The 265,908-nt window shown below is 43.7% G+C and overlaps 5 protein-coding genes across 18 annotated transcripts; 1 reads left to right on the forward strand and 4 right to left on the reverse strand.

Moving 5' to 3' along the window:
• Positions 1–7,330: 7,330 nt before the first annotated feature.
• PDE6A (phosphodiesterase 6A) lies at positions 7,331–99,659 on the forward strand. Of its 7 annotated transcripts, none has more exons than XM_033926885.1 (25): positions 7,357–7,454; positions 27,296–27,459; positions 34,608–34,766; positions 45,660–45,697; positions 72,141–72,293; positions 74,389–74,478; positions 76,090–76,230; positions 77,899–77,973; positions 78,504–78,568; positions 79,849–79,915; positions 81,706–81,753; positions 82,493–82,642; positions 85,365–85,508; positions 86,278–86,343; positions 86,736–86,882; positions 87,403–87,510; positions 87,861–87,970; positions 88,788–88,875; positions 90,246–90,346; positions 92,139–92,246; positions 93,189–93,252; positions 93,560–93,634; positions 95,157–95,240; positions 96,763–96,919; positions 98,956–99,659. In XM_033926885.1, the coding sequence occupies exons 3-25, from the start codon at positions 34,754–34,756 to the stop codon at positions 99,027–99,029; spliced, it is 2,166 nt and encodes a 721-aa protein (XP_033782776.1). In that variant the 5' UTR covers positions 7,357–7,454; positions 27,296–27,459; positions 34,608–34,753; the 3' UTR covers positions 99,030–99,659. The 7 variants fall into 7 exon arrangements, with proteins under 7 accessions (XP_033782777.1, XP_033782776.1, XP_033782779.1 ...); XM_033926888.1 differs by having other exon boundaries at positions 34,608–34,751; XM_033926886.1 differs by lacking the exon at positions 27,296–27,459 and having other exon boundaries at positions 7,331–7,454.
• Positions 17,147–24,388, reverse strand: LOC117351521 (sulfate transporter-like). Its single transcript, XM_033926890.1, has 3 exons — positions 24,256–24,388; positions 23,044–23,672; positions 17,147–18,748 (listed from the first exon to the last, which is right to left on the reverse strand). Exons 2-3 carry the CDS (start codon positions 23,665–23,667, stop codon positions 17,147–17,149), a joined length of 2,226 nt encoding a protein of 741 aa, XP_033782781.1. The 5' UTR covers positions 23,668–23,672; positions 24,256–24,388.
• On the reverse strand, positions 35,560–54,756 carry SLC26A2 (solute carrier family 26 member 2). Of its 4 annotated transcripts, none has more exons than XM_033926894.1 (3): positions 54,683–54,756; positions 42,276–42,962; positions 35,560–37,657 (listed from the first exon to the last, which is right to left on the reverse strand). In XM_033926894.1, exons 2-3 carry the CDS (start codon positions 42,936–42,938, stop codon positions 36,125–36,127), a joined length of 2,196 nt encoding a protein of 731 aa, XP_033782785.1. In that variant the 5' UTR covers positions 42,939–42,962; positions 54,683–54,756; the 3' UTR covers positions 35,560–36,124. The 4 variants fall into 4 exon arrangements, with proteins under 4 accessions (XP_033782785.1, XP_033782783.1, XP_033782782.1 ...); XM_033926892.1 differs by lacking the exon at positions 54,683–54,756 and adding an exon at positions 54,185–54,463; XM_033926891.1 differs by lacking the exon at positions 54,683–54,756 and adding an exon at positions 54,181–54,463.
• A 2,636-nt stretch (positions 99,660–102,295) lies between the features above and the next one.
• Positions 102,296–210,713, reverse strand: PPARGC1B (PPARG coactivator 1 beta). 3 transcript variants are annotated; one of them, XR_004537503.1, is made up of 13 exons: positions 210,404–210,713; positions 146,654–146,821; positions 140,349–140,528; positions 135,717–135,833; positions 122,175–123,237; positions 119,997–120,033; positions 118,044–118,108; positions 114,592–115,315; positions 111,905–111,992; positions 109,986–110,107; positions 108,264–108,418; positions 105,657–105,813; positions 102,296–105,257 (listed from the first exon to the last, which is right to left on the reverse strand). XR_004537503.1 is itself a non-coding variant. In XM_033927491.1 (12 exons), the coding sequence occupies exons 1-12, from the start codon at positions 210,608–210,610 to the stop codon at positions 105,707–105,709; spliced, it is 3,033 nt and encodes a 1,010-aa protein (XP_033783382.1). In that variant the 5' UTR covers positions 210,611–210,713; the 3' UTR covers positions 102,296–105,706. The 3 variants fall into 3 exon arrangements, 2 of the variants coding, with proteins under 2 accessions (XP_033783382.1, XP_033783383.1); XM_033927491.1 differs by having other exon boundaries at positions 102,296–105,813; XM_033927492.1 differs by having other exon boundaries at positions 102,296–105,810; positions 210,404–210,712.
• A 26,705-nt stretch (positions 210,714–237,418) lies between these two features.
• On the reverse strand, positions 237,419–261,391 carry ARHGEF37 (Rho guanine nucleotide exchange factor 37). Of its 3 annotated transcripts, none has more exons than XM_033927691.1 (13): positions 261,256–261,391; positions 252,583–252,931; positions 251,226–251,349; positions 249,027–249,171; positions 246,951–247,150; positions 246,678–246,808; positions 246,335–246,439; positions 245,961–246,071; positions 243,528–243,857; positions 240,530–240,658; positions 239,594–239,789; positions 238,367–238,539; positions 237,419–238,218 (listed from the first exon to the last, which is right to left on the reverse strand). In XM_033927691.1, exons 2-13 carry the CDS (start codon positions 252,922–252,924, stop codon positions 237,985–237,987), a joined length of 2,220 nt encoding a protein of 739 aa, XP_033783582.1. In that variant the 5' UTR covers positions 252,925–252,931; positions 261,256–261,391; the 3' UTR covers positions 237,419–237,984. The 3 variants fall into 3 exon arrangements, with proteins under 3 accessions (XP_033783582.1, XP_033783581.1, XP_033783583.1); XM_033927690.1 differs by lacking the exon at positions 261,256–261,391 and adding an exon at positions 256,802–256,902; XM_033927692.1 differs by lacking the exons at positions 237,419–238,218; positions 261,256–261,391 and adding an exon at positions 256,802–256,902 and having other exon boundaries at positions 238,403–238,539; positions 239,553–239,789.
• Positions 261,392–265,908: the final 4,517 nt, after the last annotated feature.

Genomic DNA, 265,908 nt, shown 5'->3' on the forward strand with positions numbered 1-265,908 from the left:
CAAGGCCCAGTACAGGAAGCAGAGGGTTCGAGTGGGTTGGGGGGACCTCAGGATGCGGCAGGGGGTGCCCGATGGCCGCGGGTGGGTGCCCGATGGTGGCGGGGGGGGGGGGGCCAATGGCGGCGGCGGGTGCCGGATCGCAGGGGGGAGGGTGCCGGTTCGCAGGGGGGGGGTGCTCGCAAATCGAAGCGCGCTTGGTTTCCGAGGTGCCGATTTTGCGAAGGTTTTGCTCGTCTTGCAAAACACTTGCAAACCGAGGTACCACTGTATTTGTTTTCTATGAAAAGCAGGAAATGTGGATCTGGTTTGCTGTATACAGTTTGTTTTTAAATATGGTATTGAATAGTCGGCAAATTCACACTAAACCTAGTGTCAACAGTGAAATATTTAGGAGTTTTTTTGTCCAGCTATGAATGTTAATGTGTGTTCAGTGTGTCGCACACCTATGTGCTGTCTGCCAGGTCAACACCGCCAACAGAAAAAGGTTGAGAGCCACTGCACTCCCCCGGTTGTCTTGTGAACAATATCGTAATACTTTTTAATAGACCCCCCCTCCCTCCCTCCGCCCTTTATACAAAACCGTGATAGTGGTTTTTAGCGCAGGCCAGCATGCTGAAAGCTCCTGTTGGGAGCACACGGAGAATTCAGCGCGCTTTTCTTACGCTAAAAACCACTATCACGGTTTTGTAAAAGGGGGGAGGGAGAGTAATGGACCTCCATGGAACACCGTAATAGCAGCGAACACTGCAGCTCTTCTGTGGGGATACAGGCAGGCAAATTGGCTCTGGGAAAGGGCTTGGATAACATTCACTTTTCACGGGCTCTTTGGCACCACAACCCCTCCCTGGCGGAGGGCACAGCTAGAAAAGATCAATGCAAAACTATCTTGTCACTGAGCTGTGCTACGAAATGGCAAACGAATCATTGGAATATTGATTGCAGGTTGTTGGGTTTTTTTCAGGTTCCAAGAGACGACAGGATGGTTTAAGGCTCTGCAGTAAATGTTGTGCAAGCAAGAATCTTAGTCACTGAGAGAAAAAACATATTTCCACACACATTCTGTCAAAGTTTAAAACATGTAGAGATGCTTATGCATATTTATTAGTTATATATTTATTTTAAAAATTTATAGAGTGCCTAAAACTAAGCGTTCTACAAAGAAACAGACAGAATCTGTTATTCTCTTTCCTAACTGTTTGTTGCATACATAGAGAGGTATATTCAAAAGAACCGTCTGAGTCCGATTTGGACAAAGTCAGCATAAGAACATAAGCAATGCCTCTGCTGAGTCAGACCCGAGGTCCATCGTGCCCAGCAGTCCGCTCACGCGGCAGCCCAACAGGTCCAGGACCTGTGCCGTAATCCTCTATCTATACCACTCTATCCCTTTTTCCAGCAGGAAATTGTCCAATCCTTTCTTGAACCCCAGTACCGTACTCTGCCCTATTACGTCCTCTGGAAGCGCATTCCAGGTGTCCACCACACGTTGGGTAAAGAAGAACTTCCTGGCATTCGTTTTGAATCTGTCTCCTTCTAACTTTTCCGAATGCCCTCTTGTTCTTTTATGTTTTAAAAGTTTGAAGAATCTGTCCCTCTCTTCTCTCTCTATGCCCTTCATGATCTTGTAGGTCTCTATCATGTCTCCTCTGAGTCTCTGCTCTTCCAGGGAGAAGAGCCCCAGTCTCTCCAATCTTTCAGTGTACGAAAGGTTTTCCATGATCATTCATGTCGCTCTCCTCTGGACCCTCTCAAGTATTGCCATATCCTTCTTAAGGTACGGTGACCAATACTGGACACAATACTCCAGGTGCAGGCGCACCATTGCCCGATACAACGGCAGGATGACTTCTTTTGTTCTGGTTGTAATACCCTTCTTAATAATACCGAACATTCTGTTTGCCTTCTTCGAGTACGTCCAAAAGAATCATTAAAAAAAAAAAACATCTATGTATACATCCAGGCGTTTGATCGTCCAGACTGCCACATTCATCCAAGTTTGAAACGTCCAGAGCAAGACCATTTGGACGTGGGAGAAGCCAGCATTGTGATGGCCACCCAGACATGGCACAGAAAGGGTGCCACATAAACATCTCACCACAACTCCTTTATAGGTCATGGTGAGCCCCCCAGAACCCACTATCCCCACCTGTCTGTAACCCCAATAGCCCTTATGGCTGCAAGGGGCACCTCTACGGCAGTACAGTAGGTTCTGGAGGGAGAGGGGTTGGTGGGTTCATTTCTTCCACCATTGATGTAGTGGTTTGAGTGGCTTATGGGCCTGGGTCCTCCTCTCTATGGTTCGTCAGCCCACCCCCAAGCAACTTAAAAGACCTCTGTGCAGATCTACTAGGCTTTCCTATGCTAGGTGCTGATGTTCCAGAGGCAGGTTTGTATATTTTTATTCTGAACTTTGTGGAGGTGCAACGGGGTCAGATAACACGGGGGGGGGGGGGGGGAGGGGGAGGAGGTCTTTACTTTGACCCTGCAGTCACTTTGGATACCTTTTGGGCACTTATACATGTCTTTACAATCGTCTAAGTCGCAACTTATAAGTTCCATCTAGGCAGTCTCGTCAAACCTTCGATTATCCCTGCAGGACAACTAAGTCTAAGTCAGTCCATATCCTGCCCACATCCCATCCTAACCACTCCTCCAACAATGCCCCTTTCAGCTCTGGGCACACAGCGAGATTCAGAGGCCTCAAAAGTCCCTGGATGCGTCTAAAAAGCCATTTCAATTATCAGCACTTAGACGACCTGTCTTTTAGATCGTCCAAGTGGCGACTTGAATGGGTTTTTAGACGTATTTCAGTTTTAATTACAAGTCCCATAGTGTTTGCAAAACGTGAGTTTATGTACTGCAGATATATTCCATATGTACAAGCACACGTGGCGTACACCTAAATATCCTTCTACATGAGTACCTCCGTTTTTATTTGAGTTTAGCTCCCACCTTTTCATAAGCAGCTCAAGGTATTTCCATAGAGGTTCATAGTCTAAGCTTGTGCCACCCGTACAAGAGGCAAGGGGGGAATTTGAACCCTTGCCCCCCCTGCTCTAGCCATTAGACTATGCCTGCACTCCATACAGCCTATAAATAAAGAAGGTGGCAAAGGAAGTATTGTGAAATAAATAACAATTGAACTTTACTCACAACAGTAAAACCAATTCAATATAATCAAAATATATATAAATAGAAACCAGTATTAAGGTTCACTAAACACACAGGACTGACTATTCAAATATATACCTTGCATTCATACTCTCTCATCCACTCGCTGTATAAACACATCAGATAAGTCATAACCCTACACCAGCTCAACACTTTGCACTGCATTATGGGAGCAAATGTTTGCAATGGATTCAGAATGTGGCAGCAAGATCTTGACTGGGAGTCCTTTACCTAAAGCTTCAAGTTTATTAGATATCGAAACAGTTTACAATAAAATTAGTAATATAAAAAATATAAACAGCTTTGATTTATTTTAAAAAAGGGGGAGGGGATAGATGGACTAAATGAGACTGACACGAAACCAAGAAGAAAAGGGGGAATGGGAAATATTACATCGAGATAACAAGATAAAAAGTAAGGGAAAAGGGAAATTACAATAGGGTGGGAATCACTTCAAGGAAAAGGTTTGTCCACCTCGGTTGGAACGTAGAATGTCAAGTGCTAAAAGTGTCTTTGAACAGGAATGTTTTGAGTTTAGATTTGAATTTCTCCAGAGAAGATTCTAGTCTAAGGTCGAGGTTGCATAGCGTTCCAAAGAGAAGGGGCCATGACTGAAAAGATTGACTTACGGATGGTGTGGTCTAGAAATCTGCTATTATGTTATATTATGTGTCATAGACGATTTCACGGATGGAGGGAATACTAATATATTTTAATTGTTAGATCTCAGCGTCCTTGAAGAGGTTTAAGGGTAAGAAGTCTATCTATAAAGGCTGGTGTGTTTACGAGTCTAGTTTTGAATGTAAGAAGAAATATTTTGAAAGTTATACGAAGGGGGATTGGTAACAAATGCGCATCACGGAGTAGGGGAGTAACATGTTCAAATTTTTTTCCTTTGTAAATGAGTGTTATTGCCATGTTCTGGAGGATTTGGAGCCAACCTATTTCCTTCTGTGTTATATCTTGATATAGAGAGTTACAGTAATCGATGTGAGAAATAACCAGAGCATGGATGAGGATGTTAAGAGGGGGGAGGGATCAAGAAGATAAGATATTGAACGAATAAGCTTAGGAGGAGGAAATATTTTTTCACTCAGAGAATAGTTAAGCTCTGGAATGTAATGCCAGAGGATGTGGTAAGAGCAGTTTAATGTGGCTGGTTTTTAAAACGGTTTGGACAAGATCCTGGAGGAAAGTCCATAAACTGCTGTTGAGACAGACATGGGAGAAGCCATTGCTTGCTCTGGATCGGTGGCATGGAGTGCTGCTACTATTTGGGTTTTTGCCAAATACTTGTGATTTGGATTGGCCTCTGTGAAGACGGGATATTGGGCTAGATGGACCATCAGTCTGATCCAATAAGGCTAGACTTATTTTCTTGGGTTCTTATAGCATCTGATTGCCAAGGAGATAGAAACAGAAACAAATTCTTTACACAGTTTTTAATTCTTGATTGCAGGGAAATAACAGCTGCTCGGTCATATAGTAAATGCCACTAAGGGAGAGTCACACAAAGACAAAGAGGCAAATTCTATGAAGGATGTCTCAAGTTAGACGTCCATAATGTAGGGATCCAGCAACTTAGGCATCCGAATAGACTGAATAATAAGCACAATTAACGACTTTAACAAGCAATAATTAGAAGTTAGATGTCCAAAGGCTGTGTGCGACTCACAGAATAGGTATCTACAGTTTCATAGACGCACACTGGAAAAAGCCGTACCTAACGGGATAGGCATGGCTATGGTCTTAATATGGACATCCATTTACAGCATTCTAAGATGTCTATATTTTCGCCTAAAATGTAGGCGTTGCAAAGCCAGGATTTACTTTTGGAGCTGCAGAGTGAATGCACTTGTAAGTCAAAAAGAGGAGTTTGAACTGTATATGAAGATGGACAGGGAGCCAATGAAGTGACTTGAGGAGAGGAGTAATGTACGCATAGCTTCATTGGCGGAATATAAGTCGTGCAGCAGAATTTTTAAACATATTGAAGGGGGGGGGGGAAAGATGGCTGAGCGGAAGACCTGTGTGAGAGAGTTATTCTGTTCATAAATAACACTCTCAGTTGTGAGTCAATGGCGGAGGCATCCCAGCCCTGGGGGAAGAACACTGCAGCCACTGGTCTGTGCTTGCAGTCCTTATGAATTATCAGGGAGCTGAAACTATCATGGCCACCACCCCTCTCGCGTTGCTCTTATCAGACAGTACCCAGCTGCTTTTATTCATTGATTGCATTAATTAGTGGCTTTATGGCCAGTTTTCTGTCCAAGTGAAATGCAGGAAGTGTTCTGCTTCCTCTCAGCCATGTTGCCTTTGTGAAATGCATTTCTGAGGTTGATTATCTCAGCAGTCTCTCTTAAAAGCTCTACATGACACTCCTCCCCTGTCCCCATTCTCTTTAGAAAAGTGCATTTCCTGGCTAAGGGCTGCATTGTGCCCACCTCTCTCCTGTCCCCAGCTCTTATACATCATGCCTGCCGTTGCTGACTCTGATTTTGTGACAGGAAACCCATCTGGCTGGCCACAACATCATAGAGGGAGGGAATGTACCTGGTTCCCAGCAGGAGCTGGCAGTATTGGAAGTAAAGACCATCATTTCATAACACCATTTTTCCTTGCAAGACTAATAATCAGAAGGCAAATGCACAAGTGAATTCCTCAGTGTGCCAGAGTAACCTGACATGAAAAAGGACCCTGGTCCATTTACTATGTGACAGTCAGATGCCTCATTCCAGCCAGTGGTTGCTGACCCTTAAAAATATGTCTTTAGGAACTGCCAGACTGCAGAATATTTCCCAAATCTAGAGAATGACACAGGGACAAATTTTTCCCCGCAGGAACTCAGTTTCCCTGTCCTGTCCCCGCGAGTTTTGTCGCTGTCCCATTCCTGTAAGTTCTACCTTAACTGCACAAGCCTCGAACACTCAAGATTTTAAAGTATTTGAGGCTTGTGCAGATGAGGACGGAGCTTAGGCATTGGTGGAATGAGGCATTATGACATCACAATCTGAGCTCTAGAATGTTGCTTAGGATTTGAAAGGGTTTGAGGCTTGTGCAGATGAGGACGGAGCTTAGGCATTGGTGGAATGAGGCATTATGACATCACAATCTGAGCTCTAGAATGTTGCCTCTTAGGATTTTAAAGTGTTTGAGGGACGGAGCTTAGGCATTGGTGGAATGAGGCATTATGACATCACAATCTGAGCTCTAGAATGTTGCTTAGGATTTGAAAGGGTTTGAGGCTTGTGCAGATGAGGATGGAGCTTAGGCATTGGTGGAATGAGGCTTTATGACATCACAATATGAGCTCTAGAATGTTGCTACTTATGATGTTAAAGTGTTTGAGGCTTGTGCGGATGAGGATGGAGCTTGCAGGAATGGGGCACGGACAGCAAAAGAACTTGCAGGGACAGAGAAATGAGTTCCCAAGGGGACGGGGAAAAATTTGTCCCCGTGTCATTCTGTGCCCAGATCTTACAACCTATTAAATAAGATGTGAATGAATCTAGGATTCACCTACTATATATGTTGTATAATGTCCAAGCATTGAATGTTGCTTCAAGCTCTCCTGAATGCTTGAATGGCACTTTTGGATCCAAACGGATCTGTCAGATTTCCTACAAGGCTCTGCTTTAGAAACCTTCACATTGGGATTCTAATTAGAGACCCTTCGCTACTGGCATTACCAGTCGTTCTGAGACTTACCTCTGTTAAGGGCTCCTTTTACCAAGGCCCGCTAACCGATTTTGTGCACGCCAAATTGCTTAGCACGCCTTAGGAAAAGGACCCCTAAAGTCTGGGTTGAGAATGCATCACTTATTCATTCATTTCAGATTTATTTGGCACTTTTTTTTGAAGCCAAACGTAGGCAACAGACAATTACAGCAGTAAAAATAGTCAAACAAGAGGCCACATGTGCTACTAGCAAAGTCAACACAATCCACAATCAAACAGGGAAGATAGAGCAACAGGTGTTAGATAGAAAGAATTACAAGAGTCAAAGGCTCCCCAACCGAAAGGGCTCAGCTGAGAGGGTGGATTAATGCCTAGTCCATATGCGAATGAGCTGGGGGGCTGCATACGAATGCAAGTTCTGCATATCCAGGCCTCCTGATATACCCTGAAAATTTGGTGTACACAAAATGCTAAACACACACAAGAGGCGATCTCTTTCATTTGAAAATTACATCCGCCGGAAGTTGCGTCAGAGGAGAAGCTTCTACCCACACACGCATGCGACTGCACGTACGCTCCAGCGGCTTTCAACAAGTGCTGGGAAGGTAAGGGGGAGGGAGGGAGATAGATTCGGGTGGGTAGGTAGGAAGGAGGGAGTGGGCCGTGCGCGTTCCCTCCCTTAACTGCAGGGACAAAGCCACCGCTCCACGGGGCGGTGGATGGCCTTGTCCCCGTACCTGCGGTGAGCACCTTTCCCCCCTCCACCGTTTTGGCGGGTAACATCCACCGTGTCATTCTCTAGTTGCAAAATGCTGTCATTGAGAAACTGGCCCTCACCTCTGCCAAGGGATTTTGTATAGCATGGCATTTGCAGACGCATTTCGCTGGACTTCAGAATTTGCAAATTGGAGAGCTCAGCTCGTGAAACTGAGTCGCCAGAAAAGAAAGTCTGCAAATTTCTGGCAAAATTCCCAAATCTCTTCAGCACAGCTCCGAGATCCCCTGGGGTGGAGGGAGATGGCTGGGAACGACTAATGACAGAGTCATTTTCATTATGTCACAGCTGTAGAGAGGGAAAGAAATCGTTTTTCTCTCTAATAAGAGGACATTTTCTGCAGAGTTGCCTCCATTCATTGTAAATATAATTTGCCTCTTTTCTGTTGATTCTTTTCGATGAATATTAGTTTACTGCCGCGGTGGAGAGAAGGGGCTCAGTGCAGTTTGGAGCAACAGAAGTATTCTGGTACTTGCTTTATTCACCAGTGATCTAAATTAGAGAATGACACGGAGCCAAATTTATCCCTGTCTCTGTGGAAACTCATTTTCCCATCCCGGGAAGTTCTTTTCCTGTCCCTGCCCCATTCCTGCAAGCTCCGTCCTCATCTGTATAAGCCTCAAACACTTTAAAGTCCTAAGTAGCAAAATTCTAGAGCTGAGATTGTGATGTCATAATGCCTCATTCCACCAATGCCTCAGCTCCGTCCTCATCCGCACAAGCCTCAAACGCTTTCAAATCCTAAGTAGCAACATTCTAGAGCTCCAATTGTGATGTCATAATGCCTCATTCCACCAATGCCTAAGCTCCGTCCTCATCTGCACAAGCCTCAAACGCTTTCAAATCCTAAGTAGCAACATTCTAGAGCTCCGATTGTGATGTCATAATGCCTCATTCCACCAATGCCTAAGCTCCGTCCTCATCTGCACAAGCCTCAAACGCTTTAAAATCCTAAGTGTTCGAGGCTTATGCGGTTAAGGCAGAGCTTACAGAAATGGAGTAGGGACAGCGACAAAACTCGCAGGGACGGGAAAATTGACCTCCTGCGGTGATGGGGACAAATGTGTCTCTGGATCATTCTCAAATCTAAATAATGTATTAAGTGAACATTAGTTTGAGAAGTCTATTTGCAGATCTCTGATTCCTTCACTCAGTCGCTGTACTTTCTTCTTCACTGAGCAATTTTAACCCCAAAATTTTAAGAGCTGCTCAGAATAAGTGTTGATTTTGCCTGGATGGGATGCGCAGTCCCAGAGGGGGTGTGATATTGTCCTTATTCAGAAAGACCTTGTTCTGCCTAGGGGTCAAGGCAAACTGTTTGATTTCCTAATTCACAGACTCAGGAATAGCCCAAGATCCAAAGAGGGAAAAAGCTTAGGCTCCTTTTACTAAGGCATGCTAATTGATTTAGCGCATGCCCATTATATTCTATGGTTGCCTTAGCATTTAGTTTGCGCTAAGGAGCCCTAATGCATCACACACAGTTGCACTGAGGTCATTTTCACATTTTACTACTTCCCATTTTATTTTATTTAAAGAATGTATAATCCGCTTGAATCCTAAGCAGCTTACAAGTAAAACATGCACAATTCTAAACAAAAACCCACAGTACACTTTGCATTGCATGGAGAAAAGCCATTGAAGAAACCCTCTTGATTTTCTTCTACGAGACTGTATTAGACCATCCCAAGTCTATAGAAGTCGTTCAAATCAGTTAAAAGCTAAGACAAAAAAGTATGATTTAAGTCACTTCCTAAACATTGGTACATTATTACAAAATCGTGTCACTAGTTTTATAAAGAAAATCATTGTCATTTCTATAGTGTTACGAGACTTACCATATATACTCGAATATAAACCCATCCAAGTTTCAATTTATTTGATATACCACAAATACAACCACAGTTAGTCTAAGCAGTTTACAGTAATAATATGTTTGTTTATTAAAATTTGATATTCCGAAAAATCTAGCAATAGTTCTTGGCAGTTTATGTTAAAAAATATATAGAAAACCTTTAACCCCAGAAAAGGGTGAAAAACGGTTGACTTGAATATAAATACGTTTATTAAAATTTGATGCAAACGCTTAGAACATCATTTCAAAGCGAATTACAAATGCAATAAAAATTGGGGTGACCAAAAAACATTTAGGGCTCCTTTTACTAAGGTGCGCTACGTGCGCGCTTCAATGCCACACGTGCTAAACACCAACGCCTCCATAGAGCTTGCGTTAGTATTTTTCTTTTAGTGCGTGCTAAAAACGCTAGCACACCTTAGTAAAAGGAGCCCTTAGTTGTACATACATTGACAAAATTATAGACAGACTTACAGACGACAGGAAGAGAGAGGGTGGAAGTACAAAATTTGAGAAAAGGCAAGATAATAGGAAGGGGATGGAATGCTTAAAAACAGGAAGTCTGCGGAGATGGAAAAAACTGAATTTCCGAAAGCCTCTTTAAAAAGAAAAGTTTTCAAAGAACTTTTCAACGTGTCTAGTCCCGCTTCTCCTCTGATATAGCCGGGCAGTGAATTTCCTAGCTGTGGGTACTTGTGTCAGCCATTTTGAGTAGTGAGACTGCGTGGGGTAGGAGCGTAGGAGGATCGCTCTTGCCCTGGTTCACCACTGGACCAGCAGGGCTTAAGGTAAGTCCTGGCGACGGGTCCATGTCTGTTTTATCATTCCCTCTTGGAGAAATTCCCTAACCCTTGTTTGTCCTGTTTGTCTGTTTTAACATAAGAACATAAGCAATGCCTCCGCTGGGTCAGACCTGAGGTCCATCGTGCCCAGCAGTCCACTCACGCGGCGGTCCAACAGGTCCAGGACTGTGCAGTAATCCTCTATCTATACCCCTCTATCCCCTTTTCCAGCAGGAAATTGTCCAATCCTTTCTTGAACCCCAGTACCGTACTCTGCCCTATTACGCTCTCTGGAAGCACATTCCAGGTGTCCACCACACGTTGGGTAAAGAAGAACTTCCTACCATTCGTTTTGAATCTGTCCCCTTTCAACTTTTCTGAATGCCCTCTTGTTCTTTTATTTTTCAAAAGTTTGAAGAATCTGTCCTTCTCTACTCTCTCTATGCCTTTCATGATCTTATAAGTCTCTGTCATATCCCCTCTAAGTCTCCTCTTCTCCAGGGAAAAGAGTCCCAGTTTTTCCAATCTCTCAGCGTATGAAAGGTTTTCCATCCCTTTTATCAGACGTGTCGCTCTCCTCTGAACCCTCTCGAGTAACGCCATATCCTTCTTAAGGTACGGCGACCAATATTGGACACAGTACTCCAGATGCGGACGCACCATCGCCCAATACAACGGCAGGATAACTTCTTTCGTTCTGGTTGTAATACCCTTCTTGATTATACCTAGCATTCTATTCGCTCTCTTAGCGAGCAGGGATTGTATCTTACATGTACAGCACGACATACGTTTAATAGCCCTATAGAAATGATAAGTAGTAGAAGTAAGACTCAAATCTAAACCAAGACCCCCCAAAAATCTAGGTTTATATTCAAGTACATACAGTACACAGCACTATACATCAAAACATAGAAAAGAAAGACCCTGCTCAAAAGACCTCACAATCCCTAAGTCTTTCTGATTCCAAGTGCAGTTTTTCCTTACGTTAGTCATCCTTATCTAGCTATAGATCTTTTTTTAGAAGCTGTATTCATATTTTGGCCATATGAAAGTCAGTATATGGACTTCAAAAACTATACTATGGAAGAATTAGCCAAGTTTACTTTCCGAGTGCCTCTAATCCCATTCTCTGTGCAATATTCTTATCCTAGTGTGTACCGTGTGATTCTGTGACATCCTTAGGTGTATAGTCTGGTCGATTCTCAGAATAATATCGTGGAACGTATGACATGATTCTCAGTCTGACATCCTGATGTGTATGATCTGAGTTTCGGCATAATATTCTGTTGTAAGTGATCTTATTCTCGGTTTGACATTCTGGTGTACCTGCTCTGATTTATGAGCAGCTTCGGTACAAACGGGGTATTTTCACAAACAGTAATTGCAAAACCTCTGTGACATTTTATAGCTGTCGTATATATTTGGTTATCAGAATCTTCAAATTATAAAACTAACTGTGTCCTTCGATGCCACTATTCTGTCAAAAGGTTTTGCTGAAGGGAGACCTTGGAGCAACAGCCTGACAGTGCTTTAAACACAAGTTCCTTTGTGGAACTGAGGGTTGTATTAATCACCACACTGTGTGACTCTCCTTCACGGGGCAATGCAGAGCAAAGGCTCTTTCTCATCACAGGGACCTGCGGTGCTTTCAAAGGGACCACCAGGGAGAGGGAGCAAGAAACCCTCCAGTTGATTTTAATGAAGCATCATGTTATGCATGTATTAATTAGGTGCATATGTTGAAAAGGCACCACTGACAGGCAAAATGCCAGGCACCCTTTCCTGCTCAGTGTTCTTCATATATTGAGAACCTGTAAAATGTTATCAAACCTAATCATTAGATACCTGAATAAAGCTCTAAAGCAGTGGTCTCATTTTGGATTTATGGGTACCTGGAGGGTCTCAGAATAAAATAATTAATGTCTTATTAAAGAAGCAACCAAAACAAAACTGCAGACTGTGTACAAGATGCAGGCAAATTTTAATATGACAAGAACACAATATATAAAACCCTTTTACCAATAAAGGGACCCGACACGGTCCGTGTTTCGGACAAACCTTCGTCAGGGGTCCATGGTAAAATAGGGGGGCAGGATGCCTGTGTGTATCAACGCTTTACTGCTGTTGGCTTTTTTGGTGAACTTGATACACACAGGCATCCCGCCCCCCTATTTTACCATGGACCCCTGACGAAGGTTTGTCCGAAACACGGACCGTGTCGGGTCCCTTTATTGGTAAAAGGGTTTCATATATTGTGTTCTTGTCATATTAAAATTTGCCTGCATCTTGTACACAGTCTGCAGTTTTGTTTTGGTTGCTTCTGGCTGATTTTTTCTGCAGATCTTTTTTGGATCCCCTTTTTTTGTTGTTGTGTTATTTAAGAAATGACAATTTTGCAAGAGGTAAAACTCTTTATTGTTTGTAAATCTTTCCTTTTGGCTAAGTCTTAATAATAATATTGTCATTTATAGCTAAAGAGATCAAGAAACTGTTTTAATTTTTTTGATTATGATAAGCATACCGAGGGCCTCAAAGTAGTACCTGGCGGGCCACAAGTTTGAGACCACCGCTCTAAAATGATTCTCTCGTAGGTAGGAAGTTGTTTGCTCAATGTAACATAGAAACACTGATACTGGCAGCAAATAAAGATTTGAGTTCCCACTCATAACACTGTTTGCTTTTTTTCATTCTTCTCTGCTCAGTGTGTAGCAGCAGCCAAAAAAGCAAACAGAATGTGAGGAATTAATAGGAAAGGAACAGAGTATTAAAGAGAGAAAATCATTGGGCCTCTGTACCACTCCATGGCGTGACCGCGTCTTGAATACTGTGTGCAAAGATGTGGCAAATCACTACAGTTAATCAGTTTACAATCATAGAATTATAAAATCAGTAAGATAAATCAGAAAAGTACGGAGATGGGCGGTGAAAATGATAAAGGGGATGAAAGACTCTCATATGAAGAAAGACTTAAGAGGTTAAGGCTTGTCAGCTTGGAGAATAGATGGCTGAGAGGAGATTTGATGGATATCTATAAATTCTGAGTCGAGTGGAGCTCGTAAGCTTGAATCAATTATTTTACTCTAACAAAGACTAGTTACATAAAAAACAAATAGGAGAGAAGATTTTTTTTTAACTCAATGCAATAAGCCCTGGAACTCATTGCTGGAGGATTGTATAAAGCAATTAAGGTAGCTGAGTTTAATAAAGGTTGGATAAGTTCCTGGAGGAAAAATCTATAAACCGTGACTAAGGGAAAGGAAAAAACACTGCATAAACCTTCAGGTAGACAGGAAAAAAAAGATATTTAGAGGGTATAATCACAACATACATCTAAGTCCGATTTGAACGTAGGGCACAAATGTCCATTCTCGAAAAATATGTCTAAAATATACTTTAAAAAAAAAATTGTCCAAGCGTTTGATCGTCCAGACGGCCACTACGTCTATCTTTATATCACATTCTCATCCAAATATTCATCCAAGTCCCAAAAGCCCTGAACAAGACCTTTGGACATGGGAGGAGCCAGTATTGTGATGGACTGGCCACCCAGACATGGCAACAGAGCAGTGGGGCACCTTCCAGGGCACTGCTGTGAACTTCACAAAAAGGGTGCCACCTAAACATCTGACCACAACGCCCATACAAGTAATATTGAGCCCCCCAAAGCACACTATACCCACCAGTCTATAACCCCAAGAGCCCTTATGGCTGTAGGTGGCACCTATATGGTAGTAGATTAGGGTTTGGGGGGAGGTTGGTGAGCTCACATTTTCCACCATGAATGTAGTAGTTACAGTGGCTTATGGGCCTGGGTCCTCCTCTCTATGGTTAGTCAGCCTACCCCCAAGCAACTTAAAAGACCTCTGTGCAGATCTACTAGGCTTTCCTATAGCAGGTGCTGATGTTCCGGAGACAGGTATGTACCTTTTTATTCTGCTTTTTATGGCGGTGTGAGGGGGTCAGTGATCACTGGGGGAGTGTGGGGAGGGTCTGTACTTTCTGTCTGCAGTGGTTAGTCACTTTGGATACCTTCTGGGCACTTAGACCTGGTTTTAGATCACCTAAGTCAGGGGGGTGGGCAGACTTGATGGGCTATGGCCCTTTTCTGCCGTCATTTTCTATGTATAAGGTCCGTCCAGGCAGCCTCGTAAAGCTTTCAGTTATCCCTGCAGTACGACTAAGTCTAGGTCAGCCCGTGTCCCGCCCAAATCCTGCCCTCACCACTCCTCCAAAAATGCTCCTTTCAGCTCTGGGCGAATGGCGGCATCCAGAGGCCTAAAATGTCCCTAAATACATCTAAAATGCCATTTCAATTATCAGCACTTGAACGACCTGTCTTTTAGGTCGTCCAAGTACTGACTTGGGCGTGTTTTTAGACGCATTTCCATTTGGCGTAGATAGGATAGAATCTTTGAATTTCTGGGATCTTTCACTGGCCACTGCTGGAAACAGGATACAGGGCTTCGATGAACCTTTGGTCTGAGCCAGCAGGGCAGTTTTTAGGAACCCAATGTCATTTCTGCAATAGTACAGAATCTCCCTTCTTGCACATTTCCTTGTGTTCAATGATTCTTTGTGCTTATCCCAGGCTACCTGTAATTCTGTTAACATTTGCCTCCCCCACCTCATCATGAAACTATCCCATATATCCCATATACCACCATGTGCAGAACAAAAAATTAACTACACAACTTTGATTTTTCAGTATTGGGTTGTGTACTGAGAAAACATTATTTCAGTTTCTAGCTTTTGGTTGCTTTAGTGAAAGGTTTGGGAAAGACAAAGTAAAGTTTTAAGGAAAAAATTGCTAAAAATAAAGAAATTTGTCCAATCTGTCAATCTGATGAGAGACTACGGGAACTCATGGCAGCCATTTTGGATGAGTGATCTGCATGGGGCAGGCGCGAAGGAAGATCGCTTCTGCCCCCGAAAGACCGCTAGACCACCAGGTAAGGTCCGGGAGGGAGGCGGGGATGGGTCAGAGTCAGCCCAGAAGTTATTTGTGAATTTTCAATATTCGTGGGCTGGCTCTGCCCCTAACCCCCGCGAATATTGAGGGAGGAGTGTATCTGCATTGCTTTCAAGATCCTATTTGGCTCCGTTAGATTGGAATGTCCATAGATCTCATCTTGCAAGAAGTTCTCAAAAACTAAAACTTTTATTTCCTCCCCTTAGTGGGTAATAATAGATCTACCAGGAGATTCAGTTACTTCTTCGTTTTCAAATTGACTGAGCTGTGGAATAACTTACCACTTGTACTAAAAAGTTTGGGATCCTTCTTTCACTTCCGGAAAGCTCTGAAGACTTTCCTATTTGCTAAACATTTTGAAAACTTGCCCCTTTTCTTAATTTAGATTTTCTGTTCTCTGTTCTCTTAAAGTATTATGTTGTCACTTACTGTAAATCGAGCCCGAGCTCCATTTGGTTGATGACCCGGTCTATAAAACTAAAGTTTAGTTTAATTAAGTATAGAAAATTGAATAAATAAATAATCATTTTCCCTATCTGTCCCAGCGGGCTCACAGTCTATTTTATATATCTGGGGCAGTAGAGGATTAAGTGGCTTGCCTAAGGTCACAAGGAGGAGCACAGGTTTTGAGCCCACAAGCTCAGGGTGAAGGATCAAAGCGATAAGGGGGAGCAACAATGTATGAAAAGCCTGTTTTAGGAAGCTTCATTTTTCCCTGTATACAGAAAAATTCCATCACACAGAGAAATGCACTTCCTTGTACGTCCAGCGCATTCCACAGGGCTCATCCATGCAGTTTTTGATACCTGTGCTCCCTCTACTGGTCAGAATGAGATTTTGCAAACAAAAAAAATTAAGACAGAGACGTCAAAATGAGAAAATATTAACTGAAAGAGTATAAAAAGTAATCGATGCAAGTCGGCCAAAATCAGAACCTGACCTTATCTCCCATAGAGAGAATTAAGTACAAAAATGCTGAACATGTTGATTTGGTTTTATCTGGCACACAATGAACCCTTCTTCTCTCCAGCTGGCTCTGATGTTTGGCTTGTAGCTATCAAGAATGTGCTACTGCAAATGTTTCTGTGGCGTCTCTATAAATTGCTCACTGCTATCACTTTAAGGGGGTCCTTTAGGAAAGGTTACGATTAAAACGAGTCAACTGCTGCAGGGTTCCATTTTATGTAAATAATGTGTAATAATGGCATTAGTACATGCTAAAAAAATAACAATAAACACATTTAAAAAATAAATACATTTTAAAACCCCAATAAATAGATTTTAAAAAGCCAGGCAGTGAAATAACAACATGAGAGATCAGCGGTTAACTCCTATAGTATGTTGAAAGAAGATTCAAAATAAGGAGTTTTTAAAAAGCAGGCTCTTGTTAAGGGGTCACCAAAACATATTGGACAACAGGGGTAAGATCTAAGCAACTGGAACATTAACCAACCTGATCCATGGGCTGGCTTGATATTGACCACTTAATCAGCCACCGAACAATAGGACTGCATTGTAAGCTGTCCTAGTTATGTGGTTATCTTAGCCACTTAAGTCCTGAAAATCCACCCGTAACTAGCGGAGTTCCAACTCCGTCTCTGAAATGCTCCCTTCAGAGCCAGTTTTGGCTTGAATGCCAAGCAGACATTTTCAGTGGCTCTACCTGGTTAGCCCTGGACACGAGATTTAAATGGCCACTTCAACCAATTTGAATATCAGGCCCCATCTCCTCATCAGCACAGATTTCCAAAATAAGCCACATTTGATTAGGTCCCATAAATAAACAGAATTGTCAAATCTATTTAGCTTGACCTAATCTATGATTTTAGAATACTGAATTAGCCTCCAAGCTACCTAGTGCCTGGATGAGTCTCTCCCTCTGGGGCTATGATCAATTGACATGGTGCTCCCAGGTCCTACAGACGGGTTCGTGTTCCTGAGTCGTCTGCAATGGCTTGATCGGGATGAAAGGAAAAGGCCACGTTGATCATTTCGATCTTCTTCTGTTGCTGCAGGTACTTTCCCTCTGCAAACTTCACGGCATCATGGACGCTGTGAAACACCAGATGCTCCAGATCGCCCTTGTCCCAGTAGCCTCCTTCTTGGAGCAAGCGCCGAACTGAAGGGCTGCAGTTGGCCAGGAAGACGTGGATCCCAATCTCTTCATAGTCATGACGCGTCTCTTTCAGCACGCCTAGCCCCACCGTGTCTACAAACTGCATCGCCCCACAGTCTATGATCAGGGAATGCATATCAAGCTGTGGCACGGAAAGATTTTGTGGTCTACTTGATATTTTGAGCAAGTTGAACCTGGGGAAGAACCGACTTTCTGGGGAGGCTGCTGCTGCTGCCTCTTGCAACTTTTTCACCTTCTGTTGCATGATGGCCACCCGAGCTGGATTCACCCCTGATTTCTTGTACAACATACTTTTGAAATACCTTTTGTTGGCATAATACAGGGAGGAGTCAAAACGGAAGATTTTGACGTTGGGTATGTTTCTGAGCTCTTTGTAGGCAAACTGGTCCTCGTAAATTTCCGTGTCACTGACTTTGGCCAGGAGAGTGGCTCTAGGCCTCTGGGTGCGAAAGATGACACAGAGCATGGAGAAACAGACAGCCACCAGCAGCCCAATCTCTGTTGTGATCAGAGAGGAGGCCAGCATGCTCACCCACCAGATCACTGTGTCAATTTTGCTGACGCGCCACATATTTCGGGTGTCTGCAAACTTCCGTAAAGCCCCCCTAAGGTTGGTGATAGTGATAACTGCAAGGATGCAGTTCTGCAATGAGTAGAAGAGAGGCGCAATGGCAAGCAGGACGAGCAGTAAGACTGTAGACGTCACCAGACCAGTGAGCTGTGTATGAGCACCAGTGGATTCTTTGAGTAGGGTTTTGGCTAAAGCCGCACATGATGCAAAGGAATAAAAAAAAGACGGGATGAGGTTACACATACCTAAAGCAATCATCTCCTGGTTGGCCCTGACAGAGTACCTATGCTTTTTGGCAAAGATTTCGGCAAGGGAGACGGTCATTGCAAAGCCAATTATCGCTATTGGTATAGCGTCAGAGGCTAAGCTTGGAAAGAGGCTCCAATTTGGTACCTTGGGGATCTGGAAGCCAGTGGGAATTGTGCCACAAACAGAAGACTTATACTTCTTCTCAAAGTCAAAATAATGCGAAACCAGTGTGGCCACTATAATGACCACCAGCTCCACTGGGAATGGAATCTTCATCTTCCTCTTAAACTTGTCGTTGATTTCTTTCACAGGAATGATGACGGCCAAAGCCGCAACGCTGCATATGAGATCGCAGATGTTGGTTTTCTTAATGTACATGAAGACGTCAACCCAGGTAAGAATTAAAGACCCCGCGCCTTCACGGCGAGGAATATTCAGTCCAAAAAGATACTTCACCTGGGACGTGAGGATTGTTAGGGAAGAGCCTGTCACAAAGCCACTCAAGAGGGGTTCCGACAGGTACACTGCAATGAAGCCCAGCTGGAAAACACCCAGAAGAATCTGAAAGCAAAGAAAGAACCATTTGGCATCACATTATCTAGAAATCAAGAAAACTATGCAAACTAATATGTTTCACCCAAATCAGATCACATGATTTAGTCATTCTTGTTGTACTGGAGATATCTTGTAAGTGCAGCTTGGTAGGTCACAGATTTATTAAGTGCCTTTTTTATGAAGAGATTCGCCCAAAGTGGTCTACAACACACTGAATAATCAGGAATTCCTTTGTATTTTCCCTATCTATCCTGGCAGGCTCGCAGTCTGACCCTGGTACCTGGGGCAATGGAGGGTTGAACGTATAACCACTAGGCCACGCCTCCCCTTCAATGAGAGACACTGCAAAAATAGGGACAGAACAGAAAGAGAATAAGAAAGGAGAGAAAAATGGGTTAGAGGAAAGGGAAATACAGGAGGGAGAAGCACCCACTTGCCCACTTTGTCTGTTGTGACTAGATTGTAAGCTCTTTTGAGCAGGGACTATCTCTTCTATGTTTTGATGTACAGTGCTGCCTAGGTCTAGTAGCGCTGTAGAAATGATTGGAATGTTGCTACTCTTTGGGGATTCCAAAGAACAATAACATTCCGGAATCCCGACTCGATACATTAGGCTCCGTCTCTGGCAGTCTTCAATTTCAAGCTCCAGACCACCCTCTGTAATTCCCCCACCTTCTTTTCCGGTTTGTCTGTGTTTTGATGTACAGCGCTGCGTATGTCTAGTAACGCTAAAGAAAAGATTAGTAGTAATAGAGAAGGTAGCGATGTCGCCTAAGGACAAATCTCCATGCTTTGATCTTTTTTTACAGTTATGGTATTTTGTATCCTCGATGTAGTTACAGGGAAATACTTTTAAAACCAATAGGAGGAAATATTTTGTCACTCAGAGAATAGTTAAGCTCTGGAACGCATTGCCAGAGAATGTGGTAAGAGCGGATAGCGTAGCTGGTTTTAAGAAAGGTTTGGTCAAGTTCCTGGAGGAAATGTCCATAGTTTGTTATTGAGTAAGACGTGAAGGAAGCCACTGCTTGCCCTGGATCAGTAGCATGGAATGTTGCTACTTTGGGAATTCCAGAATCTTGCTACTCTTTGGGATTCCGGAATCTTGCTATTCCTTGAGATTCTGTATGGAATGTTGCTACTCCTTGGGTTTTGGCCAGGTACTAGTGACCTGGATTGGTCATCGTGAGAACGGGCTACTGGGCTTGATGGACCATAGAACCTTTTCTACACAAGCTTTGCAGTAAGTTCCAGTTTCACGTACTGAGCCCCACCCAAAGTAAAAGAAACGAGCATTCCAGGTGAAAGCAATTAGATTGTTCAGAAACAAACTGAGCCTTGAGTTAATTTTACGATCACCGTTCAATCCATTCCCAGTGTCCTGGTCAACCAACAAATAGGCATCGAGTCTTTCTTTTCTTATCAATTAATTAATTTAGATTGATATTCTGTCTTCCCCAAAGAGCTCTGAACGGGTTATAGTTTTTAAAATATAAGGTTTATATACAGTGTGTTGCAATATATCTTCATATAGGATTACTTACTGAGGTTGGTGAAGGGTTGAGGGAGTGACTGGGCAAAAAGGTCGGTTTTTACAGCTTTTCTAAAATTAAGAAGTCCTTTAAGGGCTCTGATAGGAGGAGGTAGGTTGTTCCCGAGGTTTGAAAACAGAAAACAGCAGCACCCAACAAAGGTGAAACTGCCTCCAGAACTGGGACAAAAATGTACTTTATTTCACCTAGAAAAATGGCCCAACACCAACAGTGTTTCCGCTCTTGCCTGCCTCAGTGGTCTTTTCTCTCTTTCAAAAATGATTTGTCCAAATGCAGTAAAACATTTTCTAAAATTAAAAGCGATGTGGTCTCTCCTCACTCCGGCATTCAGGCTGTCAGTGTCGGGTTGTTTTCTGTTGTCCATTTGGACTCCCTTTCTGTGTCTGCTGCTCCAGAGATTTGATTAGACTCATGGTCTCACTTCTGCTACGATCATCACAGTCCAAGTATGGCCATGAGAGCGTGCTTCCTACGATCTGCTGATAAATACAAGTCAAGCGTACCCTTCTCCTCCACTTCCAATTTCAGACTTCGTTCCTTTCAGCTCACTGCCCCTTATGCCTGGAATAAACTATCGGAGTCTGTCCGCCACACAAAGTAGGCTGAAAACCCACCTTTCTGAGACAGCCTCCAACTTATAACCCTACTTCCCGCTGCACACCATCCTAGCCCTCTAACTGTATCCCCCACCCTGGCATCCTGTTTCTCTGTCTTGTTTAGATTGTAAGCTCCCTCAAGCAGGGACTGTCTCCTTTGTGACTCTGTACAGTGTTGCATACGTCTGGTTGTGCTCCAGAAATAATTAGTAGTAGTAGTAGATTTAAAGAGCTTTAGACAAGATCAGAATAGAGGAAAATGGAAGTAATGTGAATATAGAGGCCATAGATTAGAACATAGGAAGAGTCCAAGATCCATCACACCCATGATCCTGACTCTTCCAGAGCCCAGTTCAGACTGCAAGTACCTGGCAGATCCCAAAAAGTAAATCCAAGTGACAGCTTTCCCAAATCTATGACTCATGGGTTTTTATGGACTTTTCCTCCAGGAACTAGTCCAAACCTTTTCAAAAACCCACCACATTACTTGCCTCAAACCCTATCTTAAAGCAACAGATTCCCCAGTTTCATTATGAGCTGCATGAAAAAGACTTTATACGATGTATTAGTAATCTGCTGCCCGCTGGTTTCATGGAGAATCCTTTTGTTTTAATGATGTTCAAAAGGTTAAACAACTATTCTCTGATGAACTGTTACATCCCACCCAAGTTTTATAAACGTCTATCATGTTCCTTGGTAGTCACCTCTCGCCTGGATCTTTTTTGTTGCCTTCTCTCAAGTTCCTTGCTATATTTATTAATTAACTTCGGATTACAGAACGTGCCTAAGAATTAAGGCTTATAAAGCTGTTTACTAATTACAAAGCCGCGCTAGCGTTTGTAGCCCAGTCACGGTGGTAAAGGCTCGGACACTGATAGGAATTCTATGAGCATCAGAGCTGTTACCGCGGCGGCCGACGCTTTGTAAAGGAGGGGACATATTGGGTACAAATGGTCACCTCTTATGTTTCAAAGACTGCCTAACTTATAAACATAGAATAAACTCCCTGCACTGATTTCCACCATTCAAATTTTGCTTAGAAATGAACTCATGATTTCTATTTTGATGGAGTTTATTCATCTGTGTGCTTGAATTGTGCCTTGATATAACTGTGATGTATTTTTGTGATATATTACCTTGTTAAATGTCTCTGTTTATGGAAGGGGACGAGAAAACACATCATAAATAGCACGAGACTATGCCGATGATGTTCCATGTTGGGAGAGTAGAAATGGATCGTCGGTTAGAGAAGTGGTTCCCAACCCGGACCACCTGCCAGCCGGGTTCTCGGGATAGCTCTAATGAATATGCATGGGAGAGATTTGCATATGATGGAGGTGACAAGCATGCAAATCTGCTCCATGCATACTCATTAGGCCTATCCTGAAAACCTGACTGGCTGGTGGTCCACCAGGACAGGGTCGGGAACCACTGAGTTAGAGAGGAGATGCTCGTTTCCAAAGCTGTGCTGAGCACTAAGCAGGGCTGTCCAACCTCGGCTCTCGCCAACTCGGGTTTTCAGGAGATCTATTTGCATACAATGGAAGCAGTGCATGCAAATAGATTTCATGCAAATTCATTGGGGAAATCCTGCACTAATGCATGCTTACCGCGGAGCGTGCTCAGGCGTCCCGCAGCAGTTTTGGCATCTGCGTGCACTTCTCACATACTAATTTTTTGTTGTGCTTGTGCAGGGGGCACGTCTGGAGTCGGAGAGTAGGCGTTCCCAGCGCTAACTGATAAGTGCTTGGTTCGTGTGTGAGCCTTTACCGCATACAAAATAGGTGTCAGAAAACACTCACGTACTAATGGCCCCATGCTAATGAGAAGATTAGCACGTGGCCATCAATGGTATACATTACGGCCATCTTAGAACCATGCTAAAAGTGGCATCGGCGCATGGGAAGCCCGCATTCTAATCATTGCGCTGGCCACCTTTTAGTGAAGCTTAGTGAAAGGGCCCCTAAGTCTCTTTCTGGAAGGGCTTTCAGACTTGATGACCACTCCATGAGACGGAGCCATGGCAAAATAGGGGTTGAAGAAAAGAATTGGGCTAACTCGGAAGGTTGGGTAGAACTTGAACGCAGGGGAAGATGAGAGAGCAGAGCTGTGACAAGAAAGGAAGAGCCGATGGTTAGTGAATGCACATTACCTGGTATAGCCCAACAAGGAACGTTAAGGACGTGGCCACCATGATGGCATAACAGTTTTTATCACAAACGATGGTGCCATTGGTTGCCAATGTTGAATTTTCTAGCGAGACAGCAGTTGCACCATCATTGTGAATATAACCCGCAATTTTCAGCTGCTTGTTCACACTCTCCCCAATCATCAGGCAGAGCACGCCAAAAGAGCCCACGCAATTATGGTGCGAAGTGGCCAAGAAGAAGTAGATGATGCAGCAGAAGAAGTTGGTGTAGATGCCATAGATTGGAGCCTGGTTAGCTAAGAGCGCATAGGCAATGGACTGCGGGATGGTGACGATCCCGACAATAACTCCAGACACCAGGTCTCCTGGAAGCTGCTCTTTGATTCGATAGTGTGGAAGCCATTTCAGCACTGGAAAGAGCTTGAACAGAAAGTTTGTCAGCGTTTTGGGAGTACATTTGCACACTTCCTTACTCTTCCGCAGGATCAACTCCTTGGTGCTGAGCTCTGGTTGTACGTGCTGCTCCAGCTGGACATGCATGTAATTGCATCTCTGTCTTGGGGTCACCTCAAAGCTGGAATGCACAGGGGCTCTCTGCTCAGTATGGCCATTCGTGTTAGGTTCCATTATGTCTGAGGGAAGAAAGCACTGGATTTAGTGTCTAAAAATAACGCATTTGACAGAATTAATTAACACTATAAGGAACAGCTCTTACTAGGAGTTAAAAGTGACCACAAAACGTGGGCTTTTAGCCTGGAACATATTTTTCCTAACATCTTTCTATACTCCACCAGTCTCTGGTTCCTTCCAAGTATATTTTCTGGGTTGCTAATCTCATCACAGTACTGATAAGGGGTTAATTTGGAAATGAAGCCACTAAACTACCAAGACATCAATGCATGTGTGAGGAAGACACAGAAATAAAGGTTAAACACTGTATATATTATATATGGTAGATGCTAACAGTCCTGTCCTTGGTTCTGAATGAAAATTCTGCTGGAGCAATTCCCAAAAGATAATCACGAACTGTTTCTCGTTAGTTCCATAAAAAAAGCATTCAGAGATAGGTAGATAGTAATTCATACTTCATTTCCATGGCATCACTGGTATGATAAGCACACAACTTTATTTCAGGAATTATTCTACACCAAGGTCATGTCTACTCCATTTTCTCATTAAATAATATCAACAAAATGAAGTTTCTCATCAACTAACCTGCCCAGAGACCCTCACTACAGTTGAGAAGCAAAGTCCAGTCTAGACTGCAGGGATCTCCCTCAAGATTTCTGTAAAGAAGCAATTAGGCTAACCAGACCGGGAACAAAATAAAGAATCACCTAGTCTTCTCTAAGTTTCATCAATGGCTTTGAATGTACATGGATTAAAACAATATTATAGGATAGATGTCTACAGTATGTTATTCAATTAATAATAGTTTCATGTTCCAGGGCCTGGGCTCGGTCACCATCTCCTCCTTTACATACAGTAGATACATCCAGTCTGCCCATCCCTACCTTCTACTATTCTTCTTCTCATAGAAACATAGAAACATGATGGCAGATAAAGGCCAAATGGCCCATCTACAGTAACCATTAGCTCTTCCTCTCTCTAAGAGATCCCACGTGCCTGTCAGATGGTAGATAAAGTCCAAATGGCCCATCTAGTCTTCCCTAGAGATCCTCTGTATTTGTCCCAAGCTTTCTTAAATTTTAGATACAATCTTTGTCTCCACCACATCCACTGGGAGGCTATTCGGTACATCTATCACCCTTTCCATAACAAAATGTTTCCTTAGATTCCTTCTGTTCCTTTTCACATTCATCCTGGCCCCTCATTTCCGAGCTTCCTTTCATTGAAAGAGACTTGCCTCCACATTCAGTGAAGAGAGACAAATGGTGGGATCAGAGAAGGGGGCAGATGGGTAACATCTCTTCCTTCTCTCCACAACTTGAGAGTCTCAGGCACTCAGCTACAAGACACTTCTTATACCTCTCCGTACTCTTTGGCCTTTCACAGTAGCCAATCAGACACTGTTTTGGAATGAAACGGATTCCTTTGTTTTGGCCATATTTTCCAGAAACCTGTTTTACAGTTTGAGAGCAATTTAGAAAAATAAATAGCAATTAGCTCCCTGAAAGTAGATTATCAGTATTTTCAAGTGTTGGATAAACAAGAAGACTCACATATCCTCATCTGCTTACCATACTCATTCTGGACAATGAGGATCTTCAAGCGGTTGGTTCTTGCTGTCTTCTCATGCCCTGTGGTACTTATTTTTGATAATAATAATCATCTTTATTCTAGTATACCACCCAACCATAAGTTCCAGGTGGTTAACCTCAAAGAAGGACTGTACAATCATTGAAACATACATATGAGCAGAGTTACAAATTTATCAAACAGATAATATGATTGTGGCTTGTGGAATCAAAATACTTAACCAGGAATTCATTTTTCCTAACTGAAATGCAAAAGTCTTGTCCAAGAATCTCTTGTAATGACAGGCAACCAATATTGTTGTGAAAAGGACACGTTTAGGAAACTACTTAAGACGCAATTATTTGTAGTCTTTAAGCCCGTTACATTAATGGGTGCTAGAATAGATGTGTATGTCTGTCTGTCTTTCTTTCTGTCTCTCTCACTCCCTGGCCGCTGCATGTCTTTCTGTCTGTCTCTCTCTCTGGCACCCTGTCTGTCTGTCTGTCTTTCTGTCTGTCTCTCTCTCTGGCACCCTGTCTGTCTGTCTGTCTTTCTTTTTTTCTCACTCCTTGGCCACTGTCTGTCTTTCTCTCTGGCCCCCTGTCTGTTTGTCATTCTTTCTGTCTCTCTGTCTCCTTAGTCACTGTCTGTCTTTCTTTCTTTCTTTCTGTCTCTCTCTCCTTGACCGCTTTCGTCTGTCTGTCTTTCGTTCTGTCTCTCTCTCTCTCTCTCTCCTTGGCTGTTGCCTTTCTGTCTGTCTTTTTTTCTTTGTCTCTCTCTCTCTCTCTTTGGCCACTGTCTGTCTATCTTTCTGTCTGTCTCTCTGGCCCCCTGTCTTTCTTTCTTTCTCGCTCCTTGGCCGCTGGCTGTCTGTCTGTCTTTCTCTCTGGCCCCCTGTCTGTTTGTCATTCTTTCTGTCTGTGTCTCTCCATGGCCCCTTGTCTGTCTGTCTGTCTCTCTCCCTAGCCCCCCGAGCAAACCAAGATTGCTGCCTGCCCCCCCAGCACACCCCTCCCCCAAAGCAACCCCTTTTCCCTCTCCCCCTCCATTTCCCTGTGCAGCAGTAGCAGCCGGACACCTCGTAGCACCTCAAAGGACACCCTCCTACCATTGCTCTTACCGCTGCACGCGCCGAAAATGGAACACGGCATGGTAGCACAAATCACAGTGGCAGGGATCACACCGTTTCAACTGCGCATTAGCAGGTAAGCAGGTAAGGGTTTTTATTATAGAGGATACCTTTTTCTGGTTAATAACTGCCCTCTGGCAAAGCTGATGAACCTTTTTAAACATGGTTTTAGTTTGTAAATATGATTTGTTTTTAGGATTATTTGTATGTTTATGCTATGATGATTTTGTTTTAAATGATGTAAGTAATTCTGTAAACCGTTTAGTTTTAAACAGTATAGAAATTTTTAAAATAAATCAATGAATCTAAAGTTCAGTTAACTCATTACAACACAAGAATGCTGTGCAGGGTTTGCAAAATAAAAAAACAAAAATGCAGCCTTATGACTTTGTAGTACGAGAAATGCTTTTCCTTTTCTTGTGTGTCTGTTTTATTAAATAGTCACAAAAATAAAAACAAAGTACCTCAACAACAAAACAGCCAGAGGGAAATAGAAAGTCTGGGCCTGATTCTAGTAACAGCGCTTACGTTGGCGCCAGCCGCATGTCCACCACAAGTAGACGCCATTAAGAGAATCGCGCCTTACGTCAAACATAGCTGCCGGTAATGTCCAGTGTAAACCCCGCCCTGTTAGGCTCCTCTGTAGATGCAATTAAGGTCCTTTTTTTAAATGACTTTTTAATTGGTCTTAAACGACACGATCAATTAACACCAATTAAAACAGCTGTTAGGTGACGGTAACTTACGGCACCATTGCTAGCCCCTGGCCCTCTGTGCACTCAGCAGGAGAGCCTCAAATCGTCACGATGGCTGCTTCGATCGATAATGTATCTGGAGGGTGCAAAGCCCAGCAATGTTGAACCAATACTCGCCCTTAATGAAGGCCGCTCATTTGTCATTTTGAAGCCTGTGTTTCATTTTCTGCAGGTAGCAAGATCACAGCAATTTGGTGGCACTTTTTTAACTGGGGCAGAGGTGACGATCCTCGAACCCTTTGTTTTCACCTTGTCCTTGTACATTCCTGGGGCTGAAGGTCTGCACTTTGGAACTCTTGACTTAATGCAACGGTCAACAGAGTCCTGCCCGGGCAGGTAATAACAAGATGAAACCGAACCCTTGGTCACTTTCTTTAGACAGTACATTGATTAATTCTCTTTTCTTGTTTTGTTATTTTTTTAAGTTCACATATTTTTTTATTGAGTTTATGATCGCATAACACAATTACATAAGAACATAAGAATTTCCATCTCCGGATCAGACCCTGGGTCCATGAGTCTGGTGATCCGCACACGCGGAGGCCCCGCCTGGTGTACCCTGGCCTAGTTTTAGTCCCCATATCACTGTATGCTTCTCAAGGGAGATGTGCATCTAATTTACCCTTACCCGTATCATTCTATGCCACTCTTAAGGAGATGTACATCTAGTTTACCCTTAAATCCTAGAAGGGTGGATTCTGCAATTACTTCCTCTGGGAGAGCATTCCAGGTATCCACCACTCACTGCGTGAAACAGAACTTCCTGATATTCGTCCTGGACCTGTCCCCCCACTCTTTGGGGTTCCGAAATGCTGCTACTATCTGGGATTTGGAATCTTGCTACACTTTGAGATTCTGCACGGAATCTTGATACTCTTTGGAGGTTCCGGAATGCTGCTATTATTTGGGGTTTTGGAATCTTGCTACACTTTGAGATTCTGCACGGAATCTTGATACATAAGAACATAAGAATTGCCATCTCCGGATCAGACCCTGGGTCCATCGAGTCTGCTGATCCGCACACGCAGAGGCCCCGCCAGGTCTACCCTGGCATAGTTTTATTCCCCATATCACTGTATGCTTCTCAAGGGAGATGTGCATCTAATTTACCCTTACCCGTATCATTCTATGCCACTCTTAAGGAGATGTACATCTAGTTTACCCTTAAATCCTAGAAGGGTGGATTCTGCAATTACTTCCTCTGGGAGAGCATTCCAGGTATCCACCACTCACTGCGTGAAACAGAACTTCCTGATATTCGTCCTGGACCTGTCCCCCCACTCTTTGGGGTTCCGAAATGCTGCTACTATCTGGGATTTGGAATCTTGCTACACTTTGAGATTCTGCACGGAATCTTGATACTCTTTGGAGGTTCCGGAATGCTGCTATTATTTGGGGTTTTGGAATCTTGCTACACTTTGAGATTCTGCACGGAATCTTGATACATAAGAACATAAGAATTGCCATCTCCGGATCAGACCCTGGGTCCATCGAGTCTGCTGATCCGCACACGCAGAGGCCCCGCCAGGTCTACCCTGGCATAGTTTTATTCCCCATATCACTGTATGCTTCTCAAGGGAGATGTGCATCTAATTTACCCTTACCCGTATCACTCTATGCCAAAACTATTGTAATTTACAACAAACACTGGAAAACAATTTAACAAGATGAGGGCAAATAAAAACTGTACTCATTCTAAACGAAGGCTATAGCAGAGCGTCCCAGTGCGGCTCACAAGCCAAATGCCCCGACACTCGTAGAGCGCTTACCCTGCCGGACCATGCCAAAATACACGGTTAGTTTTTATTTTCTGAACAGAGTCAAGGCTTTCCTGGAAGGGAGGGAGGGGCCTGGTCAGCAATAAAGACTCTTTTGCCTTTTTCTATGCTCATAGTCACAAATTGTTTGAGTGTTTCTACCTGTTTTCTATTTTCTTGACTTGTTTTCTTGAATAAACAATTTATAAATAAATTAAAAAAGACATTTTGCTGGATACACTAAAATCGCGGTTAAAGTTCTGTGGGCCGCAGTGGTGCTGGTAAATTGTCCGATTTGAAAACGGCAATCGGTGTTGAAACCATTTTGCACGCAAATGAGTTTCGCAGAGCTCCGCCATAATCCCATCCAATCAGTCATTGGAGGAAGTGACTGACACTTGAACAGAGCCAGCAGAGGAAGCCCTGAACCGCTGAGTGGCAGGGGACGCCTAGAAGCAACCTCCTGCTGGACAGGAAGAGCAGGGGATTTTTTTGTTTCTTTGTTAACGGACATAGATGCTGTGCTTGTTTCACATGCATAACATCTCTGTCCATTAAAAAATAAATAAACTTATGCCAGGATCCCCCAACGATGGCCCTCTTCCACAAACCCATGAACTTAAAAAAAAAGTTGACAGGAGGGATGCCCACTCCCTCCTGCCTTGGCCACCCAGAATTCCCCACACATAAGAACAAAAGAATAGTTTTACTGGGTCAGACCAATGGTCTATCAAGCCCAGTAGCCCGTTCTCACGGTGGCCAATCCAGGTCACTAGTACTTGGCCAAAACCCAAGGAGTAGCAACAGTCCATGCTACCGATCGAGGGCAAGCAGTGGCTTCCCCCATGTCTTTCTCAATAACAAGACTATGGACGTTTCCTCCAGGAACTTGTCCAAACCTTTCTTAAAACCAGCTACGCTATCCGCTCTTACCACAACCGCTGGCAACATGTTCCAGAGCTTAACTATTCTCTGAGTGAAAAAAATATTTCCTCCTATTGGTTTTAAAAGTATTTCTCTGTGAGGATTGGCAGGAGGGATTCCCACTCCCTCCTGCCTCAGCCACCTGGCCCCCCTCCTCCCCCCACCACACACACACACACCCCTGACCCCACCCCCATGAAGATCATCAGAAGGGATGCCCACTCCCTTTTGCCTTGGCCATCTGGACACCCCCCATGAAAATCAGCAGGATGATACCCACTCCCTCCTGCCAACAGGCCTGTCTCTTCAAAATGGCAGGCCTTTCCCTTCCCAGTGCATCCTGGGATGCACTGGGAGGGGCATAAGATTATGATTGGTCTAGGCATCTAAGGCCCCCTCTTATAAGAGCTGCTACTGCCTCCTAAATATTCAAGGTAATTTTTTTTTTTTTAAATGGCCACAGATTAATGGCATTGAGTAGCCCAATGGTTAGTGCGATGGCCCAAGAACCTGGTGAACTGAGTTTGATTCCCACTGCAGCTTCTTGTGACTCTGGACGAGTCACTTCACTCTCCATTGCCCCCCACCCCTCTAGTCCTTTAGCACCCTTCCTCACAGGCCTCTAGATCCTCCCACTCCCACCCATCCTGATGTCACATCAGCAGCTTTACAGAACACTAGAAAAGTCAAAGCTACGAGTAGTTTAATGTTGCTGCATTTTTGAATGCAAGAAAATCACTGGGTGGTCACTCTAAAAAAAAATGTGTAAATTTGCTGTGTTTAAAGATATCTTGCCACATAAATGTAAATACAGTATTAACAAAAAAATAAGGCTGCAAAATTTCCCACTGGAATTCCAAACAGCTGCTGAGTAAAGAGCAAAATATTCTAGGGGGTTACTCTTTGCTGTCTCACCCTATACACAGAAAGGGGCTGTACTAGCTCAGTAACAGGTTCTGCTCAATCAAATATGTGGAAGTGGATGCTTCTCGTCTGCTACCCCTCCCACTAGCACTGAACAATGGTAGAGTCCAAGGTAATCAACCTCGTCCCTGTGGGTAGGAGCAGTGTTTAACCAACAAACCGTGACTCAGCAGTTGTATTGTTCCCAGCTCTGACCATGACAAAGCACTTGACCAAGACCAACCCAATGATGGGTCATGTTGCAGGTCTATGTCTTCTTGGGATTTTTCTTCACACGTTACATAAATTTCGCTTATTAGTTGTATAACTAAGAAGCCCAAGTCAGAAGATGAAGTGATCCATTCCTGAGTCCAGTCCTTTCTGATCTTTCTTAAGAGGAGGAAGGGAAAACGTTTGAGAGAAGAGAATCAGAGGTGCAGCGTTTGTCTAGTAGCTGAACGTAGAACTAGAGCTCAAAGCGATACGAGAATGTGGGCAGTCGCAACCTTATGAAGGATGTTAATGTATGTCAAAATGCAAAACAACGTTTGGACTTTTTGGTCAGGAAAAGGTTTATTGAAGAAAGGCACAGGCAGAACATGTAGACAGGATACGTAGGAAGGGAGCAGAGCAAGATAACAACCTAATGGTTACAATAAGCAGAGCCTCTGTAAAAAGTCTAAATTACAAGTAGTGTAACATTACATTCATCTATTTTAAGGCACATGTCCAAAGCACCTTAAGTGACCTCAGTAAGATGTTTTTGACAGAACGTCGAAGCCCGAATTTGGACGTTTCCCGCTAAACGTCTAAATTTGGGAGTGGAGAAACGTCCATTTTCAAACAGGACGTCCAAATAATTTTTTTTAATGAAAATCGTCTACTTGGACATCTAGAAGTGGGATGGGTCAGCTTTGTAATGGACTGGCCACATAAACATGCCAGTAGAACAGTGGGACACCTTAAAGGTATACATCTCACCATCACCCCTTTATAATTTATGCTGAACCCTCTAAAGCTCCCCCAAAACCTACTATATCCACCTATCACCCTAATAGCCTTGGTTGCTTCAGGGGATAATACTAAGATATTCTACTGTTCCTGGACTCCATTTGGTGTGGACTTGTGCACGAAGAAAAGGCTAGTATTAGCCCCTGAAGCAGCCAAGGCTATTGGCGAAACAAGGTTTCTTGTCGGGTAGGTGTCTGGGACACAAGTGCGAATGAGACCAGTTGCTGGAAGATGAATGCCAGAGTTAGGGTTACCAGATGTCTGGACATGTCCGGGGCAGAATCTAAATCCAGTAGGCTCAGCTTTTCTTAGATACAAAGGCTGCACACGCTAGGAATTACACCATCAGTGGCCGAAAATGAGCTGTGTAGCTCTTCTAACTCAGAGGCATTGTAATCAAATGGATGACAGCAAGAAAACGCCACCTGACCCATCTCCTCAGCCCAGATTTTCTTCTCTACATTACTCCAGACAGTTGTAGACCTGTCACCACTCGGTGGTATCACTTCTTGTCCAAGTCAGCTTTTGTCACCTTCTACTTTGCTTCTCTGTCATCCTGGCTAGCTGAACACACGAGGCCCCCAATTTAAAGTCAGCAACCAGGTCCTCGAATTCACGCTCTTTCTTACCATCCAACTTTGGAACAATTTAACAGCTTCCAAAACTGCCCCAACATCTGGAATTGCAAGGCAGATAAAATTTCACAATTCTTCATTGAAAGCCTCAAGATGTTGTCATTTCTGGGAGCCTTTTCTCTGCCAATGCACTGCAAAAGAAGTCTGTAAGGTGGACATGTGCTGCTTTGAATAAAAATCCATTATGATGAGGTCAGAAGAGTTAGAGCAACAGGTCCTAAAACTAGGGTTACCAGACCTCTGGGGAAACCCGGACATGTCCTCTTTTTAGAGGATTGTGTGGGTGCCTGATTGGACTTTCCAAAACCCGGTAGTTTGTCCAGGTTTTGGAAAGCCCCGACCTCCCAGCTGCGTCTGGAGGGTCTCTGAGCACGCGCAGATGATGTCACAAGCATCCACGCCTACTCAGAGACCCTCCAGACGCGGTCTGGAGGTCAGAAAACAAAGACAAGGCTTTGTGAGGGCGGGGCTAGAGGTGGGACTTAGCGTGGCTAGGGGCAAAACAGGGCGGGACCATGTGTCCAGGTTTCCCTGGACAAAAATTTGGCAACCCAACTGAAAACCTAACTGAGAAATAGCTCTCTCCATGTCAAGTGCATTAGACTAGAAAGAAATAGCAAATAATTGTATTTGTATTGCATAGGTTATATCACTGAGGTCTTGTACCATATGCTGAATAAATCCTGAGAAAATATGTGCGATGCACACTCTGATGATGTCTTTACAAACCTCTGCTCCACTTGTGCTTCTTCAACCAGGAGAGATGGAGACTTCGGTTTTCAAGATACAGGGGGGAAAGTTGTCAATGTGGGCTGCCGTTAAGACCTGATATTTTTGTGTTCACCCCACTTATTAGTCACCTGATGTCATTGCATGAAATGGGACCTGTGCAAAACAGTATCAGCTAGTGGTATAATAAGACGCCTTAATTTAAGTCTATGTTGAAACTCTTTTAAAAAAAAATTTGGCATTCTTAGATCACGTTACACCACTTTTGATCGAATCTCATTGGCTCCCTGTCAGTCATCGCATTACCTTTAAAATCTTACTTTTAGTCTTTAAAACTCTAAGTTCAAATTAATCTCAATTCATTAATAAACTACTTATTCCGCATAGGATATCTCGTTCCCTTAGGTCCATTAGCCAAAAACTTTTAGCAGTTCCCTCACTGAAAATTATTGGGACCCGTCGTCATGACATTTTCTCTGTAATGGCTCCACAATTATGGAATGCCCTACCCCAGTATCTTAGAGATGAAAATGACTTAAACCGTTTTAAAGGCAATCTGAAGAGCTTTCTTTTAAAAGAAGCTTTTGACTTATAAACATATTTAACGTTCATTTTTCTTAAAAAACAAACAAACAAACAACTCTTCATCCCCCCCCCTTCCCTATCGTTCTTACCTTTTATGCCTTCTTCTATACCTAATAATAATAATTGTAGTTCAGCCCTTTTTCTCCTTATGTATCTCTTCCCTATCGTTCTTACCTTTTATGCCTTCTTCTATACCTAATAATAATAATTGTAGTTCAGCCCTTTTTCTCCTTATGTATCTGTAAATTTGTATGTCAGTCTGTTTAACCCATGTTATTTACTGATTAAATTGACATAAATTTATATTTCATTTGTTTTAATTTGTACATCGCTTAGTAAAATTTAATAAGCGATTCATTAAGTTAAAAATAAGCTTGAAACTTGTCGGTGGACATGAAAAGGCTGCATTCAGAAGACCACAACTAAAAGAGGTTTGGTTTTGGTTTTCTTCTCTTCGTTATTTAGATTAGGTCTAACGGTGTCCTTTTCTTGGCTTAACTCAGTGTCTCGCAAACTTTGTCGAGCCGCAGCACGCTAAACGCAGTGGCAGCGGCTCGAGGCATCCGGAAGTGCGTGGATATCGATGCAGTGACATCACACTGACGTCCACACATACGCGAAGGCCCTCCAGACAGGCCCTGAGTTGCTGGCAGGGAATACGCGCAGAGAGAAGGAGAGGCACTGGCGCTCGCCGCAAGAGGCACGTCCTGAAGGCAATCAGCCGGCACCTCTCCTCCACCCCAGCTTCTCACGGCACACCTGAAATCTCAGGAGGCACACAGTTTGCGATACACTGTTTTAGCTGATTTTATTGTGTTTTGTAAGCCGCAAATTGCGGGATATCAGATTTTAATAAATCATAAACATCTTAACAGTAATTCATGTTGATAACTTTTCCCCTAAAGACTTTTACCATTTCGAACCTTCTTTTTACTTGTAGGTAAAATATGAGATGATCTGGAGGTATCTAAGATCCACGAGTAGACTCCAATTATCCTGACCAGCAGGGCAGAACTCAAGGAGCCAATAATAAACAATCATTAAAAAGACCATGAGTCATGTAACACTCTGTAAACAATTAAAAGTATGAATATCAACGGTATATATGTGTGTGTATAAAACCAGACTATTTATGTACCTATGTTTGTTTCTGAGCTCTGAGAATCAGATTCTATAGATCATCATGCTTAGCCGATCTAGCTGCCTAACATTTTAATCTTAATTGGCTCAATCAATGCTATTAAATGAAAGTGCCATTAAAAACCATTTAAAAATTAATTAGCAGGTAGACATTATAGACATCTACACTAAGGCGCCTACCAGCAAGTAGGCGTGGTTAGAGGTAGATTGAAAACCCTGGCCATACATTGCAAGGATTCAACACCTATCAGCGCCACTAGCGGCGATTCTATAATCAGCACCTAGTGGATGGTTGACAATCGTGCTCAACATCGCTAGAAAGTATGTGCCATTTATGGATTCTCTAAACAGCGCTGTGGTCGCCGCCGATCATGTGTCAATCATGTGATGGCACCATTTAGAGAATCACGCCTTTGGAAAAGACAGGCGCAGGAAATGTAGGCCAGGGTTTTCAAGGTGTACATTTCCGGTGCCTATCTGTGATGTGAATCGTGACTAGTGGAACCTAACACCATTTCCAGCGGTGTTAGGCGCCGGTAGGTACCCCTGGAGGCGCGATTCCAGCACTATTTGCTTAAGCGCTTTGAATTTTCACTTAAGTTGCATTTCCCTCTTAACTTATTTATTTATTCAATATTCTGTCGTGTTCTCCCAGGGGAACTCAGAATGGTTTCCATGAATTTATTCAGGTACTCAAGCATTTTTCCCTGTCTGTCCCGGTAGGCTCACAATCGATCTAATGTACCTGGGGCAATGGGGTGGGGGTGGTTAAGTGACTTGCCCAGGGTCACAAGGAGCAGCATGGGATTTGAACTCGCGACCTCAGGGTGCTGAGACTGTAGCTTTAACCACTGCACCATACTCTCCCCCCTTCGACATAGGCACTGAAGTTAAGGCAGCATTTATAGAATTTCCCCTTGAGTGTATATGTGTGTATCTATATCTACTGTGTCTACTGTATATATATATATACCCACAAAATCTGTATAAAGAGATGTACACGTATAGAGTGGTGTAGAGGTTAGAGCACCCTGAGGTTGTGGGGTTCAAATCCACGCTGCTCCTTGTGACTCTGGGCAAGTCACTTAATCCCCCCATCGCCTCAGGTACATTAGATATTGAGTCCACCGGGAGAAATGCTTGAAGTACCTGTATGTAAACCACTTTGAACGTGGTTGTAAAAATGCAAAAAGCAGTGTCCAAGTCTCCCCCTAAAAATTAAATGTTCATACGCTATAAAAATATAATTAATGCTTTTTTTCTTGACCCAAGTTCAATTATTATGTGATCTTTCTGAGGTTGTTTTTTCTGCTGGGCTCACGAAGGGCTAAGAGCAGCCGCAGGGCCTCTGTTGTACAAACACTCGTTCCGTGCAAAGCAGATGGCCTGATGCAGGCTATAGAAAAGCAGATTCTCCTCCTCAGTCTTGAAGTACTCCCCTCTGTGTAGGGAAGCTCGGACCGAGGGGTTGCACTGAGCCAGCAGGACCTGAACCCCGATATCTTTGAACTCTTTCAGCACGTCTTTCATTGTGTTGATCCCCACTGTGTCCAAGAACGGAATGGCAGCACAATCGATCACCAGGGTGTGAAAAGGCAACAACTCGGGGAAAAGTTGCACCGACGCTTCAGCCTCGTCCTCCTTGTTGCTGAAGCTCACAACCCCTTCCCTTTTCTGCTCTTTTAATTTCCTTTTCGCAGCCTTCTTTTTAGCCGCTAGCACTGAGATGGGGTTAAGCCCGGTCTGCTTGTACAAGGCCGACTTAAAGTACTGTTTGTTCACATAGTATAAAGGGGCCTCAAAGCGGAAAACCTGAATGCCTGGATCAGTCTTCAGGTTCTTGTAAGCCGAGATCGACTCGTAGACTTCGGTGTCATCCACCTGGCCGAGCAGCACAGCGGCTGGCCTCTGAGTGCGTAAAATAACGCACAGCATCGAGAAGCAAATTCCGATCAGCAAGCCGAGCTCGGTGTTTACTAATGCTGATGAGGCCATGGTCACTAGCCAGACTGCCGTGTCCACTCTGCTCAGTTTCCACATTTTGGGTAGATCCGCAAACTTTCTGAGGGCCCCTCGAAGGTTCACAATTGTTATGACTCCCAAGACACATTTCTGAAGGGAATAGAACAGCGGTGCCACAACTAGCAAAACCAACAGAAGAACCAAGGCAGTCACAACCCCTGAGACCTGGGTTCTACAGCCCGTGGACTCTTTGACAAGGGTCTTGGCCAGAGCTGCACTAGTTGTAAAGCAGTGGAAGAAGGCAGGAATAATGTTGCAGAAACCAATCGCGTACATCTCTTGGTTGGCTCTGACGGTGTAACCGTGCTTCTTGGCAAACATCTCGGACAGTGACACGGTAATGGCAAAGCCAATTAAGGCTATGGAAAAGGCACTCACGGCGACATTAGGAATCAGACCCCAGTCTGGTGTTTTGGGCATCAAGAATCCAGTAGGGATATTCCCAGCTACACTAGAGCCATACTTTTCATGGAGATGCCCAAAATGAGACGTTATGGTGGCTACAATGACCACAAAGAGTTCGATGGGGATTGGAGCTTTAAGTTTGGATTTGAAGCACTCGTTTATCTCTTTGGTTGGAACAAGAATGAGAAGGCACAGTACGCTGGTGACAAGATCACAAATATTGGTCATGTGGATGTTTTGGAAAATATGTATCCAGGTACGGATGAGAGAACCAATCCCACTGCTGCGTGGAATATTTATACCTAGGAGATATTTGACTTGGGAGGTAAGGATCGTGAAGGATGCACCGGTGGCAAATCCACTGAGCAAGGAATCCGAGAGGTAGACTGAAACGAATCCCACCTGAAGGGCTCCCATGGCAACCTAAAAGGATTGTATACAAAAGAAATTGAAATCAGTGCAGGTTCAAAGCTCTCAATATTATAATTATTATTATTAAAAACAACTTGCAATACTGTCTGTACCAAAAACAAGGATGTAGGCGGTTTAGCAGCATCAGCTAGGAGTTGCTATTAGAAGAACAGAACTGCTCGCCCTAATACGTTCATATCTGACACAGAAAACAGTTACTGTATATACTCGAATATAAACTGACCCAAATATAAACCAAGGTAACCTTTTTCCCCCCAGAAAAGGAGGGAAAAAGTTGACTCAAATATAAACCAGGGGAGGTAATATTCAAGTGCAGTGCTTTGACTTGCCCTGTCCTGCCAGGCTCTGTACCCTGTCCTCCCTCCCTCCCAATGACTTGAGACCTCCCTCCCACCTCCCCTGCATACCTTTAGTATCCCTGGTGGTCCAGCGGTGAATCGCAGGAGGAGCGACCTTCCTTTGCTCCTGCCTGTGCAAAGCCACTAGCTGATTTGCTGCCATGAGCTGTCGCGGTAGCCAATAAGCTAGCAGCTCTGCATGGGCAGGAGCGAAGGAAGGTCACTCCCACCACAATTCACTGCCGGACCACCAGGGATACTAAAGGTATACGAGGGAGGCAGGAGGGAGTTTAAAAATTTTTTAGAATCGGCTGAGAAAGGAGACGGGAGGGATCCCTGCTATCCCGGCCCACAACATAATCACGCATCTGCACATGTGTGGACGCAACGCGGTGATGTCATGTGCACACACGCATGGGCTGGGGGCAGAATTGGGTGGTCCTGGGGGCATGGCCATGGATCTGGATTTTCCCAAAGAAAAATCTGGTAACCCTACCTAAGATAAGCAGCATAAAATGTGTGTTACTCTTTTGGATCTTGCCAGGTACCTGGGAGCTGAGTTGGTCAGTACTGGAAACAGAATACAGGGCTTGATGGACCTTCGCTCTGCCCCTTCTTATGTTCTTGTTCATTTGACTGTTAATACGCAGGTGTAACTTCATTCTTTGCTCACTGATTGTTGAGAGAGTCAATACACACCCTTAGCTACTTGATTTATGGTTTCTATATAGAGCAGTAAACCGATTTAAGCAAGGCTGCAAAATTGCACGATTTGTGCCTTATCTCCTGTCAGTAGGAGCACACCCTCTACTTGAAAGCAGACAGCCAAAATGTTGAACCTTCCCATGCACTGAGTAAAGAACGAGAGAGTCAATGTGGAAAAAATCCCAGAAGTGATTTAGCAACAGCAATTTCTAGAGCAGGGTTAGGAGAAAGGCAGACAGATATCGGGCAGTGGGAGCCCAAGATTCAGTGCTGGGTTCAAAGCCACACTGCTCCTTGTGACCTTGCGGAAGTCGCTTAATCTCCCAGGGACATTAGATAGAGTGTAAGCTGCCAGGACAGATAGGGAGAAATACTTGAGTGGTATATAAATAAGTAACTAAATTCATTGTAATTCTGCACCGTATAGAATCTACGCTTAGCGCCGACTAAGTGGCATTTGGTGCGCCATATATATGCCAGGGCTTTCTTGGCCTAAACGCCGGCACCTAAGTCAGCAACACGCCCACCATCTTCCCCCTAACCACACCCATTTTTAACTATGCTCTGTGCTAGGTGACTAATGTTCAATTACTCCTAATTAATGCTAATCAGGAGGTGTTAATTGACAATTAGCATTCTCGACTTAGCCTATTGATAAATTTAATTAAGCGCCTACATCCGCTAAGTGCGTTGAGGTAGACGCTTACCTTTAAACACTCCCCAGGCAGTGACGGGTATGTGAGAAAAAGGCAGCCAAAGGAATCTAAGGCATTATGGGAAGGAAGACACTTCAGCCGACATCTTCTTTGTGCTGCCGTATGCCACGCGATAGAAATCTTCACCTCTTAAGAGCACAAGAGCAGATCCTGCACCGGATGACCTTGCTCCTCCTTATTCTAGGGGACACTCGATAAAATATAGGAGGAAATATTTTTTCACTCCCACAATAGTTAAGCTCTGGAAAGCAGATAGTGTAGCTGGTTTTAAGAAAGGTTTGGACATATTCCTGGAAGAAAAGTCCATAGTCTGTTATTAACACATGGGGGAAGCCTCTTCTTGCCGTGGATCGGTAGCATGGAATGTTGTTACTCTGGGGGTTCTAGAATCTTGCTATTCCTTGGGATTCTGTATGGAATGTTGCTACTCTTTGGGCTTTGGCCAGGTGCTAGGGACCTGGATTGAGAACGGGCTACTGGTCTGACCCAGTATGTTGTCTTTCTACATTTCCATTGACTAGCAGATGGTGGAGACTTCAAATAAATTGATTTGTGCATTCAGAACCTCCGTGCAACCCACTGACCTTTCAGCTGGAAGAAGATATTTGTTGGACATTCTCCAGGGAAATTACCAGAACTTGAAAAACTGCTCACAGCAGCAGAGATATCACTTGAAGAAACATCATCATAACCAGCGATCCTTCTGCATAGGTCACTAAGCTACTTTTTTATTGTCAGATTAAAGTGCTTAAAAATTTGCTTCAGCCGGCCTCGCGATTTGTGGCTGTGAGCAGCAGGAGGCGCTGTAGGTAGTGTGCGCTGGGCTTTTGCTAAGAATAGCATTGGAAAAATCCCCGTAGAGGAAGTGGCTATAGTTATTTATTTAGTTAAACGCTAGAGTATGCTTCTCAAAGTTTTGGGCCTTCATGGATTTCAGAAGGTGGGATAAGTATCACTGAGCGTGCATGCTTACGTTTTAGGTGTTGATCTGGGAAGAACTGACTTGTAGGCATGTCTCTTCCTTTCTTTCCCTGGTAGTAACCCCCGTGCCGCTCTGAATTAATCCCACCCTCGTCATCTCTCATTACTGCAGTACAAGTTTATTCTCACTTCTGCCTGGGTGTTTGCACCCTCCCTCTCTAGTCACGCAGGCCTCTCTGGTTTCCTTTTGCTATCATCCGCCTTCCTCTTTATCTGTTCGATTCTTGGCAGTTTTCTTATAATCTCATCTGTTCTGTTTCCACATTTAACCTTCACTAATCGTAATTACTTTTCAAAGATAACACTATGGGTTACCTACGGGGTAAGGCTGTACAGTGGAGGAGTGGCCCAGTGGTTAGAGCGGCTGTTAGTTCAATTCCTTGTAACTCTGGCCAAGTCACCTAACACTTCATTGGCCCAGGTACACAAATTAAGTACCTGTCTAAAAAAAAAATAGGTAAACTGCCTTCATTGTAACCACACAGAAAAAGTGGTACAGCAAGTCCCATCCCCTTTACATTAAATTGCCACATATGTGAGTAAAAACAAAAATTCCACCCATTGGCATATCCAACCCTTTAGTTTTTATACTGGGTCATCCTCTTAAAAAGAAGCTCGACTCGGTTTACATAGTACAATCCTAAATCTTCTAGTAGAACTATTTATATAGTGTTTTTTGAAAAAGTATTGTTTTTAGAGATTTTCTAAAAGTATAAAGAGAAGAAATCGATCTGATCTCTACAGGAAACTCATTCCAGATTGAAGTGAAGGTGTAGATTAAGGAACGAGACCTATAACCTGTACCTTAAATGAAGGAAAAGCAAGTTTATACAATTGAGAAGTTCTTGATCTCATAGTTCGTAAAGAGTTAATGGAAATGGAGACCAAAGGCAAAAAAACAATTCCACATAGAATTTTAAATATTCCACTTGCACATTTAACCTGGATTCTGAAATGAACTGGAAGGCAGTGAAGTGCCTTCAAAAGAGGAGACACGGGATCGTATTTCCTCTTTCTGAAAATCAGTTTGGCTGCTGTAACCTCCTTACATAGTGGATATTTTTCAGATAGGCAGAGTCTGGGCATGTGTAGGATTCACGTTCATTCTCATGACGCATAGAACACTATAATTTGCGTTTCTATGGCTGGCTTTTTAAGCATGCTCGTTGATGCCAACTCTATGGGTGGCAGAAGTGCCCACGTCTAAATTGTAGGCGTATAATTTACTGGTATGCTCACATTCTATAAAAGAAAGCAGACGCCAACATTTAAAGAAGTTCTTTCCAGGTGCCCCCTGGGTTTCTATGTATGGGTGCACAATTATCAAACTGACTCCTCGGTATATAACCCATGAACAAAGCACTTAAGAACATAAGAAGTTGCCCCCGCTGAGTCAGACCAGAGGTCCATCTTGCTCAGCGGTCCACTCCCGCGGCGGCCCATCAGGCCTAGTGCCTGAACAGTGGTCCCTGATTAATTTTGTAACTTACCTCTAATCCCATCCCTATAATCTACCTCTACTCTTATCTGTACCCCTCAATCCCTTTGTCTTCCAAGTACCTATCCAAAGCTTCCTTGAACCCCTGTAGCGTGCTCCTGTTTATCACATCCTCCGGTAGCGCGTTCCATGTATCCACCACCCTCTGTGTGAAAAAGAACTTCCTGGCGTTTGTTCTAAACTTCTCCCCTTTCAATTTCTCTGAGTGCCCCCTTGTACTTATTGATCCCCTTAATTTGAAAAATCTGTCCCTGTCTATTTTTTCTATGCCCTTCCTGATCTTGAAGGTTTCTATCATGTCTCCTCTAAGTCTCCGCTTTTCCAGGGAGAAAAGCCCTAGCTTTTTCAGTCTGTCAGGGCTATGTTCCTACCTGATAAACTCCCGCCATGAAGGTCACAGTGGTTCCAACGGCGATGGCATAACAGCTCCTCCCACACACCAACTCTGCCGACTGGTTGACAGTAGCAGACGTCAGTGTGCTGTTATGTTCGTAGGCGCTTACGTTGAAGAGGTCATTTCGACTTTCGTGAAGTGTATTATAGCCAGCTGCCTCGAGTTGCTCTTCCACCACCTCGCCCACCATCAGGCACAGCACCCCAAAAATGCCCACCGAGATATGACGGGATGTGCCCATTAGGAAGTAAATAAGACAGGCAAAAAATGATGTGTACAAGCCATAGATGGGTTCCTGCCCAGCCAAGAGAGAATATGCAATTGACTGAGGAACCAGAAGAATGGCCACAATGAGACCCGACATGACGTCACCCAGAACGTATTCCTTCAGTTTGTACTTTGGGAGCCATTGCAAAACTGGAAAGAAACCGAAAAGCCAGTCTTTAAATCTGGCTGGGGTGCAGCTGAAATGCGTTCGTAATCTCTTTAGCAAGAGCTGCATCACACTGATGTGTGCCTGCTCCTGTTTTTCTAGAAAGATCCTGCCGTCACGGTGTCTTGCACACCCTTCACCATTCTGCGTGTGCGATCTTCTGCTGTCATTGAGAAAATTGATCTCTTCAGAGGTTTCCACTGTCATTCTGGTCACAGCTTCTGGGGATCACTGTGAAAACAGAAATGCATTTGTGTCATATTCCTTGCATCTTACTTGGCAACTCTTGTGTTTCAGTGGGGGGACGGTGGCAGGTTAGTAAACAGGAAAGAGGATTCTGCTTGCCCTAAAGTTGCCACCCCGGTCCTGGAATTGTCCCTTCCTCTGTGCCTTTTCGTTTGTATTTTGGATTCTATCCTGTCTAATCACAATTAACATGGAGAAACCCACAATTTGTCTCTAGAATACACTGAAAAAAGTAGGCATTCTGTTTGTCCTGACTAGCACATGACAATCACTCACTGTGCACACTGACTTAACGTCTACCTGTTGAATAATGTCTAGACTTTGGCAGCACTGGTTTTAACTGGAATAAGTGCATTCATCTGCGATCTATACGCCATCGTGGAACCGCAATCCTCCATAATAAGCCCCCTGTTCATTCACTGCAGACCAGCTTCTAATTTAACAGAGGTACACACTGCTGAATGTGCAGTACTGATACGTCAGCGTTCAGTGACAATCAACTCTTTCACAGGCGAGGAAAGAACTGCCATGAAGGAATTATTGCCAAGAATCTCTCTGAAATTAAACTCGCCAGAAAACATCTGTTCAGAAAGATTAGCAGATAGAGGGGTGGATATGACGGACATATTCAAATGCCTCAGGAAGGCATGCAGAGGAATTTCGACCGTGAAATGTCATAAGATATGATGCTAAAAGATTCAGGCAATAAGGAAATATTTTGGACTAGCTCAGATCTCCTGCTTGCCAGGAAGACGGGGGCAGTGTTCCCTGCTCTTGGGAAGAGAGATAGGCATCACGGCAGGACTCGGGTCTAGATGTACAAAACACGGTCATTAAGACCGTGTAAATCGCCGTTGGACGACTCTGGAGCAGCGATTGATGCACCAACAAACCTCCATGCAAATTATGTGCACAGAGTTTCGTGGTAATCCCTCTCCATTCAGTCGCTTTGAGAGCAATTGACACATGTGCAGAGCTGGTTTGGGGAAGCCCTAACAGCTGAGTGGCAGAGGAAGCCCCTCAGCTGTTGGGGCTTTTTTCTTTTGTATTAAATGACACAGATGTTGTGCATGTGTTACACATGCACAATATCTGCCTCATTTAAATAAAAAAAAATGCCATGCTGCCCCCCCTCCGCCCTCCGATGACAGCCCTCCCCAAAGACACCCACATAAACCAGCACTAGAAGACACACACACGGCAAAAATTGGCAGGAGGTATGCCTCCCCTCCCCGCACAAGAGAAAATTGGCAGGAGGGATGCCCACTCCTTCTTGCCAATAGAGGCCCCCCAGTGCAAATGAAAAATGGCAGGAGGGATACTCACTACCTTCTGCCACCGGATGCTCCCCTGAACCAATCCCCCCCCCCCCCGAACCCGGCCCGGTATCTTTGTGACAAGTTGAGAGCAGGAGAGATGTACGGTCCCTCCTGCTTCGAGGCCTGCCAGTCCAAAATGGCGGGCCTTCCTCTCTCTGGTGCATCATGTGATGCACAGGGAGAGGCCTATGGCCCTTATTGGCTCAGACACCTAAGGCTCCTCCCAAGTGGAGGGGTCTTAGGCAGCTGAGCCAATCAGGCCTTAGGCTCCTCCCTCTATGCTTTCACAGTAAGAACAGAAATTAATGTCTGAAAGTCAGCTTGGGAAATGGAAACTAAAGCTTGCTTGACTTGATAAAAAAAAATTTGTTGTCTGTTAACTTATCAGGCAACTGTAATTTGCCAGAGATTAAACCCAGCAACCATCTGACATGCAGACTTTTACTTGCTGTGTGGAAGGGACATTTCTCTGTGTCGTGCTTTTTGTAAGGAGATGTCACCCAACGTTCCCTGAACCTTTGGGATCTACGAGGACAAGAATCCCAAATTCTCTCTGGGTGCTGCATGAACCAATCTCGGCACAGTCTATAATCCAGGACACTCTTTGAAACGTGGCAGCTGCCAAAGACTCAAGAGCACTGTTGGGAAGCATCTGACATCATTTCTAAAACAAGGACTCGCCACTAAATTCTTGAATTGCGCAGAGTAAATCCTGCCACACCCCGGAGGTCCACCAGAGGATCAACTTACTACTTGCAAGGGAATATTGCACAGCTTCCTAGGGAAAGTGGAAGAGCTACATCAGAAGGAGAGGCCCAAAAGTTTCCAACAGGCTGTGCCTCCTTTTGCTTTGGGCAGGTTTGGGGGGACCCAGAGCAATCAGCAACCTTAGCTGTTAGGTCATGTGTATGTATGTGGATACCCTGATAACACTCACATTTGACATGAGAGAGATGCAGAGTTTGAATTCATGCGTATTCGCAAATCACAGACTCAAGCAGCTCCTTGAAAGTAGGACTCTTTTAATTCTGGGTCAATTTTATTTCTGCCTCTATTTTTAATATAGATGTATTTGTATATGTCATTTTTGTAACTAGCCGAGGGCAGTGCCTTTGGATTGATGGACTCTACTTCCATTACTCCTTTTACTAGGCCTCGTTAGGGCTTTAGCGTGTGCTAGACCTTAATGCCAGCATTGAGCTGGCGTTAGTTGTAGAAGTGTAGCGTGCGGTAGTTTCCTGCGTGCGCTAAAAACGCTAGCGCACCTTAGTAAAAGGAGCCCAAAGCTTTGCTCCTCGGTCTTGTTCCTGTTGCTTCCTTCCAATAATTTAATTTTCACTCTGGAATACTATTTACATTTCAGGATTCACGTTGGCCCGGGACTACATTTTTGAAAATACGGTAAGTGTGAAACGAATGTTTCTGAATATTATTAAATTGTATTTAAGTCAGAAGTTATCTCACCTCGAACAGAGGACATTGAGAGGGGACATGATCGAAACATTCAAGGTACTTAAGGGGATAGATTTGGTAGATAAAGACAGGTTGTTCACCCTCTCCAAGGTAGGGAGAACGAGAGGACACTCTCTAAAGTTAAAAGGGGATCGATTCTGTACGAACGTAAGGAAGTTCTTCTTCACCCAGAGAGTGGTGGAAAACTGGAACGCTCTTCCGGAGTCCGTTATAGGGGAAAACACCCTCCAGGGATTCAAGACAAAGTAGATAAAGACAGGTTGTTCACCCTCTCCAAGGTAGGGAGAATGAGAGGGCACTCTCTAAAGTTAAAAAGGGATAGATTTCGTACGAACATAAGGAAGTTCTTCTTCACCCAGAGAGTGGTAGAAAACTGGAACGCTCTTCCGGAGTCTGTCGTAGGGGAAAACACCCTCCAAGGATTTAAGACAAAGTTAGACAAGTTCCTGCCGAACTGGAACGTACGCAGGTAAGGCTAGACTCGGGGTGCTGGTCTTTGACCTAAGGGCCGCCGCGTGACCCAGCAGTGGCAATTCTTATGTTCTCATGTTTCATGTACTCGATGACGATAGCTGTGAACCTGTGTGAAGAGAATCGCTACTGAGGGAACGTTAGAGTATTTTGACATTTTTGCCAAAAAATGTGGTACTGAAGCTTTTGAAGTGCTGGGTTGTATTTCTGGATGAAAAATATCCCATCCCTAATAACTACAACGCACACAACATCCTGAATTTCTGAGACCTTGTTTGATCCGATAGCATGAGCAAGACGAGTGTTTGTTTGTCCTTTTGCTCACATTGCAGACTCTTGCCTGGCGGTATAATACTACACCACGACACATCAGTACCAGCTTTACTGTAAATACCAGCATGCGAATCGTCTTATGCGTGATAGGAAAGTGAGGGGTTTATTTTCAAAGCACCATTGTGTGTCTAAGTGATTTGAAAATGAGCGTCTCTCAAACCTTGTGTCCCAATGAGATTCCAGAATTTACCTTTATTTTTAAAAATCCCTTTCATAAGTATACACTAAAATAGATGGCATGTACATCGTGTAGGCAAGAGTCTATCAATGTTATGAGCGTCTGTGTGCAAAAGGATACAACCGCCCAGAAGAGCATCATTCTTTGACGTGATTGGTCCTTGAAAACTAAGGGCAACTAATTTTAATTTTATTTTTTATGCAGTAGTCATCTTAATTTGAGCAACAAAGCAATCAAGGCTTTGTTACCATTTGGATCTTCTTATGTTTGTGAACTTGGATTTTCTGCTCTGACAGAAATTAAATTGAGAAAAAGAGAACTGCAGATGGTGGATGATGAAATGCCTTTGCTTGTCAACTATCGAGCCGCGTTTTGAGTTCATTTGCCTTCAAGAACAAGCACATCCATACATTGATTAGCAATTCTAGTCTATCTACTTTAATTTCACCATTGCTTTTAGATTTTGGTAATCTAGTATATGCGGGAATAACGGCAGGGCAATTAAAACGTTTACAAACGGTACAAAATGGTGCAATTCAGTTGTTTGTTCATCTACATATTAGAGATCATGTGACTCCCGTGTATTTGAAATTCCATTGGTTACCAACAGAATTTAGGATTAAATTTAAAATCTTGATGTTGGCACATAGGGGCATTATTTGAACTACAACATTGCTACAACGTTGATAGCTTTTACGAAACTGTGATAGCATTTTCTAGCGCAGAGAGGAACTCTTTGAGCGTCAGGAGCAGCATGGGCCATTCAACACGGCTCTCTGCGCTAGAAATTGCTGTCGCATTTTCGTAAAAGGAAGCCTTAGTATTATTTTATGCACCAAGGCGTTTAAATAATTCTCAAATGTAATTTTCTTGTTGGTTTTGCAATTTTATAATTGTTCTGTTTAGTGTGCCAGAGCTAAATAAGTCTACAAAATCCCGAGTGGAGTAGAACGGGTACAAGTGGGTCGATTTTTCACTCCATCAAAAATTACAAAGACTGGGGGACACTAGATGAAGTTACAGGGAAATACTTTTAAAACCAGTAGGAGGAACTTTTTTTCAGTCAGAGAATGGTTAAGCTCTGGAACACAGATAGCTTAGCTGGTTTTTAAGAAAGGGTTGGCAAGTTCCTGGAGGAAAAGTCCATAGTCTGTTATGGGGAAGCCACTACTTGCCCTGGATCGGTAGCATGGGATGTTGCTACTTCTTGGGTTTTGGCCAGGTACTAGGGACCTGGATTGGCCACCTTGAGAATGGGCTACTGGGTTTGATGGACCTTTGGTCTGACCCAGTAAGGCTAGTCTTATGTTTAAGTTTCAGAAAATGCCCTACATCAACACATCCAAAATGACCTTCGCTCATAAGACTTCATAAGAAGTGTTACTATATCAACATGACCCACGCCAATTCAGTGACTTACTACAAGAAATGGTAAACAATTCTAGGATGTTGCCATACAAAGACGAAAACAGTAAATGTTTAGCCATCTCCACCCCATCTATTTATCCCAATCATCTTAAGCTATCAATATATCTCAACCTCACTTGCTGCCTCAGCTGCCCTGTTAAGCTCTTTCTTTGTATTGCACACAATTAGCATCATATCTACTGGGTGAGGCCAAAAAAAACCCAAAACAAGGGCTCCGTAGAGTTTTTTGCTGTTTTCCAGCAACCGCTTGGGATTTCAGCTTTCTTGGTTGCTATCATCTATGGGCGTTAGGGCCTTAACACGCGGAATAGCATTGAGCTGGTGTTATTCTAGAAGCGTACCGCACGGTTTAGCACGTGGTAATTTCGTGCGTGCGCTAAAAACGCTAGCGCACCTTAGTAAAAGGAGCCCTATGTTTATGTGCTGAGTGAAATAAGATTACCTTTAAAGCCGGCAAAGTCTCAGACTTTTTGGCATGAGCAGCCAGCAATTTTTAGGCATTCAAGCATGCTTTCATGGTAAAACTGCCATTATTTGGAAACAAAACACCAGCAAGCTTACTGTTAATGACGTCACAGTGATGTAGACTTTTGTAAACAAATTTGCTAGACCTAAATCCCTTGGATTACCACGTTTGGGGAGGAATGTGGGAGGCCCATCGCAAGCGCTACCCAAAGCCTCAAGGAAGCGCTGCAGGTGCCTGTCACAGGGACCGATCGACAAGGCGGTTAAGAACTTCCCCAAACGACTGGAGGCCTGTGTTAAAGGACCCGATTTGTAACCCATTCTGAGCTCCTGTGGCAGGATGGGCTGAAACATCAAAGATTCTATAAATGGCACCAACCATCAGATCCCTAGAAGGCCACCTGAACTTCAGGAAGGCTATAAAACTCACCTCTTCCTCTAACCTTCGATGAAATAGTTGCAGTCAAAATACCACTCTCTATGCAACAACATCAACCATCGCCGATACTAGAAACATAGAACATGACGGCAGAAAAGGGCCATGGCCCATCTAGTCTGCCCATACTAATGGCCCACCCCCTAACTACTTCCATGAAGAGATCCCACATGCCAGTCCCATCTTTTCTTAAAATCTGGCACGCTGCTTGCCTCAATTACCTGTTGTGGAAGATTATTCCAGCGATCAACCACCCTTTCAGTGAAGAAATATTTTCTGGTGTCGCCATGAAATTTCCACCCTTGATTTTCAATGGATGCCCTCTTGTTGCCGTGGGTCCTTTAAGGAAAAAGAGATCCTCTTCCACCTCGATACAGCCTGTGATATATTTGAACGTCTCGATCATGTCTCCCCTCTCTCTGCGTTCCTCGAGTGAGTACAGCTGCAACTTACCCAGTCGTTCCTCATACGGGAGATCCTTGAGATCTGAGACCATCCTGATGGCCATTCGCTGAACCAACTCAACTCTCCGCACATCTTTTTGATAATGCGGCCTCCAGAATTGTACACAGTATTCCAGTATGCCATCCATTCCATGTCATAGCTAACGCCTCTGTCCATGCGCTCTTACGTATTACCTTGCCATGCCACGTACTGTCATGGCTGACACTTCCACACTTTGCCAGGCACACCCAGCATATATTCTCATTAACAGGTCTGTATTGTCCGACCAGGCCATGCACTGTTACGTGCCATGTAGTATCAAGCATCACAATCCACTGTCATGCTCCATTTTATGCTGCCTCACCACGCTTCATACTGCCAGACACTATAACGTGCTGTTAAACTCTCCCCCCTCCCCCCCTTACAAAACTGCAAAAGCGGTTTTTAGCGCAGGCTGGTGCGCTGAATGCTCTGTGATGCTCCATACGCTGAGTTCCTATGAGTAGAGGGCCATTCAGTTGAGGAAGGGCTGGTGAGGGCTTCAGTGGCTGGGATGGTTTAGACGGGCTGGAGTGAGCTTTGATGGAGACTCCAGAAGATGGAACCTAAGCACAATACCGGGTTTCTGGCCCAGAAATATCTATAAAAAAGGACCGTTTAAATTAAATTACTAATTTATAGAGCATGTACGGTTGGGCAGACTGGATGGACCATTTGGGTCTTTCTCTGCCGTCATTTACCATGTTACTATGTTACTATAGCTGACCAGCTCTGCCCAGGCACTTGCCTATAGCTAACAGAATGACTCTGAACTCTCCCAGCCACACTCGCCTTCTGTTCTTCACTGCTTCCCTGCTTAAGATCACTGGAGGACTATCCCGATGGCACCAAGGACAAGCCGAATTGCTTCCTTCATCCGCTGTTTAACCGCGTGGCATGATCGCCTTGCCAGCAAGCATAGCACGACTCATTAGGAAGATCAACACTTGCTTCTTTATTTAAATGCCCTCTGCCTGCTAAAAGTGGCAAAGCAAATAGAGCTGGGGGGCCACAGAGGGAGATTCACAGCAGTCCTTATGGTGCACAGATTGCTGGACACGCAATTTCTACCAGGAAAATACCTACAGCATGGGGCAGCCGAGAGATAAAGAGCAATGCAGACTGATATTTAAAAGTTTCTCTGGTTTTATTAAAATGGTAGGTGGCCTTTTCCGGTCCACTTTTGCCACATCTGTCTTGGGGGAGGGGGGAGTCTTCTGCACTGCCTCCAGCAGCCCCCTGTGGTTTGAATCAGGGCATGTAACACTAATTAACAGCCAATTATAGCCAATTACTGGTTAATAACAATTAATTAGCAGCTAATTTATTAATTAAGTTATCTGTCACTAGTCTGCAACTAAACATATGCATACATACTCTTGAGCTTAAGTTATCATTTTCGGGGCACAGACCCTAACGGTCTGCCAGGCATTTTAAACTGGACCTCTCGGATCTTAACCACACACCCTTAAAAATCTGCTTCCCTCGGTTTTGACAGCTACAGCTTTGTAATTTCAGTTTATTTCTGACGGACCTGTACGCAAGGATTCCACGGACCTTGTGGACGTCTACCACATGATCCTAAAAAGAAAGTGGTCCTAGCATGGGGTCTGCAGGGATTCTTGTTTTAGCTCCCACAGATCCCGCTCACCCCATAAATCCTCATCTTACCCCCTCCAGCGGGATCCGTGAGGTCCGCAGGTGTTAAAACGAGGATCTGTAGAGTGAGCGAGATCCATGAGGTCCACCTGAGTTTAAAAAGGAGGATCCCTGGGGACCCCACGCCGCGGTCACTTTCTTTTTAAGGTCATGCGCTTTTAGTTCCGTAGGGTCTGTATTTTAACTTCTACACTTACTGATTTCTTTCTCTTTGTAGTCAGGAGGGGGTAAAGTGCGGACCCCACAGAGATCTTCGTTTTAACTCCCAGAGACCTCACAGATTCCGTTCACCCACGAGGTGAGCAGATTTTTAAGGGCATGAGGTTAAGATCCGCAAGGTCCGTGCAGTCCGCGTTTTACCCAGTCCCTAATGAAGCTGCCCTCGAAGCCTTCTCTAGGCCAACCAGATCCATCCATAATCAGGACAAAGACTGCAGAAGTCTGCCCGACACTACTCTTACTTCCCAAACCCTGGATTTGCTGCCTAAGTTGCTCTGATTTCATTCTCTTTCCAATGAGGAGAGTGTGGCGCAGTGGTCAAAGCTACAGCCTCAACACCCTGAGGTTGTGGGTTCAAGCCCACGCTGCTCCTTGTGACCCTGGGCAAGTCACTTAACCCCCCCGTTGCCCCAGATAGATTGTGAGCCCCACCAGGACAGAAGGAGAAAATGCTTGAGTACCTGAATGAATTAATGCAAACCATCCCTTGGGAGAAAAGTAAAGAAATACTGATAGGAATCCTCTGGGCCTCTCCCACACATGGAGGTCATTCCAAGCACACATCACCCCTCCAGGAAAAAGTACGTCCTAGGATTACTTCTAAATAGTCCCTCTGTACCCTTAACCTGTGTTCTCTAATTTTACTTCTTACCCTTCTCCGGAAAGGGTTTGATTGCATATTAATACTTTTCAAATATTTAAATGTCTGCACGATATCGCCCCCTCCCTCACATATTCAGGTCTTCAACTCTCATCTCAAATGTCTTTTGGGGGAAACTTCACATCATTTCTGCTGCTTTTCTCGGAACCGTTTCGAGTCTCCTTAGCAAGATATGGCCACCAAAACGGAGCATACTCCAAGTGAGGCCTCATCAGCGACTTGTACAGAAGGATCAATGCTTCCGTTCATCTGCTGATTGCTCACCTCGGGGGTGAACGGACCCCACAGAACTAAAAGCGGCCGTGGTATGGGTTTGTTTTTTTAAAACTCCTGAGGACCACATGGATTCCACTGGAAGGGGGGGGGGGGAATGAGGATCCGTGAGGTCTGCGGTAGTTAAATGAGGATCCCTGCGGACCCCGTGCCATGGCTGCTTTCTTTTTAAGGCTGTGCAGTAGAGATCTGCGTGGGGTCCGCGGGATCCCCGTTTTACCCAGTCCCGCTCCTGTGAGTCTGAGGCGCGACTCCTAAGGCTGAACTTTGGGAAAAGATACTCAACCCGACTTTTGAGCACCCCTTTGTTTTCAGACTACCATTAAGTTAGTAGGCAGCTACTTTTCGATCTGCTTGAACCGTGGTATTCCTGGGAGGGGGAACCCCCTAGTCTAGTGCCACGGAAAGTTCAGAGGCAAAACTGCCCTTTGGTAACCCCCTAGGGTTATCTGCACAGATATCCGTGGAGTCTCCATTAAGACTATCAACATAGATTTTGTGAGGTGAGAAACCGCAAGAACTGCAGCGGTGAAAACCGAGGTGAGTATTTTTTTTAAGGGCATGTGGTTAAGATCCACGAGGTTCGCGTTTTTACCCAGTCCCCTCTCTATGCAACTAACATCCTTCTGGCTATGGCCACCGCAGCCTTGAGACCCTCAGACACAGTCACTCCAAGATCTCTCTCCTGAACTTTGCTTTTCGGTCTCTTTCATCCCCTTTGGATTTCTGCACTTGGGTTGCGTATGCAACTTTGTGACAAACTGTGTACAGGCAGTCCCCGAGTTACAGACACTTGACTTAAGTATAACTCGTACTTAAGAACGCAATTGCGACTTCATTTGATTTCACTGAGCAGTATTTCCAGTCACATAAACTCCTACATTTCTCCTGCAGCATAAGAACGTAGGAATAGCCTTACTGGGTCAGACCAATGGTCCATCAAGCCCAGTAGCTCAATCTCATGGTGGCCAGTCCAGGTCACTAGTACCTGGCCAAAACCCAAGGAGTAGCAACATTCCATGCTACCAATCCAGGTCAAGCACTGGCATCCCCCATGTCTTTCTCAATAACAGACTATGGACTTTTCCTCCAGGAACTTGTCCAAACCTTTCTTAAAACCAGCAGATTCATGGTCAGATTAAGAACAGCGTGTGGTAGTGCATACTATACCTTAGAGCAGTGTATCGCAAACCGTGTGTCTCCTGATATTTCAGGTGTGCCACGGTACACTGGGGAAGAGGAGAGGCGCTTACGCTGGATGACTGTCTACAGGACGTGCCTCTTCTCTCTGCCGGCCCTTCTCTCCAGCGCAGGTCCTTCTCTCGGCTCAAGGCCCGTTTGAAGGGCCTTTGCGCATGCGCTGACATTGGCACGCTGATTCCAGCGCACTTCCAGGTGGCTCAAGCTGGGGACACTAGGTTTAGTGTGCCCCGGCTCAAAAATGTTTGCAAGACACTGCCTTAGAGGGAACCTTGGTAGGGACAATTGGTCCTTTTATCAGCTGGGAGCAGAATCTTAAAATCTACAAGTTCTGAGTTACGTACAAATTCGACTTAAGAACAGCTTTTAACACTTAACTTAAAAACTTAACTTAAAACATAGCTTAAAAACGTAACTGCCTGTATCTAAGTTTTTAGGGTACGAAGCAAGTGGTAGCTTGCAAGGGAATCTAGCAGCGGGGCTCTTCTGCTCAAACACAAAAGCAGCATGGCAGAGCTAGCAGGGAAAGACTGGAGTGCCATCCACATCTGGCAGGTCCTGGGATTTCCCAGCTTGGCCTCCCCCTTAAGCTTCAGCACACTCACCCACCCTGGGCAGCTTTCTCTGGGATTCCGCGTGGCGTTCCGATGAGTCCAGCTACGGCTCCGGGACACAATGAGTGCGACAGTTCTCTGCAGCCCTCAGCTGCTCACCTGAAGCTGCCCTGCCTCTCTGGGTCTCATGGGATCAGGTTTCAGGGTCGAAGCTCTGCTCAGTCTCTGTCCCGGATGCATGAGAGCAGGGCGTCTGCAGTGGGCGTCTGGTGTCCTGCTGCCTGTCTCATACTTAATGCGTGTGACTTGGCACTTTTGCAAACGCAGCAGTTACTTTCTCCGTGCTTCCTGGTGCCCGGGTGACATTCTGCAAATTCAGAGAGGGAGGAGGTGAACACTGAACCATCCCTGGCCAGAAGTGATGTGGCAAACTCCTCGATAACTCTCCTATTTCTTCTTAGCTATTTCTGGGCAAGAATCCAAAGCTCTGCCCAGTCCTGTGCTTATCGTCTCTTACCTGCTACTAATGTATTATCAGCACAAAAATAAATACCTGAATAATTTCATGTACACCGTTCTGAACACCCCTGGGAGAACGTTTGGACAAGTTCCTGGAGGAAAAGTCTATAGTCTCTTATTGAGAAAGACATGGGGGAAGCCACTGCTTGCCCTGGATCGGTAGCATGGAATGAGGCATTACGACATCACAATCTCAGCTCTGGAATGTTGCTCTCATTGGGGTTCCGGAATCTTGCCATTCTTTGAGATGTTGGAATGTTGCTACTCCTTGGGTTTTGGCCAGGTACTAGTGACCTGGATTGGCCACCGTGAGAACGGGCTACTGGGCTTGATGGACCTTTGGTCTGACCCAGGAAGGCTGTTCTTAGGCTCTTATGTATAGAAACTTGAATAAATAAACAACCTAAGTGAACAGAAAAACAACTCGATAATAAGTTCAACATTAACCTTCCCCCCCCCCTTTTTTTTTTTAACAGAACCGTAGTGTGGTTTTTAGCGCTGTCCGCAGCAGGAACAGCTCCAACGCTCTTAGGGATTCTATGAGCGTTGGAGCCGTTACCACTGTGGCTGGCGCTAAAACCTGCACTCCACTGTATTTCAATATGTAATCAAACAGATGTACTGAGGTCATTTGCTATTCCCTCTCAACTAAGATTGCTGCAGTAAAATCTCTGGATCCCCTAGACTCGCTCCCAGGCCGCCCAGTTCCACCCATCCCTCCCAATCCCGCCCTAGCCCCGCCTCAGCCACACCCCCGCTGACTGCTCTCATCCAGCAGGAGGAAATCTGTGCTTACGCAGATTTCCCTCTGGCTGCCGCGATTTAGACAAAGTGCCAGGTTTTGAAAAGCTGGCCGGACATGTCCAGCGAAATCCAGACATCTGGTAACCCTACTCTCAACGCTCAGACAACAGCACACAAACAAAGCCATCTCAGAGCTGGTGTTGGGAGGGTTGAAAATAGGATTCCTTATGATTTTCTATTTAAAAATCGGCTGGTTTTGGAAGCACAAAGAAGTCCGTTCAAACCTCTAAGCCAGTGTCTCTCAAACCTTTTTTTTTTTTTTCACCTTGGCACAATAAATGGAGCAGATGTTTTTTGTGGCACATTATAATTGAAATTATAAAATTGCAAAACCAACACAAATTTAAATGTGAGAGTTATTTATTTAAAGTTCTTTAAGCTATGGGTGGGTAATTGTAACAACAGTGAAATTAGAGTAGATAGAATAGAATTGCAAATCAATGCGATGGATGAGCTTGTTTTTGAGTGCAAATTAACTAAAAATGTGGCTTGATAGTCGACAAGCAAACCCGCATTTCACCATCCACCGTCTACCGTCATTCTCTTTTTTTAAAATTTAATTTCTGTCAGAGCTGAAAATCCAAGTTCACAAAGGCAGGAAGATCCAAAAAGTAACAAAGCCTTGATTGCTTTGCTGCTCAAGTTAGGATAACTACTGCATTCAAAATAAAAATAAAAATACTTGACATTAGTTTTCAAGGACCAATCATGTCAAAGAATGATGCATGCCTGGGCGGTGATATCCTTACGCACACAGACACTCATAACATTGGCAAACTCTGCTTACATGATGTGCATGTCATCTATTCTAGTATACTTATGAACGGAATTTCTAAAAACTAAAAATTCTGCCATCTCTCATGGCACACCTGGAATCTCTTTGAGAGACGCTGCTCTACGCACTGGTACTGAGAAGTAAATGTGTGAGTCCGGACAAATCAGAAAGTCAAAGCACTCATTAGCGTCTGTTTTCTGTGCTTAAATGTAAACCTTTCAAACGAAAAAAACAAAACATTTAGATGCTTATATATAAAGAGTCAGAAAAACGGCGCAGGTGTGTGCTTCAATTCCATGTTTGGCTGGGAATGCGCATTCCTTCCCCTTATTTTCAGTCTCACAACATTAGCGTTGAGCATTGGGGGGGCCTACAGCGCTATGAGATGGTCACTGCTGTCTTTAGCCCTGGAGTTTTGAGCATCAGGGCCCAGAACAGGTTTGTGCTTGAATGAGAGTCTCTGGAGGGAACTCATGCCAGAGAAAATAAAATAGTACATAGAAACAGATAAGGGCCACGGCCCATCAAGTCTGCCCACTGCAATAACCCTCCCCTCCCTTTCCTTTCCCTGTAAAGAGATCCCATGTGACGATCCCATTTTTGTCTTAAAATCAGGCACGCTGCTGGCCTCAGTTACCTGTAGCAGTAGATTATTCCAGCAATCAACCACCCTTTCGGTGAATAAATATTTCCTGCTGTCACCATGTAGTTTTCCGCCCCTGATTTTCCACGGATGCCCTCATGTTGTCGTGGGACCCTTGAAAAAGAAGATATCCTCTTCCACCTCAATACAGCCCGTGAGATATTTGAACTTCTTGGAAGGACATCGTAGATCTTAATGTTATGATATTGTAATTTAGAGGAACTGGAAAGTTAACATGTCTGACTATGATTTTGTCTTGAATTTTTCCCTTTTAATAATCTTTGAAAAGTAAACCCAATATGTCCATGTGAAGCAATGTGCTTGTTAATTATTAGATTATAAAGCGCTGTTTGCCAGATGGCAGTGAAATCCTTGAATAGAAAGTCTGTGTGGCAGAAAGAATAGAATCTGTAACTGTTTGAACAGCAGTATATAACAATCTTTAAAATAAAAAATAAATAAACCAGACTGAAAGCAAAACTGCCAGCAGAGGGCAGCACAGGCTCATTTTCTGGAATGGGAGCTGCGGAGGTGGATTTAGGAACAGCAGCTAGACAGGTAGAGTGAGCCTGGGAAGTCCTGGGGCCTCGGCGGGATCAGAGCATGGACAAGAGGTTTGTACAGTTTGAGACAAGTAACTGCATAATTTCACACAGAAACGTTTGCACCCAACCTCACTTGGCTACACCTGTACAGCTGGCTAACAACAGAGGAGATCTGAACTGTGTTAGTAGTACTGCCAAGACTCTTCCTGCCAACTCCTTAGTGTTAAACAAGCAACACCTAGGCTAAGGAATCCACACCAGTACCTTTGTGTCCTCCCCCCAGCAAAAAAAAAGCAATTTTCTGAATAGGCCAGTTTCAGGGTTGTGCATCTGATGTGATCACATCGCTGCTGCTTCAGAAGGCCTCTCTTCAGATCTTGGATCCCCAGGAGAACAAAATCCGTTTATCTATTAGGTAGATTATACAGCCATCCAGTGCAACAGATTTTATTGGGGGGTGGAGCAAGGGGAGAAGGAGAGACTGCAAGAACAGCTTCTAGCAAAACTGAACAAATAGGTTGTGACAGCCACAGCCACCCAAATGTATCACACCAAACAGACCCTTCAATGCATACCGTCACCCAGTTTTGACACCCTCCAATTTCCCCTGTCAACATCTTCCTTCCCAGTACAATCCTACAAAAAGACATAGAGGGTCTTTTTTTTTTTTTTTTTTTTAGTGGATCCAAATCTGACTTTGGACGTTTCCCGCAAAAGCCGAGGTGGAGAAACATCCATTTTCAAAGCCGCTAGGTGGTCAAATTATTTTTCCAAAATCAATTACTTAGACGTCTTGGCCATCAGGACGTACAAACCTTAGGAAGCCCGACTTTTGGGGTAATTTTCAACCACAAAAACATCCACAGTAACACACCCTGATTTAAGGCGCTCTAAATGCTAATGTGTCCATGGATTATAAAAACCCGAATGCCCAACCATACACGCTCTATAAATGAATCCTTTAATTGAAACGGTCCTTTTTCTTAGATATTTCTAGCTACTGGAGTCTCCATCAAAGCTTACTCCTGCCTATGGATGAGCCATACAGACTGTCCAAGGAGAACCTACGTTACAGGTAAGTAACTACACTTTATCTGCTGTCATTTACTATGTTAATTTCATGCCTGCTCTAAAGGGCTGCAGTTCCTGCCTCCATTCCCCGGTCGTTTGCTATTCCCCACCCAGCTGCCTTCTCTTCTTTGGGACCAGCATTTTCCAGCTTTCAACAACTTTTGAACGAGGCCGGCAATGCTTGAACTGGCTCTGTTACCTCATGGTTTGTCCTACCAAGAATCCTCCCTCCAACCCTCCCCATTACAATGACCCCTGTTACAATCATCCCTTTCACAACATGGTCCAGCCCTACTGAAAGGCTTCCAAAGACCAGGTCATGCCACGCTTATATCGTGTTTGCTCTACTTGCAGGACTGAAAGTGTCTCTTTGTTCTGTCTTTTGCAAGTGCAGGAGGCTGAAAAACAGATCCCTAAATATTAAATCTCCCCAAATTATTTGTTTGCACAATCTTTTTTCTTATTTTCCTCACCCTTATTGAACCTGAGTTCCCAGTAGCCAGACTCCCTCGATCACACCTGTTGAAGCACTTACAGAATTCACCATCACACCTCATCTGCTATTACCTGGGCTCTCTAAAACAGCATCTGATATGGGAAAGCCTGGTGGGTGGGCTAATTTGCCTGTCTCTGTTTCACATCCATTCTTGGTTTGGCCCCCATGTACTTGGTTCCCTGTTTTAACTTAGATTGTTCATCCAGACCCACACGCAGAGTCCATCTGTTTAACCATCAATTCTAAAGGCCTGAACAGAACACTGGCTTTCCAAGCAGGTCAACTGAACGATTGGCTGGGTAATATTTTCACGCACTCCTCATCCTACCTAAGTTTCAGAAAATTAGTAAAAACAAACTTGTTTAACCAATTTTTAACCTAAGATCTCTTAAGCCTCATCTCTTCAACAATAACCGAATTGTTTCCCAAAATCCCTTATGCCTTACCTCTGTATCCTGCTCACCGAAGGTCTGATCCGGAGATGGCGCTTCTTATGTTCTTATGTACCTGTATTTTGATGACCTTCATTGTTCCTATATTCGCTGATTGTCCAGCTCTTCTTTGTTGTAAACCGCCTCAAACTACTACGGCTTTAGCGGTATATAAGAATAAAATTATTAATATTAATGAACCATAGAGAGGAGGAGCCAGGCCTCTAAGCCACTCTAATCACTACATTTATGGTAAAGCGTGTGAGCCCACCCAAACCCCACTATACTGCCATATAGGTGCCATCTGCAGCCATAAGTGCTTTTGAGGTGGTACACAGGAGGGTTTTTTTGGGGGGAGGGGCTCAGCCTAAATTATAAGAGGGTTATGGTGAGATATACAGCTGGCACTCTTTATATGAATTCATAGCAGTGTCCCATTGCTATGTCGGGATGTCTATGTGGCCAGTCCATTACTATGCTGGTTCCAGCCACATCCAAATGGTCAGGATTAGGACATTTTCAACGTGGATGTTTTTCTGATGAAAAATGGGGTATAAAGTTAGATTTACCGATGGCCAAGACATCTAAATAGATGATTTTTTTTGCCATTCAAAAATGGCCATTTTTGTTCCTCCAACTTTGGGTGTCCAGCTGGACATGTCCAAGTTGGACTTAGACATTTTTTTTCGAAAACACCCCTCCAAGCCTCTTACATCTGCTATAAGACCTCCACAAATATAAGACCTCCACTTCCTAACTGCAGAGGTTTCACAGAAAATCTGGTGCATTTAAGACCGTTCCCCAGCTGCTTCTTGGGCATTTCATTCGCCTTGTGTGGTCATTTGCTGTTACGGTCACCACGGGGAACAAATGATTCATTTAATCCTCTCCACTGTCAGCCGTATTAGAATAATGAGATTTGATAGCTGGAACCTGTGGATAGAAATAGGCCAGTCCCAGCATTCTGAGACCAGGCGCTTGGACGCCCCCCCTCCCCCCCCCCCCCATCAAAAGAAATAAAATAAATCCCCTGGAAAGATCACAGCACTTCAGTGCAGCCTTAGGAAGAAGGGCAGAACCTCAAAGAGCTTTGATTTCTCCATTTGCTCCTTAAAATTAAGAAACAAGAATGAAAGTAAGCGTTACTAGCCATATGGTGATCTCTGTCTGACCCAAAGTAGCTCAGGCTATTCCTGGTTTGGACTGCTCTGCACTGGGATGTCACTTTCCCCCAACGGATGATAGATAGCTTTGTGCTGTAAACATATGGGGAAGGGGGTGACAGAAGGAACAGATTTTTATAGTTTGCCTAATTTAAGGCCTTTGCCACTTTCACACCTCTGGACCTCGGAGCGATTTTCAAAGAGAAATCTAAGCAGGCTACAAAAAACTACTCATAAAATAACAAAATGAACAAACAACACATAATACAATCAACCTAACAATACAAAATACATAAAAAAAAACTAAACTCAATACTAGCCTCAGATTCAAGTTTCAAGTTTATTTAAAATTTCTTATACCACCCAATCAAACCTTCTAGGCACTGTACAAAAACGCCAAAACAATGCGCCAATTAACATACAATTTAAACAAAAACAAACCAGGGCATGTGGCTTTTTTTTTTTTTAAGACATTGACGATTCATCAATACTATAAACTATGTGTGTCACTTGGTGCAATTGGGCATGCCAACTTATTCCTGTCATTGATGATGTAAGACGGCACACCTAAACATGGGCGCGTCAATGCCAGCTTACACCAGCATTCTATACTGGAATCTTGGCTCCAAGAAATGAAGAAACAGACCAGGAAAGATGGGCGTCACTCAGAGGGGTTTGAGGTGAGGAGTGGCCCAGTGGTAGAGCTGCTGTCTCAGCTCCCTGAGGTTATAGGATCAAATCCCAGCACTGCTCCTTGTGACCCTGGGCAAGTCACTTAATCCTCTAGGGGTACAAATTAAGTGCCTATAAGTATGTAAACCGCTTTGAATGCGTAACCACAAAAAGGCGATATACAAGTCCCGTTCCCAACCACAAAACCAACCCAGAGTGGAACACTGTGATGAAAACAAAAAATATCCCCAGCTTCATAACAGCAGAAAACAGAGGCTCATCATTTCCTCCAGATGCAACAGAGTAGACACCCAGGATAGCATGAAGAAAGGGGCGTGGACATAGCTGTGTTGCACGCCAGAATTGGCACACTCATTTATAACTGATCACGGTGACGGTTCAAGTTTGCTAGTATTCTATAATGGCATCCTGGTGTGCAGGTGACGTCTAATTGAAGGTGCCACGTTATACAGCGCTTGAGTGATAAATGCTCCATCTTCCTGTCACAAGCTTATGTAGTGCAATTAGCACTATGCTAATGAGATAGGTATTCTATATGGATTATTATCCTGGTTCTCTATGCAAACAAAGGGTGTCTTTTACTAAAGATTAACACAAGTTATCTGCAGCAAGGCCTATAGGAATAAAGCAGGTCCTGTGGCAGTAACATGGGCTAAAAGGACCCCCCCTAACTTAATTGGCTTAATTGGGTTTAAGTGGCATGATAATTGGTCACACCATTAAAACCCAATTAAACCTTCATTACAAAAAAGTAGGTGCTGCTACGTGGCCTCCAGGACTGGCGCCTAGGTCCCTGCGGCTACGTGTGCATAATGACACTGAAGCCCGGTAGTTGGAGTGATTAGGGGCAGCATCGGACTTATGCACCACTGGCCGCGATTCAGGAAGGACCCTGGGCGCCGGAAACATAGTCAGTTCTGGAAGCAGCGCCTGTCGGTGAATGATCCACGGCAGGCGCCCACTTACAGAATCAGGGCTTTTCTATATCTTTTGGTGATCATGGTGCAGAAGACCCTCTTGGATGCTGAGTTTGCTACAGTGGATTCTCTGCTGGAGATTCCTGTCAGTGACAGCACAGGAGACTCCACGGGTGGACATGTAATTAATGGTCTCCTTTGGATTAATAGTTTTGGATGACCCTGTAGCTTCTATCAGTGGCACTCAGCAAGCACATGTGTGATTGGTCAGCAGATTATCAGAGTCAGGTGACCATTTAAAACGATCAGCATAATCCCTTTTTCACCTTCACTGTTAGGGGACTAATACCAACCCAGCTCAGAATTGGAGGAGGAAGATGGAAGGAGGCAGGAGCCCCCTGTGCAGCTGAAGGAGTGTCGATGCATTCTTTTCCTGCTGTAATTTTTTGTTTTTAATTTTGCTTTTCTGGAGTTCTAGGTGTGACACTGATTCAGTGGCATTTAGCAGGATCTCTGCAAATCGGCAGACAGTGTGTTCACAATGAGTGGAATAACAGAAGAAGCAGTGCAGAAGTTCTTGGACTCCAATCCTGCCTTTGCAAAGCATTACTATGACCTTAAATTCAGACCCGAGGTCACTCCTCAGCTGCTCGGCTCAAAGAATGCTACAGCGGACGTTGACCCTCACCATAGCACCATCGGCGTGGAGGACAGCGAAATCATTTTTGAAGTCATTAGAGAGTTCCAGGACAATCTGCAGATGGAGAGATGCATTTTCAAAGTTCTGAAACGAATAAGTTTCCTCATCCAGGCAGACCGCATGAGTCTTTTCATGTACCGCACGAGGAATGCCATGCCCGAGCTGGCCACCCGACTCTTTAATGTCCATAAAGACGCTACCCTGGAGGACTGCCTGGTCGTGCCGGACTCCGAGATTGTCTTCCCCGTGGATATGGGCATTCTTGGTCATGTAGCTCAAGTCAAGAAAATTGTTAATGTCACCAGTGTGGAGCAGGTACATCTTCCGTTATTCTTTCAAGGTTACTACGTATAAATCTATTGATTTATTGAGATTTATTAAGTGTCTTTATGAAGAAATTCACCCAGCCAGCAATGTATGTAGATCTATCTCATGAATATTTATGGTGGAAATCCTGAACACCGAATTGACTGGGTTGTGAACCTCTGTCACTGATGTTGGGTTGAGTTGTGGTGATCCAGTCATGCAAATGCAGGCAGGAGAAATGAAAGGTCAGTTTTTACACAACACATTAGTCAACAGGAAAGACTCCAGCTTGGTTAAATCATGCTAGTCAGCCCAACTACTAATATTCACCCACTCCTATATCTGCTCTGACCACCATGACACTATCCAGTGAGTGTGGGTTGGCCTAAGGCTTGAGTCACATGCTGAAGTCTGGCACTCAACCTAACCATGCCCACTTCCGGGCTTCAACATCACTATGCGTCAGCCACCAGGGACCTAGGTGCCAGGCCCAGAGGCCATGTAGCGATGCCTACTTTTTAAAATGAGGGCTTAATTGGGTTTTAATGGTGCGACCAATTATTGCCGCCCCCTAACTTTTGGTGGTTTTTGTTGAATCTGGCCCTTAGTGCCCATCCGACACATGTATGAATAGAACATTCAAGGATTCTCTAATCCTAGCGCAAAAATGGAGATTAATATTAGATGCTAAGGAGATGAATTCCAAGACAACACAGGTATTAATGTCAGCTTTCATCTTTTGAGAAAGCTTCTGTCTAGAGCTTCCCAAACCTGAAGAACCCCAAAGCCAGTTGGGTTTTCAGGATATGCATTTGTGTATTAGGACGTGATTTGCATACATGTACTTGCCCACATAGGGGCAGAGTGTGGTGCAGTGGTTAAAGCTACAGCCTCAGCACCCTGAGCTTGTGGGTTCAAATCCCATGTTGCTCCTTGTAACCTTGGGCAAGTCACTTAATCCCCCATTGTCCCAGGTACATTAGACAGACTGTGAGCCCCCTGGGATTGACAGGGAAAAATATTTGAGTACCTGAATAAGTTCATGTAAATTTTTCTGAGCTCCCCTGGGAGAAGAGGATAGAAAATAGATTTGCATACACTTAATAATTTATTCTATCTCATACATAAGAACATAAGAACATAAGAACATAAGAACTGCCATCTCCGGATCAGACCTTCGGTCCATCAAGTCCGGCGATCCGCACACGCGGAGGCCCTGCCAGGTGTACACCTGGCGTAATTTATAGTCCACCATATCCTTATATGCCTCTCTTAAGGAGATATGCATCTAGTTTGCTCTTGAAGCCTAGGACGGTCGATTCCGCAATAATCTCCTCTGGGAGGGCATTCCAGGTGTCAACCACTCTCTGAGTGAAGCAGAACTTCCTGACATTAGTCCTGAACCTGTCCCCCCATAGCTTCATTACATGTCCTCTAGTCCGTGTCAAATTGGACAATGTAAATAATCTTCTCTGCTCTATTTTGTCGATTCCTTTCAGTATTTTGAAGGTCTCGATCATATCCCCACGCAGTCTCCTTTTCTCAAGGGAGAACAATCCTAGTGTTATAAGTCTATCCTCGTATTCCAGTTTCTCCATACCCTTCACCAGTTTTGTTGCTCGTCTCTGCACCCTCTCCAGCAGTTTTATATCCTTCTTTAGGTAAGGAGACCAATGTTGGACGCAGTATTCCAAGTGTGGTCTGACCATTGCCCTATAAAGCGGCATTATAACTTTCTCCGATCTACTCGAGATTCCTTTCTTTATCATGCCCAACATTCTATTTGCCTTCTTTGCCGCTGCCGCGCATTGTGCCGACGGCTTCAGGGTCCTATCTATCAGTACACCCAGGTCCTTTTCTTGTTCACTCTTCCCCAGAGTTGCACCTGACATTGTATACTCGTATTCCTTATTCTTATTGCCTAAATGCATTACCTTGCATTTCTCCACATTGAACTTCATCTGCCATTTCTCCGCCCATGTTTCTAACCGACACAAGTCACTCTGGAGTTTCTCTCTATCCTCCTGCGATCTGATCGCCCGGCATAGTTTTGTATCGTCTGCAAACTTGATGATCTCACTGGATGTTCCTTCCTCCAGGTCATTGATATAAATATTAAAAAGGATCGGCCCAAGTACCGAGCCCTGGGGTACACCACTAGTCACTTTCTCCCAGTCGGAGAACTTCCCATTTATGCCCACTCTCTGCTTTCGGTTTTCCAGCCATTTGCCTATCCATCTTTGTATATCCCCCTCTATGCCATGGCTTTGTAGTTTCCTGAGAAGTCTTTCGTGTGGAACTTTGTCGAACGCTTTCTGGAAGTCCAAGTATATTATGTCCACCGGCTTCCCACTATCAATTTGCTCGTTCACGGTCTCAAAAAATTGGAGTAAATTCGTCAAACATGATTTCCCTTTCCTGAATCCATGTTGACTGGGTTTCATCAAGTCGTGTGCGTCCAAGTGTCGGACTATGCTATCCTTGATCAGTGCTTCAACCATCTTGCCGGGGACAGACGTAAGACTCACAGGTCTATAGTTGCCCGGTTCCCCTCTCGATCCTTTTTTGAAAATTGGGGTGACGTTCGCTATCCTCCAGTCGTCCGGTATCTGTCCAGTTCTGATTGTCAGGTTTGCAAGTTTTTGCAATAACTCTCCGATTTCAACCTTCAATTCCTTTAAGACTCTCGGGTGAATTCCATCCGGTCCAGGGGATTTGTCACTTTTAAGTTTGTCGATCTGATAGTATATCTGGTCTAAGTCCACTTCAACTGTGGTGAGGCTGTCTTCTATTTCTCCTGCAAACACTTTCTCCGCTTCAGGTATTGTTGAGGTGTCCTCCTTCGTAAAGACGGACGCAAAGAAGGAATTTAGTTTGTCTGCGATTTGTTTATCTTCCTTGATGTACCCTTTTCTTCCCTGGTCGTCCAGGGGTCCCACTGCCTCTTTTGCAGGTTTTTTCCCTTTCACGTATCTAAAGAAGGGCTTGAAGTTTTTGGCCTCCTGGGCTATTTTTTCCTCATATTCCTGTTTTGCATCCCTCACCGCCTTGTGACATTTCTTCTGATCATCTTTATGTTTGTTCCAGGCTTCGGTTGTCTTTATGCATTTCCATTTTTTGAAAGAGTCCTTCTTTTCTTTTATGGCTTCCTTCACCTTTATGGTAAGCCATGCCGGTTCTCTTTTGCTCTTTGTTCTCCGATCTTTGGAAATCCTCGGAATGTAGAGATCTTGTGCTTCTGTGATAGTATTTTTCAGTAGGGACCATGCCTGATCTACCGTTTCGAGTTTGTCCACCATCTTCTCGAGTCGTTTTTCTACCATGGCTCTCATGCGATCGTATTTACCCTTTTTAAAGTTCAAGGTGGTGGTTAAGGTTTTGGCATGTTTCCCTTTCCCGATGTCAAGTTTAAAGTTGATTACATTGTGATCACTCGTTCCCAGTGGAACCATGACTTCCACTTCTGTTATCGGTCCCGTGAGGCCATTTAGGACCAAGTCCAAGGTGGCGTTGCCTCTTGTCGGCTCTTTTACCATTTGTTCCAGGAAGCAATCCCCTAGCACCTCCAGGAACTTGGCCTCCTTGCCGCAGTTGGAGGTTGCTAGTTTCCAGTCTATCCCTGGGAAATTGAAGTCTCCCAATATAATTATATTGCCTGTCTTGCATTTTTGTTTGATTTCCTCCATCATTTCTGAGTCAGTTTCCTCCGCCTGTCCTGGGGGATGATAGTAAAGGCCAATTTTCGTATCTGCGCCATATTGACCAGGAATTTTGATCCAGAGTGACTCAAGCTTCTCTTTCATTTCTGTTGTAACTATTTCAACAGAATCTATTCCCTCCTTAACATATAGAGCAATACCTCCACCTTTCTGCCCTACTCGATCTCTTCTATACAGTTTGTATCCCTGTAGTACTATGTCCCATTTGTTTTCTTCATTCCACCATGTTTCTGTTATGCCAATGATATCCAATATGTCATGTCTTGCTATTGTCTCTAGTTCCCCCATTTTGTTACCTAGACTTCTAGCATTCGTATACATACATCTAAGTTCCCTTCGTGTTACCTTTTTGGACCTTCTACTCTTGGCCGTCCCTGTAGTTTCAATTACGATATCCTTTACTGCTCCTGTGTTATCACCTTTGTTTGCTGTGTGGTCGTCCCCTCCTGTGTCTGAGTTGTCCCTTCCTGCTTTTTCTCCCTTGTTGGCTGTGAGGTCGTCTTCTCTTGTGTAGGAGTAGTTTTCCTTGGCTTCTTCGTTGGGGCATCCTGCTATCCGTGCCATCGACCGGTGGTCGACTGTCGGCTTTCCCCTATCTTTCAGTTTAAAGCCTTCTCGATTGCCTTCTTCATGTTGCCTGCCAAAACTCTTGCTCCTTCCTTGTTGAGGTGTAGTCCGTCCCTTCTGTAGTACTTGCTTTTTCCCCAGAACGCCGTCCAGTTGCGCACGAAGTCGAAGCCTTCTTCTTCGCACCATCGTCTCATCCAGGCGTTGATTACTTGCAATTCCCCTTGTCTCTTTTCATCCGCTCTTGGTACTGGGAGGATCTCAGAGAAGGCCACCTTCACCTCCCTGATCTTCAGTTGTCTTCCGAGTGAGCGGAGCTGGCCCTTCAGCTCTTCCCTGTCATACTTCCGCCCGCTCACATCATTTGTTCCCACGTGGATAAGCACAGCGGTGTCCTCTCCCCCTGCGCCATCTATGATCCTGGAGATCCTGTTGGTCACATCCTTCACTCTTGCTCCAGGCAGACAGGTGACGACTCTGTCCTCTCTTCCTCCTGCGGTGTGGCTGTCCACATGTCGTATAATGGAGTCGCCTACGATGATCCCCATCTTCTTTATTCGGGAGTTCCTTGGGGGGCGTAGGTCCACGTCCTTGGAGTAGGGCCAGTCTTCTTCCTCCAATGATGCTCTTGAAATTGTTTCCTGTTCTTTGGATGGGGCGATGTCTTCCTGTGCTCTCACTATTCCTCCTGATGTGCGGTTGTCTCCTACCTCGTCTTCGGTTTCTTCTATGTTTGCATGGGTGTCTTCTCTCCTCACATCGGTTTCCTGAGTACAGTTTTCCAGCCCTGGGATCTCTACGTGGTGCTGATGAGCTTCCTCTATGAACATTTCTAGTTCCTTGACCTCTTCGTTTGGGCTGTACTCCACTAGAATCTTCTCCTGTGCTCGGATTCTGTCTTCGAGTTCCATCACTGTTCCTTCCAATAGTCTTACCTGACATTTCAAGCTATCCATCTCCATGCATCGATTGCAAATGTATGCCTGGATCCCCGAAGGGAGGTAGTCATACATATTGCAGCCGATACAGAAGACCGGAAAGCTCACCTTCTGACTTCCTTGGGCTTCCATTTCTTGCTTCCCTTGTGTCCCTTGCCTGCTGCTTCCTTATGTTGCTTGCCTTGCTGTCTCTTTTGTGTGTGCTGTCTCCGCTCTACCTCACCTTGATTGTATGTGTGGGTTTGTTCCCTTGGCGTCTGTCTCTTCCTTACCTTTTGTGTTTGTCGCTTCCTTACCGTTCAGTCCTCCTCGGTGTTCTTGATAGTAGATACTCGTCCCTTGCAAGGCCCTTCGCAAAGGCGCTCTCGCTAAGGCGAGCGCCTTTACCGCTCGCCTTCGCCGCGCGCCGAACGGCTGGGCGCCGTTGGCTCCGCCCCTTTTAAGGGGGAGTTTGGGCTCTGACCTCGCCGACGCGGTGGGGGTGGGCGGAGCTAACTCTCGCCGCTACCCCTAGCTCTGTCTCCTTCCTGCTCTTGCCTTCTGCCTCCTGCCTCGCTCTGCAAGTCTCCCCTCCTCCTTCTGCCTGCTCCACCGGTTTCAGCTGCTGCTGCTGGTGCTCTCCTACAAATCTAACTGGCTATAAACTAATGACATAAGGGTCCGATCAGGTCTGGGAAGCTCTTGCCCTCATCTACCACCAGCTCTTCATGATGGAAAATTTTGAGCTCTCAGCTTCTGACTCTCAGAAAATTAAAGTCACGCCTGCAGAGACACAGGTTGGAGGGGACTGTTGTTCTGGGCTTATGGGGTGATGGAGCAAGACAGAGGTATTAGAAAACAAAAAAAAAAAATCAAGCTTCATTTTCAGGGAATTCGTTTCAATTTCCTGGCTAATATTTTACCTTTTCTGGTTCATTGCAGAACTTAATGTATGTACGGTAAAATGTGATTAGCACATACAAATTTTTTGCATGCATAAATGAGCATTATATGCATTATTAATCCAGAAGGTTTTTACATATAAAGTTGATTTAGGGCACATTTGCAATGTTCTGAACCAAAATTAACCCCTCCTTTTACAAAACCGTAGCGCGGTCTGTAACGCCGGCCACGGCAGTAACAGCTCTGCCGCGGCCAGCGCTAAAAACCACACTATGGTTTTGTAAAAGGGGGGGAGGGGGGAGTAGATGCATATTAGCATCTCAGAAAAGGCTAAAACTCTGTATTGTAACAGCATTACAGAAGCTCATGCAAATCCCTCGGAATTGACTCCCAACGGTATAAAAGCTTTCAATAAACAATAAAAGCCCAAAAATTAAGACGTCAAACAAAACATGAAAAATTGCCTGAAAACCAGAACCAATTGTTTTAAACAAACTCTAACCTAACTTTTCTTAGCATGTCCTAGATTTTTCCATTCTGGGCCAAGGCGGTATTTGAGTCCCACTCACTGAATAGCCCTTAATCAGAATCACAGAATAAAGCAGGACAGGTCCAAAGCTATCCAAACACAGGAATTAAGGAAGTGATATGTATAAACTTCTGCTGGAGATGAAGAAACGCAAACAATCTTTTTGGATGTCTGAGATACACAGGAACAAAAAATGTTTAAACATTTAAATGCATCCACTTCTTGAAAGAGGAGCCTGGCCAAGCAACGTGGAACACAAAACATTTTATTAAAATGTTTTTAGCCAGTTGTTTTTTATGATTATTCATATTTTATTTTGGGCTCCGATACTCATAGGAATTCTATGAGGGTCGGACCCGCGTCAGAGCATTTAGTGCTCCGGGCCACAGTAGAAACCCCTAACACGACTTAGCAAAACCCAGTATTTATTAGAGGTCACCACTTTGATCATTTCGCAGGAAGGCAGATCAAATATTTAAATTGATGAATAGAATAAATGCTGGATATGATATTGGCTGCATCATATCAAGTGCTCCTTGAATGCAGATAGTTGTGTTTTGCAGCAGAGAGTTGCCAGGGGGGAGGTGGGTGATGGCAGGGAACAGATCTCATTCCTGAAAGCCTTTGGCTTTATGAATGTACCATTCCATCCCTTCCCAGGACAAGGAACCGAGGAGGTGAGGGACAGAGAAAGAAATGTGACCAAGAAGGTTGTCCAACAGGAACCGAGGAGGTGAGGGACAGAGAAAGAAATGCAACCAAGGAGGTTGTCCAACAGGAACCATGGAGGTGAGGACAGAGAAAGAAATGCGACCAAGGAGATTGTCCATCAGGAACCGAGGAGGTGAGGGACAGAGAAAGAAATGCGACAAAGGAGGTTGTCCAACAGGAACCAAGGAGGTGAGGGACAGAGAAAGAAATGCGACCAAGGAGGTTGTCCAACAGGAACCAAGGAGGTGAGGAATAGAGAAAGAAATGCGACCAAAGAGGTTGTCCAACGGGAACCGAGGAGGTGAGGACAGAGAAAGAAATGCGACCAAGGAGGTTGTCCAACAGGAACCAAGGAGGTTGTCCAACAGGAACCGAGGAGGTGATGGACATAAAGAAATGCGACCAAGGAGGTTGTCCAACAGGAACCGAGGAGGTGAGGGACAGAGAAAGAAATGCGACAAAGAAGCTTGTCCAACATGGAAAGAGTTGACAGAGATGCTGCTTCTCCATAGGACTTTCCACATCTGTGTTCAGTGCTGTGTTAGATCCAAACATGTCTTGACTTCTAGAATGGCCTCCAGTGATAAAAGCTGGGGCATGTGAGAACCAAACCGTTTCTTGGCTTCCTAATTACCTGGGTACTTAATGCTAATCCTCTCATCTGTATTTAATGAGAAAAGCCTTGGATTAAGCCTAGAGGTCATGTACACCAGCCTGAAGCGGCAGCATTAACTGCATCGTAAACAACTTTACCTATGAATATTTAAAGTAAGCACGTTGGATGTTTATGGACACTATTGAACAGTTTTAACATTTCCATTAGTTCTCTGGATGGGAGAAGAAAAAGCAGCTCTTTAGAGACTTGTTTTGATGGGTAATACCCACAGAAACTGCCGTTTGCTTCCTTAGAGAAGTTTTCCATCCATTTTCTGGTGTCTGGATTATTAGACCCTGAAATTGTGCCAACTAAAGCAGAGCTCCTTCTTCAGTGACGGTTAGGACATTACAAGATACAAATGCTCCATTTGTGAAAATTTCAGGAATGATTTGTCAAAAAGGTGACCAAATCCTTTGGCATGACCCTCAGCAGAGGTCAACCCACACTCTGCAATCACATATCCTGACTGAAGTTGCAAGGTTCTGTCGGCCTCTTTTACTAAGCTGCGACAGCGTTTTTAGCGTGCGCAGAATTGCCGAGCGCGCTAAACCCACGCTATGCGGCTAGAACTAACGCCATCCCAATGCTGGCATTAGCTGTCTAGCGCATGCAGCAATTCTTCGCGCGCTAAGCACACGCTAAAAACGCTATCACAGCTTAGTAAAAGAAGCCCTAAGTGTAGGACGAAGGGAATGTGGGAAACTTGTAGCGCTATAGAAGTGATAAGTAGTGCCAGGCCCCACAGAGCTACCTTGGCACCGGGACTGAATTTCACGCTTGATCTGGGAGCCTGGTTTATGAAACGCACAGGCTCCCACATTCCCTTTATAAAATATGCTTAAAATAAGCATCTTTTTGGACCTCAGACAAGTGTCCTGTCATAATATCAGGCCCATCTGGGATCATGACAGCCTAAATGCGGCGTTTCTTCTTTTCTCTTGTAGGAAGGTCATTTCTGCACATTTGTAGATAATCTCACCGAATACCAGACAAGGAACATCCTGGCTTCGCCTGTCCTGAATGGGAAGGATGTAGTGGCTGTTATCATGGCTGTCAATAAAGTGGAGGGTCCGCATTTCACCAAAAACGATGAAGCGGTAAGTAATAGTAACATATGAAGCCCCAGGCGTTCACCTCACAAGCACATGGCACTGTGCACGATTGCAGGCTGGTATCATGGTAGTTTTAACTTACGTCTCAATAGCTACCGTTCCTTCGACAAAATTTAGAGCGCATAAGTGCAGTTGGGGCCTAACATTAGGGGGGAACCTTGTGAAATACTATCAGCTGTCCATGTTGCTTGATGTACCAACGTCCACCAGCAAAGCAACCTGTTAAAGTGGGCGCACCGCTATTTCCACAAGCCAACGTGGCACTGAGTCATCTCATTACTGCACCTTCATCTCGGCCCAATCACGAGCAAAATATGTGTATCTCCCTCAGCCAGACTATGGACCTAGGCTTTGTGGATCTGTTTCAGTAAAGTGGAAGCCGCAGGGCATGGCCGTCATGGAAAAGGGTGAAGGCTTGGGTAAAAAAAGTGCAAAATCCCTGCGGGCCACTTGGTTGTACAGTATCAATTTCTTTTCAGTTGGCCTTTTCTATATAATGCTGGGACTTGAAGTCAGTCTGTATCACATCATATATTAAGTTATTTTATGATTCTATTTATAGATTATTGATGCATTGTAAATAAGTTAGACTTTGTATATTGTAATTTTTTTTCCTTTCTCTTTTTTCTTTCCTATTTTAGGGGTCCTTTTACTAAGATTAACGTACACTAAATCATTTAGTTCGTCGTAGTAAGAGGACCCTTTAATGCTCTTTTTAATAATTTCTGAATTGCTTTGTTAACAACTTTGATCCTGTTTGGAAAATTAAGCGGTATATAAAAATTTATAATAAACATAAGCATCTGATATCCCGGGATTTGATTGTCCAAAAATTCTAGAAGACAAAGAATTCTACAGAAAACCTTCGGCCTCTTTTACAAAGCTGCGCTAGCGGCCCCGAAGCCCATAGAGATTTAAAGGGCTTTGGGCCTGTTGCCACGCGGCTTTGTAAAAGAGGCGACTGGTGTGGCATCGTTAATTTAGAGACAAAATCCTACAGTGCTTGTGGCAGAATGATTGATTGATTGATTTCAATTTATATTCCGTCCTCCCCAAAGAACTCGGAATGGGTCACACAGTAACATATATAATAATTAAGAAACAAGGTACAGAAGACTAAGGTGCGCTAATGGTTTTAGCGTGCGCTACAATACCACATGCGCTAAACGTTAACGCCTCCATAGAGCTTGCGTTAGTAGTTTTTCTTTAGTGGTTAGCACGCACTAAAAACGCTACGCACCTTAGTAAAAGGAGCCCTAAGACATCTACCGTGAAATGCATCTAGTGCAGGGGTCTCAAAGTCCCTCCTGGAGGGCTGCAATCCAGTCGGGTTTTCAGGATTTCCCCAATGAATATGCATTGAAAGCAGTGCATGCAAATAGATGTCATGCAGATTCATTGTGGAAATCCTGAAAACCCGACTGGAATATGGCTCTGGAGGACTGGAGTTCCCTACCCCTGCTATAAGGAAATATGGAAGAACTCTAGTATGCAAATGGGTGTACATGAGCACCTTATAGAATTCTATAGGTTACACACATAGGCATGCTCAGTTACTCTAGGTTAGGGGTAGGGAACTCCGGTCCGTGAGAGCCGTATTCCAGTCGGGTTTTCAGGATTTCCCCCATGAATATGCATTGAAAGCAGTGCATGCACATAGATCTCATGCATATTCATGGGGGAAATCCTGAAAACCCGACTGGCTTGCGGCCCTCAAGGAGGGACTTTGAGATCCCTGATCTAGTGCGATTGTTCTGGAATGCACAGGGAGAGTCCATAGAACATGTATAAGGACTGCAGTGGTTTGGGTGTTGCAGTCTGTGTGCTAGCTTAGTGGTCCCCAATCCTGTCCTGGAACACCCCCAGACCAGTCGGGTTTTCAGACTAGCCCTAATGAATATGCATGGAGCAGTTTTGCATGCCTCTCGCATCCATTATATGCAAATCTCTCTCATTAGGGCTAGCCTGAAAACCCAACTGGTCTGAGGGTCCTTATCCTGATTAATCGCTCTAAGATATATTGTCATGTCACTAATTCCTTGTCTAGCACTAATCGAGGACCACATTCCTTTTTCTGCAGATTTTTCTTAAGTACCTCAATTTTGCCAATCTCATACTCAAGGTTTATCACCTAAGCTACCTGCATAACTGTGAAACCCGCAGAGGTCAGGTAAGGTGTCCATTTCATCAGCATTCAAAGGCGAGAACTCGGACACGAGAAGGCTTATTATAACGTTCTCGGCACAAACAATTCAAAGCAACTTCACAGTAAAAGCTTTTCAAAATAGGAGGAAGAGCTTCAGAAAGGCAACGTATACATCAGAACCTGAAGTGTGAGGGGGTTCTGAGGCTTTCTTCCTATTTTTGATATAGAAAAATTGTAACATGATGGCCCATCCAGGTTTCCAGATTTTATTAAAATTTAATACCACCTTAGCAAAAATCAAAGAGGTTTTACAATGTATTATTAAAATTAAAAAGAGACATCCATCCAGTCTGCCAAACCACAGCAACCACCATCTCCTCCTCTCCCTAATGGCTAAGTCTTCTTTACACCTGCATTGTGATGTCATAGAACTTTATGATTATAGAAACATTGTAACATGATGGCAGATAAAGGCCAAATGGCCCATCCAGTTTGCCCATCCGCAGTAACCATGATCTCTTCCTCTCTCTCTCTAAGAGAATCCCTCGTGCCTATCCCAGGCTTTCTTGAAATCAAGACACGGTCTCTGTCTCAACCACCTCTTCCAGGAGACCGTTCCATGCATCTTCCACCCTTTCTGTAAAAAAAGTATTTCCTTACATTACTCCGGAGCCTATCACCTCTTCACTTCATCCTATGCCCTCTCATTCCAGAGCTTCCTTTCAAATGAAAGAGACAAGACTCATACACATTTATGCCACGTAGGTATCTAAACGTCTCTATCATATCTCCCCTCTCCCGCCTTTCCTCCAGTCTACAGACTGAGATCTGCTTTAACTGTGAAGTTGCTTTGGACTATTTGACCTGGGTTCTGTAACTTGCGCCATTGTCAGTGGCTGCCTTAAAAGCAGCTACCGATCATATGTCAATCATGCAGCAGTGCTAGGTACAGAACTGCGCCTCTGGCAAATGTAGGCGCTGGAAAAGTAGGGTTTTCCTACTCTATATTTCTGGCGCATACCTATGATGTGAATTACACCTCCTTTGGCACTTTACGCAACCTAACGCCACTTAGTTGTTAGCCACGCCCACAGAGGTGTGATTCCAGCGCCGATTAGATATTCAATATAAAATAAGGTACAGCTAGCAGAAAAATGCTTGATATTGTGAGGTGACAGAAGCACTTTTTTTGTAGTTTAATCTGGCGCCAGGGAAAAGCACCAATACCCTAATGCACAAAAGCAGACCATTGGAACAGGTGAGGCTCTGACCCAGGGTGTTGGAGATTAAGCTAAAATATCCAGCCACTCACCTCACTTGGTCTACAGGTTAAGCCTTTTGCTCCCCCATCAGATCAGTCTCTCCCCTTCTCTCTTTCCCTTCCCTGCAGGTCTCTCGCGCTCCCCTGCCGTCCTGTAAGGTTTCCGTCAGTCACCAGCAGCAGCATGACAGGCTGCCTTTGGCCAGCCCCTGGGTCGACCCTCTGATGCAATTTCCTGTAGCAGAGATGCGGCAGATAAGGGCAGACTCAGGGGCAATAATCCGACTTTCCAACATATTTTGATGTTTGTAGTATGGGAAGCATAAAGACTCCAACCTCTGTGGATTTGGGCTTTTTTTTTCTCTCTCTCTCAGGTGCTACTGTGGTCTGCAAATAAGGTCTTTGAAGAGCTCACAGACATTGAGAGACAGTTTCACAAAGCACTTTATACAGTCCGCGCCTTCCTCAACTGTGACAGGTATTCCGTTGGACTCCTGGATATGACCAAAACAAAGGTTAGCTCAAAATTTGACCTTGAATTAGGAAAGTGAACTGTTGCATGAGTGCGTTTTAACTTGCATTGGCATATATCATTTACCTCAGATCCCACTTTATGCAATAAGGATTATTTAATAACATACAGTAGTAGCACTTTGATAAATCTAGCCCTAAAAGTCCTTTTTATAATACTTTTTACACACACAGGAAATAGAAGAAAAGCCCAAAATATATCATATCAGCCAGTTCTGTATCAACATTTGAGCAATAGAGTAAAGAGAAATGGAGCTTCCTAATTGGTTAAACATTACCATGGCTTTTTTTCACTTTTCCTCTTACTGGTACCTATGAGTATTCATCCAGAATATCCATTACCATCATTAGATAAAGTGAGATTGACTGCAACATGGAAAAGAGTATTCAAGCTTGTGGAATAAGCTGCCAATTAACTCACAATGCATGGAAAGTTACTTGGGTTTAATGTAGCTTTTCAATGAATCAGAAACTTCTACTGTAATTATGGCAAATCCAGTGCAAATCGTAACCTGTTAACTGTATATTATGTATGTTTAACCTGTAATAACCCATTTGGAGCTCTTTGGGGACAACAAATTAAAGAAATAAATACATAAAAGTTTTGCATTCTGATGTGAACTGCAGATATATCTAATGGAAAGTCATGCAAGTTAGAATGTTATGGGTAGCAGTTATTTATTGAGATTTTTATATTGTTAATGAATGGATTTGCTAATGAGAGTTCCGGTTAATTGACAATTATATTTGGGGTGGGGTTCACTTAATGCAATAATAATTGTTATTGAGCAATGAGAATGTTATTAACCCCCTCCTGTACAAAGCTGCGCTAGCATTTTTAACTCCAGCCGCGAAGGTAACCGCTGGGACGCTGGCACTAAAAACACTAGCATGGTTTTGTGAATAAGGGAGGACATTTGTAACCTTTTATCACATGTATGATGATAGCTTTTTTGAATTCTAAACCAATATAACACTTGAGTCTTTAGCGGTATTTCAGGTATTAAAACCAAATTAAATCAAATCCGAATGATGCATTCCATCAAAGAATTTTCATCCGCCATCTTGGAAAGGCAGCTGTGAGAGAGGAAAATAATAACAGAAGATCTTCCTTGTTTAATTTCTTCATATTGGGCTTCTTTTATTAAGGCGTGATAACCGATTTAGCACACGCTAAATGCTAAGGCACTCATAGAATAGAATCTTTATCGCACGCTAAATCGGTTAGCAATTTATTCTTGAGAACTAGGTGTAACACACCCAGTGAATATCTGTTTGGAAGCCACCTAGACGGTTCTCCAATAGGCAGAAAATAAAATTGCCATGCAACCTGAAATGAAAGCTGGGATTCGTAGCTTTCTACTCTCGCACAGTACATGAGTTTGGGACAAGCCAACTCAGAGATATTATCCTGTGAAAGGCCAGTGGGACCTTTCTCCGCTGTCTATGAAGGTTCTCTGAGATTTCTGGGTCTTGGACATTTTGTCATCTCATCCTTCTGGCTGTTCAGAATATGATCGTATTTATTCTCATTCCTTCTATGCACCATGGAAAAACGACTTCCAGACTGTGCTCCATTTCTTTGGTAAAGTGTTTTTCTGATCAAAGCAAGCTGATTTGATATAAAAATGCATACAATTCTATTTCCTCAGGAATTTTTTGATCAGTGGCCAGTTCTGATGGGTGAGGTGCCCCCTTATTCGGGGCCACGGACTCCCGATGGAAGGGTAAGACTTTTTTAATTTTTAATTTGAGTATTTATATGCCAAATACCCATATTTATGTTTGTGTCTGATCATTCCATGCTTGTGAAAGAGATTAACAATATGCATGTCAAATACAAGACTTTTCTATTTCCCTAGAGGTCAAATCCTTCCCCTTTGGGGAAAATGCACAATGGTAGGAAGCCAACGGGTTTGACAATTTGCTACAAACAGTTTTCCCAGCATTAGCAATTATTGAGGGAAACATCAATTTGTTGCAAATCAGCTGTGTCCTAACCTATTCCCATTCCTTACAGTCTTTCAAGGAAATTCTAAACGATGCGCTTCTGGTGTAAATTGGGGGGAATCAAACACAGAGCAGGATGAAAACCTGAAAGAATTCAACATTGTGGATTTTGATTGCATGTAAAAATCAAAATGTTTCCATGACTCCCATTAACTAGCTAGAAATGTGCCATCTGCTGGTGGAATGGAGAACTGTTTGCTTCTCTGTAAGCTAATGACCAGAACTTTTCCTTCTTTTGTGTGTCCAGGAAATCATTTTCTACAAAGTGATTGACTACATTTTACACGGGAAGGAGGAAATTAAAGTTATTCCGTAAGTTTTACTCAAATATTTCACTGTTTGGGTGAACGGAGATATTAATAAGTGTAAAAATGACAAAATGTGGGTAGTGAACCCAGAATCATATATTAATTAGTGAACATAATATTCCAAATATGCACCAGCACTCACTCTATTCAAACATGATTAAGAAAAATTAAATTTGTAGAATGGTTAACAAAGGGAGACTAATCAGTCCTGATATTATATTGATAAACTTGATTCCAAACTTGCACTGGGCACTTTACTATTTATTAATTGTTTTATATATGAAAGACACTTTGAAATTTAAAAGGTTCATGGGGAGGCTGAAGGTGATGTTTGTGGGTATAATTCTGTAGGGCTCTTCTTGCGCTCATGTGCTGAGGATAGACCCAGGTGAAGTCCTTTGGAGCTTTTTCTCTCAGGAAGTTCCCAGGACTGATTATTCTCCCTTTGTTAACCATTCTACAAATGTAATTTTTCTTAATCATGTTTGAATAGAACTGAAGCAGGTCTGTGTGAATGTACTATACTTGAAACTGACCCCTTCATATTTATAGAGGACTCTAGGCTTTGTGATATTTTTGGATTCATAATATTCTAAAACCATTCAGAAAGGGCAAATCTAGATATGAGAATGTGGTGCAGTGGTTAAAACTACAGCCTCAGCACCCTGAGGTTGTGGGTTCAAAGCCACACCGCTCCTTGTGACCCTGGGCAAGTCATTTAATTCCCCCCCCCCCCACACACACACACACAATTGCCCCAGGTACATTAAATAGATAGTCAGCCTGCTGGGACAGACAGGGGAAAATGCTTGAGTCCCAGAATGTAAACCGCTTTAAGTGTGGTTGTAAAAGTACAAAAAGGCAGTATGCAAATCCCTTTCCCTGTTGTCATCATGTCTCATTCCACCAATAAGAATCAACCTCATCAATGATGTCACAATAGCTTGATTGTCCTATACATTTCAATTTCTAAAGTGGTGCAGTGGTTAAAGCTACAGCCTCAGCACCCTGAGGTTGTGGGTTCAAACCCAAACTGCTCCCTGTGACCCTGGGCAAGTCACTTAATCCCCCTCCCCCCCCCCCCCCCATTGCCCCAGGTACGTTAGATAGATTGTGAGCCTGAGGAGACAGACATGCTCGAGTACCTGAATAAATTCATGTCAACCATTCTGAGCTCCTCTGGGACATTAGTATAGAAAATTGAGTAAATAAAACCATGAACTTTGTGTAATGGAACTTGACATATTTCATTACTAACATCTTGCTTGTGTGATGTCCTTACAGGAATCCTCCTGCTGACCACTGGGCTTTAGCCAGCAAGCTACCAACATATGTTGCTGAAAATGGACTTGTGAGTAGGAAAAATAAAGAATCACTCTTCATGCTAATAGATAGTTATAGATACAGACATTCTGGTAGATAATGACATCACTGGTTACACCTGAGTTGGCCACTAGATGGAGCTCCAAAGAGCCTAGGAGAATTCCTAAAGGAAGTGAACTCATGGAATGCCTGAAATGGTAAGAGTGGAAGGGTAGTGATAAAGTACCAGCGATACAAAACACCTGAAAGTAATTCAGCACCTGGACCCAATTAGCACTTTGCCGGTGAAGAGAAGAAAAGTCCATTCTGTTTGCAAAGGAATAATGAGGCAGAAAAACAAACCAGAGAGGTTTAGTTATCAGCCACTGAAATGAATTTACAGATTTTAATTAAGGAACACTGTTAGAAACTCAGGGGCCCATAATAAAAAAAAACAGAGACGTCCAAAGAGCATCTAAATCAGCACTTTGACATCCTAATTGCCATCTTTCTGTATGTCTAGCAAGGTGTTCCACCTCTATACGTTCAAAGCACGAGATGGACGTGGTGGAGGCATGTTACGAGTGGGCTTTGGGATGGTCTCAAGGGTGAGTTAGACATGGACGTCTTGCAGCAATAATCAAACATTTTGCAAGGCATCCTGGACGGAACTTAGACCCTTCTAAAACAGGTCTAGTTCCAAACGTATAAGTGCTTTAAAGGTGCCCAAACTGAGCAGAATACTACTGCATGCATCAAGGTAAGACCCTCACACTCCCCTAGTGCTCATTGACCCCTTTCCACTACACAAAAATGAGAACAAAAAGGGGCATACCTGTCTCAAAAACAGCAGCATCTGGTATGGGGAAGCTTAGCAGAGCTACATACAAGTGTTTTAAGTAGCCTGGTGGGTGGGCTAGTGAGCCATAGAGAGGAGGAGCCAGCCCCATAAGCTGGTGGAAAATGTGAACCCTACTCTACACCCATATAGGTGCCACCTGCAGCCATAAGGGCTATTTTGGTTGTAGACAGGTGGGTATAGTGGGTTTTGGGAGTTCTGGTGAGATGTTGATCTGGCACCCTTTATGTAAAGTTCAAAGCAGCGCCCTGTAAGGTGCCCCAGGTCTGTGTGGCCAGTCCATTACAAGACTGGCCCTTCCACATCCAAATGGTCTTGTTCTGGGCGCTTGGATGAAATTTTGGTCGAAAATATGGTATAAATATAGACGTCCTGGCGGTCTGGGTGTCCCAATGGCCTGGGCGTATTTGCACTTAAGGATTTATACAAAAAAATTGGTTTCACTGGTCATTCTCCTGACTCTTGTTGAAAGACTTTTGTTCAGCCCTACATTTTTCACTGGAACATAGAAATGTTTTATCTTTCTCTGTTTCACATTGGAAGGTTAAAGTATCTATAATTCCTATTTCCAATTTATGTGCTGTTAGGCCTCTATTTAACCAGATAATTATGTAGATATAGATATGTCTTATCACCCTTACCAAATTAATAAAAGTTCCACTAATTTATTAAATCAACTAGCAAGCTAACCGTTTTGTCCGTCCCCCCCCCCCCCCCAAGCCAGCACGTTGAATGCTCTGCGCTGTTGCCCACACTCATAGAGTTCCTATGAGCATCGAGAGCAGCCAGAGCATTCGGCACGCCGGCCTGCGCTAAAAACCACTTCTGTGGTTTTGTAAAAAGGGGGAGGAGGGGTGTTAAAATAAGAATACGTTGTGACGGATACATTTATTGCTTCCTGAGAGACGGAAGAAAACCTCTGGATAATAGTTTCTAAATAAGCCTCAGATTAAAAATATTGGTCTGTATTTCTTTTCCAGATCTGCAATATTATGAACACAGCGGCCGATGACTATTTTGAGTTTCAGGTAAGGGGCTCCAATGTACTGGGGTTTCTGTGGCAGGAAGCTGCTTGTTTTCAAATTATATCTTGAGATAGATTCAGGATTTCGGTGTCAGACTAAAATACAAAAAGACATAACACATAGGAAGATTTTCTCAGTTCAGGGACTAGAATTATGGAATAATGCCCCCCCCCCCCTCCACCCAGTATGTCAGGCTTCAAACTTCACTACAATGATTTAAGCCGGATCTAAAAACTTTTTTTAAAAAGATTTCTGGACGCATTTTCCTAATCCTTCTCGGCAGCTCAGATGGTCTCACATCTGTTCTAAAAATCCTATGTTATGAAACCTAAGATCCAAAATATGAAGACCCGAAATGGGGTATATAAGAAATATTGAACTGTCTCAAATGTATAAATAGTGAACAAGAAGCAAACTGTTTTCAATGGAAGTTCTAGAAATCACAATATTAAGCATAGTCAGAAGGACCATTAGAAAACATTTCACCTCTGGATGCATGGAATGGTGAAAGCAAAAATAATCACAAAATTTAAGAAGCTCTTGAATTAGCAGAAAATGCTCAGTTGTGAAGAAGTGAGGGGAAAACCGAGAGCAAGTAAGGCCTATGGGTGGACTGGATGGACCTTTTTCCTCCATGATTTTCTGTTCCATGCTTGGATTACCCCATTTTTACCACATCTGGTTAGAAACTGTCAGCGGTACGTAGACTGCAGTTATACTAAGACTAAATCGTTTTGTATAGAAAGAACCGATGGATGAAACGGGCTGGATGATCAAAAACGTCCTTTCCATGCCAATAGTCAACAAGAAAGAGGAGATTGTTGGAGTTGCTACGTTCTATAACAGGAAGGATGGAAAACCCTTTGATGAGATGGATGAGGTTCTTATGGAGGTAAGTCGGTCTGAAATGAAGTTACGTTTCATGAAAAGCTTTGGCTGCCTATAACATCTCATCCTTCCATATATCAAAGAGAGTCTGTCCAATGGACAAAGGCGCAGGGAAGCCAGAATTGCAGTCTCATTGTGATCTTGGCCAAATCACTTCATCCTTCTTTGTTTCAGGCATCGTCTTAGAGTTTAATTGAATATATACATATCTCTAATTCTACGAGGGGGTGCTGAAAGGGTTCAGTCCAACCAACCAACTTCCTAAATTCCGAGTGTTATTTTGCCACTGTAGCTGAGAAGAGTGTTCTCTTATTTCATTAAGTGCCAATTTGCAGAAATTAAATTCTATGTTTTGACATTGCTTCAGATCATTGTTTGAACCATATCCACATCATTCTCTTGTTGGTTGGGCTGAGAACTTTTCAGGTCCCCCCTCAGAGTGTAAAGAGTTTCAGTCTCTGGTAACCAGAGCTGCGATTGTGATGTCATAATGCCTCATTCTACCAATAAGAGACAACCTGGTGGCCTTGATCACCTGCACTGGAAGCTTGTTCCAGTGGTCTACTACTCTTTCTGTGAAGAAATACTTCCTGGTGTCACCATTAAATTTCACTCCTCTGAGTTCGGTCACAAGGGGACATCCGCTCAAACTCAGAGGAGGGAAATTTAATGGTGACACCAGGAAGTATTTCTTCACAGAAAGGGTGGTGGATCATTGGAACAAGCTTCCAGTGCAGGTGATCAAGGCCACCAGCGTGCTTGACATTAAGAATAAATGGGACATCCACGTGGGATCCTTACGAGGGTCGAGATAAGGAACTAGGACATTAGCACTCAGACTTAATGGGGGGGTCAGTAGAGTGGGCAGACTTGATGGGCTGTGGCCCTTTTCTGCCATCATCTTTCTATGTTTCTAACCTCCTCGGTGATGTCATAACAGCTTGATGGTCCTATTCTTGGCTCACTTTTATTACATCCAAGGGGGTTGCTGAAAAGTTCTCAGCTCAATCAACGAACTTCTAAATTCTGAGCGTTATTTTGCCACTGGAGCTGAAAAGAGGGTTCTGTGTTTCTGATCATTGATTGAACCATCCTCGCATCGTTCTCCCCTCGAAGTACACATGAAGTGCTCTCTCCCGCACTTTCTTAATTTAGATAGATAGATGTATACAATTCAAGCAAAATGAGGAGTGAAGTTTAATAACTATTAATAACAGAACACACTTCTCTATAAACATATTCCAGAACACCAAAAAATAAAAAACAAACAAACATAGATTTAATCTGTTAGTTGGATGATAGATGAAAAAGCCTCTGTGCTAAATGCTTGTAACGCTTTGAATCACAGGCCTAATAACCTTCTTTATCAGAAGGGCTAGATTCATTAAGCCCACCGATCGTGTCCCGATCAGTTTGTGACCACTTTGTGACCCAATTCACTAACCTTCCTCCCGATCTGATCCGCCCATGCAAATGAGGGGAAACGGCATGCAAAGTAGGAAGGGCCTCAATTCACTAACGAGAAACAGGAACACTGATTGGGTTGGCCGATCCAAACTTCAGCTCATGTCCTTGCCGACTGCCCTGCTCTCTGCCACCTGGCCACCCTGCCTCTCTCTGAGCCCATGATTTTAACCCACCGTTTTAACCTGTGGGTTAAAAGTGGGGCTGCACTACGGTGTTCCAGTCTGGACTGGGAATAGACTGCCTCACTTCCTTTCCCTTCCCCTGTACTTCTAGAAAGTGATCATGGTTAGTGCGGATGGGCAGACTGGATGGGCCATCTGGCCTTTATCTGCCGTCGTGTTTCTATGTTCCTATAACCATAAAGTACACCTGCATTGTGATGTCATAGAAAAGAGCCTTAGCCAATAGGAAGAGGAGATGCAAATGTTAAGAGCCTTAGCCAATAGGAGAGGAGGAGATAGTGGAAGCTGCGGATGGGCCATTTGGCCTTTATGGTAATAGAAACATGATGGCAGATAAAGGCCAAATGGCCCATCCACAGCATCCACTATCTCCTCCTCTCCCTATTGGCTAAGGCTCTTAACATTTGCATTTCCTCTTCCTATAGGCTAAGGTTCTTTACACCTGCATTGTGATGTCATAGAGCTTTATGGTAATAGAAACATGATGGCAGATAAAGCTCTATGACATCACAATGCAGGTGTAAAGAGCCTTAGCCTATAGGAAGAGGAGATGCAAATGTTAAGAGCCTTAGCCAATAGGGAGAGGAGGAGATAGTGGATGCTGCGTATGGGCCATTTGGCCTTTATCCACCATCATGTTTCTATGCTTCTCACGACCCCATCAGCTCTCCCTCTGATGTCACTTCCTATGTGTGGCACCCAGAAGTGACGTAAGCGGGAGAGACAACGCACTCATGAGGAGCACATTGAAGTTGTTGCTCACAGTGGTGAACAAGTAGAGGTATGGGAGAAGGGAAGAGATGGGAGGGCAGAGAGGAGGAGGGATTCTGGAGTCCCCACCAACATGGCGCCTGGGGAAATCGCCCCTCCCCCCTTACTAAGCCACTGCTTGTGGGAAAGTCCCATCGTAGAATGCTTGAAGCCCAGATTTCAGAACCCTTAGGGAAGTCATTAACCCTCCATTGTGCAGGACACTTTTCATGAGTCTCAGCCTGATTCTCCATCCAGAGCAGTTCTTTGCCTTGAAAAGCTGCATTACAGAGTCGATTATCGGCCTGGTGTCCTTTCGCTCCTCAGTCTCTCACACAGTTCCTTGGCTGGTCCGTCTTGAACACAGACACCTACGACAAAATGAACAAGCTAGAGAACAGGAAGGACATCTTCTTGGACATGGTGAATTATCACGTCAAATGCTCCAGCGACGAACTCCAGACAATATTGGTACAGTGTTTTCCTTCATGTTTTTCTCTTTGCTTGTTTTTGGTGGTTCCCATCATATGCTGTTAATGGTAGAAAGTGTCATTTTAACCTGATGAAATTAGTGTTTTAGTGCTGTTTCAGTAGCCATTCCAAACCGTTTCGTAGCCAAATGATCAAGACTCTGGTCCATTCATAGAGGCCTATTAACTGCAAGCCATGAAAAAAGGGACCAATTCAAGACTGCGTCAAAGCAAAAGATATAGAAATGCTCAGGACCAGCTCAGAATGCCATTCATGATTGGCTGCTCTGCCATTCTCCAACTCTACTTCACCTCAGCTGAAACCATAACCTATCCTACAAAAGACGATTCGTAAGAGTTAGCTATAATAACATTCATTGGTGCTGTCCAGAATGCTATGAACCATAATTTGGATACTATTTCACTTATGTTCTCCTAATGGTAAACACTTTTCCACAGTAGATATAAAAGTCAGATAGAAAGCCATTATTAGGGCTCCGGGATATAAGTACGTAATTTGGTTTTCACCTGGGGAGAAGAACAGATGCATGAAACCCAGCAAATGATGTGCTAAGTGTCCAACCTCAAGACCAGGGACAGCTTTGTGGTGTTGCTGGTGTCAAACATGTCTTGAATTCTCTATAATCATCAAGTGGGAGAGATGGGGTGCCTGCCCTTTGCCGACATAATAGCTGAGAGGGTGAGAGTACTCGGCAAAAGCAGTGAACTCTGTGACCTCAGTTATCATCACCATTACTTTGCCTTTTCAGAAATCAAAAGCACTGTTGGGAAGGGAACCAGAGGACTGTGATGAAGACGAGCTCTACGAAATACTGGTGAGTGGACGGCCTTATCAAATCCCACCCTATAGAGTCTCCCTCCAAAAGTCCCCTCTGAACAAAAGATCCTGGCTAGACGTCTTCCTTCTAAGAGGTAGATGGGATCTAATCCAAATATAACATTTTTTCCAGCAATCAGCTGTCTCACCCAGAGTTACAATTGATGTGTGGTATGTGCTTTCCATGTTGACAATTCTGCTGAACCCTATCAGCCTGAGCTGGACTTTAGTTGGTGACCTTGATGTGAAAGATTTTGTAATACTGAATGTCACAATAAGAAATTACTTCCATGCTTGCAATTCTGTCATTTTTCTGACCCCCAAAGGGTTCCCCTTTCCCTCCCCTGTCACATTTACATTGGTCATGCTGTGTTCTCATTTGGGTTACAGCAAAAAGAGCTCCCGGATCCCGAGGCGGCTGAGATTTACGAATTTCACTTCAGCGACTTGCCTGTTACAGAGCTGCATTTGGTGAAGTGTGCGATCCAGATGTTCTATGAACTGGAGGTGGTGGATAAATTCCATATACCACAGGTGGTAAGAGCACAACCCTATTACACTACTGATGTTGGGGATAGTTTGGGACAGTGTAAAGAGGGATCATTACATATCAATTGGAGTGGTGCGCAGTGTCTCAGGTTGACAACAGCCTCTTTGGTGATGTCCAAATTGGAAGAGAAAATGAGCTAGCTGACAGGAAAGGCACGCAGAAGTTGAAGTCTCATTGGGCGTTTGTGACTTGGATGAAATTTTGGTTGAAAATGTGGTATGAACAATAGAGGATTTTCCCCAAAAATTATTTCTAGACTTATGGTGATTTGCCTTTCGAAAATAGGCATTTTCTTACTGCCGACTTTTGACGTCTAGCGCCATACGTCCAAATCGGACTTAGATGTATGTTTTGAAAATGCACCTCCATGTGTTTATGGTGTTTTATAAATTATGCACGCCATCTTGATTGGGTTTTCCCAAGAAGTAGGTATCAATACCGTACACTGTGCTGTGGGTTCCATCTCCTTTCAGCTGTGCATGAGCCATTCTTTCTGTGTTCCAACAGGTGCTGGTCCGTTTCCTGCTCTCCATCAGTAAAGGGTATCGAAAAATCACTTACCACAACTGGCGTCACGGTTTCAACGTGGGCCAGACGATGTTCACCCTGCTCATGGTACAGACTAGGAATAAAATGTGTTAGATAGCTATATTCCTTTGGATGACACATGGGGGAGAGGGGGTGTTTCATACTACATTTGAAATGTGGGTCTGCCAGTTCTCGGACACTGAGGATACAATTGCTGTAGGTCAAGGCAGAATGTTAGTGCTTTCACTTCTTAAATATTTGAGTAGCCAGCATTGCTCATTAGTAAGTCATCAAGTGAAAAATGCAAACTCTTTCCCTCTCAACAGTCTGAGGACTTCTCAGATATGTCCAGCTGCTGGTGAACAGGACATAATGTCTACTTAGAAATCCTTAGTAGTAAATGTCAGTTCAGAGGATGCTGCCTCTCGTTCTTCTAGACGGGAAACTTGAAGCGCTACTACACAGACCTAGAGGCTTTAGCGATGGTGACAGCGGCTTTCTGCCATGATATCGACCACAGGGGCACCAATAACCTGTATCAAATGAAGTAAGTCATCTAGTGATAAGTAGTAGATCAGGGGTAGGGAACTCCGGTCCTCAAGAGCCTCAGGATTTCCCCCATGAATCTGCATGAGATCTATTTGCATGCACTGCTTTCAATGCAGATTCATGGGGGAAATCCTGAAAACCCGACTGGAATACGGCTCTCACGGACCGGAGTTCCCTACCCCTAACCTAGAGTAACTGAGCATACCTATGTGTGTAACCTATAGAATTCTATAAGGTGCCCATGTACACCCATTTGCATACTAGAGTTCTTCCATATTTCCTTAGAGCAGGGGTAGGGAACTCCGGTCCTCCAGAGCCGTGTTCCAGTCGGGTTTTCAGGATTTCTCCCATGAATCTGCATGAGATCTATTTGCATGCACTGCTTTCAATGCAGATTCATTGGGGAAATCCTGAAAACCCGACTGGAATACGGCTTTCACGGACCGGAGTTCCCTACCCCTAACCTAGAGTAACTGAGCATACCTATGTGTGTAACCTATAGAATTCTATAAGGTGCCCATGTACACCCATTTGCATACTAGAGTTCTTCCATATTCCCTTAGAGCAGGGGTAGGGAACTCCGGTCCTCCAGAGCCGTGTTCCAGTCGGGTTTTCAGGATTTCCCCCATGAATCTGCATGAGATCTATTTGCATGCACTGCTTTCAATGCAGATTCATGGGGGAAATCCTGAAAACCCGACTGGAATACGGCTCTGGAGGACCGGAGTTCCCTACCCCTGTAGTAGATAATTGATGACAAGTCACGCTGTCATTCATTTTGCTAATTCTTATTTCTTTATCCACTTTCTTTATAGATCATCCAACCCTTTGGCAAAGCTCCATGGATCCTCCATTTTGGAACGGCATCACTTAGAGTTTAGCAAAACCTTGCTCAGTGATGAGGTAGCTTAACTAGTTTTCCATGTTCAGGTCTTGTCACATTGCCACCTAACCACTGAGATGTAGTTACCCAGATAAAGAACACACAATGTGGTGCTAATACACTCCAGGTGCAGCATTGTCACTCTCTGGGTTTTGATGCGTTCTTCCAACAACGTAGTAAACAGTTTCCCTTATTACCATCGGAGCAATCCAGGGAAATCTAGAAGTTAGGCCACTTTGCGATTTCATGTTGCCTCTGCGTCTGACCTTTGACTTTAATGCGGAGCGAGAGTACAGTCCTGCTGTGAGTGAACTATCATTTGCCACATCACACTGAGGAAGGGGCATATGGTATTGTGAACGTTTATGCAAAATTAACATCTCTCTTAGCTGCAGAGAATGTCGCAGGAGGGATGGGAAATGTCAGCAAGATATCCCATGCTCTTGCACGTCATGAAAATACTTGAAACGTTGTGCTTTCATTTGCTGCTAAAAGTGTGCCCTCTTTTGAAAGAGGGGACACTTGGGATGCACATGGTATCAGGGGAAAAAATAGTGTGCAGTGCTTCAGAAAGAATGGATCCTTTTTTCCCCCCCAAATAGTGCACATTCAACGCCTTTGCTCTTGACACAAGAAAACGGTCAATGAAAATGGTCAAAACAAACATTCCCAGAAATGACTCAGGAAACATGTAATTAAACTCTGGAATTCATTGCTAGAGAATGTGGCAAAATCAGTTAGCTTAGCGGGGTTTAAAAAAGGTTTGGATAATTTCCTAAAAGAGAAGTCCATAGGCCATTATTGAGATGTATAGGATAAGCAGCATAAAATCTGTTTTACTACCTGGGATCTAACTAGGTAGTTGGGACCTGGGTTGATCACTGTTGGAAACAGGATACTGGTCTTGATGGACCTTCGCTCTGTCCCAGTATGGCAATTATGAAAATTTTCTGGCTGCCCATTCTTACATCATGAGTAGAAATAAAAGAAGACAAATCTTCCAGAAATATAGACGCTCACTAGCCGATCGTGAAGTTTGAATTATTTGGCTCCTCCTTCTTTGGAAAGACCATAGTCCCATCCCACGTTTGTGATTTAGATACTATTGTTACACGAGTCTTTATTTCTGTGCATTCAGATGAACTAACAAATTATTACTAATAGTCTGGGATAATGAAGGGAAAACGTGGTTCGTTTTTGTTCCCCACAACCTTTATAATGGCATTGGTGCCTTAGCTAGAGAAAGCAGAACCCAGGACGTTGGGCCAGACCCTCCTTCCTCTGCATTTCTTTTCCAATAAGCTTTCAGCTCTAATCCTTCATCAAACCCACACAAAGGCTCTCACTGTGCATCAGTTGTTCTTATCGGACTCCTTTCTCCTCTCCCCAGAGCATCAACATCTTCCAGAATCTGAACAGAAGACAGTTCGACCATGTCATTCACATGATGGAAATAGCCATCATTGCCACGGACCTAGCCTTGTACTTCAAGTAAGTCGTTTTTCACCTTTTATTTTATATCTGAATCTCTGGTTCTTGCTAATTTTTTTGTTCCCTTCAGAACAGCTGAGTTTTAAGACATAGAATAAGTAGGACTGGAAATTTGCATCACAGCCAGTACAGAGAGCCAACCGCACCCATACAATACCTAATTCACAAAGCAAAAAAATTCGACCATGTTACCCCTTTACTTATTAAATCACATTGGCTCCCCATATCTCACCGAATCACTTTCAAAATTTTATTTTTGGTATATAAAACATTGAGCTTTAATGAACCCCAATTTATATCAAAAATGATTGTCCCATATAACTCTTCTCGCTCTCTAAGATCTTCCTCATCACAATTGCTTTCAGTCCCCTCGCTGAGAATCATAGGCACAAGACGTAATGATATGTTCTCCGTGAAGGCCCCCACACTGTGGAACTCTCTTCCAAATTTTATTAAAAGCAAAAAAGACCTCGTCTCTTTTAAGAAAATTTTAAAAACATATTTATTTCAAGATGCATTTGATTCATGAAACGTAACATCTTAGGTTCTTTCATTCTTTTTTTCTTTTCTTCTCTTTTGTTTTTTTTATCTTATCTTGCCCCATTATTACCCAATGTGCTTTCCTTTTGATGTAAAATTCTAACAAATAACGAAATTGTAACTTTCCCCCTCCTTCCCACTCTTTCCCGTTTGTCCAATTTGTCTGTCTATTGTCTAACTTTCGTAAATTAAATGTATTACCACATTCTGATGGTTTTTTAAATTGTACATCGCTTAGATATTGTTATAAGCGATTCATCAAATGAAAATTAAACTTGAAACTTGAAACTTCTAAAAATGACGTGGAAAGGACAGTAACGATGGTTGTTTCATTGTCTGTTAAACGACTTATAAGCAAAACATTTTCAATTGTTCCTTTCTTTCTTTTAGCAGACATCAAAACAAACAAAAAAGTGAAAGGAAAATAAACCACACTGAAGTGATACATTGTTGCACAGAAGCAGTCTGGAAAGTTTGTGTAAACTCTATGTTTAAATCATTTATCAGGGTGGCAGCTCCTGGGACCAGAGGCCCTTAATTGCCACGGAAAATCCTTACAGGCTGCCACGTTCGTTATCAGATATTGGGGCAGGCTTGGAGGTAGAGCCAGAAATATCTGGACACTGGTGAAATTCAACACGCGAAGGAGTGGAAAAGGGGCGATTCACATCAGCCTCCGGAACAAATATATTTATTAAAAAGGTTTTTTAAAACGTTAGAACATATAACCTAATAAAGAGTCCTTCATCCTTTTTATACTGGACCCCAACATGGAACACAAGGACTCTATTAGGCTTGAAGTATTCCATGTATATGTTCTAACGTTTTAAAAACTTTTTAAATAAACTTATATTTGTTCCGGAGGCTGATGTGAATCGCCCCTTCCCCATTCCTTCTTGTGTTGGGTTCTATTATCCGTGGGGCTGCTTTTTCCTTTGTATTGTGGAATATATGGTGTATGGTGAAATTCAGCGTTGACATCTAGAATGGATAATAAATCCGGAGAGTTATCCATATTTCAGTGCTCATTTGGCTGCTAGTTAAAAAAAACTGCAGTGGCTGGCAATCCCTAGCATGTCCAGCTCAGCGCCAACATCCGGACAGCAGGCGGTGCTGAATGTCCAGCCGTCTGTTTAAACGCCGCAGCCGGCACTGACTGTTCGTAGGATTTGCCAGATAATTCCATCTCTGATAAGGGTCGTTGCCTTCCTGTTAACACACTACTTCTCACCCACCTTTCCTATCACTACAGAAAGCGGACAATGTTTCAGAAGATCGTAGATCAGTCCAAAACATTTGAAAGCGAAGACGCCTGGACCGAGTACATGATACTGGATCAGACGCGGAAAGAAATTGTCATGTGAGTTTTTCTTGACCTCAGTGATGTGTCTCTTTTCCACTCTTTTAGTGCATAAATTACATTCTGGCACACTGGGCTTGATTACAAGACGCCTATTTGAGGTCTAGAAAGGCAGCGATTTTAAGCTTATGTCCTAAAGAGAGCTTAAATGTCATCCAGAATCAGCAGCAGCAGCTTACGAACGATAGCTTGCAAATCTGTACTTGCTTCGAAAATAGCTAAATGTGTGTGTACTCTGCACCTTCCTGTGTATTTTATATAATATGAGCTCACATCACAACTCAGCCTCCATCTCACCTGGGAATGCTTCACACGGATGACATGTTCTGTGCACACACTTTTTGCACACTTCTGTTGCAGTTTTACAAAACAGACTTTACATGTGGGGAAAGCTTCATCAAACTGTGGCTACAATTTGCTGCCAATTTATGTTCAGGTCACATGGTTTAGATTTAAATCTGTTCATTTATAATTACTATCATGTTAACAATAACAACGGACTTTGCTATTATCCAAACCACTCTGTAGAGATTACTAGTTGTGAAAGAATACATGAAATCATCAGTTTCTTGTCCCAGTCTTTAGAATTTGAATTAATATGATTTTGTAGCTCTGTTGCATTTCTAAATATCTACTGGACAAAAAGAAGCGCTTTTCCCATAGAAGAATTGAATTCAGATTTTGATCATTGCATTTCTTAACCTGGGCCCTTTGCAAAATGTTCATGCATTCGGAAGAGTGATGACATTGCTCTGTGCAATTCGCACATTCTGCTGCCCTGTTAACTGTGGTAGGATTGTTCCAAGGACTCGCTCTCCTTGACCAAAATTCAGGGAATCCATGAGTGATTTCAGCTGATCTGCTGAGAGAAGGACAGTTGTGTCGGGTGAGGAGCTCGGATGTTGCAACTTTTTAATGGGTTGGGTTCTCATTCTCCCCTAGGGCAATGATGATGACAGCCTGTGATTTATCTGCTATTGCCAAACCCTGGGAAGTGCAGAGCAAGGTACAGGCACATGTTTTCGGTGATTCTTTGCTTACATGTTTATCTAGGCCAGAGAAATTCAGCATTTATCACTAGGGAGTCTCTGTGTCAAAATGGGAAAGCAAGGGACCAGGCTGGGCTCCTGGATTGGGAGGGGAGGGGCCCAGCTCTAGCATCTAGGATTAACTGCATGGAGTGGCATTGGGTGGACAAGATGGGCCATTTCGGCCATTATGTTACTGAGCCGACTGGTCACAACTACATTTTCTGCACTGAGGCTCCCATTTAACCCTTTCCATTCCATTTTTTTTTTTTTTTCTGCTTCCAGGTGGCTTTATTAGTTGCTGCTGAATTCTGGGAACAAGGCGACCTTGAGCGAAGCGTGCTGGAGCAGAATCCCATTGTGAGCAAAGGCTGAGAAATTGTTTTGTAGAGATAACGGTAGTGCAAACACTATCACCAGATGTGCTGTGTAAACTAGTGAAAAGTATATTTATCATCTCCTTAGATACAGCATACTTGCATATTAAAATCACCAAGAGATTAAAAATTATAACGGCTTCTAGCACCCAAATAGACCCTGCCCAGAATACCGGTAAACCTTATCCTGTCATCTTCACATAAATTAAAGAGAGTTTCACAGGGCAGGATTGCTAGAAAGACTGAACTCATCCAGAAGGGTAAAAAGATCTTTGTGGAAAAGAAGTGATAAGAATGAATTTAAAAATTAAACATGGCATTACATCTCCCTGATACAGTGGAAGCAGCGATTCTACTGTTCTAGAAGAGCTGACAAACTGGGACAGACCGAAGGTCCGTCAAGCCTAGTATCCTGTCTCTGGCAAGATCCCATGCCTCTCACTGATATCTGGGCACAATTCATATAAACTAATCTAAGCTAATCTCAGTTTTTATTTTTAGGATTTTGCTTTGACACTAATACTTTTAAAACCAATAGGAGGAAATATATTTTCACCCAAAGAATAGTTAAGCTCTGGCCCACATTGCCTAAGTGCTCAAGCATTTGTCCCTCTCTGTCCTGGTGGGATCACACTCTATCTGATGGACCTGTTGCTATTTGGGGGATTCCGGAATCTTGCTATTCTGTATGGAATGCTGCTACTATTTGGGTTTTTGCCAGGTACTTGTGACTTGGATTGGCCTCCATAAAGACGGGATACTGGACTTGATGGACCATTGGTTGGACCCAGTACGGCTATTCTTATGTTCTTAATTTATTTTGCTTCTTTTGAAAGTGTACACTGCTATGTTATATTTATTATTTATCTATTTGAATTATTTTATGCACATTTCTAACTCACTTAAAGTTCCTTTAGAGAAGTAGATGACTTACAAATCCCAGTAAATAAACCTACCTTTTGATCCATCAAAAGACCAGCCAGTGGGGTTTATACCATCCCAAAATGCATAATCAAATTCTTATACGTACATGAAAACACACAGGAATGACTAACCTGAGCCGCCATGAAACATTACGATGTAGTAAAAGCCCAACTTTTAATGTGCCTTAATAAGTACTCCCTTACAGTTATACAAAGAGAAGCTGAATTTTGCTCTCCTTTGTAGTTTTGAGCCCTGACCACAGAATGACCCTAAGCTCACCCTATTTTGGATGGATTTTTGTCCAATAGAGACTCACGTGATCAAAAGCTCAATGTTCCAAGGTCAATCACACCTCGTATCTGTCTCTGACCACCAACAGCTCCCAAAAAGGCTTAGCTAAGGATTAATATGTCAAGTTCCAGTCAATAAAACTCTTCTGGTGCTCTTATCAGACCCAAAGACAAGTTCATTTTTCTTGACAGAGCTGTGGTGTTCCCATTCCCGAGGCTCTAGGCAGACTTGTGGCCATCTGTGTGTCCTGAAGCTAATGATGTCCTACTTGTACCATTCTTTCCCTACAGCCCATGATGGACAGAAATAAAGCCGATGAGCTCCCCAAACTTCAGTGTGGGTTCATAGACTTCGTCTGCACGTTTGTATATAAGGTAATCTCTCCCCTTCCAACAGCAAACACTTCTGAAAGTATGTCATGTCAGCAAACACTTTCCACTGTGTTTTCAGTAGCAAATATTGAAACTGGCAAAAGAAACTTCTGATTGGAAACCAGGGAATTGTGCTCCACTTGAGAAATGGAATCTGGCTACGCAATTTCAAAATGTTTTCCTTCTAGCTATTTACAGTAATTTAGAAAAACATTCTAGCTCTTCCTATGTTAACCCAAGAAAATGTTGGTCTAGAGCCTTAATTCCACTGCTAAAGTGTTACATGAGTGTGAGATCACCCCCAGTGCATTAGGGGTTTATAAAGACAAAGGAAGTAAAATCATATTACCTACATTTCCAGCTTGTTCCAGAGGGATACAGCGATGTTCTTAACATCTTCCACATATTAGCAGAGGGGGCACTTCTGTTACTGGGTGCCATGATTTCGGTGCCCAGATGCCATGTGCAGAACACTAATTCTGTAACGGAATCTGAGCATCAAGATTCTATTATAGAATACCAGAAGAAATCAGTATCAACAGGTCAACATTTAAGATGCACCTAATTGGGGGTGGAAGGGGAATTCTATAAATGGCTTCTAATTCCACGGCCAAATCACAGAAACACACTCCAGTGGGTACAAGGTCTCTTCCTTTAAATATTTTATCTTATCTTCCACCCAGCAAAGAAACTGACCCCCCCCCCCCTCCTTTAACTAATGCATAGCGCGGGTTTGAGTGCCAGGAGTGGCGGTAACTGTTCCGACGCTCATAGGAATTCTATGAGCGTCGGAGCAGTTACCGCCACTAGCAGCGCTCAAACCAACGCTACGCATTGGTAAAGGAAGGGGGTGAATGACATATCTTAAATAGATGCACAAAATCCAAACTCCAACGGGACCTGTTTTGTCCTTTATCCTGGCTTTTTCAAGGGTTCAGTGGTGGCGCTGCATCTATTTTGGGCTGCGTCGCTCCCGATCGAGGCTGGGTGCTCAAAGTGAGAGATGATCTATTTCTGAGAAGAATCTAGAACTATAGAATTTTTAAAGTAAGGAGGGGGAGGTTTTGAGGATCAAAGATTAAAATTTGGAACCTGTGAGTCTTGGCTTAGAGGTTTATTTACCAACGTTCAAGCTGGTTTCCGAGATCCTCAATCACCCTGTAGCAGCAATCCATGCCCAGGGTTCAAATGGTGTAAATCCTTGCTCCTGGCAGTCAGCGCTGTACTATGAACAGTTCCTAGTTTGGTGTGATATTTATAGGATCCCACTTAGCACACGTTTGGGCACAGAGCGGTAGCAAGTTACATGCGAGCAGTGCAGCCCCAAGGTGGTGGCTCCACAAGTGTGTCCTGGCCACTGCATTCCCTGCTTGGGTGGAATAGGAGCTCTTAAGCATCATGTTGCATGCGGTGCGTTTCTGGCTCAAGACGGTTCTGCCTAGGTCATTTACACATGAATGTGCATGAAATGGCCTCCCTTGTGGCGATGGTGGTATCTGATGGCTGGTGTCTCCCCTCCTTGCAGGAGTTCTCAAGATTCCATGAGGAGATCACCCCCATGTTCGACAGAATCCTCAACAACCGGAAGGAGTGGAAGGCTCTGGCCGATGAGCACGAAGCCAAGGTAAAAGTGCAGGAAGAAGAGACGCAAAGGAAAGCCGAGCTCCTGGCACCCAAGCAAGGTCAGTGACAACACCAACAAAAGCTTCTAGAAAAGTCAAGCAACGCATCTAAACCCTTTCCTGGAGGCACACCTGGCCAGTCAGGTTTTTAGGCTCTCCAAAATAAATGCTGTGCTGAAAAGTTCTCAGACCAATCAACCGACTTCCTAAATTCTGAGCATTATTTTGCCACCGTAGCTGAAAAGAGTCTTATCTTATTTCGTCAAGTGACAATTTGCAGAAACAAAATTCTGTGTTTTGACATTGTTTCAGATCATTGAAAGAACCATGTCCACGTCATTCTCTTCTTGGTTGGGCTGAGAACTCCTCGGAACTATGCATTTATTGAAGACTCATTATATGTAAATCTCTCTCATGCATACTCACTGTGTCTCCAGAAGGTGGTTGAGAAGCACCAAAATAGTGCTCCAGAGCAATTTTAAATGAAACTGCTCCAATTAAAGGGAAATGGAGAGAACACGGAAACCTACAGCCTAGAGCACTCACAAAATTATGAGGTGTTTGACTCTAAACCAACATACATCTAATGAGTAACTTCATGGTAAAGCTTAGAGATCTTATTTTTTCATGCGCCTTGGCTGTCATGTGTCTCACTGTTACGTCTCCGCTCAGTAATCTCTTAATCACACTTAATGGACAGAAGCGTCCTCCAGTATTTGGTGGATGTTTGCACAGTGAAGCTCAGGCAGGTCTGTCTGGCACTATAAAAGCCCACATCTTCGAGACTTCTTTCAGCTGCTCCCACCTTGAGTTATCCAGCTCCAACCTTATATGTCATGTCTGTTTGTCCAAGTTAGATTGTAAGCTCTTCCTAGCACTTATATAGCGCTCTATATTTTGACATTTAATAGATGGTCCCCATCTATTAAATGTCAAAATATACAGCGCTATATAAGTGATAAATAGTAGTAGTGGCAGAAATGGTGTTCACACACTTTTGCCGATATGTTTTGTTATTCCTAAAGAAGTAGAGTTTGAAAGAACAGACGGAAGAGAGCTCCTCTAATCTCCCTAGATTGGGTCTTCTGCGTGGTACGTTCCCAGTACCACAGCCTTTGAGGAAGGGCAGTGCAATTGCTATGGATAGGAGTGAAGGAGTTATTAGCTGTCTCTTCTATGAGGAGTGCCACTTAAGGCCTGTTTGTGAAGCCTTTTCCCCCATACACACAGAAAGGGAGAAAATTCTTTGTAAATCCGTGTGAGGCATAAATGATGCTTTCGACATTACCAGTGCCTTAATCTCAAAGCATTCTTATCCTGACTTAAACCCCTCATGAAAACAGCTTCAGAAGAACCTTAATTTGAAGGACTTTTAGCAAGCAAATACGGGATTAGTCTAGTGCACTGTCACATGAAAGGACTTCTGTTCAATTCCTTGGCCTGGCTTCTCCCCAAGTCAGATAAGGCTGGGGCTACTGCAGTGGTGCCACCTAGTGGCCAGAGTCCGGACTCATGACTGCAGGGTTCCAGAAGATGTCTAGGTGCTTGGCTCCTAGTTGAAGGACCGATGCCAAAGTGTTGGGAGGGATGTAAACAAAAAAAAAATCCTCCTTGCGTTTGAAGGCTCCTGGTGCCAAATCCTATGTTAGGTTTGATTGACCTGATAATAAAGCAGTCAAAGGAAACAGCTAAGTCAAAACATGAAAATGAACAAGAAGCATCCAAAGAATGTTTCTTACTATTCAAATGTCTTGCAGCTGATGTGCTTTGCTCCTTAGGTCCTGGGACATAAAGGTCAACAAACAAGTTCTACTGGACTAACTCGATATATCTGTGACAAGCTGTCAAGGTTTTAACTCTCAAAAGCATGTCACAAATATGTTGTTCATCCAGTCTCTCCTACAACTTATTGGTGACATTTATTGCCCTCTAAAAATGTGAAGACTTCCAAATTGGACAAAAGGAGCCATTAAACTTTTAGAAAATTAAATCAAATTTAGCCACTCCTAATCCCAGAGAGCCAATTGCAGAAAATACAGAGGAGAACTTCTGAACCCAACAGGTGTGACGTGACTTTCTGTATCTCATTGCAATAGGTTTCAGCAAGAATGGATTGAACAGTTCCACTGGTGAAGAAGTTTCTGAGTCCAAGAGTTGTTCTATCTTGTAAAAAAACCCCATCAAGATTACAGTACATCCTTGACACATCATTGGCTTCTCTGGACCGGAAGAAAACCACTTGACAAAACGCTAATCAACTCAAAAAAACATTTCATAAGTGTTGTCCCCGGCTCCGTGGGTTTTGGGTTATTGTCTTCGGGTTACTCTCTAAAGTTCTGGGGGAGGAAAGTGGAAGTCTTGTGGGTATTTGAGCTTTGTAAAATTGTGTTTTACGGCGGCTCGGCTGGTTCTTGCTGCCAATGGGAAGAAACCTGAACAACCTGACTGGTGATTCATAAGTTGTGTCATTGACTTAAGGCGCTTAAACATGGCACTCTTTGTAAATTTGACCGCATATGGGGGGCAGTTTACATCTTGTGACCTGTGCTGATTGCTGCGTTCTGTATTAGTTTGTTTTGGTTGGTCCTTTTTGCCCTTGAGGTTTGGCATCTATATGGGGAAAGTACTTTTGCCTACTGCTAATTTTGGTAGGGGGGGGTTAATATATTATTTCTATGCTGAGTGTGTCTGCAGAGTGTATAGTTGACTGTTTTGTATTCTGCTCTGTAGGATATTGTCCTATTCATGTTTCTCTTTCTTTGCTTTGTTATTTCTTAATAAAAATAAAAAGCTTTTCAAGTTAAAAAACAAAGCAAAAAACATTTCATAGAAATACGATGGCAGATAAAGGCCAAATGGCCCATCTAGTCAGCCGATCCGCAGTAACCATTATCTCTTTCTCTCTCTGAGAGATCCCATGTGCCTATCCCAAGGCCTTTTGAATTCAGATACAGACTGTCTCTACCACCTCTTCCGGGAGACTATTCCATGCATCTACCACCCTTTCTATAAAAAGATTACTCCAGAGCCTCTCATTCCAGAGCTTCCTTTCAAATGAAAGAGACTTGACTCATGCACATTTTCCTAAGTGTCAAAGAGGATCTTGCGAAACCTCCAGTGCAGTGCTACCGAACCTGTGCCAACACCGTGGATCTTCATTGTATGCACACGATATGTCTTTACAAGATGATCCTGTATTAATCCTTCTGAACAGGTCATCACAGTGTAGTGCATCTGTTTGCATTTTATCAGTATGAAGATGTGCTGTAATATCCCGCATGTCAAGCCAAACTATTAAGAACGATCAGACATGAAAAACTTCTCAGCCACTAGCACTGAAAAAAAAGCAAATGAATGAATCAGTAGACCTGAAGGGAACTGGGAAAATTTTCAACATTCAGTGTGGAGAATTCAGATTGGATATGACAAACACACCCTTCCCCATCCCTCCGTTCAAAATAATCTGAGCTGGCAGGAGGAGCTTATAGTTCCTGGAGAAGGAACAAAGATATACCCGGTAGTACATTAGAAGGGAGCTGCCGCTGCTGGGTCAGACCAGTGGTCCATCATGCCCAGCAGTCCACTCACGCGGTGGCCCTTAGGTCAAAGACCAGTGCCCTAACTGAGACTAGCCTTACTTGCATATGTTCTGGTTCATCAGGAACTTGTCTAACTTTCTCTTGAATCCCTGGAGGGTGTTTTCCCCTATAACAGCCTCTGGAAGAGCGTTCCAGTTTTCCACTACTCTCTGAGTGAAGAAGAACTTCCTTACGTTTGTACGGAATCGATCCCCTTTTAACTTTAGAGAGTGCCCTCTCGTTCTCTCTACCTTGGAGAGGGTGAACAACCTGTCTTTATCTTGAATTTATCTTCATTATCTTGAATGTTTCGATCATGTCCCCTCTGTCTCCTCTCTTCACTCCCTCAGCCCTTCTGCTATTTCAATTTCTGTCAATACCCACCCCACCCCCACCCTCACCCCTTTTTTATGAAGATCCTAACGGAACCTTCTCATTGAGGAACCTCTACCCTCAATGCTCTTTCAGTCCCATTCTCATTTCCTTTTTTGCCGGGATAGGCACTTGGAATCTCTCGGAGAAAGAAATAATGGTTACTGCGGATAGGCCGTTCCCCCGTGTCCCTCCCATAGACATCCCCCCCCCCTCTTTGGGTTGGCACAATGTTATGAAGTAGTGCAGAAATCAAAATTAGTAGCAAATTAACATTAATAATTGTCATTAATGCCTTGTTACCTCATTAATTTGCTTCATGTCTGCCCTGGACACCAAACTTCGAGCCCCCTAAAGAGAATCTAGGGGCATTTGTACAGGATCATTATATACTGTCTTTGGTTTGTTTAATGCACCTAATGCTTGTGCTCTGCATGTCATAAACACGTCTTACAAGCGCTTCTGTACTGATCGAGGCAGCTTTCATATCGGAGATTTCTAACCTTGTCCTGGGGACCTCAGAATCATGGGGGTTTTCAGGATATACACAATGCTAGATGTGTCTCCAATGTATGTAAATTGTTTATTGAAAGCTTTTATACTGCTACTAATGACTGGGGAGTCAATTCAGAGCGGTTTGCAAGAGCTTCAGTAATGGTGTTAGTGTTACTATTTTCTGAGATTGTACAGAGTCATTGGGGGTATCCTGAAACCTGCCTGGTAGTGAGGCGAAGCTTTTCAGGTTTATAGGAAAGTAACAACACAGCTCCCGGAGACTCAGATGCTTGGTTCTTGAAATTCTCTTCAGAGGGAGAGAGCTCCTGGCCAAGCTCCACTGTCTTCCGATAATCGCCAGGGTCCACTATAAATGCGCCTGTTTAACTTTCAAAATCCTATATGGTATCCTCCCTCCCTTTATCCCTCTTTCTTGGGATTCCTCAAACCCTAATACCACCAGATCCTCCCACAAATTAAAACTATCCTTCCCCTCACTAAAAGGCATTTCCCACACAGGAAAGCTAGGGACCTCCCTCCACTTCAAAATCACTGAGCTCTGGAACAACCTTACTTCCCCTCTTCGGAACTTGAGCTCTCTCCAAGTTTTCTGCAAACATCTGAAAACCTGGCTTTTCTCAAAAAATGTAAGTCTCCCTCCAACTTAGGAATCAAGGAAACTCTTATATCTTGGCATCCCAAGTCCTCTAAATTTTCTTTACACTTCTACCTCTAACCCTCTGTTGTAGTTCCTTCCTATTTCTCCTACTGTAAACCGCGTCGAGCTCTACGAACGTGGAGATGATGCGGTATACAAACCTAAGGATTAGATTAGATTAGATTAGCTTGGTTACAATATTTGCAAGTAACACGATCCAGAAGTAGTGCTTTTCCCACAGTCAACATACAGACCAGACAAATTCTCTCTTACAGAAACTTTCAGGAAACCTCACAGTGGCAAATGAAGACACCATTCCGATGCTGATGAATATGTTACAATTTTATTGTAAGCTGAGCACTTTACTATTTACAAGACATGAGTGTAGAGACTCGACAGTCTTTTGTGATGTAAACAAGAATCTTCTGAGCCAGAGAGGAAAGTCTGGAAATCAAAAGGAGTCAGCCCAGAAATATTTACACAATTCAAAATAGAACTTTGTACTCACAAGAGAAGAGTCATCAGGATCATCTTTCATCGAGCGATTTTGGTTAAATTATCTATGAAACTATAGGATCTGACATGTAAAAATAGAAGACAATATTCTTTTGTTTATAAGGTGGACAGGTGAAAGGGAGGAGCGAGAAAGTTCACAGAAATTGATTCCATTGAAGGTTAAAATATACAGGACATAAATAAAGACAATAATGGAGCAAAAGGGTGAAATATAAAAAAAAAACACAACCCAAAAACCTCTACCAATCTGAAAACAAACAAAAAAATAATAATCCTGAAATGGTCATCAGTTATTTAGTCAATTATTAGCAGTATCCCTTAGAAAAGTAAAATTTTAACTTATTATAAATAGCGAAGCAGTTATTTCCTGACCCCTAACCTTCCGCTCCCCTCCAAAAAAAGCAGGTGAGCTCTAAACCCATTGAGGAAATGCCTCGGCAGACACGGATGGCTTCCTTTCACTTATGTTGGGTTCTGATCTCTGCTCAATGCCTCCAGCTCCAAATCTCCCAGTCGTTCCCCCCACCCATGTTATCATCTTTCTGTTGCTGAGAGGCAACTCTGAAAATGCTTAAGGCTTTTCTCAGGTCAAGGGCGGTGGGTCCAACCTTAGGAAAAAGAAGGGGTTTCGGGAAGCTTCCAGTTTGGATTGGCCACTGTGAGAACAGGCTACTGGGCTTGATGGACCTTTGGTCTGACCCAGTAAGGCTATTCTTATGGATTAAATCCTTCAAGTGGCTTGAAACCATAGCATTGGATGAACTGACACTGGAAATTGCATTAAATTTATTGGGTCAATTAAATTTTAAAACCTCCCAGATGACAGAGGAATGATCTGAGTGACCTAGTGAGGAGAGTGGTCTGGTTCCCTCTTGGTGAGTGGCACGGGCTGGTAGTTTGCAGACTGCACCCCCTAACAGCAAGTTCTGGTACCTAGCAGTGGATGAGGGACCAGACACACTGTCCTTTCTTAGCCACCCGGATAAGAGAAATCAACAGACTGCTAGTGCTGAAAGTGATGTGGCCGTCACTTTGAAGTTAGCCACAAAGCCAGCAAGCAATCATTAGTTTTTAGACCCTCTGGCAACCCGCTGTTCAAGCGTTTTGCCACTCACCCTTTCCCGCCTGGCATGATGCCTGAATAAAAACAGTAGACCATGTCCACAGCTTCCCAGCAGCCTCTCTCCATCTGTGGCACAGGCCAGGGAAGCGCTCGGCCCTGAGGTCTGCCATGCATAGTCTCCCCCCACCCCAACACACACCCCTCCAAGAACAGGCTGAGCAGAGACCCACCAGTATTGCTAGAAAAAAGTAAAATGGCTTTATCTAATGTTACATAAAATCACACCGAGTGAGTGCCAGAAGCACAGCAGTAAAGACCGACTGTCCTTCTCTAATCTTAATGCTTCCTTAAGTCACTAGGAACAAGCATTGCTCGCAGCCATCAGCTACTTTTGGTTAAACATTCAGGGGTGTAACATGCACCCCATTTTATACATGGCCTTAGGGAGCACACGACAGCTCCAACCATATGTGCGTATTTGGGTGTCCTGTGCACGGATGTGCAGGGTTGCATAATGCAAAACACCTTTTGCCCACAACAACATTCAGAAGGCCTCAGGCAACATAAATGTCTTTTATTGCATCTCATCCTATCCCGTAAGCTCAGCTTTTCTCCCAGAGCACTCATTGGACACAGAGAATTCTGCACCGTCTCTTCGTCAGCCAGAGGAAAGCGGAACTAATGTTGTAGAGAGCAGAGGGAGGAAACCGTTCTGCCCCGGCTGCAGTGCAAGTCATTCGAAAGACATCTTCTGTTATTGGAGGAGTTTTACCTTCTTTAATCAAAGCAGACTGTTCACAGGAAGGGGGAAAAAAGGATTTGCCGCTGTAGGGACTCAGTGATCAGTTTTCTGAACTATTAGCACAGCACAGAACAGTACTATATCCACCCTATAGGTGTCATGGTAAGCAACTCTACAGCAAGCGCATAGCAATCACATGTAAACATCATTGTGTGAGGAAAGAGGAAGAGGTACAATGAGGCGTTTGTCAAAGACAGATCCGAAATCCCAGCTTCTGATGCCCATGCAGAGAAATCCAAAAATCCAAACCATTTCAAGGCTGTTGGATTCTTGCTAGACAGGTTTCCTCTGTAATGAGCTGGTGGATCTTGTGGGTACAAGACTTAAAGTTCTCCCAACGTCAGCAGGACAAATGGCTTTTAAGACAGATTCTGAAATGATAAAACAACCTGAAAGTCGGAGAATTTGAACAACCGGCTCGCGTATCACGTCAAGCTGAATTCTAGGGAAGACGATGGCTTATGTTGAGAGACCGAATAATTCATTTCTGCTCCAATGCACGTCAAGAGCTCAAAGTTAGTCATTCCCTTGAGGCAGTGGCAAACTCTTCACACCAAATTCAAGGCCTTTTCTTAGCCTTTCGGAAGGGAGCGTGTCCGTCTCGTCGTGTTCAACGTAGGCAAAATATTCAAAATGTAAAAGCACAAGAAAAGCAGCAGCACAAAATCCTGATTCACCCAAAGAGGCGGAGCCCCAGCCCTCACGTCATCTGACTCCTCCCTGCGTGCCTTTCTTCTGGTTTCTGTTTTTGGAGAAGTGGAGCAAAGAGAGACCTCTCGGTTCCCTGCCAGCCGCCGACTGGCAGATATTTTGATCTGGAGGGAGCGTGTACAGGCACCTCCCAGAACGAGAACCTGGTCTCTTGCTGTGTGCTGGGATTGATTCGGTCTCTCTCTCATAAACACCTCATTACACTGCATAGATGAAATTAAGGAAGGGTACGTTACAGTACATGTGAACTATAAATACATCTTTAGGCTATATTTTTCTTCTATTAAAAATGAGTTTATAATTTCAATTCTATTCACAACCAACATTTTGTTATCACACACTACAGACACAAATGTGAATGGTGAACACACCTGCAGCTTCACTACTGGTGGGGGAGGGGAGGGGTAATGGAATGCCTGAAAATACACCCTAAAACCCACCAGTGGGAAGCAAGGATACTAATGTGTGGCAGTAGGGCGTCAACACACCATGGAAACTCACAAACGGAAGCAGCTTTGTTCAATGTAAACATCAATTTTAAAGGATAAAAGTCTTTCGTTTTTTTTGTGTGTGTATATATTTCTTTCAAAACGTAAACATACTGGAAGTGCCTTGACTGAGGTATTGAGGTATTCCTCGAAGGTTAAGGCTGTTATCGATGTAGGGTCCTCTGGGCCTCCCTCAGCAAGCTGTCAAAATCCATACACTCATACTTGGTCTTCAGGGAAGGTGTGGAGGGCTCTTCTGGACTGGAATCTGCTTTGAAGATGAGGGAAGAGGACGTGAGTTTATACAAGGACAGAAAACCAGTCGGGGAGGAATTACGTTGGACTCGTCTGCAAGTAGGGTGGAACGATATTATTTATTAGAGATAATAAGAAGTAGCAAATAGGGCAAGAAGATTACAAAAATATAATGAGGGTTACACAAAATAGGTCACATGATTAATTAGGCTAGATTACAGAGGTGTCAAAGTCCCTTCTTCGAGGGCCGCAATCCAGTCGGGTTTTCAGAATTTCCCCAATGAATATGCATATGCATGAGATCTATCTGTATGCACTGCTTTCATTGTATGCTAATAGCTCTCATGCATATTCATTGGGGAAATCCTGAAAACCTGACCGGATTGCGGCCCTCCAGGGGGGACTTTGACACCCCTGCTATAGACCGTGTGTCTGAGAATAACCAATTCTTAATAAGCCAAATGCCTTATAGAAAGGCTGCAGATCATACAGAATACTTCTGTTAAAATGATATTCCATGCAAAAAAATTTGACCATGTTTCACCCCTATTAATCAAAGCACACTGACTGACTTATAAAATCCTCCTCCTAACGTTTAAAACTAGACTTCTTCTTCCTTACACCCCTCTCAAAGCCCTTCTCAGCAGTCCCTGTGATCAAACTACCTAAGAGAAGAAACAAAGTGAAGCTTTTCCATTGCAATTGTCCTCATAAGGACGATTCGATATTCCCTTGCCTTGTTCCTTTTTTTAAATTTTCTAATTCTATCCCTGTTTCCTTTTGAAACTGATTGGGGATTCCCTTGCCGTGATCAGCTCAGCCGGCCGCGTCTCGTTTTGAAGGTCTGAAAAGTAGACCAGCATTTTGAAGGATTACATTTCAGGCGTCTGTCATGGCCCCAAGGAGACGCCTAGGGCCGCTTCCAGGCGAAACCACACCCACGCCTAGCCTTGGGGGTGCTTAGGTGTTCCTATGCATTTCCCTAGCCCCACGACAAACGCTTACAGTGTTGGTGTCCTGCCTCAAGCAGCTTTTTTTTAAAAAAAAATCATGCTTCCTGATTGGCTACCAGATGGCAGTAAGACCCCCATTTGTCCTGGGCCCCCAGCCACCTTTCAAAAATGATTAAAATAGATGGAGGCTAGGATAGAGTGGGGGCTCTATTTTTGTAGGTCCTCAGGCACTGCCCTAGTGTCTCAATGGTCAGTCCACCCCTGGGAGTCGGGGAAAACTCCAGAAATAAATACTGGGGTCAGATCATTACATGGGGCTAATTAGACCTCAGGACTGCAGTTCTGACTCTCTTCATTTTTGGACCCAGCATGTGAGTCTAAAAACTCCTCACCGTCTTCTCCTGGCACTTCCAGAAATGTAATATACAGGAACAGGAAGTGGGGCAGAATTGACCTGTTAGGTCCTATTCCGGGTGGAGTTCTACCTCACTGTGTCCGCTGGTTGCTAGCAAGAGGACACCGACACCCTCCCTCCCATATGCACCCCCCAGGATTACGTTTTGCAAGTCAACATTTAATTTTTTTTCTTGCATACCGATTTTACTCGTATTTTATTCTCAGTTTAGACTACTCCCATTTTTAGCTCCCTTAGGTCTAAAAGAGACCTGACCCTACTGCCTTCCCCTTCCTCTTTTCTGTCTAGGGCAAATTTGGTAAAATTAGCCTAATCTATATGTAACAATGCAACTCTTTATATCAGGGATTGCCTCAAACTAGCTAAAAAAAAGATTACAGGCTGTCCAAAACCCTGCAGCACGCTCAAAAGTTAGAGGAAAAAGAACTGATCGTGTAACGACACTTTTGACTGATCCGCATTAGTTACAATTCACAACCCTTTCTGATACATTGGTTAGACAAACTCATCAACCTAATTTAAGTCCATCACAACGATGTGTGCCAAATCTTCCTTCACCTGAGCTGATCAGGTCGACTTCTCCAAGGAGACATTTAGCTACACAGGACCAACCCAGGGAAATTAGCGGCTTACCTAGCTATTTTGGTTTTCGTAAGCAAGCTGTTTACTGATTTGTAGTTAAGATGGAGAATTTGTTGTTGCTGTTGTTATATATTGCATTTTTATAATGATTGTTTGATTGTACATTGCTTTGAAACTATGGTGGAAGATGGTCTATTAAATTAACGCATCCTATCCTAAAGACACTGGAAGCAGGCAGAACAGGGGGAGGATTGGATAGCTACCGCCACTGAAAAATATCCAGTTTTTGGCCCCTAGTACAAAAGCCTATAGAATCCTGAAAAAAGGCAAACAGTTGGCACATCTAACCCCCTGAGTCACATCTGATAGGACTTCCTCACCCCCCACCCCCAAGCATCTGCTCATCTCTAAACGCTGTCCTGTTTATGGAACGATTCGCATTTTAAAGGTTGTTGAACACCAGAAGACCTCAGCCTCGCCATCTTATTTCCCAGGAATTCCCCAGTGCCGTCTTACCCAGGTCAGTGTAACGAGTCCAGAAGAAGTGTCTGTGACCTCCGTAGCTGAGTTGGAAGGAAGGCTCATTCCTCTTCCTCAGTGACGTCCCTTTCCTCAGTGACAGAGCAGCATCTTCAGAGCAGCGGTAGGTGATCAACGCATACTTATCCTCTCTTAAAAACAAGAAATAAAATGGTGATCAAACTGTCTCCTCTTTCACCACCTAGCGTTTTCACGCTTACAAGCCACACAAATTATTCAGCCCAACTTCATAATGATTGCAAAGAAAAGAATCACTTCGGACAACATTGTGAAGCAGAAGGACACACTGACTGGGGATAAGGGCAGTTTTTGATTTTCTATTTCCTGGTAACATTTTCATATTTTATTTGTTTATAGAAGTCCCAAATTAAATGCTTCTGATGTAGACATTATTAGCGTGAAAAGAGTCAATAAAAACATCCACAATTTGAGATACTGAAGATAATCATTTGTATATAAGACCTCTTCACTATCTCAAATTGTGGATGCTTTTATTGACTCTTTTCACGCTAATAAAGTCTACATCAGAAGCATCGGCTTCCACAGTTCTACGGATCAACGTCCTTGTTGATTTCATTTGTTTATAGAAATCCCAGTTAAATCTAGAATTATTCTCCTTAGAAGAGATATGGAAAGAATTCTGGAAGAGGCCGAGTGATCTTTGTTACCAACATGGAAGTAGAAATCTTGAGAAGTAAACAATTATTCCCCAACATGGCAAGTATCAGCCGCTAGTGACTAGTGTAACCCAAAAAACAAATGGGAAAAAAAATCTAACCCTTTATTTGGCCTTGTTGCTCAGAAGCAACATGCGTCTTCTATGGCTCTTCTGGAAGATCTGCATCTCCAAATGCCTTTGATTTGGCACTGTCACTTTTGTTCAACATCGAGTTATGTAAAGCAACCGTTTCACCGTTTAATCAACTATCAAAGCAAATCCCACAGGCACATAACTATTTAAAGTTATCGCCACTCATTTAAAATGTTTTAAATCCATATAAGTTGTGTTCATAATTGAAAATGGATTGAACCATTGTCATTCTGTTGATATTGCCCGTACCTTGAAAAAAAATCTGTACTTATCTCATCAAATAAACCTCGGCACAGGCCGTATTTCACTGATGGCTGCCTCAGGAAGTCAAGGGAGAAAATCTCATAAATGAATTCCCCTAGATCAACAAAGTTCCACCTGCTGATCTAGGAAAGTTCAACTATGAGAACAACCTATATGGATTTAAAACATTTTAAATGAGTGGTGATAACTTGCACTAAGTCACTGACTGGCGAATGCTACTGGGATTGTAAACGATTTGGTTTAAAAACAGAATAGTTGCACAATGGTGATTTTTGAAAGTCCTGTGTAGGTGGGCTACCAGGCAGTGCCCATATGGGGCCTGGCTTCACGCAGCGAGTGGTGGACGCCTGGAATGCTCTCCCACAGGAGGTTATTAAGGAATCCACTGTGCTAGGATTCAAAGGCAAATTAGATGCACATCTCCTTACGAGAGGCATAGAGGGTTATGGGTGACTAAAACTACCTGACAGGGCCTCCGCGTGTGCGGATCGCCGGACTCGATGGACCATGGGTCTGATCCGGAGATGGCAGTTCTTATGGAATCCATGTTACACCTGGCTTCTTGGCCAGGCTCTATGGCAGCAAAGCCCTTCCATGAAGGTCAGGACTGAGGGCCAACTCACCTATTGCTTTGACTCAGGACTCTGCACTCTACTATCTCCCCAAACACTTCAAACCGTTTCTTCAGCTCGCTGGAACTGATGCTTCTGGAGAGGTTGCGAATGCAAACCATACGGCCTTCGTCCTGTGCAGAAAGAGGTAAAAAATCTTTTAGTTCTCATTGAGTTGTATACACTTGCCTTCATCAGCTGCAGGGCCCGAGGTCTCCATCAAAGATCCAGTCATCACTGCCCACCTGGCATTACACATGGTCTGCTGCATGTCATTTCTGTGCGGGGGGAGGGGGTGGGGGGGACACAGGGCTCAGAGATGAACAGGGAGGGAAGTTTAGTCATGGCTGTAGTTTGTGTTAACGGTATCCAGTGTGGAGATGGATTCTGTGCCAGGGCTGGCTCTGGTTCATGCACCTTGGCACTAAAACACGCTCGTGTCTCATGCAGCACCAATTCTACATTTGCTTCCTGGAAAGGGCTTCCCAGGAAGAGGAGGCAGATATTAGATGTATTTTCTTAAGGTCTGCTGCCTCCAGTAAAAATCTGAAATGCTTAAAAGGTTTTCACTGAAGAAGTGATTGGAATAAACAGAGTGATGACAAAGAAATTCTTCTTAGAAACATGAATGTTCTACATTGGAGCCGTGATGAGAAAGCTACTGCGGTGGGTGGGGTGTACTTTTTTGTAACTTTGGGGTTGTTTTGTTATTGAGGATGCTCTTTTGATAAGCCATGTAATGAAATGGAAGTAAAATAAACATACAAATGAAATGTGCAACAGAGGAGCAGAGTTAGAGAAAAGGTAAAAGTAATCGAAAGCGGCTGGGAAGGAGCCCAGTATGAAATGAACACTGGGATATAAGAGTGTCAGCCTTTGGCTTCCTCTCTACCGCCCTCTACTGACCTCAGATTGTAGTGGATGAAGAATAGCTTGAGATGAACGAACGCCAACAGAAGCTTGGATAAGGAAGAGAGATGGGGCAAGTTGGAAGGGCAGGTAGGGGGGTCTAGTGAGGGGTTTTTGAGGAGCATGTTTGAAGGGATCGGGGGACAGTTGCAGAGGAAAGTGAAAGATTGAGGAAAAGGGATGACGATAGGAGAGAGATGGGTAGGAATCGGATCAGAGGAACGGGGAGTGTGTTTGGAAGGTGGCAGGAGTTGAAGGATGGTTGAGAGAACGGAGTGGGGGAAGGGGAGCGGCAGTATCATGGATTACATTCCCTTTGTGGAAATGACAAACACCACCAACCCAGCCAGCTGATTAACCCTTCCCCTTAACTGTATCCATGACATCCTGTTTGTCTGTCTTGACTGTTTAGATAGTAAGCTCTTTGGAACAAGGACTGCTTTGGTTTTTTTTTTTTTTCTTCTTTGTGACTCTGTGTAGCGCTGTGTGTGTCTGGTAGTGCTATAGACATAATTCATAGTAGTAGTAGCATTCATTCATTCAGAGGGAAAAGTAAATGATTTACCACCACTACAGATCATTTATATAGTGCTACTCAGTGTACGCAGTGCTGTTCACATTATACGTTTTTTGTCCTCTCTCCTTCTCTGGATTACTGAGAGAATAGTGTAGGCTTTTTGTAGGGCTGTCGGGGAGTGGCGAGAGTGGTACAGCTCTTCTCTCCTTTCTGCTCTTTATCTTTTACTGACCACTACTGGTAAAGCTTTGGTCTGATTTAGGAGAGCATTTTTGGCTCACCCCTTCCTAGCTGGTGGCCTTTCACCTCCCTGGCTGGGAATCCTAATTCACTACATAGAGCAGGAAGTAGTCGGAAAGAAAGGGCACTCATAAAAGACCGGAAAGAATGCCAAAACCCATGAGAGAAAGTTCTCAAACGGTATGGAACCTCTCCCAGAAGCTGAGTGCCCCTTCCTTTCTGCTACGGAAACTACAGGATGTGGACAACCTCCCGGGCTACTCACAATGGCCTTTTCTCTCCTCTTCTGCGTATGGCTCTGGCTCCTTTCTCCACCGTGGAACTGGTCCTGGCACTTCTCTCTATTCTCACATCTGATTAAAAACAAGGAAAGACGTGAGGAGGTCTCGATACAATTTTACACCCCCCACCTTCCCAAAAGATTACAGGCTCCTAATATCTGTGGCTTATAGCGTCAGCTTTTCTGAAATGGATATATAAAAATAAAAACCTTGAAGATGGCCCGAACAAGAGCAGAATATTAAACATACCACTGTTGGCAGCACTAAATGAGAGAGATTTCGAGGTGCAAGGGAGGAGTGGCCTAGTGGTCAGGCTGCAACCAGAGGCTGTGAGTTCAAATCCCACGCTGCTCCTCGTGACCCTGGGCAAGTCACTTAATCCCCCCACCGGGACAGACAGGGAAAAATGCTTGAGTACCTGAATGTAAACCACTTAGGCTGGAAGTGGTATATAAATGCTCAAATACATAAATATCTCCCACTGTACCAAACGCCCCCTTTTCCTCTACTGACTTCAATGCCTGTGTGAGGTGTTGGACTCGTAGCAAAGGTAACTAACGCTTTCCCGTTTCTATTATACAACAGTAAGAAGACCTTCAGCTCTGCTCTGAGTGTCCCACTGGTTGCTCATTCTCCAGGCTTGATCTCAAATTAAAGTGGTATTTATAATGCTGACATTTACCCACAGAATCAGGAATGAGACCATCGAGAAACTGCACAGAAGCCACCAAGCAGTTTTCAGGTCGCGAGGACTCTCAGTCTGAATTCTGGCCACTGAGTGAAAGATTCTGCAGTGCCGCTGAATTGCCAGCAAAGCGACAATGAATTATTCCATAAAGATGCACTTAACCCTTTATTTGGCCTTGTTGCTCAGAAGCAACATGTGACTTGGCACTGTCGCTCTCACAGAAACATACAAACATAGAAAATTGATGGCAGAAAAGAGCCAAGGCCCATCAAGTCTGCCCACTCTATTGACCCTCCCTCCTAGCTACCCTTTGAAATATCGTGCTCTGATGACCCATCCCCTTAACTCTACCCTCCTAGAGATCAGACCTGGGCATCCCATCTGTTTTTAAAATCTGCCACGCTGCTGGCCTCGATCACCTGCACTGGAAGCTCAACATCGAGTTATGTAAAGCAGCCGTTTCACCATTTGCCAATTAAAGGTTTAAGCAGCATAGGAAGGGGGGTAAGGACTTGATAGACTGCCTTTCTGTGGTTGCAGTCAGAGCATTTTATATATTATATATGATACAGACATTTAAATACTTGAAACGTACTAACATAGAACCAAATCTTTTCCAGAGAAGAGAAAATGGTAAAACTGGAGGGCATAATTTGAGGTTGCAGGGAGGAAGACTCAGGATTAATGTTAGGACGCCCTCCCGAGGGAGGTGGTGGAGAGAAAACGGTAATGGGATTCATAAATGGGTGGGATAAACGCAGAGGATCTCTAATTAGAAAACAAATGGTATAAATTAAAGAACTAAGACCGGTAATGGACAGACATAGAAACATAGAAATAGATGGCAGATAAGGGCCACGGCCCATCTAGTCTGCCCACCCCAATGACCCTCCCCTACTTGTATGGTTTGTGTTCCATATGTGGTGACTCGGGTAGGATGGGCTGGGGAGGGCATCAATGGGAACTCCACTAACTTGGAACATGAGGACGTAACTGGCCAGACTTTACGGTAGATGTCCTGCAAACAACGGGATGGTTGGAGAGGCTGGAGTGAGCTTGGACAGTAACTTCATCATTTGGAACCTAGGACAACACCAGGTGGACTTTACAGTCTAAGACCCAGAAATATCAAAGAAGAGACCAGTTAAATTAATCATGTATTTTTAATGGGTAGACTGGATGGACCGGTCATATACTATGTTACTATACACAGGTACTTATTTTATACCTGGGACTTGGCCAGAGTCACAAGAAGCTGCAGTGGGAATCGAACCCAGTTCCTCAGCCCACTGCACTTGCCATTAGGCTCCTCCTCCACAGTGCATAAATGCTAGGGGGTGTTTACCTGGACAGAGAATGGGCGGGGCCTGGACAGAGCTGCCATTTACAGAACACAGAAGCACATGAGGTGAACAGTAGACAAAATTATTAGAGTGAGCTCAAGTTTTGTATATCCAGTGGGTGTGATTAAATATTTGAGCTTACAGAATACTGCATTTAAGCACCTGTAGCTGGTGTAACTGTGGGGTTACGCTAGTATTCTCTAACAAAATCTGCACACCCAAATGCCTTATAAAATAGGCTCAGACACCCTTGGCATTTGGGGACAAAATACCCTCAACAATTGTCAAAAAAAAATTTTAATTGTGTGATAGGCACCTATCTGATTCTCCAAAAACTTTGGCCTTTAAAACCCCGGCCTACATTTCAGGCACCTAAGTTTTCACATAGATGTTGCTAGCTGTGATTCTGTAAACGACGCCTAAGTATGACTGACATTTTTTTCTAGGCGCCATTTATAGAATCAGCCTCTTGGAATATATCTTTAGCAGTGTGAGCAGGAATAGGATAGTTGGTCTTTTCCTGTTGTCACCTACTGTGGTTATAAGCTATCAACTATCTGAAGATCAAACGAGATTCCCAGATAGTTTTCTCATGTTGATATTTGTAACTGTCGCCACGGGAAAGTAATAGACTGCGTACCTGAATGCCCTCCTGTTGGCCGGAGATCTCGATCTGCAGAACGAAGACTCGGAGGTGGACCGGTTCTGAAGGCAGTGGTGCCCGCTGGCCCTTGCAGGTGGGCTTCTGTGTGAGTAGAGTTTGGGCTTACAGGGTACCACACAGCACTCATCCTCTCCAGGGGAACCACTGTCACTGACGCTGTCCTCAAAGACTGCGGCATAATCGGGGCTCTTGCAAAAAGATGCGATCTCGTCTTCCAGGGAGGTGTCCAGAGAACCAAAGTGCTTGGTTAAGCTGGCTCGGATTTCATGATCATTCAGCTGCTTGCCACCCTCCGTCAGCAGCACCTCGTGGTCTTTGTCCTTGTTCCTGCCCAGTCCCTGCTGTTCTTTGCTCATTACCCGTTTTGGGGGCTCCCAGGACTTCAGTACCTTTCTCTGTAAAGAGGCTTCAGGCTTTGTAGATAAGCAGTAGTCGTGGTCCCCAAAAGAACGAGAAAAAGGTCTTTTCAGGGCTTGCTGCTCTAAGCGTGCAACTTGTGTGACCCCCTGGCTCAGGTGGGCCAACAGTTCAGTCCGCTCTGGGTGCTTCTTGAGAGGCTCCCTGGAGGCCCCCAAAACCTCATCTTCTTTGGCTGAGGGACTCACAACAGCCTTATTCTTTTCTTGCTTGTCATTCATGTCTGGCTTGTACAGTTCCTCATCTGCCGGTTTGTAGGGTGGGGTGGTAGGTGGGGTGAGACCTACATCAAAAGAAAGACAACCAAAGATTAAAACCAGTGAACAACAAAATATAAAGGTATGGAAAGCATTTTGTGTTCAGAACTTGAGAGAAAAGAGGAAAAACTGGGACGGCAGCAGCGGCTAAGAATCCCCCTGAACAACTGTGCATTAAAAGAATGCACTGAAAGGGTCTTAGCCAAACATTCAATAGTTTTATCTACCTCTGTAGGAAAGAAAAGTTTTTAAAAATTGTTCTTTTATTTTTCAATGTAGTCCCCTGATAGCGCCAGTCACTTCATCCGCGTTGCCTGCAATGACTTTAACCCCTTTGAAAATATTTCTTTTGTATGACCTTCAAGCCAGGACATCACAGCTTCCTTGACGACTTCATCAATTGAAAACTGCTGTCCATGACAGCAGCTCGACTTGTCCTGGCATCTGCCTGGAAACAGTTAGTTTACCAGATTGGCAAGTATTACTGGTGAAAGTTCAATATATACAGCAGATGTCTAAATTAACCACTCTTCGGAGAAATCAATTACAGAATTATAATACCATCTGGAGTGCTTATGAAATTTGGAATAACTCCCAATTGATCTTTTGATATATGACCCTATACCTACATCTTATAAATCTCCTGCACACTTCTTTTCACCTGGGGGGAGGAGAGGAGTAGGGTTGGGAGGGATGAGATTTATTCGGTATCATAGATTATTTCAAATTTATAGCATGTTATGAAATAAGATATAATATGAGTTAATGTATTATGTTGCACACAATTGTATAATTTAGATTTTTTTTTTTTTTTTTTTAATTATTGAAAAGTAATGCAATTAAAAACAAAGAAAACTGCTGTCCATGGAGAGATTTCTTCAAAACTCATGAAAATGAAACAATCCGAGGTGGGTCAGGTCAGTATTGTAGGGTGATAGACCCAAGTCTCATCTCCAGTCACCAAATGATGAAAAAAATTAACTTGGAAGATGACAAAGGGCAGTGGTTAATGCAGATCATTCTGAGGAAAGGGAGGTTACCAGTGGTGTGCCTCAAGGGTCTGTTCTTGGGCCTGTCCTTTTTAACATTTTTATAAATGATATTGCTGAATGGCTGTTAGGTAAGATTTGCCTCGTTGCGGATGATACGAAAATCTGCAATAGAGTAGACACCCCGCATGGTGTGAATAATATGAAGAAAGACCTGGTGAAGCTTGAAGAATGGACTGAAATCTGGCAGCTAAAATTTAATGCTAAGAAATGCAAGGTCCAAAAATCCAAAGTAACGGTACAGTTTAGGGGTGAAGAACTTATGTGCATGACAGAAGAGCGGGACTTGGGTGTGATTGTATGTGATGATCTTAAGGTGGCCAAACAGGTTGAAAAGATGACGGCGAAAGCTAGAAGGATGCTAGGGAGAGGTATGGCCAGTAGGAAATAGGAAGTATTGATGCCCCTGTATAAGACTTTGGTGAGACTTCATTTAAAATATTGTGTACAATTCTGGAGGCCTCACCTTCAAAAAGCTATAAAAAGGATGGAGTCAGTCCAGAGGAAGGCTACTAAAATGGTATGAGGTCTTCATCATAAGGCGTATGGTGACAGACTTAAAAATCTCATTCTTTATACTTTGGAGGTAGAGACGTTTAAATACCTACGTAATATAAATGCGCCTGAGTCAAGTCTTTATAATTTGACTCTGCAATGAGAGGGCATAGGATGAAGTGGTAGGCTCAGGAGTAATCTAAGGAAATACTTTTTCCAGAAAGGATGGTAGATGCTTGGAACAGTCTCCTGGAAGATGTGGTGGAGACAGAGACTGTGTCTGAATTCAAGAGGGCCTGGGATAGGTACATGGGATCTCTTAGGGAGAGGAGGAGAAAATGGTTACTGTGGATGGGCAGACTGGATGGGCCATTTGGCCTTTATCTGCCATCATATTTCTATGTTTCAGAGCAACTCCAAGTTCTCTTGACAGCACTGGAGCCTCGTGGCCTTCTGACATGGCATCAGCATTCTTGGAACCCATCTTGCACTAACCTTAGACATGCCCAACTTTTCATGAATTATTTTTCAAACTGTAACTGTCAAGATACCCATTTCTTCAGTTATACTGGAAACCTTAATATGTCTGACAAAATTAAATCCTCAACTTTCTTGCACATTTTTGTGGGAGTTGTTTCCACAGGCCATCTCTACCTCACTTAAACTGCTTGCTCCAAAATTTTACTTTGTAGGATGAATATAAGAATAATCTCACTGGATCAGCCCAGTATCCCGTCTTCACGGAGGCCAATCCAAGTCTCAAGTACCTGCCAAAAACCCAGAAGCATTCCATGCTACCATCCCATGGACTTTTCCTCCAGGAATTTGTCCAAACCTTTTTTAAAACCAACCACATTAACTGATAGGGCAGACTCACCATAAATTGCAGTCATGCATTCATGGATCTCCTTTGGTTTCTTCCCTTCTTTTGGGAGAATGTTTATCACTGAACGATGCTCCAAATCTAGCAGTTTCTGACTTGATTCGCAGGAGGACTCTCCTGACATCCTGTCTCTTAGAATGTTAGACTCACACTGAGTCGTAACTGTGCACGAGTAGCCTTGAGACATGTCACACAACATGCACAGACGTGTTTCAACATGCTTGCTACTTTCTTTCATACTCAGGTGGATAAATTATTGAGCGCCCCACAGTTGGAATTGCAGATGGGGGAGGGGGAGAGAGCCAGCCAAACACAGACGAGCCTTACCTGCCGTCCCACAAAGCTCCACAGTCAGGGTCTGCTCAAAACTCTTCTTTCCAAATGAAGGGTCACTGTAGGATAACAAGCAAAAAACAGAGCGAGTTAAGAGCTAAGAGCACACTGCAGACCGCTCTCCTCCAGTGTCAGTCAATGGATCGTGACCTCTCCAGGAGCGTAGGGTAACGCTTCTCACAGCCCCTGCCTGCTTCAGCAGTCGGCAGAAGCAGCAGTAAAAGGAGAGGGATGCCACCAGGTTAGGTTACCAGATATCAGGATTTCTCCGGACAGGTCTGGACAGCTTTTCAAAACCCAGCACTTTGTCCAGGTTTTGAAAAGCTTCCGACGTCGGGACCACATCAATGAACGCGCGAATGCAACACACAACGTCATCGTGTCGCATGCACGGATGCCATTCCAGCGCATGAACAGGTTAAGAGGGGTGGGGCTGGGATGCTGGCGCGACTGGGTGGGCATCGGGGCGTGGCCATGGGTCCTTTCTGAAAATCTGTTAACCCTAGTTGCCCAGAGACAGAAACTGGTGGGTGCTGGGAAGTGTTTGCTCTCTGACTGGTCTCATCAGGGTTGGTAACATGGAACAGTCTGTTGCTTGTTTACTGGCTAAGCCACAGCCACAAGTTTATACGGGATCAGGAATCGGCAAGACCTGCTCAGGAGAAGTAGTCCACCTGCTTCAAACAGGAGAAGTAGCCCACCTGCTTCAATCTGTGAATGCGCTGCTGGAGGGCAGAAGAAACCAAAAGAGGTTTGAATATTACCCTAAAGGAGAGGAGGTGAGGAGGTGGGCAGGGGGCAGCTGTCCACTGGGAGCTGACCGAGACCACCTACTCGTTTCGCCAAAGCCACCGACTGCCAGCTGGAGCCAGACTGTAGATATATACTGGCAGCACAGAGGTGAAAGGTCCTTCTCCCTGTGGTAATCCCTCGGCCACTGAGGTCCTTCTTTTGTCCAAATATGGAGGGGAATTGAATTATGCTTCATCTCAGAATCACAGATGAAGCGTAATTCAATTTCCCTGCATATCTGGGCAAAGCAAGGGTCCGGGTGGCCGAAAGATTACCACAGGGAGAAGGACCTTTCACCTCTGGCTTTTATTGTATATTATAATTATGTAATACGCATTGAAATATTGGATATTGCGTAAAATCAAAATTTATTAAACTTGAAACTTGTATATTTTACTGGTTCCAGCGGTTGCAGGCACAGATATCCACATTAAAAGAGCACGTCTGACCGATCCTGCTCAGCTCCCCTAAGACTCAGCAGAGCAAGGGGTTAACGCCTCCAAATGTATTCAAAAAAAGCAAAGAGAAGAGGAAACTGCCCTCTTATTACACAAAATAAACAAGAGGGCAGCCGTTGTGAACTCCCAGCTCTACAATATCACTAAATTTCCCAGTTTCAATTGTACACCTTGCTAAGAGCCATAAACATATCAAACCATTTTTAAGGATAATGAACCAGTATTTCTTGGATGGTTCTCCTGCCATTTCTTTTGTGAAAAACACACAGCTAAACAAGTGTAACTCATCCCCCCAAAGAGCACAGAGCTGATAGAGAAATGGCATAAAGCAGCACTTGGATCTTTTAATCGCCAAAACGTTTGCCAATTTTCGAAACCAACCTCTTAAATGTCGTTAGCCTTTTTGCTCACAGTGCATCCAAAGTTCAAGGATGTGTGTTGTAGGCGTGTTATTTGAAACTAAGATCACACACTTCTGAGGACGTCCCGGACACCATTTAGGCTAAGTTTTTAAGCAAGGCAACAGAGTGAGTCTCCGTATCGCAGGTGGGACCTGTGCTGATGGGCCGAGAAACAGGGCTCACTCTAACGCCAATGTCACATCCCGGTAGGGAATCCCACATAATGCAACAACAGCACCACCCAGAAGCAAAAACTAAGCGACCTAATGGAGACCACAGGCTACTGCCAGACTTACCTCTGTGATAAGGACAGCGAGAGACACTGCGGTTTATCTGAAAGAGAAAGCAAAGAAAATTACGTGAGACATACCTGACTTCTTAAAAGAAGCAAGAACTTGATTTCATTTATTAAAATACGGCAGTGCATTAGGGTTGGTGTTCAGACATGCCTACTGACAGGCTGTGCCACCTTCAGCTTTGGGCAGGTATGGGGCCCCTCCCCCCCCCCCAAACGCCAACCCTGCGATGCGCTGCCTTTCTTTTTCCAATCAAAGAAATACTGGGAGCCCAGGCTATAAGTCCAGTAAAAGCAGCAGCACTAACCAACCTGTGGATGAAACCGTGTGGGCCTAGTGCAACTCAAACAGCACCCTGCAAATGCACAGGGTCATTGCAAACACCAGGCATCCAGGCATAAACTGAACTAAGATGGTCAGTTTAGGACTAAAGCCAGGAACATGTGTTTTTTTTAGTCAATGAACATTAAAGCTGTGGAAATGTACATCAGAGTATGAGGTCAATGACAGATCCATTACTATGGAGACCACCACCTCCTGTATCAAGGGAGGATCATCTGAGTATTTGCAGGAGATCCACTTTGGTCATGGTTTGAGACAAGATGCTGGGTCGTTGGTTTAACCCAGCAAGACGCTATTTATGTTGATCTGATAGAGAAGAAGAATAAAATTAACTCTTCGTAGTGCCATCCTGGCACTGTCTAATGTCCAAAGCAGCCACTGGATGGCCAGTAGGCTCCGACCTCCTAACACAAACTCCCAGGGGAACTCAGAAGAGTTTTACATGAATTTATTCAGGTCCTCAAGCATTTTCCCCTGTCTGTCCTTGCGTGCTCACAATCTATCTAATGTACCTGGGGCAATGGGGGGATTAAGTGACTTGCCCAGGGTGAGGATTTGAACCCACAACCTCAGGGTGCCGAGGCTGTAGCTTTAACCACTGCGCCACTCTAGAAATCGAAGTGTAGTAAAGGTGAGCCAAGTCTAGGACATTGAAGCCATTGTGACATCACTGATGAGGTTGGCTCTTATTGGTGGAATGAGGCATTGTGACATCACAGTATCTGCGCTGGTTATCTGAGACAGACACTTTTCACACTATTTAATCAATTTTTTATATTGATGTTCCAAGGGAGCTCAGAAAGGTTTAGATGAATTTATTCAGGTACTTAAACATTTTCCCCTGTCTGTCCTGGTGGGCTCAAAATCTATCTAATGTACCTGGAGAAATGGGGGGATTAAGTGACTTGCCCAGGGTGAGGATTTGAACCCACAACCTCAGGGTGCTGAGGCTGTAGCTTTAACCACTGTGCTACACTCGCCCGTCCCTCTCTTTCAGGCCAAATTCCAGGTAACCTCTTATTTATAGTGGGTATAATTTTCAGGGGCAGTCCTATCACTGAGCAGCCAGTGTTAAGCAGCACCAGCACACCTTACATTCGTAGGCCGACAATAGACCTGGCATAACCGAGGGCAGGGATGGGTATAACAGTATTCTGTGTTCCAAAAATTGAGCCCCATCCATGTGAGTGTCTCCTCATTATTACTCACTGTGTCGGACAAGAGCACTTAGGTGCCCTGTTGATACTTTCACCCTTATGCACATTACTTACTGCGTTCTAGACCTTTATGTACACAAAAGGTATATAAATGCGGGATCACCTTTTTCTTGCATAATGTTAGCTCCAACAAACACATGAGTCCTGGAAAACTACCCTATGCTCTCCTAAGCAGCTCTGCTGGTAAGTTGTCAGAGTCATAGATGAGTCGCAATGTATGAAAGAGCTCATCAAATGATCTACAAGGACAGTCAAGGTCACCGAGGCCCACTCAACAATAAGAGAGAAGCATAAGTGACGCAGTTATAGGTGAGGGTCTAAAACTAACCCCTGCTTTGGTCCCCATCTCTGCAGTTACTCCTGCCCCTCTGAACAGACACCAAGGGTGGCAGAATCCTAAAGAGAGATTTACCGCCCCAGTGAGTGAGCCTGAAGGCCAGTGAATGAGGTTTTTCCAGTGGAATTGACCTCCCTCTCCTCCCACCTTAACCTCACTCAATCAATACAATCCCTGAGCAAAATGCAAAGTCAGGGGCCTATCAGCAGAAAAGGCAGATTTCTGTGGAAGCAGTCGATTAAGACCATAAGCAAATTTTTTAAATCATGTGAAACGCTTTACCTGGATGATGGAGCTGATTGCAAAGCCAGTCTTCTCTGTTCAAGGGATGTTGGGATTTGGTTTTGTGGGGCTGGAGCACACCATCCATGCCACCCGCTTCCACTCTTGCCACCTGCTCTTTGTCAAAGACCTCGGCTGCCTCCAGGCTCAACGTGGACTTAGCTGCGGTGAGTTCCTCCTCATCCTCAGACTCAAAGTCTTCTGTGGGTTTCTCAGCTCTAAACGAGAGCCACTTGCTCAGCTGTGGGTTCAATCTCTTGGAGCGCCGGACAGCACAGAGCCCTCTCTCTGGTTTCTGCGACACCCTCAGAAATTTGCTCTCAGAAGCCGCTGTCGCAAGGTCCTGCTTCACACTGTGACTTTGTACTTGAACTCCAGGAGAAGCGCGGAGGCATTGCTTTGGGGCGACTATCTGCAGCTGGGTCTTGCCTCTGAGTTTAGACAGTACAGGGGCGTTGGCCACCTGAGTCGATGCCCGAGGAGCCTTGCTCTGGGCACAAGACACTGAGGAATAGGCTGGCCGCATCAGTCTATATGGTTTGCTCACATCACAAGGGACATCCTGAACCAGAAGCTCCTTTAGGATGGAAAACTCCAAAGATGTGCTCTGGTTCATACAACTTGCTGAAGTACCACTTGGAGCGGAGGATTTCCCATCCGGTTTAGCTCTCTTGAGAAAACTGGTGCAGTGCTGAGGCTTCATGTCTGAGTCTTGAATAAGCAGTTTTCTCTGAGGAAGGCAATAGGTGTGCATGTAACGAATGAGGTCCACTACCACTTTCATTTCCTTGTCACAGGTGAACTGTGGGCTGGTGGGCAGACGGTGGCTAGAGAGGGGTGAAGAAGAATTAGTCTCCACCGAACTCTGGGCCCCTTCCTCAAAGTCACTGTCCTCTGCGTTGGCACTTTCACACTGCGGGGTGCTGTCCGGGCTGTCTCCCGCTGGGGCACTGGCTTTAGGCCGATGGCTCTGCTTAGCCGAGATCAAATGTTTGTGTAACTCACTGCAGCTCCTGTTCTGGCCAAGGGAGAAACCAGACTTTCTCTCCTTGTGGTTTTCCACCTTGAAGTAAGACAAAGCAAACCAGTCAAGCACAAGAGTCAAAAGATGAGTCAGTCACCCAAAGAACTGGAGGTCCACAGTAGACTCTTTTTATTTTATTTTTCTTTCCAGCTTATGATTTATCTTTAATCTTATCTATTGTTTTGCCTTTTGTCTTTGTTTTGTTCTATTTCTATCATTTAAATTTCTCCAGAATTCTACTGTTCAACGGCTCCCTCTTCTGCTTCTATTCCTTTCTCTCCTCTCTTCTACCTTCCAAAGTATTTAGATCAGTGCTGTCTTGTTAAAATGTTTATTTTATTTTTATTTTTCCTCTAACTCTACTTTTCACTTCTCTATTACCCTCCAGGTACTTTAGTTAGATTGTGAGCCTTCGGGACAGTAAGGGAATTTTTCAAGTACCTTTCTTATTTCTAATCTTAATGTATATTTTCTGTAAACCGCTTAGAACCTAACGGATGTAGCGGTATATAAGAAATAAATTACATTACATGGACCATTTGGCCTTCATCTGCCATCATGTTTCTAGGTTTCTATAACCATAAAGCTCTATGACATCACAATGCAGGCAAAGAGCCTTAGCCAATGGGAAGAAGATATGCAAATGTTAAGAGCCTTAGCCAATAGGGAGAGGAGGAGATAGTGGATGCTGCAGAATTCTACTGTTCAACGGCTCCCCCTTCTGCTTCTATTCCTTTCTCTCCTCTCTTCTACCTTCCAAAGTATTTAGATCAATGCTGTCTTGTTAAAATGTTTATTTTGTTTTTATTTTTCCTCTAACTCTACTTTTCACTTCTCTATTACCCTCCAGGTAGTTTAGTTAGATTGTGAGCCTTCGGGACAGTAAGGGAATTTTTCAAGTACCTTTCTTATTTCTAATCTTAATGTATATTTTCTGTAAACCGCTTAGAACCTAACGGATGTAGCGGTATATAAGAAATAAATTACATTACATGGACCATTTGGCCTTCATCTGCCATCATGTTTCTAGGTTTCTATAACCATAAAGCTCTATGACATCACAATGCAGGCAAAGAGCCTTAGCCAATGGGAAGAAGATATGCAAATGTTAAGAGCCTTAGCCAATAGGGAGAGGAGGAGATAGTGGATGCTGCAGAATTCTACTGTTCAACGGCTCCCCCTTCTGCTTCTATTCCTTTCTCTCCTCTCTTCTACCTTCCAAAGTATTTAGATCAATGCTGTCTTGTTAAAATGTTTATTTTGTTTTTATTTTTCCTCTAACTCTACTTTTCACTTCTCTATTACCCTCCAGGTAGTTTAGTTAGATTGTGAGCCTTCGGGACAGTAAGGGAATTTTTCAAGTACCTTTCTTATTTCTAATCTTAATGTATATTTTCTGTAAACCGCTTAGAACCTAACGGATGTAGCGGTATATAAGAAATAAATTACATTACATGGACCATTTGGCCTTCATCTGCCATCATGTTTCTAGGTTTCTATAACCATAAAGCTCTATGACATCACAATGCAGGCAAAGAGCCTTAGCCAATGGGAAGAAGATATGCAAATGTTAAGAGCCTTAGCCAATAGGGAGAGGAGGAGATAGTGGATGCTGCAGAATTCTACTGTTCAACGGCTCCCCCTTCTGCTTCTATTCCTTTCTCTCCTCTCTTCTACCTTCCAAAGTATTTAGATCAATGCTGTCTTGTTAAAATGTTTATTTTATTTTTATTTTTCCTCTAACTCTACTTTTCACTTCTCTATTACCCTCCAGGTACTTTAGTTAGATTGTGAGCCTTCGGGACAGGAAGGGAATTTTTCAAGTACCTTTCTTATTTCTAATCTTAATGTATATTTTCTGTAAACCGCTTAGAACCTAACGGATGTAGCGGTATATAAGAAATAAATTACATTACATGGACCATTTGGCCTTCATCTGCCATCATGTTTCTAGGTTTCTATAACCATAAAGCTCTATGACATCACAATGCAGGCAAAGAGCCTTAGCCAATGGGAAGAAGATATGCAAATGTTAAGAGCCTTAGCCAATAGGGAGAGGAGGAGATAGTGGATGCTGCAGAATTCTACTGTTCAACGGCTCCCCCTTCTGCTTCTATTCCTTTCTCTCCTCTCTTCTACCTTCCAAAGTATTTAGATCAATGCTGTCTTGTTAAAATGTTTATTTTATTTTTATTTTTCCTCTAACTCTACTTTTCACTTCTCTATTACCCTCCAGGTACTTTAGTTAGATTGTGAGCCTTCGGGACAGTAAGGGAATTTTTCAAGTCCCTTTCTTATTTCTAATCTTAATGTATATTTTCTGTAAACCGCTTAGAACCTAACGGATGTAGCGGTATATAAGAAATAAATTACATTACATTACATTATATGGACCATTTGGCCTTCATCTGCCATCATGTTTCTAGGTTTCTATAACCATAAAGCTCTATGACATCACAATGCAGGCAAAGAGCCTTAGCCAATGGGAAGAAGATATGCAAATGTTAAGAGCCTTAGCCAATAGGGAGAGGAGGAGATAGTGGATGCTGCAGAATTCTACTGTTCAACGGCTCCCCCTTCTGCTTCTATTCCTTTATCTCCTCTCTTCTACCTTCCAAAGTATTTAGATCAATGCTGTCTTGTTAAAATGTTTATTTTATTTTTATTTTTCCTCTAACTCTACTTTTCACTTCTCTATTACCCTCCAGGTACTTTAGTTAGATTGTGAGCCTTCGGGACAGTAAGGGAATTTTTCAAGTACCTTTCTTATTTCTAATCTTAATGTATATTTTCTGTAAACCGCTTAGAACCTAACGGATGTAGCGGTATATAAGAAGTAAATTACATTACATGGACCATTTGGCCTTCATCTGCCATCATGTTTCTAGGTTTCTATAACCATAAAGCTCTATGACATCACAATGCAGGCAAAGAGCCTTAGCCAATGGGAAGAAGATATGCAAATGTTAAGAGCCTTAGCCAATAGGGAGAGGAGGAGATAGTGGATGCTGCAGAATTCTACTGTTCAACGGCTCCCCCTTCTGCTTCTATTCCTTTCTCTCCTCTCTTCTACCTTCCAAAGTATTTAGATCAATGCTGTCTTGTTAAAATGTTTATTTTGTTTTTATTTTTCCTCTAACTCTACTTTTCACTTCTCTATTACCCTCCAGGTAGTTTAGTTAGATTGTGAGCCTTCGGGACAGTAAGGGAATTTTTCAAGTACCTTTCTTATTTCTAATCTTAATGTATATTTTCTGTAAACCGCTTAGAACCTAACGGATGTAGCGGTATATAAGAAATAAATTACATTACATGGACCATTTGGCCTTCATCTGCCATCATGTTTCTAGGTTTCTATAACCATAAAGCTCTATGACATCACAATGCAGGCAAAGAGCCTTAGCCAATGGGAAGAAGATATGCAAATGTTAAGAGCCTTAGCCAATAGGGAGAGGAGGAGATAGTGGATGCTGCAGAATTCTACTGTTCAACGGCTCCCCCTTCTGCTTCTATTCCTTTCTCTCCTCTCTTCTACCTTCCAAAGTATTTAGATCAATGCTGTCTTGTTAAAATGTTTATTTTATTTTTATTTTTCCTCTAACTCTACTTTTCACTTCTCTATTACCCTCCAGGTACTTTAGTTAGATTGTGAGCCTTCGGGACAGTAAGGGAATTTTTCAAGTCCCTTTCTTATTTCTAATCTTAATGTATATTTTCTGTAAACCGCTTAGAACCTAACGGATGTAGCGGTATATAAGAAATAAATTACATTACATGGACCATTTGGCCTTCATCTGCCATCATGTTTCTAGGTTTCTATAACCATAAAGCTCTATGACATCACAATGCAGGCAAAGAGCCTTAGCCAATGGGAAGAAGATATGCAAATGTTAAGAGCCTTAGCCAATAGGGAGAGGAGGAGATAGTGGATGCTGCAGAATTCTACTGTTCAACGGCTCCCCCTTCTGCTTCTATTCCTTTCTCTCCTCTCTTCTACCTTCCAAAGTATTTAGATCAATGCTGTCTTGTTAAAATGTTTGTTTTATTTTTATTTTTCCTCTAACTCTACTTTTCACTTCTCTATTACCCTCCAGGTAGTTTAGTTAGATTGTGAGCCTTCGGGACAGTAAGGGAATTTTTCAAGTACCTTTCTTATTTCTAATCTTAATGTATATTTTCTGTAAACCGCTTAGAACCTAACGGATGTAGCGGTATATAAGAAATAAATTACATTACATGGACCATTTGGCCTTCATCTGCCATCATGTTTCTAGGTTTCTATAACCATAAAGCTCTATGACATCACAATGCAGGCAAAGAGCCTTAGCCAATGGGAAGAAGATATGCAAATGTTAAGAGCCTTAGCCAATAGGGAGAGGAGGAGATAGTGGATGCTGCAGAATTCTACTGTTCAACGGCTCCCCCTTCTGCTTCTATTCCTTTCTCTCCTCTCTTCTACCTTCCAAAGTATTTAGATCAATGCTGTCTTGTTAAAATGTTTATTTTGTTTTTATTTTTCCTCTAACTCTACTTTTCACTTCTCTATTACCCTCCAGGTAGTTTAGTTAGATTGTGAGCCTTCGGGACAGTAAGGGAATTTTTCAAGTACCTTTCTTATTTCTAATCTTAATGTATATTTTCTGTAAACCGCTTAGAACCTAACGGATGTAGCGGTATATAAGAAATAAATTACATTACATGGACCATTTGGCCTTCATCTGCCATCATGTTTCTAGGTTTCTATAACCATAAAGCTCTATGACATCACAATGCAGGCAAAGAGCCTTAGCCAATGGGAAGAAGATATGCAAATGTTAAGAGCCTTAGCCAATAGGGAGAGGAGGAGATAGTGGATGCTGCAGAATTCTACTGTTCAACGGCTCCCCCTTCTGCTTCTATTCCTTTCTCTCCTCTCTTCTACCTTCCAAAGTATTTAGATCAATGCTGTCTTGTTAAAATGTTTATTTTATTTTTATTTTTCCTCTAACTCTACTTTTCACTTCTCTATTACCCTCCAGGTACTTTAGTTAGATTGTGAGCCTTCGGGACAGGAAGGGAATTTTTCAAGTACCTTTCTTATTTCTAATCTTAATGTATATTTTCTGTAAACCGCTTAGAACCTAACGGATGTAGCGGTATATAAGAAATAAATTACATTACATGGACCATTTGGCCTTCATCTGCCATCATGTTTCTAGGTTTCTATAACCATAAAGCTCTATGACATCACAATGCAGGCAAAGAGCCTTAGCCAATGGGAAGAAGATATGCAAATGTTAAGAGCCTTAGCCAATAGGGAGAGGAGGAGATAGTGGATGCTGCAGAATTCTACTGTTCAACGGCTCCCCCTTCTGCTTCTATTCCTTTCTCTCCTCTCTTCTACCTTCCAAAGTATTTAGATCAATGCTGTCTTGTTAAAATGTTTATTTTATTTTTATTTTTCCTCTAACTCTACTTTTCACTTCTCTATTACCCTCCAGGTACTTTAGTTAGATTGTGAGCCTTCGGGACAGTAAGGGAATTTTTCAAGTCCCTTTCTTATTTCTAATCTTAATGTATATTTTCTGTAAACCGCTTAGAACCTAACGGATGTAGCGGTATATAAGAAATAAATTACATTACATGGACCATTTGGCCTTCATCTGCCATCATGTTTCTAGGTTTCTATAACCATAAAGCTCTATGACATCACAATGCAGGCAAAGAGCCTTAGCCAATGGGAAGAAGATATGCAAATGTTAAGAGCCTTAGCCAATAGGGAGAGGAGGAGATAGTGGATGCTGCAGAATTCTACTGTTCAACGGCTCCCCCTTCTGCTTCTATTCCTTTCTCTCCTCTCTTCTACCTTCCAAAGTATTTAGATCAATGCTGTCTTGTTAAAATGTTTGTTTTATTTTTATTTTTCCTCTAACTCTACTTTTCACTTCTCTATTACCCTCCAGGTACTTTAGTTAGATTGTGAGCCTTCGGGACAGTAAGGGAATTTTTCAAGTACCTTTCTTATTTCTAATCTTAATGTATATTTTCTGTAAACCGCTTAGAACCTAACGGATGTAGCGGTATATAAGAAATAAATTACATTACATGGACCATTTGGCCTTCATCTGCCATCATGTTTCTAGGTTTCTATAACCATAAAGCTCTATGACATCACAATGCAGGCAAAGAGCCTTAGCCAATGGGAAGAAGATATGCAAATGTTAAGAGCCTTAGCCAATAGGGAGAGGAGGAGATAGTGGATGCTGCAGAATTCTACTGTTCAACGGCTCCCCCTTCTGCTTCTATTCCTTTCTCTCCTCTCTTCTACCTTCCAAAGTATTTAGATCAATGCTGTCTTGTTAAAATGTTTATTTTATTTTTATTTTTCCTCTAACTCTACTTTTCACTTCTCTATTACCCTCCAGGTACTTTAGTTAGATTGTGAGCCTTCGGGACAGTAAGGGAATTTTTCAAGTCCCTTTCTTATTTCTAATCTTAATGTATATTTTCTGTAAACCGCTTAGAACCTAACGGATGTAGCGGTATATAAGAAATAAATTACATTACATTACATTATATGGACCATTTGGCCTTCATCTGCCATCATGTTTCTAGGTTTCTATAACCATAAAGCTCTATGACATCACAATGCAGGCAAAGAGCCTTAGCCAATGGGAAGAAGATATGCAAATGTTAAGAGCCTTAGCCAATAGGGAGAGGAGGAGATAGTGGATGCTGCAGAATTCTACTGTTCAACGGCTCCCCCTTCTGCTTCTATTCCTTTATCTCCTCTCTTCTACCTTCCAAAGTATTTAGATCAATGCTGTCTTGTTAAAATGTTTATTTTATTTTTATTTTTCCTCTAACTCTACTTTTCACTTCTCTATTACCCTCCAGGTACTTTAGTTAGATTGTGAGCCTTCGGGACAGTAAGGGAATTTTTCAAGTACCTTTCTTATTTCTAATCTTAATGTATATTTTCTGTAAACCGCTTAGAACCTAACGGATGTAGCGGTATATAAGAAATAAATTACATTACATGGACCATTTGGCCTTCATCTGCCATCATGTTTCTAGGTTTCTATAACCATAAAGCTCTATGACATCACAATGCAGGCAAAGAGCCTTAGCCAATGGGAAGAAGATATGCAAATGTTAAGAGCCTTAGCCAATAGGGAGAGGAGGAGATAGTGGATGCTGCAGAATTCTACTGTTCAACGGCTCCCCCTTCTGCTTCTATTCCTTTCTCTCCTCTCTTCTACCTTCCAAAGTATTTAGATCAATGCTGTCTTGTTAAAATGTTTATTTTGTTTTTATTTTTCCTCTAACTCTACTTTTCACTTCTCTATTACCCTCCAGGTAGTTTAGTTAGATTGTGAGCCTTCGGGACAGTAAGGGAATTTTTCAAGTACCTTTCTTATTTCTAATCTTAATGTATATTTTCTGTAAACCGCTTAGAACCTAACGGATGTAGCGGTATATAAGAAATAAATTACATTACATGGACCATTTGGCCTTCATCTGCCATCATGTTTCTAGGTTTCTATAACCATAAAGCTCTATGACATCACAATGCAGGCAAAGAGCCTTAGCCAATGGGAAGAAGATATGCAAATGTTAAGAGCCTTAGCCAATAGGGAGAGGAGGAGATAGTGGATGCTGCAGAATTCTACTGTTCAACGGCTCCCCCTTCTGCTTCTATTCCTTTCTCTCCTCTCTTCTACCTTCCAAAGTATTTAGATCAATGCTGTCTTGTTAAAATGTTTATTTTATTTTTATTTTTCCTCTAACTCTACTTTTCACTTCTCTATTACCCTCCAGGTACTTTAGTTAGATTGTGAGCCTTCGGGACAGTAAGGGAATTTTTCAAGTCCCTTTCTTATTTCTAATCTTAATGTATATTTTCTGTAAACCGCTTAGAACCTAACGGATGTAGCGGTATATAAGAAATAAATTACATTACATGGACCATTTGGCCTTCATCTGCCATCATGTTTCTAGGTTTCTATAACCATAAAGCTCTATGACATCACAATGCAGGCAAAGAGCCTTAGCCAATGGGAAGAAGATATGCAAATGTTAAGAGCCTTAGCCAATAGGGAGAGGAGGAGATAGTGGATGCTGCAGAATTCTACTGTTCAACGGCTCCCCCTTCTGCTTCTATTCCTTTCTCTCCTCTCTTCTACCTTCCAAAGTATTTAGATCAATGCTGTCTTGTTAAAATGTTTGTTTTATTTTTATTTTTCCTCTAACTCTACTTTTCACTTCTCTATTACCCTCCAGGTAGTTTAGTTAGATTGTGAGCCTTCGGGACAGTAAGGGAATTTTTCAAGTACCTTTCTTATTTCTAATCTTAATGTATATTTTCTGTAAACCGCTTAGAACCTAACGGATGTAGCGGTATATAAGAAATAAATTACATTACATGGACCATTTGGCCTTCATCTGCCATCATGTTTCTAGGTTTCTATAACCATAAAGCTCTATGACATCACAATGCAGGCAAAGAGCCTTAGCCAATGGGAAGAAGATATGCAAATGTTAAGAGCCTTAGCCAATAGGGAGAGGAGGAGATAGTGGATGCTGCAGAATTCTACTGTTCAACGGCTCCCCCTTCTGCTTCTATTCCTTTCTCTCCTCTCTTCTACCTTCCAAAGTATTTAGATCAATGCTGTCTTGTTAAAATGTTTATTTTGTTTTTATTTTTCCTCTAACTCTACTTTTCACTTCTCTATTACCCTCCAGGTAGTTTAGTTAGATTGTGAGCCTTCGGGACAGTAAGGGAATTTTTCAAGTACCTTTCTTATTTCTAATCTTAATGTATATTTTCTGTAAACCGCTTAGAACCTAACGGATGTAGCGGTATATAAGAAATAAATTACATTACATGGACCATTTGGCCTTCATCTGCCATCATGTTTCTAGGTTTCTATAACCATAAAGCTCTATGACATCACAATGCAGGCAAAGAGCCTTAGCCAATGGGAAGAAGATATGCAAATGTTAAGAGCCTTAGCCAATAGGGAGAGGAGGAGATAGTGGATGCTGCAGAATTCTACTGTTCAACGGCTCCCCCTTCTGCTTCTATTCCTTTCTCTCCTCTCTTCTACCTTCCAAAGTATTTAGATCAATGCTGTCTTGTTAAAATGTTTATTTTATTTTTATTTTTCCTCTAACTCTACTTTTCACTTCTCTATTACCCTCCAGGTACTTTAGTTAGATTGTGAGCCTTCGGGACAGGAAGGGAATTTTTCAAGTACCTTTCTTATTTCTAATCTTAATGTATATTTTCTGTAAACCGCTTAGAACCTAACGGATGTAGCGGTATATAAGAAATAAATTACATTACATGGACCATTTGGCCTTCATCTGCCATCATGTTTCTAGGTTTCTATAACCATAAAGCTCTATGACATCACAATGCAGGCAAAGAGCCTTAGCCAATGGGAAGAAGATATGCAAATGTTAAGAGCCTTAGCCAATAGGGAGAGGAGGAGATAGTGGATGCTGCAGAATTCTACTGTTCAACGGCTCCCCCTTCTGCTTCTATTCCTTTCTCTCCTCTCTTCTACCTTCCAAAGTATTTAGATCAATGCTGTCTTGTTAAAATGTTTATTTTATTTTTATTTTTCCTCTAACTCTACTTTTCACTTCTCTATTACCCTCCAGGTACTTTAGTTAGATTGTGAGCCTTCGGGACAGTAAGGGAATTTTTCAAGTCCCTTTCTTATTTCTAATCTTAATGTATATTTTCTGTAAACCGCTTAGAACCTAACGGATGTAGCGGTATATAAGAAATAAATTACATTACATGGACCATTTGGCCTTCATCTGCCATCATGTTTCTAGGTTTCTATAACCATAAAGCTCTATGACATCACAATGCAGGCAAAGAGCCTTAGCCAATGGGAAGAAGATATGCAAATGTTAAGAGCCTTAGCCAATAGGGAGAGGAGGAGATAGTGGATGCTGCAGAATTCTACTGTTCAACGGCTCCCCCTTCTGCTTCTATTCCTTTCTCTCCTCTCTTCTACCTTCCAAAGTATTTAGATCAATGCTGTCTTGTTAAAATGTTTATTTTATTTTTATTTTTCCTCTAACTCTACTTTTCACTTCTCTATTACCCTCCAGGTAGTTTAGTTAGATTGTGAGCCTTCGGGACAGGAAGGGAATTTTTCAAGTACCTTTCTTATTTCTAATCTTAATGTATATTTTCTGTCAACCGCTTAGAACCTAACGGATGTAGCGGTATATAAGAAATAAATTACATTACATTACATTACTCTCTGTTAACCGAACTCCAGCAACCAGAAAAAAAAATAAAATAAAATAAAATGAAAATAAAATCAATTTCTGGTGGAAATTTAAGTGTAAACTTAGCACGCCACACCTGAGTACGCCAACGCTTTGCCTACCACATGTCCGGTAGTTTGTCAGGAACAGTTTATGGTATGGCATCGTATGAGGTATAGTATCAGTTAGGCCTATTTGTAATAGTTACTCTCAAGCAACCAGAAACAACATTTATCCGGCATCTACCAACCCCCATGGGTGCCAGTTAACCAGTGGCGTGGTAAGGGGGGAGGGGGGCGGTTTGCCCCGGGCACCCCTCCTCCTCTTTCCCACTCCGCCCCCTCACCATGCAAGTGGAGCATCAATTTCAACGTGCTCCTCACAACCACTTCGGCGCTCCGGATGCCGTGAATAGGAAGTGACGCTAGAGGGAGAGCCGCCGGGGTCATCTCCAAAATCGACTACTGTAATGCACTATTTCAAGGTCTTGGCCAAAAGGAAACCAGACACTTACAACTAATTCAAAACGCCTCTATCAAATTCATTATGCTTTGCCACTCTTCAAAAAATCTCGTTGGCTTCCGGGTGTCGCATCGAATACGCTTGTTAACCCTTAAGTCGCAGCCTTCATCCCTTATCGCACTTCTAGCATACATAGATCCAATGATCAGCAGCCACTGACTATCCAAACCATTAACCCACACAGACAAGACATTTTTTCAGTCCAGCTCCTCAACTGTGGAACGCCTTACCCGCCTACTTAAGGGAAGAGCGTCATATAGACAGATTTAAGGGCACGTTAAAATGCTTTCTTTTGAAAGATGCTTTTGACCGATAGCACAATTTGGGCTCCTTTTACTAAGCTGCGTTAGGGCTTTAGTGCGCGGAATAGAGCGCCCTAGACCTTAATGCCAGCATTGAGCTGGCGTTATTTCTAAAAGCGTAGCGCGTGGTAATTTCCTGCATGAGCTAAAAACGCTAGCACACCTTAGTAAAAGGAGCCCTTTATCTCAGATTTCTGATTTCTTTTAATTCCATTCTAGATTTTTTTGATTTCTTTTATTTTCTATCAAGTATTCTATTTCTATCCCATCCTTCCTTATGGTTCTGTTTGTCCCGTAGGTCATGTCTACAGTATTTGCATTGTTCCCCTGTACGTTGTTGAAAATTATTTTTAGTACTGTACATCACCTTGAATTTAGGATGAGGCGGTCAATCAAATTTTAAATAAACTTGAAACTTGTTCCTCGCAGTGGTACGGGGGAAGGGAAGGGGGTGCAGGCATGGCAGGGAGGAGCAGGGGAGGGGCACCTCTCATCCTCGCTACGCCACTGTGGTTAACTGAGAGTCTACTGTATTACAAGCAGAGAGTGGACACAAGATGAAACGTAACCCTCGGGGCAGCCTGATGGGCTGAAACCCAACTTTCCACGTTAAGAGCATGAATGATCACACCTCAAACAACTAAAAAAGAGACTTTATAAGCAAAACCAAGGCCTGACTGGAGTCTCACAGATCCCAGACACATCGTGAGGAATCGCAGGACTATTGCGAGCTAAGCTGAGAAGCAGAAACATTTGGGGAAATTTCTCTTTGTCTTTCACTTCAACTTCCATTGTTAGACTTTAATGTCTTTCTTGGTATGTATTTAATGTACCAAATAAGACTTTTATAAATTCATTCACAGACTGTATGAAGGGTTGGGTCAACCCAGAATACACCCGTAAGGATCTCCACCCAAGGGGATGCAAAAGAATTGCCATACTGGGACAGACCAAAGGTCCATCAAGCCCTGTTTCCAAAAGTCCCAAATACCTAAGCTAGATCCCAAGTAGTCAAACAGATTTTATGCTGCCTATCCTAGGAATAAACAGTGGATTTCCCCAAGCCACCTCAATAATAGACTAAGGACTTCTCTTTTAGGAAATTATCCAAGCCTTTTTTTAAACCCCGCTAAGCTAACTGATTTCACCACATTATCTGGCAACAAATTCCAGAGTTTAATTACACATTGTGTGAAGAAATATTTTCTACTACTCAGTAGCTTCATTGCATGTGCCCTAGTCCTAGTATTTTTGGAAAGAAGTGAACAAGCGATTTATATCTACCCCAGTCATTATTTTATAGACCTCTATCATATCACTTCTGAGCACTTTAAAGAGGCTCCAGATCTTGAAATATATTACATCCAGCTTTCCCATCATCCTCACTTCTCTTTTCCCTGTGACTGCTGTGAGCAGAAGTACCTTAATGCAAGCATGTTGGGATCGGGATTTGGGGCCACCCTGGTGCCAGGTGCTCACATCCTTGTGCGCCTCAAAGCTCTGAGCCACATTGGCTGGAGAAAGAAGCAACTTCTTTAACTGTGAAAACAAAGAGGAAAGTGAACAGTCAGGCTTCACGTAGTCTAGAGGAGAAAAACTTGTCTTTACTGAGTTGTTAGATAAGAAGGTGCTGTCCTCAAGTGACTCAAGCATACGTCAGCTCTCCTTTGTGGCCGATATTCAAAAGGGATTTTGGCAGCTTCCTGAGGCTGAACTTTCACTAGGTTTAGCTGCTCAGAAACCAGACTTAGGGGGTGCAGTTTGCTCAGGGAAACAATTTAACACACACACCCCCTTTAGGAAGCTGCGTTAGGCTTTTTTTTTAAATCACCGGCCGCAACGGTATTAGCTCCAGTGCTCATAGGAATTGTATAAGCGTCAGAGCTAATTCTGCCATGGACGGCGATAAAAAAAAAGCCTAACGCGGCTTCGTAAAAGGAAAGGTCAGCTGGCTAAGTCATCCAGCCATCTCTGAGCACTGGCAATTGGTTTAAACCACCTGGTGGAATTCAGCCAGTTAGATTTCAGTCTACTTTTATCCACAACCACGCCAGCAGGACTGTGGATAAAATTTATCCAAAATATATTCAGCTAAGCCTTTTCAGTACCTGCTAAGAAATAGACCCTAAACCTAGGATTCTCCGCTTAAATCACACCATCATCTTCTGTTCTATTCTGTGCATCCGAGACGAAGCTCTTACATCTACATTCACTGGAGGATTTAAGTAATAAACACTATGCCTCCCCACTCCCCCCCCCCATTTATAAAGTCATGCTAAGCTTTTTCATTGCCGGCCACAGCGGTATTACCTCCGACATTCATAGGAATCCTACGAGCGTTGGAACTAATGCCGCCGGAGCTGGCTTGTAAAAGGAACCCAATATTTATCTTGCCACACATTTCTCGCCCTCTATGGAGCTCTCATGTCATTTTGACTTTGGTTTTCAACCTCGTAAGTCCTAAAACTCCCCTTCTTACATGTCTGCTGCTGTTCTGTCTCTGGGTTTGTCGACCGCTGGCTGGAGGACTTCCTCCTGACCCTACTCTCAGAGGTGGATAGGTTTGTATAGTTCTCTTTTGAGATATTTCCTCCCCCCTCCCCCCACCACTAAAAAATACTGCATGTAAGAAAAAAATAGAAACCCAACAGATAAAGTTGGGTGTTCTATGGCATTCTTCTACCCAGCTGCATTCTGTGGACATCACTAGTAGTGTAATAAGGGATGGTGCCCCCCCCCCCCCCCGGGTGCCTCTCACAGGTTCCGTACTCGCATTTTAGGTATTTGTGGGTTTCCCCAGTGAATAGTAAGAATGCATGGTGTTAGAAGACGCCACCCAGGAAATGAATCTTAGAATCACTGTGGACAGAATGTTAGACTCTTCAGCTGAGACACCGTGGTCTTATTCGGAAAGAATGAAGAATAAAACAAAAGGATATTTTTATGCCTTTGCACTGATCCCCAGTGAGTGGTCATTCAGTCTAGTGAAAGGAAACAAAATGGCTTCCTTCTGAAGACAGGTTAGGGGTTTTTAGCTTGGTGGAAAGACGACTTAAAGCAGAGGTCTATGAAATTACGAGAGGGGTGGATCGAGCACACGGGAATGGATCCTTCCCTTTCAAACACTACAAGGACAAGGGAACACTCAATGAAACTCATTGGAAATAAATCATATTTAAGTCAACCTGCAATTAAGATGTGGATTTTGCTGCTGGAAGATGTGGCCAAGGCACTAAGTATTGCTGGATTTAGACAAGTTCCTGGAGGAAAAGTCCATAAACCAGTATTACACAGGTAGACCGGAATGTTACCACTTAGCTCTGGGTTGGGGGTTAGGAATTGGGTATTGAAATTGGGGTTGTAGTTAGGGTAAGGAATGGACCCCCCTGTCTGAACCAGAAAGTTGTCCAGTGTCAAGCACTGAATGGTACAAAGCTCTCTGTGCCTGGTGTTTGATTAAAATAACATTTTAAAATGTCCATTTCATCCTGACACCTGGCAAATTCTGTTTCACATTTTATGCACCCTCTAATTCCTTCTTATTTTGGAATTTCTTGGCTATCTCCAGCAACACCTCTTTTGTGGTTCATTTGACCTTGTCTGATTCTCTGTCCCTTCCCTACGGATTCCACTTTCTCTTATGCTCAGATTTTGTGGATAACAATCTGGAATTAAATTATGCAGAACCACCTACCCTTTGACGATTTCAGAAACAAAGAAAGCCTATCTCTAGAACATATAAAAACCATAACCAAAACTAAGACATTTTTCATCTGTTTTAGTAAATCAGCAAATATATTGATTCAGATTTGGATTTTTTTTCTCAGCTGTAATCATTATTTGAAGTCATACAAATACTCATGACAGATTTATGACCAAAGACTGGAGACCTCTTGCATTGTCTCTTGAGAGATCCGAGTGTATACATACCAAAATGCATTGAAAAGACCTGGACCAGTTCACCCCAGGAGGGGTCAGTCTAGAGCCTTGGCTCTCACTCCCGGTCCTCAGGATATCTCTAATGAATATGCATAGACAGATTTGCATACAGTGGAGGTAATAGGCGTGGAAATCTTCTTATGCATATTCATAAGAACATAAGAATAGTGTTATTTGGTCAGACCAAAGATCCATCAAGCCCAGTAGCCCGTTCTCACGGTGGCCAATCCAGGTCACTAGTACCTGACCAAAACCCAAGGAGTATCAATATTCCATACAGAATCCCAAGGAAGAGCAAGATTCTGGAATTCCAAAGAGTAACATCATTCCACGCTACCGATCCAGGGCAAGCAGTGGCCTTTCAGGACAGGGAATTAAGTCCAAGGGTTTAGAGGATTTCCCCATATGGTTGTAACTGCGGGCAGATCAATCGAGAAAGCCAGAATTATAAATAAAATACATTCAAGGACTCAACAAGATGAGGGAGCTGAGGACTATTTATCCCTACTGCACCTCCATCTCAGCTCTTGTGTTCCCTTCCCAGTGAGGACTTCAAACTCTGAGATCTGGTTAGACGGGAAGTCTAGAGACAACCAGGCACCAGTTTTGAAATTATGGAAAAAGAATTCCTATCATTTAAAGCTACACCCCTGTACGAAGCACTTCAATCTAACTTTCTGAACTGTCATGCTCGTCCATAAGCATTATTCTGATTGCTTCACAGTAAACCAAATTCTGTGGTTTCATCGGAGAGGACCCCAGAAGGAGGTCTTTTGTGACCGAAACACGGATCATGTCGGGTCCACAACACAACATCTTTACTGTATATCATTGGATTGGTTTCTTGCTGTGCACCCCTTAACGTGAAGAGTCTTTTAATAAACTAGTGCAGGGGTGGGCAATTCCAGTCCTTGAGAGCCGGAGCCAGGTCAGGTTTTCAGGATATCCACAATAAATATGCTTGAGATAGATTTGCATCTCAAGGAGGCAGTGCATGCAAATCCATCTCATACATATTCATGGTGGAGATCCTGAAAACCTGATCTGGCTCCGGTTCTTGAGAACTGGAATTGCCCAACCCTGAACTGGTGTATCAAGATCATGGGTTCCACGGTTTTCGTCTTTTGAATTGGTTTCTCCCGCTTTTCTGTGGAATTTCTTTGGTCAATCTTGCTGCTCGTTTCTGGAAATAATTTTGAAAACTTTTAACAAAAACTGGAAAATATTTGTCGGTTTAATCCTGAGATAAGATGGGCTGCCCTGCTACAGAAATGACACCGTCTTCCGTGTGCTATTTTTTGGGGGGTGGGGGTAGGGGGTTATTTTCATTAAGATCTTGAGAAATGCCTTGCATTACTCCAGGGCTGGAACCCGGAGCAATGGAGAGGGTGGAAGGTCATTGGTTATACTGCCACATACTCAGGATACAAGAAAATGTTTAATTACACAGGCTGAATGAAGGCTGGGAGGGTAGGGATTTGTTTTAATGGATTATATTGAATTATGCGTCAAGGGATCATGTAGTCTAATGATATTTATTGTAAATCACTTTGAGGTTCCGTAAGTTAAAAGCAAATAACCAAATATAAATCAAAGTAAAATGAGCTGAAGACCAGCACTGTACTTTCAGGAGTCAGGATTGTCATCTGTTCCTGCTGATTGATTAGGCATTCGGAAAAAGATGCAAATGTACACTGAAGTGCAGCAGAGACCCTGGGCTTAGCAGAGGGGGCAGAAAGGGATGCCAGATTCGGATGATAAGGTTGATCCAGTCCTAGGTTTACCCAAATGGCAATGCAGAAATTTGTGGTCTTACAACCGAGAAATGAGAACTACAAGTCCCTGCATGTAATGGGGCAAAACGAGGCCTGGATCTACCCTGGAGCCAGCTGGTAACTCTAGCAGAGCAAGACACGTAAGCCAGAAACACTCAGAAATTCTTACATTACAAACTAATTGCAAATGATATAAACATCATGGACGTGGGTGTTTGTCAAAATGGTTTTAAAGCCTTAAATGAAAAAAGTCAGACCTTTGTTGCCTATCATACCCAATGCGGCCGGCTATTCAGCTCCTCAGCCATTTCCACTTTAAACAGTAGGAACTGGTTCTTACTAGAGACAGCTCATCGTCAGCCTCTGGGGCTGGAGGGGGTTTTGGTGACGAGACGGGTGGGGTAGAGAGGTCCCCGTCCCCCGTGATTTGGAAAGCAGAGAGGCTGACATCATCATCTTGTATATCGTCCAGTGTCTGCGTGAGAGCGGCCAACAAAGCCTCGTTTTCACTGTCTGTTATCTGCAAGGTTAAAAGGAAATCACAGCCGGGTCAATGGTCAAGAAAACAAATGCTTTCATTCTGATTATTATGCATCACAAGAATCAGATCTCACCCAAGTCACTCTATTCCTATCAGACTCTCAGCCACATAAGTTCACCAGCCCTCCCCCTCTCCCCCCCCCCCCTAAGAAAGCAGGAGAGCAAACGTTGGTAACAGGAGAATAGCTTTGCCTGGTAGACACCAGATCGCAAAGCCTATCTAATGATTTTAAGAAAAGAAGCCACTTCCTTTGGGGTCTCCTTTCAAGGCAAGAATTGTAAGATAACTTTGGCAAATTGTAACCAGTAAACTGTATATTATATATATTCTTATTAATCCCCTAGTATGTGTCAAGTTAGGATAAAAACTTGTATCATAAAACTTGTACTGAATTTATGGCAAATCCTGTGTGTTAAACCTGTAACTCGTCCTGAGCTCTTTGGAGGATGGATCATTGGTGTAGATCATACGGGGATCATGGCGACAGGCTCCAGCATCTTTATAAAGGAACGAGTCTAAGGCAGCGAGGATTTTATTTGGCTTCTCCGCACCACGTGTGCAGCATCCACTCAGTTCTCCAGCTGACTCCGGTGCAGTAGCAGCATATCCTCACTAGGGGTCACCGGTGAACTGCAGGCTCCCTTGCTCTGGCTAAGCTTGGGGATGGGAACTGAACAGAGACAGGCTCGGGGAAGGGGGCAAAATCTTACTAGAAGCCTAATAAGAGGGCTTTCCGTACGTGAGGAGTCATTTTATAGATGGGTGCCTGTGCAAAAGTCCAAAAAGGCACCAATACAGGGCTCAACAGGCTTTCGGCCCTCTTCCTAACAGCACACCAACGCTCCTGTGTACGTTTATGCCTCGTCAGAAGAAGATGTGATGTGTGCAGGGCATCTTTACACATATTTTGTTAAATAAGCAACTTGGTGTCAACCAGGGCTTAATCTCTGGGGAAGCGGCCCGGAACGCAGTTCTACGACTGACTCCAGAGAAACAAGGCCTTTCTGCTCCAGACAGCCTGCAGGGAAGAGGGTTTGGGGGTTCACTCTGCTGCCTAATCCAGTCCTTCGTGTGTGGTTGCTCCTGCCCCAACACCAAAGCCCCATTTTTGCTTTTTCTGCTAATTAAACCCTGGTGCCAGCTCTGCAGAAACTTACATCCCTGGGTACAGCTATGTGTTAGAGAATGACACGGTGACAAAATTCATCACCGTTCCCGTCCCCGCAGATAACAGCGAGAAATAATCCCATGTCATTTTTTAGTGTCTATTTCAACCTCAGTCCTTCTACACCAGCATTCTTCAAAGCAAAGCTTGTGGGTCAGTGGTTGTGGCCATTCATATTCTGATTCTTATGTGAGCCAAGGATAATGAAGCCATTGTGACATCACTGATGTGATTGGCTCTTAGGCACTGGTGGAATGAGGCATTATGACATCACAATATCTGCTCTGGATACCAGAGACTGTCATTCTGTAGTGTCTGTTTCAACCTTGGTCCTTCTACACCAGCATTCTTCAAAGCAAAGCTTGTGGGTCAGTGGTGGTAGCCATTCATACTCTGATTCTTATGGGAGCCAAGGATAATGAAGCCATTGTGACATCACTGATGTGATTGGCTCTTAGGCACTGGTGGAATGAGGCATTATGACATCACAATATCTGCTCTGGATACCAGAGACTGTCATTCTGTAGTGTCTGTTCAACCTCAGTCCTTCTACACCAGCATTCTTCAAAGCAAAGCTTGCGGGTCAGTGGTTGTGGCCATTCATACTCAGATTCTTATGGGAGCCAAGGATAATGAAGCCATTGTGACATCACTGATGTGATTGGCTCTTAGGCACTGGTGGAATGAGGCATTATGACATCACAATATCTGCTCTGGATACCAGAGACTGTCATTCTGTAGTGTCTGTTTCAACCTCGGTCCTTCAACCTCGGTCAGTGGTTGTGGCCATTCATACTCTGATTCTTCCCTCTCTCCTTAAAGAATGACATGAAGATGGTTTCCCGCAGTTATCCGCGGGGACGGGGACGGTGATGTAAACATGCACCATCTTATCAGCCCGGTGCTTAAGAACATAAGACTAGCCTTACTGGGTCAGACCAATGGTCCATCTAGCCCAGTCGCCCGTCTTCGCAGAGGCCAATCTGAGTCACAAGCACCTGGCAAAAACTACATGTATTTGGCTGTGCGGCTTTATAAGGAATCCTTCTACGGAAAACGTTTCACCAAATTACCTTCAATAAGGGACATTTTCAAAACTCTGCGTTTTGATGCAAAAACTGTGGGTGCGTCTCCCCGTGAGTTTGTACCAGTTCTTATATAGGGAATGCTTGTAGTTTCCATTTGAAATGTGCTCAAGGGAAAGGAACCAACAGGGATCGGTGCACATATTCAAGCTGCCTTCTCTGAGCTAGCCCCTACCCTGGAAATGACGCCGTGAAATTTGAAAGAACTGCTCTGTTACGTTGGTAGCTTTATCAGAAATGCCAGTTGTGTTTATCATTTCTTGCTTCATTACTAGCATTCCTGTTTTGTTGTTTAATGAAACTGTATTCTCTACTTTTACTGTGCTCAATGATTTGCTTGTACCCTGGATCGAGCGTCTTACGTCCTCAAGAGAACTAGATTTGCATTTGCAAAGTGCTTTCTCTCTAATCACGGGCTGATTTCAAGGACTGAGACGAGGACCCCCCCTCCCCCCAGCAACAGACTCTAGTGGTACGTGAAATAATTTACTTGGTGAAGCACAGACCCTGGTATTCCAGAGATCAATTCTTTTCACTGACAGCCTGAAGGTCGGCCTCACGCATTCAAGGTAAGTGCTGCCTTTTCTCCAACTCCATCAATAAGCACTCCACTGAGGATGTATGTTGGAGCTGGCTTCTCCCGAGTTCTGTTGAGTCACGCACAATCTGCTGTGCTTGTACGAGACTTTTGCTACAAAGGCAGGAGAAGTGCTTTGGATCACAGTGTCCAAACTCAATCCATGAGAAGAAGGTCTCACAGGCCTTGTAAAGTCTCAGTTTTGGTGGAGATCAAGATGCCACGCAATTTCACACACTCTTAGGACAGAGTATTCCTCACATTATCGCATCCCTCTGAGTATTTCACTATAGTTTCTGTTGACATTATCATTTCTACAATGTACCACTTTCTTCATAACCAGCACCCTAATCTTTCATTCATTTTCACTCCTCAGGCTTTGTTTCACCATATTTTTATATTTTCATCTCTATTTTTATTTTTTTATCCTAATTTTGATGATAATTTATTTTTAAGGCCCCCTGAAGAAGGCTGAGTATTCGCCAAAACACGGACTATGAAGGGTCCGGGTCTCACTTTTATGAGCATGTACTGTCAGTGACGCTTTATACCTAAATAAATCCTGAGGTTGCTTCTATTTGATTTTTAATCTGACTTATTTGAATAAATAATATTTCCTGGACATCCAGAGACTTGTGTTCCACAAGGTGCCTTTGTCCCTTCCATCTTCAAGTCCCAACGCTGCTAGAACAGAACACAGCCTCCTAGCCCTTCGGGGGGTGGGTGCTGACCCGTAGCATGAACAGAGGTTCCTAGGGGTCTTGAGCACTGAAGAGCATCTCACCAATTCCCACATCAAGCAGAACCTGCTTCCTTATGAAAACACAAGAGAAACTGCTGAAGTGCAAATTCCTCTATTTTCCCATTAGCTTTACCCTACTGCCAGATTTCAAATCAGATGAACTCTGCGGCGAGGTTAATTTTGGGTATCTCACGTAGAGAATACATCACTCCGGTGTTAAAACACCTGCACTGGCTTTAAGATGTTATCAGTTATACATCAGAGTTTGTATGGATTTGTGCCAGTGAATTTTCATACTTTGTGGGAGGGCGTTGAGGTCAGAAGGTACTACGAGACTGAGCTCTATGAAGGAGAATACTGTTCGGTATGATAAATCTACAGCAACAATGATGTCCATGAGTGAAACTATGGAAGTACCTCTCTGGCATCCTGAGGACCTGTTCTGACCAGTTAAAGTTCAGGAAAATGTTAAAGATCAAACTATATGTTGAGGCCTTCTCCTGAATTCTTGATGTAGATTGAGTTGAACTATGATTACTGCGATATAATTCAGTGAAGATGATAACATTATTTCCTCTGGTTTTTGAGGTTATCTCAGGGGGGTTATGTCAGTATGTGATGTACTGTAACTGAAATGTTATCTATGCTGTCTTGAACTATTGTGAATGTTTCTATTGTTAACCGCTAAAAATTTTAGAAATAAATAAATAAATGATGAATTAATGGAGCACTGATCCACTCGGCATATTCGAGAAGATTCTCAAAACTTACCATGCCCTTAATGACGGTCACTAAACCTGTTCCAGCCGGTTTGGCGTGCATGTATTTTAGCGGCCAATTATCAAAACGGTTCACTGCGGTCTTTTCTGACCCTGCCACGCAAATGTAGTACAACAAAGTCATTAATATTAAAATGGGAGTAAAATGGGCTCTTCAATATTCGAAGGAGTCATTCTCTATCATCACCGGTACTGTGAAAATCGCATCTCAGGCTTGAGTTTCTGGCTGTGGCTTATGATAAAATTTAACATTAAAAAAAAATATAGTACACGATTCACATGAATTATAGGAGGCTTTTTTTGTTGTTGTTGTTGTTGTTGGGGGGGTGGGTGGACAAAAGCATGCTTCTTGAGCGCGTGTCTAGTCTAGTTTTCAGTTTATATACCGGATCATCTCCTAACAGAATTCGACTCGGTTCACAAATAATTAAAGACCAAGGTAAGCCATTTAGATACTGTGAAAACAGCAGAGTTTTTAGGACTCTGCGAAATTGCTGTAGCTGACCTATCAGTCTAACAGAGTCAGGGAGTCCCTTCCAAGTTTCTAGCAATTTGAAAGCAAAGGATTGGCTAAGCTTCCCGACAGATTTGATTCCCCTAAAGGAGGGGAACAATAGTTTATATTTCTGTGTAATCCTCGAGTAGCAAGATCTAGAAGTATTCCAATATAAGGGGACTAAAGGATCAAAAATTCCATAAAACAAACTGGGAGCCAGTGAAGCTTTCTCAACGGAGGAGAAACATGATCGTACTTTCTTTTCCCAAAAACGAGTTCAGCGTGTATTATAGGCTTGTCGCATGCATTTCTTGCTATGGCTCATGCTAAAATTTGACATTAAAAAAATCACAACATTCAAAAATCTGTGAATTATAGGCGTTTGTGAGCCGCGCTTGTTTTGTTCTACAATAGCGGACGGTAGCTCTTCTTTTTCTTCCATGTTGTCCAGATGAGAAGATATGTGATGGAGACCCAAAGATGATGATGACGGCGATGCTTTTCCTGGCACATGCGGGCATTTAAAGCCTCTTTTTGTGGCGTATTCTGCGCATGAGCCGATCGCTATCACCAGCGACTCATCACACATAAATTTAGCAAACATAAACTCTGCGAACCTCATTTGCATGAGCGTTTTTGGTTTTTTTTTTTTTAAAGAATGACTCATCTTTTTGAAATCGTTACAATAACGGCCACGGCAGCAGCCCGTCGGATTTTACCGAGAACATCAGAGAATCTTCCCCTTAGGAAGTAGGCCTGAAGCAGAAAGATCTGCGCTATAAGAGGAAAAAGTTTTGTGCCTGTGGATCCCTGAACATCTTCTTCAGAACTCAGGAAATAATAGTCCATAGTCAGACAATTTGATGGGGGGGGGGATCACTAAGACTTAAGAGTGCAGAAGAGCATTTGACATACTCAAGGAGATGCTTAGAGAACTGATCCAGTGTTTACAGTGTCTAATTCTTTATAATAAAGTATATGCAATGGTATTCCCAGAGCAGAGAATGGGCAGAGCGGGGGGAGGGGGGATACCCGCACTCTTAGAAAATACCCACATAAGCACAGGTTCTTACCATTAAAGTTACTCCTGCCTTGGAGCAGATGTAAGAACATGACGGCAGATAAAGGCCAAATGGCCCATCTAGTCTGCCCATCCACAGTAACCATTATCTCTGTAGCTTTGGGTGGGCTATTTTAAGAGGGCACATAGGCACCTGCAATAAAATTACCCTCCCTAATGTCAGTGCTAATTTACAGTACCTGGAAAAGCTCTGGGTCATCTGCACTGTAGTGGCTGGACTCGTTCTCAGAGTGGTCACTACACCACTGCAACTCATTGAAGCAACTGGTGGAATCAAAGTCACCGGCGTCCAGCGGAGACAGGTCAATCTCTGGGAAATCCAAGCACAAAGCTTCCTCTCCAGACGCCTGCAAAACAGAGGAAAAGAGGTTGCTCGTTTGCATCTCGCTTTCTTACTGCACAGACTTCTCCCGCGCCTTTGGGATCTCAGGCAAGTCACTCGACCACGCTTTGCCCTAGGAGCAACGCTTAGGGGATCAATTCAGTAACAGATGCTCAACAGGCCAGCACACAATTGGCACCAAAAAACAAGGCATCAAACGGAATTCTATAAAGACGCTTAGGCAGGTTAAGTGCAGAGAAGACCCGACCTTCAAGCTTGAAAAGTCACTTTAATGGCAACACTAAAAATGGACCTCACATGGACAGTGTTTCGGCTGAAGAGCCTGCATCAGGGGTCCTAAAACACAAACATCTAATAAATGATGGAAATACAATCATAAAATAAACATCTACCATCTCTTGGTCCTTTTTAGCACCATTTTATTTTGGTAGATGTTTATTTTATGATTGTATTTCCATTATTTATTATATGTTTGTGTTTTAGGACCCCTGATGCAGGCTCTTCAGGTCCGTTTTTAGTGTTGCCATTAAAGTGACTTGAAAGTCGGGTCTTCTCTGCTCCTTTTTGTGGTTCTTCATGACCACCATTGACCGATCGTGTGAATGTCCCCCTTTCACATATGCGCTAAAGAGAAAGCACAAATACTTTACAGAATTGCGGCTAGTATTTAAGTGGGGTAAGTGCCAGTTGGGGGCAACCCTTTCCCACATATATGCTAGTCTTCTGTAACTTCAAGCGCAAATTTATAGAATTGTCTTGCACAACATAAGGCTCTGCTGACCAGGAAATATCTTATGAACTTAGATATAATTCACTTTGAGCTTGAGTTTGGAAATGCAAATAATCATCAACAAAACTGTAAGTTTTCTGTCAAGCTGTACATTAGCTTGAGCGAATCTCTTCATAAGGGTAGTTAATAAATACCATAAATAAAACCAAACTCTAAAAGCCATTTTGCTAGAGTCCCTTTTTGTGTATACGGAAAGTTCTTCTCCACAGAAACCCACCCTATAGGCATTAGCAAGAGAGGGAAGATGAACAAAGAAGACCAGATAAAGGACCACATAAGAATAGCCTTCTTGGGTCAGACCCAGTGGCCCATTCTCACAGTGGCCAATCCAGGTCCCTAGTACCTGGCCAAAACCCAACATTCCATACAGAATCCCAAAGAACAGCAAGATTCCGGAATCCTAAAGAGTAACAAGATTCTAGAATCCCATATAGTAACAACATTCCATACAGAATCCCAAGGCATAGCAAGATTCCAGAATCCAAATGAACAGCAACATTCCAGAATCTCGAGAGAGTAGCAAAATTCCACGCTACCGATCCAGGGCAAGCAGTGGCTTCCCGCATGTCTCTCTCAATAGCAGACTATGGACTTTTCCTCCAGGAACTTGTCCAACCCCTTCTTAAAACCAGTTGTTGCATGTCTTTCTGGATGCACCAGTCCTTTGCAGGCCACACATTACAGGCATGCAGCTTGTATCTCTCTGACTGACTGCAATTAGAAAGAACAAGAGGAACTGCAACAGGCCCCCGGCTCACACAGTGTGAATGACGGCAGTGCAGATCTGCTATTCATAGACTCTTTGCGGCTATTTTTAGTCAGAGTTTCCTCCACATGAAAAGGACAAAACGCAGGGCCCTGACTTCTTCTAAGCTCTGCTTTCCCATGCGTTACTGAGTGCCTAGAGAGATGACTCCTGGATTTTCTGCTGTTTTTAGAGGCAGGTTTCTTTGTTCACACAGCCCCAGCATTAAAAGAAGCTGAAAATTGCAGAGACACTCAGGCTTTTTCCGCGACGTCAAGTGGTAAAAAAAATGCTCACATCAGTTTGGTGTCCAAATGGAAAGCCACTGAGGAAGGGTTCTGCTCAACGCACAATCCCAAAAATAAGCATCAACCAAGATATTGCAAAGCACTATTTGGACAGTGCCTCTGAATATCTTTACTGACCGCCTTCGCACTGTCCAGATCATGCCAGGGCGCAGTGTGGGCAGTCCCAGAACTTATCTGCCTCGTGGCAATATTCAGTTGACTATCTGGATACTCTACCCCAGTAACATAGGACAGAAAAAAAAAAAAAAAAAAAAAAGTCCTATGATAATAAACTGAATATATGGGAAAGTTCCCATGCTGACCACATCATCTGGATATTCAGCACCAGGATACTTTCAAGATAGTGGTGCTGAAATATAGAAACACTGTAATATGATATGCGGATAAAGGTCAAATGGCCCATCCAGTCTGCCCATCCGCAGTAACCATTACCTCTTTCTCTATCTGAGAGATGCCAAGCACCTATCCCAGGGCCTCTTGAATTCAGACACAGTCTCTGTCTCCACCACCTCTTCCGGGAGACCGTTCCACGAATCTACCATCCTTTCTGTAAAAACGTATTTCCTCAGATTACTCCAGAGCCTCTCACCTCTTAACTTCATTCTATGCCTTCTCATTCCAGAGCTTCCTTTCAAATGAAAGAGACTCGACTCAGGCGCATTTACGCCACATAAGTATTTAAACGTCTCTATCACGTCTCCCCTTTCTTGCCTTTCTTCCAAAGTTTAGCTTTATTGATATCTGTAAGTCTGTCCCCATACATTTTATGATGAAAACCATGCACCATTTCAGTAGCCTTCCTCTGGACCGACTCCATCCTGTTTATATCTGGCAGTGTTCAAGGGGCAGCTAAAAGTCCACCTCTTCGAGAGTGCTTTCCACCCCTAACTCCTCTCACCTTGGGTTGTGCATCCCCAACCCTCTATGTCATGTCTGTCTAAGTTAGATTGTAAGCTCTTCCGAGCAGGGACCGTCTTGACTCCTAACTCCTCTCCACTTGAGTTCTGTATCCCTAATCCTCTATGTCATGTCTGTCTGTCCAAGTGAGATTTTAAGCTCTTCCGAGCAGGGACCATCTATAAATGTCAGCCCACCTCTTTGAGAGTGCTTTCAACTCCTAACTCCTCTCACCTTGGGTTCTGCATCCCCAACCCTATATGTCACGTCTGTCTGTCCAAGCTAGATTGTAAGCTCTTCTGAGCAGGGACTGTCTTGACTCCTAAACTCCTCTCACCTTGATTTCTCCATCCCCAACTCTATATGTCGTGTTTGTCTGTCCAAGTTAGATTGTAAGCTCTTCCGAGCAGGGACCGTCTATAAATGTCCAAAATGTACAGCGCTATAGAAGTGATTAGTAGTACTGCTTTGATGATGTCGTATTAGTGACAGTTTCCTGTCCTCCCTTTTTACTGTACCAATTACGAGGCAACGTCAAAGCACTGGCCAATGTTCAGCACAGTAGAGCATTTATATCGGAGACAGTGCTCGCAATGCCAGCAAGAAACATAGCTCACCAAGTTGCACCCTGTCTGTTTGAGAAGCAGCGCTTGTGACGGAGGGTTCGAGAGGAGGCCTTTTCCCCATTACTGGTGGCTGTGAACTGGCCGGCTCTGCTGCTCCTGTTTCTCAGTTCTGAAACCGTGAATTTGGAATTTCCCATCACAAAGTGCAACACGCAGTGGTTTAATCATGCCGACCCAGGGCTTTAAAGCTGCTTCTTACAACTTCTACCTTCTCACTGCTCAAAACAACACAAAGCTGCCCTGTGGGCACCTGAAGAGATGGCGCAATCCGCAGAATGCCCATCCCAGCCTCAAGATGCCAGGCAGTTACGGGCATTAAAGAAAAGTTGTAAGAGGCGGAGTGGAGTGGGGCCTGCTCTGTTGTGTGACTTCCTCTTTGCTTGTGAAGCACCTGAACTTTATTCTAATTCTATATTAAGAGTCTGCATGGCGTGTCGCTGGAACGCCACCACCGAATACCCATGGAGATGAAGGCACGCGGTCTATTCTGAGCCACCTTCTCACAGCAGCTGGGATCCACTTCCAAGAGGATGCTGTGACCTTCAAAGGGGACTTTTATCACACTATTCCTTACTATGTCTGAGGACGAAGCAAAACACGCCAGGACACATGCGGGCAGAGTGCGAACAGCTGAGAGAGGGTTCTTCTGCAAGATCACAGAAACAGCAAATCCCTCTGACTAGCTTCAGTTCTACCCACAGATCGGAGAGCTTTAAGTCCGGGTTAAGCTAATTTAACGGCCCTTTAAACACCAGACTTCTGATATGGATTTAGCTCACAATTTTTACTCAGGGCGAGTTAAATTCAGGCACAGCAAATGGTTTCCTGTCTCCAGAGACCTCCCAATCTGAGGGGCCAATACCTCTTAGCACAGAGGTTGCACTCGATTTTCCTGCACTAATCCGACTGCCTGATGCAGGAAGAAAGATTAACCCGGGAAAGGGTAGTACACTGGGTAATGCAAAGTGAATGCAAATCGCTGAATTAAGAATTGCTCCCAGTGTAAAAACCATAAACAAAACAGTACTAAAATCTAATGCAATTTTTTTTTTTTTTTTTTGGAGGGGGGGGGGGGTATTTTAGTGCTGAATCTTTATGCCAATGAAAAATCAAGAAGCTCAAACTTGAACTGCAAATGCTTGCCCAGAGAGAGGATGGCAACACATTCCTACCAAATAAAAAGCAGCCACTTTCTGAGCTGTCTCAGTTCCGTCTCTTAGAGGGTCCTGAACCCCTCTCTGCCGCCTTCAGATTAGCAAATGAGCATTCCTCCATCCCTGCCGTGTGCTCGGGCTGCAGTGACCTTTTGTACAAATTGTGACTAAGAAAAAACAGGCTGGAGGAAGCTAATTATTAGTTTAAAAGGCTAGAAATGATGAGTGTGGGGTGCGAGCGGACAATTTCATCAAAGTCCTCCGCGACCACATGCAGTCATTCTCCCAGGGTCCCCCCCCCCCCCCCCAGTCCTGACACTGAGCCCCCCCCCCCCCCCGCCTGGCATTGCAGCACATACAAACACAACGCGGACAGGCTGACAATTTGCCAAAGACACTGGGAGCAGAAGGACCTGTGGCAGGACTTCAGTTGCTTCCCAGGGATTTCATGAGATCAGGGGTTCAAGCAGTTCAAGCGCAGTGCGTTCCATTGCAAAGGCCCTCCATGGGAGGTGAATTTCACCTGTGCCCCCTTCACCCCATCCCAGGAAAGCAAGAAAATTAACCGTGACCTGTTTATTTTCCTGTACTCATTGTAGCTCTCCCACCCCCCTCCCTTCTCCTTTTCATTTTCAGTACATTTATTTCTGTGTATAAATTTGCCTTTACCCTTATTTTATGGTGGAAAAACACTTAGTATTTGATAGGCGTTCAATCAGATTTATAATAAACTTGGAGGCTGCCTGAAAGCAACGCAGAACTGGCAACAAGTGTACTATACAGGGCCAGTGGTCAAGCATGAGGTGATCAGATGATGCTTTGGGCTTATTCCCCTTATCAGTTAACTTCCAGGATCCTAAACTTCCCACCACCACCCCACCTAGAACTAATGTTACCATATGGCTCCCGGAAAAGGAGGACGGATTGAGGCATCCGGTTTTACTTCCATTGAAAGCAAAGCAGTTTCCAAAAGTAATTTATTCAGGTACAAAGTTAGGCTGAGAGTTCTTTGAGTTTGTGTGGCTGTTAATATCTTTTGGGGGTTTGTTTGTTCTTTGCCACACTCCAAAAGTTCTCACCCTAGGTAACTGCTAGTCTGCCTAATAGCTAAACCAGCTCTGCTCAGGGTTAAGTGGTCACTTAAACCAGTGTTTATTAATGCAAGGCTTGGGGGCCACCAGAGACCTCTGGGGTGGCCCCCATTGTTTTTGGGTTGTTGGGTTGTTTTGTTGGGTTTTTTTTTTAAACTCTGCTTCTCTACCCTGGCTTAGGACAGAAAGGGGGAAGTGGATGGGAGAAGAGCCATGTGCTTGAAGGTCAAGGCATTTATCAGTAGACAAAAGAGAATGCATTTGGAAATACTCACAACCCCTAATGAAGTCTGAAGGAGGGCTGGTGGGGATGAATGTCTTTGATACCCACTGGTCAGCAGTGTCGAGGCCCCCATGGAAAGATATTTCTCAGCTCAAAAATGAATGAAGACCACTGACTTAAGCCATCACAGTGTAGGTTCCAGTTGCTCAGACTGGTTCAACGGTATGCCATTGGGCCAAGTCAATGCATGTTTTTTGCACTTTGCTGTAGTGATGCTCCATTGGCAAGAATTAGTAACACATGAAATTGTGTAGTTTCACCCTACAAACCCTAATAAAGGACATTTACCTCAGATCTACACTAGAGAATTGTGACTCCTACGCCATCCTGGCTTCAGACAAAAACACTTTTCAATGGCTAAAGTTTCTATTATTTTGATTGTCTTACACTGCAGTGTGTGCAGTTAATGATTTGATGTCTACATTATGTTTCCTGCACTTGTACGGCTTAGATATATGAACGTAGCGCAAATGCGCATGCACCAAGTCTTCTTCATTTGAAAGGAATCTCTGGAATGAGAGGGCATAGGATGAAGTTAAGAGTAATCTAAGAAATACTTTTTTACAGAAAGGGTGGTCGATGTTTGGGACAGTCTCCCAGAAGAGGTGGTGGAGACAGAGACTGTGTCTGAATTCAAGAAAGCCTGGGATAGGCACATGGAATCTCTTAGAGAGAAGAAGAGATGGGAAGACTAGAAGGGCCATTTGGCCTTTATCTGCCATCATGTTACAATGTTTCTATAACCATAAAGTTCTATGGCATCACAATGCAGCTGTAAAGAGCCTTAACCAATAGGGAGATGAGATGCAAATGTTAAGAGTCTTAGCCAATAGGGAGAGGAGGAGATAGTGGATGGGCTATTGGCCTTTATCTACCATTATGTTTCTGTTTCAATAACCATAAAGTTCTATGATCTCACAATGCAGCCTATAGGAAGAGGAGATGAAAATGTTAAGTGTTAGCCAATAGGGAGAGGAGGAGATAGTGGATGCTGTGGATGAGCCATTTGGCCTTTATCTGCCATCATGTTTCTATAGCACTCAGGTATTCAAAGTCACTCTTCTTATCATAGAAGTACTTTGGGAATACCCCTAAAATTCTTTTTTACCTCTGTGATTGGTAGGTGTTGGGGGACCAATTCTTGAATGTTCAAAAAGGTAGAAACATAGAAACATAGTGGCAGAAAAGGGCTATAGCCCACCAAGTCTGCCCATTCCAAAGTATTCGCTCCCGAATTTACTCCCTTAAAGATCCCACGTGAGCATCCCATTTACTCTTAAAATCCTTCACGCTGCCGGCTTCAACAACCTGCAGTGGGAGTTTGTTCCACTGATCCACCACTCTTTCGGTGAAGAAGTACTTTCTGGAGTCTCCTTGAAACTTCCCTCCTCTGATCTTCAGCGGATGCCCTCTGGTGGTCGAGGGACCCATAAGACAGAAGATATCATCTTCCGACTCAATGCGACCCGTGATGTACTTAAACGTTTCAATCATGTCTCCCCTCTCTCTTCGTTCCTCAAGCGAGTACAGCCGCAACTTCTTTAGTCTTTCTTCATACGTTAGATCCTTTAGCCCAGAGACCATCCTGGTGGCCATTCGCTGAACCGACTCGATCCTCAGCATGTCCTTACGGTAGTGTGGTCTCCAGAATTGAACACAGTACTCCAAGTGAGGCCTCACCATGGATCTGTACAATGGCATAATGACTTCAGGTCTCCTGCTGACAAAACCTCTGCGGATACAACCCATCATTTGTCTTGCCCTGGAGGAAGCCTTCTCCACTTGATTGGCAGCCTTCATGTCTTCACTAATAATCACTCCTAGATCTTGTTCTGCCGTGGTCCTAACCAAGGTCTCTCCATTTAGTGCATAAGTTCTGCGCGGGTTTCTCTTACCCAGGTGCATTACCTTGCATTTTTTAGCATTGAAGCCTAGCTGCCAAGTCGTTGACCATCTTTCCAGCAGCAGTAAGTCCTGTGTCATATTGTCAGGTAATAAGCTGTTGCCTACAATGTTGCAAATTTTGGCATCATCGGCGAACAGTGATACCTTTCCCCTAAGCCCTTGCGTCATATCTCTTATGAATAAGTTGAATAAAATCGGGCCCAAGACTGAGCCCTGCGGCACTCCACTGAGCACGTCCGACGCTTCTGATGGGGTACCGTTCACCACCACCCTCTGTACTCTACCGCTCAGCCAGTCCCCAACCCATTTAGTTAGAGTGTCTCCCAAGCCCACCGATTTCAGCTTGTTCAATAACCTTCGGTATGGGACGCTATCAAATGCTTTACTGAAGTCCAAATACACCACGTCCAGTGCCTCCCCGGCATCCAGTTGTGGTAAGTGGTAGTGGAAGCCCTCTAGGACCCATCCCCTTATTTCCGTTCTGCAAACCCAATTTACTGATCACGACCGCAGACTACAAAACCTTCAGAAAAGAAATAAAAACCCTCCTATTCAAGAAATCCTTAAAGCAAGGGTTAGAACGGCGGAAGAATGTGAAGACCTACAAAGGGACCTAAACAAACTGGAAGAGTGGGCAAATAAATGGCAAATGAACTTCAATATAGAGAAATGCAAAGTCATGCATATAGGGAAGAAGAACCCGATGTTCAGTTACAAAATGGGGGGGGGATCAGTGCTAGGGGAAAGTAACCTTGAAAAAGACTTGGGTGTGCTGGTAGATACAACAATGAAATCAACGGCACAATGTGCAGCAGCCTCAAAGAAAGCAAACAGAATGTTGGGTATTATTAAGAGGGGAATTACGACCAGGACGAAGGAAGTCATCATGCCGCTGTATCGCGCGATGGTGTGCCCACATCTGGAGTACTGTGTCCAATTTTGGTCACTGAACCTCAAGAAGGACATGGCAATGCTGGAGAGGGTTCAGAGGAGAGCGACGAAAATGGTAAAAGGGATGGAGAACCTTTCTTACGCAGACAGGTTGGAAAGGCTGGGGCTCTTCTCCCTGGAAAAGCGGAGACTCAGAGGAGACATGATAGAGACTTTCAAGATCATGAAAGGTATAGAGAAGGTAGAAAGGGACAGATTCTTCAGCCTATTGGGAACCAAAAGTACAAGGGGGCACTCGGAGAAATTGAAAGGGGACAGGTTTAGAACCAATGCCAGGAAATTATTTTTCACTCAAAGGGTGGTGGACACCTGGAATGCGCTTCCAGAGGTTGTAATAGGACAAAGTACCCTACTGGGCTTCAAGGAAGGATTGGATAATTTCCTGAAGAACACGGGGGTTGAGGGATACAGATAGAGGTAGAGATAAGGCTAAGGGGATTAAAAGGACTTAGACGCCAGTCACCTTACAGGTCATGGACCTGATGGGCCGCCGCAGGAGCGGACTGCTGGGCGCGATGGACCTCTGGTCTGACCCAGCGGAGGCAACTTCTTATGTTCTTAAGAATCATCTCAATCTCCAATAGCAACCCGCTCCACTCTGTAATACCAGGGGAAATGTCCCGATAACTCCTTATGTAATCCGCCTTGAACCGCAAGGTAATGGCGGAATAGAAATCACTAATGTAATGTAATTTGGAAAGTTTAGATTTAATTAAAGGTTATTCATGTGTATTTTAAATTGTTAAAATAATTTGCTTTGGGGTGTTTTTTGATGAAGCAAAAGATCAAATAGTGTAAGCAAAGTAATGAATGCCAAGGGACTCCTACTAAACACTATATGGTGTGCGTCCCGTGTTATATCTATGGGCCACCTGGCACTCAGTGCAGGGTAAATTTGACTAAAGCTGGAGGAAGGTCTTAATCTAGAAACTCTGGACCCTATTCCAAGAGGTACCAGAGGCTGGAGCTGACATCTGAGATTTTGAACCACTTGTTCTGCACCATATTTCCCTTTTCCCCTGTCCTTACGCCCAAATTAAGGAGGTTTGCATGCATTTATTCAGATACTCAAGCACTTTTCCTGTCTGTCCTGGTGGGCTCACTATCTATCTTATGTACCTGGGGCAATGGGGGGGGGGGATTTAAGTGACTTCCTAGGGTAACAGTGAGCAGTATGGGATTTGAACCCACAACCTCAGGGTGCTGAGGCTGTAGCTTTAACCACTGCACCACACACTCAGATGCTGTGGTTCAGGAAGTGCCAAGCTCCTTACTGATCCTTTTGAAGAAGCCTATGTTAGGAAATCTCTCCTCTACCCCTGTGTACACATGCCCAGCATGGTGCAACCACAACAACACTGTCTTGCTGCAAAGACTTCACACCCTTTTGCAGCTCCATACAAGTTCAAGCCTCAGGGATGAAAATCCTGGGAAAAGGATTCAGCAATGAAATGGAATAATCCTGCAGAGCCTTAACCCGCTGCTTCTTGGACCTGCAGGTCACAAACAGACTGGTTGCTTCGTGTGATGGAATATTGTTTGGACCTGAAACTGTGTAAGACGTAAAGGGACGGCATGGGATTCATAAATCACCACTCCGTGCCTCCAGCCACAAGTGACTCAGCTAATTTCATTTTTAACAGCTCCTGCCTGAAAACATTTTTTTTTTTTACAAGAAAACAATTTACAGGGACAGAACAAAAATATTCCAGCGATGTCCTTATGTTGCATGAAATGCAACAGTTACAGCTGCTAAGCCATCGTGTTTTCACCCTGTGACAGCATGCATGCTGATCTGGGACCGACCTCCCATCCCCACCCCCACTTGTTTCACTGGTCCACGAAGAGAGGTTTTTAGAGCATACCACAGACCAATGTTCTTCAATGCAAGGCCTGGGCCGTACGGTTACCATATGGCTCCAGAAAAAGGAAGATGGATTGAGACATCCGGGTTTTACTTCCATTTCTTTTAATGGAAGTAAAACCCAGATGTCTCAATCCATCCTCCTTTTTCTGGAGCCGTATGGTAAACTTAGCCTGGGGGGTCAATGGTGGTCCTCATTGTCTTTCTGGATTTTTATTTCTGCTACTCTGCCTCTCTACCCAGGCTCAGGGCAGAGAATGCATTTGGAAATGCTCACAACCTTGAGAATACTCCCCAATGAAGTCTGAAGGTAGGCTGTGAAGATGGATTTAATTGACACACACTAGACCCCCCACCCCACCCCCAAGGGAAGATATTTAGCGGCTCTCCCTCAGCTTATTAGAATCCAAAGTAACCCCAGCACTGCCATAGACTTTCCAAAATAACGCATGCTTGTGCTTTCGCTTTGAAAATTGAGAGTTAATTTGCATGGATAATTTTCTTCAGAAAATTTGCAAACCACCCTAAAACTTCTAGGTAGGACTATTGACAGAGGCTGCACCATGCAACCACAAATTAACAAAACAATACAGAAATCTTTCGCAGTTATGAGAAACCTTAGACAAGTCCGAAAATTCTTCGAAAAAACACAATTTCAGCTCCTAGCACAATCTCTAATCCTAAGTATCCTAGACTATTGCAACATCCTCTACCTCCCCTGCAATAATGATTAAACAACTACAGACAATTCAGAATACAGCTCTGAGACTCGTCTATTCATTGAAAAAACATGGTCACATTACTGAGGCATTCATCAATTCTCATTGGCTTCCAATCCAGGAAAGAATACAATTTAAATTCTACTGTATACTATTTAAAACTATAAATGGAGACAACCCAACCTACCTAAACGACCGTCTCATCCAAACCACCTCTACCAGGCATGGAAAAACACCCCCCCCATTCACTTACCCCCCAATCAAAGAAGTAAAACGGAAAAAACTATACAACGGACTACTGGCCACTCAGGCAGCGAAGATAGACAACCAAGTCTCCAACCTATTGACAACAACCCCAGACTACAAGATGTTCAGAAAGGAAATAAAAACTATACTCTTCAAGAAATCCCTGAATAAAGCTTAATACCATGATAAAGCTTAACCCCCCTCTTACCATCCCCTCCCTAACCCCAGATCCAACTTTTCTCTCTCTTGGAAACCTTCTCTGATCTAACGTTGTAACCCTTCTTCCATAACTCTTTTTGTAATCCGCTTTGAACAGAAAGGTAATGGCGGAATAGAAATCTGTAATGTAATGTAATAATCCAAGCAATTTACATTTACTAGATTGTGTAGATTAGAAATTGTTTCACGATGCAAGGCAACAGGGGGCCTTCCTTTTCGTCCAGGGCCTCTCCTGTGTTTGATGTAGCATGCACTCTTCTCAAGATTATTTATTTTAATTGTTTTTATTTAACTATTTTAATTGTTTCCTATAATCTTTTATAATGTACATCGTCTAGACATGTGTTTTGAGAGATGGTATATCAAAAATAAAGAAACTTGAGACTTGATAGATATGTGGTCTTCTTGAATGCCTAGATTAGGTATGGCACAATTTTGGGCTTCTTGGAACTACCTTTGCCAGATCTATAAGCTCTTGTGCCTCCATACTAATTTGGTGATCTGCATATCCTTAGCCAGGGTGTTTAAGGCGATGCAAATAAGAGCCACCTGTCAGTCTCCCTATCCCTGAAAGCACGTCGCCATCTGTTCAGCTGCCTCACGCAGCCTGCCAGGTGTAGCGCTTCGAGCCGGCTCAGATGAATCCTAATGAAAGCAGCCTGGAGCCCTTCTATTTCTCAGATAAAACTTGCCTTGCCTTTCTACACCAAGTTTTCAAGGAGATATGTTAAGCAGATGGTCTGCAGACAGGATTAGGGGCTGAGTGGCACCAGATAACTTTACCCTTATGGGTTTATCATCCAGCCACGGCGCTTCCCAAGATGGCCACAATAAAACAGTGGAAATGGATGCAAAGGATGTGCGATGGATGAACTGGGATGACATCATGACCTGCCAAACTGAAGGCGGACGGAGCGTGGGAATCCTCAATGCCAGGGTGGTGGGGGGGGGATGGAAGACCAGGACAGTGAACACCTGGAATTGCAAAGAGGCTTATTTAGAACGTAGAGGCCAGGGAAAAATGAACTCTGTAATCTTAAAGTTAGAATAGTATTTGGTAACCAGTGAAGGGTGAACAGGAGAGAGAATGCAGAGGAAGAGGGGGCTAACAGGAAGAGAAAACAGGCAGCTGATTTCTGAAGGCACTGGACTGGTTCAGCTGAGGACACGCAAAGTCCAGCTACGAAATCACTATACTAACCCAGGCAATTGGCAAATGAATTGTGAATGAATTCTGGAAGCCTCCAGGGAGAGGAGGAACAGATTTTATGGAAGTTGTAACGAAGAAACTCCAGGAGGTAAAAAGTCGGCACATGTGAGACAGCTCAGGGACAGACGGGTATCACAAAATTATCCACCTTGAGCTTACTTTGGAAAGATGAAAAATAATAATAATACTACAAATTCAAAGAAGAAAGGAAGAGCGACCAGGATTGATTTTTTGGGGGGGTAATCTAATAAAATGAGGAAAGCTACACCCGTGGAGGGCGATTGATGGCATGCTGAGCACGGTTAGAAAAGTAGGGCGTGCTTCAGAAACCAGGTGAAAACCAATGATACACCAAGTGCTTGGCTGGCAGCAATTGCTCTAGTTTTCTCAGGGGAAGGATGCTACTCTCATTCCTCATACGTCTGCTTGGCACTTTCATTTCCACGCAGCTCAAGTCCCTCCTTCCCAGGCTGGATCCCAAACCTCATTCCACAGGTCTCTTTTGCTGGGTATTTACAATACATATGCTCTGCTCATCTGGGATATGCGTCTTTTCAGCAGTTTCCCTTCTCCCATGCCAAATTTAGTCTTAAGTTTTCAGAGAGTTCTTTTGCCCCCAGACAGATATTTTTTTTTCCCAACTCTTCTGTATAATTTCTTTCCAACATTCCCCTGGGTTGGAAAGAACAAACTTGTGGAATGCCGCGTACTTCCCCCTCGAGATCACAGACTCTCTCTTTCTAATCCAGTCCTCCTCCTCTCCCACGAACTGCCAAGGAGATAAGGTTAAGAAATGCTCCTTCCCGAGCTACTGCGCTGTTGATACAATGCAAATTTGCCTAGGACTGTTTGTGAGTCATGTTCCAACTTGAAAAGAGAAAAAATGTCGACATATTACAGAGTACAAAGCGTACCAGAGCTATGCATCTCACAACATCAGGCTCAGAAATGATTACAAGTGGACCTTACAACAGTTTGTAGGCTTTCCAATTTATTTTTGGAACGTCTGTTTAAGTTGTAAACTATTTGCTTTCATTCTCCACCGTCTGAAGGACATAAACCCGTTTCCACGGTGGAAATATTAAAGCCACGCTGACTGCAAGTACTCGCTCAGAGGAAGATTCTCAACACCCACCGTGCCTTTAACGATGGTTGCTAAACCAGTTCCAGCCGGTTTAGCGTGGACGTATTCTACCGGCTAATTCTCAAAAGGTCTTCATCGTGGTCTTTTCCGGGCTTCCGGGCACACTCCGACTCTGCCATGCAAATGTATTACAACAAGCTCATTAATATTTAAACCAGCACTCCAGGTGATTCTCTACTATCGCCAGGTGATTCCCTAACCTCGCTGTCCTACATTTGCGGGCAAAATTTTCCAGCAGGTCTGAGCTGTCATAGCCTTACCTTCTGGTCAGTGCCTTGCCCATAGGAGGGACCTTAAGCTCCCGGGCCAATCAGAGCCTTAGACCCCTACCCAGCACATCCCAGGATGCACTGGGGAGGGGAAGGCCCACCATTTTGAAGAGGTGGGTCTGCCATCCGAAGGGAGTAGGGAACCCTCTAGCCGGCCTTGGACTGAGAGGTATGGGGTTGTTGGGAAGGGTGGGTATCCCTGGCGGCAGGAGGGAGTGAACATCCCTCTTACTGGGTGTGTCGGGAGGATGAAGACCACGATGGCGGGAGGGAGTCGGCATCCTTCCTGCCATCCTTCAATTCTGGGGTCTTTTTTTATTTTTCTTTTTTAATGTGAGGGTGTATTCTGTGCGTATGGCGATTACTATCACCAGCGACTCGTTACATGCAAATATAGCGACCTTCCGTGACTCTCCACAAACTTCATTTCCATGCGCAGGTTTTTGTTATATTTACGGCTGCAGAAGTTTTGAGAATCTTCCCCACAGTCCTTTTGACACCCAGCCAATGTCCACCATTCAAGGGTGCCGAACCCCATGACTAAGAGAAGCTTCTAAAGATCGAGTTTGGGTTCTATTATTTAAGGGCCGAACAATCAATGAGAAGTTTCAGCGGCATCTCAGAGGCTGAATGACCAGAATCATCAAATCATGGCCTATGTCCGGTCCCTGATGGCACACAGGCATTCCTAAGGCACAGCTGGCAAGGTGCAGATGTTTTTTTTATAAAACAGAAGGGTAACCCATCAATTCTAGAAACTTGCGGGCACAATTTTAAGCTTAAGGCATGAAGTGGCCGATATGCTCCTTTTACTAAGGTGCACTAGTGGTTATAGCGCATGCACAAAATTACCGTGTGCTATAACGCGTTAGCAAAATTATTACCGCCTGCTTAAAAGGAGTCGGAAGCGGCTAGCGCACCTTTGAAAAAGGAGACCTTAATCTAATAATTAGCTGCTAATTGACATTCACAGCCATCGTTGGCTATAATCAGGGCTAACTGGCACTAAGTAGCATTTATGAGCTGGGAATCTGCAAATTACACACACGAAATCCACAGGCCGTGAACCTGCGAGGGGTGTGGTCAGCTCAGGCCGTGTCTGTCACTTATGCGTGCTGGTTATGGACTGGCTGCTTGCAGTTAAGCCAGAGCGTTACACCACCCACTGAGTTAGCGTAGACGCTCGTGCCTAAAATTAGGTGCACAACTGCAAACTTACACTTGTTTCCTATAAAGGCAGTTATGCGCAAAACTACTATTACAGAATCTATGCTTAGCTAACATCATTCCAGCTCTTGACTTTAGACGAGCTTTTGAGAACTGACAGTTGATGTAAAACAGATGCAATGATGGGTCACAAAGGGGGGCTTAAACCTGATTTATGATCTTTAAAATGTAGGTGCCGTACTTTTGTGGAACATCCTGTTGCAATATTATCACTGGTGTGCAGACAGAGGACAGACAGGATGTGGCAATGCTTGAGGTTCACTTTGTATCCCAAAGATAGCTGGTTTTAAGAAGGGTTTGGACAACTTCCTGGAGGAAAAGTCTATAGTCTGTTATTGAGAAAGACATGGGGGAAGCCACTGCTTGGCCTGGATCGGCAGCATGGAATAGTGATACTATTTGGGATTCCAGAATGTTTTGTTACTCTCTGGGATTCCGGAATCTTGCTAATTTTTAGGATTATGAATGGAATGCTGCTACTTTTTAGGTTTTGGCCAGGTACTTGTGACCTGGATTGGCCATTGTGAGGATTGGTCTGACCCAGGAAGGATATACTTAGGTTCTTATGTAAAGAACTTCAGGACAGTGAGGAGGAATCATGCAGGACCCAAAATTCAAGAAAGGCTGAGCTCCCAATTGAATGCTCCTGACTTAGACTCATAACTCTGTGTCCCAAATGTCAGATGGAGCCATAGATGCAAGTAGCCTCATTTCTGAGATCTGCTTGTCACTGCAGACAAGAAAGAGGAGCAATGTACTAATCCCCAAGTGGCCCTTATGCTGCATTTCACAATGTTATCTGGCAAAATCCGAGAACTAAAGACAGCATCCTAAGTACCACTGGGGACAAAGATATGAAGAGGAAATCAGTGACCCTTCCACTAGGTGACGGAAAGCCCTGCAGTTGCTCGAACGCAGAGACGTGAGGAACATCTCAATGTGATGGAAGCAGAAGTGCCACATCTCAGAGCAGCTTAGCAAAAGTTTAGGAATAAAGGTTGTCCCCTCGCTTTCAGTAATTCATGAATTCCAGCTGTCAAAACATGTGGCTGCGTTATCCGATCCACCAGTCCTTTTCCCCTTTTGATGAATCATCACATAGCTTAGATCAGTCAGATTGTACACGAGCATTCTCCTCTTCAAAACCACCTTATCTTGGCCCTTCGCTCCAAAGAAGCCCACAATTGGATGTGGAAGGAGAGAAAAAGCTGAGGCCAGCCGCACGTAAAGGTGACAGAAAAGCACACAGCAGTGTGTCTACAGAAGGTTACTACACAGTCAGAAACATGTGCCATGTCTAGAGGCTCAAAGGAGCAAGGAATCTTAGATGCGCCCTTCAAACACTGACATCGTTAAACAAGAACGGAGGATTAAAGGAAAAGTCACACCTCCACCTCCATAATTCCGCTCTCTATTTGTCTTTGATTGTTTTGTTTCTTTCTGATCTTGGTTGTTAATTTTGTTTATGTTGTTTGCTTGATAATGTTTTATAAGAACATACGAATTGCTCTTCTCTGGACCCTTTCGAGTAGTACCGTGTCCTTCTTCATGTACGGCGACCAGTGCTGGATGCAGTACTTATAATGATGAGTATTTTATTATGACAACAATGTTTTATGTTTTACATAATCAGTACACATAAACCACTCTGACAACTGTCGAAAGGTGGTATATCAAGTATTTTAAACTTATATAACTTGATGGTTGCGCTGATACGTTACATGCGTTCACTTGTTCTTTGAAATCTCTCCGTGTCAGTTGGTGAGAAGATTCTGTATGAAGAGGCTGTTTTGCAGTTAGCACTCGTCAGAACGGTGTAAACAATGCGCCATGATAGAATTTCTGATTGTTCAGAGACCCTCCAACTGAAATTCACTGTCACATGCAGGTTGTTCATGGTGACGACTGTGTTGATGCGAGTGCTGAGCTTCACTGGGCCCAAAAATGTAAAGATTGTGCACCGGAAGGGCTGATTTGTAGGATCAAAAATGAGGTGACAGCAATGGATGAGTCTCACAAGAGAAAAGTTGGCAGACTTCTAAAGGACAATCAGAGGAACACTCAAAGCGTTACTTTGCAACCCTGAAACCTTTGAAAGATCGATTGAGAATTGTTTGGAAATGTTGTTGCAACACGATACTGCTAGGCCTCACATAGGCAATTTCATGGTCTTACAAGTATCACATGAAAAATCCACTCCTTTTTGTCACGGTCTTACCCCATCCAACACAGAGCTCAGACTTAGCGCCATCTATTTCCAAAATTGAAGGAATATCTTTGGGAACATCTGTTCGACTCAACTGAAAAGGTTTATGGTTTTTATTTATATCTCACTTTATACAAAGCAGGTTCCAAGAACACATAAATAATAAAATGCAGAAAATACACACATCACAAATACATATACATACAAACCCAATCTTATCTAAACAACACATACAGCAAAAACAAATCGTCCCATCCTGATATAAAATACTTCCCCCCATGCCACAGTTACCCATGCCTCGTCTATCTATGTGAGCAACGGGCTGAAGAGACAAGCTGTGCTGTTCCTTTCACAACAGCTTTCAAAAATGGCAGATGGTGACGAATATGTACAAAAGTAAATGTAATCAAAGTCCAAGTTTCAAGTATTATTTTTGTTTATAATTCATTACAGTATCTTCATTTTTTAAAAAAGGTTTTGGAGGTGGAGGCATTACTTTTCATTAAACCCTCAAATATGTTCCCAAGATGCTGTAGAGATGCTCACTGACTATTTAATTTGGTTGTATTGTTTTAATAAATGGAGATAGAGATTCAGCATCGCAAATGATTACCAGAAACTGAACTATTGCCAAAGAAGGACTGAAAAGTTTATACTAAAATGAACATTTCACCAAAACATATACCAGACCAGAGATTATTATCAGAGTACAACTGGCATATTTTCTACGAATTGTGCACGACAGAAGATCGAGACTTGGGTGTGATTGTATGTGATGATCTTAAGGTGGCCAAACAGGTTGAAAAGGTGATGGCAAAAGCTAGAAGGATACAAGGGTTCATAGGAAGAGGTATAGCCAGTAGGAAAAAGGAGGTATTGATGCCTCTGTATAAGACTGGTGAGAACTCATTTAGAATATTGTGTACAATTCTGGAGGCCGCACCTCAAAAAGATCTAAAAAGGATGGAGTCGGTCCAGAGGAAGGCTACTAAAATGGTGTGTGGTCTTCCTGATAAGGCGTATGTGGACAGACTTAAAAGATCTCAATTTGGAGGAAAGGCGGGAGAGGGAGATATGATAGAGACGTTTACATACCTACATGGTGTAAATGCGCATGAGTCGACTCTTTCATTTGAAAGGAAGCTCTGGAATGAGAAGGCACAGGATGAAGTTAAGAGGTGATGGGCTCTGGAGTAATCTAAGGAAACACTTTTTTACAGAAAGGGTGATAGATGTGTGGAATCGTTTCCCGAAAGACGTGGTGGAGACAGAGACTGTGTCTGAATTCAAGAGGGCCTGGGATAGATACATGGGATCTCTTAGGGAGAGGAGGAGAAAATGGTTACTGCGGATGGGCCATTTGGCCTTTATCTGACATCATGTTTCTATGCATTTGGAATAAAGCAGTGTTTGGGGTGCAGGAACATGTACTATATCCTATCTGTACAGCATCCCAAATTGTATATCCACTGGAATAGCCCAATCCTCCTTGACGTATCCCATTCCCTAAACTATACTACACCATTCTTCTTGTAACTCCTCTGGAAATGTTCTTCTTCTTGTAACTCTTCTGGAAAAGTCCAGAAGTCTCTTTGTAATCATCCTGGAAATGTCCAGATGTCTCTTTTGTAATCCGCCCAGAACTGCAAGGTTGAGGCGGAATAGAAATCAGTAATGTAATGTAATGTAATTAGTTGTGAATCTGTGGTGGGTTTCCTGAGTCTTATTTTTACCCTGTGTTGCCTCCATCTGTTCTCTTTCTATGGTTTATAGATTTGTTTTAATCTTATTTTCTTCTAGGATTCCTTCATTGGTTTCTTCTTCTAATCATTGCAAGCTCCCTGGATTTATTTATCATTTTCAGTGTTGTTTTTATTGTTTGGTTTTGTTACTGTTGTCTTTGTTTTCTGTAATTTTTGATCTCATGTTTTGTAAACTGCTTTGAATGGTTGTGCCAAGAAAATGGTATATAAATTTATATAAATAAAGACACTGAATATTTGCCCCTTTGGTGTTTTGGCTGTGTGACCTTGTCTCTCTAGCACAATAAGCACCGCTGAAGTGAGGCCAAAGACGATGATCTCAGCCAGCAGCAGCCAAAAGCATCAGGACTCAGATTCAAAGTTCCCCAACTTCTCTATCGATATGCATAGACAGACACAGGACCTGGCACTCAGTGAATCATAATAGAACATAGCATTTGTATACCGCAAAACCATGTGGATCATTGCGATTTACAATTTGTAAAGAGAAAGCCGAACAGCGAATTATAAGATGAATATTACATGAATTACCGGTTATAAGAATTTATCATATAAATAAGTTTTTAACAGTTTTCTGAAGTTCACATAAGAAGTGGAAGTGAAAAATAATCAGTGAAAGACAGAGACCCAAATGGCTGCTTGATACATGAGCAATCGATTATGAAATCTTTTGTATCGATATCCCCTGGCCGATGGAAAATCAAATATTGTTGATTTACGTGAGGAACATCGAAAACTAAAAAATTAGAATGGTCGACTAGGTACCCTGGAGCCATGCCATGGACTACCTTGTAACATAAACATCCAAACTTAAACAGCAACTCTGGCCTCAAAAGGAAGTCAGTGTAGCTCTCTATAATATAAAGTTAAATGATCTGCCTTTTTTAATCTAAAGATTAAACGTACTGGGGGGTTTTGTATCAAATGAAGTTGATGAAGCTTTTTTTGCAATAGTCCAATATTCCCAGGATGTACTAATAACCCAAATATCGTTAAAATAAGGCCCGATAGTACAGAGCTTCCATAATGTAAATAACATTTTTGGACCTGGGCATCAACCTGTGTGATCATCGATAAATTCCTGTCCAGATGGACACCCAATATCATGAATTTGTTACTAATAATTCCTAAATATCGTAACACTTGTTTTTAATTTGTATCACCATAATTTCTTATGTAAACTGCTGTGAACTTCTTGGAGGTATTGGCAGTATTCAAATAAAAATTGTATTGTATTTGGGTGAATAAGCAGAAGTTCTTCTAAATCCTACTCAAAGGGTCTCCCTTTCATCTCCTCCCTTCTCCATGCTTTGACTCAGTCTCCAACAACCCCCTGACCCCCCTCCCCGGAGTGTGCAGCCTCGCCCTACGTGGGCATAATTCCACTACCGTAAGAACCCCGAGGGCAGGGAGTCCTAAGCTCCATCCTGGCCCATTGTGCACTATTGAGCAGAAAACTAGGGCTTAGGTCTCCTGTCACTAAAGGATTTATGCATACATACGAGCGTGGTGGAATCAGGGGGCACGTGGTTACTTTGTTTGTGCAAATGAGTTTTTTAATTAGTTTTTTTCTGAGAGTTATTCTCTGTACTATCCTTAGCTACATCGTTGGCAGATGAAGGCATTTGAATATTGCACTGTGTGTGTGTTATATATATATAAGATGTATACACGAGTGTATCATTTGTCATCCTGAAAGAGCCTTTGTCCTCTGTGCTCTTCAACTTGCCAGTTCATTCTGCTTTTGCTCGGTTTCTAGAGAATTCAGGTGGGGAACTGCCTGAACGAGCTAGAACCAGGCTTGACTAGCACCAGTCTTTGGAGCTCTGTGTGTCTGTGGCTACAGGCAGCCCTCGAGCAAGGGGGGGGGGGGGGAGACCTGCCAAAACCAGCTACCGAACATCAGAAAACTGAAAACAGGGCAAGGAGCAGGTCGACTGTCTGAAGTAAATCAGAAACTTGGCCATCTCAAGGCAAGTTTCAGTCCTATAACCTCCGTTCTCGAACCAGCCTCCATCCAAACTCCAATTCATTCCTTGATTATTTTGCATATAGATTACTGCAATTCCTTATACCAAGGAATCACCCAAAAAGAAACTCACCGACTGCAATGAATTCAAAATACTGCCATTAAGCAAAAAACTACGATCATGTTATTCTGCTACTGCGTGAAGCACATTAGCTTCCTGTTCCACATCGAATTACTTATAAAATTACATTACATTAGTGATTTCTATTCCGCCAATACCTCCCGTACGAAGAAAGACTGAGCAAACTGCAGCTCTACAGTCTCGAGGAGCGTAGGGAGAGGGGAGACATGATTGAGACATTTAAGTACATCACGGGACGGGTAGAGGTGGAAGATGATATCTTTCTTCTCAGGGGACCCTCGACTACAAGAGGACATCCGCTCAAACTCAGGGGAGGGAAGTTTCGTGGAGACGCCAGGAAGTACTTCTTCACGGAGAGAGTGATTGAGCATTGGAACAAGCTTCCAGTGCAGGTGATCGAGGCATGCAGCATCCCAGACTTCAAGAACAAATGGGATACCTATGTGGGATCCCTACGAGGGTCATGCCAAGGGATAGGGTCACTAGGGTATAGACTTGAAAGAGCGGGTCAGTAGAGTGGCAGTATAATTACAATTATACTTAAGGGGGTCAATAGACTTAAAAGGGAGGGTCAATAGTGTGGGCAGACTTAATGGGCTGTAGCCCTTATCTGCCGTCATCTTTCTATGTTTCTATGATTACATAAAAGTTTTCAGAGATTACATAAAAGTTTACAGGAATAGCATTAAGAGATGTCATAAGAATTACCAAAGAGTTGTCGAGATCTTAAGGTGGTTTTCTCTAGAAAATTCTCCTATTAGTATTTAAGATTAAACTTGCGCACTCCCCATCGTTCCTTGATAAATATCTCATTCCTCATGCTTCTCTTCGGGACTCGAGATCCGCTGATCAAAATCTACTGACTGATCCTTCACTCAAAGAACTTTTCTATACTCGAAAATCTGATGTCTCCGATCTATTTCCTGCACTAGAAACATCGCTCCTTCCTCTCCCTCCTTGTAACCAGGCCTTTTGCCCTTGAAGAGACAGCTTACAATGCTGGCAATGTCACTTTGGAGAGAGCTCTGCAGTTTTGTCTCATGAGGCCTGGAGAGGTGGGGGCAGATTAACCCTTCATGAAGATCTGGTTCTGCACAGATCAGGGGGCTCTGACTGAATCCTTGAAGTGAGGACTGCAACCTGCGCTTTTTATGCTTCCTCTCTATCTGATGTACTGGGTGTCAGTATCTGAACCAGCCATTTTCCCAGCGCACCATGCTGCCTGCGTACTCACAGAAAGATGATCGGCAGCATTACTAGGCCACGCCTACTTCTTTGTCAAGCCTGATTTCGTCCGCAGCACACTGGCTCAAGAGTGGGGCTCATTGCTGTCATGCTATGTGCAGAACCAACCCATTTGGAGACACTGTCCCTAAAAAGCAATTCAAATTATTAAGCCTCAGAACTGATGGTGCTGAGAAACTAGGGAACTGGGTTCAAGTCCCAGTGCAGCTCCGTGTGACCTTGAATGTCACTTAACCCTCCACTGCCCCAGGTACAAAACTTAGAATGTGAACCCACTAGGGGCAGAAAGGCAGTATATCAAGCCCATCAGCCTTTATCCATGAATGCTCTTCAGCATTCGGTAACACTCCGAGCAATCAAGACGTACCAGATAATAACCAAAATCCTGAGTGGAATAAAACGGTTACAAGTGGTTCGATTTTTCACTCCGTCAAAAATTACAAAGACTAGAGGACACTCGAAGAAGTTACAGGGAAATACTTTTAAAAACCAATAGGAGGAAATTTTTTTTCACTCAGAGAATAATTAAGCTCTGGAACGTGTTGCCAGAGGATGTGGTGAGAGCAGATAGCGTAGCTGGTTTTAAGAAAGGTTTGGACAAGTTCCTGGAGGAAAAGTCCATAGTCTGTTATTGAGAAAGACATGGAACAAGCCCTGGATCGGTAACATGAAATGTTTCTACTCTTTGGGTTAGAACTTTATGGTAGGGCAGTATATAAGAATAAAGTTTATTATTATTATTTCCTAAAACAAAGAGACAGGAATTGCAACTGCCTCTCGGGGATGGCTTGTCAGCAGAGACCCGACTATAGGAACTGCAGAAGCTATTAACATAAACTGATTCACACAAATTTCAGCACAGAGCAAGGCTCTGCTCCTCTGGGACTCCGGAGTCTCAGGATTAAGCAACTTTCTGTGTACTTGACTCCATTTCTATTATTCATCTTTAATTTTGCCTTGAATGTAATTTTTTTTTAAACATATTTTATGTTCCACATATGCTACAATTCTATGTGGATTACAAATTATTCAGGTACTCCAGCACTTTTCCTTATCTATCCTGGTGGGCTCACAATCTATCCAATGTGCCTGGGGAGTCAAACTCTTCACAGTAAGGGGGTGGGGAGTTAAGATGGGTTATTTCATCACTAACCCATGCTATTCTAGCCAAGGTCCCACGTTATACAATGAGACCTAGTTACTAACTACGTCTAACAGTTAAATAACATGTCCACAGCACCCCTCGATTAGTTCTCCCCTACATAACAGATAAAACTTAAATCCCGATTCTTGGTTTTCCCCGCCCTTGTTGATTTTACTCCTAAAGCTCCTCTTTATCTAATTGGGGGGCTTTCGTTGGTTTATTTGCTTCATTAAGCATGGACTGATGGTTGGGTCTGTGAAGCAAAAGGCAAGGTTACCATCTTCACAAAGGTTTCTGTACCTCGAAGAAAGGGTCTAGCCACCTGACTTCCTCCGCCTCTCGCAATGATGCAGAGCCTGTAGTCTGAACGCTTTCTGCACTCAACAGCGTCACAGCCTCAGGTGCCGTTCAGGGGCCGGATATTTTTCCATCCTGACAAATCCCCCAGTGGGAATCTCTATTCTCTGATGCCAGTTGCCAAGACTGCTGCCATCTCCTCCCCCAACGCTTTCCGAAGGAAGCACAGAGGACTAGAGAGAAACCCCAGTCGTCTCCCTGTGATTTTTAGAAGGAATCTGTTAAACTCATGCCCCATATTCTGTTCCTGTTTCATGCTTGAAAAACATTCAGGAGATGTTTTTAGTTTTGCAGGGCTCATTTGCAGAATTAGGGTGAGATTTATTGGCTGTTTCAGATTATACATATTAACAGTATGAAAATCCACATGTAACATTAAACACTATCTCATAAGCTCTTCAAATGTTCTAAAATTCAACCTTTTTGGAACAAAATCTGGTTGACTATTACTACAATTATGAACTGTTTGACTACTCCATCCTTTGAAACCATTATCACGAGTTCATTGCATCCTTGCTTCAATAACTGTCCTTTCGACCCAAAATTAATAGATATCCTGATTTCCCATTACTGGACTACACCTTTTGGTAGAACTCTGCTTTGAACCGAAAGGTAATGGCGGAATAGAAATCTGTAATGTAATATAATGTAATGTAACTCTCTATGCTTATATAAGAGATACGAACAATTTGTATATGAGAAATTCCACTAACTTCAGGATCATATAGACCAGTGGTCTCAAACTCGCGGCTCTCGGTATGTTTATCATAATCACAAAAGTAAAATGAAACAGTTTCTTGATCAAACGTCTCTTTAGCTATAAATGACAATATTCTTATTAAGACTTAGCCAAAAGGAAAGATTTATCAACTAGAAAGAGTTTTACCTCATGCAAAATTGGCATTTCTTTAATAAGATGTTAAACTATTTTTTGAGGCCTTCCAAGTACCGACAAATCCCAAAATGTGACCCTGCAAATGGTTTGAGTTGGAGACCACCGATATAAACAGATCTGGTTCCCTATTGATAACTTCCTAAAACAATCTTGTAAATTTGGTCATCTTTATTTACAGACCTGATATTTATGTACAGTTTTTCCTGTTCCAAAGACATTCCTGATTTTTACAAGTCTTATCTTTATACTGTTTTAATTTTGTAAATAATTTAAAAAACAAACCCCCAAACCATTAAACAGCACATTACACGTCAAAAGGACCTGCCAAATTTATCCACTGGCACTTTAACCTCCTAATTCCATATATACGGTAAGTAATTAAATCGCATGCAATTTAATTACTTTACGAGCCAATGAGTGCCAATAATTGGACTTAACCCGCACATCCTTATAGTCACTACTCTACAAAGTTGTGCACGTAAATTTTTCCACGTGGACATGGTAGGGGCAGGGGTGGCTCAGTGCAATGATTTAGAATTCAGGGGCTCCGCGTCTAATTTAGACACGGGAATTTATGCCAGGGTTCAGGTGGTGCAAATCCTCACACCTAAAACTGGGTGCAGGCTATTGCATAAAGAGGGCCCAACCTGAAACTCGCATGCTTGCTTTTTTTTATTTTCTGTGCCACTTACAGCACTAAGTCCCCCTTATATACTCATATAACTTATATGTTCGATGGCAGAATTTGGGGAACTGCCCTCACCCCAGCCTAAACCTTTTCCGGGTGGATAAATTTGGCCACTCTGTGAATAAATTAGTCAGATTTATCCAGAGAGCAGCTGTGTATTTTATTACCCCAAACATTTATGGGATAGGAGGGCACCGCTGGCTGCATAAATTCTGTCAAATACTGGATCCAATGAGCATTTACCAGCTGGGCTTGCGTATCCTGGGCCTAATTTGCATAGCATGGCTCTTGAGAAACCAGATCTGTCAGCAGAAGTCCCTGCTGCAGGGAACGTGCCTCAGGACTGTTCAAATGCTCCTTCTTGTCTTACTGAAGGACAGGCGAAGCCGATTCACATTTGCTTAGAAAACAGAGTCTTGAGCACAGAGCGTGTTGGGGAAAAGGACGGTCAGCGGTATTCTACAGACCTTGCTCTGTCCTCCAATTTGCGTTACTAACAACATTAAGTGCAAGATTGGAAGGGGGGGGGAGTGTAAAAGCCATCCTCTGACACCGGAATAATCTGACGTGACATAAGTCTTATTGCTGGTCCCATAGCTCTGCCTAACAAAGAGAAGTTTAATCTTTCTCTCCTAATACAAAGCAAAGACGCGTTCCGAAAATGTAAAGCTTTCAACTATGACACTAAAAGGCCGATTATACGTAATGTTCTAAGAGACTATGGACCAAACACAATGTTCTCAATAGAACCGGATGTAGTCACGGAGTTAAAAGGGGAACAACGCCTTATCGCTCGTGGGACACTGTGTGGTCTGGCGACTGGAGCAGACTTTGCGTGACCCCGAGTGCATCACTGCCTCATCTCCAGCTCTAACTAGCCTTCGGTCTAAGGATGCACCCCAAAATTCACTGCTAAGTCCGTCACCGTAGAGGTGGCTGCATGTTCTAAGCCCTGCACAGCACTCGATCGCAATGTCTGATCATGGGTTGTGCGCATTAAGGCCTGGAGAATGAGTCACATCCCGAGACTTCAACAGACACTCACACAACAGTTTCTCATCAAGATAAGATTCTTTTAATCCAGGACACTGCTGCAAAGGCTGTCTGTGTGGGTCAGTCACTGAATGTGTCAACAACCACTATTAAATCAAGGGAGCACCCTAAAAGTAGAGGTTCGATATTAAGAGTCTTTATGAGCAGCATTGGGAGGATTAGGAGATATAATTTGTCATCTTGCACATATGAACATAGGAAATGCCGCTGCTGGGTCAGACCAGTGGTCCATCGTGCCCAGCAGTCCACTCACGCGGCGGCCCCTAGGTCAAAGACCAGCGCCCTAACCGACACAAGCCCTACCTGCGTACGTTCTGGTTCAGCAGGGACTTCTCTAACTTTGTCTTGAGGCACCAAGACCTGTAAGGATGAGAGGTGGAGCCTGGTAAATAGTTAAGACTGAGAGCCAGCGTTCAAGCCCTACTGATGCCTTTATGGCCTCCAGGTCCAAACAGACTTATGTCCCCTCAGGATAAGGAAACACCTACTGGGCCTGGATTAACTCATCTTGAACTTGGATTTGGAAAGGTGACTAGTTAGACATAAATCTGAAATCCAGAACTGCTCAGAGAACAAGTGAGGAGTAATTGAATGCAAAAACAAAAAAGGACCGCAGAGAAGTAACAGGAATTTTATGAAAAATCTCTAAAAGTCCATAAAATATGTTCCAAGAGATGGGCATGGGGACTGGATCTGGGGTATAGATATCCAAGGGACCGATACACAGTAGGACTTGAGAAGCAGATACGCACCAGACGTAAAGGTAACTTGCAAGGAACAGCAGATACAACCTTGACATGGTCTCCTTCTGCTAATATTTAATATTAGGATTTATCTACCGCCTATCAAGGTTACCTAAGCGGTTTTTTTTACAATCAGGTACTCAAGCATTTTCCCTCTCTGTCCCGGTGGGCTCACAATCTATCTAATGTACCTGGGGCTATGGAGGATTGAGTGACTTGCCCAGGGTCACAAGGAGAAGCACGGGGTTTGAACCCACAACCCCAGGGTGCTGAGGCTGTAGATCCAACCACCGCGCCACACACACCACGGTGCTTTGTAGACGTGAACAAAAAACGGGCAAGTAGTCATTTATCTTCTGATCTCCAAACCAGGATATACAAGTCTAAAATCAAAGAATGTGCCAATGGCAAGGGGGGGCATAGTCTGAGCATGTTTTGGGTGGGGCTAAAGACAGGCCTAAAAACTGAACATTTATTCGTGTTGTTTCATGTTTATTCAAATTTTATATACTGCCTAGCTTATTCAGATCAAAGCAGTTAACAAATAAAAACTATATTCATTAGAAAAGCAACGTCATTAAAAAAATAGGAAAGATCTCTCTCTATCATATCATAGAACAATTGCATACAAAGAATTGGCCAGGCAAAAAAAAAACAACCTTTCAGAAGAGGAATGAACACCTAAAGCCCAACAGATTGACAATGGCATTCAGACAAAGAGTGTTGACATTGCCGTTGGCCAATCCTTCTGCCTTCATTTGAATTAAACCATCTCTAGACCCGTACAATGTGGTCTCCGACACCTGCATTGAAGTGACCAGCACCGACACTTTCATTGATGGAAAGGGAATCCCCCCCAAAATAAATCAATCTCCAAATGGACTCTTTTTGGGTATCCTTGGATCATGTGTAAGCAAAGCATGTTCCTATGTAAATAAATCAACTCTATGGTTATGCGTGCATGTATATCTAACTCTATCAATATATACCCACTCTCGCATTCCCAAGTGAAACACCTAAGCCTTCAAGAACCTCAGCGACCCCACTTAAGGCGCAAGCTTTTCATTGCCGTAGGCTTTATGTGCCCAATCGTCATTGGTTCTTAGCATTGCTACTCTTTTATATTTCTTTCAATCTTATTTTTTCATATATAGAGTTTAACTTTATTATTTTCAGTCGTGCACTCAACTTTGTGATCAGGGAAAATTTACAGCCGCCATGTTTGGCCCAAAGCTTTTTCAAGTCTTTTCCCCTGCAACACTTGAGAATGTGAGAGTGGGTGTAAATTGATAAAGAGTTAGATATTCACGCACGTATAAAGTTGATTGAGTAATTGAATCCCAAGACAAGAGGAGTGCCCGAATTTAAGCTAATTTGCCTCCTAAGTAAATAAAGCATGTTTAAAGAAAATAAGACGCTGGAAAAGTTGTCTCTGCACCAGACAAGTCAGGTGCAACTTCCTCTCCAGATTGGCTGCAGCTTTATTTGCTCCATTTCTTGGGCAGAATTCCCTCTTGTACTCACGCTGTCATGTACCTCACTCAAGTGGAAGCGCCAGGCCTGGAGCTGTCTCCGCCTTACCAACCTTCCAAGATCAGCAAGACATAGGACCTCTTTCACAAAGGCACGCTAAGTGTTTTAGCTCGGATTTAGCATGCGCTGAACCAACGCGTGCGCTAACCGTTAATATGTCCATAGGATAACATGCAGGCGTTAGCATTTAGTGCACGCTAAAAAGCATCGCGCACCTTTGTAAAAGAGGGGGATAGTTATTTATTTTATTTATTAACCACCTTTTGGAAGAGATTCACCCTGGCTTTAGGGCATTGAATGCTATCACAGTCTTTCCCAAACAGGCATTATGCCCCAGAGTACAGATGTGACCGGGACCAAAAAAAATGCCTAAAAATCTACACTCCAAAAATGCTTTTCAACTTGCCCACTACCGTTGACGACCAGGGTGTGGTCTATTTTCTGAGAATGGAATTGTGCTTCCATTGGACAGAAGGTTGACCTTAGCAGCCGAGACCCACCTGGGCAAAACGAAATGCTTTCAGCTCCATTTGTGTGCATACCATGAGGAATTTACTTTCAACACGTTTCTCAATCGGGTGGATGCATGCCATAGTAAAACAAAGACCTGCTTCACCTACAGACATGCACATGTATTGAACGATTCTACACTTCTGTTTACTCTATACGGCTGTCTGGAAACAGCCGAAACTTCCCAAACCCAAAACTTCCGTCTCTCTCTCTCTCTGAAGAGAGCAAACTCATTAAACAGCTAGAACCTAGAATAATATGTTTAAAAATGACCACATAGTACGCATCGTATACTCAGCAGCAACAAAAGAATATGGGAGAGAATGTGAGAGAGAGAGAGAGAAAAATCCAACAGCCTTCCTGAGCCCAAGCGGTGTGGAGTTACATCAAGAAAACTCTGCAGAACGGAAAGTCAGTCACCAGCCACAAAGAGAATAAGTACAATCTCAATGGGGGGGGGGGGGTGCACCCCCACCTCAAATACATTCTGCTTTACCTGCCACGGGTACAGAAAAGACCAGACAGCGAGATTCCCCAGTGATTTCCTAACTAAACACTAAGAATTAATTCCATGCAGCCACATTGATTATAACGGAGATGGTTTTGAGTCAACAACATGGAAAACTGAATGCGGAGCATCTCGGGGGTCACGTCTTTCCCCAGTCTACTTCGAAAGGTTTTATAATTGTGCTTTCTGTCGCATCCTTGTGGGTCATTAGAGTGGGCAGACGATGGGCTCTGGCCCTTTTCTGCCGTCATTTTTCTATGTTTCTATCCTGGGCTGTTCTCTCTTTAAAATTCCTTTGTTTGTCACCTTGAACCTTTTCAGACATAGCACGACTCACAAATCTCAGATTAGATTCAGGGCTGCCCAAGTCCGGTCCTCGAGGTCTACTGGCAGGCCAGGTTTTCAGGATATCCACAATGAATATGCATGAGAGAGAGATTTGCATGCCAAGAAGGCAGTGCAGGCAAATCTCTCTCATGCCTATTCATTGTGGATATCCTGAAAACCTGGCCTGCCAGTAGATCTCGAGGACCAGACTTGGGCGGCCCTGGATTAGATGAATTCCTTGGGGGACAGAGTTATACAAATGAAAAGTGTATAGTTATGTTTATGCTGACGATATCAGTATTTTGATGCTTTTGACCAAAGAGGACAGTATTAATAAGAAGTGACAGATCTGCTGGAATTGGGTAAGAACGCACAAGTTGAAAATTAATATAGAAAAGACAGGGTTTTTGTGCGTAGGTCCAAAAGGTAAGATTAGAAAGGAATTGTTATCTATTGGGAACAATAACTATGGTTTTGACTTGTACGCATGAGCACAGGACATGCAACTTGATGGACCACTTATTAATAGAATGCCAAATTAATATAGTATTCAAAAATTATTTTTGTTCATTGAGAAAGCTGAGGCTTGTTTGTATTTTGAGGAATCGGCTTTCGTCTTATTGGTTCAGTCGTCTATATTTGCAAACTATATACAGAGTAATCTTTTCCATTTCCAAAACTAGTAAGATCTCAGAAGAACAGCCTTATTGGGTCTGCTCCCCTGTCCAGCATCCGCTAGCCTGGGCACTCTTGGGGCTTTTGCGCATGCGTGCTTAGGGTTTTATTATAGAGGATTATACAAAGTAATAAACGGAACTGCACCTTCCTACCTAAACAATCGCCTAAATCGAAACCTTTTACCCAGAATTAGGAGAACCCAGACCCCATTCTCCTACCCACAACTCAAAGGTACCCAACGTAAAAAAAACTATACGACAGCCTCCTAGCTACTAAAGCAGCGAAACTTGACCCCTCCATATCAAACCTATTGACTGCAACAACAGACTTTAAAGCATTCCGAAAAGAAATAAAAACACTACTATTCAAAAAACATATTCGGTTAACCTAATCTAACATAGTAACATAGTAACAAATATGTGGAGAGTGATGAGGAGAAAGCAAATGTGCTAAACAAATACTTATGTTCTGTGTTCACAGAAGAAAATCCTGGAGAAGGACCGAGATTGTCTGGCAAAGTTACACGAGAAAATGAAGTGGATTCTGCGCCGTTCACAAAGGAGAGTGTTTATGAGCAACTTGAAAAACTGAAGGTGGACAAAGCGATGGGACCAGACGGGATCCATCCCAGGATACTAAGGGAGCTCAGAGAGGTTCTGGCGAGTCCTATTAAAGACTTGTTCAACAAATCTCTGGAGACGGGAGTGATTCCTGGGGATTGGAGGAGAGCGGATGTGGTCCCTATTCATAAAAGTGGTCACAGGGATGAAGCAGGAAACTACAGGCCGGTGAGCCTCACTTCAGTTGTTGGAAAAATAATGGAAGTGTTGCTGAAAGAAAGGATAGTGTATTTCCTTGAATCTAATGGGTTACAGGATCCGAGGCAACATGGCTTTACAAAAGGTAAATCATGCCAAACGAACCTGATTGAATTTTTTGATTGGGTAACCAGAGAGCTGGATCGAGGACATATGCTAGATGTAATTTACTTGGATTTCAGCAAAGCCTTTGATACAGTTCCTCATAGGAGGCTGTTGAACAAACTTGAAGGGCTGAAGTTAGGACCCAAAGTGGTGAACTGGGTCAGAAACTGGCTGTCGGACAGACGCCAGAGGGTGGTGGTTAATGGAAGTCACTCGAAGGAAGGAAAGGTGACTAGTGGAGTCCCTCAGGGTTCGGTGCTGGGGCCAATCCTGTTCAATATGTTTGTGAGTGACATTGCTGAAGGGTTAGAAGGAAAAGTGTGCCTTTTTGCAGATGATACCAAGATTTGTAACAGAGTAGACACCGAAGAGGGAGTGGAAAATATGAAAAAGGATCTGCAAAAGTTAGAGGAATGGTCTAATGCCTGGCAACTAAAATTCAATGCAAAGAAATGCAGAGTAATGCATTTGGGGATTAATAATAGGAAGGAACCGTATATGCTGGGAGGAGAGAAGCTGATATGCACGGACAGGGAGAGGGATCTTGGGGTGATAGTGTCCGAAGATCTAAAGGCGAAAAAACAGTGTGACAAGGCAGTGGCTGCTGCCAGAAGGATGCTGGGCTGTATAAAGAGAGGCGTAGTCAGTAGAAGGAAGAAGGTGTTGATGCCCCTGTACAGGTCATTGGTGAGGTCCCACTTGGAGTATTGTGTTCAGTTTTGGAGACCGTATCTGGCGAAAGACGTAAGAAGACTTGAGGCGGTCCAGAGGAGGGCGACGAAAATGATAGGAGGCTTGCGCCAGAAGACGTATGAGGAGAGACTGGAAGCCCTGAATATGTATACCCTAGAGGAAAGGAGAGACAGGGGAGATATGATTCAGACGTTCAAATACTTAAAGGGTATTAACGTAGAACAAAATCTTTTCCAGAGAAAGGAAAATGGTAAAACCAGAGGACATAATTTGAGGTTGAGGGGTGGTAGATTCAGGGGCAATGTTAGGAAATTCTACTTTACGGAGAGGGTGGTGGATGCCTGGAATGCGCTCCTGAGAGAGGTGGTGGAGAGTAAAACTGTGACTGAGTTCAAAGAAGCGTGGGATGAACACAGAAGATTTAGAATCAGAAAATAATATTAAATATTGAACTAAGGCCAGTACTGGGCAGACTTGCACGGTCTGTGTCTGTGTATGGCCATTTGGTGGAGGATGGGCAGGAGAGGGCTTCAAATGGCTGGGAGGGTGTAGATGGGCTGGAGTAAGTCTTAACAGAGATTTCGGCAGTTGGAACCCAAGCACAGTACCGGGTAAAGCTTTGGATTCTTGCCCAGAAATAGCTAAGAAGAAAAAAAAAAATTGAATCAGGTTGGGCAGACTGGATGGACCATTCGGGTCTTTATCTGCCGTCATCTACTATGTTACTATGGGTCAGACCAAAGGTCCATCTAAACCAGCAGCCCATCCTCATGGTGGCCAATCCAGGTCACAAGTACCAGACAGAAACCCAAATGTTAACAACATTACATGTGGAATCCCAAAGAGTAGCAACATTCCATGCTACCGATCCAGGGGAAGCAGTGGCTTCCCCCATGTGTGTTTCAATACCATACGATGGACTTTTCCTCCAGAAACTTGTCCAAACCTTTTTTAAAACCAGCTACATTAGCCACTGTTATCACATCCTCTGGCAACGTGATCCGGAACTTAACTATTCTCTTAATTTAAATTATGTGCACTAATATCCAAAATTTTATATGGTTTAGCTCCAATATATTTGATGGATTTGATTAGAATATCACCAGGCAAGAAAAATCTGTTTAAAAATTTGCTTTTAGCCAAGTGCGCATAGTATTAATCTTTTTAAGATAGATAGTTTTTATATTGCAAAAGATGTTGTCTGGGTTTCTTATTTATTTATTGAAAGCTTGGTTTGATTCCCAGATGTATTTTTTTTCTTACTATAATCCACTATGAACCAAGTTTGGTAATGGCGGAATACAAATTTCAATTGTAATTGTAACATAATGGAATATAACTCAACTAATGGCATGGAAACACAGACGGTGCCCATTAAGCAACAAAAAGCCAAAGCAGACTATACCCGAGGGCATTGCAACAAAGCCGTACCACACACCCACCAACAGAAATGTACCAGTGCTGTCAAAGTACACACCCTACGGTGTTTCACACTTCACTGCAGACACAACCCAGAGCCAAGACCGGAATCAGGTCCGAGACATGACAACGGCATCATGTGAGGCCTGTGATGGGAGCCAAAATTGCCTCACAAGTCTAAGGGAACAAGACAAGGCTGAAGACCCAAGAATGAAGAAAGCCACAAATGCCAAAGCCGGTGTGTGTAGAGCGATGGGCCTGGCACGGAAAGATGCCAAACCGGTTCTATGCAGTGACATAAAGCAGGCATTTGCAAACTAGAAAGACCTGCTGGATGATGGCGGAAAGCCGGCAAGAGGCAGCCAGGGGTCCCGTGAGAGGGACCTGGGCTAACTCTGCACAATCTGCTTCAGTCTGAAGAGGAGGCCAGAGCAATGATATTGATGATGTAAGACAGTGTTTCTCAACTTCTTCAAGCCAAAGACCCCCTAAGTCCAAGTTCCGGCCCAGACCCCACCCCCATAATAATCACGCTAATTGTAATGCAATTTCTTCCATATGTTTTTCATATACACACAATATAATTATACGTTAATGCCTTCCTATGTTAATAATGCCTTCCTAAATTTTAGGATATATTTCTCAAGAATATTCTGATATGAATTTATTTTTATTGTCTTGGAATTCTGTGGGGAGGATGTTAAAAATGTGTCCGTCTTGTATGTAATGTGTAAACCGCATAGGTGTATGGCGCAGTGATTCGAACCACAGCCTGAGCACCCTGAGGTTGTGGGTTAAACTCCCAGGCTGCTCCTGGTGACCCTGGGCAAGTCACTACGTTACACAGAGTGTGAGTCTATCAGGACAGACAGGGAAAAGTGCTTGAGGACCACTTGGGCTATAAGAGAATTATAAGCAAATAGACACACACACAATTTGCCAAAATGAAACCTAGAATCCGTAAACAGAAGCTCATCACACACATTCCTCCTTCTTCAGGCAAGCTCACCCAATATGATGAAAACCTCTTTCTGACCCTCTGCATCCCAGACCCAGGGCCAGTGCTGGCCTCTTCCCCTCCCAGACCCAAAGGGAAACAATTCTTTGATATTAACAGTCCGACTCCCTGGCCTGCTGCAGGATTTCAACATCCTCCTTACCAGAGAGAGGAAACCAAAATGGAATGAGTCTCATAAGAGAAAAGGCGAAAGAGGTTAAGGGGGAGGAGATGGATGAGGGAAGATATTTTCTATTAAAATAATGAGTGGACAGGAGTGTTTTCTCTTTCAAAAGGTGCAAAGACTGGGGAAATTATAAAGCAGTACATTTAAAAGAAAAGGAGAATTATGTGCACTTAACACATAGGAGGAAATGAAGGATGCAGTGGATGGGCAGACTGGATGGGCCATTTGGCTTTTATCTGCCATCATGTTTCTATGTTTCTTAAGCTCTGGAATTCATTGCCAAAATGCCAAGGGATGTGCAGAACGTAATTAGCTTAGCTGGGTTAAAAAAATATTTGGTCAAATTGCTGGAGGAAAAACCACTGCTTTTCCCTGGGATCATTAGCATGAAATGTTGCTACTATTTGGATTTCTGCCAGATACTTCTGACTTGGAAAAGGGTTACAGGGCTAGATGGACCCAGGAAGACTATTCTTAGGTTCTTATGAGATGACAAACACTTCTGCTCCAGGTACGAGGCAAGGTCAGGACTGAGACTTAAGAGTTCTCTTGGTAACTAGTATCAACCCCATCACTGGCCTACTAATCCTTACAATTTGGAGCTATAACTAACATCTTGAGTTGGACTAAGTCATCCTCTCAATAACCAGCAGGATCGTGACTGGATAATTATCCAGATAACTGTACCTGGATATTCAGCAAACTTAACTAGATCAAACCACTGCTGAATATAACCAGTTACCTGGAAGCTATTTCAATGGCCTGACTCAACAAGTTATACCAAACAGTGCAAATTTTTGCCGTTATCCAGCAAGCTGTTGCTGCCTCCCCTCCCTCCCCCCCCCCCCCCAAGAACACCTCAAATGCTGCTCCAAGATGACCAGATAAAATTTATGTGGTTAGTTGGGTGAAGATTTTCAAAAGCAAAGCTTTGACTGAGCAACTCCAAGTTGCAACTGATTCCTTTTTGCCGGCCTAACTTGATGTATCTTTGATGAGAGGAGTTTTCTCTTCTTCAAGATAACTGTCAAAGACGCACTGTTAGACTAATAAAAAAGTCTCACCTTCAGCTTGATTCTTATTTCCACAAATCCAAGGGGACTAACCCGGCAATCAGAGTTCTCTGTTCTGTGTAATTCCCAAAAATACCTACACAAACCCTTTGTCTACCAGCCTTGGTGTGTCCAAGTGAAGACATGGATTCAACAAAGGAACACCATCAAAACCGCCCTTTTCGCCAAATTCATTGACTAAAACAGTCCCCTCCCTCTCTAGAACTTCCCCCCTGTAACCACCTTTCTTTCTCTCAAGAAGTTCCCTTCCACGTACTAGGTATTCTCTACCCATAGAACTCCAATTAATATGTTAATACTAAAGTATTCAGGTATTCATAACCCATAGAGCTCCAAGTAGAACGTTTCCCATTTAGATTATTGTAAAATATTTAGACTCATTGTATGGTATTGTACTTAGACTCATTGTATTGTATTGTACTGTATTCAGACTCATTGTATTGTATTGTATTGTACTGTATTTAGACTCATTGTATTGTATTGTATTCAGACTCATTGTATTGTATTGTACTGTATTTAGACTCATTGTATTGTATTGTATTTAGACTCATTGTATTGTATTGTACTGTATTTAGACTCATTGTATTGTATTGTATTGTACTGTATTCAGACTCATTGTATTGTATTGTATTTAGACTCATTGTATTGTATTGTATTCAGACTCATTGTATTGTATTGTACTGTATTTAGACTCATTGTATTGTATTGTACTGTATTCAGACTCATTGTATTGTATAGTATGCAGAATTATTGTATTGCATTAAGACCTCTTGTAATTCGCTGAATGTCCAGCCTTCTTACCATGTTAACCGCCTAGAAGTCGCCTGACTATGGCGGTATAGAAAAATAAAGTTGTTATTATTATTATTATGAGGCCACAATGGTTAGAGCCTCAGCTCCCTGCGATGTTCCTTGTGACCCTGGGCAAGTCACTTAATCCCCCATTGCCCCAGGTCCATGAGATAGAGCGCGAACCCACTGGGACAGACAGGGGAAAATGCTTGAGTAGCTGAATGTAAACCACTTAGGCTGGAAATAAATCAATAAATCTGAGTAAGGGGAACCAACGTTTCAGCCATCGTGCTGTGCGCTTTGAGCTTTAGGGTTTATCTTTATATAAAGGTTTCTCAAACGTGATTGATTGGTGTTTCAGGTGGGCAGGTCCTTCAGGAAGGTGGGACATTTGGGCAGAAAACTAAGGCGGGAAAGTCCTTTGATCCCAAATATAAATTTTGGAGGCAGAAAATTCATTGGAACAGTTTGGACTCAGGTGGGGGAGGGAAGACATTTGTCTTGAACTTCTTTTGAACTGAGTAGTTGCCAAGCTTTGTTTAAGATGTACAATAATCAGTTCACATTATCAGCCAAGCATTAGGGCATGCGAAGCATTCATTATTAGCTATGTTATCTCCAAGGTGGAAAGGATTCTGAGGTCGATCATCATAGAATCCAGTGAAGAGTTACATTGTTACCTTGTGATCAGATACATGTGTTACCCTGGTGGGTGCTACAGCTCTTCTGTTCTTCTACCTTGCTGCATTGTCAAAGAACTCTTTTGGCTTTTCTCCTGTCACAACTAGGATACGATTAACCCTTTGGTGGACCCAAGGCAAATCAATGAAGTCGTCCATCATAATTTCAATACCATTTTAAAACTGATTGCAGACATCTGAAAATTTACTCTAGACATGAAAGTTCCCTCGCTGGCACTAAAACGCATCCCTCAGAATGTTTTCTCCTAATGCAGCTATGCATTGTGGGACTTGTACAGACAATTTTCAGATACCTTTTTTATCCAAGTAAATCAAAAGTGCCCCCCCCCCCACCCTCCCAGTGAATAACTTTTCCAAAACAGCACTCTGTATACTTCAGTTTGAAGGAAAGACTAATGTACTGAATGTTTGCAATATGATTTCACAGGGAGAAGGAAAGAGGGAGAAAACCTGAGCTATGATGTCAAACACCCCCCCCCCCCACCAACTCTCCCAGTAGTACAATATATTCATCAACGAGACAAGCTGGTCCTGAGACGGAATCTCTCAGTTCTTCAGCAACTAGAACCCACAGCATAACTGAAAGCGAAGCGCCAGCAGACAGAAACATGCAAGACTTGCATATTTAATTGTAATTTTTAAACAGAAAAAGCAGAGTTGTATTATGGCCACAAAGGCAGAAACAGCCTTCAAAAATAGGAGAAATCAAACAAGGAAGAAGGAAGTTCAGGTGAGGAGCTCTGAATATTTCCTACGGACTCTTCTGCAATTGGTCATAAGTGAGAACTGGCCGGCCTGACCTCAAGGGAACCAAATCTGTCAGCCTGAAACCAGAACTCCACTGGCAGAGTCAGCATCCCTCTTGAAGAGACCATGTAGTCCTATAATCTAAAGTCCACGTCTTATCAGTCCTGGACAGCTGTATTAGACATAAAAAAATAGCTGATGTGCCGATCGTCTTCATCAGTTAACTTGATTTCATCATCTATGTTTTAAACATTTAAGTTTTTCACTGCACCGCACAGAGCTTTGTCAGACACCTGGGGAAGTTTTCAGCCTGAACACCTTGAACCGCTTTTGTAGGGTGGGCAACTCCGATCCTCGAGGGCCGGAAGGAATCCAATCGGGTTGTCAGAATTTCCCCAATGAATATGCATTGAAAGCAGTGCATGCACCAGAGATCTCATGCATATTCATTGAGGCAATCCTGAAAACCCGACTGGATTCCGGCCCTCGAGGACCGGAGTTGCCCACCCCTGGGTTAAGTTCTGAGCCTTTCTCCTCCTCTCAGTTTTTGTCCAAGCCTGTGCTGTTGCATTCACATATGGCATTTCTTTTTGTACCTGCTCTATCCATGTGAAAGAGTTATTTATTGATAGTATATCTGTGTCGTTATGGTGTTTAAAATGCATCAAAGGGAGTTACTACCATCCTATATGCCCCCATTGTTGTGTTATTCAGATATTACATTATATGATTTGAGCCCTTTCGATTTCTGGAGGTGAGAGCGTTAAAATGTATCAAAACTCTGGAGAACTTTGGCAGATTAGATCAGTTCAATGAGTGATTATGAGACCTTTAGAAAAGCCTTGAAAACTCATTTGCTTAAGGAATATGTTTTGAAAAAGTTGTAAATTTTTTTAATGCTTTTATTGTCTTTGTTAACTGCTTTGAACTTCTTTCGAGGTATTTGTGGTATTCCAATAAAAATTGTATTGTATTGTATTTACACTGGTTTCTTAAAATTCATCCTCAAAGTGCAAAGCTTCCGACTGGCACTGCGCAAGAAAGGGCAGCCAATCCCGTGTTCTGCTAATGCGCTGCCTGATAAACATCGAAGGGAAGGTTCATACCCGACTCTGATCTTCTGTCTATCACAGGTGTCGAAGTCGGTCCTCGAGGGCCGGAATCCAGTCGGGTTTTCAGGATTTCCCCAATGAATCTGCATGAGATCTATTTGCATGCACTGCTTTCAATGCATATTCATTGGGGAAATCCAGAAAACCCGACTGGATTCTGGCCCTCGAGGAGGGACTTTGACACCCCTGGTCTAGGTTGATACAGAGGTACTTATTGCTTCAATCTGGTGCATCAGACACAGAATTTTTAACTCAACCTCAAACTTAATGGGCAGCTGGTGTAATCCTTGAAATACAGGAGTATTATGCCCCCATCAGGCAGTTCCTGCAATTAATCTTGCAGCCGCATTTTGAACCATTCGCGAGGCCCTGATCCCAAGGCTCAGCGCATTGCAATAGTCCAAATGTGATAACACCAATGTTTGCCCAACAGATCTGAAATCATATGGCTGAAGAAATGACTTCAGTCGACTCAGAAATGCACAATTGGAAAAACGTGCAACGATCCCCTTGCAATATCAGATCTTGTATACTTAAAGTATAATAAATAATGACTCCTAGGTATTTCACCTTCCTTTTAACTGGAATAGTCACCCCATCAATCAAAACAGCCTTGGGCCAAACTAATCTTCTTGTCTTCCAATCAATACGATTTCAGTCTTTCTCATATTAAGCAACGTCTTATTGGCAGCCATCCAATCTTTGACAATTCCCAAACACTCAGACGGTTGATATTGTCGTTCAATCCCCCCCCCCCTACACAGGAGAGAAGACCTGCCCATCATCAGCGTATATCTTATATTGTACCCCCATTTTCACAAACACTGACCCCAAATCTGCCAAATACACATTAAACAACAGCTGCCATAATCCACGATACACACCCACTGCTCTTTACCCAAAATGTCCTCCCTCTTAAGTAACATGTAAACACTTACCTCAAATCTGCCAAATACACAATAAACAATATGGCCAAAAGAGCCAAACCCTGTGGCACACCTTTTTAGGGCCGTCATAACCCTCAATACACACCCACCGCTTTTTATCTGAATTGTGCTCTCTCTTAAGTAAAATATAAACCAGTTCATGCCACATCGTTTAGGGCGTCTTTTTTCAACATCAAGTGTGTAGACCAAAGGACTCAGGCACTGCACACCGCAAATAAAATCAATATAAAAAGCTTATCCTTCCGGCTTCCTGATGTAGCGTAGCGAAACACAGACTGTGCTGGAGCCGTGAACTGACCTTTTCAGATAAGTGGTCTATTGTAACATTTGCCACTCCAGTAGAAGCCAGAATCCTTGCGCCATGCAATGTGTTATGATTAAAATTCAAGCACCTTTCCAGCGACATTGTACCGCTGCTGTGGCGCCTTGTTGAAGAGCTTATGAGCGCATTTAAATATTTAAAAGCCTTATATTAAGGGGCGCCACAAGTACAAGGGGGCACTCGGAGAAATTGAAAGGGGACAGGTTTAGAACAAACGCTAGGAAGTTCTTTTTCACTCAGAGGGTGGTGGATACATGGAACGCGCTTCCAGAGGCTGTTGTAGACAAGAAAACATTAAATGGTTTCAAAGAAGGTTTGGATAGATTCCTAGAAGAAAAAGGGATTGGGGGGTATAGATAGGTATAGACCATTGCTCAGGCAATGGGCCTGATGGGCCGCCGCGGGTGCGGACCGCTGAGCAGGATGGACCTATGGTCTGCCTCAGCGGAGGCAACTTCTTATGTTCTTAAATGTTATATGAAGATATTATTTGAGAAACTTGTTTTTTGTGTGTTTTCTTCTACACCATTTAGAGAGGCAGTGTCTGTCTGGATGGCTGCAGTGGGCAAAGGGAAAGTCCTGTAAGTGCTGGAGAAGGAGCCTCTTACATATACCCTATAGATGCCCTGTATTAAAACATTTTGACTGGTGTGGAGTTTTCTATGAAGAAAAGAACCCTGGAAATTAGAGTGTCAGATGACCCTGGGATTTTAACCTTCTTCTTGATCTGGGGGAAATGGGGATGAAACCAATGTTGATGTATCTATGAAACTATGGCTGTTTCTAAGAACCTAGGTCCATCTATTGTCTCCCTGGTTTGAAGACAGAAAGTACAGTTGTGGTGGATCTGCCTAGCCTAGAGGAAAAAGAATTAATGAAAGTGTGTAGAAATATTTAGTGATTTGAAGAGCACAACTTATGTATCTCTCTGGGATGGGTTGACAATTTGGTTTGATAAAGATGAGAAGTACAATACAAGCGGATCGACTTTTTCCTCCATCAAAAGTTCAAAGACTAGGGGACACTCAAAAGTTACAGGGAGATACTCTTAAAACCAATAGGAGGAAAGATTTTTCCACTCAGAGAATAATTAATCTCTGGAACGCATTGCCAGAGGATGTGGTAAGAGTGGTTAATGTAGCTGGGTTTGAAAATAGTTTGGACAAGTTCCTGGAGGAAAAGTCCATAGTCTGCTCTTGAGTAAGACATGGGGGAAGTTGCTACTCTTTGGGTTTCTGCCAGGTACTTGTGATTGGGATACTGGGCTGTATGGGCCATTGGTCTCACCCAGTAAGGCTATTCTTATGTTCTTATGATGAAAAATGCAAAATACTGGATTCAGTATATCGAGTTTAATGTGCTGGGAAGCTGGGTTTGTGACCCAATTTGCAATCGCAAGACAGCGCCAATCGGTTTTTATTCAAGCCCCTGATGCAGCTTTTGAGGGGGACAAACACAGCCATGTTGGTTTGGTAATAATAATTCTTTATTTACAGACTGCTATAACTGAATAAGCTCAAAGCAGTTTATAGTAAGATTGGCCTGAGACTGTTTTTTTCATCTGATTTCAAATACATTTATTATTTTATCACTTGTTTGCTATTCAGTGTAGCTATCCTGGAAACTTGACTGGCTGGATGTTACTCTGGCTTGAGAAGGGCGTAATCTAAGAGAGAGATTATCTTCAATAAACCCCGGCAAAGGAGTGAAGTCTGTCACAGAATGCACAAAACTAACCCCAAATAAACTGAGGCTCAGATCTATTATTGTTCTAGATTGTTGGAATGCCTAAACTATTGTGTCAATAAAGTTATCTGACTTCTGATTTTACCAGCTGCAAAGGGACAAAAAAAGAAAAGATGAAAGCTGCTTAGTCACAAGACAGGGTTAGCTTTTCCCAACTGCTCCACGTTCACTGGCCAGACAGCCTCTCACACTTCCTGCCCTTGACCAGAGAGAAACTGAGGGAAGAGTTAGCACAGAAGAAACGGACCTCGAAGAGTCTGGCTGCACTGCTGGGGGGCCGAACCCTTGCAATGCCTCTGGTATTTATGTAACAGGTCACCCTCTGTCGAGTAGCAGGAACTGTTGAGAAACCATGGCATGCCCAGCGGCTCACTAAGGGAACGGCAAGGACAGGATTCCAGGTTCCAAAGTACAGAAGAGCACATGCCACTGACCTCTGCTTCCTTATGGCTTTACAATACTGGAGCAATCTGATTGGCCAACAGCCAACTCGTATCAACGAGTTATATCCAAGCTTAGGTCATTTCAGGTTTCTGAATGGCTGCATCAGATTGACAGAACCAGGAATGAGGGTTAAAGAGCAGATTTCAAACCTACCCTCTTCCCACATTTGCATTTCTGTGATACGAGTACTAATGAATGAGGAAACCTGGAAGGAGCGGTCGGGCGGTTGAAGCAACAGGGCTGCAAAGTCAAGGCTCAAATTGCACAACTCCCACTGTTGCTCCTGGAGAATAGGGGCGAGCCACTTCTCCAACTGCTGCAAGCATTGGAGCTCATTGCCCAGCCCACGCGTGTGGTCCCAGACGTGGGCTTGAGGAAGCGAGCGTAGGCACGCACATACTTGCTTTTATATATTTTCAACCCAGTCCTCAGTACGTACTCAGCCAGTTGGGTTTTCAGGGTTCCCACAATGAATATGCATGATATAAATTTGCATACCATACTTCCATTCTATGCAAATCTATCACATGGATATTCTGACTGGCTGGATTGGGTTGAGAACCCCAGGTTTAGGGCAATGCAGTGGTGTCGTAAGAGGGGGGGAGGTCCGCCCCAGGTGCCATCTTGGTGGCGGCGCCGGCATCCATCCTCCTCTCTGCCCCTTGCTCCAGCCCACTTCTCCTCCCGCCGCGGGCGCATCTTCACTTCCACCCCCCACGGTATCTCTAGCTCTTCTCCAGCGCAAGCAGCAATCCAAACTGTTGCTCACGCCAGTGTTGGCTCTCCCTCTGACATCACTTACATGTCCCACACCTAGGAAGTGACATCAGAGGGAGAGCTGACGCCAACGCGGGAAGCAAGTTGGTGGTGCTGCTTGTGGCCAGAACGTTAAAAAGGTATGGGGGAAGGGAAGGGAGCAGGGGAGGGGCACCTCTCACCCTCACTACGCCACTGGGGCAATGAACTGGAAACCAGGAAGCCAGAGTTAAGTCCCACTGACAGTCCTTGCCATCTCAGGTAAGTGACTTAGATTGTAGGACCTCTGGCCACGTGGAAAATACCTATCGCTTTTGTTGTTGTTAGGCGTCAGCGACTCATGCTCGAGTCCTAGAGACTTGATGAATTGTGGATCTAAAGAGAAATCGGGTTTTGTGCTAGTCCGGAAAGGTTCTCCAGCGTCATCCCCAGGGTTGGTTTCAATGTGTCCAGCCATCCGATTGCAGGTCGCCCTCTTGGCCTGGTTCCTTCCATCTTCCCAAACATGATGTCCTTCTCCAGGGTTCTCTCTTCTTTTTTTTTATTTTTTAGTTCAAATATTTTATTGATTTTAAGTGATCTCTCTTCTGACGGTGTTACCAAAATAAGACAGTCGTAACTTCATCACTTAGGCTTCAAGTGACATAGTCGGTTTGATCTTTTCCAGAATCGATTTGTTAGTTCTTCTGGCGGTCCACAGCACGCCTTCAATCCTTCTCCAGCACCAAAACTCAATCTTCTTTCTCTCTTTTTGTAGTATCAAATATACCTGAGCATAACTCACCTTAAGTTACTACTGAAAAGACATGAGGTAATTAATAGCTAATCTTGATCTTGGGTCTGCCAAAGTAATAAAATCCAAATCCAAACAATAAGGCCCCCAGTGAGGCACCTGTTCAGGAATTACTGCCCTTTATGAGAGACTGGAGGCCCCTGGCTTTGGGTCTTAGATTTGCCACATTCTGCCGACTAACACGGTCAGACAACTCAAGGCTTGCCTAACCATTATACAAGTCAAGCAAAAGAGTAGATTCTGACAGCCACACACACCGCTAAGGCCTGGCAGCTTCCAAATAAATATTTACCCAGCCAAAGGGTTTTGGAAGTTCTCTCTTAACAGTATGATATACAGGATTGACCGAGTAGAGGTGGTCATGATTGTTGGGTTTATCAATTGGAGAAACTGAGGGGGGATCTTAAGGCTGGAGGTTCATTTTGAGCATCTATGTGAAACTCCTTCACCAGCCCTGAGACCATGTTGCACTTTCATCTCATAACCCCGTTATCAGCCAGGTCTTGCGGCCTTACCGCGTTCCAGAAACAGCTCTTTTTCACGTCCGCTCTCTGACGTTGAAATACAAATGGTAAATAACAACTAGAACAACGATACCCTGACCAAACTTGCTTCAAAGAGTGAGAAGAAATCCAAAGTGACCTCAAAGGGAAGACTTCAACGAAAACAGGTGTAATCCGAGCTGCCATCTTTCTTGTGGTGCACCACTAATTACGGACAAATTTAAACCTGCTTAAGAAAAGGCTAAACAAATATTGACATGAAGGCCCCCAGGAAAGAATCTCAAATGCCAGAAATGTTATCACCATTGAGAGCCAAACAAACAAAGCTTTAAAAAGATGACTTTGCTAGGCAAACAGCAATAATCACAGTCCAAGGCATAAACAATGCAAGATAGCAAGTGAAGCCCAGCTATGGATAAGTAGGACCAGGTCAGGCCAGGCGGGAAAGTGCGAGTTACAACAGGGACAACCAAAGAAGGCAGAAGAATGGAGAGACGGAGGCCACATTTCTCTCCCAGGCTGTAAAAGGAGTGGGAACAAGTAATTCAGCTGCTTTGCCTTTTATCAGCTTGGGGGGGGGGGGTGCTGGCTGGCTCTGCACCAGAAGGACAGGAAAGGGAAAGTATTAACCCCTTCCTGCTCTGATGTTGCAGCTATTAATAGTTACTGCTGATACAAATGAGAATTAATCCTTGCTGAGTTTACCCTCATTATGAGAGAAGAGCTTATCTCAGCATCTGTCATCTCCTGAGCTCCTTCCCTGAGGACCTGCCAGCCAAACCCAAACTGCAGTGGTTATGGGGACTGCCTGGTGAGTAACTGAGCCCCTGCAGACTGTCTGAAAGTTGAAATAGAGGTACGATTTTTATACATGGAAATATCTCAGTCTCTGCTCCCTCTGATGCAGGGACCGAACACATTTCACAAGAGACAAAGCAACACTTTTCACGAGGGACAATGGACTCTAGCTCCTTAATTCCAGAGCTCCAAAGTTACTTACTCCAGAAGGGAGACTTTTTGGCCAGTCCTGGTTTTTAAACTTACATCCCAAAGCAGTATGGGATTTGTAGTTCATGATTCTATCTATTGAAATCAGTGCTGCAGGTCCCATAATGCACCAGGATGAGACTGGCAGGAATTCAGGACTGGTTAAAATGTCTCCCTCCCAGAATGGGTAACTTAGCCGTTCTGTAATTCTGCAAACAAGCCTGATAACAGAATATCCGCAATCAATGTTTATGTGATAGATTTGCATTCAGTGGTCTTTGATAGCCCAAACAAAGCAGACAGTGCCAGCAGCCAAAGATGCCAAGTTGCCCAGTTCCAGACTGGAGATTTGGGGCAGTTCTGGATTTTAGACCACCCCCCTGCTGCAGTACGAGACATGCAAAACTCATTTCAATGGGCAGGATAAGGCACTACAGATCCCACAGTGCTTTGGGATATAAGTTAAAAATCAGGATTGTCCAAAAATCTCCAGCTTGGAACTGGGTAACTTGGCAGTTCTGCAGCACTGTGGATACACAGTCGAAATAGTCACGGTTACCATCTACACCAGTGTAACGCAAACTGTGTGCCGCGGTGGGCAGATTCCAGGCGTGCCATGAGACGCCCGAGGAGAGGCGCTGGCTGACTGCTTACAGGACGTGCCTCTCACGGCCGGTGCTTCTCCTGCTATCCGCACCTCTCCCTCTCTAAAGCCCCACCACCGACGGCAATAGGAGTCTCGGGGCTGCGGCTGGAGCACTTCCGCCCATGCGTGGACGTCTACATCAGTGATTCTCAACCCTGTCCTGGAGGAACACCAGGCCAATCGGGTTTTCAGGCTAGCCCTAATGAATATGCATGAGAGAGATTTGCATATGATGGAAGTGATAGGCATGCAAATTTGCTTCATGCATATTCATTAGGGCTAGCCTGAAAACCCAATTGGCCTGGTGTTCCTCCAGGACAGGGTTGGGAACCACTGGTCTACATGATGAGTTTGCGGCACACTGATCTACAACGATATCACAGCCAGAATTTAATTTAATCCAGCCACTATGACAGCTCCATGAAACTTGGCATGTGAGAAGAAAAAAAAACAGTAAAAAGACACAATGAGTTTGAAAATGGGCCACATCAGACCAGGACTCCAGAGAAATGAGCCCTCCAAAACATAACCCAGTGCATTTCTGTGGGAGAAGGAGTTCCAGCTTATGGGGCACAGAAACATACCATGAAATGGAACAATCAAGGCAATTAAAAGGGTGGAATCACCCACTCTTTCGAACCCCCAACTGAGCCACACAGCCTAAAATCTATCCCCTCCCCACATCGCCAAAAAAGTACCTTCGCCACCCTGCAAACTGCTCTTTCCCCCCAAACTTTCCTCACACCCACAAAATATCTCCTGCAGCTGCCACACCGTCCCTAAACTGTTCCCATCCCCTAAATCTACTTCCTGCAAACTGTCCCGCTCCAGAAAAGTATCCCCCAAATGCCACCCCACCCCTAAACTATACCGCCCCAACTATCACCTTCAATGAGCAGCATCCCATCTGGACTCACACCCCAGGCAGCCTTGAAGTGGCTTTCCCTCCCTCCCCGAAAATTGGAGGTTGGTTGTGGTGTAAGGGAGCTTGAGATTGGGCTCATCAGGTGATTGGCTGTAAGCTCACGGAGCTCAGGTGACCCGGAAATGGCCTCCCCCAGGCCCTAGCTGACACAGAGGGGGTCAGAGGACTATAAATTTGGGTTCTTTTATAGTACGCATGTCAGTAGCTCGGGAGGTGTGGGTTTGTTCATTGTGTTTTCCAGTAAACAGAGCTGCGGCCTAGTTTTATTCCGCCAGAAAGTGTCTGTTGTCTGATTTTCTGTAATCAGTAATGTTTAAAGGTATGCCAGTGTTTTCTGAAATGGGTGTGAGGATGCACTGGTAAAGAGGTCCAACTGGGCCATATCCAGGTGTTACGTTTGTATCTTAGAAACATAGAAATAGATGGCAGATAAGGGCCAAGGCCCATCCAGTCTGCCCACCCTAATGTCCCTCCCCTACCTTTGCCCTGTGAATAGATCCCATGTGACGATCCCATTTGGCCTTAAAATCAGGCACGCTGCTGGCCTCAATCACCTGCAGTGGAAGACTATTCCAGCGATCAACCACCCTTTCAGTGAAAAAGATTTCCTGGTGTCACCTCGTAGTTTCCCGCCCCTGATTTTCCACGGATGCCCTCTTCTTGTCGTGGGACCCTTGAAAAAGAAAATATCTTCCTCCGCCTCGATGCGGCCCGTAAGACACTTGAACGTCTCGATCATGTCTCCCCTCTCTCTGCGCTCCTCGAGCGAGTATAGCTGTAATTTGTCAAGTCGTTCTTCGTACGGGAGATCCTTGCGTCCCGAGACCATCCGGGTGGCCATTCTTTGCACCGACTCCAGTCTCAGCACATCCTTGCAATACCACTCTGATGTTCACGAATCGCCATCTCTCCCTGGGAGCTAAAAACGGTTTGAGGCCTTTGCTGGTCCTCCCACACCATGACCCCAATCTACAGTGAAAAAAAATATCATCTTTCTGTTGTAGAGCCAGTTGCTATGAACTCAGATAAAGCTCTTTATTCACTCCTCGGGTACCAGAAAGACTTACAGGTCAGCTGAGAACAGTGTGTACACAACGATGGCTGGAATCACGACTTAGCGACATCGCCAGCATCCATGCCAACTTCCTCAGAGCACAGCGAGTCAGTGCGCTGCCTTTTTGCATGCATTTTTTCTCTAAGCACTGACCAGACTTTCAGCAGGTTTGGAGAGGTAAGAAGACCTAGCACATCCACTCAAGAAAGAAGGAAACAATTACACTTTTGGCATCCTTCATCTTCCAGCAAGACTTAGAAGCATTCATGAAGCACTACTTTCGCTCTTCAAAAAGTTTATTCTTCGGTAAAAGGATATAGGCCTATCAGGATGTCACCAAATCCGCTCGAGAAAGAAGGAAACAATTTTTATCCTTAAGACAAGAGACTAAATCCCTGGGCGCTTTGTTTTTATTAGCGTATCCGTGTAAAATATATTCCAGTAAAGTATGTGTTTTTCCAGCCAGAGCAGCTGAAGGCCTTTTTGGAGCTAAAAAGAATTGCCCCAAAATGAATGAGTGAAAATATAGAGCAGAATCATTGTGTTATAAAAACCATTTTTTTTTTCTTTATTGTTTAAAGTAACTTCTCAATTTCTAACCTTAATCTCCCCGGCAGTGGTGGTCTAAGTAAGGAAGGATTACATATGTTTCCTCTATTTAAAAGTATTAAATGTGAAGTAACATTATGCTTACTGCATTTCTGATGCAAGATGTTTATTTTCTTGTAAAATGTTGAAATTATAAATAAAGAATTAAAAAGAAAACCTAGCACGTAGAATGCGATCCACTAGATATTTTGGTGACCAACTATGTATACAAAGGTTCACCATCACCAAAAGTTTATAGTGGGTCTGTTCTCCAGCCTCCAGAGCTGTTTCCTAAAGAGACTCTGCGGGCAGGATGAGCAGATAATCTGAGCAGCTCCAGGTCACATGAACAGGTGATGGTTAGCAGACCTATGGGGTTGCCAGGTCAACTTTCAGTGAGGCTGGATGACTACCAGAGCTCTCCAGCACATGGGAAGGGGAGAAAGCTAGAGCAACTGGCCCACCTCGGCCCTTAGTCTGTCATCACACATCATGGGAAAATGTCCTAGTCAGAAGAGCCTCTGTCCCATCAACTTCCCTAAAAGAATCTAATAATACCCGGCACATTCAGTCCTGGGGGAGTTGGGCTATTTAAAACCTTAGCATACAATGAGAAGGGAATGCAGAGCGCATTGCAGCCAGAAGGGGCTTTGCGTCTGGATGTTAATAAAGGACAGCACAGCTGATCACTGCAAGGATCTGATTTACTTTCCTAAATGTTTCCATCACCCAGCCTTTAGGGCTGAACCACAAGTGCCCCATCACCACCACCATAGCTGACAAGCAAAGAAGTGATTTTGCACCACTGAAAGCTGGTTCTCTTTCTATATTCACACCATAATACACACTGATATTTGAATATTTTTTCTATTGATATTCATCTTATTGTGCACCACCTTGAGTGAATTTCTTTAACAATCAGTAAATGCATCCTAATAATTTAAATAAACATTTTGGAATCCTTTCTGTGGTGCTTCGACTTGGTTCCAAAAGCTGGGGTTTTTTTTATGATCAAGCTTGACCCAGGTACACAATAAGCACCTGTATATAAGTGAAAAGAGCTTTGAATGTGTGACCACAAAAAGGCGGTTTACAAATCCCATCCCCTTCTTATTAGGTCATTCTAACAAGAATCAAAGCAGTTTACAATCCTTAAATTCATGACAGATGAAATCAGAAAAGAGGGAGCAAAAACTGCAGAACTTGGAAATGACTTGTCCACAGTCAGATCAGGGAAAGAAAGGGCAGTGCTAAACTGTGGAAGTAAAGCCCAAATGTCTCAATCTGCCTTCAATGGAAGTAAAACCCGGAAGTGGAACAAGACTATAGAAGGCAGACTGAGTTGTCTCTGGTCTTGCGCGAGTGGGCAGAGCTATGGCCCGGAGGATCTTCGGAATAATGCAGTATTCTTCAACCGAGATTTCCGAAGTTCTGCAAGATCGACATCGATCCTTCTGCTTATATATATATATTTTTTTAATCTTTCGTAATTTTTATAAATATTTTAAAAAGAGTTTTAAAGCTGAGTCACTTATCTTACCCCGTTCTTTCATAGAACGGGGTTAGATGAGAAGGTGAAAGCATAAACGGGGACTGCCTTGAAAAATCCGGTACGGCGAAACGTGTTGGCAGAGGTCCCCAGCCGTCAATGTTGAAACTGAAGTTAAAAGTTAAAAGTTAAAAAAGATAAGGTACTCAGCTTTAAAACTCTTATAAAATAGATTTAAAATATTTATAAAATTACGAAAGATTAAAACTTAAGTTATAAAAAAAAACATATAAGCAGAAGGATTGGTGGCAGACAGTGCAACAGAACTGTCTTATCCCAGCAGCACTGAGGAGGTGTAGCAAGGACTTATCTAAAAAGAAAGTGCAAAGGCTTCACCTGCTCATGGACCTGGGAAAGAAGTTTAGGGATTCCTGTCAGCAAGGGAGCAGGGCTGATGCTTACCAGGCTGCAGCAGCATGGGTGCCAGCCACATATAATACAAATTATCCCTCCCTGGACACAGGGAAGAAGCTGGATTAATAGTGGGAGTGCACAGCCCCTAATGGCATCCACAGAGCTGGCTCCAGTGCTACAAAGGTGTCAGTGACACACGTTTCTAAGGGTGCCAGCAGCACATGCCTAGATTCATTCCCAAAACTAAGCCCTAGTTGAAGTGCTGGATTCGCCGGCAGCAGCACTTCCCCCCCGCTGACCCTTCCATCTCTCCCTCCCATCCGAACCCCGCCGACCGCGAGACCGAAATACCTTGGTCTAAACGGCAGCAATCTAGACAGGCTGCTTTGCGACTGTCTCCCGCCGGGGCATTCCGTGTGCTGCGTTGCTGATGACATCATCAGTGACGCAGCAGAGGAATGCCCTTGGGGGGGAGAAAGCCGCTAAGCAGCCTGTCTAGATTGCTGCAGACGCTGCCGTTTGGAACAAACTATTTTGGTCTCGTGGTCTGCGGGGTTCGGATGGGAGGGAAAGATGGAAGGGTCAGCGGAGGGGGGGATGGGAGGGAGTCTGATTACCTTTAGGGAAGGGGTGTCAAAGTCCCTCCTCGAGGGCCGCAATCCAGTCAGGTTTTCAGGATTTCCCCAATGAATATGCATGAGATCTATTAGCATACAATGAAAGCAGTGCATGCAAATAGATCTCATGCATATTCATTGGGGAAATCCTGACTGGATTGCGGCCCTCGAAGACAGACTTTGACACCCCTGCTTTAGAGCAACATATTAAATTTAAAATACTGTTTGGTTTTAAAAGTTTTGAATCATATGATTTTTCCTGTGATTTCTGCCAATTTAAAGGTTTATCGATCTGTTAAGTCATTGCGGTCTTCTGATTGTTTATTATTAAAATGTTTCCCCGAAAATAAGACCTAGTGTGTTTTTTTTGGACCCAAAATTAATATGATAGTGTCTTATTTTCAGTGAAACACGGTAGGTGTAATTTGCCTGGTGAGGGGGGGGGGAAGGGGGAGGGCAAATGGAAAGGAAGCTATATTCAGCATTAGCTCCTGCAACATCTGAGCTCCCCTCCCCACAATCCCACCCCCCAACTAGATCTATGCTTTATGAGGGAAACGAGGACTGGGCCCCCCAGCTATTCAGCTCTTAGCAAGCAGTGCTTTGCCCTCAGGGTAAGGGGGGACGTACCCTTTCCAAGGAGGGGGCAACTAACTTCTGAAGCACAGCTGAACAGGTGCTATCTGCTCACCACGAAGTTTTCTGATCTCTGGGGCACATCAGGAGCCGTAGGGACCCCTCCGCTGGGCAGTGCAACGGTTGAATTGTATAGAGCGCCAACAGTCCCAAGGCGCCATGCCTCATGGCTCTGGGGGTTGGAGTACAGTGAATTTTACCACGGGTCCTTGGGCAGCACAGGGTTAGTTTTTACCCACATCTGTGTGGTTTGTCTGAGTAGGAACATGGAGCTCCTGCCCTCTCCTCTTTCCTATGGAGGTCAATCAGGTGCTGTTTCTCTCTGTCACCCCCCCAGTCACCGGCATTTCCATTCAGACCAAATACCACAGTAATGTGCAGTTACAGAGGCTGTAAGTTTCCTCTTCCTTCCTACTGCATCTCACGGAGCCTCTTCCTTCTCAAGGATTCAGTTGTGAGGGATAATTATTACTGCCTGCGCCTTCCTCGCTGTCCTGGATATACTAGATCCAGGCCTTCAGGTCGAGCTAGTGCACACTGGATGCCACCTCCTTGGTGAATGGCCATCTGCTCCTTGTTAGCCGTACAGAAACCCACTCTAACCCCCAGTTTGAGCCACAATGGACAGCCGGATCTCCTATGGGGCTCCTGCCGCACTTTCCTGCCCCGGCCTTCAAGCTGCCCACATACACCGGACGCCTGCACGGCCTAGAGCTGGCATGGCCTCATCTTTTGCCCTTCGTTCATCACCTTCTCCCTCTCATGTGGCTATCAGACAAAAATATTTACTTAAGATATTTGCTTTCTTGTGATTTTTCTCTCCCTAGGCCTGGTGTGTTACTCCTCTTTAAAGGTTCACAAAATGGAAAATGGCGATACCTTTTTATTGGACTGAAATCATTTTTGACTAGCTCTTAGAGGCCAAACCCGCCTTCCTCAGGTCAGGTCACAGGAGCCACACTAATTCCTGGCAGGAGAATCCAGAGGAGGGGGAGCCATGTCTTAAAAAGCAGTGACTGAGTTGGAGAGGGCATTGCAGTATTTTTTCCAGGGTCACCCTGCTTCTACGTTCCAGCCCGATACTGAGTCACAAGACTAGAAGCAACACATGCTATAGGCTAGACCAGGAAGGCACAGCTAGGACGATATGCTGCAGGGTAAGGAATCCGGGGAAGAAAGGAGTCACTTGGCACCAGTTCCATATGGCTCCAGATAGGCAGACAGAAAGAAGGAAGAAATCCACTTGTTGAGTCACATTGAGCACCACCCATGGAAAATTAGCAATGTCCAAGCATTCCTTTGCTCTGTTTACTGGAAACCAGCTCAGTTTGTCCAGGGGAACAGTAAAGCACCAGAGTCTGCTTCTACATCTCGCCTCCACACCACAGAACGAGGAGCTGGTGCTACATTATGACTAGACTAATCCAACACCCTTGTACTTTGGCTGTTGAAAAGAGCTTGACCACCAGGAGCTCTCACCATCGCCTTCTGTCATGGCCAACATGGCGACGACTTCACTTTCCATCGCAAGACAAAAGCCAAAAGAGTTTTCCCAGTGGGGTGGCCCCTCAAGCTGTACAAGCTTAAGCTTGCTGTAGTCTTGGCAGCATTAGAACCAGGTCACCCCAACTGAAGGCAGCTTCCTGCCACTACACAAAGAAGATGTCAGTGGTGTCCAAGCTCATTCCTAGAGAACGGAAGTAATAATATGAGACGTGCAAGAACACTTCCTACCATTCAAAGAGAAACAAAAGTCTTACTACAGGCAGTCTGAAGCAGCTACTCTGACCTAACCACGGCCAGTCAATGCAGCAGAAGCCCAAAACTGGCACTAAGCTCTCCCTCCTTTCTCATGAGTTTCTGCTTCCTTTCAGCACCAACTACACCCTGAGTTTTCCTGATCCAGGAGCTCCAGAATGGGTCTCTACATCACAGAATCTGGAGGTTCCAGTGCTTTTCCTTGTACCCCTCCACTCACCAGTCTATCCTACTGCCCAATCCTTAGTATGACATGTTCTAATCATTAAAATTTTTGGCCTGGTGCCCTAGGGAGGGGAGAAACACTTTTCAGCTCAATGAAAGCACCATGGGTTAGTTTACTCTGGACTTTAGCATTATCATTGGTAAACTGTTTGCAAAGTAAGAACAGGAAGAAAGTGAAAGAGGAAGAGAGGATGACCCAAGCACTACCCCAACCCACTCGCTTACTGCTACTGAGAGGGCCCTGAGAAAGTTAGAGTCATGGGATAGGAAGCAATGTTCAATTGTGGATTAAGAACTGGTTATCGGACAGAAAACAGAGGGTAGGGTTACATGGCCATTTTTCTCAATGGAGGAGAGTAAACAGTGGAGTGCCGCAGGGGTCTGTACTGGGACCGGTGCTATTTAACTTATTTATAAATTATCTGGAAATTGGAACTACGAGTGAAGTGATTAACTTTGCAGATGACACTTTCCAGAGAAAGGAAATGGGTATATATTGAAGGAACTAAGGCCAGTACTGGGAAGACTTGCATGGTCTGTGTCCCGTTCAAAGTTGTTAAAATGCATGCAGACTGTGAAAAACTGCAGGAAGATCTTAGGAAATTGAAAGACTGGGGCTTCTAAATGGCAGATGAAATTTAATGTGGACAAATACAAAGTGATTTACATTGGGAAGAATAATCCAACTCATACTTACCAGTTTCTAGGGTCCACCTTCAGAGTCAGCACCCAAGAAAAAGATCTAGGTGTCACTGTGGACAATACGATGAAACCTTCTGCTCAATGTGCAGCGGCAGCCAAAAAAGCAAACAAGATACTAGAATTACAGTCATACCTCGGTTTCCGAGTGTTTTACAAGACGAGCAAAACACTCCCGTAAATCTTACCTCACAAAACGAGCGCCGTCCTGATAAATGAGTCCTCAACTCCCAAATTAAGCCATCCGACATCCTGATAAATGATCACGAGCACGCGCGTCATGTGTAAGCACGACATTGATGAGCGCTGTGTGTGCTTACACGTGACGCGCATGTATGTAATCGTTTATCAGGATGGCGGACGGCTTAATTCAGGAGATGAGAGCCCGGCAGCGGGACCTGAGCCTGAGCTGGCGGACGGCAGAGGCATCGCCCTGAAGCGGGAAGGCAGCTGCAGGAGACCCCGAGGGTTGCCAGCGCCTGGCCACCTGAATGAAGTCACCCTGCTGAAGGGGCTTCAGCACCCGGGCATCATCCAGGCAGGTACCCACCCCTGGGCCACCATAGCAAACCTCTTGGGTTATGGAACGAATCGTCTGTTTCCTTTATTGCCTATGGGAAAATTTGCTTTGCAATACGAGTGCTTTGGATTACAAGCATGCTTCTGGAACAAATTATGCTTGTAAACCAAGGTACCACTGTATTAGTAAAGGGATGGTAAACAGGACTAAGAAATGTTATAATGCCTCTCTATCACTCAATGGTGTGACCTCACCTTGAGTATTACGTTCAGTTCTGGTCTCCTTAACTCAAAAATGATGTAGAGGCACTAGAAAAGGTTCAAAGAAGAGCAACCAAGATGATAAAAGGGATAGAACTCCTCTCGTATGAGGAAAGACTAAAAAGGATAGGGTTCTTCAGCTTGGAAAAGAGACGGCTGAGGGGAGATAGGATTGAAGTCTGCAAAATACTGAGTGGAGTAGTACGGGAAAAAGTGGATCGATTTTTTAATGCATCAAGATTTACAAAAACTAGAAGGCACTCGAAGTTACAGAGTAATACTTTTAAACCCAATAAGAGGATTTTTTTTTTTTACTCAGAGAATAGTTAAGCTCTGGAATGCATAGCCAGAGGATGTAGTAAGAGCAGTTAATGTAGCTGGTTTTTAAAAAGGTTTGGACAAGTTCCTGGAGGAAAAGTCCATAGTCTGCTGTTGAGACAGACATGGGAGAAGCCACTGCTTGCCCTGAAGTAGCATGGAATGCTGCTATTATTTGGGTTTTTGCCAGGTACTTGTGACTTGGATTGGCTTCCATGGAGATGGGATACTGGGCTGATCCAGTAAAACTATTCTTATGCCTTCAGATGGGTTCACAGTCCTTCCACAGCATACACAAGAAGTCAGTAAATGCAGGGTTTTTGCTCATCCTCTGCTCAGATTCCCAGCAGTTTCTAGATTTCTTTTGTCTACAAATGAAATGAGAAAATCCACCCATGCAGCTTCAGCTGAGAGGAGGGAGTGGGAAGCCCAAAAAGCCCTACGGAAAGAATGAAAGAAATTCCAGGGAATCACAAGACCAAAGACTTAGCCGACAGCCCTAAATGGCAAAAGCTTGCTCCGAGAGCATTTCGCTATTTGGCGCAGGATGTGTGTCTTGCTGAAGAGCTGCTGGCTGTGACTACGTCTCCTACACAAGCTGCTCTTACACATTTGCAAGTGCACTTGCAATTACGATAATGTGCACTGTGGTGGAGACTGGAAGATGCCAGCTGGCCGTGTCCTGAACTCAGCTCTACACTCCTCCCCTGCAGAAAGCATTTCTTTATTCCGTTTTCTAGCCCAGAATGGGTTACAATTGTACACACACCGTATTGGGCAAATGGATGCAGATGGATGCTCTTGCACAGGTTGAAGGATGTTTCCTTCTAATTCACTTTTGTGGTGCAGTGCACCAGTGGAATGATTCGAGAGCACAGTCAGAGGTAATGGGTGGGTGCTAGGGGTGAAAACTCACAGGGTTTTATTCACCAAGGCGGATTCATTACTCTTGTAAGATGGGGCAGGGGTGGTGGAAGAGCACAAGTTAACCCTAAATTTCTAGCTGGGGTATCTTTTAGTTGGTATCTTCAGTTTGAGAGCCGAGATTCGTGATGGGTAAAGCGGGTGATACATGGAGCAGGGAGGGGAAAGGGGTTCCCTTTCTGATAGGGTTGACCTGGTGGCTCTCAGATGCACTAGAAGTAATGGATGGAACTAAAAGTAAGTCTATCCCCCGGCACACAGATATTTTCTCTTCCCTAAGTCCACCTCCAAAAGGCATTCTCTATCCCTGTTTCCCAGCTCCTCTCCCAAAACCACCCTTTCCCCGAGTCCCAGTCTGCATCCCCGTGTCATCTTCCCCCATCCTGTCTCCACGTCAACCCTTTCAAACAGACTCTTCCCTTCAGTTTTTTTAATTCTCCTACATTTGCAGCCCAAAAAAAGCAAACAGGATGCCAGGAATAAATAAGACCAAGAATATTACAATGCCTCTGTATCACCTTAAGTATTGCGTTCAATTCTGGTCATCTCAAGAAATATAGCAGAATTTGAAAAGGTTCAAAGAAGAAGGGCCAAAATAATGAAGGGGATGGAACTCCTCTCGTAGGAGGAAAGACTAAAGAGGTTGGGGTTCTTCAGCTTGGAAAAGAGACGGCTGAGGGGGGATCCGATTGAGGTCGACCAGCTGAGTGGTGCAGAATGGGAAAAAGTGAATCGATTTTTCTTCTCTTTCAAAAATTACAAAAACTAGGGGCCCCTCAATGAAAGAAATAGAAGGAAATATTTTTTCACTGAATGAACAGTTAAGTTCTGGCAGTGGCAGTAGGTAGCGTATCTGGGTTTAAAAAAGGTTTAGACAAGTTCCTGGAGGAAAAGTCCATGTTCTGCTATTGAGATTAGCATGGAATCCTGCTACTATTTGGGTTTCCGCTAGGTACTGGTGGAAACAGGATACTGGGGTAAATGGACCTTGGTCTAATTCACTAAGGCTAGTCTTATGCTCTGTTTTCTTCTCTCAGTACGTGACTCTCAACAAGGTTGAGCTGTTCAGTGACCAGATTTTAACGTCACTCTCAGTTTTATTAAAACAGTGACAGTTTCGGCAAGATGTGACTCAAATAGAGAGCTTGTAGAGAGCTCAACTTTAGATAAGAAGGGGAGAGTGTGGCGCTGTGGTTAAAGCTTCAGCTTTGGCAGCCTGAGGCTGCTCATCGTGACCCTGGGCAAGTCACTTAATCCCCCCATTGCCCCAGGTACACTAGATAGATTGTGAGTCTGCCAGGACAGACAGGGGAAAATGCTTGAGGACCTGAATAAATTCATATAAACCATTCTGAGCTCCCCTGGGAGACCAGTATAGAAAATTGAATAAATAAATAACATTAGGACACAGAACTGATACGGACGTAGTACAGGAAGCAAGATTCTGGAGGTGGTGGGGGACTAAGAAGAGTCATACGGCTGCCACTGTCCCCTGGACCTCGCAATGAAGAACACTGTGTTGTGCTGTTGATTAGAGAATGGCATGGGGACAAATTTTTCCCCCTCTCTGTGGGAATTCATTTTCCCGTCCCATCGAGTTCTTTTCCTGTCCCTGCCCCATTCCTGCAAGCTCCGTCCTCCTCTGCAGTAGCCTCAAACCCTTTAAAATCCTAAGTAGCAACATTCTAGAGCTCAGATTGTGATGTCATAATGCCTCATTCCACCAATGCCTAAGCTCCCTCCTCATCTGCACAAGCCTCAAACCCTTTAAAATCCTAAGTAGTAACATTGTAGAGCTCAGACTGTGATGTCATAATGCCTCATTCCACCAATGCCTGAGCTCCGTCCTCATCTGCACAAGCCTCAAACGCTTTAAAATCTTAAGTGTTCGAGGCTTGTGTGGTTAAGGCAGAGCTCACAGGAATGGGGCAGGGAAAGAGACAAAACTTGCGGGAACGGGGCGGGTAAAAATGTGTCCCCACGTCATTCTCTACTGTTGATGTTCTGCTACGTTCTTTTGATGAGTCGTGTTTCCAGTCTGGTGCGTACTCTTTCAGTGAGTCAGCATATTCACCAGTATTCGTGCAAAGGGCATTCTTTTTGCTCAGTCAGTGCCTTTTTGGTATCATCAGTACAGCATGCACTTTTTTGGTGAACCAATAACTCTTCGGTATTATCAGGGCAGCATGCGTTCTTTGGTGATCTGGGGCTTTTGCAAGGTACATAAAAAGATGATGCATGAACTCCAGATTGCATTAGTGCAGTGGTTCCCAACCCTGTCCTGGAGGATCACCAGGCCAATCGGGTTTTCAGGCTAGCCCTAATGAATATGCATGAGAGAGATTTGCGTATCATGGAAGTTACAGGCATGCAAATCTGCTCCATGCATATTCATTAGGGCTATCCCGAAAACCCGATTGGCCTGGTGGTCCTCCAGGACAGGGTTGGGAACCACTGCATTAGTGCACATGTCCTCAGCATTCCGTTTGTTTGAAGCATTAATCTGTGCTGTTTGCAATGTGATTAAGTCCTAAATTCAAAACTCAAGCAACCAGAAATCAATGAACTCAGAGAAAGGTGCACTTGACTCCCACCTGGCTGAGTGCAGCATGTGTGATGTTAGAGCACAGCCAGGTCTTAGGAGGTTTGTTTCACTCCAGAGCAGCTCGCTATGGTAACAGAGCTTGCTCCACTCCGCTAAATCGTGTCCTGCCTTGGAATGCTCACATTAAACAAAGCCCTGGGAACGCTGCCATGGAATGGGTCTAAGGCACAGAGGTCTGGATTCAAAAGACAAGCTACCTCCACCTCCCTGTCAGTCCATGGAGGGGAACCCTCTTCTCCATCACTGCTGCAACTAAAGTCCCTACAGGGCATCCAAGCACCCCAATGTTTGAAGCTGGGACACTAAAAGCAAGTCTTTAAAAGAAAACGTTTCTTTTGTACAGCGGGGAAGATACGTCCGAGGTCGTGGCACCCGTCAATGCACAAACAAGGGGGAACTTTGTGGGGAAAGCTGGTGCTGGGGTCCAGGGCAGAAACTTGGGAGGGGACCCCCAAAGCTCATCAGCAGACTACTCCTGCCTCAGCTTTGACGAGGCTTAGGGCTTTCTATGGGCTCTGTTCCAGTCCCTTTCACACATATGTCACATACGAAGGGAGTTGCTATTATACTCCAAAGAGCGCAATCATTATAGAATTTATTACGCCACGTACAACAGTCGATGGTCAAGCGATGTGACTGAAGGCTGAAGCTAGAGAGATGAAAAATTAGCAGGAGACACGTGTCAAGAAGGCCTTGAAGATGTCTCTTCTGGAATGTCATTGAGGGAACTTTGGAGGTCACGTGTTGGGGGAGAAACGCTGCTGGCTAGGGATTTTGTAAACTGTCCCGGGTACCAAGTTTTTACTGAAATTCTTTATTTCATAGTAATTCCTCAGACCACCAGATCCCCCCATGCCTCATGGAGATCATTCAGAGAACTCCTAGGGCAAGAGAACAGCCTACCCTAGCCAATAACGCTCTGTCCAGGTAGCCTCCCTCCGTGCCTTCTCTCAAGCGTGAAGCAAGGAGAATTTCCATACCAAGCAGGCAACGGTGAAAGGCCAAGGCTAGAAGGAGTCACAGACTCCGAGTGCAGTGCAAAGTGAGAAGGCATCTTCACAGACTAACATATGAACAAGGCGAGTGAAAGTTTCGCTTACAAACATATAAATCGGCGCCTGCAAGTATGAAGTTAATAGTTTGCCCCAAGAAAGAGGGAACCACAGCCCTTGTAAATGACACACTGGCATTTCTCCACAAACTTACATCACACGAGTAAAGGAAAATCCAGCCCTGACAGCTGAATGAAATGCATAAGCCATTGGTTTTTATTACTCATGAGTTCCGAGTAAGAATGTACTACCACATTTACTCAAGCCACACACAAAAAGAATGATTAACCCATGCTCCCAACACTCCCAGAGGTTCATTAACATACCTCACTTACAGGCTACAGTGATAAGTCAATTCTAGCATTCCATGTACACAGCACGGACAAGCTTTGTGTCTCTGGTCTTTAAAAATTTCATGGTCTAAGACACGACCTTTCTAGGCGACATCCAATGCTCCCTCTAAGTGCATGCAAATTTTTTCTCACGCGAGTGACATATTCTAAAATAAATGTTTTCCACATCAGCAACACGATCTAAAACCCAACAATTTTCCAGATTTGCAAGTATTTTTCTGAGAAACCATGTAAAATCTGTGAGCAACGCTCCTAGATTGTATGGGTCATTGCTCATATGATCAGCTTAGAGCAGTGGTGTCAAACTCACGGCCCGCCAGGTCCTATTTTGAGGCCATTAGTAAAATAAAACCGTTTCTTGATCATATGACTCTTTAGCTATAAATGACAATATTATGATTAAAAGACTTAGCCAAAAGGAAAGATTTATAAAACTATAAAGAGTTTTACCTCATTTCCTTATTAAGACATTAACTATTTTTTCTGAAGCCCTCCAAGTACCTACAAATCCAAAATGTGGCCCTGCAAAGGGTTGGAGTTGGAAACCACTAGCTTAGAGGGAACCTAGGTGACATCCTAAAGCAGTGTATCGCAAACTGCGTGCCTCGAAAAATTCCACGCGTGCCGCCAGAGAGGCGCCGGCTGACTGAGTCTCGTGGCGAGAGGCACATCCTGTAGGCATTAAGCCGGTGCCTCTTCTCCTCCCTGGCGTCTCTCCTCCTCTCCGCGTCTTTTCTTTTTCAGCACAACTCCCCCCTGCCCCAACTGGCATCTCAGGACCCCGTCTAGAGGGCCTCCACGCATGCGCAGATGTTGACGTGACATTTCTGGATGCTCTTGAGCCACGGCACCCAATTTAATGTGCCACCAGCTTGCAAAGTTTAATTTTACAGCAGAAATACTGCGCCCCTCTTAGGACCAGTCTTTGACTTCAGATATAGTGGCGTAGTAGGGGACGGGCGAGGGGGCCCTGTTGGTGGGGGCGTCGGAACCTCTCCCTCCACCACACCCCCCTTCCCCCGTATGTCTAGTGACCTCTGCGAGCAACAAGAAGTCTGTCGTCTGTCCCGCTGGGTGCGCATAGGAAGTGGCGTGAGAAGGCGAGCTGATGAGGTCGCAAGGAGCACCTTGAAGTTCTTGTTGCTCGCAGCGGTGGGGGGGGGGGGGGCAGAGACTAGGGCAGGGGAGGGGCACCACTGCCCCAGGCGTCTCTCACGCTTGCTACGCCACTGTTCAGATAATAAAATTCTAAAAGCAGCGCTTTGCGCAGGACTCCATTGCCAGTGAAGGACAGATTAGCAAAGCTGCACACGTATAAGTATCACCTGCCTTATCAGGATTTGAACAAACTTGTTATATAGGTAAATTGATAAAAGCACCACAGAAGGTGCCCTAATCAGTAGGTTTCAGTGAGGGACTGGGGAAGAGGTCTAAGCAAAGTTCAGATGCTCCCATCAGCAGAACCGGAGGAGGTGGGGCCAGCTATTGGCCACGCCCATTTCTATTCCTCAATGGCTTCTGCTGCGCTTCATTCAACCTAGGGGTCCTCGTGGGGCGTCAAAGTCCCTCCATTTCCCCAATGAATATGCTAATAGATGTCATGCATATTCATTGGGCAAATCCTGAAAAGCCGACTGGATTGCGGCTGTCATTAGCCCGAATCTTGAGCCCCCAGCGGCATGAATGGGAGCCGTTTCCCTCCTCAGAGGGTGAGTCTAAGTCCTTGCTCTATGGCGCGAGCGTCCCTGAGCATGCACTGAAGAGCTTCCTGCAGGTGGGCGAAACTTTCCGCGAGCACTTGGGGAGCCCTGCGGCAGTCGGAAGGCTTTTGCAGCAGCAGCAGCGGCGGCGCGAGCTCTGCAGCCTGCGACTAGGCGCGCATTCTCCCCGCGCGCGCTGTCACCAACGAGGCTGCCCTCGCGCCCGCCCCGGCCCCCCTCGCGCCCCTTTACCTGGCCCTCGCTCAGGTAGCTGAAGACGAACGACGAGAGCTCTTCATCCAGCAGCGCGCCGCAGTCGGCCATCTTCCAGCGAGTGGAGCGAGGGGAGGGCGGAAGGCGGAGGCGGGGGAGGGAGGAGGGACGGGACCGGCTCGCGCTCGTCACACATGCTCCAAGCTCATTGCCGACTCCGCTTGCAAGGACCACGGGGATCCCCATTGGGCAAATCGCAGCACCCCCATGTATCACACACCCCCCATCTTCCGCGCAAGCGTCCGCTTCCCTTCGGGGCCCCGCGCCTAGGAAGTGACGTCAGAGAGAGCAGCAAGTTCTCCCAGTTACCATTCAGGGGATTAATTGGTCTTTTCCTCCTGGATCCCCCAATGAAGTGACGGTTCAGGGGCCCAGCCAGATGGGTCTCCGCGCAGGCCAGGGCACCCGTCGAAATGTTTGCAGGACACTGACCTAGAAAAGCAACTCTTGGGGGGCCAGGATTCAGCACAGCATGATTAGGTCCATATCCAAATTGGTAGAACCCGTCTCTCTCTTGTGATTTCCTGCAGGAAAGATGATATTTAATGCAAAGAAGTTAGACCATGCCATAAAGCTCATTGGTTGCCAGTAGAACACAGAATCACTTACTAATTTTTAAAACTAGACAAAATAGCCAACCCAAATTTATTAATTATCTTCTTATCCCCTATAGTCCTTCTAAGACTAAGATCGTCTGCCAAAATCTTCTTTCTATCCCGTCTCTGAGGTCTACCATTTTCTCTGTCAGCGCTCCATCTCTTTGGAAGAATATTCCGGCCCATTTACAGGAAGAATCAATTTTTGACCATTTTAAGATGAATTTAAAAACATTTCTTTTCCTTGACGCTTTCGAGACCTAAATGTCCTTTTCAGGGCTTCATGGTTTATTTTTTGCCATCCTTCTTTTTGTTTTTTTTCCCCTATATGTCTTTCTCTCTACTTGATCATTGTAGTTCTAACCCTTTTCCCTTTTGTTCTTGTTTTTAATAACTATTATTGTTTTTAATAAGGTGCTGTTTCCCTAAATAAGTTTTTTTAGTCAATACATCTTTTTATGGTATTGTACACCGCCTAGAAAGCTGATTGGGCAAAAACTTGAAGCAGCCACATAAGCAGAACCACACAAAAATCAATCCTATTTTTGCTTGCCACCTCATAGCCAGTTAAGGGCTCCATATCACACTTAACCAGTTATGGTGCAGCTGGCTCCAGATACCCAGAAACTCAGTGCCAGAGTCAGACATGGCCCAGCATTGAATTTCCAGGCATAATGCCAGCAGCGAGAAGCTGAACACTGCCGGTTGGATATCGACCCCAAGATGAACTACCAAAACCAGCCAATTGGCAATAGAGATCTGTGTGTCGGCTTCTTTCACTGCTGTGTCTTCGGCCCATTTGGCATAGGTTTTACAAACTCCTCAATGCTGGTAGAGACAAAAGTTTGGTAAGATTTTTTTTCCACTCAATGCTCTAAAACAGGGGTGTCAAAGTCCCTCCTCGAGGGCCGCAATCCAGTCGGGTTTTCAGGATTTCCCCAACGAATATGCATGAGATCTATTTGCATGCACTGCTTTCATTGTATGCTAATAGCTCTCATGCATATTCATTGGGGAAATCCTGAAAACCCGATTGGATTGCGGCTCTCGAGGAGGGACTTTGACAACCCTGCTCTAAAACTTCAAAATGTAGTTACAATTATTATTATTGTTGGTTGCTACGTTTTTTCAAATCTGGTCCTTACTGATCAGAATCTTGCTTCATTTCCTTGTGTATCAGGAGTACCGTATTTTCTCGTGTGTAACCCCTTGGGTAAGCACGGTTCTGGTTTGCCTCCGCCTTTTGATATACGTGTACAAGGTCTATCATGCTGAAATGCAGACTTCAAGCTTTCGGCAATCAAATTTGCTAAGGTTAATGGAAATCTTGAGACTGGGCATTTTTTCTCTGTGACTGAAAAATTAATCTGTGGATGGAGAAAGGAAGAAGACATGTTGGTGAAACTCCATCCACCAAAACAGACTCGGTGATCCATCAAGGACCTGTATTTCCCTATGACAACGGGCATGATCTGTGTTTTCATCTAGGGTGGGAGTCTGCAATGTCAGTTCTCGAACTGGAACCTGGCTTGCTTGGATTTGCAAAGCTGCAATTGGCATTTTGATTTGGTCGTCCTGAGCTATTTGCTCTTGTACCAGCTCTTTCAAAGAGTCTGACTGGTAATGCAAGCAAGAATTTTGTGTCACCCAAAACTCTTTCCTGTTCCATTATAGCACACTCTTTCTCTTTTGCTTGTAACTTCTCTTTCAATTCTCCGTTTTCCTTTCATCTGGACCATGTCGCATTTCTTTTACTCTCTGATTTGACTGAATATAATGAACGACACTTTTCAAATTTTGTTTCAGGATCGGAGGTAGTGGCAATGTCATCAGTTAACATAAGAGGTCCAAGGGTTAGGCCAAGAGGAAACCACACACTGCCTAAATCAACTGGGGTGATCTGTACCTAGAACAGTGGCAACCTTAGCATACACTGCAGAATCAATTCTCTTCCAATGCAATGTAACATGATGGCAGATAAAGGCCAAATGGCCCATCCAGTCTGCCCATCTGCAGTAACCATTATCTCTTTCTCTCTGAGCGATCTCGCGTGCCTATCCCAGGCCCTCTTGAATTCAGACACAGTCTGTCTAGATAACAGTGTTGGGGAGATGAGCACAGGTAGACTTCATTAGTTTTGTGGCTCATTCTCCAAGTCTAAATATACATCTCTCCCTGTCTTCCCAAAGAGGCAGATCTGATCTGTGGCACTCTGCGCTCTTGAGGAGGTAACATTTTATGCAGTTTTGAGGTGTTTCTGAAGCCCATTGCTAGGTTCTTTCAACAGACTGGCACTCATAAGAGGCAGCAGGTGATAGGGAAGGGACAGTGGGAGTCAGTTGACAGTCGAGCAAGTAACATCTGATGCTGGCTAGAATAATTGCAGACACAATTGGTTTTCTTCAAAGGGATTCTAGTGCCATGTTACAAGTCCACAAGGAGCATTTTCACACGGAAAATGTTGGTTTGTACTGGTAAAATGTTGCTTTCATTGTCTCTGGCTTTTTCTTTTGGGAGTAAGACAAAGGGAAGCTTGTTTTAGAAACAAGAGCACTGAGGCGGGCAAGAGTCTATTAAAGACCTGATAGACATGTCAGTGTCGTGATGCCAGTGCTACTTAATGCTTGCTGTAATGTGACCCTTAACGACTGTTATGCCAGGGTGGTAGAGAGGTTAAGCTCTCACTACCTATCAAATGTTCCAGTGCTGGGCATCTCAAATAACTTCTGACAGTCGGGCCTTTCCCTGAGCATCACATGGTGAGACTATTATCACTGACAGGCAGAAGGGTGTGAACAGTGAATTCCTGGTACCTTTCAGGCAGCTGATCTAGGAGAAAGGCTCAGGTTTTAATCTCCTATTGCGGTTTGGATAACCTCTGAAGAGGGAGAAAGCTAAAGGAGGAACATCACGAATTGTTCAGAGAAGTTCAATTGCAGGAACAACTGCAGCGGAGCTGGTACCAAAGGATCCACTGTTTTGGACTATACCAACGATGGCAAGACAGGGATCTGTGATTTTATATCTAGCAAGACTTTGTATTGTGGTCTTAATTATATTTTACTGTAAATTGCCTTGTAAAAGGAGCCCTTACAGATGACACAAAACTATTCAAAGACTGGGAATCGAAATGGCAGATGAAATTTAATGTGTGCAAATGCAAAGTGATGCACATTGGGAAGAATAATCCAAATTATAGTTATCTTGTGCTAGGGTCCACTTTAGGCATCTGCACCCAGGAAAAAAGATCTGGGTGTCATTGTTCTGCCCAGTGGGCGACTGCGGCCAAAAAAGCAAGCAGGATGCTAGGAATTATTAGGAAAAGGATGGTAAATAAAGCCAAGCATATTATAATGACTCTATATCTCTCCATGATGCGACCTCACCGTGAAGATTGGGCACAGTTTCAAATATGAGCGACCGAGATGATAAAGGGGATGGAACTCCTCTCCTATGAGGAAAGACTAAAAAGGCTGGAGCTTTTCAGCTTGGAAAAGAAATGGCTGAGGGGGGATAGGATTGAAGTCTCCAAAATGCTGAGTGATGTAGAATGGATAAGAGCGAATTGATTTATTTCACCCTTTGCAAAAAGTATGAAAAAGCAGGGGAATCTCAATGGAGTTACATGGAAATATTTTAAACAAATAGAAGGAAATAGTTTTTCACTCCAACAATAGTTAAGCTCTAGAACTCGTTGCCAGAAGATGTGAAGGCAGCAGTTAGCATAGCTAGGTTTAAGAAAGGTTTGGACAAGTTCCTGGAAGAAAAGTCCATATTCTGCTATTGATACAGACATGGGGGGAAATTGCCGCTTGCCCTGGACCAGTGGCATAGAATTTATTTATTTATTTAAAAAATTTCTATAACGTTTTATTCCAAAACGGTTTACATTACAATTACATACATAAAATATTGAATCAGGTCAGAACAGATAAGGACAAAAGCAGAAAGATTCAATCTTTACAATCGGTCAAATGCATCAACAAATAATTGCATTTTCAGCAATTTCCTAAATGAACTCCTCTCCCCACATTTCCGAATTTGACCAACAAGACCATTCCGCAGTTTTACTCCTACACATGAAAAGGTCATGGCATTCGTTTCCACATACATGTTGCTACTATTTGGGTTTTGGCCACTCTGAATATGGGATACTTGGCTAGATTGGTCTGACCCAGTATGACTGCTATTAAGTAGTTATGGAAGCCAAGCCCAGGACAATCAAGCCATGGTTGGCTCTTAGGTATTGGTGGAATGAGGCGTTATGATGTCACAAAACCAGTTCTGGAATGTTGCTGCTCTTTGGGTTCCTGCCAGGAACTTGGGACCTGGGTTGGCCACTGTTGGAAATAGGAAACTGGACTAGATGGACCATACTTATGTTCTTATGTTAATAGAGATGGTAAAATAAAATGTCCATCCAATCTGCCCAATAGTTACTCACATTATAAATTACACGCTCCTTCTCTTCCCTTGTTTAAAAATAGACTGAAAGCCCACCCTTTTGATATAGCCTTCAATTCATAACTACTCCCCACTGTCCACTAGCCAGCAGATTAACCATCCCCCCCTAACTGTATCCCCCACCTTGGCATCCTGTTTGTCTTGTCTGTTTAGATTGTAAGCTCTTTCGAGCAGGGACTAGCATACGTCTGGTAGAGCTCTAGAAATAATCCTAGTAATAGTGATTAAACGAAATTGTCTCTTAATTTTGATGTTTCTGGGCCATAGACTGTTAAGTCCACCTGATACTGTCCTTAGGTTCCAACTGCTGTAGTTCCCGTCAATGCCCTCTCCCGCCCATCCTAAACCAAACGGGACACAGACAGTGTAAATCTGCCCAGTACCGGCCTTAGTTTCTGATTAGAGATCCTCTGTGTTCATCCCACACATTTTTTCAGTTCTCCACCACCTCCCTCAGGAAGCCATGCACTTGGCTCCCCGTCCAGAAACGCTGGGCTTTCAAAACCTTCCACATAATGATACCAGATTATATGAAAAACAGATTACAAATCTACGCCCCAAACAGACCATTGAGATGCAAAAGAGATAGACGAGTGACCCTATCGCCTGAATACTCTCGCAAGACCGAAATACCCTGCCAATGCCTCTACTCACATTTCATACCTTGGTCGCTCTTCTTGGAACCTTTTCTAGCGCCACTATATCTTTCTTGAGATAAGGAGACCAGAATTGCACGCAATACTCCAGATGAGGTCGCACCATGGAGCAATACAGGGACATTATAACATTCTTAGTCTTGTTAACCATCCCTTTTTTAATAATTCCTAGCATCCTGTTTGCTTTTTTGGCCGCCGCCACAGATTAGGTGGAAGGTTTCATTGTATTGTCTATGATGACACCCAGATCCTTTTCTTGGATGCTAAACCCCAAGGTGGACCCTAGCCTCCAGTAACTGTGATTTGGGCTATTCTTCCCAATGTGCATCACTTTGCATTTGTCCACATTCAATTTCATCTGCCACTTGGACGCCCAGTCGTCCAATTTCCTAAGGTCTGCCTGCAATTTTTCACAAAGCTCGACCATAGCTGCAGAGACTTTATAAACCCAGTAGACGCTCGTACCTAAAAATTAAAGCTCAAGTTATGTAAAACACATATCCACAGTCTCTCCAGACTGAAAGTGCCTTTACATCCTGATAAATTCCAACAATCACCTGACACTTACTGATCTTTCAACTCCAGAATTTCAAAGACACCTTGTCTGGCCACTTTTAGCTGCAGCCGAGAGTTATGGGCTTGTAATGAGGATCATTTGGAGAAATTGCAGGGCTTTACGGCCAGCTCCTGATATGATACTTGGCTTGCAGAGTTCTTTCAAAACAGTAGCAGCAAATAGAGGACAAGGGTTAGACCGCTTAATTCCAGGAACAGTTTAGCATGGCAGGAGGAAACAGAACTCAGACCTAACTTTACCCCAAATCCACACTTGGAATTGTTTACAATATGTCTTTATTGTGGATGTTATGTTGTCAAATGAGGTGCAGGGAAAATATTAAATATCAAACATACTAGCCGAGGAAAGGATTTTGCCTGCCCTGCTTAGGTCCCGTTTGCCATCGTGTCCATTGCCCTGGGCCTTGCATTTAGCGTGTGCTTTTCCAAGAAAACATTCCTTTGCTTATCATCATGGCGAGATTGTCTGGCTGTTCTTATCATGCTGGAGCCACCTGTATATAGAATTTCACCAGTCGCCTGAAGTCTTTTGCTTTGCTTTCAGAGTGGATGGCTTGGTCAGCCTCCCTGTCCATCTAATTAAGTCTATTTTTAAAAGACCATCTCAGGATTCTCTCCTGTGCACTCTACTTCACAACAGTAATGTGTAATATGCGTCTGATCATATTTATTATTTACACTGACCTTTCAGTGTAGTCATCGGGCCAAGCGGACGCCCCACAGAGCCTGAATGGTAAAGGTGAGCTTACTGGGGGTAACTGAGTGACTTTCTGACTACAGGGCTTCTGATGTCACACTTCTGAGCAGATGCATTTCTTGGCTCCCGTTAAAGCCGGTCCGTCCATTTTGCACAAATCTCTTCTTGTTCTCCTGTTTCTTACTGAATATTTTAGATCTCGTAGAAAGGAGACGTGGTCACATTATCCATAAGGCGTAGTTAAGACAGCCAATTTTGGGCAAGCCTGAGCCTAAAATGAGCGGGCACAAAGTTTTCTATGCAGCTGCCGCTCTCTTTCCCACCCCTAGCCCATGCGCATTTTTCTCCATGTTGCCGGCAGCGGCTCCTACACACTCTTGCAAGATGAAATGTGGGCATTAAGAAATTTGCATTTGTGAAAGTGCTGCTCACTCACCTTGTTTGTTTTATATGTATTTTATGGGAAAGGCGGGTTATAAACAAACAAAAAACACTGCTGGCAGCTGACCCAAAAAGCCTTCTTGCCGATACAGCAAAGAGTCCAGTTTCAGAATTCTTTCCATAATACATCAGATTTTGGACCATGTCTCTCCTACTGTTTTTCAAGGGTTTTACAAAAATGGATCAGCCTACCAGAAGTTTGAGATCAGAAAATAGTATGAGATTATGTTCAGAGGGTAGGCTGCCGATCTCCCATATTAAGATTGGTGCGGCCATGTTGTCGGTGGCGGGTGTAAAGCTTTGGAATGCACTGCCAGGAATCTTGCGTTTCTGTGATGTTAGGATGAATTTTAAGAAAATGTTAAAGACCCAACTGCTTGTTAATGCTTTCCTATGATGAGATTCTCTATTTAGAATGATTTGAACATGTCTTCAGTACCTGTTGACTGCTTTTTAAAGTACGGCGATTTGTAATATTTGAAATATGTATGTTTCATTTAACATTTTATGCCTGTTATTATGTAAACCGTATAGGCAATATACGGTATATAAATTTTTAAATAAATGAAACGCAAATGCGTCAGAGGGGAGGCTTCCAGGAGCTCAGTCGCTGGCAGCATGTAGGAATCACTGGAGAGAAATTATCCAAAGTCCTCCACTGCTGAGTGGGCGGGCCAGGCCCACCCTAGGGCGACGCCCCTGCTGTGTGCCATGTGAAGGCATTCTCCTGGCCCCTTTTGGACTTTTGCAGGGAGGACGGTTCATAGCAGTCAGTAGAACCGGAACTAGTGGTGAGCGCAGGGAGGCTTAGCAGCTTCCTTGGAAGCTGATGAGGGATTTTGAACTGAATCCCCAGGAAATGCAGCATTATATTGTTTGGGACACGAGGGGGATCAATACTTCAGACAATGCAGAATTTTCTACCTGCAAGCAAGGAAAAGACAGATAAAGTGTAAACAGTGATAATAAAGATTTAGCCTTACCCTCCCCTTTCCTAAACCATTAATTAATGGGAAGATAGGTGCAGTGGGGATGAGCAGTGGAAAGAGCAGGGATGTTCTGTTCCCAATCTTGGGGTGGGGAATGGAAGGCAGGGTTTTGTCTATAGTTCATTGTGGTTTCCTGCAGGCAGGGACCAGATTCTGCTGCCTGAACTGGAAACTAGCCAGAACGTCAAGATTAACATCTCTGTGGAAAATGCCATGGGATGTTTGCAATATTCGAGCTGAAGGATGTCTCTGTCTCTCAGCGGCACCTGATTCCCTCAGTTCAGCTGGCAGAGGACCAGTGAGTAGCAGATAAAGTCTACCCCCCTCCTCCCCTTTCCAAGTACCTGGTGACCTTGGCAGCTTCCCTAGCACAGCAATTTTTTTCTGTGTTCATAGCCACTCTGCAAAACTGAAACATGGGCTACTTAGATCAAAAAGGGGGGGTGTTGCTCCCTCCCATTAGCTAAACAGTCTAAAAGATAGCAAGAAACCCTGCAGGACCCTTTAAACCCATATCCCATTTCCCCATATCACTGCTGTCCTTACAGCATATCCTGCCATTTCATCAATTCTCGGATTGGGTTTGCTTCCGGCACTCCATGCAGAAAACATTTCTCTGCACTAGACCTGCACCTGGCGGGCCTTTGAAGTATATGAATTTCGACTGCATTGCTTTTCTTTTTCCCTCCTGGACTGCTGACTTTGGCTTAGTTAAGTCTTGAAAGAGAACATTGTGAAACTGCTCACACAGGGCAAAGTCCGCAGATACGATTTACCAGTGCACTTTGCACCAGTTTTGAAAGAGAAATTACATGCACACACTTTTCCTTCTCGACTTGTCTTTTCCACCTGTTTTTTGTACTTTTCCATGCGCAATGACACCGTAGTTTATCTGCTTTATTTTCATTCTTTGAGCTCAACGATGACTCTCCATTGATTAGTGTAACATCATTTTCACCCCCTTATTGTTAAGGTTATTTAAATAACACCTATAACAGACAGTCCCTGCTCCCTAGAGCTTATAATCCAGTGAAGACAGACTGACAGGATTTACAGGCAAAACCAAGTTAAAACAGGAAATGAGACTGACAAGAACCAAACCAGGCAGGTTATAGCTGGGGCCACTTAAACAGAACAACGTTTCAAGGAATGAGGCTTTCTAGGAGGCTCCAGAAAATTGTTGGTTGGGTGGGTGGGACTCTGGAAAAGACTGGTTTAGGTGGGGTCGACCTGAGGAGAGAAAAGTATTAGGAGAATCAGGGCTCTGCCCCACAACCAAAGCAAACACTGGTGGGATGGGGGCAGTAGGCTTCTAAACCAGCCGATTTGTGCAATAAACAAAGACAAGAGACGAACCATCAGATTCTTGGAGGCAAAGCATGTCACAGCTGGACAAATTAAACCCTAATACACTCGAATCCAATCAGCTGCCCTGCCTGCAATCTCCAGCCTGTCTGCTTCAGACATCGTTCAAAAGGCTGAATAAAAGAAGAAGATTCTTAGATAGACTAGGTGCGGCACCTGGAAGTGACATCAGCAGGAGAAATGATACGGTCGCAAGGAGCACGTTAAAGTGGTTGCTTGTGGTGGAAGGAAAGGGGGGGACGCATGTGGCGAGGGGCGGAGTGGGAAGAGGTGGGGTTCAAGTTCAATTTATTGAATATTTGCAATGAATATAAAATAGGGAAATAAATCAGTCCCAAACAAACTCTCTTCCAATTAAAGGGAAGAACAATAAGGATAAATTACAATAAAATTTGCAATGGGGAATTAGGGAGAAGGAAAAAGGGGGACCCCATAATAATATAACTTCCAACTCTCCCCCCCCCACTCTAAAGTAAATGCTTGAGAGAAGTGAAATGCCTTTAATTGCTCTTTATATGTAATAAACAGTTTTTCTTCACGAAGATAAATGGGACGAGAGTTGCAGCGAACTGGTGCCATGACTGAACGTGAAGAATTTCTCTGGACATGAAGGAAGAATTGCCTAAAAGAAGATGGTGTTCAGATGTAGAATGAACCAAAAAACGAAGCAGAGAACAGAACCAAAAAAGTGATTATGTTATATTTGCAAGGAATCTGTTCTGCTTTAAGAAGTGGAGTCACATGGTTGAATTTTGAACAGCCATATGATAATCTAACAGCAGTATTTTGTACCAACTGCGGACTTTCCCCCGTTTACGCCACTGCTCTGAGGAAATTAGAAAGTCAGGGGATAGGAGGTAACGTCCTATTGTGGATGAAGAACTGCTTGAATGGTCAATATTCTCCTTGGAGAAGGGTAAATTGTGGGGTTCCCCAGGGGTCTGTGCTGGGACCGCTGCTTTTTAATGTATTTATCAAGGATCTAGCGATGGGAATAATTAATGAGATACTTAACCCCTCGCCCCTTTTACTAAGCCACAGTAGAAGTTTCTACCGCAACCTAGAGCGCCAAACATTTTTACAGGTAACCTAAAAACTGGATAATCCCTGTTTCCAAAATGGCCTTCAGGAAGTGACCATTAAGATCTGTTTTAGCAAAATGGTGTTTAGTGAGTGGCATCAAAGACTTTGTGTGTCAAGGTTGAAGGAAGACGTAAGGGGTCCTTTTACTAAGGCGAACGTGCTAAATACTAATGCGTCCATTATATTCTTTGGATGCGTTAGCATCTCACGTGCGCCAAATTGACTAGCACGCCTTAGTAAAAGAGAGGTAAGAAACTGCTATCGCTGCTTTGTAAAAGGAGCCCTATGTGTTTTTGGAAACTTCCTGCAAATGAAAGTATCCACTGGTGGCTCTTTCACTGCTCCCCAAAAGCTGATAAAGCAGGCACCAGTCTACTCTGTCTCATGCTTAAGCCAGCCCCGGTATAGTCAAAGTTGTCAGGACCTGCAAAGACTCCAGTTTCTCTAGGGCGGATCAGAACACCTGCTGCCTGCATTGCAGATCCCTGGCTATGCAGCAGCTGGTGCTTCTGAGGGAAGCCCGTTCCCTTCTTTCATACACAATTATGAAAATCCGTATGACGCTGGGCTCTCTTTTGACATGAAGACCTGTGCAGACTACATAAGTGTGTAAAGAAGATTCCTTCTGAGCTGCTTTCTCTCTCTGCATTGCTGAAAAATGGTTAACTGTAGTTCCCTGCTTTGAATGAGAATTGTGAGTCAAGACCCCCAATTGGGTGTCATATGATCAGTGGATGGGGGGGGTCACAGGAACAGGACTGCTGCCCCTCCCTCTGGATCTCCCAATAGTGGCAGTCGGGCCTGGGATGCAGTGAATGTTCACAAGCCCTGCTCTCTCCGCCCATGTGTGGAAACCAGACCTGTAAAGAATACTTGAGGCTGAGAGTACAATGCATCACAAAGTCCGTGCTGCTGCCTCCACCACCTTCATGCACTGGATAAATGCAGGGGAAGTCTGCTAGCTTGCTTTGCTCATCATCTGGAATCATGGCATTTACTTAGAAACATGATGGCAGATAAAGGCCAAATGGCCCATCCGCAGCATCCATCTCCTCCTCTCCCTATTGGCTGAGGCTCTTAACATTTGCATTTCCTCTTCCTATAGGCTAAGGCTCTTTACACCTGCATTGTGAGGTCATAGAAACATGATGGCAGATAAAGGCCAAATGGCCCATCCAGTCTGCCCCTCCTCAGTAACCATTATCTCTTTCTCTCTCCGAGAGATCCCACGTGCCTATCCCAGGCCCTCTTGAATTCAGACACAGTCTCTGTCTCCACCATCACTTTTCAGAGACTGTTCTACACATCTACCACCCTTTCTGTAAAAAATTATTTCCTCAGATTACTCCGGAGCCTATCACCTCTTAATTTCATCCTATGCCCTCTCGTTCCAGAGCTTTCTTTCAAATGAAAGAGACTCGACTCATGCGCATTTACATTATGTAGGTATTTAAACATCTCTATCATATCTCCCCTCTCCCGCCTTTCCTCCAAAGTATACAGATTGAGATCTTTAAGTCTGTCCCCATACACCTTATGATGAAGACCATTTTAGTAGCCTTCCTCTGGACCGACTCCATCCTTTTTATATCTTTTTGAAGGTGAGGCCTCCAGAATTGTACACAATATTTTAAATGAAGTCTCACCAAAGTCTTATACAGGGGCATCAATACCTATTTCCTACTGGCCATACCTCTCCCTATGCAACCTAGCATCCTTCTTGCTTTCGCCGTCACCTTTTCAACCTGTTTGGCCACCTTAAGATCATCACATACAATCACACCCAAGTCCCGCTCTTCTGTCGTGCACATAAGTTCTTCATCCCCTAAACTGTACCGTTCCCTAGGGTTTTTGCAGCCCAAATGCATGACCTTGCGTTTCTTAGCATTCAATTTTAGCTGACAAATTTCAGACCATTCTTCAAGCTTGTTAAGTGTTAAAACGGGGACAGCCTAAATACATGTTTGGAAAGTAGCAAAGTGTGCATAGAAGGATTTTGTGGAATTTCATAAGAGCTGAATGACCTCAAAGGCTGGGGTTTCCCAACATCACCAGAGTACATATCAGCCTGGATTGAAAGTGGCAGCTCTGGACTGGAGGAGGGAGGATTGGTTAGCAGATGGGTCGATTGTACTAGTTCTGCCAATCTGCAGCCATGCAAGAGCTTTTGAGGTGTTCCACTTCCTCAGCTTTCTGGTCAGAGGTAATAGGACGCTTTTCCCCTTTCGCCATCTAGTGGACATTTTTGGGAAATGCTTTCCAATAAAGCTTTTACCTTGTTCTTTAATTTTACACAAGGAGTTTCTAAACAGATATTGAAGGATCCTTTTTAACAATGCCGTCTGGACAGAGACACATCTCTGTGGGAGATGAAATGTTTTCAGCTGACAGCTGCACAGTCAAACATAAAGCAGCAACTTGCCAATAAATGTGTTGGGTTTTTTTTCTTGCACTGAAATGCATAGTCCAGTGTCCTTCTCAGCTTAGGGAAAACAATTTTCAAACTCATTTGCTGTGGAAAATTGGACTGTCTGGAAATTGCCCAATCCAGTTAAAGGACCACACAGGTTTCCATTATGTGCCTGCTTCTAGTTAGACTGGGGAAGGCATTCACAAAGGCATGTTTTGGGTGGATTTTCTCATCTTTGAACATTATTTTCCATAGAAACGTTATCTACACACGATCCATGTGCAAAGGTTCATTAAGACTTTGTATCTGTGAGAGTTTTTAAAGGTAAAAATACTATTCACATGGCCTTTATACATAGGTGGTCAGTTTGAAAAATTAGCCTAAACATATTTGGAGAAAAAAACTACCATCATTTCCTGTAAGAAAATTCAGATTTTCTCTGTCTCACTATGAGAACTTTTCTGCTACATTTGAGAAATCAGTGTTTTTTTGCCACTAAGAACACCAGAAAATGGATAAATCTTCAGCTTCAAGGATTTTTTATACCGCTGCCAGCTTCATGACAGATGTTCAGTGCCAGGCCATGTCTGGGCACTGGCACTGAATATTTGGGTATGTATGGCCAGGTAGACAAAGCGATGGGGCTGGATGGTATACATCTGAGGGTGCAGAAGGAACTAAGGGAAGTTCTGGTGGCTCTGCTGACTGACCTTCTCAATGCTTCTCTAGAGTCAGGAGTGGTACCGGAGGACTGGAGAAGGGCGGATGTGGTCCCTCTCTACAAAAGTGGAAGAAGTAGGGAATTACAGACCGGTAAGTCTGACTTCTGTGGTAAGCAAATTAATGGAAACACTTTTAAAACAGAAAATGGTGAAGTTTCTGGAATCCTGTGGATTATAGGACCGGAGGCAACATGGATTCCCTAGAGGTAGGTCTTGTCAGACAAATCTGATGAATTTCTTTGACTAGGTGACCAGAGAATTGGATAGAAGGAGTGTGCTAGATGTGGTATATTTAGATTTTAGCAAAGCTTTTGACAGTGTTCCACACAGACGACTAATAAATAAACTGAGTGCCCTCAGGATGGGTCCAAAGTGACAGGCTGGGTCAAGAACTGGTTGAGTGGAAGGCAACAGAGGGTAGTGATCAATGGAAGTCGCTCTGAGGAAAGGGAGGTTACCAGTGGTGTGCCACAAGGTTCTGTTCATGGGCCTGTTCTTTTTAACACTTTTATAAATGATATTGTTGGGTAAGATTTGCCTCTTTGCGGATGATATGAAAATCTGCAATAGAGTAGACACGCCAGATGGTGTGAATAACATGAAGAAAGACCCGGTGAAGCTTGAAGAATGGTCTGAAATTTGGCAGCTAAAATTGAATGCTACAAATTCCCCGGGACTTCTAAACCCACCCCTCATTCCCCAGAATCAAGCTACCTGCTCCAATCTGTGTGGCTTCTCTCAACAACAGTGAGCAATAAGTATCTCAGTTCAGCACCTGTAGATGGCTCTGGACTTTAATGGGTTAAAGGGCACTAATGGGGTGGCTGGAAGTAGAGAAAAACACAGGAACATATTTTTCCGCATCCCCGCAGGAACTCAATTTCCCTGTCCTATCCCTGCGAGTTTTGTCGCTGTTCTTGTCCCTGTCCCTTTCCTGTAAGCTCTGCCTTAACCGCACAAGCCGCGACCACTTATGCTTTTAAAGCGTCTGAGGCTTGTGCGACTGAGGACGGAGCTTAGGCATTGGTGGAATGAGGCATTATGACATCACAATCTCAGCTCTAGAATGTTGCTACTTAGGATTTTCAAGTGTTTGAGGCTTGTGCAGATGAGGATGGAGCTTAGGCATTGGTGGAATGAGGCATTATGACATCACAATCTGAGCTCTAGAATGTTGCTAGTTATGATTTTCAAGTGTTTGAGGCTTGTGCAGATGAGGACGGAGCTTAGGCATTGGTGGAATGAGGCATTATGACATCACAGTCTGAGCTCTACAATGTTACTACTTAGGATTTGAAAGGGTTTGAGGCTTGTGCAGATGAGGACGGAGCTTGCAGGAATGGGGCAGGGGCAGGAAAAGAATTTGTGGGGACGAGACTGGAAAATGAGTTCACATGGGGACGGATAAACATTTGTCCGCATGTCATTCTTTAGCTGAAAGGGATATTGGTTGCAAGCAGGGTAGTTACTGGAACTGTGCAACTGGAGATACCAGGCAAAGAACGAAAGACACATATTCTACGGAGCCAAAACCAAGAAACCAAAAGTAGAGAGAACAAGATGTTTACTCTTGTGATAGAAAACATTTTATTGAAAAATGTCCATTATTATCTACATCGCCAGTATTTCAACACCAAGAAGGTGTCTTCATTGGGAGTCTAAACGAAATCCATGTGTCATATCAGAACTGCTTGAATCACATTCAAAGCAAAATGAAATATCATTAAAAGTAAAAAGAACACAAAACAATTAAAACAAGAACAATCTGCCCCGAGTGTGCACAGAGCAGAACGTCCTCACCACCAACCCACCTGCCACGTCTGGGGAGAGGGGGGGCTGCAGCTCCATCTAGATGCCACCTCTCAGGAGGGGGTTCTCCTTGACATTCCTGACCCAGGCGCCTTATCTGGGCTCAGGAATGGATCTGTTCTTTGGGACTCTGCCAGGTATTTTGGATCTGGATTGATCGCAGATTGGCCCCGTGCCAAAAGAAGCAGATGCTGCATTAAGAGCCACTTCTCCCATATGGCAGAAAGAAGGATGCTGCTTACAGGGAAGAAAGAGAAGAGCTGCATCAGGACCCCAGGGAAGGAGAAAGTCTGGAGCCGCTGCTGCTGCGCCCCTCAGCACTGGAGTTGTAAGAGTGGCCGTGAGGAGCATCCCACGTCTGCGGCAGAGCAGTGGCCGAGCTTGACATGGCAATGAGAAAGATTAAACCGAAGCCCGACATTTCAAAGCAGCCATCCACAGAATGCAGGAAGCCTTGGGCTCTCACTTAATATTTAACAGCTATTGAGCACAGAAAAATCATTTGTCCTGACAGACAGCAATTAAAAGGGATCACTTGATGAGGATGCGCTAAGGCCTGTGGATAAAAAGTGAGAACTCTGCAAGGAGCAGAAGCTCCTTGGACAGATGGTGAAATTCTAGTGCCAGGACATCTCTTTGGGGACAATTCTATACACTGGCACCTAGAGGCAGACGCCATTTAAGAGCTACACGTGTCATAGCTACTCTTCCAAACGCAGTGCCCAAGTGTAAGGGGGTGTAAACATTGTGGGGGGGGGGGGAGCAGGGGCAGGCCATGGTAGTGTCTATAAATTACACACCTCCCTTGGCACACCTAGGGGCACCAGCTTACACCAGTTGTTCATTGATGTGGCGTACGAGGACGTCCCTACACGTAGGTGTGCCAAGGCCAAGTTCGGCTGGCATTTTACAGCAGAACCTTAACATGTTATAGAATGGTACCAAATGCAGGGCATTTGGGGTGAGTTTTTGTTGCTAAGGCTCTCCACTTGCTCGCCCTAAGCCATCTGCCCTGCCCCCCCCCCCCCTCTTTTGACTGATATCTTGATTTCTGCTTTAATATTGTTTGATCCACTCTCCTGTCGTTACATCAGCACAGAAACTAGCATGGACCGTAAAAATTGAGGGGTGGTAGATTCAAGAGCAATGTTAGGAAATTGTACTTTACGGAGAGGGTGGTGGATGCCTGGAATGCGCTCCCGAGAGAGGTGGTGGAGAGGAAAACGGTGACGGAGTTCAAAGACACGTGGGATGAACACAGAGGATCTAGAATCAGAAAATAATAGTAAATATTGAACTAAGGCCAGTACTGGGCCGACTTGCATGGTCTGTGTCTGTATATGGCCGTTTGGTGGAGGATGGGCTGGGGAGGGCTTCAATGTCTGGGAGGGTTTAGATGGGCTGGAGTAGATTTTAACGGAGATTTCGGTAGTTGGAACCCAAGCACAGTACTGGGTAGAGCTTTGGATCCTAGCCCAGAAATAGCTAAGAAGAAAAAATTTAAATTGAATCGGGTTGGGCAGACTGGATGGACCATTCGGGTCTTTATCTGCCATCATCTACTATGTTACTGAGCTAGTCGAATAGGAGATTTTGCTTGCAACCTCTTTGTTGACCCTTAGTTCTACCAAGGGAACGTAATTTGCAAAGCTGAAAACGATCATCCTCTCATCCAAGCAGCTCAGCATGGTTTACGTGCATTTATTCAGGTACTGAAGCATTTTTCCTGTCTGTCCTGGTGGCCTCACAACTTATCTAATGTACCTGGGCCAATGGGGGGATTAAGTGACTTGCCCAGGGTTGAAGTTTGAACCCATGACCTCAGGGTGCTGAGGCCCGTAGCTCTAACCACTCTCCTCTAAAGTGAAGGAAAACCTGGTAAAATTAGGTCTCCTTTTCTAGCAGGCCCGGAGTCAGTCAGAACTCTGCTAGATGCCTCCCACAGTCTTTAATTTCTGTAGGGTTTAGAAAAACACTATCACCAGTGTGTAAAATCAGATGCTTACAGTAATTATAGCATTTCGTTTCTCTCCACCCCAGCCTCCAGCTACATCCTATCCCAGTCTAGTTCAAATGCAGAGCATGAAGTGGCTTACACAGAATCAGACCACAGCATCACAGAAGAAGACAGCGGATGGAGCCAAGGAAGATGGAATGAATTTTCCTCTTTAGTGTTTTCCTGTGCCCAGGTGGGAACTTGAGGCCGGTGAAGAGAAGGAAGTGAGCAGGATTTCCCATCGCCTACTGGGGAAGAGAAGTGTGGTCTCAGGAAATAACAGGCATGAAGAAAGGTGGCATGGTCTCACAGTGTGGTCCGAGGAGGCTGTTGATGGGAATAAAAAATATGATGAAAGGCCAAGTGAGCCGAAGGTACTAAGAGTAAATCACAGTTTATTCGAAAAACAAATAAAACATAAAGCAGTCCAAGCGACTCGATATGGCCATGTTTCGGCAAAGGTGCCTATGATAGAAGTCAGATATGCTAGTTCAGGGGTGGGCACCTCCGGTCCTCGAGGGCCGGAATCCAGTCAGGTTTTCAGGATTTCCCTAATGACTATGCATTGAAAGCAGTGCTTGCACATAGATCTCATGCATAGTCATTGGGGAAATCCTGAACACCCGACTGGATTCTGGCACTCGAGGATCGGAGTTGCCCACCCCTGGGCTAGTTCCTTATGGTATTAAATATAAGCACATAAGCCTCGTTGAAAGCATGGAATAAACAATCGGGAAGAACAAAACACTTAAAATACACACGTCCCAAAATGGCAAATGCAAAAACAAGAAAATGGAAGTGTCAATACTAAATCAAATCAAGGTGATTCAAAGCAATATAAATGCCACATTTTTTCTGTGCTCAGAGACTGGGTTATCAGACTGCGGGACTAGCCCACACGTTGGAGCGTCTGAAAAAATCACCTCTAATCATAAGTTTTATTTAAAAAAAACACTTTTACACCTAAATGTGCTTTGATTCAGACGTTCCAATGTGCGGGCTGGTCCTGCAGTCTGATAACCAGGGCAGGATTAACCAATAGGCCAAGTAGGCACGTGCCTAGGGCCCGAAATGGTCAAGGGGGCCCGATGAAGGAAGGCATCAACATTGTTTTTTCCAAACGGCGATGGGCCCCTCCAGCATCGATTGGCAACGCGGGCCCCCCCTGATCGGCAACGCGGACCCCACCCCCATCGGCAACACGGCCTCCCCCCACCCCCATCGGCGTAAAATAAGACAAGAAAGGCAACGGGAACTGTAATTGTGCAAGCGGTGTGGCTTGCCCAAAGCTTCCCTCTGACGCAGCTTCCTGTTTCTGCCTGGGCGCAAGGTGGAGTGGGGCGGGGCAGGGGGGCCCAGTGTACTTCTGTGCCTAGAGTACCCCCAATGAATTAATCCTGCCCTGCTGATAACCCAGTCTATGAGCATAGAAAAATGTGTACTTTATATTGCTTTGATCACCTTGATTTGATTTAGTATTTTTTTTGTTTTAGGAATAAACAACTGTCACCTCTAACCAGTGTTGGCTGTAGAGACTGAAAAAGTCATTCACTCTCGTGGCCTCTTCTGCTGAACACTGGTTAGAGGTGACAGTTGTTCTTTCCTGTCTTTGGAGAGGATCATTTCCTTGCTTTCAACCAGGCTTATGTGCTGATATTTACTACATAAGGAACTAGCATATGTTATGTTAATCAGGTTTTCTATTCCGCCTTTACCTATTCAGTTCAAGGTCAGATGACAAGAGGGTGAGTCAGTTGCCCAGGAAATTGCAATGGACAGGTTGACATGGACATTCAATAGAGTTGCTAGTTAAGTCCCAGTTTAGAAATGGGCTTTTACAATTTCCATTTCAGTTACTCCTGTCTTGGTACAGAAATGCTTTTAAAACTGAAGCCTTGGGCTTTCAGTTCATATTTAACAGTTGCATGGTCTGTTTTCCATTTTATTTCTTTTCTGAATAAACTATGATTTCCTCTTGGCCATCTTGTTCTTTTGCTCTCCATCACTGCTTTGTCTTCTGTGATTACCCATGAGGCATCTGTTCTCTTTTGTTGATGAAAGAAGAAAGGCCTCAATTAAACTTCCCTCCATGCCTCTTACTCTCTCTCTATCTAGGCATGCAGTGACACCCCATATTATTCTCAACTTTATTAATTGATTGATTCAATTTTCTATACCTTTCTCCCAAGGGAGCTCAGAGTGGTTTACATGAATTTATTCTGGTACTCCAGCATTTTTTCGTCTGTCCCAGTTGGATCACGATCTATCTAATGTACCTGGTGCAATGGGGGGATTAAGTGACTTGCCCAGGGTCACGAGGAGCAGCGCTGGGTTTCAACCCAGAACCTCAGGGTGCTGAGGCTGTAACTTTAACCACTGCGCCACACTCTCCCCAACTTTGTTGGCTTCCATCTTAGTGGATGTGGTAAGAGCGGATAGCGTAGCTGGTTTTAAAATAGGCTTGGACAGGTTCCTGGAGGAAAAGTCCATAGTCTATTCTTGAGAAAGACATGGGAGAAGCCTCTGCTTGTCCTGGATCGGTAGCATGGAATGTTGCTACTCTTTGGGTTTTGGCCAGGTACTAGTGACCTGGATTGGCCACCGTGAGAACGGGCTACTGGGCTGGATGGACCTTTGGTCTGACCCAGTAAGGCTATGATAGAAGCAGATCTGATGTAGATAAATCACTAAAATGCTGTTAATGAATCTTCCGTCTTCTCCCTGAGTTGCTTTGATGTAGAAAATGACTTTTTCATACAACCAGCCACAGGGTTGTCAATCCAGGAGTGAAAACGCTTTAAGCTCCTCTGGGTTTCTGCTTTAAAACTTCACTCAGGCATCTTTGCAGGACTGGAACTAGCAATGGAAAGAGACAGAAGATGTGTGTGTGTGGGGGGGGGGAGGGGGGTCTTAATTGCCTGTAAATCTTAGCATTACACTCAAATCATCAGCCACAAATAGTTTGATTCTTTGCTGGAGCCAGAGCTTCTTTCAGTTCTAATTAACTGTCCTCTGAAGAGATTTTTTTTCGTCTTTCTTTAGTTTATATGTTCACATCATTCATCTCAAAGTTTAGAAGATTTACGCTAGAAATTACCTATAATTTGTGGGTTTGGGGCATACTTCAGAATCTAAGGGAAAGCCACGGAAAAGGGAGGGAAAAAGCAGGCAGAAAATGTGATGAGGGAAGCTCCACTTTCGAAAGCAGTAGAGAAAAAGCTCCCTCGGGGCATGAATGGATCTTGAAATTACTGGCTGAAGTTGGGTGACTTGAAGCATGGAAGCCTAAAAAGTGCCCACCTAGAAATGCGTTGTTGCTTGTGAGAAGAGGGTGACATTTTTTCGACTGATCCACTACAGTCATCCTCTCCCCCTCCTCCAGGCCAGGGGGTGGGCCCTTACCCTAGGACAGGGGTAGGCAAGTCCGGTCCTTGAGAGCCAGAGCCAGGTCAGGTTTTCAGGATATCTACAATAAATATGCATGAGATAGATTTGCATCTGAAAGAGGCAGTGCATGCAAATCCATCTCATACATATTTATGGTGGAGATCCTGAAAACCTGACCTGACTCCGGCTCTCGAGGACCGGAATTGCCTACTCTTGCCCTGCGAGAGAGAGTTGTGTGAGGGTGAGGATCACTTTTGGAGTGTGTCCAGAATGAAACTGAGTTGCCGAGAGGGAGATGTTAGGCCAGGCTTTCTGTCAACCTTATCATGAGGCATTTTGGGACCTGCAAGCATTGATTTCAATGGGGAGATTCAGGATCTTAAAACCCCCGAGTGTGAGCTCAAAAGCAGGACTAGCTACAATGTTTCCTTCCTGGAAGTGAACAGCAGAATCTTTTCTTGCCATCACTGGTGTAGCAAGGAGTGGGGTCCGCAGGCACCTGTCTTCCTCTCCACCCCCCTCCCCACTGTGCATGTGCGCCCCCTCCCGTCCCTCTTTAATATTTTCTGGGCATTTCGGAGAGATCAGGTTATAAACCTTGTTAAATTCATAAACTTCCAGCATGAGTTTAATTCTTCCAGTTTGGTCAAGATCCAAACAGTTTTGTGCCTGTCCTGGGATCAGATGGCAGCCATAACCTCCATCTCAGGAAAACGAAACGAAAACACCTAAGCCAGGGATGTCCAATGTCGGTCCTCGAGGGCCGCAGTCCAGTCAGGTTTTCAGGATTTCCCTAATGAATATGCATTGAAAGCAGTGCATGCACATAGATCTCATGCATATTCATTGGGGAAATCCTGAAAACCCGACTGGACTGCGGCCCTCGAGGACCGACATTGGACACCCCTGACCTAAGCTCAGTCTTCTTAATACAACATTCCCTGCTACCGATCCAGGGCAAGCAGAGGACTTTTCCTCCAGGAAATTGTCCAAACCTTTGTTAAAACCAGCTACGCCTCCTCGCCGCTGTCTCACGGCACACTTCAAATCTCGCCACGGCACACTGATTTATATTAAGGAGCAGCGAAATCTCAGGATTTGTAAACAATAAACTGAAGCTGAGGACCCAGACTTGAAGATGGCTGTCGTCTCGGATCGCTTGGGTCACCCTCATTTTCCTTTCAGAGAAGCTCTGTTAAAGGGTGGATGCTGCTGGGTCCCTGTCACCTAGAGCTGCCTTCCCTGCTCTCATCTATTTCAGAGTCCATCCGGAGAATGAAAACCCAGCTTTCAGCATTTAATACACAGACTCATTTTTCCAGCTCAGATTTTAATAGGAGGATCTGGCTCACTGCTGCCTCGAGGTCCAGTGGGTCTCTCCATTGCATTATTCATCCTCTGACGGAAGCTGCAGTTTTTCTCTTCCTCCTTCCTGCAAGCTCTGATTTCACTTGCTAATAACCACCTTGTTCATCTCATCAGCTGCCATCCCGAAGAACCAACCATTAATATCCTTCTCCAAGCCATTTGCTTGATTGCTGCTTTCACTGTGAGGAAGCTTCCAGCCCCTGAAGAGATTTACATTGTTCAGAAACCTTTTGATGTCAGTTGGGTTTGAAGGCAGATTGTTTATGTGAGCACATGAAAATACAAGGCAGCGTATGCTTCTTAAAAAAATAGGACAGTCACCAGATCCCATTGAGGCCACTGGCTATTAGTTTAACTTTGCCTCTTGAAAAAAACAAAGTCCTTTAGTCTCAAAGTCGGTGCCTGGGCAGCAAAACACATTAAATATAATTAATGTCACGTGGAGTCAACCAAGGAACCTTCTCTAGAGTAGCCTCCAAACTCTGGAACCTAAGTGGTTTACATACTGACGATATACAGAAAAATGAAGGCCGATAAAGACCATATCTACCTATCCACCATCGAGTATCCCTTCCTCTCCCTTAGTGATCCAACACACTTGTCCCAAGCTTTCTTGAATTCAGATACTTTTTCCATCTTCACCACCTCCACCGGGAGGCCGTCCCACATGTTCTCCACCCTTTCCATGACAAAGTATTTTCTGAGGTTAATTCTTGGCCTATCCTCTTTCACCTTCAACCTATGCCCCTCTCATTCCAGAGTTTTCCACTCCCTGAAAGACTTTGCTCAAAGCAAGACAATCTCCACTTCAGGAACCAGGTGAAAGCTGGGCTCTTCTAGTTTCAACTTTTCATTATTTCTTGATAGCCTGCGAATCAGAGAGTAACTAAGCGGCTTGCAATTAAATTTGTATTAACGCACAATAAAACCAATACCATTTAGCGAGAATAGTAAAAATAAAAATGACTTACAATACAAAAAGGGACAGGGGAAGAACTCCAGTTTGTGACAGAAAAGAAAAAGGAAGGAAAACACATAAGGTAGGGGGAACAGTCTAGGTATCTCGTGTTTTAAATTCTACTCAGAACCACTATTTCTATATCGGCCACTGACCACCATCCTCTGTTTTATAGAAGCTAGGTATTGCCACTGTGTGGACAGCTTTGGGTTTCCGTCCTTGCTCCCCCTCCCTCTACCAGGGCAGTAGAATGCATTTTCACATTGCCATCATCCTAGAGGTTTGAAGAGCTATGGACATTGGTCACTGATAAATGTATAACTTAATTTGAAAAGTGATATAATTATATTTGCTCAGAGAGTAAGATGCTTGCTTAAATGTTATGTGTGGGCCAACCCCAATAAAAAAACCATTTAAGTATTAAAGAGTAAAGGGGGTGGGGACTTGATATTCCGCTTTTTCTGTGTAATTACACAATCAAAGCTGTTTACATATTTTAGACAAGTACCTATTTTGTGCCTGGGGCAATGAAGAATTGCATGAAAAATATTTAGTATTGTTTTAATTTACTCTGCAGTAACTTGGGACTCAGAATGAAGCCTTCTGCTGTTGATATAATGGTGATGGCGACCTCTAGTGGCAGAGCTCAGTATGTATGTATTTATCAATCTGGGGATCTGAGTTTAATTAGTTCAGAGTAGAAATTAAAGATTAAAACTGGTATATGTGTGTGTGTTTTATCATGGATAATGGAAACTATTTAATTTCAAACCCAAATGCCAATGCTCTAGCACAGGATCTCAAAGTCCCTCCTTGAGGGCCGCAATCCAGTCGGGTTTTCAGGATTTCCCCAATGAATTTGCATTGAAAGCACTGCATGCACATAGATCTCATGCATATTCATTGGGGAAATCCTGAAAACCCGACTGGATTGCGGCCCTCAAAGAGGGACTTTGAGACCCCCAGCTCTAGCACCAGCATTAATGTATGGTGAACACCAGGTGGGTGTTGAAGAACTGGAGGCAGGAAAATTACTCTCGAAGACCCTAATTCACTCGACATTCAAGACTCAATTCTATAAATGGCTCTCGTAGAAATGGTGCCCAAAGTTGGGTTTCCAAGTTTTGTTAAAATTTGATGAAACGCTAATCATACATTCTAAGCGTTGTACAGTTAAAAAAATGAAAATGGGGAACATTAACAAACTTATTAATGAATGCCCCTGATCCTCCAAGGGCCCTCTCATGGCCACGCCCCCTTTTCAGATTCACACTTAAAAGTTATGTGCATGCAAATTGTAATTAATGTCAATTCTCACCAATAATTGTGGACTAATATTTTCAGTGCTAAGGGGCTCATTGAGCGCATTAGGATGTCTCTTGCAGGACACTCAGTCACTTCCAAGAAGTCCAACATCCACTCCAGAACTGTATATAAAATCATAGTTCCTGGGTGCTTCAAGGACGTGCAATTGAGCTTTGCAGACTACAGAGAACTCAAAATAGATGGATTCCTTCTCTCTCCCTACTTTCCACCTTCTACTTACCACTCCTCTTCCCCTCTCAAACTCATTTAATTCTCCGCGATCTCAGTTCTCGCACAATCCTGCAAAAGTAAAGAGCAGCAACAGGGATGGATTTTTCCCCCTTGGAATATTCGTTATCAGTGACATGCATTAATTACAGATTGATTAGATTATTGTAATACACTTTCCCCCTCTTTAACGAACACGTAGTGCGGGTTTTAGCGCCGGCAGCGGCGGTAGCTGCTCCAGCGCTCATAGTGAGCGTCGGAGCAGTTACCACCGCTGCCGGCGCTAAAACCTGCGCTACGCGTTGCCTTTTGCATTTTTAGGTTCTTTTATTCACGAGTACACAGCAGAAGTCACAGATGAGATCAGACCTAGTCGCACTGGGCAGCGAGTCTTTCCTGTTTCAGTCCATGGAGGCTGCATTACTACAGCCCTGGAGCTGGTGAGGGTATCCCGAGGCACGTGGGAATGCAACGGGAAGGAGGGTGGGGAAGAAGTGGCAGATTCCACTGGGAGGAGATAAAGATAGAGAAGCCAGAAACATTTGATTCTCAGAAGAAAGCAAACATTTGTATTTCATATCACATTACATAGTTAATCTGACACGTTTAAATAAATCCATAAATATCTATGTATTTATAAAATATACAATGTAGAAATATATGCATTTCTATATTCAGTTGCTTTATACACTGCATTTTTATTCAAAGAACCTTAGCTTAACTCCCGACTTGATCTAGTGACCCCACAGCTAGCTGGGTGTCCACAATGAACGCACGCAAGTATGGGAGCCAAACCCAACTGAAACCAGCCCTCCCTGGACACAGTCAATGAGTTTGCTCAATATTGGGGGTGCTCAAGCACCCACAGCATCATCTAGGGCTAGGAGCAGCCATTTTCTCAAAAGATGGCAGTGCCAGAGGCAGGCGTGAGTGGGCACTGCTCCTGCCTCTCCTGTTAGATGCAATGGGTGGGATGAGGCAAGGATTGGGGTAGGAGGGATTACATTTCTTTGTAACTGAGGAAAGTGGTTTGGGGCTGGGGGAGGAAGGGAGGGGCTGGGCAACTAGATTACCGGTTAAATATATGTGAGGATGGGTGGGAGGAGAGGCCACTAGACTGCCAGGAAAACTTAATTGTGGGGATGGGAGTCCAGTCAGAGAAGGGGGGCCTCTACAAAAGATTGTAGGTTTGGTGCCAGTATGTTTTGGGGGTTTTAAAAAAATGTCACCCTTCCTGTCAGCGCCTAAGTGAACAACTGCGCAGGCACTGACAGGAAAAAGTGACAATTATAATGAGCTGTGCGCATTTCTGCTGTGATTGATTTATTCATTCGATTTTCTATACCATTTTCCCAGAACGGTTTACATGAATTTATTCAGGTCCTCAAGCATTTTCCCCTGTCTGTCCTGGTGGGCTCACAATCTATCTAATGTACCTGGGGCAATTAAGTGACTTGCCCAAGGTCACAAGGAGTAGCCTGGGTTTGAACCCCCAACCTCAGGGTGCTGAGGCTGTAGCTTTAACCACTGCGCCACTCTAGAAATCAAAATGTAGTAATATAGGACCATGAAGCCATTGTGACATCACTGATGAGGTTGGCTCTTAGGTATTATGATGTCACAATCTCAGCGCTGGTTACCAGAGACAGACTCTTTTCACACTATTCAGTTTTTTTCCAAGGGAGCTCAGGTCCTCAAGCATTTTTCCCTGTCTGTTCCAGCGGGCTCACAATCTATGTAATATACCTGGGGCAATGGGGGGATTAAGTGACTTGCCCAAGGTCACAAGGAGCAGCGTGGGATTGAGGCTGTAGCTTTAACCACTGAACCACTCTAGAAATCAAAATGTAGTAATATAGGACCATGAAGCCATTGTGACATCACTGATGAGGTTGGCTCTTAGGCATTGGTGGAATGAGGTATTGTGACATCACAGTATCAGCTCTGGTTACCAGAGACAGACACTTTTCACACTATTCAGTTTTCTCTACTATTTTCCCAAGGGAGCTCAGAACGGTTTACATGAATTTATTCAGGTCCTCAAGCATTTTCCCTGTCTGTCCTGGTGGCCTCACAATTTGATTCACAACTGCGGTGGATGACAAATTGCAAAACAAGTATCTATGGGCCACATGGTAGACACCTTTCCAGAATCCCCATTCCTCCACAAGCACCTATGCCCCCGCCCCTCCCCCAAAAAAGAACCAGATATGGTTTGCCTCGTTCAAAATTTGTCCTGTTTTAAATGATTATATCCAAAGGAGGAAATCACTGTCCAATACATCTCATTTGACAAGGTCATAGAGGTAATTAGGTGGGTGAGAAAGAAGGCCGTTTTAGCAAACCAGGTCAGACACAAAAAGGTTCACACTTCCATTCCGGAAACTTCCTGACGTGTGGACACATCTGGAAGGGTTGTCCACTACTTGCTTTCTCTGCGCTGCCATTTTTCGCCTGTGTCTCACTTCGTGCGTGGTTTCCTAGTTCAATCTGAGATGGAGGGAATCTCCTTACGTTTGCTGGGGTGGAAATGTCCATCCTGGCGCTGCCCAGGTACTAGGGTTCTGCAGGGGTACCGCCATCAGAAAACTGGAGGGCACGTAGCCCCTCTGTCCATTGACTTCCACTAGACTCCACTGGCGACTGCCCATCTTATCCTGGGCTTCCAGCACTCTCACCAGCTGCCCCGGCTGCAGGCTGACCTCCTGGCTGCTCCGTGCTGAGAAAGCATACGCCGCCACCATCTGTAAATCAGAAGAGAACCGCACGTGAATACAGCAACAGAGCCTACTGTGTCCGCATCTAAGCAACTCGTTGCACCTGCTCCGAAATCACTGTGCAAGACTCACTATATTGCCGGCACGCAGGTCTCTTGCATTCCTGTACACTTACGTGGAAAGGTGGCCTAGCGCTGGGCACCTCTGCAGTGGGGATCTCTTGCATGGTGTAAGAATGCTGGTGGTTCTCCGTGTCATTATCTGGTGTTGCGGATTGCTGCAAGGGAGTCTGGTCATGGACCAGGTGGTACGGCTGGAGTTTGCCCTGTTGCACATAACCTCGAGAACCTGTAGGTGGAGCCGATAGGGTAAGTAGATACAACGCTTCCCATTGTTACATATAGTACAGATAAAATACTAGGGAGAACTCAAACTGCTAAACCCTCAGTTATTAACACTTGAACTGCAGCTGAGCCTTTCCAGTGCAAACTTACAAAACCTCTAAAATATTCTAAAACACCTTCCCTGGGAGAGAGTATCTCAGGTCTTGCTCCTCTGCACCTAGTGGATTTATAGCTTAGTGATTTGTGTGGGAAGCTAGGATACAAATCTCACGATGTTCCTTGTGATCGCAGGCATGATACTCGGTGGCATAGTAAAGGGGGCCCATCCTCCTCTCCGCCCCCCCCCCCACTATCACGCATGTGTGCCCCTTCCCTTAACCCATACCACTTTAACATTCCCGGTGTAAGCAGGAACTGCTGCTTGCGTCAGCGTCGACTCTTCCTCTGACATCACTTCCTGGACCATGCCCAGGAAGTGACATCAGAGGAAGAGCTGAAGCTGGCGTGAGCAGCAGCTTGGGGTTGCTGCTTGCACCAAGAATGTTAAAGACGTACAGGGGAAGAGGAGGGGGCAGGGAAGTAGCGGATGGGGGGGTGGAGAAGGGGGCAGGGGAGGGGTGCCTCTCACCCTCACTATGCCACTGAAGACACTTAACCCTTCTTGGTCTCTGGTACAATATAAGATTGTGAAACCTCATTGTAAGCTCTTCTGAGCAGGGACTGTCTATTGTATGTTAAAATGTTCAGCACTGCGTACGCCTTTCAGCACTACAGAAATAATAAATAGTAGTAGTAGTAATACACCGACATTGGCGTGCCGACAATCACACGCCGAACACTTGCGCGTCAGCATACACCGAGACCCGACAATTTTTTATTTGTGAGGGTTACAAAGTGACCCTGTTTTTTGAGGGGAAAACCAACCCCCCCCCCTCCGCACACTACACTCAGTTGCTATCTAGAGTTAGGGTAAGATTCACACGATGAATTTCCGAAAGGAAAATCTGGCAACCCTACCTTCGTGCCCTAACCTTACGGCTGTTGTTGGGTGTTTGTACCTCCAGTGTCCACCAGCCACCTGTTCCGGTTGCCCTTGGTGTCCGTGTCATGCAGGAGGGCCACCACCTGTCCCTTTTGGAGAGTCAAGTCCATGTCTCTGCTGCCACTGATGTTGCCTGTCACTTGGTAGACCTTGTCTGGGCCGTATTTCTTCACAAGAGACATTATCTGCTGTTTGGTTGTGGGGCTCAGAAGCTGGTAAAGGGAGCAACAACAGTCAGAAACAGGGACGCCAAGAACTGAAAAGTTCATTATCAACTAAGCCATGCAGTGAAGAGAGAAGATTAATAGAGGTGTTTCTGAGGCCTTTTTTCTATATAAAGATTAATGGTATAATCAGCCAAAAAAGTTTCTGAAAATTTACATTAAGCAACAAACATTGAGCATTTGGATACTCGGATGTTGGATTGAGAATGCCTGTGTGATATTATCCGGGTAATTGAACTTTATACATAAATCTGTGAGACCATCTGGAGTGAGAATGCCCTGGATCGGTAGCATGGAATGTTGCTACTCTTTGGGCTTTGGCCAGGTACTAGAGACCTGGATTGGCCACCGTGAGAACGGGCTACAGGTCTTGATGGACCATTGGTTTGAACCAGTATGGCTATTCTCATGTTTTTACGTGAGCCAAGTATAGGACAATCAAGCCATGGTGACATCACTGATGAGGTTGGCTCTGAGGCACTGTGGAATGAGGCATTATGACATCACAATCTCACCTCTGGAATGTTGCTCTCATTGGGGTTCCGGAATCTTGCTATTCTTTGAGATGCTGGACTGTTGCTACTCCTTGGGTTTTGGCCAGGTACTAGTGACCTAGATTAGCTACCGTGAGAACGGGCTACTGGGCTGGATGGACCATTGGTCTGACCCAGTAAGGCTCTTCTTATGTTCTTAACATAAAACATGGATAGAGCAGCTTCTTTACTGACCTGGACAGATGGACTTGGCAGGACCTGCTCAAAGTTCTTGCAGAACTCGCTCAGCTGTGGTCCAAACTGGTGCAAAGCATCCTCAGTCAGCTTCCAGAACGCAGACGTGGGGACGTGACTGTGAGGCGACTGTGAAAAAACAAGAGCCAGCCAAAGAATGACCATCCTGTTGTGAGAAACGCAGGAGATTGGGGGATGGGGGGCTCTCCGTTCCCTTCCATTTTCACACAGTGCTTTTCAGTACGTGTCCAATCTCCCTCTCAGCAAGCAGCTTTTACTTATGCCCTTCCCCCAGCACAAACTCCTATTCCATGTTTTCAACCTTGTTGCACCAGGCGCTTGGAATAGAGACTTTCTGGGATGGTGTGAATTGCTCCCTTCTAGCCGTTCTCCAAACCTGCCTAAAATCTTTGCTTTGCTTCCACAAACAATCTAACAAATAAATTACTACTATAAATATATCAGTCATCAACTAGCAGTATAGTTGTACAAGGCAGCTATGACAAAAGGACTAGAGAATGACACGGGGACACATTTGTCCCCGTCCCCGCAGGAACTCAATTTCCCTGTCCCTTCCCCATTCCTGTAAGCTCTGCCTTAACCACACAAGCCTTGAACACTTATGATGTTAAAGCGTTTGAGGCTTGTGCAGATGAGGACGGAGCTTAGGCATTGGTGGAATGAGGCATTATGACATCACAATCTCAGCTCTAGAATGTTGCTACTATTGATTTTCAAGCGTTTGAGGCTTGTGCAGATGAGGACGGAGCTCAGGCATTGGCGGAATGAGGCATTATGACATCACAGTCTGAGCTCTACAATGTTACTACTTAGGATTTGAAAGGGTTTGAGGCTTGTGCAGATGAGGACGGAGCTTAGGCATTGGTGGAATGAGGCATTATGACATCACAGTCTGAGCTCTAGAATGTTGCTACTTAGGATTTTAAAGGGTTTCAGGCTTGTGCAGATGAGGACGGAGCTTAGGCATTGGTGGAATGAGGCATTATGACATCACAGTCTGAGCTCTACAATGTTACTACTTAGGATTTTAAAGGGTTTGAGGCTTGTGCAGATGAGGACGGAGCTCCCAGGAATGGGGCAGGGAAAGGAAAAGAACTCTCCAGGATGAGAAAATGAGTTCCCGCAGAGACGGGGAAAAATTTATCCCCGTGTCATTCTCTACTCTGCACTTAATTACAACAAAATTGTGGAGAGAAAGAGACCTGAGAAAATTTTCACCCCTTATTTTCAGTACAATATGTCCTGCATGGGGGCTAGGAGAAAAATCTCCACAAGCCACACTAGGTGTTTCATTCATTGTAAGCTACACCACTCAAGTAACTGAATATTTTGAATCAGGCTCCTGAGGCAGGCCATATTGGTTGAAATACGTGCGAGTCGAGCCATCACACAGACTTTTCGGATTATCAAGTTTAAGTTTCTTTATTTTTGATATACCGTCTATCAAAACAAGCGTCTAAACGGTGTACAATATAAAAAGATTGAAGAAAACAATTAAAATAGGTAAATAAAAGCATATTTTATCAAATATTAAACATACTAGACGGATTCACATTGACGTACATGGAACAAAAGGGAAGTTGGGGAGGGAAAGTTTAAAAAAACAAAAACATTGAAGTAAAATTAGTAGAAAAGGAAGGTAAATGGGGAGTGGTAAGACATTAGGATGGGGAAGCGTTTGGCGTTTCAAGGGTTAAAGGTTTGAGAAGCGGAAGCTGGTACTAGAGAGAGTAAAGGCGTCTTTGTCTGTTTCTGCATTGGGGGGGCTCTAAAAAAACAAACTTCTTAACGCTGCAGTTCTTTTTAGAGACCAGTGACTGTGGTGAAAATGTTCTCAGGTCTCTTTCTCTCCATGATTTTGTTGTAATTAAGTGCAGAGGGTCCTTTTCACCACTTGTACTGAAGCCACGGAAAGGGTGGTCGATGCGTGGAACAGTCTCCCGGAAGAGGTGGTGGAGACAGAGACTGTGCCTGAATTCAAGAGGGCCTGGGATAGGCAGGTGGGATCTCTTGGAGAGAGAAAGAGATAATGGTTACTGCGGATGGGCAGACTGGGTGGGCCATTCGGCCTTTATCTGCCATCATCTTTCTATGTTTCTAATAGGCAGGTGGGATCTCTCGGAGACAGAAAGAGATAATGGTTACTGCGGATGGGCAGACTGGGTGGGTCATTCGGCCTTTATCTGCCATCATCTTTCTATGTTTCTAATAGGCAGGTGGGATCTCTCGGAGACAGAAAGAGATAATGGTTACTGCGGATGGGCAGACTGGGTGGGCCATTAGAGTGGGCAGACTTGATGGGCTGTAGCCCTTTTCTGCCGTCACCTTTCTATGTTTCTATGTTTATCTGCCATCATCTTTCTATGTTTCTAATAGGCAGGTGGGATCTCTCGGAGACAGAAAGAGATAATGGTTACTGCGGATGGGCAGACTGGGTGGGCCATTAGAGTGGGCAGACTTGATGGGCTGTAGCCCTTTTCTGCCGTCACCTTTCTATGTTTCTATGTTTATCTGCCATCATCTTTCTATGTTTCTAATAGGGAGGTGGGATCTCTCGGAGACAGAAAGAGATAATGGTTACTGCGGATGGGCAGACTGGATGGGCCATTTGGCCTTTATCTGCCGTCATGTTTCGATGTTCCATGTGTGTTGATTAAATTTAAGCATCACAGAGCAGATACTAGCTCTTCTGGGTGTCTGTGTGTATCTAATAATGAAAGCGCAGGAGATAGATTTCCATATATACCACCTCCATTATATACAAACTGATCTCATGCATATTCATTAGGGATATCGTTAAAACCTGGCTCATTTGCGGCCCTCGAGGACTGGGAGTGAAGACCACTGTAACGGTAGGCTAGAAATGTTAGAAGAAGGGCCCAGAGACAGGGACAAGGACTGAAATCAGTGCAACATGTCCCAGATCCAACAGAGAAGAGCAGGCAAAGAATTGCTTCAAGAAAAAAGCATCTGTTACCTTACTCAGCTGGTCTCCAGCCACTTGAAGCACCTGCTTGGCTAAGTCCCTTTGAAGGGTCACGAAGGCACGCAGGATCTGTCCCAACCACTTGTGAGCCACCTCATTCACGCTGGGCAGTTCGGCCAGAAGCATGGAATCAATAGCCCGGTAGGTGCTCATGGCTGTTTCATCTTCATACGTGACGATGCCCGACTCGCGCTTCTTCTCCTGCAGCTGCTCATAATCCAGCAACTTCACCAGACGTTTCTTGATGAGCTGCTGGGGCCCCGTTAGGGATTTTTCAAGGCTGCACAGTGGCTGGAAAACCACTCGTTCCAGTCTCCTCCTCTGTAAGGTAAGTAAGAAAGTCTGTGCTGAACAAATAGTAGATGTCACATAAAGGCTGAGGACCTTGGTGGCCTGATGTTATCAGGAGCAGAGGAACATGTGCTAGAGACAAAATTCATCACCGTTCCCGTCCCCGCAAATAACCATAGGAAGCAATCCCGTGTCATTCTTTAGTGTCTCTCTCAACCTCAGTCCTTCTACACCAGCATTCTTCAAAGCAAGGCTTGAGGGTCAGTGGCTGTGTCCAGGGCAGGATTAATTCGTTGAGGGCCCCTAAGCACACAAGTACACTGGGCCCCCCTGCCCCGCCCCACCATGCGCCCAGGCGGAAACAGGAAGCTGCGTCAGAGGGAAGCTTTGGGCAAGCAGCACCGCTTCCACAATTACAGTTCCCGTTGCCTTTCTTACCCGCATTGCTTGCTTGTCTTACTTTTCATTGATAGGGGGGCCACGTTGACGATCGGGGGGGGGGGGGGCCCGCGTTGCCGGTCAATGCTGGAGGGGCCCATCGCCGTTTGGAAAAAACAACGTTGATGCCCTCCTTCATCGGGGCACCCTGACCATTTCGGGCCCTAGGCACGTGCCTATTTGGCCTATTGGTTAATCCTGCCCTGGCTGTGTCCATTCATACTCTGATTCTTCCCTCTCTCCTTAAAGAATGACATGGGGATGGTTTTCCACGGTTATAGGCAGGGATGGGAACAGTGATAAATTTTGTCAACGTGTCATTCGTGCCTCAGAGGACAGGGATTGAATTGAATAGCAGAGCAGAAGTATATGAAGCCTGTCATCAGAGGCACTTTGTTGGCCTGACTGTTCCCTGCTCTGACTTCCTAGTCCCCATCTCTTCACCGTTAGATGCTCTGCCTCGATTCCTGCCTGGTCACTTTTCAGCGCTTCCTCCTCTACACAGCACTTTTGATCTTTCCCGCATGTTACATGGCTTGAACTGCCTCCAGCCCTTTAACGGAAGTTATGCAGCATACTGGAGGTGCCCAAATGTTCTAGCGTGTAACCGCAAAGGCGGCATTCACATGGGAGAGACATGGGCAGATCATGAGCATTCGGACTATTTCAGCACCTGCTTTGTTGAACACAGTCAGGCGTCAAACTGCTACATCTAGGCCAGTGGTTCCCAACCCTGTCCTGGAGGACCACCAGGCCAATCGGATTTTCAGGATAACCCTAATGAATATGCATGGAGCAGATTTGCATGCCTCTCACTTCCATTATATGCAAATCTCTCTCATGCATATTCATTAGGGTTATCCTGAAAACCCGATTGGCCTGGTGGTCATCCAGGACAGGGTTGGGAACCACTGATCTGGGCAATGATAGAGAATGACACAGGGACAAATATTTTCCCGTCCTGCCCCATTCCTGCAAGCTCTGTCCTCATCTGCACAAGCCTCAAACACTTTAAAGTCATAAGTGTTTGAGGCTTGTGCAATTAAGGCAGAGCTTACAGGAAAGGGACAGCGACAAAACTCATGAGGACGGGACAGAGAAATTGAGTTCCTGCGGGGACAAATGTGTCATTCTCTAGGTACTGATGTTCACACCTGTTGCTCATGCCGGTCTTGGCTCTCTTCTGACATCATATCCTGGTTCCGTGACCCGGAAGTGATATCAGAAGGGAGATGAGGCCAGCGTAAGCAGCACGTAGAAGATGCAGCTCGCATTGGTGAACATTTCTAGAGGTACACGGGAGGGGGGGGAAGAAAGGAGATGAGGCGCCGGCAGCCCCGGGAAGATGGAGCGGTTCTCCCCCCTGCCCACCTCACTACACCACTGGGTAACCCATAAAGGCAGCAAAATCAGGATCCCAGGTCCAAAATAAATTGTCTCAGGTGCAAAACTTCCCTCTGTGCTTCTTAACAGCGATGCAATAATATCACCAAGGGGGTGGAGGGGTGTCTGTTGGTCAGTCATGTTAGCGAAGATTGGATAAATGAGACTGCATTGTATTATCTATTTATTTACTTATTGAGATTTATTAACCACCTTTATGAAAAAATTAATTCACGGCATTTTACAGCAGGTAAATTTGATGTCTAAAGTAGCACAGAAGCTGCAGGCTCTTCCCCTAATGTGGTCACTTACAAACTCCAGGAAGGTGATCTGATGTAGGCTTTCCGCAAAGCAGCGATACTGCTGGACTGGCCCATCAGTGATATCCAGCTCACAGGTGTGAGGAGTAACAATGAGAAATACCTGTACAAAAGGAAGGACACCGAGAGTACAAGGTTAACCCATGCACAAGGTTGTCACAAACCTCAAACACCATAACAATACATTTGCTATGATTTTCTTGGAACTCCTAGTTCAAGAGACCCACCAATCACAGCCTTTCCAATGCCCTTTCTGCATTATTCTTGTACTGCGTCTTCTGAGCCATCGATGGGCTGAGCGATTCTTCAGCTCCAAATCTGCCTGCCCATCTTGCACACACACACCCTACGTTGATCACAGCTCACCTCCAGATTCTTCAGGTAGGTTGTCAAGTTCTCCTTCAGATGGGTCACCTGCGAAGTCAAATCCTGAAACTTCTCCACCAATACATCAAATTCTTTGCTTTCCGTCTGTGGAAGGTGGTAGAAGGAACAAGTGAAATAATTCAACCTTTATTAAATATTTATTGTTATAATCATAAGAACATAGGAATAGCCACACTGGTCAGACCAAAATCCTCTTTCCAACAGGGTTAACCTAGCTTCCAAGTATCTGGCAGCAAAATTCCATGCTATGTAGACTTCACTTCCAGGAATTTGTACAAACTTATTTTTTGAATCATGGCTACGATAACAGCTTTCACCTTACCCGAGGCACAAGGCCAGCCTCCTGCTTTAGACGCTGGCTCAGGCGCATGGTCTTCTTGGAGATGGTGTGCTTGTTAAGACGGGATAAACGTTCCATTAGACTCAGGTCCTCCACCTTTGTGTATTTGGTTGCTGTTTTCAGATTAAATAGGCAGAGAAAAGTCATAAGCATCCAAAGATCCTCCCTACCCCTGCACAGCTCCTGAAGGGATTCCCTTATTAACCACATGCAACACCTGAACATGGCCTTCTCTCCAGCAGAGTTGCTACTCACCAACTTCCTTGCAGCGCTTGAACTCATTGATATTACAGTTCAGCTCTTCCATGGCAGCCAGCGCCCTCTGCAGGGAGGAGTAAGCAATATCATTAGAGGGAAGAGTTCCCAAGATGTGCTTCAGCAGCAAGGGGTATCTCATGATCCGTTGGACGGGCATCACCAGGAAAAAGCTCAGGTTTTGGGCATTGAAGTGGGGCCTGCAAAAAGAGAGCATGACTGGCATTAGGAGGATGGGCACTGGCTTGGTTATTTCACCCCACCTGAAGCACAGCCTCATGCAAATCAAAGCTAGATGTTCATGCATGTATGCACCTAGATCAAACTAGGATCAGGTCAGCCTATGCGGTACAAGAGAAAGACTGGGTTGTGATCTGGAGGACAGCTCTGCTGGTGTCCTGTGAGATTTTGAATGGGTCACCTGTGAACTGATTCTGAATCCTATCAGTGAAGCTAAGGATAGTTCATACCCCAAGATACACAGTAGAGACTGACAACAAAATGTACTTTTTGAAGGAAGATGAGAAGATAATATTGCCTCTGGGAGGTACAATTCCCTTCAGTGAGGGAACCATGTCAATATTTGAAAAGGTGTGAGTGGGAGAGTAGGTGAGGACATGTCTCTTTAAAGATTTTTCTAGGGACTTTTAGCTTGCATGAAACTTTGCAGGTTGTACACAGAAGAAACTGAGGTGGGGGGATCCTCATTTTTCTTGAGAAAACAGATGGGGTAGATGTCTGAATCAGCCTGTAGATAAGAGGACACGACTTCAACAGCATTTAAATTGTGTCAGGAGTTGGAAGGTGAGAAATTGAAAAATGTTAAAAGGAAAGAAAGACAAAAGAGCGAGAATGTCAAAGAGGTTTCTTTTACAACGTTGTAAACTTCTTAGGTCCTTCAGTGGTACCATGGGGTGGAAGGAGACGTACATAGATGGATCAAGAACTGGTTGTCGGACAGGAAACAGAGGGTAGGAGTAAAGGGCCACTACTCAGGCTGGAGGAGGGTCACGAGTGGTGTCCTGCAGGGCTCGGTGATTGGGCCGTTGCTATTTAATATATTCATAAATGATCTAGAAACAGGGACGAAGTGTGAGATAATAAAATTTGCGGACAACACCAAACTTTTTAGTGGAGCTCAGACTAAACAGGACTGCGAAGAATTGCAAAGGGACTTGAACAAACTAGGGGAATGGGCGACGAGATGGCAGATGAAGTTCAACGTTGAGAAATGTAAAGTGTTACATGTGGGAAGCAGAAACTCGAGGTACAACTATACGATGGGAGGGATGTTAGTGAATGAGAGTACCCAAGAAAGGGACTTGGGGGTAATGGTGGACATGACGATGAAACTGACAGCACAGTGCGCAGCGGCCGCTAAGAGAGCGAATAGAATGCTAGGTATAATCAAGAAGGGTATTACTACCAGAACGAAAGAAGTTATCCTGCCGTTGTAACGGGCGATGGTGCGTCCGCATCTGGAGTACTGCGTCCAATATTGGTCGCCGTACCTTAAGAAGGATATGGCGTTACTCGAGAGGGTTCAGAGGAGAGCGACACGTCTGATAATAGGTATGGAAAACCTTTCATACGCTGAGAGATTGGAGAAACTGGGACTTTTCCCTGGAGAAGAGGAGACTTAGAGGGGAAATGATAAAGACTTACAAGATCATGAAGGGCATAGAGAGAGTAGAGAGGGACAGATTCTTCAAACTTTCAAAAAATAAAAGAACAAGAGGGCATTCATAAAAGTTGAAAGGGGACAGATTCAAAACGAATGCTAGGAAATTCTTCTTTACACAACGTGTGGTGGACACCTGGAATGCGCTTCCAGAGGGCGTAATGGAAGTAAAACCCGGATGTCTCAATTCGTCCTCCTTTTTCTGGAGCCATATGGTAACCCTAGTTTTTTTTATTATGTCTACTGCTGAATAAGCTTGGTCTTATAAAATGCTATATCAAATATAATAAACTTGTAAACTTATTATCACTTATAATGTTGTGTAGTCCTGTGTGTTAAAAGCCCTGTAAACATGACTAGCGCACCTGCGTAATTATTGCATTGTTCTTACTCACGCTGTGAGCTGCAGGATGTGCAGAATTTCCTGATCCACGCCCTGTTTCTTGTAACTTTCCAGCAGCAGGACGGCCTTCTCATAGTTAGCACAATAAACCTTGTACACATTCTCCAGATCCTCCGTGAACTCCAGGAAGACCTGACCTGAGAGATGAGGGGGCAGAGTGCAAGGAAAGAGAAATCACAAACAGCAGGGGATTTGGGAGCTGGAGAAGAGCTGGACACGGGGACACATTTTTCCCTGTCCTTATCCCATTCCTATAAGCTCTGCCTTAACCGCACAAGCCTCGAACACTTATGATTTTAAAGCGTTTGAGGCTTGTGCAGATGAGGACGGAGCTTAGGCATTGGTGGAATGAGGCATTATGACATCACAATCTCAGCTCTAGAATGTTGCTACCTAGGATTTGAAAGTGTTTGAGGCTTTTGCAGATGAGGACGGAGCTTAGGCATTGGTTGGAATGAGGCATTATGACATCACAATCTGAGCTCTATAATGTTGCTACTTATGGTTTTAAAGTGTTTGAGGGACGGAGCTTAGGCATTGGTGAAATGAGACATTATGACATCACAATCTGAGCTCTAGAATGTTGCTACTTAGGATTTGAAAGTGTTTGAGGCTTTTGCAGATGAGGACGGAGCTTAGGCATTGGTGGAATGAGGCATTATGACATCACAATCTTAGCTTTAGAATGTCGCTACTTAGGATTTTAAAGGGTTCGAGGCTTGTGCAGGTGAGGATGGAGCTTGCAGGAATGGGGGCAGGGATAGGAAAAGAATTTGCAGGGACGGGGCGGGAAAATGAGTTCCCGCAGGGACAGGGAAAAATTTGTCCCCCATGTCATTCTCTAATACAACACGAAAACAAGAAAAACTGCAGACGAGCATACAAGATGTAGGTTAAGTTTATTAGAGCAATAATATATTAAGGTTAATATCACCACCTATTATAAACCAAGGGACCCGACACGGTCCGTGTTTCGGTTAACACGCCTTCATCAGGGGTCCCTATAAGGTATCAGATTAAACCTCAAACAGAAATAAACATAAGCCTGTGTCGTCCCAAAAAAATCGCAAAACAAGTATCATTTGAAAATAGTCTTCTAACATCAACCCTTAGTTGAGCGCAAGGCTGGTTGTGATGGACTTTTTGAAGTGTATTGGCTTGTGATAGTTTATGGCTGTTCTTTTCTTAATAGCTATGGTTTACTTTATCTTGTTTGCATTCTAGTTTTCTTTCTTTTCCCATTGAAATCAGCCTTGAATTTCATATGGTTCAGTAGATAATTAATTTAAATTAAATACTTTGTACACCACTTTGGAAGGTCCCATTGGACCAATAATATGGAATACGAGTGTAAAGATAACATATAAATAATATCATTAGGAAGGTGAACTACATTTTTTGTTATTCAGTTTATGTTTGACAAACATTTGTATTTTTTCATGTTGTCCGTTGATGGTGTTTATCGATGCTTATGTTTTACAGCATCATTTCCTTCTTCTTTTAGTTGATCGTCATCTTGAACCTATCCATGAAACGGCAAGTAGTCACACATCTTTTAATAAAATTTAAAATAGAATTTGCAGGTTACTTTGATGGACATTTCAGGATAGGGTGAGGTGAGGAACACTATGAAAGTCGGCAAGAGGGTGAGGGTGATGGAAACTGAGATCCTCCAATCGTCGTGGGTACTAATCCTCAAGCTGCCTGACCAATACGCCCATGATCAATCGATCTTTGCTGTTTTGCCAAGACACCCAATTACCGGTATGTTTATTATGTTAATTAATGCAGCAGTGATTGTTGCTTTTGCAATGTGGATGCGCACCTAGTTATAACTGAACTGAAATGACTGGATTTGAATCCATGGTCCAAGACTCTACTGGAGCCCCAGGATGTTGTGAAAGACAGAAGCGACTGGAAGTAGGTGAAGTGTACTGATACTAACCATATAGGTTCTGAAAATCTACAGATATACATTCACCCAGAGCGCAGAAGTGCACAACATTCACTGGCTATTGGCAAACATTTAAGTAGCTTTGAGTATCAGCCTATTCATTTTTCCCAGGGCCTGAAGCCGTAGTAGATAACAATTCACTAGTGTGAAGAAAGTGAAGACAGAAAGAACCAGTGAGAAAAAATGATTAAGTGCACAGAGAGGTATCTGGGTAGCAAGAATTTCTTTCCAACGTACTGATTTGAAGCAGTTGATTAGGTTGTTCAGAGTCTACGCCCTCCAATTCTTTGAGGAAAGCTCTGGAAACCTGGAGAACTTCATTGAGGTTTGAGAAAAGCCCTTCCACATCGATGCCATGAATCTAGAGGGGGAAAAAAGGAGATGCTCAGATCAGAAGGGACTGAGGAAATGACTCATCCAACCCAGAAGTGATGTGATAGAGGAAGTGTCTTTGGAGGTCATTTTACATAGCATTATCCACATGTAAAGCCTACTTGGTATGCACCAAAAGCTTGTGCACACTTCTATACAGACTATGAGTAAGCACTCCCAGAGAGTCGTTTGGGCACAGGTGAGATCTGCCTGCATCATTTTATAAAATATGTGAAAATACAAATAGAATACATACAGAAATTTATGTTATCTTCAGAGCAGGTGAATATTTGGGTATATGGATTTGTTTACTGTTGGGGCCGCTTCTGGGTGCCTATTTTATAAAGAAACATACACACCAGGAAATTAGGCTTAAAGTGGAAGCCATTTGGGGCATGTACTTAGGTGCTCCCTATGAAATTTTCTCTTAAATGATTCATTAGCTGGGGGGGGGGGAATTCATGATAAATATTACCAAGTTCAGATTAGTATGCTGGGTTTACAGCATGACCGACAGGCTCGTTGGCTTGATGTTCTAAAGCTACTGCATGAAAAGTCTTAATTTACAGAACCATGTATTTATTTGTTTATTTTTAAAATTTCTATACTGTTTAAAACTAAACGGTTTACATAATTTACCTACATAAAATTATAAAAACATAATTAGACAAACAAACAAATAATCCTCAGAGAACATATCTACAAAGTAACACCAAAGGCTTATACAAAGGGTCATGAATGATTCATCAACAACACTAAAAAAATGATTGACTTGTAAAAGGCCTACAAACGATTGCATCTTGAGTAATTTTCTAAAACTACCCTTTTTTGATTTGGCCCACAAGGGAGTTCCATATTTTAACTCCTGCACAACAGAAGGTCATTTTAACAGTCTCCACATGCATCGGGTACAGCCCAATGCCCTTCCCTCAGAGGCAGTTGTATTCCCCCTCCCCCCTTCAAGCTAACTAAATTAAAAAAAGAGCTGAACTTTTGACACTGGAGTGCTGGGGTGGGGGGTAGGGGGGTAGGGAGGGGAGAGGAAGGTCTTTAGGTGCGAGGTTTGGATTCTTTAGGTCTTCGTGAAGGATTAGCACGGAAGACCTTACTGGTTCTGCTATAGTTTGATTGTTTTGCTGTTGTGTTTTGTATGTAACTCACAAAAATTTTAATAAAAATTATTTACAAAAAAAAGAGCTGCAGAACCCTTGTATCCTTTTACCTGTTTGACCCGATCTTGAATGTCAGATGCCAGGAGCAGGAGCGTCTGCAGGTAGCTTTTCTCTGTCTTGATTAACTCTTCCACAGCCTGCTGTTGGGTTGGGTTTGACTTCCTTAAAGTTCCCACTTCCTCATAGATGGATTCCTTCTCTTGGGCTGTCTTTGGTGGAAACACAATGTTCAGATCTTTGCCCAGTACTTCAAGAGTGGTTTCATACAAGCCAGCGTTGGCCTCTGCAGGAGATGCATCATCTACTTCAGAGATTGTTACCGTAGGTAATACATCCTGCATTTTAGTAGGTACACTGGCAAAAGGTGTATCATATATATCTGAGTCTGCCATATGACCCCTGGGAGTGAGAGAGCGAGAGAAAGAAAAAGATGAATGGGTGATGGTGCTGACGTCACATTCCTAGGGGTAGATTCAAGAACGTACGCCAACAGCTAGATGCAAAAATTATAGGTGCTAAGCATCGACTGCACGCAAAATCATCTTTATAGAATGGAGCGCAAGTTGGCATGGGTGTGTCTAACTTTCAATACGAGCACTCATACTATGGCTGGCAGTTGTGTGCATAAGTCATGATATGTTGCAACTTGTGCGTGCGCCCACAAGACACACCCCAGTCCGCTCCTGTTCACGCCCCCTTTGTAACTGTGCACTATAGCATTCAGGCACGAACTAATTTTATTTTATTAATTTGGATGTTATCGGATATTACGTGTTAGAAATATTATTTAAATGGAGTTCTTTTCATAATTTTGATTGAATTATATTGATCCTTTTTGGCTGTATATGCGGTATATAAAGATTTTAATAAACATAACTACAAATTAGAACCAATTAACACCACTTAAACGCAATTACTGGTTAATTTAACAATTAAGTTTGGCATGCAATTGGCACCATTTTATAATTTGTGCATGCAACTTTATAGGATCTGGCCCTTAATATCTAAATTTTAAATATTGCTTTAATTACATCATTATTATTAACAACATTTTGTAAAGCAGCTCTTTAAAGCAAGATGCACAGACAGTATAACACAAAAAAAGTTTGGTGCAGTGGTTAGAGCTATAGCCTCAGCACCCTGAGGTTGTGGGTTCAAATCCCATGGTGCTTCTTGTGACCCTGGGCAAGTCACTTAATCCCCCCATTGCCCCAGGTACATTAGATAGGTTGTGAGCACGCAAAAAAGGGGAAAATGCTTGAAGTACTTGTATGCAAAAGATTGTAAAAGTACATAAAGGCAGTATACTAGTCCCAATCCCTTTCCCTGATGTCAAAATGCCTCATTCCACCAAAGCCCAAGAGCCAACCTCATCAGTGATAAGAACCTAAGAATAGCCTTACTGGTCCATCAAGCCCAGTAGCCCATTCTTATGGTGGCCAATCCAGGTCAAGCAGTGGCTTTCTCAATAACAGACTATGGACTTTTTCCTCCAGGAACTTGGCCAAACTTTTCTTAAAACCAGCTACGCTATCCGCTCTTACCACAACCTCTGGCAACGCGTTCCAGAGCTTTACTTGGCTCACTTCTGATACTGTATCGGAGGAGAGTAGGGCACAGCGGTTAAAGCTACAGCCTCAGCACCCCCACACTGCTCCTTGTGACCCTAATTCCCCCTTTGCCCCAGATACATTAGCTAGGCTGTGATTCTGTTTGTCACACATTGGTAGAAAAGGAGTCGAGACCACCAAACTCCACACACAGAGTGCCATGCTGGTAGCACTGCAGTGTTCCTGCCCTTTTTTCTCTGGGGTGCTTGGAATTTGTCTTGGTGGGTGTCAGCTGCACATTGTGGAAAGTTCATAGGAAAATTAAAGCTTGGACTGCATGAAAAACACAAAGAAAAGAATTGTGTTCATCAGATTATGAGGCAGCGTCTCCACGCCTGACCTAACATACCTCATTTCAGCTTGTGCAAAAAGGAAAACAAGCTACTCTTAGGGTTGAAACCAAACATGGTAAGAAGGAGCCCAGTTATTGTTCAGTCTCAAAGACACTCGTATATATTTGGGTTAAAAACAGCAAAGCTGGAGGCATTAAGTCTGTGGAAAAAGCATTTTATATTTCCGAAAGCTCGCTACCACTGGTTTAGGCTTGCACCCCTCCCCTCCCCATATTCTCAATCTCATCCTAAAGATTGAGGGTCTCCAGTTTATGGCTCAGATTTTACACAATATTAGCCTACAAGAGACCATAAAACCACCATGCCCTTCTCGGTCTTTTACATATATATTCGTGACTATTTGGAATGATCTTCCTTCCTTTAGAAAATCTTTAAAGACATCTTTTTTTCCGCAGTCTTTGAATGACTATTGACATTGTGGTCTGTACTACAAATACTATAGCATGTCGTTTAACTCAGAATTTGATTCTCTACCATTGCACTCAATTTGTAAACCAAGTCGAGCCCCTTTTTTTGGAGAAGACTCGGTATATAAACCTACGTATTGGATTGGATTCTAGGAAACTGCCCCTCAAACTCTTTCCCCAAGAGGGAAGAGTTCCTTTGCCTTTTTATGTCTTGACGCCAGGCTTCAGTAAATCACCGGAAGGTAAAATGTTCCATAGGAATTTCAAATAGAAGGGGAGATGATCATTGATAGTATAATATATAACATTATTGTTTATAACTAAGATAAGAAGGGGATAAATAAATTGTTCAATGTAATAATGTGATGATAACAATGTATTTTTATACAGTTTTTTCTGATTCTTCAATTATATACATTATAAAGTTTGAAATGCCAATAAAGATTTACAAAAAAAAAAAAAAGAAGGGGAGATGACCATTCAAAAGAAACATGGACAAGAGGGTGGTGAAAAATAGTTGTTTTTTTACAAGTTTGAGGTACTCTAAACCAGTGGTGTCCACTTCTAGTTGTGTATGACATAAATTTGGCTCCAAAGTATGCAAGTCTCGTTCATGCTGTGAAGACATTGCTCTAGGAGAGAACCTTGGTGAAACAGGATTTTAGTATTGCAAGTAATCCTTCACTCTCTTGAGAGTTTAGACCAGAGCAGACAAAGGGATAAATCAAAGAGCTGATCAAGGAAGCCTGAGTGCCTGACCTAATGATATCACTAGTCTTGGAGCTGGGGAGGGGGGGGGGAGAGATATGAGAGACATTTAAATACCTCTGGGTTGTAAATGCTTAGTAGGCAAGTTTTCATCAACTGGAATGAAGCTCTGGTGGCGGGTCTAGGGGTCCGGATTTTACTAAAGTAAAATCTGGTAACCCTAGACCCTGGGAAAGTCGGTTAACTCTACGTTGGCGCACCTAGTTGATGTAGGCACCTAACTTACCCCCTCCCCTTTTTAGTAAGTTGCAGAAGAGGTTTCTACTGTGGCCCGGAGCGCTAAATGCTCTGACACTGCTCCAACGCTCATTGAATTCCCTGGGCTAAATGGCTTAGTAATTGGCCTCTCACTCATAATTGCCATTAATGGGACTTAATTGAAAGTTAAGCGCCTAGTTCAAAGCGCCTACCTGAAAGTGGATTTGGTTGGGGCGAATTGTGGGCGTGTTTTTGGCCTAGGCGCACACATTTAGGCCAAGAAAACCCCGGCATAATTACGGTGACTAGTGGCGCTAAGCATGATTCTATGCAGCGCGCCTACGTTTTATAGAATCACGCTTAGTACCGCACTAGTCAGCATTGATTTTTTTTTTAGGCGACCGATATAGAATCGGCACCTAGGTACACATTTTGGCTACCCACCCAAATAACAGGTGCACATACGGTGAGAAAAGGAGGAAAATGTTGAAAAGGGAACTGAGAACATACAGCAATCGTTGCGGCAGTTTCCTCGTAGCTTTAACCTAGCACATAATAGCCCTCTGAGGTAAACAAAACTCCAGACACCAGCCAAACAGAGCTCCGCAGTGCCACCCGCATGCCAGGCACCTATGGCAAGGCTTAGAATTGAAACTGCTGTTTTGCAGACAGTACATATGTCTGACCTTCGCCCAGACATTTCCAGCAGAGCTTCAGCCGCTCCTTGCACTGGCCATCTGCCAGGGGTGGGCTCGTTTTCCCCTGCTTTGTCATCAGAATGGCCTGTTACATTCTTACACCATGATGAAGCTTGAAAGCGCGATAGAGAGGACATCACAGGGTCTGTTTCTATTCAGTTACGTCAGCATGAGCCCTCTCCGTTCCCCCCTCATCATAAACACACCTCGGTCCTGGGCTTTCTACAATTCTTACCTGGTAAAGTGACAAGCTGTTCACTGCCTCGGTCCCCTTCTCCCCTGTACTCTGCAGCTTGGAGAGATTAATAATCAACCTGCAAGGAGCAGAGAGCCCAGCCCACTGTGTCTCTGCTGCTGTAGCTGTGCCAGTCACTGCCTGATTTCCTCCCTCTGTGAGAACAGTCCAGCAATTCTGTGTAAAGTGAGATCAACAAGGCAGCGCCAGTGCACGCATAAAGAATGCCAAGGGCCTGAGAGACAGATGGCCAAAGCCAGGCAAGAGCCTTCCATGAAAGAGCAGAGGGGCAGCTCAGCGACCGCACTGTGCATCCATACCAGGGTATCTCAAATTGTGTGCCACAAGAGATTCCAGAATTTTACTTTATTTTAATAAAACTCCCTTCTAATCTCATCTAAATCTTGGATTTGTCATCTCCCCAAAAGGAGCTCGACTCGGTTCACATAAAAACCGATAATCAAAGTGAAAGTAATAAGATTAGAAAGAAAATAACTTATTCATGAAGACCCTCATCCGACATCCTAGAGAAGAAATAACTAATTTTCCTTTCCTTCATAAGTATACACTACAATAGATGACATGACATCACTTCTGCAGGAGTCTGTCAATGTGTGTAAGGATACAACCACCAAGACAAGCATCATTCTTTGACGTGATTGGTCCTTGAAAACTAAGGGCAACTAATTTTAATTTTATTTTTTATGCAGTAGTTATCCTAACTTGAACAACAAAGCAATCAAGGCTTTGTTTCTATTTGGATCGTCTTATCTTTGTGAACTTGGATTTTCAGCTCTGACATAAATTAAATTTTTTTTTAAAAAAAGAACAACTGCAGATGGTGGATGATGTGTGTGTTTGCTTGTTGACTATCAAGCCACATTTTGAGTTAAATTGCACTCAAAAACAAGCTCATCCATCGCATTGTTTACTTAGTTTCACCGTTGTTACAATTACCCAAACACAACTTATAGAACATTAATAAATAAACCTCAAATTTAATTTTTTATTGGTTTTGCAATTTTTTTTTTATTTCAATTTTAATGTGCCACAGAAAACATTTGCTCCATTTGATGTGCTGGAGCTAAAAAAAAGTTTGAGAGACACTGATCCATACAGTTCCATCCCCGAGCTGAGCATTTTACTCTTTGGGTGCACTGGAACTGGGGACGCTATAGAGACAACCTTCATAGCCCCCAGGGGAAGGAAAGCATCACAGTCATTACTTAAGGATGAGAGCTACTGAGCAAATGTTATATATGGCCCCTGGCAGAGGATTTTTATTGCAATAACCAGACTAGGTTGGGGGGAAGGGAAGGAAAGAGGGCACAGCTTTACTGAAGCCAAAATGCAAATTGATAGGAAATAGTTAAAACTCCCTGGCAGAATTACAGTCTCTCAAAAATACACAATAGTAGTGTGAATTTCAGTGACTTTACATACTCCTCTGTCACTGTTGCAGGTCCTCCCCAAACCTGGAAGTGTTGCATCCCCTCAAAAAGGACTTTCTGCTCCTTGAGACAGACATCCTCCAAAGGCTGCACTCACCGAACTCAAGAGATTGTTTTCTTAATAAAAAACAACAATCCAACTGACAGCTTGCATGGAGACACCCTTGATCATTCAAAAGATCTGCAATAATAATAATAATAATAACTTTATTCTTCTATACCGCCATTGTCGAATGACTTCTAGGCGGTTCACATCGAAGAAGGCTGGAAAATCAGCAAATTACATTCCAAGGAATAAAGTTGGACACTCTGCGAAATATAGAATAGAGCTCGACATAAGGCGAACTGCAGAATAAAGTGAATTATGGAATAAAGCGAATTACAGAAAAAACCAAATACTAGATAAAGCGAATTACAGAAAAAACCAAATACTAGATAAAGCGAATTACAGAATGAAGCTGGACAGTCGGTGAATTACAGAATGCAAGTAGTGAGAGTTGAGATTTGATTTCTTTGTAAGAAAATGGGGAAACACTGCCTTATCAAAAAAAACAAAAAACGAGTAAATACTACACAGAAAGAGATCCACTATGCCCATTTGGAAAAAGTCACTGGCAAAAAGTGAGAAATTGGAGATCTCCAGAGAGCATTCATACTGTCTCTTCTGAAAGCCTTCTGCAACTTTTCAGAATGACTCCTGGAATATTGTCCCTAAAAGGTCTTAATCCTAGATTGATTATTGAGAGCTTCCATACCGCGGGAGTCAATTCAGAGCGGTCTACGTGAGCCTCTGCAAAAGCACTACAATACATGAGCTTCTGTAGAGATGTTACTCTAAGGAGTGGTGAGGTGTTACAATACATGGAGCTCTGTGGTGGTGTTACAGAGTTATTATGCCATAATCCATCATCCTACTTATATGCACATGTTTATACCAAATCAATTCTCCTAGATTCAAGAGAACTCCTCCTCCTGTAAGGATGTATTGTGTACATGAACTATGCATAACCATAACACAATTATGCATCGCTCTCAGTGTTAGGAGGGACATGGAGTTCCCTATAAAAGTGTAAAGTTACCGAATGCTTCTCCTACTTAGCCAAATCATCGTTGTAAATCTAAGGAAGATGTACTATATATTAACCAAGCAAGAGACAGAGCCACAGAAAGCATGAACACAGCACAGAGCCAGTCAAACCAAAGCTCTAGTACAGCCTAGACAGAATTCATCACCTAAAAGCAACAATGTCATATGTGCATTTATTACATGAAATGAGAAAAGACATATATTTCAGTCTTTCTGAATGCCAAACTACTGAACATTCTGAAGGGCCATATCTCAAGTAAAACATTACAATTTGATATAATTATTAGTGATTTAAAATAAGCACATTACAATTCATGCAGGGAAATACTTTTAAAACCAATAGGAGGAAATTTTTTTTCACTCAGAGAATAGTTAAGCTCTGGAATGAGTTGCCAAAGGCTGTGGTAAGAGCAGATAGCGTAGCCAGTTTTAAGAAAGGTTTGGACAAATTCCTGAAGGAAAAGTCCACGGTCTGTTATTAAGACATGGAGGAAGCCTCTGCTTGACCTGGATCGGTAGCATAGAATGTTGCTACTCTTTGGGTTTTGGCCAGATACTAGTGACCTGGATTGGCCACCGTGAGAACGGGCTACTGGGCTTGATGGATCATTGGTCTGACCCAGTGAGGCTATTCTTATGTTCTCTGTTTCACATCAAGTGCACATACAATGCACTTGCTTTCGGGTGATGCAATGGAACACGGTAGCAGATCATAAAAGCCCCTATGCAGGCATTACACTGATAATATGTAAATCATGAATACAGCACAGACAGCTTAATGGAGACACACTGAAACAGAGGAGGTGACCACAACCAAATATATATGAAGGCAAATCAAAAATTAAAGCAATTGTTAAATTATGCGGAACAGAGCTGGCGAAATGCAACATATGCACTCGTTCATTGCCTGTTGGATAGTTTGTCCACGCACAGTGCATCACTCGACCTGTAGTCATATGGCAGCCATGAGGTCAGAAACATGGATGCTCCATTGCAAGATTGCACCATCGAAGGACAATGTGCTTTCTTTGGGCAGAGGAAGTGAAACCTGGGGAAATTCACCGTTGGATACTGACTAAGTATGGACATAGCACTATGAATCAACGAAAGGTTTAAAGTGGGAAAAACAAGTGTAACTGATGAAGGTCATTCTGGTTGCCCATCAACATCGTGCATTACAGGGTGGATGCCTTGATTAGAAAAGACCGACGTATAACAGTGTCTCAATTGGCTGCAAATTTGGATATCAGCTATGGATCTGCATTTGACATAACGCATGATGACTTGGGATATGGGAAAGTTTCCACACGATAGGTTCCCACACAGCTTACTGATCTTCACAAGCAACAGTGTGTAGAGGTTGTGATCCAGTTCCTGAGATGGTATGAAGAAGATTCGAGTATTCTGGAGTGAACTGTCATTGGTGACGAGACCTGGGTGCATCTCTGCGACCCGGAAAGCAAAAGACACCTGGCTTTGGGAGCAGCCGAAAAACTTCTTCTCTGCAGGAATGCAGAAGCTAGTTGAACGGTACAATAAATGTGTCGTCCTTCATGGGGACTATGTGAAAAAGTGATACTTCTATTAAAGCCGTTAAATGTATTTCGCTTTTGCTTTCTGATTTACCCTCATACATCTTTTACTTACAAAAATGCATGAAGATATGAGACATAGAAGCAGATTAGTAGCAGAAATGAAAGAACACTTGAATAAAACTAGGAGGACATGATAGGAACAGGTAAGCTCACAGTCTAAAAAAATCTAGCTGGGACTACTGCACAACAGTATTTACTAGGTCAAGATTTTCTTGCAATTACAGAATACATTTTGATTTATTTCGAACACTTGTATGTGAAAGGTAATGAATTTGCTGCTTCAGCCCAGGATGTGGAGAAAAAAAAAGAAAGGATACTTACCAGCGTGTAGACTGAGGCAACAGGTGGGATCTCCCAGTAAGAGAAATCTATGAAACATAGGGTTACAGAGTGTACACAGGTGCCTCATTCAGAAGCCAGAATAAGTTTCTGGAGTCCAGACTTTAACGTCTTGCTTGGAGAGCTGGTCAAAAATTGGTAGGAATGTTTATGTAACTAATGTTTGTGCAGGAAGCTGCCAAGCCGGTCTGCACACATTCTCCTCAAGATGCAGTGGCACGCAATGATTGCACCTTGGGGTTTGTTACCTAGTACCAGAGTTACCTGACAGAGTTGTTCTGGTCCAGGATTTAGCCCACTGCATGCAGGGACTTGTAGTTCTGACCTCCAAGTTTTATTCCCTGAGAAAAGCAAGATGGCAAGTCTTCCTGTATGCAAAGGTCAGAACTAGATCAACCCCGTTAGGTGGATTTGGAAATAGTTTGGCAATCAACTGTAGACATCACACGGATCCAGCAACGTTTATGGATATGTAACCCCGCTCTCACTCACACACAATCTGTGGGCACCGGCCAGCTCTTTGGGTCAGACACCGGTGACCGGGCATACAAAACAAATTTATTTAGAACTGTTTTTTTAGTCTATGTAGGCCAGAGGATCACAATCCCAGGGTCACCACACTCAGTCCTTACTTAACCACTTATTAACAAATCAAGCTAAGACCAAGGCACAATTGATAACTAGAACTTTTACTTGAAATTAATTGCAGCATCAGTGCAATTTCTTCTGGTGTGAATACTGAAATTGTTTTGCAAGCTGTTTATGATAAAGTCACTTCAAAAACACTTCAATTATGCGCCCCAATCTTTTCACTCTACCCTTTTGTACACGCTGTGAACCGTTCCAAGGTCCCAAGTGTTCCAAGTTTTATTTAAAATTTGATATATTGCTTAAAAAGTTGTCTAAGCGGTATACAAAATCATTAAGAGATAAAATCATTGGGTAGACATAAATTAGACAATAATAGTCATAAATGAAACAAGAGGAATAGGAGGAGAACAATTTGTAATAGGAGAGAAGAACAATTAAGGTCAATACATTAGGTAGAGAGTATGCTCGTCCTTCTTTTAGAAATTTGAAGAATTACTTATCATAAATGTCTTTAAATAAGGTTTTTAGACTTACTTTGAATTTGTTAATAGGTGTTTCTTCCCGAAGGAATTTGGATTGATCTCACAGAGACTATAAGAACAGAAACCAACCATACTCTATTCCGAAAGAAACTGAAAATTTCACTCTTTGACAGATATTAATGACAAAAAACTGAACCATTAGCATACAAGACATGTGGAGGGCCATTTTTGATATGACCTCTAAGTCTGACTTTGGACATTTTGAGAAAAACATCCACAAATTGGGTGGAGAAATGTCCATTTTCAAAACCGCAAGACATGTTATGTTAATCGGGTTTTCTATTCCGCCTTTACCTATTCAGTTCAAAGTTGGATTACATTACAAGAGGTTGGGTCAGTTACCCAGGAAGTTACAATGGACACTTTGACACGGACATTCAATAGAGTTACTACTACAGGTAGATCAGAACAGTTAGGTCACAGTTACAAATACACAGTTACAAGTTTAAGTAAGTCATCCTTGGCTCATTGTTATGTCCCAGGAGTTGCATTTCACTGTTTAGAAATGAGCTTTACCATTTCAGTTACTTCCAGGTTGGCTCCCTGTGGTAGCTCCAGTGTTATGGAACTCACTACCATCAACACTGCAGCAAGAATCGAATTGCTCTAAATTCAAATCTATGCTTAAAACCATGAGTACAAGACCTAGACCTGGACCATGATGCAAATTTCTCCGCTTGCCCTTTTGTTTTTTCCTTCCCCATCACTTTTTTTTTTTAAACCAATGTATTTCCACCAGTTTCCCTTTTGTATCTAGTTTGTTTTTTTGTATGATTTGTTTAACATTTTAATCATGTTTGTAATACCCCCTACTTTTAATTTTTAACAATGTATGATATATACCGCAAAGGAATGTAAAGCAATATATCAAGCATTAATAAAACTTGAAACTAGAGAAATGCTTTTAAAAGTTTTTGAACCTGAGATAGTGTCACAAGATCACAGAGTGGTTCCTAATTGATATTGAAAAGAGAAGGTGATTTGCCTGGTAGACTTTATATTGTTGCATGCTGGGAATTTTAGGTGGAAAGATTTCTGGTGGAATATCTGTTGGAAGCACTCTGGAGTAGAATGATCAACTCAGTTAGTCGGGGGCATTCCTTGGCAGGGATGCCTAATTTAAACTTGATTCTTGCGGGCAGCCAATGTACTTTCATATAGTAGGGCTCTTGATGTTCCAATTTCAATAGTCCATATATGAGCCTTACAGCTACATTTTGAACTAGGGATTGCACTAAAATTTTGAAAGCCTATATTTCAAAGTATTTTCTGATGGATCTTAGCTTTCTTATCACAAGGAAAGATTGTTTTATTATTGATTGTAGGTGGCTTATCAGTTTCTATTCTTCCCTACATTTTGCTATATTTCAGGTCTTTTCTCTTCTTATTCTCTCTTTGGCCTCTGGGGAATTTCTCTCTTTCTCTTTCTTTCTTTTATCTCTCCCCTCTTTTCTTTCTCCCTTTTTATAGTATATATATAATGTTTGTAGTAAATGGATGGGAGAGTTCAGTTTATGATACATATGCTATCACTTTTCTGTTTCATATACCTTCATCCATTATAATCCCTTGAGTTTTTCCTTTTGTATTTTGATAAAAATTTTCAATAAAATTTCATGGGAAAAAAAAATATTGTAGTTCTAATGAAAAGTCTGTGACATCTACTGTATTTCTTAGGGTGTAACATGGTTGAGTTGAGGGTTATAGCCACAGGAATTTGATTTTGTTCTTATTTAGTTTGAGGCAGTGGGTTGAGGTTCAGTTTTCTGTGATGTGGACACATTTTTTGACAGTGGTGAGGGTGTTGGCTAATGCAGCCATTACAGGTAGCATGATCATTATGTTCTCTGCACTGGTGAAATCTTTTTTTGTGTGTGAGGTCTAGGTTGGGTCCCAAGGATTGCATTAGAAGGTTAAGCACTGATGGTAAAAGTGGGGATCATTGGGAGATCCATTGGGAGGGTGCCATCTTTACGTATAGCATAGTGTTGAATAGTTAGGAAGCCTTGGAACCAGGAGAGAAATTGGCCACTAAATCTGAAATCACTGAAGATCTCAGACATTTAATCAGAGTCTATACTAGGTCAAATTGGATTATGATTGCATTATGACCCTTGCTTAGTAATTCTTTGTCGTATTTTACAAGTGCTGCAACCACCATCTCAGTGCTGTGATTTTTCCTGAATCCCGATTATGAAGGGTGGAGGATATTGAAGCATTGGAAGTAACATTTGAGTTGTTTTGTGACATATCCTTCCATCATTTTGATAAATAGGGGATGGAAGCTACTAGCTAATAATTGGTCACATCAGAGAGGCTGTTTTGGGTTCTTGTGAATGGGTATTCAGATAATTCTTCTCTTGATACCGAGATCCTTGAGATTGTCCCCAAATGTTTGATGATGTAGACCACCGACCATTGTATGAGTGGAGCAACAAAGGAGCCAGGAAAAGTGATAATTTTGAACATTAGTCCCACATGATGGTTCTCCCACTGTGAGCTTTACATTTTCTAAAAAGTTTAAAAATATACCTTCCAGTCAGTTTTGTCTACCCAGTAAAACTGTCATTATTATCTGATAGTATCCTCCAATTAATTTTTTAATACAGAATGAAGTCTGCACAGGATGAGACAAGCTCAATGTTAAACCTACATTTCTCTGTTTTCTAACACAGATTTTCTAGAATGTAGCTTTCTCAAAATTGTTTAGTCAAATTAGACATGAGGAAGATTCTATGAGACTATCACCCCACACAGTCTTGGGAGGAGGGGGAACATAAGAGTAGCCTTACTGGGTCAGACCAATGGTCCATCAAGCCAGAAGCCCATTCTCACGGTGGCCAATCCAGGTCACTAGTACCTGGCCAAAACCCAAGGTGTAGCAATATTCCATGCTGCCGATACAGGGAAATAACAGACAGTGGGGTTTCCTCAGCAGGACTCTGAAAAATAAACTCACATTCTTTTAGAGTTAGGCCCAGTAAAATAATGGCAAAATGTAATGATGTTCCAGGATGACATATACAACAATGGAGTCATGAGAATAAGATGTCAAGTAATCAGCCACGGGTATACTATTCAGGAGTCACTTTATTGATAAATATGCTGTGAAAGCTTATAGACACATAACATAGTTTTCAACCAAATGCATTTTGCTACAATATAGTAAAACCCTCTTAGAAAAATGAAACTGCTGAAAACAACTGTGGCAGTTGACTCAGAAACTAAATGTTATGTTGCAACCACTTTTCTCTCTTCCTCATTCAGGTCTTCCATTGTTTTCCACTGTACCTTGGATTACATACAGCTGTGGAAGATCAGCATTTTCAGGGCATTGATGAACTTTCTTTTCCTTCAAATTTATTGCTGACGTCAACTGTCTACTTTCAAGATCGAAGGTAAGTATTTGCCGTTTACTGACTGTTATTTATATATTGTATCTTTGGTATTACGAGAGAGGTTTGGAAGCCAAAAATTATGATGAGGAAATGTTTAGCCTAAA

The sequence above is a fragment of the Geotrypetes seraphini genome, chromosome 18 (assembly GCF_902459505.1).
Source record: "Geotrypetes seraphini chromosome 18, aGeoSer1.1, whole genome shotgun sequence".
Taxonomy (NCBI): Eukaryota; Metazoa; Chordata; class Amphibia; order Gymnophiona; family Dermophiidae; genus Geotrypetes; species Geotrypetes seraphini.

Bases quoted from the DNA above. Each gene is read 5' to 3' on its own strand.
- LOC117351521 (XM_033926890.1), bottom strand. From the start codon at position 23,667: ATGGAACCTAACACGAATGGCCATACTGAGCAGAGAGCCCCTGTGCAT. The intron at 18,749-23,043 runs GTAATGTGCATT...CTTTGCTTTCAG, and splicing joins TCCTTGTTGGGCTATACCAG to ATTCTTCTGGGTGTTTTCCA.
- SLC26A2 (XM_033926894.1), bottom strand. From the start codon at position 42,938: ATGACAGTGGAAACCTCTGAAGAGATCAATTTTCTCAATGACAGCAGA. The intron at 37,658-42,275 runs GTAGGAACATAG...CAATCCTTTTAG, and splicing joins TCATGGCGGGAGTTTATCAG to GTTGCCATGGGAGCCCTTCA.
- PDE6A (XM_033926883.1), top strand. From the start codon at position 62,728: ATGAGTGGAATAACAGAAGAAGCAGTGCAGAAGTTCTTGGACTCCAAT. The intron at 93,635-95,156 runs GTGAGCAAAGGC...CTTTCCCTACAG, and splicing joins TGCTGGAGCAGAATCCCATT to CCCATGATGGACAGAAATAA. The intron at 96,920-98,955 runs GTCAGTGACAAC...TCATTGCAATAG, and splicing joins GCTCCTGGCACCCAAGCAAG to GTTTCAGCAAGAATGGATTG.
- PPARGC1B (XM_033927491.1), bottom strand. From the start codon at position 210,610: ATGGGGATCCCCGTGGTCCTTGCAAGCGGAGTCGGCAATGAGCTTGGA. The intron at 146,822-210,403 runs GTAAAGGGGCGC...TCTGTTTTGCAG, and splicing joins GCTACCTGAGCGAGGGCCAG to GCGTCTGGAGAGGAAGCTTT. The intron at 105,814-108,263 runs GTAAGACGGCAC...TCATCTTCAAAG, and splicing joins GACTCGTTACACTGACCTGG to CAGATTCCAGTCCAGAAGAG.
- ARHGEF37 (XM_033927691.1), bottom strand. From the start codon at position 252,924: ATGGCAGACTCAGATATATATGATACACCTTTTGCCAGTGTACCTACT. The intron at 246,809-246,950 runs GTGAGTAGCAAC...ATCTGAAAACAG, and splicing joins CAAGCGCTGCAAGGAAGTTG to CAACCAAATACACAAAGGTG. The intron at 239,790-240,529 runs GTCAGTAAAGAA...TCCCTTTACCAG, and splicing joins TGCCAAGTCCATCTGTCCAG to CTTCTGAGCCCCACAACCAA.